Source organism: Chrysemys picta, chromosome 3, assembly GCF_011386835.1.
Source record: "Chrysemys picta bellii isolate R12L10 chromosome 3, ASM1138683v2, whole genome shotgun sequence".
Taxonomy (NCBI): domain Eukaryota; kingdom Metazoa; phylum Chordata; order Testudines; family Emydidae; genus Chrysemys; species Chrysemys picta.
The window spans coordinates 90785994-91037643 of record NC_088793.1 but is presented as its reverse complement, the minus strand read 5'-3'; the positions used below and the strand labels follow the sequence as shown (position 1 = coordinate 91037643).

General features: G+C 43.0%; 4 protein-coding genes across 6 annotated transcripts; 1 reads left to right on the top strand and 3 right to left on the bottom strand.

Moving 5' to 3' along the window:
- Positions 1-16210: 16210 nt before the first annotated feature.
- Positions 16211-91313, bottom strand: DCBLD1 (discoidin, CUB and LCCL domain containing 1). 2 transcript variants are annotated; one of them, XM_008175869.4, is made up of 15 exons: positions 90951-91313; positions 65123-65335; positions 43932-44069; positions 42023-42074; positions 41112-41181; positions 38904-39037; positions 35707-35747; positions 35001-35216; positions 31566-31690; positions 26102-26249; positions 25893-26009; positions 23911-24001; positions 22537-22586; positions 21315-21434; positions 16211-18754 (listed from the first exon to the last, which is right to left on the bottom strand). In XM_008175869.4, the coding sequence occupies exons 1-15, from the start codon at positions 91045-91047 to the stop codon at positions 18234-18236; spliced, it is 2133 nt and encodes a 710-aa protein (XP_008174091.1). In that variant the 5' UTR covers positions 91048-91313; the 3' UTR covers positions 16211-18233. The 2 variants fall into 2 exon arrangements, with proteins under 2 accessions (XP_008174091.1, XP_008174085.1); XM_008175863.4 differs by having other exon boundaries at positions 41112-41184; positions 90951-91289.
- A 25068-nt stretch (positions 91314-116381) lies between these two features.
- ROS1 (ROS proto-oncogene 1, receptor tyrosine kinase) lies at positions 116382-212258 on the top strand. The gene is given in 45 exon segments (XM_042847618.2): positions 116382-116712; positions 119076-119126; positions 121484-121543; positions 122279-122305; positions 126356-126416; positions 128451-128599; positions 129559-129697; positions 134997-135198; positions 135974-136050; positions 140645-140767; positions 142479-142663; positions 143874-143971; positions 144825-145336; positions 150880-151092; positions 151792-151902; positions 152935-153116; positions 154016-154207; positions 158648-158748; positions 162436-162650; positions 162981-163144; positions 163617-163779; positions 165057-165319; positions 166144-166207; positions 167221-167423; positions 168187-168398; positions 168961-169250; positions 170278-170454; positions 171936-172153; positions 173268-173412; positions 176670-176902; positions 179854-180030; positions 181002-181176; positions 181688-181805; positions 186035-186222; positions 187126-187218; positions 187788-187923; positions 188439-188601; positions 189529-189593; positions 199502-199631; positions 200728-200825; positions 200956-201159; positions 202131-202265; positions 205318-205481; positions 209059-209206; positions 209208-212258. Coding segments are annotated over 45 exon segments (7089 nt in total). The 5' UTR covers positions 116382-116589; the 3' UTR covers positions 209350-212258.
- On the bottom strand, positions 147918-150411 carry LOC135982324 (uncharacterized). Its single transcript, XM_065588389.1, has 2 exons — positions 149482-150411; positions 147918-148487 (listed from the first exon to the last, which is right to left on the bottom strand). Exons 1-2 carry the CDS (start codon positions 150056-150058, stop codon positions 148012-148014), a joined length of 1053 nt encoding a protein of 350 aa, XP_065444461.1. The 5' UTR covers positions 150059-150411; the 3' UTR covers positions 147918-148011.
- Positions 212259-218145: 5887 nt separating the features above from the next.
- On the bottom strand, positions 218146-233635 carry VGLL2 (vestigial like family member 2). Of its 2 annotated transcripts, none has more exons than XM_024114182.3 (4): positions 232749-233635; positions 229602-229908; positions 225794-226294; positions 218146-224123 (listed from the first exon to the last, which is right to left on the bottom strand). In XM_024114182.3, the coding sequence occupies exons 1-4, from the start codon at positions 232863-232865 to the stop codon at positions 224080-224082; spliced, it is 969 nt and encodes a 322-aa protein (XP_023969950.1). In that variant the 5' UTR covers positions 232866-233635; the 3' UTR covers positions 218146-224079. The 2 variants fall into 2 exon arrangements, with proteins under 2 accessions (XP_023969950.1, XP_005280206.2); XM_005280149.4 differs by having other exon boundaries at positions 218146-223958; positions 232749-233633.
- Positions 233636-251650: the final 18015 nt, after the last annotated feature.

The window sequence follows — 251650 nt, the reverse complement described above, 5'->3', positions numbered from 1 at the left end:
TCTAAGAACCAATCAAGAACGGGGCCCCATTGTACCAAGCACTGCACAAACAGAAGTAAATAGTCCCTGTCCCAGAGAGCTTACAATCTACATAGAGCGGATAGACACAGGGTGGGCAAAGGGGTAGAACACATCAGCAGAGTGAACAATGTGATGGCACAAAACATATTAGTTCCACGGGAGAAGCAGAGGAGAAGAGACTGAGGGAGGGAGAGGGTTGGATTGGCAAACAGCCAATCAGCACATAGCAAAGAAAGTACAACAGTGTTTCCCAAACTTGGGATGCTGCTTGTGTAGGGAAAGCCCCTGGTGGGCCAGGCTGGTTTGTGTACCTGCCGCATCCGCAGATCCGGCTGATCGCACCTCCTACTGGCTGTGGTTCACTGCTCCAGGCCAATGGGAGCCGCTGGAAGCGGTGCGGGCCGAGGGACGTACTGGCTGCCACTTCCAGCAGCTCCCATTGGCCTGGAGCAGCGAACTGCGGCCAGCGGGAGCCGCGATTGGCCAGACCTGTGGACGCAGCAGGTAAACCGGCTCGGCCCGCCAGGGGCTTTCCCTACACAAGCAGCGTCCCAAGTTTGGGAAACACTGAAGTACAAACTGCAGAAAGTTGTCTGAAGGTCCCTGCTTTGGCTGCTTCTGCAGCTGCCCCATCGGCTGGAGTCTTTGGCTGGTTCCTCCATATACTTGTCTCCCAAGCCCACGTGGCAGGGGCAGAGAGGAAGCATCACTTGGGTCTTAGTTTCCCTAGATTGGTGCAGAGGATCTCCCCAACATATTTCTGGGCCTGGGAGGTGCTGGGAGAAAGGGTGGCTCTAGTTGGATCCCATTTTACTACCTCCCCCCCACCCCACCCCCACCCCCGTGCCGGAGTCCCTGCTTTTGACTTCTGCAGCTGCTGGAGTATTTGGCTTGTTCCTCTGCAACTTTTTCAGGCAACATGGCAGTGGCAGTGAGGCACAATCTAGGTCCTAGTTTCCTGTGGGAGGAGGGGTGCATGGAGGATCAACTCTTGCAGGGAAAGCTGCACTGTAGGCTTGAAAAGATGATGTGATTTTCAAATAGTTCTAACTTTTTTCCTTAGGCCTTTTCTGTTCTGGACCTGTCTTTGCACACACAAAGAAATTGAGGGTTGGTAATGTAGCAGGCCTGTTTGTAGAATGGGGATGGTATTTTTTGCAGACTGAAAATCTGAGTAAGGATGCTGCAGATACAGTATGTGCACTGAGTGGTGAATCTTTAATATTACAGGAATGCAAGTTACCGGTAAACTTATGGCTGCCTTTAACAGACAAGCACAGGTTAACAACCAGCAATGAAGAAGCAGAGCTTTTTTTTTATAAGTGTTTTTATAAGTGACTACAAGGCACTTCAGGTATTTCAATAGACACCTTTTGATCAATCAAAATAAGTGCCAAGGATCAGGAAGGGTCTCTCTTGGCAGGGAGACATCTGGTGACTTGCCTGTTTAAGGAAGGTTAACAAACTTGTTACCAAATATATCTGTAAAACTTGGCAGGTCCTTGCTGGATTAAATCTTAATCTTCCTGGTAACGGCATATTAGTGAGTGCACGTAAACTAGCATATCATGGTGGGGGTATCCTGTGAAGGTTGACATCTAAGGGTACTTCCCTTCTCACTGACTAAGCTTTTCTATGTTTTAGGATAGTTTGCCTAAGGGAAGGGAAACATTAACCTTGAGGACACTGCATGTAAATATATTTGTCCTCAGCCCTCTGTATATAGGAGCATATTTGCCTTAGTAACTCTTCTCCTAACACAAGGCTTACTCCAGCTCACTCCCTCTTGAACCCCCCTTTGGGGGGTGGGGGTGTGTGTGTGTGCGCATGCGCATTGGCCTGTCCTTTTTCCCTCATAGTGGGTGGAGAGTTTTTGATTGGCTTGTTTTTCACATGCCCTACTTTGCTTCCTGCTAGCTACTTCCCATCTTAGCCTGTGGTGACACAGCTGCCTTCTCCCTGATACTTGTGGCATGAGGTGGAGCAGCATGAGAAGGAGCAGGCTGGAGCAGAAAGATGCATCCCCAGGAGTGGAGAGGTGTGGATGTTCTGGACTCAAAGATACCCAGAAACCCGCCCCTCCCTGGCACAACATCTCCTATTGGACACCAGGTGACATCCACCTGGGGATTTGCTAGCTTTGTAAAGGTTGAGACAACATACATACATGGTGTATTTAATTGTTCAGGCTATCAATGGGCTGACAAAGATAAAGATATCCCTTGTTATCCCTTTGTTACCCAAGGAGTGCTTAGTGATCTCTTGAGGGATACATTCTAGTTACCACATTCATATTTTTGAGTTCCTAGATGCTACAATGATGAGTGCCATTGAAATAACTACAAATAAATAATAGCTGTGGGTGCATCTCAGATTATGAACATGGAGGTGAAGCTACAAAGCATCTCCCCACAGGATCTAAGTACCAATGCATTCAGAGTGTGCGCCCTGATCTTGTAATTGGCTTCACATAGGTGTAAGGGACTGCCTAAGTGGAACCAATTATCGAATCAGTGCCTCAGTACTTAGCACTCGTGGTTTTGGACTTGAGAGTACAGATGAGGTGGACTTTCTAGAAGGAAACTATCAACTGAAGTAAAGATTTCTGTGTAGGCAGGTGTGTGAAAACAGTATCTTTCATTCATAAACATTAAGTTTTACCTGAATGCTCAGCTCTTCCTTCCTCATAAAATGAATGAGGGTAGGGGGAAATTCTAAAATTTTGTTTGGTCCTAAAATTGTTTTTTCTTCCAGACAATCTTAAATCCAGGTAAAACATGTCTGAATTGATTTTAGCTTTTTTGAGAGAGAGAAACTGTGTTCTGTTAACAAGATCCATATGCATTGAAGTAATCTAATGTGGTGGTTCTCTCAAGCTGTTAGAGTTGATTAAATAGGAAAAGGGCAACTTTATTTTATGCTACCTCCATGGATGGGAGCAAAAACAAAACCTGTCCATTTCTGTAAGTAAATAATTGGAATTTGTCATCAGAATCATAAATATATGTTAATGGTGGGCAACATAATCTCAATGCTAATATGCTAAGAACTTGGTGTTTTAATTTAGTATCACAAGGGGGCAGCAAGTTCCTTTAATATCCTTTAAGCTGACTTGGTTTCAAAGCAAGGTTTTTAAATGCAAATAAATATACCATCATTGTCAACTTCTTCTTTTTTTTTTTAATTAAAAATTTTTAAACAAAGCTTGTCCTTCAGAAATTGTTCCAATAATGCAGAGTCTTTGACGAGAACACAGGCTTTTTGGCTGATAGCCCATGGAAAGCATTTGGAGTCCAAGATGTAATAACCTTATGATAAGGGCTACATGTGTAAGTCACTGGTTTTACTATAGCTGTAAGATCATATTAATTATTAGAATATTTACACTGATGTTTGAACATGATCCTCCAGAGACACACACACAAATTGATATGGTTTCAGGCAGGGCTTAAATTCAGCCAGCGTTGTCTGGAGTGGAGCACTGCTAAATATTTTAGCCCCGTGAGGATGAAGCCCTGAGCCCCAGCGTCACTCCCCACTGTGGGGCTAAATCCCTGAGCCCTGGCAGCCTCCCACACAGAATGGGGGTCGGGGAGCGTGTTGGGCTCCAGGAAATACTCTGAGAATTTAAGCCCTGGTTTCAGGCATCACTGGATAATGGTGTCAGTGGAGGATCATGTTTAAACATCAAGGTAAATATTCTAAAAATTGTTCATTCGATTTTGCACTTGTAGTGGAAACACTGACTTTTGCTATTATATCTTTGTGAGTGAACTTAGTGTTCCTCAAAGCCAGGGACCAATGGCACTGGTAAACCGCAGTCAGGGGTATGGGGATAATTTGTATAGTGGGGGTGCTGAGAGCCATTGAACCAACCTATAAAACCTGCATATGATGGAAACCACTTCAAGCCAGGGGGTGTGGCAGCACCCCTAGTTCCAGCACACAAGTCATAATTGAGGGCATAGAATATTTCCAGTCCTGGGTGCTCTCTGGAAGCCAGTTGTGCCAAACCATATGGTGGTTTTGGGAGGATGACAAATGAAAACAAGGCAGGGACCGGACCACCATCACAGTAGTTTCACTGCGCCCTGATTCGGGATTTGAAGCTAACTCTGTGGAGGAGATAAGTTAATTCAGTCACCTTTAAGAGCACTGTGCACCAAATCCCCCCAAAGTCATTATTTCATCTATTTCATTCTCCATTTTTGCCTCTGGGGAAGAGTGAATAATGTACCCAGTTGCCAAAGAATTGGAATGGTTATGAATCAGTTTACCATACGCTTGGTTGTAAGTAAAACTCAGGTCCTTGGATGTCCATTGTTGCTTATGGTTTCATGCCAATAAGGAAAGCAGGCTGAGAACCATGAGGGATGGAGTGTGACAAAAATTATCAGTCAGAATTATACCAGTCAAAATGAATTAGAGCTTATAAATGGGCATCTTAATAAATACCATATGCCAGTATGTGTAAACACCTAAGGCAGTAGGATAGTTAGTTCAGCAGCTCTACCAAAATACCCACTTATTGTCTAACTTGGATGGAAAGCTCCCAAAAGGTCATGGTCATGTATGCCTGAGTCTCTCTAGAAGACAAATAGTATGAGCAGTTCATATTCTATTCACAGCTTAGTATGACTTTCACATTTCCATAATGCAGGATCCACATGTTTCCAGGTCACCCTATTCAAATTTTATAAAACTGTCTGTCAGAGCAGATGGTGTTACTTAAGGATAAAAAGCTTAGGCATACATAGGAAGACAAGCTGTCTCTTTAAGTAAGATCAGCTACTTGTTTTAGGCATCTTGGTCTTATCACCTAGGTTTCCATTGCAAGCAGAACACAGGGTTTTTCATGGATTTTTTTTTAAGTCCTTTACATCTTGTGTGGGGAACTGGATTTTTTTTCTTGACTGACACCCCACGCTCTGGTGACCATGGACAAGTGGTTGTGTGCCTCTTTGCCTCAGTTTATCCATCTGTAAAATGAGACAGCTGCCTGGCAGAAGGTTAGTTAATATTTGGACAGTGCTTTGGGCTCTTGGGGGAAAAGGCTCTGGTTTCTAGTATCTGTGCATGAAGTATTAATGAACCTGATCAATGTGTTAGCCTAATGTAGCTATAAATGAACTCATGATCTTTCCTTCCCTTCTCTGATGATGAATGGTTACAACACCACCATCCTTTCTGCCAGCTTTCCCTCCTAGATTAGTCTCTTGGCTCCAGATCCTCAAAGGTATTTAGGTGCCCATCTTCTATTGATTTCAATGGGAGTTGCTGTCCACTAAAGTCCAGATCTTCAATGGGAGCTGGGCACCCAAATACCATTGAAGAGCTGGGCCTTAGTGTTCATCAAGGTCCTGCCAGCACCTACTTCAAGCAACTTCTAGTAATCTACCTATCCCATGAAGCAATCAGCCTAGATGTCCCACTCTCTGTATATTTGTCTTGTTTTGTATTTAATTATTTTTGATGGGTCCTTTAAACTGTAGGCTTTTGGCATAGATCACCTGCCCTACGGCAGTATATACACTTTTAAGCCTAATTACTGCCTGTTGTGATCTGGTATGATTGACTAAAGAAACCCCACGATAGCTGAATAATTTGTGACAGACTGTATCCTTTCTCATTCTATTAACTAGCACAAAGTTGTGGTGATGAACATCAGATGTTCAAACTCATGGTTCCTTTTAAACTGAAGGATCACTGCAGATCAGAAAAAGAGCTTTTCCAGTAAGGCCAGCTGAAGTTTGGAGTGACTAGCTATGACGTTTCAGGGTTCCCAAATTCTGTTCAGAATGTTTTCAGGAAGCGAAAGCATTGTCAGTGATACTGTGCTCTGTAGGTCAGTTCTGATGTCACTGTGCGGACGAATGAAATCATAGCTTAACTATAAAAAGTGTAAAGTGAAGTCTCAAAAAAGCAGTGATAACTTGACTAGGATAAAATCGTTGCATCTTTCATGGACTTCTTGCAATGCTTGTTTATAAATAAACAGGATGAGAAACTGGGAAATACCAAGCCAATGAGAGTTATCTGTGGTGGTGGTGAATAGATATATGTATGTTTTACATTGCTCAAGAGACGCTACTAAAAACATGATACTGAACAGCTTCTGCACATATCATACAGTACATTTGTTTGTAAGTTTGTAAAGACAAACTTGGGTGAAAGACTCCACAGCTACAATAAAATGTAGGTGAAGAAACCCAAATTATTTTGTCCAGACAATACAATGAGATAACACCTAACAAGTCAGACATTTGGCTTCCTTCCTTATCACAAATGGTGTAACTTTCTCAAAATGAAAGATGTCTTCCCCCCCCATCCTTCTCTGGTTTTAAAAGCAGCTTATCTGCCCGCTTTCTGCATAGCCTTCATGGCTTGTTGTGCTGTATTGGGGGATTTTAGTAAAAACCAAACACCAGCAGATTTTTTTTGTTTGTTTTAAGAGCAGAAAAGTGACTTGTGGAAATGGCACCTTCTCCCGAAATATATTTGTGTTGTGGGATTATTCAGAGTCAATTGTTGACGTGAGGAACTAAAATAAATTGCTGTCTTTTAACCCTACTAGTCCTGCATAGTCCAGCACAACTATAAGAAAATAAGCTACATTCTGTTCTAGCACTTGCATCGATAGCAATGGTTACTGTTTCAATTGGAAGGACAAAATTCTGCCCTCATTTGCACTTATATGACCCCATTAAAGATGGGGTAAGAAGGCAGAATTTGAAGACAGTAGGGTTGTATAGTCATTGTGAGAAGAATTCAGCCTGTAGAATCTTTATTATGGGTGCTGATGCACAAGAAGGAAAAATCCAGCGTGCCTCCCAGATTCCAGGCTGAGTTTGCAGGGTGAGCAGTTAGAAGAACTATCATTGAGCAAATTTTACCAGGACTCAGCAAGACACTATAAATAAGGAGCCCCCTGATGCCATTTTTACAGAGGCACTTTTCAGACTAGAACTGCAGTTTGATTATGTGAACATCTATCCCCTACGACCTGTCCTGAACCCACACAGGTCACCAAACTGCTACCCAGAGCTAATTACTTTGGTCACTGCTGCCCTAGACCAAATTTGAACCAATTTCCTGGCGGTGAAAGGCTATGTTTTCTATTACATTGCCAATCCCCTGTGCTTTCCGCTTGTCTCCACAAAGCCGTTATTTAAAGACAAAAGGTTGGACCCAAAGATCAGTGCTCTCTATAACTTTGTCTGTGCACGTCTGAAGGCATGTTACCAGAGCACAACCCTGTTGCTTTAGCCCACTCAAAAGGCAGCGGTATGAGTTTCTGTTGGGTGATGCAAATGCTTGAATTGAGTCATTCTTATTGCTGTCGCACCTCCACAATGTGGCTCTCCAAACTCTTTTGAAAACAATGACTGAAGCCTCACTCCAGACACTGGCAGGGAATTATTACCTCTGGTAATAATTTTTACTGGTTAAAAACTGAGGCACAACAGGTTAATGGCCTGATTTTCAGAGATGCTTAGCACCCTCAATGCTCACTGGGAACTCTTCACTCAGGTCCTTAGTCAGATGTTATCCCCTAACCCCCATCCTGTCCAGACCTAAAATCCTCTTTCCTCAAGTTGGTGGTGCTTTCACCTGGTGTTACCTGGCATGGCAAGGGAGAGTGAGTTAGAGCTTGAGTTTCACTTTCACTTGAGCTGGTAACCCACCCAGTTTACAGTGAAAACACACGAGTGCTGCTAGATTAGTCCTCCAATGCTATCCCATAATTCCCCAGGTGTGTCCAGAAGGACAGACAAATTCTCCTCTAATTCTCTGGTAAAGAATCATACAGAGGCTCAACATACTCCAGCCCAAAGATCCCTGTGGGATTTGTCCCTAGATTGAGGAGCACAGCACCAGTGAGGACACAGTTATGTGTGGTGTGGCTTTGTAGCATCACTGTTCACACCCAGGCTAGGCTAACCCACTGAAGCCAATGCGGGATGAAAGTACTCAGCACCTATACAAATCAGGCCATGAAGTGTCTTTGTGGCTTGCCCAGCATCATGCAGCATCTTATTTCCCGCTGGCTCGGTTAGGCCAGTGTGCCAGCTCATGCTGAAATCTGTTCCCCTCCCCATACAGCCGCCCACCATAGAGATTTCCTTATTGTATGGATGGAAACAGGAGTGGCAACGTTCATTGATCAAAACTACCGCAGTTGTACAAAACAACCCCCAAAAAATAACCCCTTAAGTCAGCCTTTTGCAATTACACTTGACCACAGCAATTCATTATTCTTTTGACAGGCAAGTGGAGTGTGTGGAAAGAGGAGAGTGCAGTTTGAGAAGGCTCATTTCCCATCCATGTCTCAAACAACTGGGGTGGAGAACAAGGGCTTGGGTTTTGTTTTGTTTTTTGCTTAAACGTCTCACATTGGTAAGGGGAAGGGTGCCTTTCAACTCAGGAGGGGCCAGCCAGAGAGCCATTTCGCAGCTGTCATTTTTTAGTTGTCGATAAGGTGGAAGAAGCTTTTCTTTTTGCTCTTCGATCTCAAGAGAGATTCTTTTAATGCATTTAGTTGCAAACTGATATGAGCAGTTTCAGACCCTACACCTTAGTGGAGGCAAAGTTTTGCCACTGGCTTCATCTGGGCCCTGGAGGCTATGGCTCAGTTAATATTGAATGTACTGGTCCCTCCTCATGGAAGTGACTGCTGCATGCGAGAGGCTGGGTTGTTGAAATTCTGTTGCAGCAGCTCAAATTCCAGGGTAGGAGTAACATTATCTTCAGGGCTGGGAAGCCTTGTGGTTAGAGTGGGGGAAAAAAACACTGCAAGCCCAACCCCATAAGGATACAGACATTTCATGTATTAAGGCTATTTTTTTCACTTTTTTCTACCACTCTATTTTCTCTATGTCCTTAGTCTCAGGTTACTGCTACACTAAAATGAGACATTCTAAGACACAGCAGGTTAAATTCAACCCTAGTGAATCCCTGGAAGTCATTGAAGTAAGAACAGGGATAAATTTGGCCCCAAGCAAGTAAGTGGCTCAGATCTGGTATAATAAACTAGTCAAGACTAGAGTAATAGCCAGCGATGCTGCATCTCAGGCGTAATTCTTAAATGTATCCAGTTCAAAGTAATGTTAACCACACTCTGGCCACAAATAGCCCTGTCTGTCAAGTGCAGCTCTATGGTGCATGGATATGTCTTTTGTAAATCAAGTTAACTAGATGCAGATTACGCTGTTATGAGGAGTGACATGTCAGAACTGGTTAGCACAACCAGTCAGGATACGGAGACCACCCACGATATGGTCTGCCTTGATTCCACCACATGAAAGAAGGCACGGACACGTGGTATGGGTTTTAGCCAGGCTGCAACTTTATCAGTCAAATTACATCCAATGTTCCCGGGGGAACAACAGCCCAGTGCAGTCACTCGCACCCCATAGATCCTTTGCCAATTTGGGGGCTCCCACCGCAGAGAGGGCCCTATTGTCACACTAGCAGGGTCTCTGGGTGTCTCCACTCGTCTGCTAGCATCCATCCCCCTTATGGGGGTTGAGGCAAGAGGGGACTTTGATCTTAGCCAGCACTGCCATCAAGCGCATTGGTGGGGCGGTCCTCCCGGGTAGCCCAGGCCCCTGGTTCCCATTTGCTGCCAAGGGGCTAGACACGATACCCCCATCTCATAAGGGGTTGCTCCCAGGATATCCATTATGTTACTTTTTTGATCTGGAGCCTAAATCAGCAAGTTCCTACAGTTTGATCAGTTTTGATCTGTGGACCTTGAGCTGTAGAGAGTCACCTTCCCACTGCACATCCTGTAGTTTGAGAGCCCACCTTGAAGAGTCGCCCTTGGCTGACATGAGCAACTCACGGCCCTGGAAGGCCCTGAAGAAAACCCACAGAAAGGCTGCCCTAAAGAGTTTAGCTTCACCCCTCCTCCTCCTTCCCCCCCAACAGTAGACCCAAGGAAGAACCTCAACTAATGGCCTAAGGACCATGAGGTCACTGGCTTCCTGACATTGTCTGCATCTTGGCAGCCGAGGCTCCTTTCTACTGCATTCTGTGGTTCATGAATCCCTCACCCACAGACCTGCAGTAAAAGGCCACCCTGGCAAACCGCTTAGCTATAGCGAGCCCATGAACCACCAGATTTGGTGTTCTGGTGTAGGTCAGGCCCTGGGTGGACCCTCAGCCTCCCTGAAACTCCTCAAATGCCATCATGTGTCACCTAAAAAGGTGTGTGTACATGTCCTCCCTTGGCTGCAGATCCTGCTTCTAGCAACCAAGAGTCCATAGGGCCACCTGTTCTGCCTGTTCTGGCACTTCCCTGGCCTCCGGGGCTAGTGCTCTGAATCAGTTGACCTGCAAGTGAGAGAGAGCATCGGCTATGCCACTGTTAGGCCCAGGCACATGCATAGGTTTGCCAACCCTCCTGGATTGGCCGGGAGTCTCCCAGAATGGGCCGCGATGTCTCAGGCTACTGAAGTCAATCTGGAAGATTTTAGGCCCCTAAAAGTCCAGTTGGCGGTGCAGCGGAGTTATGGCAGGCTCCCTACCCGCCCTGGCTCTGCGCCATTCCAGGAAGTGGTTGGCACGTCCCTCTATCTCCTAGGCACAGGGTCGGCCAGGGGGGTCTCTGCATGCTGCCCCCACCCCGAGCACCGACTCTGCAGCTCCCATTGGCCAGGAACAGTGGCCAATGGGAGCTGTGGGGGCAGCGCCTGTGGGTGCTGGCAGCGCGCAGAATGGCCTGGCTCCTTCACCTAGGAGCCAGACATGCCAGCTGCTTGCAGGAGCCTGAGGTCAGCCTCGCCTGGCCAGAGCCTGCAGCCCAAACTCCCTCTACACCCCCAACCCCCTGCCCCAGATCTGAGCTCCCTCCGGCAACCAAACTCCCTCCCAGAGCCTGCACCCAACCCCCCTCCTGCACTCCAACCCCCCCCCGGCCCCTTCCACACTCCGAACCCCTCAGCCCCACCCCCGAACCCAGAGTCTGCACCCTCTCCTGCACCACAACCCCATGCCCCAGCCCAGTGAAAGTGAGTGAGGGTGGAGGAGAGCAAGTAACAGAGGAAGGGGAGATGTAGTAGGGGGCAGGGCCTCTGAGAAGGGGTGGGGCAGGAGCGTGGCCTCAGGAGCAGGCAGGGCAGGGGCGAGGCAAGGATGTTTGGGTCTGTGCGATTAGACAGTTGGCAACCCTCCACATGCGTGGCAGTGAAATGAATGTTGCATGCACATTTCTGTTTGGTAATGTAAATGGTAATGGTAATGTTAAACATCTCTAGACAGAAGCAAGTCCTTGGAGAGCGTTAGTCCTAGTCAAGATTCCAGGCAGGTGGAGTCACTCCTTCCCTTCCCTGTGAAGGGCTGCTGTGCTCCATGCTAGCAAGTGAAATCTCTCTTCCACAGGCCAGTGAGTGAGACATGAGCTAGACTAAGTCCTGGTGTCCTGCCCTGAAATCATGCCAGCAGCAGTGTGCAGCCCAGTTCCTGCCAGGGAGGCCAGAGGAGACAAACTTCTGTTTAGAGCATAATGTGCACGTTACACAAGCATGGGCCATTTGGCGCAAGTAGGACTCCATTCCAGGGGTGGCTCTGCACACCTCAGCACCTGAGCTGCATGCCCCAGGCCTACCTGAGGGCACCCTAGGAGCGTGAGATGGAAGAAATTCCAGAATTGAGCCCTTTCCTCCATTCAGGGATCTGATGAGGAGTGTGCAGTTCCTCGTGCACTCACTCTGTAGCCAGTCTGGGGGGGGGGGGGGGCACAAAACCCTGCTCTGACTGGAAAAATTAATAATAATATAATAATAAATGGAGATATACCTATCTCATAGAACTGGAAGGGACCTTGGAAGGTCATCAAGTCCAGTCCCCTGCCTTCACTAGCAGGACCAATTTTTTTGTTCCGGATCCCTAAATGGCCCCCTCAAGGATTGAACTCACAACCCTGGGTTTAGCGGGCCAATGCTCAAAACACTGAGCTATCCCTCCCCCTAGTGAGTGTGGTCTTTGAGCCGGACAGATCTGCAAACGCAGAGATGGACACTCAAAGCCGTGTGAGGCATAGTCTGATAATTCAAACATTGGCTAGGAAAGGGGGTTAAACTCCCACCTACATTAATGCTTTGTCTTGAGGACCCTGTTAGGATTTAGGGCTCACAGGAGCTGCCTTTGGATTCTCACAGTTAACAGACCAGCCTGCAGCCCTGCAAAGGCAAAGGCTGCATCATGCTTTGGGGCCGTGGCTCAATCTCGTGGGGCTACCATGTTTAGCCATAGCCCCAGCGTGGCAGAGATACTAGCAGACAGGTGGCGCCTTACTCAACAAGTAGAGTCATGAGAAGGAAGGGTTCAGTGGAGGGGAAAGTATGGGAAGGTTTCTGCCCAAACATTACACCAGCCCAATTAGGCTAACTGCCAGCTCAGTTCTGTACAACCTCCCTTGCAAGTCCCTTCCTGCAGTTCATACCAGTGTTTGCTCACTGCATGGTTCACAGCAGGGCTTTTCAAACACCTTTCAGCAGCTGCTCTATTCCTACCCCCAGTGTCTTGGTTTCCCTTGGAAGGGGTGGGGCTCAGCAAGGTATGGGACGAGTATTTGCCTTCCAAGAGCAGATGATTGATTGTCCTTGCCCAGCTTGTTAGAATTGAAAAGGCTGCATTCTCCTGGCCAAAGACTCGTCAAGGGACTAAGCAGAGATAAAGTGGAGACAGACCCAGCCACTATTTTGGGGGCGGAGGGGAGAAGAAGCAACTTTATAACCTTTGCCTGTTGTAGGAACTGTGGGATTTATGGGCACTGATAGCCACCAGAACTCGGTGGAAAGTTATGAACGCAGTATGCTTAGGAGCGGAAGTTCCCCATTGTTGGGGTAGGATAGACATGATATAGGATCTGCCAGCGAAGGGCCTAACTACAGTAAGGAAGTTTGCCCTAAGAGTGCCACAGGACTCTTTGCTGCCCTAAGAGTGAAACCCGTGTGTGTCTGCCTGAAGCAGGGCTGTAACCCATTAAATTGCAGTAGGAACAGCCTTGGAGATTATATTTGGCGTGGAAATGGACACTCCTCAATAGGTGTTTTATTCTTTCCGTCTTGCTGACCACATCTCAGAGGGACAAAGTCACCCCAGACACACTAGCTACTGCCAGGGAGCGGAGGGTTCCGTTTTCACTTCCAAAAGTGCTAGTGTCTATGTTGTGCCTAGGTTTAGGCTGCAAGCATGGCCAGTGCCCCACAGGAGGTGAGGGGAGACCACACACATGGGGAATGCTCAGATAGAAAGGGGCTGTGTACTAGGAGCAAGAACCACACAAGGGAGCGCCTGCCCCAGGCCCAGATCAGGACAATCAACTCAGCCCCCACGCTGCCCTGCTGGAGAGTGATGGGCCCTAAGAACCAACTAGACTAGCGTAGCAAGCCAGAGGCACTAAATAAATTTCACCCCACAGGTTTGGGGGGCACACTTGGGTTTGCTCCTTGGGAGCATTTGGCTGGGGTTAGGCCAGCCAAGCTCACAACCAACAGTTGCTGCTGCAACCAATTCAAGTCCCACAGGGCAGCAAACAGTCCCTTATGGGCATGGCCCACAGCCCGAGGCAGTCAGGATTTCCCAGTAGGGCTCTGCCTGGGCCATGGAGCTCAGCCCTGTCCTCCCTAGGAATTCCTAACCCCCACTGCCCTAGCGCCCCGAGCCCCACAGCGTAGGCTGAGGCAGCCTTGACTCAGGACCTGGCCTGAGCAGCTTTGCATGGGGCACCATGAAAGCGAAACACTCTAAGAGAAAGCGATATAGGCATGGTCCCGCTGGCTTGCAGAGCTGCTGGCCCACCTGCAGCAGCAGCAGGCAGAGCCCAGGGAGGCTGCCCCTCTGCGGTCCCATCTGGGCTGGCGGGCGGACAGAAGCCAGCAAACAGGAAGTGGCCCTGAGGATGTATCTTATCATGGCCCCAAATCTTGTGCCAAGTTCCATGAGATCTTATGGCTCCAAGTCCTGTGAGATCTCAAGTCTACCCCAGAAGTCCTGTGGGGGTTGGACATCTTGTTGGACCTGGCCTGTGCCGTCTTTTCTGCCTTCTCCCATAGCGAGCCACCAAATACCCCCCCACCAGGCTCGGGGCCTCTTGGCAGGGCCCTTAACACAGCATTCCATGATGTAGAAAGTGCAATGGTCTTTGTGTACCAAATGCATAGCATACATCTGGCTTTATAGTCTGTCCCCGCTCAGTGCCCAGAACTGCACCTGGGAAGTAGCGACTGACTGAGAAGCTGCAGTGGAGACTGAGCAGCATATGGCCCATTTTAAAAAAAATAAAAGGGTTTGGTGGCAAAAATCTTGGGAGCTTGGCCTTATCCCACCACATGGCACTCACTCCTCCAGGGTCAAGTCACTAAAACGTGGGGGAAGGAGACTAAAAATATTTGGGGAATTTTTTAAAGCACTTTCCTGTGACTATTAAAAAAACCAAAACATTTCATTGGGATTAATCAGGCTGTGTGTTGAGGCATGTTTGGGTGCTAGCAAGAGGATAAATAAGCAGGTGCTAACATGAACTGCACAGTGATATTCATACAGGGCTTTGCAGATGGAGGAATCAATTGGCCAGAAGATTATTATTATAGTACAAGCCATGTCATCGGTCGCTTAATAGCCTGACATTGATACGCTATCTCAGTGCCTCTTCCTGACAGCCTGGGAGTAGCTTTGATGACTTAGGGCCAGTCTATACTAGAAGCTGCAGTGCGTCTATGCCAGTGGGTAGGGCCCTACCAAATTCACGGTTCACGTTGGTCAATTTCATGGCCACAGGTCTTAAAATTGTTCAATTTCACAATGTTGTAACCATGCGGGTCCAAAAGGGGATGAGGGGCGGGTTCCAAAGCTGTTGTAGGGGGGTTGCAGGATTGCCATATGCACTTCTGTGCTGTCTTCAGAGCCCAGCAGCTGAAGAGTTTCCTGACTGAAGTGTTCCCAGAGTTTGCTGCAGTGGGAGGCAGGGGGGGTAGAACAGGAAGACTCCCAGAGGTGGAGGTAGATCCGATCTCCCCAGTGCTGCTGGGAGCACCTGAACCGGGGGCTCCTAGCTGCTAGTCAAGGCCAATGGTGGATTAACACAATTTGAAAAATGGGTGACCCAGCCCTGGCAGAAGATACAGGGTGGAAGCTCTGAGCCCCAGCAGGCGCTGCAAGGGCTGAAGCCCTGAGCTTGGGTGCCCTGAGCCCCGGCAGGAGCCACACGGGGAGGAGGGGGGGGAGCAGAAACCCCAGAGCTCGAGCGCCCAGAGCCCAGGCAGGAGCCATGGGGGGCAGCCTCAAACTGGGCAGGAACTGCTGGGGCTGGAAGCCCCGAGCCCTGGTGGCCCCCAGCCGGAGCCACTGTGTGTGTGGGGTGGGGGAAGGAGCAGCAGCCCAGAGCCGCAGCAGGGGCAGCAGCAGCCCCCAGCCCTGACACCCTGAGCTCCGAGAAGAGGCGCGGGGGGTGGAAGCCCAGAGCCCAGGGCTGGGGCTGCTGCAACACAGAAGCGCCGATGGTACACCCTCACTCCTGTGCTGTCTGTGGAGGTGGGTCTGATCTCCCTCCAACAACAGCTGTGTCGGGGAAGGACAAGTCCCGTCCCTCCCCAGCTCGGCTGATTTTGGGGAGATCTTATTTCATGGTCTGTGAAATTGGTAGGGCCCTACCAATGGGAGAGAGATCTCCCGTCAGGATAACAAAACAACCTCCCTGAGAGGCTCTCCCACCAACATAGCGCTGCCCACACCAGGTGCTTAGGTCGGTGTAACTTACATCACTCAAGGCGCTTATTCACCCCCTTGAGCGACATAAGTGGGAGTGTGTACAAGCCTTTGCTTGTTTGCGGAGTAACAAGTCGAACTAATTGGGTGGGTGGGTGAGTATTGGTATCATGCTCATTAGGAGGGTATCCTCATCCCTTACTCATATAAATCCAGCATGGAGTTTAGTCTTAGTTTCTTCCTTGGCTCTCTTCCCCACCCCAAAAGTTACGGGTCAAAGAGACTAAATGAGGTGGAGTGATGATAATTTATTTAGCAAGGACTGTATAGTCACATTAGCAGCACAACTGTTACTTTTCCACACGGTAAGGAACACCTATTTCTGGGTGTTTGTCAAATTTCTCCTCAGTCAGGATATGCAGCAGCGGGAGTGTGAAGTGATGATAAAACAGAGCTAGACTCCAGTCCTGCCTCCTGATAACGTTGCAAAGGTTGGTGTCCTTTATTTACACATGTATGTAAACAACAGAAAGTAAACAATACCACCCAATGTGGTGTAGCAAATAGGCTGCTGCAGTTTTACTTCAGGACTTGAAGTGTTTCATACATTTCACAGAAATTGCACTGACAGCAACATGGGAAGGCTACATAGTTACATTGGTTTTTCCGCACAGGAGAGAGACACCAACACACACACTCCACAGTTTAGTTCAGCACCAGCAGAAGGTCATTGCACCACTACAGTCCACAGCACATGCACAGTGAAACAAGCACAGGAAAACTAGTAAGAGCTCGTTTTAGAACCAGGTACGGCATGTTCTTAAATAAAATAATAATAATACTTTGTACTTTTATAGCACCTTCCACCTGAGGATCTCAAAGCGCTTTGCAAACAATTAATTTAGCCTCACTACAGCCCTTTGAGGCTGGTCAATATCGTTTCCATTTTATGGATGGGGAAAACTAAAGATCCTGAGAAGGTAAGTGATTTGCTCAAGGCCACACATCTGTTAATACAACTGCGATCTACTTGCTGGTTCTCAGCTCTGTGCCTTCAATACATGATTGTTCTTCCTCCCAACAAGAATAGGACTTCTTGACATTTTACAGTACGCTTTTCAGTACAAAACAAGGCCCCAGTGTTGTAGGGAGAACAGCAACGGAAAGTCCCTGCCTCCACCCGGAGCCCCGTTAATTTCAGGGAGGCTACAGGTGGGTGAAGGGTCCCAGTGCACAATGCATTGCAAGTATAGTGCCCAAACAAGAATCCAGGATGACCTTCCCAGCAAAAAGAAACTATTTGAAAACAACTTTGTTGATGTTTTAAATGCCATAGCAAACCACATACACATTGCACTGCCTGGTCTGCAAATACACCTCTACCCAGATATAACACTGTCCTTGGGAGCCAAAAAATCTTACCGCGTTATAGGTGAATCCGTGTTACATCGAACTTGCTTTGATCTGCCAGAGTGCACAGCCCCGCCCCCCCGGAGCGCTGCTTTACCGCATTATATCCGAATTTGTGTTATATCGGGTCGCGTTATATCGGGGTAGAGGTGTATTTCAGACAGAAGGGGCAAAACTCTGAACTTAAAAAGAAAAATAACCCAAGAGTTCAATGAAAAGTTTAAAACTTACGCTGCTTGCAAATTGTCCTAAATCACATTTTAGCTCTACAGACACTTCTTGAAAAGCCAGATTCACAGATGTAGATTTTGTATATTCCAAAAAAGATGACGCTACAGTGATCACCACAATGAAAAACACTCTGCTTGAACCAAGACTGGTTTCAATCTTTTCCACTTCTCTTTAACATAAACAATAACATGGACAGACTCATCTTGCATCCTAATATCAAATTAAATTCAAGCATGTAAAGAAAAAAGTAGCTAAAAAGTAGCTAAAAAAGTAGCTGCTAAGTTTGGTTTGAGTATCACAATGAATTGCTCATCCACCCTCTTGTGCACATTTATGCTTCAAGTAGTTTTATTTCTTCTGCTCTTCAAGAATAAAACTATTAAAATGCCTTATTTCCAGCTATCCTGGGAAAGGAAATGAACCACCACAGCCATAGGAGAATACAGTTTAAGACTGCTAACACAACAGAAGATAAAATAAAGTTCAGATGACCAAAAGATTTTTTGTACAAGAACTTCTGCAGCAGCTGTTTTCCCTACTATTTAAATACATAGAACAAAACAGACGAAAGGAAACTCAGTTATTTTTCTTAAATAAAAACTATGTACAAATTGCACATATTACAAATCAGTTACAGAAAGCAGAGTCTTCACTGATAATTTTCTCTTGCTATAGTCAGTGATTATCAGTGTACTCTGGTCTTCAAGTGTCAGAACACAACAGAACTGCAATATTATGTACACAGGCGGAGTTTGTCTTCTAGCTGCCGGAGTGGGATCCTTTTAAACTAGAATACATTCATTCCAGTAGCTATATAGGAACATTGTTCACTAGAGCAGCAAATCTCTCAACTCAGCAAGTCACAAGAGTGCTGTCATTGCTGTCTGGTTTATTGGTTTTAGGCAGTCTCTGGGCGTTGAATAACCCTCATTCACCAGTGAATTAGTTTGCGGTTTCTGATAGTCAGTACTGCAGCCCACTGAGGTCAAAACACAGTTAACTTTAGGTTTATCATAGTTGATTAGACTTTGCGGTGTTTGATAGTCCCCATTCCTGACATCGGTCCTACCCGAATTACTGAAACTGCCAGCAGAAAGGGAATGTTTATGAGCAGAAGAAATTACAGGTACATTGTAGTCAATTTCAGAGGGAAAAGTGTTCTCTCTTCCTAGATGCCTCTCTATAATAGGGGTGGCATATTCAGGCTCCTGGTTGGTCAAGGGCAACGCATATTCATGACGGCTAGCTCTGTGCGGGCAGTGATAGTGGTTCTCGATCACTGAACTATCTTTCTTCTCCTCATCCTCTGTGTCCATTGGTCTGAATGTGGATCCTTTTCTTGTTACCATCCCAGTTCCGATCATGAGAGGCTGCTGATAATCTAGAAAGAAGCATTAAAAGCTCAAAAATATATAGCCAGACTATTGGTTTCTTTGATTTCACCATATATAATGTAACAGGAGGCAGAGTTTAAAGACGTTAAGAGACCCAGCTACTCTATCGATAGGAATTCTCATTTGGAATGTAAGAAAACTCAGTTTGTGCCAACCTCCTTCATTCAGTGAAGGAATCGTTATTTGTCAGAGATAGTTATGGTTCTAGAGCGAGGATAAAAGTTCAGTGTCAGCAGGATATGGGCTTCTTGATAAGTCTGGCAAGGGATCTTGCATCAACCTGATAGAAATTTTTTTCACATGTGAAGTTCTCTGCGATGCCTAAAGGATGGTTAACCTCCTCTCCCACCCCCAGTTCCTGCATTACTAACAAGGAATCTTAGGACAGTCAAATGGCAAGTGGAAGGAGAAAGCTGAATGGGACAACAACCAAGAAGGAAGGTGTTGGAGTCCAACGTGTTAAGGGAAGTGTGTAGTGTGTGATATCGGCTTGGAGCTGGAGGTAAGGGAAGAATGGGAACAGCAAGGAAGGTGATTACTGGACAGGTCACCAGGAAGAGGATCAGAACCAGCAAATGACCCATAGAGGAGCCAGAGGTAAGATCAGAGGACTGCAGTGTCAACAGGGGTGTTTGGAACTCCAATCCAAGAAAGCCCCAGCCAAAGGATTAGCTTGGTGAAAATTACTTTAAAAAACAAACAAACAAACAAACAAACAAACAAACAAACAAACAAACAAACAAACAAACAAACAAACAAACAAACAAACAAACAAACAAACAAACAAACAAACAAACAAACAAACAAACAGTAAGAGAAAATTGCAACATTTTCACTAGTCTGAAACTAAAAAAACTAAAATCTGTCCCCTTCTCTTTGCAGATGAACTGACCTGCACAGCTCTGTTACACAGCACTGATCAAGACTGCCACGTTTTGGTGTAGTCCTTAAGAAGTTCAAATCAGTTTTTGTTTTGGCTTTGCACTTCATCTCCGACATGAGCTGAATTCAGCCCTACGTCCTCTGGGGAAATTCTCTGGCACTTCTTGTTTTGCATCTCAAACTACACTGTAAACTCTTTGGGACAGAGAAGGTCTTGTCTTTATCTGTACAGAGCTGAGACTACTGGTGTACTAAATAAATAACAAATCATTCTCTGACGCTACTCCCACCTTTAGTTCCATGGAACTCCTAATAGGATGTGATAAAGTATCCTGATCCATTCTGGGATTTCTTTAGGGACTAGTAAGTACTAGAGAATTTGACAACGAAGAATTATATTAGGGATTTTAAAAAAACATTTCTAAGGCGAATGCCCTCCACGAGCTGGTTACCGAGGTGCCTTCAGCACATATTCCTGGGCTTAACTCACTTTTTTCAGCTTTACCGTTTCCTTTTAAGGCCAGTATTCATAAAATACCAAACCTCAAACATTGCCTGTATAAATCCCCAGAATTTAGAAATTTTCACTCCATGGCATAAGCGCTTGGAACCCTCTATAAAGTAGTGGCCATTAGGCAAAAAGCGTGAATCCATGCAGGGTATCATCTCACATAACCACAAGTAATATTTACTCACCCCTCCCATATAAACTTTTTTTTATAGACCATCATAACATTATTTATTCAGAAGGATCCTGTTACAGCAAGCACCAATACATCCATGTTAGTGTCACACAGAATTCAAATTAAACCCTAGTCACAGTTTATTTTATTTGGTCTTCACTGCATTTCTCTGACAACTGATATCAAAGGCAAACTGGAATTTTGGGATGCTGGGGATAGCAAATTAGTCTTGCAGGGAAGGTCCATGCAGTGCTGACTGATCCCATAAAATGGCTGGGCTCACTAACCTTTCCAGACAGAGAAAACACAGGCAGGGACAAGAGGTGCTTAGAGAAGGAATGAAGTATTCCTGTGGGGTGCAAACAGGGACTGATGGCTGGAATTTGCTCTGTCCAAACAATGAGCTGCAGCTAAGCTAACAGCAGATTAATACATCATTGTTTTACTTAACTAGGTTGACTTCCACAGTGGTTCAGGCACTAAGTGACATGAACAGAGATCTCAATATGCTCAGTTGGGCATTAGGCCACAGCTCAAACTGTTGGACGAACTGACTCTTTATTCGGGTCACTCAACTTTTGTGAAGAAATAAGACACTCAGTACAAACATGACTAAAAAAACAGAAAATCCCAATCAGCAATGGCAATCTAGTCTATTCTAGTCAGGTTTGTATATCGTGTGTATCACTTAAACTATGACTGTTTCACAAGGAGAAAACAAATCTCTCTCCACATCATGGAGGGAAGTTTTAATTTCAAAACTAAAAAGAGTTAAGAAATCTCCTGTACGTTTTCCCAATATATTCTCCCATTTCACTAGTTCAATGCCCAAGGGTAGGCACCTTAATTCCTGGGTCCTGTCTTACATGTTTACTCTTGATGCACCCAGAGTTTTCTCGGATAGAATTTGCCTGCCCCTCTCCCCATTATGTACTATACATCCAGAAGAAAGCAAATGCATCTCAAAAGATGTAACTGTTACCTGCCATGTCACTTGTGACTAGATCCAGCTTTTGCGGAGTCTCCTTTTCATTATTATAGCTGATGGTAAATTCCGTTGACTGATGTCTGACGAAGGGCTGCTTGATCTGTTTCCAACAACCTAGAAGAAATAAATGAACATAGAAAACATTAAGGGCTTGTTCACATGAACACTTAGTTCACGGCAAGCTGGGATGTAAATCTACCCGGCACTAGCCTGCTGTGCACTAAGTGTCCATGTGGATCCTGCTACTGTGCACTAACTAGGACGCTTTGAATTACACTATTTCGAAACTGGAGTAAATTAAAGTGCACTAGGGAAATTTTAGTGCACAGCAGCGGGGTCCACCTGAACATTTAAGGTATATCTATGCTGCAGTAAAACACCCGCAGCTGACCGAGGCCTGGGCATCGGGGTTATGAACTTGCAGTATAGATATTCAGGCTTAGGCTGGAGGCTGGTCTCTCTGACCCTCCCCCCTCATGGGATAAGTATTATCCTTTGGCACCTATCGAGAGAGGAGTATCCTGTGTTGGTCTGTTTCAAGATTGCTTTAGAGACAAGTGGAGGGGAAGTGAATTTCTTCTCCTTTCTTCTGTTTCAGATGGATGTTTCACCATCTAATTGGCAGAAGAGGAGGGTGCTCCACTAGAGAGAAACTAAATAGCAGCTGAACTCAGATTTCCTACCCTAAATGAAACCCACCCTAGACAGGTAATCAACTGAGACACAAAAGATGTTACTTCAGAAGGGTTTTTGCAGACATCTTCCAAAAGCAAAATCCCCCAGCCAATGTTCTCTTCAAATATGATGAATGAAGCACAATTCAGCATTATTGGGCTTTTTTAGGAATTAGGGAGAGGGTCAGCAGAGGAAGCCACATTAAAACCATGTCTTGGCCTCCTTAGGGAGAAGCTAACCCCAGGTGCTGCAGAAGAGAGAAAGGAAAGGGGCAATTTGCTGGAGGGTAGGTGTTTTTTTCCAGTAGGAACACTCTCAACGTTTGTGACCCAAAGTCTCTCTTTCACTTGCTAATTGCATTTCTGTTGTGGAAGCCATGCGATGGCTGCTGTTTTCAGGTGGCACTAGTAGTGGTATCATTTTCCCTAACCCCTTTGTGATATTGTGAATTAAAATGAAAGGAAAATGATGCAATTGATGTTCAATTGTTTGATCCTTCCCACCAACCCATAGAAAGGAGAGAGCATGATTCTCCACTAACCTGGGTTTTCTGCATCAGATGAACCATAAGCACCTCCTTTTGTCTCTCTCCTGTAAGACAGGAATATGTTTGTAAGGTTTTGTCCCTCACAGCACTTTACCTTCATGCCTTAGCTTCAGTGGAGAGAACCATCATGTTCACCAGGTGAGGAAAATCATCCCCCCTTAGTTTCTGGGTAACAGCACTTATTACAGTAGGGGACATGAATGCTGAATCTTGTTACATTTGTTTCCCCCCAGCTGTTTGAGCTGGCAAAAGACACTGGAAAACGGTGATCTCTTAGCAGTTCATGTCCCTGTATGCCAGCTCAGACGTTATCTTCCTGGTTGTGTTAGGATTTCTATCCTGAATTCTTTGCACAGTTGTTAGAAACCCTAGCTTAGGTACTGGATTCTGAGGAGATGCAAGCCCTTTTCATACGGAGGTGATGTCAAAGGGAGCTTTGTCCCCAACCCCAAACTCCATCTGCTGACAGGAACATTTGTATCCACTGGGCAGAGCTCAAATTAATGGAAGACGAGGGGGTGTCTAAGCGAGTGAAATTTACCTTTTTCGAGACTTCTCAACGTGTGAGACAGCTGCCAAGCTTTACTTCCCAACATGTGTTTTATACACCCCTTTACATGGCAGCTCTGAATTTGGCCCACTGAGTTACATATCAAGGAACCAGCAGAGATTAATGTAGCAACACCACCAATAAGAGGGGGGCAAGATAACAATTAAAATAGCTTCTACTCTACTTTCTTTTGGTTCTTAGGTGTGCAAGTTACACCAGCCTAAACTCAGTTATTAGTCAGTAAATGGGGGTAGGTAGGTCTGAGGCAGATTAACCAATTATATAGGAATCTGAGCTAGCGTAAGGGGTGCTATTTTAATTACCTCTGTATTTGGCTAGTCTACACTGGCAACATTAAAGCGCTGCTGTGGCAGCGCTTTAACGTGGCTGGTGTAGTCACGGCAGAGAGCTCTCTCAAGGCTCTAAAAAAACCACCTCCACGAGGGGTGCGGCTCCCAGTGCTGGTGCACTGTCTACACTGGCACATTACAGCGCTGAAACTTGCTGTGCTCAGGGGGGTGTTTTTTTACATCCCTGAGCGAGAAAGTTGCAGCGCTGTGAAGTGCCAGTGTAGACAAACCCTTAGCTTCACGGGGCCACCTATGGCATGGGGCCCCGGGCAACTGCCTGGCTTGCTACCCATTAATGCTGGCCCTAGCTTTTATATGCAGAAAAACTGTTGTTGTGGCACAGCTGAGCTATGGAATTTTTATAGCATATTGGGGTGGGGGGGGGGAGCTCAGAAAGAAAAAGGTTGAGAACCCCTGATCTATGCCACTACAGCTATTTTAATTTAGATGAAAAATAAAATCTCTTACTTTCGTATGGCTGCACAGATACAAATCCCAGAGAGCAGGAACAGACACAGCCCTACTAAGACCGGGACAACTATAGCTGTAAGTTTTAACCCTGCAGGAAAAAAAAAAATTTAAGGTAACAAGGGCACAGTTTTCCTCAATACCTGTATACATCCTTCCAAAGGTAAATTCTTTCCTATTATAGTCTGGGCTGGTAAAACCACCTATTAAGGTTGCCTGACACTTCCCATTATGAAGACCCTATTTTTAATTGCTTGTAACTTTGTGGGGAGAGAGGAACTGATATAGGATGAACTCAGGGAGGGGAGGGAAAGAAATAGACTGGAGGGGGAGACTAGAGCTGACTGGGCAAGGAGACAGGGATGAGAAACCTGTAGAGCAGAGACTGGAGCTGGGTAGGCAAAGAGAATAGGACCATGACAAGGAGCCAGGGGTGGGGAAAAGACAGGACAGGGAAAGATTGAAGAAGAGTCCCGAGTCTCTCCATCTTCTGTTGTCATTAAATATCTTTGCAATCCACTGGCAAAGTGCTTGTCTGAGCCCACTGGTATCAGTTACTTCATTAGAGTCAGTGGCAGAAGCCTGTGCAGTGGAACTAAAGGTTCCATCCCTGCTGATAAACCACGTGGTATCAACAAGACAGCACATGAGAGAATTTGTTTTTTCAGTTTGCTTTTTGAAAAAACTTTGAAATTACACACAGAAATATAATAAGAATATTAAGGTTGCAAAATTAAGCACTCAAATGTTAGGAAATGCCAAAATTAAGGTTTCCTGTGCAATTTTAATTTGTCCCCCTTATGTGTATGCATTATGGTATAGCCTTTAATTACATGATCACATACTATTTTTTCCCACAGGGCCTCTATCTCAGTCAACCTTTGGGTTTATCGGAATAGCATCAAAAGTGTTTTTCAGTTAGAATGTATTAATCTTACTCAATTCCAAGCACCCACTTAGACTTCTATTCATAGTTAGTGAAATGTAAGGTGTATTGCTCTGGTTGGTCTTTTGAATCAGTGACCTACTTTACGATTATGTAGTTTGGATATTTATACCTTTTTGTACAGCACTAACCTGACATTTCAGCAATGGGTGCTTTAGAGCGAGAGCGAGAGTGTGTGTGTGTGTGTGTGTGTGTGTGTGTGTGAGTGAGTGAGTGAGTGAGTGAGTGAGAGATATTAATATATATATTAGAAAAAGAGAGAACCTCTGGAAATCCAAGGATCCTAAGGTCTCTAGCAGGTTATCCTCTGCAAAACCACTATTGTAAGAACAAGTGGGTTTTATTTTATTCCAAAAAACAGTCAGTCCCATGTTTCAAGACAGTGCAGGTCAAAATTAAGAGTGACCTGCAAACTAAAAAGAATATATGCCCACGTCACTTCTCTTGGATGCACAAAGATAAAGACAACCTCAAAATTGTTTTTAAGTGTTTTTTGCACTTTTTAAATTTTTCTTTTAAATTAGAAATTCAGGTCTTGTCTACTCAACTTTTCCTCAAAGACTCTAGGGACAAGTAGAAAACTGGTACATTTAGGACATCACACAAACCAAGGAAGTGAAACCTGATTGAAAGAGGAAATGATTTTTATTCAGACTATTTAAGAGTTTAGGGTTTGTTTTTGTTAACATCTATTAAATTCAAATACTTGAAGAACATTTGGAAGAAAAGTTCTTTGTTAAAAAAAATAAAATCAACATCAGTAATACCTGATATATATATCCTTAATCCTTAATATTTTTTAAAACCTTATATATATATATATATATATATATATATATATATAAGGTTTTAAAAAATATTAAGGATTTCAAGTTCTCTATCCTTCATATCCTCACCCTCACATTTGCAGATAACTATTAAAGAACATTGACGAGATGGGAACATTTGATCTGGCAAAGTGTAGATGTCTGTTAGAACAGGAAATATACATCTAAAAAGATGGCACATTTTAGAGACTGTACTGTTCTAGTGTTACCCAAGCTGGTTTCTTCTGATGGGATGGGTTCTGTGATGGTTCTGTCTTCTTTTCCAACCACTACACCTGTGCTTTGACTTGGTCTTTGCCACATTGGGTGAGTAAATGAGTTGTTAGCTGCAAAAAGAAAAGGAAAAACAACGGAGCTGTAGTGGGTTTTGGGATTCCATTGCTTCACTGGGCTCCTGGAAGTATTGCTTGCCACTTACCTTGCATTATTCGACAACCAATCAGCTCCACCTTAAATGCTATTCTTTGATGCCAGGTCTGTGGAATGATCCGCACGTATCGGGCCACTATAGGAGGGATAAAATTATTACGTACTACGTCCCCATAATTAGAGTTGCCTTGGAATACCTGCAATTTAAAGCACATAAGCTCTTTAATTGCGGTGTTTTCAGAGTGAGTTGTTAAAAATATAGAACATCTTAAATGTAAAGAGGGACACTTGTCAACCTAAAACTCATTCAAAAATATCTTCAACTGTGTTGTAACTTTAGGATTATTAGAAGTAAATTTTAAAAGAAATTTACTTTACAGTTTTTGCTAAAGTTCACATTTTGCGCTTAATTCAGCATGGACAAAGAAATAAAACTAGCCATTTTCATCTTCTGATCAGCACCATGCTAATGCATGCTACTGTGTTTGAATTAACAATACCTCCTACATCAAAAGCAAAACAAAACTTTTTATTGAAATCAGATCATGAAAAATGTTTTGTAAACTACAGTACTACTTTTCTTCAGCAAAATCTAAATGAGTGACCAAAAAGAAGTTACTCACCTTGTGCAGTAATGATGATTCTTCGAGATGTGTGTCCCCTTATGGGTGTTTCACTGTAGGTGAGTCCGCATCCCTGTGATGCTCATCGGAGAACTTTGGTAGCAGTGTCCGTTTGGCCCGATCGTGTGCTGTCTCTTCTCATGCTGTGCCATGAGGCTAGCCAGCACATGTTGGCTAAACATTCTCAGTTCCTTTGCTGCCGCAGAATCAGTGAGAACTCAGAAGTAGAGGGGAGAAGGGTGGGTAGTGGAACACCCATAAGGGGACACATCTCGACGAACCATTGTTACTGCACAAGGTGAGTAACTTCTTCTTCTTCTTCAAGTAGTGTCCCTATCGGTGCTCCACTCTAGGTGACTCCTGAGCAGTGCCCCCCTGGGAGGGCTGGGACGTCGGTGTCAGGTTAGTTACAGATGACAGTACTGTGGAGCCAAAGATGGCATCAGAGGCAGAGTCCCTGGTGATCACATAATGTTCTGCAAAGGTGTGGACTCAGGCCCATGTCGCTGTTCTGCAGATCTCTGAGATGGGGACATTCCTGAGGAAGGTGACAGATGAGGAGATTGAGCTCGTGGAACATGTACGGATCGAGTCCGGAGGAGTCATGTTACGAATTTGATAGCACTGTCTGATGCAATTCGAGACCCACTTGGAGAGTCTTTGGGCTGATATCACTGAGCCTTTACACCTTTCCGCCAGAGAGGAACAGTCTAGGGGATTTTCTGAAGGCCTTTGTTGTATTGAGGTAGAATGCAAGGGCTCTCCTAACATCTAAGGTATGGAGTTTGGCCTCCCTATTGTCTCGGTGAAGCTTGGGGTAGAAGGTGGATAGACTGATCCATGTGAAATGAAGAGGTCACTTTAGGGATGAACCTTAGATGCTGCCTAATTGTAACCTTTGTTAGGGAAAAAGACTGTGTACGGGGGATACGCCATCAGAGCTGCTATTTCCCCTATTCTTCTAGACGAGGTAACTACAATCAGAAAAGCCATTTTCATTGATTGGTATGGTAGTGAAGAAAGTGGCCATAGGTTCCAAGGGGGGGCCTAGTCAGTCCTTTCAGCACTAGGTTTAGGTCCTATGAGGGGATAGGAAGTCGAGGTTGAGGGAAGAGGTATGTTATTCTCTTAAGGAACCTTTTAGTGGTCGGGTGCAATAGTACTGAGTACCTCTCTACAGGCTGGTGAAATACTGTAAAAGCTGCCAGGTGGACCCTGAGAGAGCTCAGGGATGACCCTGATTTTTTAAGCATCAAGGAATATTCCAGAATATGTGGAAGAGTTTCTGACACCGGGGAGATTTGCTGGCACCAAATCTGGAACCTGGACCATTTCTGCAGGTCGGTGCATTGTATGGAGGACTTTCTGCTGTGCAGTAGAACCTCCTGTGTTTCCTTTGAGCAGGAGCTCTCTAGGTGCTGGAACCACATAGGATCCATGGTTTGAGGCAGAGGATTCCCCAGGTTGGGATGTGTGGTACACCCTTTGTCCTGAGAGAGAGGGTGTGAAGTGGCCGGAATGGAGATCAGTGGACACATCATGAGCTGCATCCAGGTAAGGGTACCAGGTCTGTCGCGGCCACCTGGGAGCAATCAAAATTATGTAAGCTCTGTCCCCTCTTTATCTTAGCAGACCCTTCAGCAGAAGAGGAAATGGAGGGAAGGGGTAAAGAAGGCTCTCCCCATGGGGGGAGGAGAGCATTGCCCAGAGAGTGCTGTACAATCCCCACCCTGGGACAATATTGCAGACACTTCTTGTTCTGGTAAGTGGCAAACAGATCTGTGGACGGTGTTCCGCACTGTGTGAACAAGTTGTGAAGTACTGATAGGTGTATCTCCCACTCGTGGTCATATGGAAATTTGTGACTGGGCTTGTCCACTATCGACTTTTGCGTGCCTGGGAGGTAAGCCGCAGACAAGGTGATGTTGTGAGAGATGCGCCAGTTCCATAGTTTCATGGCCTCTGTACATAAGGAGGGTGATCTGGCTCCTCCCTGAAGGTTGATATAAAACATGCGGGCTACTTTTGTATGTGATCCGGTTATCAGTGGGAGGACATGGGTTCAGGTGTTCCTGCCCGCTCTCAACTCAAGGAGATTGATGTGCAGGGATATCTCCACAGGCATACACAACTTGTGCCTCCCAATACTGGGGGGCACAATCTAAAGGGGAAGACATGATGGGGACCTCGCTCATACTGATCTCTCCAGTGCTAGATGGGCCAATGCCACTGGTGGTACCGTCAGCTCACGTACCGGGATGTTTGCCATTCTCTCTCTGTGCCAAAGAGTCAATGCCTGTGCCCAAAGAGTCCGTGGTCCTATCAACGGTACCAGACAACGATGGTTGCCGTGAGGCATGGGTGTCAGATGATCTTGGTGATGGCAGTGCAGAGGATACCAAGCGAGATGGTGATCGCTTTCGGCTATTCCTGGGCTCGCTGAGGGGACTTCCTGCTCTCTTTTTGACTTGTGAGAGGGGTCCCTGGACTGTTTCTTCGACCCACTATCCTTCGAAATCAAAGGTTAATGGGAAGGCTCACGCCCGCCAGAGGGCTGGGGTCGGAGAGCCGCCTCCATAGAGATGATTTTCTGGCAGCGCTCTGTCCTTGTGGGATCTCAGTCGGCCCTCACAAAGGCAGCAAATGCACTGGGAGTACTTGTCCATGACTGGGATCGCCTCACTGCAAGTGCAACATTTGAAGCCAGGAGAGCTGGGGATACCCTTCACCATGGCTGGGGGTCAACACAAGAACAAAGTCTTTTCTTCTTTTAGGCACAGCCAAATAAAGAGTCAGAAGAAAGTTAAAAAGTTTTTAAAAGCTAAAGATTTTCAAATGAAAAGGCCAGTTAACGATTGCTAACCAGCTAACGGACAGCTAAAGGTTCCGTCCCTAGCCAGGGGCAGTTGAGAAGGAACTGAGGATGGTTAGCCCGCACTTGCTGGCTAGCCTCATGGCGCAGCACGAGGAGAGAGCGTGCAGGTGTGGGCCCAACGAACACTGCTATCTAAGTTCTCTGATCAACTGCACAGGGATGAGCACACCTAGAGTGGAGCACCCATAGGGACACTTCTCGAGGAAGAACTGTTTGATTATGTTCTCTTCATTGTATTTATAAAATCTGTCTGATCAGTCAGCCCATTCTACAAGTGGACCTTTTTATTAGTTTGTTTAAATGAAAAATGTATAAACCTGAAGCCCTGGCTCAATTAATTCTGTTTAAGATCATATATAACAGTTTCTTATGAGATTTTTAAAATGATGGCATAATGTAGAACCAGTTAGAAGTTTACCCTAATGAAACTTTGATTCACATGGAATTTAAAAACAATCAAGTCTATTTTTTTAAACTTTTAAGAATTACCATTGTGGAATACTGCAAACCTGCAAACTTTAAATATCTAGTTTGCATAGTTCAGAGCCGTTACTGTACCAATTTTTCACTGCAGGTAAAAAACGGAGGCTGTAGAATATTAAGGGCACGACTACACTTGCAGATGTAGAGTGCCGGGAGTTAAACCAGCCCTTGGAGACAGCAGCAGGGAAAGCGCTACTGTGTGTTCCCACTGTGCTCCTTGTGACCGTGGAGTATGTCCACATTAGCAGCTCTTGCAACGCCACAGAGAGCAGTGCATTGTGGTAGCTACTCCAGTGTGCAAGTGGCTGCAGCGTGCTTCAGAAAGGGTTTGCAAAGCATGGGGGGCTGTGTCAGCATGCTATCTTGTAAGTTCAAACAGCAGCAGGGGAAAGGGGGAAACCAGAGATCAGCTCCCACCCCCCACCTCTCTCTCACACACATACAAACGCCTGCCTCTGCAGCAGGAGCATTCCACAGTAATGATTTGCTTTGTGTCCCGGAGCAGATAAGTATGAGGGTTGTCAGAAATGGAGCTTTGAAAGGGGATATCCGCATGCCTGCGGTCGAGTTCAAAACAATGACGAGAGTGGCCACTTGACTTCAGGGTATTATGGAACGTTTCCGGAGGCCAATCACAGCGCAGTAATGCAACATGTCATCCACACTGACACACCAGGGCGCAGCAAGCTCTATGCTTCTCATGGAGGTGGATTACCAGGAGTGCTCCAGCTGCAGAGTCCAGGCATTCTAAGTGCCTTGCCAGTGTGGATACCTCAGGAGTTAGGGCGCCCGGGGCTGATTTAATGCGTTCGAACTTGCAAGTGTAGCCAAGGCCTAAAAATCCTGAGGAAGTCCACATTGTGCAAACGAAATGTCTCTCCAAATGATTTAAACTACAGGATACATGGAGATAATAAGAACCCACTTTCTCGATTCAGAATTTTAGGGTCTGTAAAGATCCCCCTACAGCAAGATTTTGGGCTTAATGAGAACTGATTATCAGTTAGGCTCTGGTGCTGCAACTTGCTGAGCTCCCACATGTTCCATTGAAAATAATGAGAGTACACTCAGGAGCAGGCTCTTGGGATTTGTTCAGAGTAGACCAACAAGGAAATTCAATGTAATTACACCAGTGCAACCCTCTAATGTAGGCCTTGTTTACATGAAATATCTGCACTGCTTTCATTTTAGTTTTTAAATCGATTTAAGTTAAACTTGTGTATACTCTTGCGTGGACATTTTGGCTTAAGAGCAAGTATTTTGGTTTAGTTTACATCGATTCCTTGAGCTAACGCAAAAAGTGGCCAAACAGCCTTTTTGCACCAGTTTAACGATATTGGTTTGAAATAGCACCTTTGCTTAACCTGGGGTAACTTTTGTGTGTAGCTAAGCCCAGACATACTGCACCAGTAAATTACATTGATGCAGTTACACTGATGAAGACTGCCTAATCTTTCATGACAGTGAAAATCTTTCAATATCAAAGCATCGTAGAGAATTTTTTCTTTTGTGTTCCCATCCCCCCATTTTACCTTTTCTTCATTGCTTAGGATTCCTTTGTAAGTTCTCCATTTTGAGTTGTTATTTTTATAGTTCATAATAAAGGTCTTTACATAAAAGTTAAACTTCAGCATAGTGGATCCTGTAGTCCTAATCCCTTGTAACAAAAGAAAAAACATATTTTGTTAGCTTTTTTTAAAAGGAACATTTTCATACACAACTCAAAAAGGAAGTGTGTTAAAAATATGGGTACAGTTCTGTCTAAAAACTATTCATTCACCTCTCAAACTAAGTTTGGAGTTCAAAAAAATCCAACGGGTTTGGGGCAGAAAATCAGTTTTATACTATGAATTTCATGGCTTCTGTTGTGGACCCCTGACCTGATCTTGGAAAGTCTATAGTTTTGGGTAAAATATAATCCATTTGCTAAGCATGTTTATAGAAGTAATAATGGAAGCTATTGAAACTGTACCAGTAAGGAGAAGGAGAACCAAAACATATGTAGTAAAAATAGGCTTGGCAATAGTTTTAAGCATTAAGGACTTAGAATGAAACCTAATAGAAGTTGGCATAAGTTAGCATGAGTATTGTGTGCTTGACCAAGGTTATGAAATAATACATGCTTGACCTAAGGTTATAAAATCTAGCAATACGTATCCTTTAATAGTTTAGCAGTGCATCATGTAATAAACAGATAAACCCAACTGAACATATGCTAAAATCTTAGGGGCTTTTTGCAATAAAAGCTAACCACATTAACATATCAAAACTACTAGGAAAGGGACTGACATGAATGATTGGGTTAACTGTCGTAAATGTAATTATGGTCAACCAGAATACCACATATGAACAACCAGAACCCTAAAATTGGTCTCCTGGAATACCAAATATAAATAGGGGTCTGAGACTTGATCATATATGCTCCCAGATGTATGTGGATGGAATGAAAAAAAGGCGTAAAAAGGGTTGTCAAACCCATCTCTAGTTGGGACACCGGGATAATGGCATGGGCTGCCAGGCAGGAAGCCTGGCCCAGCAATTTCCTCTTGTAGTGGGCTCCACTGTTTCTTCTATCTTTGGTTCTAATGGTCTCCATAAGATTACAAGTATGCACAATGTAAAATTGTAAGTAATGTGGGAAATCACATTACTGTACTTAATCTTATTTTACTTACGTGTATTGATTTTTCTACGGTTTCAATTATATTTGTATTAACTAAAACGTAACGTTTCCGTGTGTGCTTCACCTTCTTAATTAACTCTAAGTAACCACCTAAATAAAGAACTTGTTTTTTGTGAAAGGTGTACTTTAAACCTTAGATTAATCCCAGGTTACACTGTCAACCAATCACTGTTGTTACATGCAAGGCGTATTTAAACAGAACTCCATCACCAATGCAGGAAGAGATTTCACATGACAGATTTAAATTAAATGGTTAGGAAACTTTCAAGATGCTCTTTATGTAAATACATGCCATGGAATTTTAAAAGATTACTGACCCAAAAATGGCAATGGATCTCTCAGATTATGGTCCATTACGAGGGTCTTTATCCATTTACAAGTGACTAATTTATATATTTTAGACAATGCAAGGAGCTCGCAACAGGAGTGCCTTTCATGTGAACATACCATTGTTTCAGTGACCAGGCTTAGACAGTCATTTATTGATACAGGGAGTTCATCATAAATAGACCCTAAAGAGCCATTTACAGGTTGATCAGGACACAACAGCCAAGCTCTATTGCTGAATGTGTGAGTACATTGTAGAATGTCTACAATGTAATGTTTACAGATAATTGATATGTCAGAAGGCATATAAGATAGCTCAGCCCAAACCTGTGTTCCTGTATTCCCTACTCAGGAATTGCTGTCTACTCTGTTTGTTGACTGCATCCACAACCAAGGAATTCGGTGTGAAATAGGAAAAGAGGAACTCTGTGCCCTTTGATAGCACATAATATTTTTTGTCAGATGCCTTATAAGTTGGTGGAATTGTTGCTGGAGTCTGCCAAATTTGCCTAACCAGTTCCATGATGGCATTATTCATGGGTAGGGCAACTTTAAAGGAGGTAGATGTGTGTCGAATGTCAAAAAGCTTGTGTTGTGTTTCCTGAACGTCTTTTAGAGAGATGTTCAAGGAGCTGGCAACCCTCCTATAGAGGTCTTGAAACTATTAAAGTCGTCCCTAGCATTTGGGGGGGTGGGGAGAGGGCACGATGCTGTCATCAGGAGAAGAAGAAAAGTGAAGGGTGGGTTCAATGTCCTGGTCAGAGGGTTCATCCTGTTCTGCTAGAATGTCCTCAGGGGGCTGAGACAGTCCTGTTACCGACAGTGCAGGTGATGGATGTGTGCTCTCCCTGGGAGGTTTGTGGTGGTAAGTGGGATGCGCCATCCCTTGTGTCCAACACAGCCACTGTGGTGGAGGTGGCATGGGTGCCATCCATGGGTACCCGTACCATTGGGATTCTTTGTGTGCAGTGTGGAGACATGTCCTGCCGTACTGCGGATGGGAGAAGAGTGGTGGGAATAAATCTCTCCATCATCAACATCATCCTTGTCGCTCAAAAGAGGGGAAGCTGGGTGAGCTGGAGTAGAAGGGTGATTTGGTACTGAGCGAGTCAGGGTAATGTCAGTGCTGAGGATAGGTGACTCAGACATTGAGGAGACTGCCAAATCCCTTTGTTTAAGAATTGACTCGGTATTGATGGTGGCATCTATTACTTAGAAGTAGTGCCTCTGAAAGAGGCTGCAGTAGGGGACTTCTGTCCTGGGGGAATCCTGGCTTCTGGCTCAGATGCTGGCCTGAGGGACTTCTCCTTTAGGAGCAGCTTTAGCTGCAAGTCCCTGGCTTTCCTGATCCTGGCTGTTCACTTATGGCAGTGCGGACACTTTTGAAGAACATGTGTCTCGCCAAGGCAGCGGACACACTGAGTGTGCCTGTCTGACACTGGAATCGATAGCCTAAAGGTGAGGCAGCATTTAAAGCCCAGAGAACCGGGCATGCCCCTGAAGGGAGAGTTTCACCCTCCCCTGAGGGGAGAACTGGCAATAACGGTTCAACAAAAACCTACTTCTAATCAGGAAAACAAATTAGGATTGATTTTTTTTTTTTTTTAAATAAATGGGGACAAAAATGAAAAAGGGCTGACAATATATGATAAAACTAGAACTAACTTGGGTATATTATTCTAGCTAAGCTGTGAGGTGCTGCTGAATGCTCTGACTCATAGCCAAAGGTGGTAGAGAAGGAACTGAGGGAGGGTTGGTTGCACAGCGCTAGTGAACTGCCTGAAGCAGCGCGAGATGGGGACCATGCGACCCAACTGGGCACTGCTACCATAAGTCTCCGATTAAGAGCACAGGGATGCACAAACACCTAAAATGGAGCATCCACAGGGACATCACTTGAAGAAGAACGTAAGCCTCAGGCTTGGGAACCAGCCATGTTATTCAGTAGGTAACTTACCTGTTATTCTCTTTTTCTCTCCCAAGTCTATTTCCAACCACTCCCGGTGGCTGCTATGGTTGGATGCCCATGAAATCCCTTGGACTTGAAGCCAGGCCTTGTCAGGAGACCACTGAACACTTTCCCCAATTTCACTGGTCTCTTCCCAAGAGGACGATGCTGTAATATGGCTGTTGGGGATGAATCCATCTCCCAAACTCAAGGATTTATTGCAGCCTAGAAGGAATTCCAATACAGAGAGAGATGGAAGAGACAACTTGCATTTTCCCAGCATATCCCAGCAAGGCCACCCACAACAACCAGCTCATATAATTCTCCACCCTGCTGTTTCTCCCTCCTGTGCTACCATCCATTAGGCATAATGTTTGCAGCAGGCAATCCAATATCAGATTACTATGGTCCCTCTCCTTCAGCCAGCCTCAGTCCCACCTCCCTAAGAATGAAAGTGGAACTCCATTCATGTACCAGCACCACAGATGTAATATTATCACAACATCAGGGCAGCTGCTTCTCAACCACATGCATTTGAATGATTCCTGGCTTCCCCCCCCCCAGCCCAATCACAAGCTATAGTTGTAATACACTGGCATCCTCAAAGCCACCACATTATATGTAGTTTGACATTTTTCAGGTTATTTTAGCTTTTTACCGGGAAAAAAATTGCAAGTCAAGACTTGAATACCTAAAATAAAGGTATTTTTCTTACCATTTGAGGTAAACACAAACCGCTTGTCTGAGAGTGAGCCACTATAAGAAAACAAAGGGGTGAGGGGGCAGGGGGGAAATGACAAAAAAAAGAGTTATTGAATATGTCAGGAGCTGCTCATACAAACTAGCCCAAGATCAGTATATTCATTGTGGGGTGAGAGTATTCTGTATTAACATAATCTCTCAGACCAGATTGACAATCTTCAACATCTTCTTGCTATTCCTCCACCTCTTGTCAGGGCACTCCTGTTTTTGCCATGGTCTCTCAATGACAAAACTCAGACCATCCTTTACAGGTTCTGGCATATACAAATTCTTTGAAATGATTCACCTCTCCCCCAACCCAGACTATCATCCTCAAAACACATTTCCCCTTAAGCATCTCCACTACGCAGAACCTATGCTACTTTGGGGCACTTTTATGCTAACCCAATTTCCCCGTCTGCTACTGAAAAGCCACCAAAACCATCACAAAGTGCCAAAATGCCAAGTTAACAGGAGCTCTGTATGTAGCCACCATGCACTGCTCAAACAATGAGCCCAATTTTCCTCTCACATGAATGTAAACCAAGAGCAACTAAACTGAAATCAATGGAGTTACACTGGTGTAAATTCAATTTAAGTGCAAGGATAATCAGACCCAGTTAGTTAAACTTAGTTTTAACTGAATCACACTTTAGTCTGCTCTTTAAATGTGGCCAAATGATACCACAAACAGATTAAAAAGAAACACTCATTCTCTAACAGGGCTAAAAAATGAGGTTTTAATCTGGTTATAGCATGGCTTTGCCATAATCAAGTTCAACTAAAGTTTTAAAAATGTCTCTTTTGTCTCTGAAGACAGGGCCACATTTGTTGTCTTCTCTCCCCACTTCCCCCACCCATGGAGTTATTTTAATATAGGACATTAAACAAAAAATAATCCTGCCCCACTCCACGAAACCTCACATAATAGTGCAGAACAGTAAAGTAGCAAAGATTTTAAAAAGTGACTACGGATTATGGGTGCCCATCAAAATGCATCTTAAAGGGGCCTGATATTCAGAGGGATGGGTGCTTGGGCTTTCTGAAAATCTGTTCCCTTCAGGATTTTGCCAGTTAGGCACCCAAAAATGAGTAGTCCAGTGGTGCCCAAACTCTTCCTGTCCCCCCTCCCCACCAGTAATGGGACTTTGAGAAGGGAGCCAGGTCTGGGGAATTCCAGCACTTGCAAAATTCGGGTTAAAAAAAAAAAAAAAAAAAAAAAAAAAAAATCAGTAAAACCCAACACACTTGCTTTTTTCAAAATCTGGAAATTGGGGTGGGGGGGGGGGAAGGAATTCAGTAAAAACTGAAGACAAAGGGCCTTACTCATACTCGGGTGACAAAGTAAAAGCTGATACATTTGCACTTAAGATGTCAGAAATGCCTGAAAATCTGACCCATGGCCACTATATCTTCATTATACAATACATGTGTCTAGATCCACACATAGATCATGGAAACTACAAATCACAGATAACAGAGCATAAAAAATGAAGCCATAGAGGCCAAGGTCAGTTCTGGGGAGCTGGTAAGTGAGCAATTCATAACTTAACCATCAAATTATAATACAGACACATTTACGGGCTCAATGCACACAAGCAGAAGTAGCTTTTGATGAGATCAACTTCAGTTAGAGTCGCTAAATGAAATAAATCTTTAATACTGAAATACACTGTAAATGAGATTTTAAAAAAGTATAGAAAGCCTTTATTTAAAGGAGTATTTAAAACTCATAAAATACTATTGTTTAGGTGCCAAAGAGTTATCCTTTCCAGCGCTGACAGTTCTGTGGAGTTTTAGTTATCGCGCGTGTGTTCTGAGAACAGAATAGCTATTCAATGTTTGAAATACATATTACGAAACCCTTTTAAAAACTTGAAATACAGATACAGTGTGTTTTCCTACTAATTTTGTCTTTTATCTTTCTGGCAAACACTCACTTCACTCATATTTTGAAATACGATGAAATTATTTCCCTCTCACCTCCCAATTTAGTTCTACGATCAGTGGTCAATCTAATCCTGTATCTTGATCCCAACAACAGCAAGTACCAGATACTTAAGGGATGGGTGGCATACCTCATAATGGACAGTTACGAAATAACATGCTCATGAGGGAAGTTTTTTCTAATCTTCGGTCCCCATACAGTTAGTGGCTGACTTATGCCTGGAAGCACAGGAGTTTATAACCCTGATACATTTTGGGTGAAATCCTAGTCAACAGGAGTATTGCCATTAACTTCAATAGATTCCAGATTTCACCTCTGTGAATATTCTTAGTACTGCTCAGAAAGAAATGTTTTGACTGGGTTATCACATGATGTCAGGAGGGCTTGGGAAAAAAAAAACTAGGGGGAGTGGGAAACTATGGGTGAAAGAAAAAATATTCTCCCAGGCACTCTGCCTGCTAGAATGCTTGGGAGAGAGGGCTTCCCTCCCCACCAATAAACACCTCACCCATATTCCTGATATTTTAAAATTAAAAATATCAATAATCTTCCTGAGTGACATAGACAATTGCTGGAAGTGCTCACTGCACATTTAGATATTTTAAGAAGTTTTATTTTTGCCTCAGGTGTAGTACACTTAGGGGCAGCAGATAAATGGTAGCTCTAGTAATCTTAAACAGTGCTACAAAAAGCTTGTTAATGTATTTAAAGTTTTCATTAAACTCCCCCACTTCTCAGCACTGCTATTTATTCCTTCAAGCATATTATTTTAATGTTTTTGAGGTTTTTTCCATTAGTTCATCATTGCTTTTTTAACATAGTGACTATTTAAAAAGGTATGATTTTGTCTGCAGAACACCAAAAACCTTGTGTATTTGCGAACCAGGTGATTTGATAAATATGTGAAAAGAGAAAGAGAAGCACAATCTAAAATTTCTAGTCATTAATGCACCAACGACTTGAGACACTATGTCTCTGTATCCCAAAACTAATGCCATTTTAATTAAGTGTCAGCAAACCAAATGACATTGTGCATTACATTAATCTTCCAAAGATCAACTATTAAGTGAGAAACACTTAAACACTTCCAATTTTTTTCTCTTCTGAAAGAGGAAGAGCTGACAGTGTCCCATCTGTTCCCTCTCTGATGTGGTGGGTTAATTATGCCTCCAGGGTTGCTTTCAAACACAGAATAAAAAGACAAACTACTTTGTGACACTTACTCCTGTGAAAGGATGCCATTGGCCAGGATGCCTTTGTATCGACTTACTCCTTTCTGCTGAATCACATTGATCTGGCCACCCAGCTCATCTGCAACAACACCTGCGTGTATGGCTGATTTGCACAATAGGGAGGTCTGGAATGCAGAAACCAGAACTCAAACAAAAGGTTAAATTTGGCAAATTACTAAAACTTTCATGCTCAACCCACCATTACCTCTCTCATAAGAAATCACAGATCTTCAAAATCATAAAATCCTCTGAAGACTTAAGGTGAATATAAAGAAGGAAAGTACAGTATTTTTTTTTCTACAGGTTATGTTTAAAACTCTTCCCAAAAAAACAAATGCTTATTAAACAAACAAACATACACACACCCTGATTTGCTTGTAGGGAAAGTGCTCCAGAATCACCACCTAACACAAACCTCCCACATGCCTCTCCCCAGCAAAAGTCATTTAAAAAGGTACGATCACTGCTATTTGCTGGATAAAATTAATGTAAAACTACTTCATGGATTCACTTATTCTGCTGAAGCCAGACTATCTTTTTGGCAAAAATTTCCCATTGCTGATAACATAGTTCAGTTTCACCATTTTTAGCAACATTAGAAGCTCTACTGTAGACTGGCTGCCACTAGCATTTTAAGGACCACGTCAACTATGTCCACTTTAAGCAGAGTTAGATGGCACTGTACTTAAAATGCCAGCAGCTGGCCTACACTACAGCTTTCAATGTTGCTACCACCATTAAAACTGAGAAACTGTTAGCAGCGATGGGAAAATTCTGCAAATTTTCCTTAGTGTAGACAAGGCCTGAGTGAGGCCCTGCCGTTTGTTGCTTTTCACTTCTAATCATCAGGTGTGGTAAGCAGAGCACCCTTTGATACAAGTTGTGTGTAGAATTTCCTTGTTATTTCAGCCAATTTCCCTACAATTCTCCAAGACAGAGGGGCTGAACAATCAGTAAGCAGTTTGAGGACATGCACTGGCATTTAAAACTCAATTATTACTCCATTTGTGATGAAGAAAAGTGGAACTTTATGTAGATAAATGTAGAGAGGCTAGAAAGAGGTCATAGGAATCTAGGGATCCTATTCTAGAACTGTGGGGCAGCCGGTGGTCAAAGCAGGGTGTGGTATAATACAGGCATAAGCAAACCACTCAGGCCACTTTCTTCTTTAAACAAAGAACTGCTAATATAAGGCCTGATTGCAATCCATTGACGTCAATAAGGTGCCACAAATTTAAGACACTGGTAATTCTCAATGGGACAAGTTTAGGAAACATGAGATATCCCAGGAAATCACTCTGAAATGAAGTAGAATTGGTGTCAAAATCCAATTCTAACTAAACTGATTTTTTTCCCTAGGAGGACGGACTTAAAAAAATGGAAAGATCTGTGATAAGCAGGTAAAGCTCTGTTCAGGGAGTAACTGAGATCTGAAATTGGGGTGCACTGGATTCTCAAAAAAGAGAGAGAGGGAATCCTGAGATTGTAGGAATAGTTTAACATGTCAACCAGTACCACTTAGTGGACAAAGAAGGAGAGAGGGAGAACAAAAACCACAGTAGCTAGAAGCCAAAAGTATCTTTCCAGTGCATGGTTGTCTGAGTGACTTACATGTTTCTTGCTCATAAATGGGTGGTTGGCTTGTTTGGTAATATGTAAGTAGTAAAGGTGCCAGTGAATGGGATTACTAACAGAGCTAAAAATGAATGACATTTTTGCTTGTTGTGCTAAATAACCATGAATTTTCTAGGGTTGACAACTTTGTAATATTTAAAAACTGGACACTCGAGCAGGAGTGACTCTTTCCCCAAAGCCCCGCCCCCTCCCCCAAGGCCCTGTCCATTGTTTGCTCCTCTTCCTGCCTTCCCCTGTCACTCGCTGCTTTTCCCCTCTCCTCCCCATTCCCTATGTCTGGAGGGACTCACCTGCGGAGCTGGGCTAGGAGCTGCAGCTGCTGAATCCAGGTTAGGAGGTGGCCCTGGCCGAGTAGGGTCTGACGTGTGTGATAACCTGGTGCCTTCCTGCCTCCCCCAGCCGCAGTAACGGGGATTTTGGGTGTCTGGTCAGTAGATCTGATCGGACACTGTCAAGTCCCCTTTTTGACCAAACTTTAAGGTCGAAAACCAGAGATCTGGCAACCCTAGCAATTGCCTTTGTATTCCATCTTTCTAAAGCCCACTCTTTACCCTTCATACTTACATCTCTGTATCCTTCCACTATATTCCCAGAAATATCACCCGCTATGTCTCTGCAACCAGCAGGACAATATCTGCTGCAGTAAAAGAATAGAAGTGTATTTAAAACATGGATTGTAATGCCTGCCACATACACACACAAAATGCCAACAAACCAAGAAATATTTTTAGAAATGTGTTCTAGCTGAGCATAAATTAGCATATTTTTAAAAGGCAAATTTGTTCTCAGATTCAAGTTCATTAGCTTACTGCATATAGTAGGGCACACAGAGAGCCAAAATAGTAATCATTTAAGTGCATTTTTTTCTCTTTAGTTCTGCTTGTTCTGGAAATATTACTACACAAGGTAACTAACTTTCCAAGCAACTCAGATAAGAAAAATATGCCCAATATTGTTCGTGAGCACAGTAAAAATTGGTTTGTGTTCCATTACGATTTCAAAACCTATTGCCAGAATCACTGACTCAAGAAACTAACCTAGAAACAATTTTAACATACCTTGGGTATGATCCTGGAAGTTACTTATTGCCCTCAACTCCCAGTGGCATCAATGGAAGTTCAGAGCTTTTAGTACCTCCAAAGGTCAAGCTCTGTATTTTTAGTTTACCCCGGCACTGCCTACTTATGCCACAAATCAAGAAAGTCTGAGCACTGTAGCAGCATCCCCTTGTCTGTTCTGGAAAGTGAAGTCTCGGGGAGATGACTCTTCTGCTACTCACAAATAAGCCACAGATAATTACAGTATTATACTGAAAAGGAACTAACTTCTCAAGAAAACACATTCCTGTGGCAAACGCTAGGCTTTTCAGCACATTACAAGCAGCAAACAAGATACTTTATCCAGATACAACAATGAATAGGTCAAACAAGACACAGCGAGACAACTGCAGAGCATAGCGTTGCACTTATATTTACCTGTATTCGTTCTTCACGTGATGGTTTGCTCTCTCCAAACATGTGATTAGATCTGTTAAAAATATTACAACTAGTCATTCTTGACTGCAGAGTATAAAAGTGTAGAGAAAACTGGCTAAACATGAAATTATATTTTAAAAAGTCTCCAGATATTATTTATACATTTACATCTTGATAGTTGACATTTTTATTAGTGGGAATGAAACAGCTATGATATCCTCCCACCTTCCCTTCCCCTCTTGCCCCTGATCTCACACATAAATCAGATTGTCTGCTACCATTAAAAGTAAACTGCACAGTGAGACTATCACATCATCAGGTGTTGATGTTAAATGTTAGTCTTCAACAACCTGATACATCATCACCATGTGATAAATATCTGAGCCCGAGGCCTCTTTTAATAGGACTTTAATGAGAATACGCTAATTTCTGCTCAGATGAGCCCTATCCCGCAAACAGTCCATGTAGGATTTCAATGGCTGCTCTGTGTGCATGCATTACTACTCTACAACTGTCCCTTGTGTTACTCCTGAGGGCATTCTGTGCCAAAAAATTAAAAATTCTGCAGATTTTATTTGTCAAATAAATGTGGAGGCTCCAACATAGCATTGGGGAGCACAGGCCACTGGCTACATGGAGGTGGGAGATCACTGTGCAGCTCTCCCCCGGGTCATGGACTCAGCGGTGAGGCTGCACCGAACCCTGACACAGCGCAAGGACCGGGCCTGCCCAGAAACACCCCAGGGCCTTGCCCCTCTGTACCAGGTGTGGGTGGGCAGGCTCAGCAAAGCAGGATCCAAGTGTGGAGCCACTTAGCGTGGGGGGATCCAGGTGTGGGTTGAGAGGGTTCTGTGTCAGGCAATCTGGATGCAGGCGACTCAGTGGTGATCTGTGTGTGTATGGGTGGGGGGAGGCTCTGGATGCACAGGAGCCTGTTGGGGGGGGGGGCGGAGAAGCGGGGGTTCTGAGTGCAACAGTAATGGGACTCTGCAGGGGGTCCAGGTGAAGGTGGGTGGGGCTCAGCAGGAAGGGGTCTGGATGTAGGGAGGATAGAGCTCAGCAAGGGGATCTGGGTGTGGAGAGCTTGGGGTGGTGGTGATGTCCAGATGCTTGGGGAGTGGGGCGGGGATCCAGGCGCAGCTGGTTGGGGCTCGGTAGGGTAGGGATCTGGGTGGCTCGTTGGGGGGGTTCAGGTGCAGGGTGAGTGGGGCTCGCCAGGGAGGGTCTGTGTGTGAGCGGGTCTGGATGCACAGGGGTTGGGCGGATTGGGGGGCGCAGCTCTCTGTACCGTGATCCCTCCCCCAGCAGCTGAGGAGCGATGGGTGCAGGAAGGAGGGCGGGGGGGAGTTTGCAGAGCTTCCTATAGTTGGGGGAGAAATCTGGGGGTGGGTCTGACACGGGCCCAGATGCTGTGCAGGGGGAAGAGGAAGTCCCATCCTGCCCTGCCCAGCCCAGCCCAGCCAGGACTAGCAGTTGAATAGGAGCAGAATAGGAGCCACCAGCCGGGTCTTCCCCAGTCCCACTCCCTGCCCCACAGTGATTTCTCTCCCTGCCGGCTGCTGGGTACCCAAAACTGCTAGGGAGGGTCGCATTACCACTCTTGTAGCTTCCTGTTGCTTTCCCATTAGAAAGTCAAAATGGGGAAGCAAAGAAATCTGCGGGGGACATAAATTCTGCACATGCGCAGTGGCACAGAATTCCCCTAGGAGTACCTGTGTAGACTCTATTAAAAAGATATATATATCAAAATTATGGTTAAAGTAGCTAAGTTCCCTGGTAATACTGGGCACCCAGAGATTGGGCACCCAGAGATTGGGCTTTATGAATATTAGCAGTATGTTCATCTGTACCCTCAAGTTTTCTCTCTTTAATTCATACAGATATTTGCTTTTTGGACTCATTACTATACCTGGATGATCACTACTGGCATAGGATAACAGAAAGCCCCGTCCAGATACATGGGACCCACTCTCAAAGCGAATAGTTGCTTCATTAGTATCCAAGATGATTTCTTTAGGACCAGGCATCATATTGCCACAGTATGGTCCTAAATGCAGAAAAAATAATAAGATTTCAAAAGCTTTAGATGACATAAATAAAATAGGGACTAGGTAGTCTTGTGATAACTAAGGAATTTCACAGTAAACTCCTCCTCCTGAAGTATGATTACAAATGTTTACTTCAGATGTTTGGATTGAGACCTTTGTGGGTCTGAAACCTGAAGTTACTGTAACACAAAATGGCAAGAATCCAATCCTGTAAGTACAGTGAAAACTCTGGCATTTAAATTTCTCATAGTTTTTTAGCCTCAAATGGATAATTGATGCTCTTTGGCCTTTGAAGTATAATATTTTTAAATAGCAGTAACCCCATTAAGGAAAGAGTGGAATATTTAAAGGCAATCCAAGGCATCTATGCAGAGTCTACAAGATAACCTATCTAGATACACAGGTCAGGAAACTTTAGCTATGCCTGCAACTTAAAAACAAAAAGCATGCATGTTCTTAAAAGAAAACATGTAGCATAAGTAGAACAGTGAAACATGCCAGCACCACTTACAGTATCAAATATTCAAAAACAATTTATTTTTATACCAATCACTGAATCTTTTTCTCTCTCAGTCTTAAAAACATCCTGAAACAAGAAAATCTTGAAGGGATTTTTAAGTAGACAATGCAAGTTTATTTTACAATCTTTAAATAAAAAGGGTAGCCTTCATGCTCTCATTTGAAGTAGATAGGAGTTTTATTGCTGCTAGCTACAATATCCCAGGATACTGTCTGGCACAGCATTTCCCTGTGACAGAGAGGTCAACCTGGAATTATTGGCACCTATTCTATTTTCTTCAGGACCCTCCTCCTTTCCCAAAGAGAATGTCTTTGACTTGGACACTGCCCCCTGCTCTTTCCTACTGAAAATAAGTAGGAAGAGTACCAAGAAGTAACTTAGTCTCTGGCCTCCCCTCAACCACCGATGGCCCCATAAACTAGGAGATAGTTTATACCAATTAGTCTTCATTTATGAAGATGTGTAATACTTACTCTCCAGTAAGATGTTGTATATAAGTTCACAAAGAGACTTCTATTAAAAAACATTTGCCCGATAGAGACTATATATTTTTCAAGTCAGCATCTCCCTGCTGGGGGAAATTAGGGTCTGTGTGTCCCTGCCGAAGCCCTAAGGAGTCTCTCAACCATGACTATAACCCGTCTGCCTCTCCCTGCCAAGACCATGCCCTTGAAAACAGCATAGTGGTCATTAGCATGTGGTAGAGGAAGACTGGACAGAATTTCCTTTAAAAAACACCAAACCCTACCCATTAATCATCCAGAAGGGAGTCGCTGCTGAATGAAGCAAGGAAATTAAGATTGGTCCCTTTTGGTTATGTAACCGAGAGAACTGCATCAAGTTCAGGGAAAGGGAAGCTGGTAGAAGAAAAGGGTCTAGTATATAAACCAGGACTTTGGAGCCTACACAGCTGATTTGGGACATGTGGAAGATGCAATGCTAATCTCCGCTTTTTGTTTTGTTAGTAAACTAAATTTCTAGTGCTGTTCCTTTGTGACAATGGCCTTAAGAAGATAAAACAATCATGAGGGATGAAAGTTTGTTAAGAGATTTTTTCCTAAAGACCAGGGTTATTCAACCCTATGTGCCTGCAATGGTGGAGGCCATGACCTTTGGGATCCATGAAATCACAGCCACAGAACAAATTCAGTGGGCTACACTTTGCCTGCAGTTCCCCCGAAGATCCCACTCCACAACATTCTCAGGCCAGCCTTGTGCACAGTGGCACGATCAGAAGTCAGTTATATACAGGACAGGGAGGAAAAAAATTGTTTAAGCTCCCTAAGAAAGACTAAGGATGGCTCTAGGCTTATAACATATAAGGCAAAATCAGGTATGCACAGCAGTAAAAGAAAAGGAAGCAGCAGTTAGGATTAGAACTGGGCAGAAAATTTCCAGGGTTTGGTGAAAAATGCCAATTTGTAAATCCCAACGTGTTTCATGGAAACATGGTGGGTTTGACGAACTTTTGTATCCGAAACCTGTCTGGTGGGTTGCTGGGTAGCATGGGCTTCCAGGGCCAACAGCTTCAAGGCAGCCCTGAATCGGACCTAAACCAAATGTTCAAGTATCAGAATTCTCGTCAAACCAGAAATTCCAAGTTTTAGCCAGCTCTAGTTAGAACATTTCTTTTGTGAATGCATGTGCTAAAAATGGCCTATGACTTAGTTAGAGAAGACAAGAATTTCTATAAAATGGTTAAGTTTCCTTTCCCAATTAATTTATCAAAAAAAAAGACAGCATCTGCCATGTCATAATCAAACGAAAATAGAAAATAGACCTGTGTGTTTCAGAAGTGTGATGAGTAGTTTTTCAAAATCTGTCAATTTTACGCTAGGTTTGTCTTTCTAAGGGAGAGACTTGAAAAATGTCTCTGGTGCAGTTATTGGTAATGCAGAACTTTAAAACCTTTTGTATGCTGTTGCATCTCTTCAGAATGATCTGAATGTACAGACTCAATCTCATAGTACCAATATGCTCCCATGTCCACAAGCTTCCCAGAGATTCATTAGGGTTGAATTTTGGTGTTAACAACTATGGGCATTAGAGGTGATGGGAAAGGGCTTAATTTTTCATGTTATCCCATGCCTCTATTGTTGCTCTCAATAAAGTGGGTATATATACATTTTTTGGCCTATAGGTTCTTTTTTTATATAGGCAATTATGAGGAGTTTGACCGTATGACAATGTAACTGTTCTATTTCTATCCAATATTTATTATGGTTGGGAATTATCCAGTACAGCACATTACTGATTTGGCTTCCCTGATTATGTTGTTTATTGCATGATAGCACTAGACCCTTTTGCCAAGGTCTTCATAGGGTGGCCTGCTTGACTCGGTTTCTTGTGTCCCCGAATAAATTGGATTGCCAATCCACAGTCTTCAAAAGTTTCCCAAGGAGGATGGTCAGTAGTGTTGGGAAGAGAAACTGATTCAAGGTAAGATATTAATTTTGACTGATATAATTTTGCCTAGCTATGAGATTTTTCATTTTGACAAGTTTTCCTAATCTGTTCTAAATTTTCTTAAATACATAATATAAAATCCTGCTTTTTTAAAAAAAATGTGGTATTTTAATAAGGTGGTCAGTCACCCATTTATATTTTTGCAAGTCAGGGCCCACATCAACGTCCAGAAGTTCAGACTTTTTGTACTTTATTTTAAAACCTGAAACTCTACCAAATTTCAGTATTTCTTTTTGCAGTTCAGGTAGCGTGCCAGGAAGGTTTTTTCACATGCAATTGCATATAAAATACGAGTTTGTTTTCTACTTTTATATTATTATTTCTGACCATCTGTGAAGGTTCCATTACCATGGCAAAGAGAAGAGGCAATCTTTCTGACAGGTGTCTATCAACTCTTATTGCAGCCTTCTGATCTGAGAATACAACAGATATCCAATTTTAAAATTTGGGCCATAAACCTTTTAAGGACTGCCAATTCTCTCAAAAGCTTTATCAGCATCTAATGATAAAAACGTGAGAGGTTCTTTGGCTGATTCGGTAAAAAAAAAAAATTAGGTCAAAAACTCTTGTGAATGTAGTTTGTTAACTGCCTGTTTAACACAAATGCTGTCTGATCTCAGTTAATGTATACAGACCGTATTTTTTTTTCCAAGTCGATTTGCTAAATTAACAACTTAATTTAACAAAGAGATGGATGTATATGCCATGCAACTAGATAGGTCTTTACCTGGTTTCGGTATTACTACAATATGTGCTCCTCTCCAGGTAGCAGAGATCTTTTTTCTTTCAATATCTCATTAAAGACATCTGACTGGTTATGCCAGTTGTGCTCTGAAAAATTTGCAAAATTCTGGGGGAAACTCATCATGGCCTGGAGATTTACCATAACTACTTCTATAATTTCTTCAGGTTCAGTGACCTCCTCCAGGAGCTCCTGGTCTATTTGATCTATTTTAGGTAGCTTCACATTAATTACATACTCTTCTCTGTTTAGGATGAGCCGGTTCCAGAGCCTAGAGCCTCATGTAAAAATTGGCAAATGCCTCACGTGAGTCTTTGGACCTGTGGCTAGTTCATATGGAGTCACCCACATTGGAGGAATGATTTTATTATCTTGCATATTTTTTATATTAGCAGGTAGCCTGTCACTTTTGTTACCTTTTTCATAATAGAGTTGTGTAAATCTAGTAGCCTTTTCTTCTGTAGTAGTTTACCTCTAGCTTCTTTTAATAGGGGGAAGGATAGCTCAGTCATTTGAGCATTGGCCTGCTAAATCCAGGGTTGTGAGTTCAGTCCTTGAGGGGGCCACTTAGGAATCTGGGGCAAAATCAGTACTTGGTCCTGCTAGTGAAGGCAGGGGGCTGGACTCAATGACCTTTCAGGGTCCCTTCCAGCTCTATGAGATAGATATCTATTGTATACTTTCCAGGATTTGATTTGATCTGTTTTAAAGTCGTTCTACTTCTCTTAAGAAGTTTGGTGCCTCCTTTTTAAAAAGGATTCTCTCTATCTTCTTTACAAGGTCTCTCTTTTTAAGTTATTTAATTTTTTTCCCCTGTAATAGGCTACTTGCTAATAAATTAGTCTTCCTAAATCCACACTCTCCCCTATGCCTTCTTCCAGGTCAGTCATTCTGCTCCCGATTTATTCAGTATCAACTTGATCTCATTCAGTTTGACATGTACGGAGGCCTTTAGATTCACCAGGGACTAGTCTCTCCTCTTTGTCTTTAGCCTTCTCCCCACACTGACCGCTGTGCAGCAGGCTGCTTCTTGCATCTGCCTGCTCAGGCCTCTTGTGTCCTGATGAGTTTGTCTTTGGAAAACAACGTTTTAAATTGCCACTTCTGCATGCCATTGCCATTTATTAAGCAGGGTATTGGGGTGCCCAAGGGGCTTGGATGGAGGTGGCAATGGGCTTGGATTATGTTGGCTCCATCTCAGATCTCAGGGCCCAGGCAGATGCTATGTAGGGCTGGCTGGAAAACACAAATTCCATTTCACAAAAGATTTTGATTTTTGACATTTGTTTCCATTCTGCATCAGAATGGAAACAAGACCTTTTGAAAATTTTCATGAAAAAGAGAGACAACCACAGAACACCCAATAGCCTAGTAGTCAGGACACTCACCTGGAAAGTTGGGGGATCCAGGTTCAAGTCCCTGCTGTGCCTAATGGAAGCTGGCACTTAGGAGTCTGGACTTTCCCAGAAAACTTAGTGAAAATTACTATTTTGTCAACTTTCATTTTTAATGAGCATTAAGCAATATGGGATGCCTATAAGCTTTGGAAGAAGTGCTATCACTTTACAAAAGAAAGAAGTTTAATTCCAGTGAGTGCTTCCAGAAGTTTATTAAAACAATAAAAGGAGAACAATTCTGTATTTAAAAGCTGGAGGGTACTTGGGGAGCCCCAGGGAAACTGTCATAATAAAAAGTAATCATATTTAAAAAAAATTCTTTCCCCTGATTTCATATGTTGAAAATCTGATGTAGTAAAAGCATTGCTTGCATGCCCTACAATTAATATCCCTTGTACTTCTCCTTTGGTCAGAGCTAATCAAAGAAATGGAGGTGTGACAGATTATAATTCTTCACACTGCATTATTAAAGCAAAGAGCAATAAAGCACAATGTAAATCTGTTGGGATCTGAAATAGAGGGTATTTAATAAAATAAAGGCAGAGATCTTTTTGTTCATAACAATCTTGCTAAGATTGAGACTTTGGAAAGATACTGAAGCCAAGCTGTTAATGCTTTTCTTTGAATCAAGACTATTTAGAAACTGCTCAATTTGATGTTCAATGAAAGCTTGTCCAGACAATTTACTAGATTACCTGAAATACCGGAAACAATACTACATTCATGAGTTTCCTGTGATGGGAAAAAGTACCTGTCACACCTATAGTTACACAAGACATTTAATAATGAGGATAATAAAACTAGTGGGATGAGTCCTCTTGAGACGTAATGACAGGTATGAGAATCTTCAAAATAGGTTTAAGGAAACCCAGTTCTAACAAATACAGGGACTAGTCATTACAGGTTCCCATATATATAAAAAAAATACTCACTTATAAAATTTGTCTAATACTACTTAGTAGCAGAATGTGCGGAGGAGAAAGCATTTTCCAATAGGTTTTCTGCAGTCAGTTTTGCAGCCAGTTTGGTGACTGGCTATAAAATATGCAAGAACAAGTTACCTGGATTAACTACCCAAATCACTGCTAGCCACTCAGCAGATTTAACAGCCACCCATGAAGGACCAAATCTGACTCCTATTGACTTCAATGGGAAAAGTATCTATCCTTCAATCACCCTCCTTTCTCAAGAAGGCTTGAAGGTTATTTCACAAAATAAATAAAAATACCCCCAAGCAATCTAGGGGGAAGGGAGGAGAAGCAGGGAGGAATGGAAGATTGAGTTGGGGGGCAAGAGCTGGAAGATGACAGAAAAGAATTGAAATATGGCCACTAAAATTATTTTCTATCAATCTTAAAAAAAAAAAAAAAAAAAAAAAGGATTGTTACAAGAATGCAGGCAATGTCTGTCGAGAGCCCCATTGAATTAAGGGTCTGCTCTCGGAGTGTTCATTGCAAGAGCAGGGCCTTATTCTTAATTTCTTGATGTTTTAGTCCACCTCGCTCTGTGATTAAATGTGCCTTCGGCTTTAAAGCTGTGCCTCTGAGAAAAGGATATGTCTTGCTTCTCTGGTAGGCAGCATGTGCATGACTATGTTAATATTTAAATGACTGGCTGACAAAGGTGAGCGGTTTTAGTGAAACTGAAGTCAGACTAGCTTTGTCATATGATGATTAATAAAATTAATTTTAAACCATTCTAGCGCCCACATGCACAGTTGTCAGAGATTTTTGCTCTAGTGGTATCCATAGGGTCGGCTGTGGCGCCCCCTTGAGTGCTGTGTTCATGCACTGGTATATTAGATGCCGCTGACCCTATGTCCTCTCAGTTCCTTCTTGCCAACAACTCTTGACAGAGGGGCAGGAGGGCGGGTAATGTAATGGACATGAGCAACACATCTCGAAGAACAACACTTATGAAAAGGTAGGTAACCGGTTTTTCTTCTTCGAATGCTTGCACATGTCAATTCCAGTCTAGGTGACTCACAAGCAGTATCCTCGGAGGTGGGCTGAGTTCACAGTCTAGCGGCTTGCAGCACTGCTCTACCGAACCCAGCATCGTCCCGGGCCTGCTGGGTAAGTGCATAATGGGACAAACGTGTGAATGGACGACCAGATGGCCGCCCTACAGATGTCCTGGATAGGCACGTGGGCTAGGAAAGCTGCTGAAGAGGCTTGCACCCTGGTTGAGTGGGCGGTGACAATCGCCGGATGGGGCACCTTTGCCTGATCGTAGCAGCAGCAAATGCAGGCAGTGATCCAAGAACCCTCTGAGCGGACACTGGATGACCTTTCATCCTGTTGGCCACCGCAACGAACAATTGCGTCGACTTGCAGAATGGCTTGGTCCTTTCAGTGTAGAAGGCTAGTGCCCATCTGACGTCTAGGGAATGCAACATACGCTCCTCCTCCTCTGACTTATGTGGCTTTGGGGGGGTGGGAGGGAGAAAGACAGGTAAATAAATATCCTGGCCTGTATGAAACTGTGAGACTACCTTGGGCAGGAAAGCTGGGTGTGGCCACAGCTGGACCGTGTCTCTGTAAAAGACCATATAGGGCGGTTCCAAGGTAGTGCCCTAATCTCAGAGATGCGACAGGAGAATGTTATTGCAACCAGAAACACGACCTTCCAGGAATGAAGGAGAGAACAGGGAGCCAGAGATTCGAAGGGGGGTGCCGTGAGCAGCGACTGCACAAGGTTCTGGTACCATGGAGGAATGGGGTCCCTGACGTGTGGGTAGAGACACTCAAGGCCCTTGAGGAGCCTGGCAGTCATGTCCTAGGCAAAAACTGTCATACCCTCAAGCGGCAGATAAAAGGCTGAGATAGAAGAAAGGGGCCTGCAGGGTGTAGCCAAAAGATATTATGTCCGGCACCCAACGGTCCGAGGTCAGTCGCGACCAGGCCGACTGGGGGTGCAGACGGTTGAGAAAAGAGCAGGGGGGTGGATCCTGGGAAGTGACTGGGGCACCATCCTCAGGCACATCCTCAAAATGCCCACTTCTGGCTTCCTTGGCATCTGGAAGAACCAGGCTGGACACAGGAACGGGAAGATGAAGGGTGAAACCATTTTAAATCCTTTGTCTCTGCCCTTCTTCCTGTAGGAGCTGGACCGAGGGACACCCCATGACCTCGACGGAGGTGGTGGGGGACGGAATGGCTTTCTAGCCTGCTGAGGGATGTGTAGGCCCAGGAGTCTTTAAGGCTGTGGAGCCGTGCATCGGTCAGCTCTGAAAAGAGTCCTGCTCCCACAAACAGGAGGTCCTGGAGGGTAGTCTGCATCTCCTGGGACAGCCTGGAGGACTGTAACCAAGAGCTGCGCCTTCTGACCATCGCAGAGGCGACTACCCTGGCCACCGAGTCCGTAGTGTCCCAGGCTATCTGGAGGGCATCTCTTGCCATCGCTTTGCCCTCTTCCACCAGATGGCGAAAGAGGTCGTTGGATTCCTCTGCTAGCTCTTTGACCTCCAAGTTCAGGTTGGCAACCACCCTTTAGAACAGGACTGGATGGTCCTTGAAGTCATCAGGAGGGGCTGCTCATTTGCGAGAGGCCTGTCACCACTTCATCTGGAGACGACGAAGACGACTGCACCGCAGGGGGAGGGGCTGCTTTCCCATGCTCATCTGGAGACAGCTCCTTGGGCATCAGGGCCCCCTGTGTCTCCCTGCATCAGATTTGGCACCGTGCTCCGACTCTGGTGTCGGCTGTGCCGGGGCAGTTTGTCCGATGGGCCTGAGGTATATATGATACTTTTGAAATGCGTTAGGTTCCTTATACCTGCAGAGCTTACTGGGATTGTAGAGAACTACCAGTAACAACTGAGTGGGAGGGACTTGAGAGAAGTGGCATATTTACAATTAGAATGTTCGTCAGTAGTGATTTAAAAGAATGATTTATTGACCTCTTTAGCATGGGAGAATCAAGAGCCACCAGGTTACAGAAGTGCAGGATTTATTTTACAACTACATTAAGCTTCTTTTAAATGTTCAGCTATTTAAAAAGTGAGATTGTAAATATCAAAGTACAATGGTTTCATACCCAGCTTTATTAAAACTCAAGAAAAGCACTGAGGATGAAGAGTATTAAAATGTCCATTTTTTAATGGCGTTGAAAGGCAGGGTTTAGTAGTTCACCATAAGCAATTTTCAGTTTATATATACTTTTCAAGAATTATTAAAACCAAAATGATCTATGTTAGTCTATAAAATCTGTCGCGTGCTACAAATTTAAATATTACCGTATTTTCCGGCGTATAAGACGACTGGGCATATAAGACGACCCCCAACTTTTCCAGTTAAAATATAGAGTTTGGGATATACTCGCTGTATAAGACTACCCCTCTTCCAACGCACACCAAAAAAAAATTAAAAAAACATCAGATTTGATTTCAATATGGTAATTTTAATTCAAATGCTTATGACATGCAGGTACTTAGCAGGAAAACTGTCACTTATAAACATAAGGCTGTTTGTCATCAAACATGTAAACATAAAACAGTGCAAGTGGATTAAACTTTTCCTAATTCACTCTAAAGCTGAAAGGAAGGATAAGACAATAAACCCATGGGAGCTGCCATGCTGTTTGTTTTCTAAGCTGTCAACCAAACTGGAACTGATGATGATAGGAGGAAGATAACAAACAAGAGAGAGAGAGCAAGTGCCGGGCAAGTCCCTGGCGAGTTAGCAACGCCCATCATAACTGCAAGCTACGGTATTTTTACAGGTTTTGCTGGCATGACAGTTTCCCTTTAAAAGCCTTCAAAATCCTCCTGTTCGTCATCTGATATCATAAGTACATCAATGACATCTTGTGATACATTTGTAAGGCAGTCATCATATGGATAGAATTCCGTATCAGATGGTGTGGTCTCAGCTTCGGCTTCCTCTTCATCTTGCCACAAGTAGTCGTCCTCCATACCATCTAATGAATTTGATATGCCACACTTCTTGAAAGACTTGATTACTGTTTCTGCATCAATCTCATTCCAGGCTTTTATGACAAACTTGCACAAAACATCCAACTGTGGAGCACGCATGTTTCCTCCTTTTGTGAATGACTTTTCGCCGCTAACCATCCATTCATTCCACTGTTCTTGAATGCGATCTTTAAATGGCTTGTTTAGGCACACATCCAGTGGCTGTACCAACGATGTCAATCCTGCAGGAATAACTGCCACATCTGTGTTTAGTCTTGCAAGCATTTGCTTGGTGCTGGGAGTTAAATGAGCCCTGAACATATCCCACACCAGTAGACTACATTTTTGAATAAGTCCACCTGGTCGCCTGCTCCATACATTATCAAGCCATAGCTTTACCCCTTCTTCATCCATCCAGCCTTTTTCATTCACATGTACAAAACAACCAACAGGGAACTTGAATTTCGGCATTGTTTTTCTTTTAAAAATAATCATTGGTCTCAGTTTGGCGCCATCAGCTGTGCATCCTAGTACCACTGTAAAACTGGACTTCTCATGTCCTGTTGTTTTAATTAAAATTGTTTTTTCACCTTTTTGATGGACAGTTTTATTTCCAACCATATCAAAATTCATTGGAGTTTCATCCATATTTCCAATACTACTTAACGCATAGCCATGTTTAGTGCGCTGTTGTATTACGTATCGATGGAAACTATTTACTTTGCTATCAAGATCTGTAGGTAATTTTGGGGCAATTTTCATCTTTTGCCTCAGTACCATATTATGCCTTCCCATGAATCTAGTACACCAGGATACAGTGGCCTTAAATCTGTTGCTGTGATCTGGGTTAGATTTGACCCACTGAAGTGCAAACAAATGTATTTTATTTCGTGTCACTACATAACCGTTTTGGCGATGCTCATTCACCATGTCTGCTACATGTTTTTCGAGTTCTGGCCAATGTGGAGTGCCTCTTCTTAATGCACACTTACCCCTTGGCATACTCTTTAATGCTTTTTCATTTGCTTTCCAGTCCCGAACCATCTTTTCTGTTACTCCATATTGTCTTGCAGCAGCGCAGTTATTATGTTCCATGGCAAAGTTTACAACTTTAAGTTTGAAACTGGCTTCATATTTCTTTCTTCTTGCTGGTGGAGCCATGATGGGGTTTTGACTGTTGGACATTTGTATACTGTACTGTATGTACTGGTGCTATACTGTATGAACAGGTACAGATACTGGTGCTGTACTGTATGTGGTACCCAGTATACAACAACCAGCCAATCACGGCAAGCGATGTACCTTACCGGCGATTGGCTGGTTGTTGTATACAAAGCCTGCTTGGATTGGTCAGCTCTCCCTGCCTGCCCAGCCCTCCCTGTCTTCAAGACTATCAGAGCGGTAGCGCAAACACGCCTCTTTCACCCGTCTGGCCCGCCCTTGTATCCTATTACCTCCTTCTCTGCCTCTCAGATCTCGCACATGCGCGCCTGTGCCGCTTCACTGCAGTCCTCAGGAGCGAGATCTGAGAGGCAGAGAAGGAGGTACGGTAATAGGATACAAGGGCGGGCCAGACGGGTGAAAGAGGCGTGTTTTTCTGGGCACAGCGCCGCTCTCTCTTTTTTCCATACCCCGGGCGTCCCGGACGCCTGCAGCTTGCTCCGCCCTTCACTTACACCTTCCCGGTGAGGCGCCCCCTCACCTCGTCATCGGGTGGGGATGCGGCCGCGGCCGTTTTTAAGCTCCCCCCACCATATGCGGCGACCGCAGATTCTCCAGTCCGGCTCGGAAGTTTCAGCACCCGCCCTATAAGACGACACCCGGTGTATAAGACGACCCCCGACTTTTGAGAAGATTTTCCTGGGTTAAAAAGTAGTCTTATACGCCAGAAAATACAGTACTTATATTTAGGGTTTTTGTTGTTTAACTCCTAGAGTCACAGACTTATTAAAGGAGAAACAGGAAAAAAAAATCAATCACATAATATAAATCCTCAAACCCACTCATTTATATAGAAGAGTAGTTTCCTTTAGGCTATGGAACATCAATAGTTCAAAAATGAACTGGTGCATTCCCTGCTTTAGTACTTTAGTCCCAACAAAAGATGATAATTATGGAGTCTGAATCATGATTTACTTATAAGGTTAACGTATGAGGGACATACATATATGGGGGCAGTTATCGTTTTTGCCATTGGGGAATTGTAGTTGTACTAAGGGGAAATTTACCTGGAAGCCTTAGATGTATTTTGTAAAATATTTTGTTTCTGACGGATTCTCTACACTATATACCCGCTCTTCCAATTTTTGTAGTATCCAGGTGTTCTACTCTGTCGATTAAAAGAAATAATTTAATAAACTTCTCTTTGGGGCTTGTCATCTTATTATTGCATACATCATGAAAACACACTAGCTTTGCTCACCAGAACCGTGGACCATATTTTGTACATTCAGACTTCCTTCATATGTTGGCATTTTTAGTTCATATCAAAGCTTGTTGGATTCTCTGTTTTAAACGTTCAACAATTACAAAAATGACATTTTAAAATACTGGTCTTAAATTACTCCTATTAAATGTGTTTTCACTATTTACAGAATCACTGATTATTATACATGCAAAAAAAGAAATCCCTGAAGCCAACATCTTATATACTTGGAAAGAAGGAAACATCGCCTAGGGGTAGAAGTACATGATGTTGAGGGATGCAGAGAAGAGACCTGGACTCAGGGCTCAGAAACAGCTGATACTTGATTTGAAGCTAAGTACCAGTGTAACAAGACATTGCCCATCCTGGGCTCTTGGAGTGGGATGGGAGGTGCAGCACTTTCAAAAACACATAAGTGACTCAGAACTGGAGAACAAGTAACCTTGAAAGTCAGGGAGACTTACAATCTTTTGGGGCCTACTTAATTATTCTTAATATATGGGATTGGCAATACTGGATTTTTCAAAATTTCTTAAGTGACTTTGGAGCGTAAGTCTCACCAACTTTCGTAGGAACAGGTGAATTACCATACTGAATCAGACCCTAGGTCCATCTAGTCCAGCATCTTTTCTCCAACAGTGGCCAGCCCCAGATATCTCAGAGGACAGTTTTAGAAGCTCACAACATGCAGATGACTTTCAAAAGCATTTATGCTCCTAAATTACTTAGGAGCTTTAGAAAATCCAGTACTGCCAACCCCAATGACTCAAAAACAACAAGACAGACCCTGAAAAATCATGAGACTAAAAACAACCCCCACATACATTATTACATTCTGGTTTAGTTTTATTTTCCCTTTCCACCCCTCCAAGCCTTTAAGCTTGAAAATATGTTGCTTTTCTTCCTAACCATTAGAGTTAGATACTGCCATTAAAAAAAAAAAAATTCTCATATTCACATGACTCTAGGAGCCCAGGCATTAAGGGAAAAAAACCAATTATCATGAGCCTCATGATAAAAACAAAAACAAAAACCAAGAGTTTGGAACACTCTCTCACCCTACTCCATTAAGAAAAATCTCAGCAATAATTACAAAAGCAATACGTTCTTTGGAGGCAGCAACTGCCTTTTTGTTAGATTTGTACACAGATTAGGCCCTTTGGTTTTACCATAAAATAAATAATATTAACATGACCACCTATGTATGATAGTCTCCAATTATTATTTCTCAAATACAATAGAATTCCATACACTTTTTGCTCAAATTTCCATTAAAAAATAAATACTTATTTTAGGGCAGAAACCAAGCATGGAAAATTTCAGCCTGAAATGTGAAAGTTTCAAAATGTTAAATATGAGTTTAGAATGAAAACCCAAAGAAAAGCTTAAGCTACAGACTACAGAAGTGCTGCTATTTCTGCTATAATATTCTATCAACAGAATGCCTTGTTTTTATCCATAAAAATGAAGAGGAAAAAAAAAGTCAAAGAACTGACTTATTTTGGAATCTATTTTAATGGTCAAAAGCAAGACCCTTTATTGGCAAAAAACATCACCTTTTATCTGTATATTATATAGAAAGTTGGTTTTGTACCTGCAATACCTTGCACCATTTGAAAATAAGGATATTTTAAGCCATATTACCTACATTAATGGAAATGTTCTGATTCAAACATAGGAAAAAGGGGGGGGGGGGGCTTTGCACTTACTCTAAGGGTTTGTCTACATACAAGTTGCCCCAGTTTAAGTAAAGGTGTGATTTTGTACCAATTTAACCAGGTGCAAACATTTGTGTAGACACCTGTATATTTGAATTTGTACCCATAAATTTACTGACGCAAGCCTCACAGATATAAACCAGATTTAAATTGATTTAAGAACGTCCACACAGAGAGTTTCACTGTTTTAACCAAATAGATATAAAATCAAACTTTTAGTTAAACTGCTGCAACTCTGTTTAGCACAGGGTTAACCCTCTTTATTCCTTTCTGAATATCTTTTAAAAGTACAAGTAGTAAGATAAGCATTCAAAAAAAACCACAACAACCAAACACACAAACAAAAAAACCACACAAACTTAACACTTAAGGATTCAATGAGCTGTGCACACTGTAAACACCAAAAATGGTGCCTACAAAACTCACAGCATGCTTACTCAGGTACAGGGTGGATAAAAATCAATGATTTAAAAAAAAAAATCAGATTTTTTTTTAAATTGGATTTTTTTGATAAAATGCTTTTTGAGGAAAAAAATTAAAACTATCTTTAGATAGGTTAAGACACATTATAGCTCAAAAGATATCTCATCGTGTAATAGGGATTATAAATTCTAATTCTAAATAGAAGACAATATATTCCTGTAATGTTTAAGAAAAGTTTTGTAAATAAGTTCCAATAGTCCATGGATTAGGGACCCAATCTTATGGGGCTTCAGGGGCTTCTGTATAGATTATTTAGGTTAATCTCTCGGTCTACCCAATGGGACTCAGTGCGCAGTCTAGAAGATACCATCAGAGATGCTTAGTTTTGCCTTCTCAGACTGGATATGTCTCTCCAGAGACAACATGCTTGTTAACAGCAAAAATATAAATATAAATAGAGGTGAGAAATAATAGACCTCAACTCTATTGTCCCTCTGCAAATTTGTGTACATAGAGTCAATCCCTTACCTCTCTCTACAAGTACAAAGTTTCAAAAAGTTCAATGAATAGAAGCTTGGTGGGGGAGGAATAGATCTGGACAAGGAGAAGAAGTCTGGAGATAAATGTGAGAAAGGAGGAACAGGCAGTAGAAACAAAAGTGTTGCCTGAATAAAACAACATCATGAGAAGTGTTCCTTCTCCGGAGGAAGCTGCGCTGAAGAGGATGAAAGGAACATACAGGATCTTCAGGTTGATAAACTTTTTTATTTCATACTTCTTTCTTAAGGACTGCCTATCTTCCTTCTGGACTATTCTTGAATTCTCATGTTTGAGCAAAAAAATATAGTTGTTACTATACAGTACCATCATTTTAGATGCAGTTGTGATCAAAAATAAATAGCTGAAATAGGCAGATCTTCCTGTTACAATTTCACATTTAAAGTAGTACTGAGTGTCAGTGAATGCAATGAGATACTAAATAATAATTAAATAACTGCATTGACTTATTTTGTTTAGGAGAATCCATCCTCAACATACAGGATTCTGAAGACTATCTACCTTCAAGATCACCATCATTTTCTATAGTTTCAGAGTTATCTGCCAATGATTGTGTTTCAGTCACATCATGTATGTCACATAGCCACAGTATATCACCTGTAGCAAAAAGAAAAAAAAAAAAATCTTCATCATCCAGAAACAACCATGCAAAAGTTTGTGATAAGAATCAGCAGATTACAAAAAGAGGTAATTGATGAAAAAATTGCCTATTTTTTTATGCAACAAACTCTCCTTTCCATACAATCGAGAGCCCGCACTTCATTAACATGGTTCGGTCATTAACACCAGGATACAGTCCACCCAACAGAGCAGATGTCCTAGGCAAATTGATAGATAAAGTGTGTCAACGAGAAATTGGGCAGCGTGCAAAAGGTCTAGAGCAGAGGTGGGCAAACTACGGCCTGCGGGCCACATCCAGCCTGCAGGACCCTCCTGCCCGGCCCCTGAGCTTCTGGGTCAGGAGATTAGCCCCTGGCCCCTTCCCTGCTGTTCCCCCTCCCCTGCAGCCTCAGCTCACTGCACCGTTGGCGCAATGCTCTGGGCAGTGCAGCTGCGGAGCCGTGGCCTGACCTGGTGCTCTGTGCTGCATGGTGGTGTGGCTGGCTCCAGCTGGGCGGCATGGCTGCCTGTCCTGGTGCTCTGGACTGCGCAGCTGTAGCACCGCCAGCCACCAGTGCTCTAGGCAGCGTGGTAAGAGGGCAAGGAGCAGGGGGGGTTGGATAGAGGGCAGGAAAGTTCGGGGTGGTGGTCAGGGGGCGGGGGTGTGGATAGGAGTTGGGGCAGTCAGAGGGCAGGGATCAGGGGGATTGAATGGGGGCAGGGGTCCCGGGGGGAGAGGGGGGGTGGATGGGGCGGCGGGGGCAGTCAGAGGTAGGGTTTCCGGGGGTGGTCAGGGAGAATAGGTGGTTGGATATGAGAGAAGGGGTTGGATGGGATGGCAGGGGGCAGTCAGGGGCGGAGGGTCCGGGGCGGTCAGAGGACAGGGAGGGGTTGATGGGGTAGGAGTCCCGGGGGGCCATCAGGGGGTGAGAAGCAGGGGAGTGGGGTCAAATAAGGGGGGGGGGCCAGGCCATGTCTGGCTGTTTGGGGAGGCACAGCCTCCCTAACCGGCCCTCCATACAATTTCAGAAACCCGGTGTGGCCCTCAGGCCAAAAAGTTTGCCCGCCCCTGGTCTAGAGGGTGAAATTGTTAACCTGAGTCTTGATGGGTGGAGCAATGTTCACAATGATCCTGTTGTATGTGCTTGTGTGACAACAGAAGAAGGGAATGTCTTCCTTACAGAAACAATTGATACATCAGGAAATGAACACACAGCAGAATACTTACAAGAAGTAGCAGTAAAAGCTGTAACAAACTGTCAAAAAAAAATTCAAATGTCTAGGACACAGCTTGGTCACAGACAATGCTGCAAATGTATCCAAGATAAGAAGAAATTATTTAGAAGAGAATCCCAAGCTAACAACATACGGTTGCAGTGCTCATTTGATGCACCTCCTATCCAAAGACTTCAGTGTTCCAGAAATAAAGGCTAATGCTGTTGAAATTGCAAATTACTTCCGTGACAACCACTTTGCAGCAGCTGCTCTAAAAAAAAGTGGGAGGAACCAAGCTAACTCTCCCACAAAATGTGCGATGGCTCTCAGTAGTGGATTGTTTTGAGCACTGTATCAAAAGCTAGCCTAATCTGATGACAGTTTGTGAATAAAATCGTGAAGAAAAAAAAAAAATAGATGGCACTGTCACAGCTAAAGTTCTCAACATTGGGCTGAAGAGAAATGTTGAACACATGCTAAGTACCCTGAAGCCTATTTCTGTAGCCTTGAACAAAATGCAGGGAAATAGCTGTTTTATTGCTGACGCTGTTGAAAATTGGAAGGAACTGAGTGAGACCTTAAAAAAGGAAATATGCAATGACAGAGTTAAATTACAAGCATTAACAAAAAACCGAATGGGACAAGCACTATCTCCAACTCATTTTCTTGCAATTATTCTCAATACTCGGTACCAGGGTCAATCCTTAACTGCTGAAGAAGAGGAGTTGGCTATGACATGGACATCCAGCAATCATCCCTCCATAATGCCAACTATAATAAATTTCAGCGCTAAGGATGAACCATTCAAGTAATATATGTTTGCTGATGTTTTAAAGAAAGTTACACCAGTGAACTGGTGGAAGTCACTTAAGCACTTGGATTCAGATACTGTTGAAGTGATAATCTCACTTTTAACAGCAGTAGTTTCTTCTACCAGCGTAGCAAGAATATTTTCTTCCTTTGGACTAATTCATTCCAAATTGAGAAATCGTTTGGGACCTGAAAAAGCAGGAAAGCTTGTTTTTCTTTTCCAGAGTATGAACAAACAGGAAAATGAAGGTGAAGACAACTGAGTTAGCTGCAGAAGCCAATATTTTAAGTGTCTCACGTTGACCTGGCTGACATAGTTGATTTAATTTTTGTTTAAAAAAAAAAAAGTCATTTAACTATTTTAGATAAAACAATTTTAACAAAAACAAACCTGATTTTAAAAAACTTTAATGTTTAACTAAATTCAAAAATTCATAAGTTTTGTTAAAATATTATGTTTGCTGTTGAAGAAAAAAATCCAGAATACATAACGTTGTTGTTTTAGTTAAGTAAAACAATTTAAATGTCTGTCTGGTGATGTTTTCCTTCTAATACAGCATGGCAAGAAAATCCTCCAAATATTAATCACTAACCTGTTGAACTGGAGATATTTATGAAGTCATTGGGCGGTAAACTATCTACTTAAAATTACCTTTGGTAAATGAAATACCCATTCATTTTCTGATATAGCTGTAAAACTAATCTGAAAAGTTTTCAAAATAAATAAACTTTAAAAATGTATAGTGTACACCTTCTAAAAATGAAACCTACATCTGTCTCTGAGTTGTGAAGAATATGTATTAAGTTATAACAACCAACAAGAATTCACTTTTATGTAGAAATCCATGATTAAATTGAGTCTTCCCCACTAGTGATTTAAATCAAATCAAATCCACCCTGCCTAGGTATGAGTGAAAGCTGCTGACTGTGCAGCTGGTTACTGAGAATGTAAATTATATGAGCAATTATGTAATTAGAAAAAGGATGTGGGAATAGTTAAAGTTACTATATGGTAATTTATTGCATAATGCTCAACTCTTCTGTGTCCATGGACTGAAAAAAACTGCAAAACTGAGCCTCCTGGAGTCATGTTTTTGGCTGATGCTTTTTTTCTTTTCTTTTCTTCATTTTTAAGGGGGGGGAGGCACAGAAGGTTAGAACTTTATCCAGTATTTACATCTTATTCTCCACCTCTAAAATAATGTACATATTCCTCCCCCCCTTTTCTCATTAAAATCTTTTGATTATAAGTCAAGGCTATACCAAAGAAAAAATATTCAGAAATACAATAATCAAATAGCTGGATGTATGTTACTGGTAACCAAGTTACAGGTGACTTTGTTTTAAAGTGTATTTTAGATAAAAGGGGGGAAATTAATCAGATTAATATTTTTAAAGAAGGGACAATATTTGAGTAAGGGAGTTTGGTGCTCCTATGTCAGGAACAGCTGGGAGCCAGACTCCATCCCCATTACAGCCTCCTTTCATCTCATGTGAGGGGAGGGCGGTGGGATGGCTGAGACATGGTTAGAGATTATGTGGAAATGACTAAGGAACAATGATGACCTTCCCTGTACAATTTGTTGCTGGATACTCCCAGATACTTTAAGTGAATAAAATTGCAGAAATAACCTGATCAACCCTTCCCACCATCACATCATAAATATTTTCACACAGTCTCATGATCAGCATTTATGCAAGTGTTGGATATGAACATATCACTCTTGACACTTCGGGAAGACTTTCTATTTTAAAAACAATAACTCATCCATGAAGGGCGATAATTATCTTTATCTCCATTTGTGATAAATCTTATTGCACCAGATGAATTATAGCTCTATCACACACATGAATGAAAGGCAATCATCATTCTTTACTCTCAAGATATCTTGTGAATCTATAACTCCAGAGATTCACACACTTCACTGAGACAAGCACTACGCTAGGCTCACCTTGAAAAACAGCAACCATTCCAAGTAGAATTTATCTAACTCTCCCTCTCCCTTCTACTCCAATGGTTGTCAACCTTTTTTCATTTGTGGACCCCTAAAAAAATTTTAAATGGAGGCGCAGACCCCTTTGGAAATCTTAAACATCGTCTGCAGACCCCCCCAAGGGTCCATGGATCACAGGTTGAAAACCACTGCTCTACTCCAAACCATCAGTAATTTCCAATGTTGCACATACTGGTGAGGAAACAGTACAGATAAAATAAGGATTGTTGGTTGAAGAATTATGTAAAATTTTATCTAATAATAAGAGCTTATATGTGTAGTATCTGTTCCTTCTAGTTACACACACCTTCATCGGAATAAAAAGCAGTGACTTTTGTAAGTGGTCACACTGACATGAAAGGTAATTTACCTCCTACAGGATGAACGGGTGCAAAGGTTCAACATCAACTACAGTTTTGAAAAGTTGATATGGGGGAGGCATGGGGTATCCTCAGAGAGGATCCTAGCTCTTCTGAATAAGCAGTTTTAACGTATCTATTCAGGATACATAACTTAACTTCTAGTCCAGTTATTTTACCTCAGTGAAAGCTGGCCGAGCATTTGCCATTTCTGCTTTCATGAAAGTTTGGGTACTAAAGCTTATGAGGTAGCAAAATCTATTGTTAATTAAGGTTTGTTCCAGTCCTAACTCCTTCTCTAGTCCAGTCTTTCCTTCCTAAGTCCCCTGCCAACTGCAGGCTCCCCTGGGCGCCTTCTCCTAGCTTCAGGCTTTCCTTTACCACAATGCAGTAAAAATGTACCCTACCTAGCCACAGGTATGAGAGCCTTTGAGACTTATTGCAGAGCGATCAGTTACAATTGGTATCTCAGTTCTGTTTAGTGAAGTAGCGAAGCATTTCATTTTAATTGTATTGCTGCTATACAACAAGGGTGTAGCAGAGAAATAGCAGAGACTGATCAGTTAGCATTTGCAATGCCTAACCCTTTATGCTTTCAATATAAAGTTCATAATTGTTAAATTTCACATATTTGGGGCAAAAACGGTCAGTGAACATGCTAGTACTTGTTGCACATTCACTTTGGCCAGGCAGTTGTATAGTATGTACAGAATGGTCATATTTCTATGTTTCTTACAATATGTGAGACACCAACCACTTTACATGCTAGAGAACAGAATACTCTAGTATGCAGGAAGATTTTTCTGATAAGGAAACAAGGTAACAATTCCCATACTTTTTCTCTGATCACACTCAATTAAAACCCACAATCTTTTAACAATTTATGATCTTACCCATTTTTCATACATACCATGTATTGTTGAAGAGCTAAGAATGGTAAGGTAGTTAGATTCACATTTTTGGGATTCAATATCTAAGTCTCCAATTTTTAAGATCAGTCGTTTTCCCTGAGGTATTTGAATTTTCTTTTCACAAACTGTATAGTTGGGGTAAGTCCCAGGATAGTTCTTGGATGCCAGAGTGCCACTGTCTTGATACACAACCATGTGTCCACATCCATCCCCTGTTTGCAGTGGAAGAGGTGAGAGAGAAAAGAAGAAAAAACAACATATATAAAGCTTCAATAGTCACTCACCAGTTTCAAAAATAAAGCATTTTATTTTGTATTACTCCTCCTCAGCTTAGTCACCATTATACAGAAGTCCTTGTAATTTTAAAATTGATGGAGTCACAGCATCTTTCTTTTAAAACAAGAAGGGGGCATGGGGGAGAATGTGATTGCTGTGTATCAAGATACCAAGATTTGTAGAAACTACTGTTTCAAGTTTGAAGGAATCACATACAGATGAATTTATTCTGATTTTCTATTTTAGGGCCAAATCCTGCTGAGAATGCGAGCACATAATGTAGCATCTGGCTATCATGATTTCGCCATCAATATTTTTCTCCCAGTTACCACTGCATGTTTCAGAGAAATACAATACACAGTATTGCTGGGGGAGAAGGAAGTTGGACTGTATGTGAAAGCACAGAGAATTTAACCCCACACTACACCATCACTATTATAGTCAAGTTTATTCTCTTCTCTCCTCTTATTCAATGTGCACACAGAAAACACACACCCTGAGTGGGCAATGGAGCAAAGGCACTACAGGATGGTTTAAAGCCACTGATGGTGCACAACTGTCAGTTACAGCATTAGGTATGACAACTGGAAAGTTCAAATGAAAATTCAAGCCACCTCTGTTAGAATGGGCAGGACAGAGATTGAATAGAGAAAGCATTAGTTGAAAGAAAGGAAGCATCGGTATAGAAAAGAGACTCAGATTACTAAGGAAGCAATACACTGTGTGAATAAGAGTAAGTGTACCAATAGTTTGAAGTTCATATTTTTAAAAGCCTTAAGCACCTTCTGGGTTTCACAGTGAAATCAGTGGAACTTCTTGAGTAAGTAAAGTTACTCACATGCCTAAGTGCTTGCAGGGTCAGGTCCTCAGATTTTAAGCTCTTGGGGGCATAGATAGTCTTTATCTTTTATGACAAAGTTCCTCCTCTATCTTGGTGGGTCCTGCGCTTATTGGCGGATTTTCTTGCCTCAGAGATTCACCATGTGGGTTGGGGAACAGCCCAGAGAGACTTTCCCCTCTGGGAGAACCCACAGTCCAGGTCAATTGGGAGGTTTGGGGGGAACCCGGGCCCACCCTCTACTCCGGGTTCCAGCCTAGGGCCCTGTGGACTGCAGCTGTCTATAGTGCCTCCTGTAACAGCTGCATGACAGCTACAACTCCCTGGGCTACTTCCCCATGGCCTCCTCCAAATACCTTCCTTATTCTCACCACAGGACCTTCCTCCTGGTGTCTGATAACACTTGCGCTCCTCAGTCCTCCAGCAGCACACCCTCTCACTCTTAGGTCCTTGCACCTCTTGCTCCCAGCTCCTCACACTCCCCCCACAAACTGAAGTGAGCATCTTTTTAAAACCCAGGTGCCCTGATTAGCCTGCCTTAATTGATTCTAGAAGCATCTTCTTAATTGGCTCCAGGTGTCCTAATTAGCCTGCCTGCCTTAACTGGTTCTAGCAGGTTCCTGATTACTCTAGTGCAGCCCCTGCTCTGGTCACTCAGGGAACAGAAAACTACTCATCCAGTGACCAGTATATTTGCCCTCTATCAGACTCCTGTACCCCACTGGTCTGGGTCTGTCACACTTTGTATCTAGTACAGTATTTTTCATTATCAGTGCTAAAATGACAACTACTACTATCACTGTTAACAAAACAATAATTATTCAGAATGGCTGGGGATTCTCACACTAATTATCCAGAAGTTTAAACTGGATTACTTTGGTCAAACAGTCATGCCCCTTTGTTTTAAACTACTAGAGAAAAATACTTAACTCATTTGGGTGAAATGGCAAATAAAAATGAAGCGCTGGTGAAGGTGTGATACGTTGGCAACAAAAAAGGTGATATAATTTGCAAAGACAAGCTCCAACCTGTCAAACTTTTACACAATACTGTATAATTACAGTGTCATCATTCAATGCATCACACACACACTTTTCACAGAAAGCAGCACTTATTTTAAAGCTTTATTATCATTACTAGCTTGTGTTTGGAAAAAGATGAACAGAAAATGAAAATTCAGACTCCTACCACTATAAAACCAAATTCCATTAAAATGCAATTCTAATCCCTACTGTTCACACTATTGGAAAAAACACACACTAAAAAGTCCCTTTGTTATCGTGGCTTTATTTACTTTTGATGTTACAGGCAAATGGTAAGGATAAACAACTGAGGTTTTTGAGCAGGTTGTTGCCGTTAGTGGTGCTACCCCTGCCTAGCAATAATAAATATAGCTATCACTCGGTAGCAACATCTATTGGTAAGCACAGCCTTGTCTAGAAGCAGAAGTTGCACTGATGTAGAATTTATTAGTACAATCAAAAAAGCTATTTTGGAAGAGAACATTCACACTATATGTCATTTATAACAGTCATATTACAATGCTGTCCACACAGCAGCACAGTGTTACGGATAAAGGTGCGATGCACTGTGGGTAGATATCCCAGTGTCCTCCATTACAGTTACCAAGATATAGTTAAATATTGACTTGAACCTGGTTTCATGCACATAAATCCATTGGCATAATCAGAGGATTGGTATGCAACTAGTGCTCAGTGAGGTGTATTGCCATTATCAGATTTGAAATAATTTGGTTTTAATTAGATTTGATCATTTAAATTCATTTCATATGTGTGCAAAAATAATCACTTAATGTTAAAGCCATGTATTTCTATAGATCATGTGCTTAAGGTTATCTTAGTGTTCAATACACATGCCAGTGCACCTAAAGAATGTCAATATACCCCAGAGCCAGGAATTGTCAAAATTCCATTGGTTTAGTTAGTGGAGATTTTAAGTTCTGACTGCTGAAAAGCTCTGGGATTCTGTTTCCCTTTTCTTTGTTTCTTTAAAAATAAAAAATAAAACAAAACAAAAATTGAGGAAATTAAATGCAAAAAATTGAACAAATACAACTTAATGTTGTGGAGCACAAATCACTAAAACTCAAGAAACATAAAAGGTCCCAATAACATCAAATTGCTGTTGGCTCTACTGGGTTACATTCTGATCTGTGTTATACTGCAGTAAATCAGAGGGCCTCTGTGGTGAAAAATGCACTAGGCAATCTGAGGGGAAGGAAAACATACCACAGCGATGCAAGGTATTGGCAACTCCACTTTACCTTTGGCTCTAGAACCAACAGATCTCAGAAAGCAAGGGCCAGGGGACAATGGGACTTCACCAATTCATTAAATCTCCTAGACAGTTTCTCTTCGCAGGACTTGTCATGGTTACTGGACTAGCTGCACCTTTGACCTCTTTCTTGTGTATCTGAATCCACCCTTTCAGGTCTCTGGCTTCGTGTCTTGACCTATCCTGGGTGAAATTCCACAATTTTCTCTCTCTCTCTCTCTGAGTGGGCTTTGGGCTACAGTTCCTGGTGTATCAACTGTGCTTATCTGCAAGTCTAACTGAGTTCAGCCCCCATGGTCCTTTTCTTTGGGAGTCTGGGACAAATGGTTTAGATCATGCTCAGACAGCTATCTTAAACTATTGTTTATTTTCACAGTAGGAACAAACATTTAGAGAAAAAGGATTTTAAAAACAAGAGTCTACCCATGTCTATCTTACCTATATGGTTATCATACCCTGACGGTAAACTAAGCAGGCCTAATGTCTTCGGAGATGCTCATTGTTGGACAGTGAATGGGATGGCCTGTGCTCTGGGGTGGCACCAAGCAGTCTCTCTGTCAGGTGCTTGGCTGGCGGGCTCTTGTTCATGTTTTCAGCGTCTAACTGATCACCATATGTGCAGTTGGGAAACAATTTTCCCCCAGGTCCGACTGGCAGCAACCTTGTTTTTTCCCCCACCTTCCTCTGTGGCGTGTGGGTGCAGGTCACTTGCCAAAATTAACTGGGTGTCTCTCACTTAATCATTTCTATGCCATTGCAGGAGCCTCTGCCACTGGTGCAGCTTGGTCCTGCCTATTCTCTGCCTGTAGCACATTAGTCTAGTCTCTCGTGGGCTGCAATACTTGGATTCAGTTGTGGTGGTGATGAAAACCTTGAAAATGTGACAAAGAGCACCTGAAATACTCAGAAACCAGAAGACAGAGAACCTAAAACTAGAGCTGGTCAAAAATTGGAGGTTTCTGCACAAAGTTTACACAAAAACAACGAAATATTGTACTTGTATAAGTTGTAAAATTTTGATCTTCAGTGGAAATATTTCAGCAAAACACCAAAATCTGCTTTGGAAATGCTGCTTCTTTGCTCACGGGAGTTGTAGTTGGTGTCTCTTGCTCACAATCTCCTCTGTAAGCCAGGCTCCCTGCTTGGACTGCATCTCCTATAGTGTTCATGGTTTCCCCTCTTGGAGAGGAAAGGCAACTCATCATGGGAGACCCTGGCCCTATGGCGTTATGGGAGATATCCATCTGGGAAGCCCATTGGAGGAGAATAGGGATATGATGCAACCAAACTACAACTCCCATGAAGTTCCACAGCAGCAAAATATTTAAGCTTTCGGGCACTGGGTTTTTTTAAATGAAAATTTGACATTTTCTGTGGAAAGTAGATACAGTCTGAAAAAAAAAAATGTTTTTCAAAGGGAAATTGTTTTTTTCAAGAAGTTTTGATGAAAATTTGAGTAGCCCCACACAAACCATTTTATTTAAATCTCATGATTGTCATTGCTAACCATCATGCAAAATGAGCCATTACTTTGACAGAACCTTGCATTCCCATGCTGCCAACTATTACAACCTGGCCCAGTACTATTCTATGGTCACCAGCCTTTTGTGAGATGACTCAGTCATTGGCTCCCATATACTTCCAAGCTATCTGGGTCTGGGGAGAGTCCAGCACTGGTTCTAGCTCTTCATCTGAGCCCTTCTTTGAGATATGGGGTGCCACAACCATCTGCCCTTGACTCTGAAATCAGCATTCTAGACCACCTGAGCCTCCCAGTCACTTACTTGCTCCTCTGGAGCTCTACCTAGGCTGAGGACACTCTGGCCTTCTAGTTTAACCCCTTTACGGAAAACAAGGCAGGAAAGCAAGGTGCACAGGCTTAGTGAAGCAATTTCTTTACCACAGAAATTTCATTAGTAAAACCATTTGTTACATGTCTTTGAAAATAACAAGAGTCCTGAGTCACAGTCTGAGCTCACTCCTTTCTGCGAGTTCAAGGTTTGTCAGTGTTTCAGGCTGGGAAGAGTCCTTTTCTGTATCTCTGGGGGCAGCGGGGAAGACCCACAAAACCCGGAAAAAATAAGCGGAAGGCGGGGTTCGTGTCAAAAAACACCATTATGGGTCTCAAAAAAAAAAGGGAGGGAGGGTGCCCACGAGAGAATTGGAAAAACCTGTGGGCCACAACTGCCTAAAAACACCAGCCCAACTGCCCCTAAACGAGCCAAAATTGCTTGTTTTGAGCAGACTGGTGATGATGGATTGTCCTGCTCAGAGCAGTGCCACACTCTTAAGGAGAGTCTCTGTCTCTTTGTCATGTGCTCCACTGAGACGTTCCAGCTTCATCCCTCAAGCATGCATGCTCCCACCCCCTGCATGCCCAGGTCAAAAAAACATTATTCCATGTGGATGGGCCCGTAGCTGAAAGCCATTCAAAGTTGATGGCTTCTCAAGGATGGTCCTTCAATGAAGTCGTAAGCACCTCCCTTAACCAGGGCACTGTCTGAAATGCAATGCAATGTTCTGGCCACACATAATACAAAATGTAGTTCATAAATCGATAGAGACATATTCCACTCTGGCACACTAACTTCATACAATAGTGGAAAAAAATAATATAGCCAGAATTTGCTTCCCTTGAAGACCTTGTCTGCACATTAATCCTGCGGGACAAAATTCATGTTCCCCACAGATTTTTTTTCTCCACAGAAAATACATTCTGCCAGAGAGGCACTGCAATTATGCCTTTCGCCCACCAGGGACTGCTGTAGTGCCAGAACAGAGGGCAGCCAGCTCACCAGCCAATAGAGGAGGAGAGGCTGCATTCATCACAGCATCCTGCCCTCAATGTCAGGTGAGGAGGCAGGGGATTGGAGGGAGGAGTAGAGACAGAGCTGGGCATATGGGGCTGTGGGGGGGGGAAGTTGTCACAGACTGGGGGGGTCAGAAGGGCTAGTGGGGGGCACAGACTGGGGAGGGCGCTGAATGGGAGTGGGTGTGCATGGCCACATGGTGATGGGGGGAGGTGGCTGAGAGGGGGTGCAGGGACACATGGGGAGGGGGCGCAGGGACACATGGGGAGGGGGCAGATGTGCCTGACTGAATGGGAGAGGCTAAGGGTCAGCTAGGATCTGCATGGAGGGGGAGGGCTTCCAACTCCCTAACAATCCCTCTCCCCACCCCAAAACCTGTCCTTCTCTTACCCACACACAACCCCATCCAAGTTCACTCCCAGGCTCCTTCTCAGCAATTACTTCCCTCTCCCTCAGCTCCTCCATTACCCTGACTCCCCCAAACCCTTGCACTGCTTCTGAGGCATGCTGGAAATACATTTCCATATTGTAGTTTAAATGAATTATTAGTCAAAGTTCTGTATTAATATGCCTAGTAAGCAAACTATTTGTCAAAAACATTCCCTGAATCTTTTTTTTTTTTTGGTCTGCATTGTTACAGACATACTTGTTGACATTTTGAAATAAATTACCAAAACAATTGAAGCCAGTGTGATTATATTGGGTTATTTTGACAAAATATACAGAATTTTAAAATATTGTGTGCAGAATTTTTATATTTTTTGGTGCAGAATTCCCCAAGGAGTAGCACATGCAAAATAAATATATCTACTTCAGCAACGGCCAGCAACAGTGCAACTGCACCCATGAAAGCATCTGCATAAGCACTAGCACACCCTTGGTTCAGCTGTCTGCAACCACCATGTCAAAGCAGGTTTTCATGACAAAGTGATAGAAATGCTCAAGTTCTGTCTTCACCGGTAGCTTAGTGATTGTGCAACTGTACTGTTGCTGAAATATGACTTTTCTGGTGTCACACAGGTAGAGGAGTGATCTCTGAGGGATCCAGGATCTAAACTGTTTAAAATTTTATAGAATGCACCACAACCTAACCTTCTCATTACCTCCTAATGACCTCATATACATATTGAAAAGGAAGGGTAACAATAGAGCCCAAGATACCACTGAACACTACATTTGCTCACAACCAGACTCCATTACATCATTTGGCACTACAAAACTGGAGTCCTGCTGAGGGCTTGCTGTCCAGGGAGTTGGGATGAGATCACTCATTTACAAAAAGGCAGCGTTTGGAAAACTCAAACAGTTGGTGCTGGACCTTCAGCTGGTGCAAACTCACCTACCTCCACTGACTTTGATGGAATGCCATTTACACCAGGTGAGGATCTGGCCCAGGGAGTCCAATATGTGGAAAAAAAGTGTATAAATTTGTAATGCATGATCTGCCCAATGACAGGAATCCAGCTCTACAGTCTTCATGGTAGCATGGCTCCAACCTCCTTCACAAAATCCGAGAGTTTCACTGATCTTATTTTTTTTATTAAAAATGTTCCTAACTAAAAAATGAAAATAAAGGCAAGTATAATATCATTAGAGAGAGCATCAGGTAAGTGATTAATGACCTCTAAATTAGTATAATTTCATAGATCCTCTTTTAAAAGGGGAAGCCTCTGCTTTGCGACATGCTGTGAAAGGAAAAATAAATTGCTTGTAATGTATTTTCTTTGAATTGTATCCACACATATTTGGCTGTATTCGGTTCTCAGGAAACATGTTAACCCACATGCTCCAACAGCTCCTCACAGCAATCACTTAGCTGCCAAAGCAAAGAACAGGCAGCAGCTTGGTGGAGGAGAAACAAAGGATCATTGTAGTGTATTGTTTTGTCAGACCAAACTGTTTACTTACTGATATATCAAAAGGAAGAAATAGGAACAGGAAGTCAAACAAACTAGTACTTTTCCCCTTTTCTCAGACATTATTTACTATAACCTCCCTCTTTGAGTAGTAAGGAGAAAGCAGCAAGTGATCCTAAATTAGTTCCACAGCAGAAGCACAATAAATCACCAATTTTTACCAAGAGTCTAGCTGAAATAGTTTTTCAAACCAGTCTGAAGCTTATTTAAATAGACCCAATGTAGCACCATGACATTCAAATTTTAGGTATCTGTTACAGGCTTAGCTTTCTTTTCCATTCCATCTCACAAACAGAGCTCAGTAGATGCCCCAATTAGAACAGCTCCTGATGGGCCATATATGAAGTCATCAAGGTAAACTTGGCCATCACTACCAAGTAGCTAAGAAAGACAGTCTACCACTTTTAAGCTCCCCATTTAGTAAAATAAAGACATGCTCTGTATTCCCAAGATTCCCTTGATGCTCTCCATGGATTATTTTAAAATTCAACAGTTTAAAAAATTATCTCTATACCCATACACACAAAAGTCTCAATTTCTCCACAGTGACCTAAACAACATTGTTTTTGTCAGCTTGCCATGGACATCTGCAGAGCCTCCACCATGCCAAAAATCCCCTCTCCTGTGAAAAAGCCCTGGGATAGAGGTAAAAACTACAGTGATAAAGTTTTTATTTACTTAGATTTTCCCTTCTAAAACTTAAAAAAAAAAGCAGTAATTTTTTTAAGGATTAAATTGTCCCACTTATAAGAAATTACATTTCTTTAAAGTGGAAAGGGAGAGGAGAACAGGGGATTAACTTTACACCTGGTGTTCAGTTTTAAAAAGCCTTACGATTCATCTTATTTACACTAACTCATATTCAAATCTGAAGTCCAACATTATAACCCATGGGATTTTGTACCCATAACAGATTTGGAGTGAATGACCCTTCGTCAAAAACTATATGGACAGGAAGTGTCACTTCCACATACACATGCTAAGGACATTCTCTATTTGCAGGCATCCTCCTGCCCACTTAGAAAGGGAAGAATGCCACCAGTGGCACTGTCTCCAGCTGACCAGCTTCATTTATGTATGGAAATCAAGAAGTGAAACAATTCAGGTCACAGCAGAAGCCTGGCAGCTAGGGGAATGTCAGCCAGCAGAGCCAGGAGCTATCCATGCAGACAGCTTTTGCCCCTGTGAATCATTCCCGCGGGAGTGAGAATCCTCACCCCAAGCCTCAGCTTGCTTTAAGGCACAACTTATAAAAGACACCTCAAGGGGCACCTCCAAGTTCCCCTGCTCTTCTTCCAGGGGATGCTCACAGGTCTGCCTTTGCTCTTCAAAGTCACCATCTAGGCCAACGTCCTCTATAAAAGAAAAACGCTAAGGGAAAAGTGTTTTTTTTATTCATTGTCCCCAGGGCTAACAGTTACAACCAAATTTATTATTAGAAAGATGCCACTTTTAACACTGGTATTTGTCCTATACGTACTGCAGTCATGAGCTTGTGAGACAAAACTTGTGTCTGACATCAAGTGAACTCTCTTTTTAAATCACTACAACAGAAGCAATTTCATTTTATTATAAAATTATTAATTTTCCTGCTGAGAAAGCAGCTTTTATTAGCACTTTGATTTTACAAATACAACATAAACCTTGTTGTTATAACATAAATCAGACAGTTACAATGATTAAGACAAGGTCTTATCTGGTACTTCAGTCATATAGGCAACAACCTTATAAGAAAAGGTGAATACGTGCCATTTTAAGTTAGTTGTGACAACAGAGAAAACACATTCCCTTTGTCAAAGCAAGTTACACAATCCCCTATGCAAGATCCCAAAGACATGCCTCACCAACTGACTCAGGATAAAACTAATAGAATCATGACAAGAGCAATAGCTGCCATTAGCCACCCCAGACACAAATTCCTGTTTATCCTTTCCTTGGGTCAGCATATCTTGGAGCAGTCAGTCCTCTTCAGGCTAATTACAGTCATCCTTCGACAGTAATAAATGCTTCCCTGCATACTGCAGTTTAAATGGAAAGCTGAATGGTTCAAATGCAAAGATGGTCAAAGCTGTAAGGCGTGTTTCTGAATTGGAGGATTGTGGACAAACTGGAAACACCCTTCTTCAGTATTTGTACGATAGCTTTCGTGGCACCCATTGTTGTGGGATCTTAAAAGAATATGAGACATTCCCTCTTATGGTTATCATGGCTATGTCTGGGAGCTATTGGATGTTGCAGACATTTTTAATTTAAGAAAATTGAAGTAGAGCATCAATGACTACTCCTAGAGCATCAAAATCAACATTGTAGTGCTTCATATGAAATGCACATTTCTTAAAGCTTTCACTTGCCCACTCTTTTCTGCTCTGATAGGAGATAGTATGAGAAACTTGAAGCCAAAAGGAATTTGCAAATGCTGTGAAAGGGGTAACAAATAGAATGGAATGTTTCATGCAACTTTCTCTGTGGTATTGCTACTGTGATTCCATAGATTTCCTTTTATTTTTTCTGAATTTATTGGCCATCGATGTTACCAACTGACCTCTTGTTTTCGTGTTACGGAACACGGCATATAGGAAAGTCTGAGCAGTTCTCGCTTTACTCTTCTTGAGTTTGGATACACCTCAGTTAAGTCATAATCCTTTATTTTATTTTTACAAGAAAACATAGGGACTTAATTTTCAGAAGTCACCAGGGGTATGATTTTCACAGTGTGGGTGCTCAGCACTTTCTGAAAATCAGGGTCCTTTAAAGTGTCTTAAATTTTGTAACCAAAAACCTGTCCCACCCAAAATTACTGGTCACCTTTGAAAAATTAAGTAATAGATTTTTAAAGACAGAAGGGGCCATTATCATCATCTAGCCTCACCTCCTGCAAAACAGGCCATGAAACCTCACTCAGTGATTTCTGCATCAAGCTTCTAACATCTGGTTGGAGCTATAGCAGTGGTCTCCAACCTTTTTAAGCACAAGATCACTTTTTGAATTTAAGTGCAACACAGGATCTACCCCGCCCCTTCCCCAAGGTCCTGTCCCCCTCACTCCATCCCCCCACCCTCCATCGCTCGCTCTCCCCTATCCTCACTCACTTTCACCATGCTAGGGGCAGGGTGTTGGGGTGCGGGCTCTGGACTGGGGCCGAGGGGTTCAGAGTGTGGGAGGAGGCTCCGGGCTGAGCCTGGGGCAGGGGTGCAGGAGGGGATGAAGCGTGCAAGCTTTGGGAGGAAGTTTGGGTGCAGGAGGGAGTTCGGGGTGCAAGGGGTTTGGTGCTGACTCCGGGGGGGGGGGGAGCTCAGAGATGGGGCAGGAGTTTGGGGTGCAGGAGACAGTTTGGGGTGCTGGCTCCAGGAGGGGGCTAAGGCCTGGGGCAGAGGGTTGGGGTGTGGGAGAGGTGCGGGCTCCCACTGGGCAGCGCTTACCTTATGCGGCTCCCAGTGGGCGGTGCAGCAGGGCTAAGGCAGACTCCTTGCCTGCCCCGTGACACTCCTGAAAGCTGCTGGCATATCCCTGCAGGCCCTAGGGGAAGGGAAAGTTGCTCCGCACACTGTAGGCACCGCCCCTGCAGCTCCCATTGACCGCAGTTCCCCGTTCTTGGCCAATGGGAGCTGTGGGGGCAGTGCCTACAGGCAGGAGCAGTGCATGGAGACCCCGCCACTCCCCTATGCAGGGATGTGCTGGCCACTTCCAGGAGCTGCGTGCAGCCAGGGCACACAGGAAGCCTGCCTTAGCTCTGCTGTGCCGCTGGACTTTTAGCGGCCGGAGACTACGATCGACTGGCAGAGATTGGTGACCACTGAACTACAGGGTACCTTTTAGAAAAATATCCAGCCTGGTTTTAAAGAATTCAAGTGACAGAAAATCCACCTTGTGCCTAGGTAAACTGTTCCAATGGTTAATTATCCACACCGCTAAAACACTTGTACTTTAATTTCCAGGCAGGATTGTGGGAGACAAATTCAGACTAGAAATAAAGTAAAATACCCTGGTGGAAAAAAAATTCCAAAATCAGCACTCCCACCCATACACTCACAATGGCCTTTTTAAGATGACATATGAAAGTTGATCAGAAGTCTGAGCAGCAAGAAAGTCTTTGTAAGACAGACACCCATAATGGAAAAGGGGGAAAAAGAAAATGGCCAGTGGAAGTAAAGAGGGCAAATCAGAACCCGGAAGCATAACAAACTTTAATAAACACAGAACTGGTAGGTAAGGTCCTATGGAAAGAAAACCTAAGGGATAAAGGAGTTCAGGAGAGCTGACAGTTTCCCAAAGGGACAATACTAAAGGCACAATGGCAAAGCATTCTGATGCAAAGGAAAGATAGCAAAAGGCCAACATAGCTCCACCTGCAGCTCTTTAATGACCTGAAAATCAAAAAGGAATCCAACAAAAAGTTGAAACATGGACAGTTTGCTAAGGATGAATACAACAGAACAGTGCAAGCATGCAGAGACAAAATCAGAAAGGTTAAGGCACAAAATGAGTTACACTTGACAAGGGACATAAAGGGCAATAGGAAGAGGTTCTGTAAATACATTAGGAGCAAGAGAAAGGTGAAGGAAAATGCAGCAGGGAAGGAGAGCTAATAATTGATGACAGGTATTTAATGCCTATTTTGTTTCAGTCTTCACTAAAAAGGGTAATTGCGACCAGATGCTTAAACAAAATTAACAACAAGGGGGAAGGAACACAATCCAGAATAGAGAAAAAACAGGTTAAAGAATATTCAGCTAAGTTAGATGTATTCAAGTCAGCAGGACCTGATGAAATTCACCCGAGGGTACTCAAGGAAATAGGTGAAGCAAATCTTAAAACAGTTTGCAATTATCTTCGAGAATTCATGAAGGACAGGTGAAGTCCCAGAGGACTAGAGAAGGGCAAACATAGTACCTATCTTTAAAAAAGGAGAATAAATAGTTCCTGGGGAATTATAGACAAGTCAGCCTATCTTCGATACCTTGAAAGATACTGTAACAATTTTTATACAATCAATAAGCACCTAGAAGATAAATAGAATAATTAATAGACAACATGGATTTGTCAAGAACAAATCATGCCAGATCAACAAATCTTGCCTAGTTTTCTTCTTTGATAGGGTTACTGGCATAGTGGATGGGAGGAGGCAGTAGACGTAACATATCTTGATTTTAATAATGCTTTAGACACCAACCCACATGACATTCTCATAAGCAAACTAGGGAAACACTGTCTCGATCAGATCACTATAAGATGGGTGCACAACTGGTTGAAAGACCATACTCAATTATCAATGGTTTGCTATCAAACTGGGATGACACATGCAACGGGGTCCTGCGGGGACCTGTCCTGGTTCTGGTACTATTCAACACATTTTCATTAATAACCTGGATAATGGAGTGGACAGTATGCTTATAAAAATCTGAAAATTACACAATGCTGGGAAAGAGTTGCAAGCCCTTTTGAGGACCGGATTAGAATTCAGAAGGACCTTGACAAATTGGAGAACTGGTCTGAATTCAACAAAGATAAGTGAAGTACTTTGCATTTAGGAAGGAAAAAAAAAATCACACAAAACTACAAAATGGAGCATAACTGGCTAGGTGGTAGTACAACAATGGGATGCAGTTGCCAAAAAGGCTAATAAAATTCTGGGGTGTATTAACAGGAGTGTTGTAAGTAAAGCCTAGTTTACACTAGACACGCTACAGTGGCTCAGCTGCACCGATGCACTTGTGCCGCTGTAATGCGTCTGGTGAAGACGCTCTATGCCAACATGAGACAGCTCTCCCACTGGCATTAATAAATCCACCTCCATGATAGACGGTACCCTATGTCAGCGGGAGAAGCTCTCCCACTGATGTAGCACTGTCCACACTAGCGCTTAGCTCAGGGTAACTTACACCGCTGGGGGGGTGTTACCTAGCAGCTCTGTGTTCTTGGGGAACCAGGGCACAGTACCCAGCCTGACTCACGAAAAACCTTTCCCTCCCCCCCCCCCCCCCCCAGCTTCTGCTTGAATCAAAACCGATCAGAAGAAAGACTTACAAAAAGCAATGAAAAGGCGGTGGGAGACACACCTAAACCCCTGGAATAAGGATGACAGGATTAGGGAAACTCCCCTAGCCTCATTTACATCGAAGATGGAACAAGGAGGCATCTCCATTAGCATACAGAATGGAGAACAGAGATTCCAAGGCAAGAACCCGCATGGAACTTCCAACACAAAGGCCTATTTTAACACCTTGTAACTTTAGCTTGGAAAACTGATTTGGTCTGAACATTCCCAGATTTACTGTGAAGGCAAAAAGAACACTTCTGCATAGTCTGAAATACATTCATTTAAAGGACATTAAAAATTACCCTGACATGAAACTGTCTTCTCTGATGTTTGTCTCTCTAGTTAAGTCTTCCTGAAAAGTTGTGTGCTGGCTATATTTGAAGAAATTATGCAAAGTTATTTTTGTTGTTGTTGTTGTAATAGATAGTTTGGGGCCCAATTCTGTTCCTACTGAATTCAATGGAAAGTGTTTTTGTTTGCTTGTTTGAAGTTTGTGCAAAGTTTTCTGATTTGACAAGTTGTGTCATGGGAGAGCATTCAATAAGAGCATAACTGTAACAAAGCTAGTCTTGAACCTAAGCCTTTACAGACTCAAGCTAGTGCTTACAACACCCACTAACTCTCAAATACCTACAAATGATGGTGTTATTTCCTTTTAGTATCTTTTCAATAGTTTATCACTGATCAAAACTAATTGTACATGTTTATCTTCCATACAGAGGCAGTCTTATTCTCCTTCAATTACACAATATGTGAAAAAGTATGATTTTATTAAATTGCGTATATTGCCTTAAAGGTGGCCATCTGTAAAACAAAATCCCTATCCTAAGAACATTACGAGTTAAACTGGGTGGGGAAAAAGTTAGTGTTGTGACCTAAAAGGGGAAGGGACAATCATAGAGTCACAGATTTTAAGGTCAGAAGGTACCATCATGATCATCTAGTCTGATCTCCTGCATATTGCAGACCACAGAACCTCACCCACCCACTCCTGTAATAGACCCCTAACCTCTGGCTGAGTTACTAAAGTCCTCAAATCATGGTTTAAAGACTTCAAGTTACAGAGGATCCACCATTTACACTAGTTTAAACCTGCAAATGATCCATGCCCCATGCTGCAGAGGAAGGCAAAAAAATCCCCCTGGGTCTCTGCTAATCTGACCTGGGGGGAAATTCCTTCCCGACCCCAAATATCATGACCAGTTAGACGCTAAGCATGTGAGCAAGACCCACCAGCCAGACACCTGGGAAAAAATTCTCTGTAGTAACTCAGAGCCCTCCCCATCTAGTGTCCCATCACCGGCTATTGGAGATGTTTGCTGCTATCAGTTGCAGATCAGCTGCATGCCATTGTAGGCAGTCTCATCACACCATCCCCTCCATAAACCTATCAAGCTCAGTCTTGAAGCCAGTTAGGTTTTTTGCCCCCACTACTTCCCTTGGAAGGCTGCTCCAGAATTCCACTCCTCTGATGGTTAGAAACCTTCATCTAATTTCAAACCTAAACTTGTTGATGGCCAGTTTATATCCATTTGTTCTTGTGTCAACATTGGTACTTAACTTAAATAATTCCTCTCCCTCCCTGGTATTTATCCTGCTGATGTATTTATAGAGAGCAATCATATCTCCCCTCAGGCTTCATTTGGTTAGGCTAAACAAGCCAAGCTCTTTGAGTCTCCTCTCGTAAGGTAGGTTTTCCATTCCTCCAATCATCTTAGTAGCCCTTCTCTGCACCTGTTCCAGTTTGAATTCATCTTTCTTAAACCTGGGAGACCACAATTGCACACAGTAGTCCAGATAAGGTCTCACCAGTGCCTTGTATAATGGTACTAACACTTCCCTGTCTCTATTGGAAATACCTTGCCTGATACATGCTAGGACTGCATTAACCTTTTTCACAGCCTCATCACATTGGCAGCTCATAGTCATCCCGTGAGCAACCAATACACCCAGGTCTTTCTCCTCCTTTGTCATTTCCAATTGATACATCCCCACTTTATAGCAAAAATTCTTGTTGTTAGTCCTTAAGTGCATGACCATACACACTGCACTATTAAATTTCTTCCGATTTCTATTACTCCAGTTTACACGGTCATCCAGATAATCTTGTACGATATTCCGGTCCTCCTCCATATTGACACTACCGCCCAACTGTGTGTCATCCAGAAATTTTATTAGCACACTCCCACTTTTTGTGACAAGGTCAGTAATAAAAATGTTAAATAAGATTGGTCCCAAGACCGATCCCTCAAGAACTCCACTGATAACCTCCTTCCAGCCTGCCAGTTCACCTTTCATTATGACCCGTTGTAGTCTCCCCTTTAACCAGTTCCTTATCCACCTTTCAATTCTCATATTAATCCCTACCTTGTCCAATTTAACTAATTTCCCAGGTGGAACTGTATCAAATGCCTTACTAAAATGCAAGTATATTAGATCTACAATATTTCCTTTGTCTAAAAAAATCAGGTATCTTCTCAAAGAAGATCAGGTTGGTCTGGCATGATCTATCTTTTGTAAAACCATGCTGTATTTTATCCCAATTACTGTTCAAATTTATGTCCTTAACTACTTCCTCTTTCAAAATTTTTTCCAAGACCTTGCATACAATTGTCAAATAAACAGGCCTGTAGTTTCCCAGATCACTTTTCTTCTCCTTTAAATATAGGAACTATTAGCATTTTCTCTAGTCATATGGTACAACCCCCATGTTTACAGATTCATTAAAAATCCTTGCTATTGGGCTTGCAATATCATGTGCCAGTTCCTTTAATATTCTTGGATGGAGATTATCCAGGACGCCCCCTGATTTAGTCCCATTAAGCTGTTTGAGTTTGACTTCCACCTCGCATGTGGAGATTTCTACCTCATATTCTTGTTCCCATTAGCCACCCTGCCACTACCTCTAAGCTCCTCATTAGCCTCATTAAAAACTGAGGCAAAGAATTTGTTTAGGTGATGGGCCATGCCTTGATTATCTTTAATCTCCACCCCATCTTTAGTGGTTAGCAGTGCCACTTCTTCTTTCCTTGCTTTCTTCTTATTTATATGGCTATAGAACCCTTTACTATTGGCTTTAATTCCCTTTGCAAGGTCCAACTCTGCTTGGCTATTGGCATTTCTCACTTTATCCCTACACTTTCTCAGGTTTTGAGAAAGTATCCGGGGAGATGGGACAATTCTCTTGGTTACAATAATCTGAATAACCATGTTGAGTAGCTTCTTTGGTTCTTCTATGTTTTTGCTTTACAACACTATCTTGTCAGGCATAGGGATGACAATGGGGAATGCTGAAGTGGAGATTAATTGCATATTACTAGCTGCAAAAAGTGAATTTTAAAGAAAAATCTGAAGAAGGAGGAAGTGAAGCCACTAGGTGCACAAGTTCAGGGAGACCGTTTGAGGGATACAAAATGGCATGAAAAAAAATGTGGAACTGCAGGAGGAAGAAGCAGCCAAAAGATGCATGAAGGTGAGTAGAATTGAAGGGTGTAAGGCTGAATAGTAGGAGACCAAAGCAGACTTGTAGGCAGTGCTGAAGCAAGAAGAAGCTGAAGATGAAGAACCTGAATGAGACATGGAAGAAGACAGAAAGCCTCTAGAGAAGGGAATCACAGGATCATATCAGCTGGTGAGGAAGATTATTTTTACTGAGACCAGGTGGGTGAGGTAATATTTTTTATTAGACCAACTTCTGTTGGTGAGAGACAAGCTTTTGCGCTACAGAGAGATCTTCTTCAGGCCTGAGAAAGGTCCTGAGGCCAGGTCTACGCTACACACTTACTTCAGTATAACTACATCACTCAGGGGTGTGAAAAAGCCACTTGTTGTATATCGGAAGGACAGAACAGGTCGTGCTGGTAGGGGACTGGCACTATATGTGAAAGAAAGCGTAGAATCAAATGAAGTAAAAATCATAAATGAACCAAACTGTACCATAGAATCTCTATGGATAGTAATTCCATGCTCTAATACTAAGAATATAGCAGTAGGGATATATTACCCACCGTCTGACCAGTATGGTGATAGTGACTGTGAAATGCTCCAGGAGATTAGAGAGGTTATAAAAATAAAAAACTAAATAATAATGGGGGATTTCAACTATCCCCATATTGGTTGGGTACATATCACCTCTGGACGGGATGCAAACAAAGTTTCTTGATACCTTAAATGTCTGCTTCTTTGAACAGCTAGTCCTGGAACCCACAAGAGGAGAGACAATTCTTGATTTAGTCCTAAGTGGAGCACAGGATCTGGTCCAACAGGCGAATATAGCTAAACCGCTTGGTAATAGTGACCACAATATAATTAAATTTAACATCCTTGTAGCGGTGAAAACACCACAGTGGCCAAACACTGTAGCATTTAATTTCAGAAAGGGGAACTACACAAAAATGAGGAAGTTAGTTAAACAGAAATTAGAAGGTACAGTGCCAAAAATGAAATCCCTGCAAACTGCATGGAAACTTTTTAAAGACACCATAAAAGAGGCTCAACTTAAATGTATATCCCAAATTAAAAAACATAGTAAGAGAACCAAAAAACTGACACCATGGTTAAACAACAAAGTAAAAGAAGCAGTGAGAGACAAAAAAGCATCCTTTAAAAAGTGGAAGTTAAATCCTAGTGACGAAAATAGAAAGGAGCATAAACTCTAGCAAATAAAGTGTAAACATATAATTAGGAAGGCCAAAAAAGAATTTGAAGAAAAGCTAGCCAAAGACTCAAAAAGTAATAGCAAACTTCTTTTTAAGTACATCAGAAGCAAGAAGTCTCCTAAACAACCAGTGGGCCCACTGGGCGATCGAAATGCTAAAGGAGCACTCATGGACGATAAGACCATTGCAGAGAAACTAAATGAATTCTTTGCATCGGTCTTCAAGGCTGAGGATGTGAGGGAGATTCCCAAACCTAAGCCATTCTTTTTAGGTGACAAATCTGAGGAACTGTTCCAGATTGAGGTGTCATTAGAGGAGGTTTTGGAACAAATTGATAAACTAAACAGTAATATGTCACCAGGACCAGATGGTATTCACCCAAGAGTTATGAAGGAACTCAAATGTGAAATTGCAGAACTACTGACTGTGGTTTGTAACCTATCATTTAAATCAGCTTCTGTACCAATTGATTGGAGGATAACTAATGACATGCCAATTTTTTTAAATGGGCTCCAGAGATGATCCCCACAATTACAGGCTGATAAGCCTGACTTCAGTACTGGGCAAACTGGTTGAAACTATACAAAATTTTCAGACACATATATGAACATAATTTGTTGGGAAAGAGTCAACATATTTTTGGAAAGGGAAATCATACCTTAGCAATCCACTAGAATTCTTTGAGGGGGGTCAACAAGCATGTGGACGGGGGGTGGGGGGGGGAATCCAGTAGATATAGTGTACTTAGATTTTCAGAAAGCCTTTGACAAGGTCCCTCACCAAAGGCTCTTAAGCAAAGTAAGCTGTTGCAGGATAAGAGGGAAGGTCCTCTCATAGGTTGGTAACTGGTTAAAAGAAAGGGAATAAATGGTCAGTTATCAGAATGGAGGGAGGTAAATAATAGTGTCCCCCAGGGGTCTGTACTGGGACCAGTCCTGTTCAACATATTCATAAATGATCTGGAAAAGGGGGTAAATAGTGAGGTGGCAAAATTTGCAGGTGATACAAAACTACTCAAGATAGTTAAGTCCCAAGCAGATTACGAAGAGCTACAAAAGGATCTCACAAAACTGGGCAACTGGGCAATAAAATGGCAGATGAAATTCAATGTTGATGAATACAAAGTAATGCACATTAGAAAACATAATCCCAACTATACATATAAAATGATGGAGTCTAAATTAGCTGTTACTACTCAAGAAAGAGATCTTGGAGTCATTGTGGATAGTTCTCTGAAAACATCCACTCAATGTGTAGCGGCAGTCAAAAAGCGAACAGAACGTTAGGAATCATTAAGAAAAGGATAGATAATAAGACAGAAAATATCATATTGCCTCTATATAAATCCATAGTACGTCCACATCTTGAATACTGCGTGCAGATGTGGTCGCCCCATCTCAAAAAAAGATATATTGGAATTGGAAAAGGTTAAGAAAAAGGCAACAGAAATTATTGGGAGAATGGAACAGCTGTCATATGAGGAGAGATTAATAAGACTGGGACTTTTCAGCTTGGAAAAGAGATGACTAAGGGGGAATATGATAGAGGTCTATAAAATCATGACTGGTGTGTAGAAAGTAAATAAGAAAATGTTATTTACTCCTCATAACACAAGAACTAGGGGCCACCAAATGAAATTAATAGGTATCAGGTTTAAAACAAACAAAAGGAAGTATTTTTTCACACCATACACAGTCAACCTGTGGAACTCCTTGCCAGAGGATGTTGCGAAGGCCAAGACTATGACAGGATTCAAAAAGAACTAAACAAGTTCATGGAGGATAGGTCTGCGATATTGCACTCCATATGCTTTATGGAAATATGCTTATGAATATGACATAACTGAAATATGCTTTACGCTAAATACCCCTTGTATGGTGTCATTTGAAAGCTTGTAATCTATTAAGTGTGTTCATCCTATTTGTTTGCATGTATTATTTCTATATCTGAAGTTAGGAAAATAAGATATAAATAATGTAAACATATTAAGTGGAGGCCATTAAGGGTGCTCCATAAACAATCAGTTGTAAATGGCCTTAGTTTCTTGAAAGTAGTTACCTGTGTACCTGTGGGTCAGCCTAGGGGGAATGGAGACTAGGGGTCTTACAGTGACATGTGACCATGTCACCCGATAATGAAATCCATCTTATTTCTGCTACTCTTCCATTTAGAAGGAGGGTGGGGACCCAGAGAGACAAAAGATTCTCGCCCTGTGCTAAAGCTATAAAAGGGGTTAGAGCAGGACAAAAGGGACTGCCAGTCATGAGAAAACCCCTTCTTACCACCTGAGATGTCTTCTGGATCTAACAAAGACTGTACTGGGGAAAGGACTGGGCCCAAACTAGGAAGGAGTCTAGTCTGTGAAAGAAGCTTATTAGACCATCTCTGAGGGCGAGATATTACCTGTAATCAATTTCTTAATGTATTAGGCTTAGACTTGAGTGTTTTTGCTTTATTTTGCTTGGTGACTTACTTTGTCTGTTATTACTTGAAACCACTTAAATCCTACTTTTTACACTTAATAAAATCACTTTTGTTTATTAATAAACCCAGAGTAAGTGATTAATACCTGGGGGAGCAAACAGCTCTGCATCTCTCTCTATCAGTGTTCTAGAGGGTGGACAATTTATGAATTTACCCTGTAGAAGCTTTATACAGAGTAAAACAGATTTATTTGTGGTTTGGATCCCATTGGGGGTTGGGTGTCTGGGTGCTAGAGACAGGTATCCTGCTGAGCAGTTTTTAGTTAAAGTGTGAAGCTCTGGGGGTGTGGCCCAGACCTGGGTCTGTGTTTCAGCAGGCTAGAGTGTCTGTCTCAACAAGGCAGGGTTCTGGAGTCCCAAGCTGGCAGGGAAAACGGGCTCAGAGGTAATTTCAGCATGTCAGGTGACAGTCCCAAGAGGATCTCTGTGACGGAATCCATCACAAGGTCCATCAATGGCTATTAGCCAGAATGGGCAGGGATGGTCTCCCTAGCCTGTTTCCCAGAAGCTTGGAATGGTCGATAGGGGATGGATCACTTTATGATTACCTGTTCTGTTCATTCCCTCTGGGGCACCTGGCATTGGCCACTTTCAGAAGGCAGGATACTGGGCTAGATGGACCTTTGGTCTGACCCAGCATGGTCATTCTTATGTTCTGTAGTGACCTTAACATCCCATGTAGTCAGTGCTATGTCGGTGGGAGAGCTTCTCCACCTCTCCATCTCACGGAGGTGGAGTAACTAAGCCGACAGGAGAGCTCTCTCCCATTGGCTTAGAGCATCTTCATCAAAGCGCAACAGTGGCGCAGCTGCATCAGATGCAGCGTTTGCAGTGTCCTGAGTGTGACTCATCTAAATACAAGATTGAACAGATAGTTTAGCTTTAGTAGTTAGCATGTATTCTAAGGGATCATTCAAAGTGAAGTGGCCCATTAACACCACTGTAGTCACAGGACAAAAAGGGGAGTTAGTGTTAGTTTGCTGAGGCATTTTGTATAGAATTAAGGGAAGTCAGGTGAGAAGCAGGGTGGGATAAAGGAGGTCGAAGTGGTAGTCAAGGTGGGAGATGGCTCTGATATGGGCCATGGGTTTTGCAGGGAGAATGGAGAGGAAGGATGGATGGATTTTGGAGCTACTGAACAGGAAGGAACTGATGGGGGGAGGAGGGGGAAAGAAAAGCCAGATACAGTATTTATCATCCAGAGACTAATACAAAAAAAACAAGTAAAGCCCTACCAATAAGACCCAGCTCTCTCTCTACTCTCAACTCTCAGCTGCTGGAAAGGAGGACGGTGCCTGGATTAGTGCCAGAGTGCCATTTCTAGACCTTGCTCCTGGGCTCCATTGTTTATATAAGCCTCTGATTTATAGCTCTCCAAACCTCTCTCTCTCTCTCCTCTGTATTTACCAGGTCTGGGGCTCCCTGAGCAACAGTAGCTAGGTCGATTGAAACATTCTTCCACTGGCCTAGCTGCGTCTACACCAGCTATTATGTTAGCATAGCTATGGAGCTCAGGGATTTTTCACACACTCCAGGGCCACAGCTATGCCAACCTCAATTTTAAGTGATCAGACCATAGCTGCCTACAAACTCATGAAGACAGAACAACACAGATTGATATTCAGAAGTTGATCTTTGCATTCTTTAGAGCTAGGAATTTTATTTTAAATGTAAGATTGAATTTCTACAAGATGGCTTAAATCCCACCAGTAATGAGGTAAAGTCCTGTTTCCTCTTCTTCCCCTTGTTCTCCTCCCCCCCAACCTTTTCCAAAAGTTAAGGTCCTTTTCCCCCCCTTCTTCTTTTGTAAGTTCTAACAGGCAGGACTTGGCAAGAGCCCAGATGTGCATGGTGGAAAGAAAGAGAGTCAAATACAACACTAAGGGCTTGTCTACACTAACACTTCAGAGCGCTGCAACTTTCTCGCTCAGGGATGTGAAAAAACACCTCCCTGAGCGCAGCAAGTTTCAGCGCTGTAAAGCGCCAGTATAGACAGTGCACCAGCTACGCCCCTCATGGAGGTGGGTTTTTTAGAGCGCTGGGAGAGTTCTCTCCCAGAGCTCTGCTGCGACTACACAAGCCACGTTAAAGCGCTGCCATGGGACCACGTCAGCATCGCTAGTGTAGACTAGCCCTAAGTTAGTAATTTTGGGCAACAGGCAAGATAGTTAAATCCTTAGCTGTGAAAAGAGGGACCAGAGAAGAATTAAGGAGAAAGGTGAGAAGTTCAGGTTTGCCTCCTCTTGATCATGAATTTGAGCTGGTGGAAGCAAGTCCAGGAAGAGATACCAGAGAGTTGAAGATGTGAGGCTGAACAGATAGGAAGAGAAATGGATTTTGGAGTCAACAGTAGAGAAAAAGGCAACCACAACCATGAGATCACTGAGGGACAGAATATGTGGCAGAGCCTGTTGTTAAATCTCTAAATTCTTTATTATTCATACAGAGTCAGAGCTGCACTGTTTTTAGTGGGGCCAAACCCAGTTAAGCTTAAAAAGATGTTTTCCTTAATTAAAACCAGTTTCCAAACCACCTCACCTCTCCCACAGTTATTCAATGAGTACCAAAGATCCAAGTTTCAGAGACTTCCTCAGACAATATGAGGTTCTGTAATACACTCCAAATCAGAAAAAGAGTCACCCCCTGCACATGGAGAGCTGGACCCAGATTTTAATGCCAATTGTTATTGCTAAATGACTCTCCCTTGGATTGTGTTTTACAAAAACCTTTTTTAAATGTTTCTGACACCATAACACATTTTTGAGTCTCAAAACTGAGTAATAAGCCAAAGGGATATGGGAGCTCCAAGAGGGAAATATATAGAATAAATATATGATGGGGTTAAGCATACTAAATAGAAAATAAAAGATATACAAAGCTTGAGAATCAAAGGCCACTAGACTGATACAAAACTTCAGCTTCAAAAGGCTAACGAACACGTATCAGAAATGCAGTTTCAGAAAACATATGCATTTTCCATACATGGTCTTTCCACAAATAGGCTAAAGGCAAAGAAGTTTTTAGTATTACTGTTGGGATGCTAACCATGACAATGTAAACCCACACACCATGTGTTTTTGAATCTGTAGCTAGACTGAAATAATAGCACTGGGTGAAGCATATACTTCCCCTATCTTAATGAGGTGCTATGGTTGCACTTTAATAATGATCACTAATTCCAACATTCATTATTTAACTGCTGGCTGTTAGTGAGTTTTCCTAAGAAAGATGGATGGTTACTCCTGTCATGTACTGATGTTCCATGGCAATAAGGTTGCAAGTTTTGAATATAACTATAGCTACTCTTTTGATTGTACAGGAAATTAAAATGTTAGCCACTTAAAAATTAGGACAAACAGGTGAGTATACCATCTGTAATAAAGTTGCTTGCACAGCCCTGTGGGGTTTCTACAGAACTTGTTCCAGGAAGAGTGAAGGCAGTTCTGTTTAATAAGCAAATACACAATTAGATCCATCTGTATATAAAGCTGTATAAACTGCACCAATGCTATCAGCATTCATAGTGAATGAAAGTTAATAGCAATGAGACTGTGTTCTTCACAGAGATGGTCATTGCACAAGTACCTTTAAAATGTTCCTCCTTGCGCTTTATAATGTATATCCTCTATCATTATGTAAGATCGGAACCAGGAAAACAGTAACCTTTGTAGAAATTAATCCTGCATATTACCTACAACTTGTTGTGATCTTTCTTCCTTGTTTATTTAGCTTTAGAACAGGGCTAATTAACCAAAGATTAACAAATCATCGGTACAGTTGCTGTAAGATTGGTTACCACTTTAATCCTGTGGATACTCAGACACACGGATAAACCAGGCATGGATTAACCAGGTCAAACTATATACAGCCCTGAGACCAACTAAGAAACCATAATTCATGGTTAGATTGGCAGAGTTAAGTTTCCCAGCTGCCAGAGATAAAGCAAATTGATAGAGTAAGGAGGATCAGACAAAAAAGGAGGAAATCCCCTCCCGCAAAATGGCCAAGGGGCAGCATTAGCTAGTAGCCCCATTTTCTTAGCCTTGTCCTCGTGGAATTCAATGTTGCCTTTTGCTCTGGCAAAGCAGAGAAGGGATCACGTTAGGTCCCGATTCCGGGTTTCAGGTATGAATGGTTTGGGAGTTTTCGCAGCTAAGGCGCTGATGGGGCCCCATTCTCTAGCCTTAGATCAACTGCACTAGGTCCTGCTCCAGCTGAGAGGAGCTTGCAGCGTCTGCTGCCTTGCAACCCCCCACGCACACGTGGGTTAACAAGCCAGGGAGCAAAGGGGAAGCTACTAGGGAAGGGAGAGGGCACAGAAGGAAAAACCTCAGACTAACACCACACCACACACACACACAACAAAATACACAAAACACCTGGGCACAGAAGTCCCGGGGATCAGACTGGGACAAGAGCCCCCTCCGAGCTGGCTCTGCTGCCCCCCCGCAGGGTGCCCAAGTCTGATAGCAGTGCCCCCTGCTAGTTCCCCGGGGAGGAAGGGGGGAACTCACCCAGCTTTTCCGCCTGCAGCCACGGCGGGGCAGAGAGTCCGAGCAACAGCGCCAGGAGCGCGGAGCGGGCAGCCTGCAGTCCCCCGATGCAGCCCATGGCTCTGCCTCCTGAGGGGGAGGGGGGGACAACTTTCCCCACTCTTTGCTGCTGCTCCTTCTCCGCCGGGGGCTGCTCTGTTGCCGAGAGGCTCCTTCAAACCTAGGCAGCCAGTGTCTGCGTGTGGGGTGGCGGGGCACCCGCCTGGCCCCTGTCCCCGAGGGGCGCTGTGCGAGCGAGGGGCTGCGGTGCGGCAGGCGGCTGCTCCCTCCTGTCCCGCCGCCCGCGTCTCTCTCGAGGGCGGCAGCTCTGCATCTCTCCTCCCCCTGCCCAGGAGGTGGGGAAAGGAAACCAGAGGACGGGAAGCACCTCCGTTCCCATTGGACGGGGCTGTGGGGCGGCCCCCAGCCTCGCCTCGCCTCTTCCCCCAGCAGAGGTGCAGGCCAGGGTCCAGCGGGGAAGGCGGGCGGGGTACAAGTGTCTCTCTCTCGGGTGCCGGAGTTGCAGCTGCGAGTCCTTCGTATCGCTTGTGGCTGTGCCCAGCTTGTATCTCCGCTCATTGCACGGGACAGTGCAGCTCCATGGCCATGCTGCACCTAGTGACCTCCGAGACACTCAAGCGCTGCTGGGGGTACAGCTGGGCCAGCCCCAGGAGCCTGGCGCGTTTGGATCCCCGGCGGAGCTGGGGGTGGGTCATGGCTTCAGAGTGTAGCTCCGGGTTGGGAGGGGTAAGTTAGGAGTTTTGTTTGGGCCCCGCAAATCAGAATGAAAGTCCTGAAACTGTTCCAAGGCATTGCAGGAGCTATGCTTCTTGCAGCCGGAGTTACTGTGACCTTTCTGCTACCGCAAGTGTAGAATTCAAGGGGCTTAGTTTGCAGGGGTTCAGACAAACTTTTTTCCTCAATTTGGATCAGCCTGGGTTCGCGCTTTCACTCTGGCTCTGTGAGTCTCAATCAACCTGAAAATTCAGATGAAACCATGTTTTGCCTGGTTTTGTGTAGTAATCGTGCAAAGCCACTGAAGACTGGTTTGAAATCTCATCACCTCCAAATGTCCAAAACATCAGAAGTCCTGCTCTCCTAAAATCATGAGATCAGTCTAAATATTATAAACATACATACACACACATTTTGGTTTTTCTTATTTGCCTTCTGTTTTTTGAGCCTTTCTGGTGTACATGAGTCACATGTTCAAGCTTTCCTCTGCAACTGTGGGGGCTAAAATTAAAGCTGTTCAGAAATTAAATGTGACATTGTCACATCTCCACTTGTCTCATGGAGCTGCAAGAGTTGCAATAAAATCATGAGTGGACAAAACTGAGATTGTGTAACCCTTATTCTTACGAACAGTAATTGTATTTACTTCAATGGGACTGATTGTGTAAATAAGTGAGTAATATAGTCCTGAGTTAGCCTGGATTTTCTACTCGAAAACATAAATTGACTCAAGTTCACCAACAGGTTCACAAACCTGGCCTTGAATTTCTAGTTTCTAAAACCTGAAACCAAGCCCTTGTCTTCACTAAGCAAAATGGTGTCTTTTTAACTCATATTAGCTAACACGTTGAAATCCTAGACTGAGGTTTTCACATACACACCCCTCCCCTCGCTCCAGCTTCTTTGTCATATAAAAAAGCCAGAGCAGCATAAGGGTATGTCTACACTGCAGCTGGGAGCAGGCCACCCAGCCCAGGTAGGCAGACTCCCTCTAACTTGGCTTGAGCTAGTACTCTAAAAATTAAAGTATGGACAAAGCAGCTCCAGCAGAGACAGGCTAGCTAGCCAAGCTCAGACCAGGAATCAAAGAAGAAGAACAGCTAGTAAGGTTATATTAGACATTATTATTAGTGTCCTGGAACAGCTGCGTGGACCATGAAAACCAATCCAATATGCAAATATGTATTATAAATTATATTGATTTGTATTATATCAGTTCAGTTCTAGAAAACTGCTTTTAAAAATAAGGTGAGATTGGTCTTAACATTTAATTATCTTTGTTTAGAATCCTAGTGGTTAGAGATGAAAAAGACCTGCTAAATCATTGAGTTCAGACCAGGATACAGTCCACCAAAGGAGGTATTAAAATGTCACTCCTTGTCCTTAGTTAGAACACCCTGATGTCCAATGGAAGTCTTTTGTTTCCATGCCATATCTAGACAGTGCCAAAATAAACTGGGTCCTGAGATCCCTGTGCTTTCTAGTAGGCACCTGTAAACCAAAAATGTGATATGGTATTTACATTACAACACAGACTTTGTCACTAATGTTGTCAGCAGAGCCTGTACTTTTTGATTAGTTGTGACAAAGTGAAACAGGAGGCTAGAAAGGGTTCCAGGATTCCTGTGTATCACATGGCTGTGTGGACTATATAAGGAAGAGGAAGCTGGGGAAGAGGATACAGGGAAAGAGTGTGTTCTCTTTTCTACTGGGTGGTGGAGGCAGCAAGGTGGTAGGGTCTGGGGGTTGTAGCCAACAGTAGAGTTTACTTTGTGTTCTTTATGTCTTTTGTATTCCAACAGTAAGTCCTGCTTTGCTGAAAAAAAGGCCTTAAAAGGACTTGGGTGTGGTATCTGCTTCCCTTCCTGGGCTGGTGAAACAGCCCACTAGCTTACAGCAGTGTTAGGCTGGAAAGAAAGGACACTCTGCAAGGGCAGGTGAACAGCCTTTTCCTTCTCATGCTGCATGGGCCTCAACTGGAGCTGCTTATATCCAGGGCCCTGTATTCTCTGTGTGAAACTGGACCTAAACTCTGCAGCAGGTTCCCCAGATTCTATAATGCTTCAGAGGAAATTTTGGAAATTCTGCAGCTAGTTCAGATAAATGTTAAATATAAGGGTTTTTTTTATTTACTTATATAGGAAAATGAATAATACAATTGTTGCAGTAGCTTCTGTGTTGTTTATTTTGATATTAAATGCAGTTTACTTTAGCTTGCCTCCATGTTGTCAGTTTTCAATATGCGTAGGGTGTCGTTATTAGCTCCCAGTGTTAACTCATTAAGATGAACAGAGCAGTCTATGCCACGCAGAGCTATTGTTTCAGGGTATCTACAAACTCATGGATGCATCACTGCGTTGGTTCACACATGGTTCACGTTTTCAAGTGTTTCTTCTTAAACAGGAGGCTAAAACATAACTTTTTAACAACAAAAGATGAGATTTTGGAACACAATTCTGGAGCAAGAGTTGAATTCTGCAACTTCAGAATTGTGGACTATAGGGGGCATACTGCAGGGGTTGTGAGAGCACAGGGATTTTCTATGGTAGTTTGCACCATGTGTTTAAATCTGCTGAATTTGATCCTGTGGCATATTCATAGATTCTAGGACTGGAAGGGACCTCGAGAGGTCATCAAGTCCAGTCCCCTGCCCTCATGGCAGGACCAAATACTGTCTAGACCACCCCTGATAGACATTTATCTAACCTACTCTTAAATATTTCCAGAGATGGAGATTCCACAACTTCCCTAGGCAGTTTATTCCAGTGTTTAACCACCCTGACAGTTAGGAACTTTTTCCTAATGTCCAACCTAAACCTCCCTTGCTGCAGTTTAAGCCCATTGCTTCTTGTTCTATCCTTAGAGGCTAAGATGAACAAGTTTTCTCCCTCTTCCTTATGACACCCTTTTAGATACCTGAAAAACTGCTATCATGTCCCCTCTCAGTCTTCTCTTTTCCAAACTAAACAAATCCAATTCTTTCAGCCTTCCTTCATAGGTCATGTTCTCTAGACCTTTAATCATTCTTGTTGCTCTTCTCTGGACCCTCTCCAATTTCTCCACATCTTTCTTGAAATGCGGTGCCCAGAACTGGACACAATACTCCAGTTGAGGCCTAACCAACGCAGAGTAGAGCGGAAGAATGACTTCTTGTCTTGCTCACAACACACCTGTTAATGCATCCCAGAATCATGTTTGCTTTTTTTGCAACAGCATCACACAGTTGACTCATATTTAGCTTGTGGTCCACTATAACCCCTAGATCCCTTTCTGCCATACTTCTTTCTACACAGTCTCTTCCCATTCTGTATGTGTGAAACTGATTGTTCCTTCCTAAGTAGAGCACTTTGCATTTGTCTTTATTAAACTTCATCCTGTTTACCTCAGACCAGTTTTCCAATTTGTCCAGATCATTTTGAATTATGACCCTATCTTCCAAAGCAGTTGCAATCCCTCCCAATTTGGTATCATCTGCAAACTTAATAAGCGTACTTTGTGTGCCAATATCTAAGTCGTTGATGAAGATATTGAACAGAGCCGGTCCTAAAACAGACCCCTGCGGAACCCCACTTGTTATACCTTTCCAGCAGGATTGGGAACCATTAATAACTACTCTCTGAGTATGGTTATCCAGCCAGTGCACCCACCTTATAGTAGCCCCATCTAAGTTGTATTTGCCTAGTTTATTGATAAGAATATCATGCGAGACCGTATCAAATGCCTTACTAAAGTCTAGGTATACCGCATTCACCGCTTCTCCCTTATCCACAAGACTCGTTATCCTAGTAAAGAAAGCTATCAGATTGTTTGACATGATTTGTTCTTTACAAATTTTGACTTCATTAAAGATTTAAGTTTTTTTTTCCAGGTGTGTGGATATAATTCAAACTTGTCTCTTATTGATGACTCACTCAGCTCCACTTGTAGCTTACTTTTAGTATGTACATGAGGCCTTCCATTGCAGTTGCTTCTACCAAATAGCACTCAGGATTATTTTTGTGGCCCTGTTAACAGGTATTAATCATTTTCCAGGTCTTACAATGCAACTCCAAATTATTCAGACCTGTAAACTTATATGTAAATGCTATTATTGTATCAGAATCCTCTACAGTTAGATTCACCTCAGTGGCTGATTTAGCGTAAAATGATTTACATAATTAAGAATCATGTATATTAAGTAGAAAGTAAAGCCAGCTTCCTGTTAACAATAAAGATGTTGCTCCATTAACACTTGGCTACAGGATAATGTCAACTCAAAGCATTTAGGGAAATTTGTTTGTTCTCTTGGCACAGTGGTGACAGAGAATCAATTTAGGTGGAGGGTAGTGTTATGTTACACTTTTACATGACATTGCTTTCCATATGAATAGTTATATATGCAGTTGCCCTTCTGACGCTTCAAATTGAAAGGCCTTCTAAAGTTTAATACAGGTACCATACAACTAATTAATCTCTAGTATGCCCAGGTATAGTGATCAGTTTTAAAATATATATGTATTTTGGTGTTCTAATGGGAAATGGGAGGGAAAGGAGAAGAAAATAAACAAATCAAGTAGAGTTTACCTAAGCTTGTCTCACCATCCTGTCAGTGTATACACTCTTCCTTCTGAAAGTGTCTCATTTCATGCCTTGGTTTTTAGAAAGAGAACCCCCTGCCTCATTTACACAGATCGGTTTGAATTTCACCTCGTTTGGGAGTGTACTTGCTTTTCCATTGCTAACAGGAGAGTTCTTGTTCTTTAGAGGTTTTTAATGCTTTTTTGTGACTTGGGGGAAATCATAATATACAATGAAGTGGAAAAGACCCCAGTCACAAATAGAGAGTTTAAAGAACAAATCTAGCCATTGAGAGGTATGTTAATCCCTTCACTTAGCACAAGGACAGCATGTAAATTGAGACTGCTTTTACAATCTGTGGGGCAAATTTTGCCCTCAGTTTACACTTGCAAATTGCCGTCAATAGGGTAATCTTGGATTTACAGGGTATAGCTGAGAATGATGTTGGCTTTCTGTGCATTTTAATACTGCATTGAAACAGAGGCGTGGGCTGGTGGCAGTATAAAAAATTAGAAAAGAAGTCCTGTAAAATAAATACCTTAGTTATGGCCAGGTATTTAGGAATGGTGAATTCAATCCTGCTGTATTGCAGCGGGGTGGCCTAGAAGGCCATGAGAGCTCCTTTCACATGTCCGTGATTCTATAAAACTAGAGTTTCCTGGAATCAGTAACTGAATGAAGAATGACTTGTTGAAGTTGAATCATGGGAAGACTAAGATCGTGCTGGTGGGAGAGTGGAGATTTTGAAGAACTCTTCCATCTCTTTAACATCACTCTCTATTAAGGCAGATAGCTGAAGCCGGGTGGCCACGTGGACTCATCACTGCTTCTGGATATACACATAACCATAGTTGAGAAATGTTGAGTTTTAAACATTTTTGACAAAGGGATTCATTTGGGGTGGGGGAACCCTGCTATAGACAAATTTTCCCATTTTTTGACCGATTCTAAAAAGTTTCAACTTGTTCAGCATGCAACAGCCCATCTGCTCAACAACACAAACAGCTGAGAGTATGTCATCCTAGTGCTCTGGTTATTGCCTCCCTGGGAAATTCCAGGTCAAAATCAGCTTTAGGGATCTTGCTGGGACTGGGCTAATTCAGCTGCAGCTGAGGGGCAGTCTGTTTGAAACCAGTTTGAACTGTACTGGTACAAGTCATTGTTTATACCAGTGTATTGTGTCTATGGTATGGATTTGAATTGGTACAGCTACACTGATGGCTAAAATCCCCAGTGTAGACATGGTCTAAACTGAAAGAGAGTAGGAGCTCTAAATATTCCATGTAAACAGAATTTATGGCACATGACTAATTCTATATGGTAACCAAATCTGGGTGTAACTTTTAACTTCAGTGTGAGCCATATTGCAGATGGATGTATGCCCTTTATCACTTGAATTACTGTTGCATATCGGGTAATGTCAGTTTTTATGATCTAATTATGAATCATGATTATAACTGCTCATTTGTCACTTTTCACAGATTCTGCAGTTTTTCACAGCTGCTCAATAGTTGGCCCTGGTGCTCTTTTAGCTTTCAGTTTAAAAACAAATTTCTAGTCTTCGTTTTGACGATAATCTGCTAAACATGAACAAAAGTAACCAATGCAGTGCTGTCATCTTCAATCCTGTCAACAATTAGTGCTTGTGCAGAATGTTCCTTTTCTTGGTTTAAAGATGTGCTTTAAGGTCACCTGTAAAACCGCATAATTTAAAACTGTATCACAGTCTTTGTTTTAAAAAAACCTTAGTATTATTGTATAGGTTATCAATATTCCATGGGTGAAATGCTGGCTGCACTGAAGTCAGGGCAACGCTCCTAGTATCTTCAGTGGGGCCAGCATTACATGTCATGTGCTTTATGGATTTTTCATATTTGAATTAATGTATTATGTTTTAGTACATTTTTAAAATGCTATGACTTTGGGGGTTTAAAACAACTAAATTTTGTGGGGTTTGCTTTTTATTCTTTCTTTTTTTTTTTTGCCATGACAAGCAGCCATAATCATGATTTTTGTTTATTGCCTTTACAGATGTTTGTTCATGCTTTATAGGGATGTCAAGTGAGAATTTAGAAGCTACCCATTGCAAAATAACAGCCATATGGTGGCGACTTAAGCAGTGTTTAAAGGAATAATCAAACTAAGTAAAATTCACTTTTGTTTTTGTTTTTGTTTTGATAAATATAACAATTTAGTTATATCTTGCTAAATATGAACAGAGGACTAGACATTTCAAGCCAGAGTCAACCCTGATCTATGTGTGCACAATTCCACTGAAGTCAATGGGTTTATACCAAGACTGAATTTGGCCCTTCACCAGTTCCGACTTTCATATCGCAATAAAAAAAAAATCTAGCAACATCTGCCATGAACTCAGTCTGACATTCTCTGAGGGTGAGAAACAAGTCCAGAGATGTTCTTTCTATTCTTTCTGTTTGTTTCTTTGAAGGAAGAAGTATGGGAATCAGGCTCGTTAATTTAGGAATTTGTGTTGTGTGAGACTAATTTCTTTTCTGCTCCCTTTGGCTGCTTTTTAAAATCCACATTCCTCATAAGTGTTGCAGAGAGTAAGCCAGTTATGCATAGTGGAAGCATGGGTCATAAATCTCTAATAATAATTGCATATGTGGAAAAAGCATGTTATGCACCTTTTCCACAGAGTATAGGGACATTACACCCATGAAGTACAAGGTCAAATTCTTGTAATTCATGAGTGTCACAGCTGCCAATTACAAATTTAAATATAGTTTAAAGGGTCACTGTCAATTAGTTTTGGTGCAAATGTTTATTAGATTTTTTTTTTTTTGCTTTGAGAAAAACGTTTGTTATTTGAGTAGAACTATCACAAAGATGGCAAAACATTTTTCAGGAAAAACAAGGATGTGGAGGTAGTATTGAATATTTTCCATGCACTCCAGTGATGGCAACCAAAAGAGCATTGTGTCTGCGCAAGAAATAAAAATGAAGGAGTCTATACTAGATTCTTTGTCAAAGGAGAGTGGAATGCAGCAAGTAAACAAACAACATGAAAGATAAGTCCAAATATTTGGACATAAGTTTTATGTTTACAGTGTCCCTTTTGTAAAAGTTCTCTCTCAGAGGAAAGCTTCCACTTGCTGCAGGTCTCTGCTTTTCACTTAATACTTGTATTTGTCTGAGGTTGGTCCTAGGCACTGTCTCTGCCCCAAGGGTGCAGGGGACTCCCTCAAAGACCTTGTATAGAATAAGACTTAAGATGTGATGTTAGGTAGTTAGGTCTCCCTCTTTGGCTTTAATTCAACCAATTTAATACAGTAACTCATCACTTAACGTTGTAGTTATGTTCCTGAAAAATGCGACTTTAAGTGAAACGATGTTAAGCGAATCCAATTTCCCCATAAGAATTAATGTAAATGAGGGGGTTAGGTTCCAGGGAAATTTTTTTCACCAGACAAAAGACTATATATATATACACAAACACAATATAAGTTTTAAACCATTTAATACTGGTAAACAGTGATGATGATTGTGAAGCTTGGTTGAGGTGGAGGAGTCAGAGAGTGGGATATTTCCCTTACTGCTAAATCGGGTAGGCAACCTATGGCACGCGTGTCAAAAGTGGCACGTGAGCTGATTTTCAGTGGCAGTCACACTGCCCAGGTCCTGGCCACCGGTCCGGGGGGGCTCTGCATTTTAATTTAATTTTAAATTAAGCTTCTTAAACATTTTAAAAACCTTATTTACTTCACATACAAAAATAGTTTAGTTATATTATAGACTTATAGAAAGAGACCTTCTAAAAACGTTAAAATGTATTACTGGCACGCGAAACCTTAAATTAAAGTGAATAAATGAAGACTCGGCACACCACTTCTGAAAGGTTGCCGACCCCTGTGCTAAATGATGAACTAGCAATTGGCTGAGCCCTCAAGGGTTAACTCTCTCACTCTGCAAGGCAGCAGGAATGGAGGGAGATATGCACATTTCCCTTAAGTACACTGCCTTGTTAATTACATCAGCTTGCTGAGACCGCAGCTGCTGCAAGCTCCTTCTGTCCTGAGCCCTGCTCTATGGAAGATGGGGTAAGCGGGGTGCAGGGGGGAGGGGGACACCCTGACATTAGCCTTCCTCTTCCTTCCCTCCCCCCCACCCCAGCACAGCAAGCAGGAGTCTTGGGGAGCAGCTTCAAGGCAGAGGGCAGGAGCAGCACATGGCAGTGGGGGGAGAGACACAGTTGAACTGCAGACAGCTGCTGCACAGGGTACTTAGAGGAGCGGGGATCTGATAGGGGGCTGCCAGTCCACCCTGGTTCCAAGCCCCCACCAGCTAGCTGCAATGGGCTGCTCTTCCTGCAAGCAGTGGACAAAGGAGGCAGCTGCCAAACGACTTAGAAGGGAGCATTGCACGACTTTAAACGAGCATGTTCCCTAATTGATCAGCAACTTAACAACAAAACAACGTTAACCAGGGCAACTTTAAGTGCAGAGTTACTGTATGAGTTAAAGGCAGTGTGCCTTGTCTATACTAGACGTTTAAAATGTGTTAGCTTCCATATGCTAATATCATGCCTTAAATCCTAGTCTAGACTAGGCCAAAGGCCCAGCCCCAAGCAATGTCCCAGCTGGTGGGGGTGGATGGTCCAGAGCTAGTTAGTGGTGACTCCCGGCTATGACTCTTGCCGTCTCAACAGACCTCCTTCCTGAAGCTGTCCCAGCTGGTATAGGGGAACGGGCAGCTGGATAGAAGCTTCCCCTAAAAATTAGACCTCTCTATTTCAGTAGCCCCCAACTTTGGCCCTGTTACAGCTCAAGTGCTAGTTGCAAGTCCTGAGATCTGTTGGACATTCTCAACTGCCTTTGACTTTCTCAGCTTCCTGATTTCAATGGAAGTTGAGAACATTCAGCACTTCTCGGAACAACTCAGGCCATGTCTATAGTATAGCGACAGAGCTTTCTACGTCAATGGAAGGGGTTTTTCTGCTGATGTAGGTAGCCGCCCTTTCCAAGAGGCTGAGGAAGAATTATTTTGTTGACATAGCTGCATTTACAGTAGCGGTAAGCTTGCCCTAACTGTGTTGCATAGGGTGGAAATTTTTTCACAGCCCTGAGTCAGGTAAGTTAGATCAATCTAATTTTTAGATGTAGACCAGGCCTCAGTCTCACGAGCCTCTTGGGATCTCACGAGACAGATCTAGACAAAACAGTGGTAAAAATGTGCAGGTTTTTTCCATGCTAGAGCCTCTCCACTGCTGCTGCCACCATTGGTGGGACTGCACAGGTGGTGAGTTACAACTTCTGAATTAGTCAGTGTAGACACAGCTAATGTGACTGCTGCTGAATATACCAAGAACAGGGAGCTAGATGATTTTTTTTTTTTTAATCTTCCTCTCAACTAGAAATCAGACTTTGAGCTAATATGGGCAATCCTACATTGTCTTTCTCCCATTGCAGAAGGTCAGCATTCGTGGACCATGTCCCTTAACATACTTTACTGTAGATTGTTAACCTAGAGTTGCTGAGGCTTTGTCTACACTAGAAGGCTTTGCTGGTATATCTATACTGTCAAAGTACTCCTCATGGTGACACAGCTGAACTAGCAAAACTGCAGTTTTGTCAGCATAGTTTACTCCAGCTAGAAAGAGCAACATAAGCCATATTGGCAGGAGCACGGTTTTTCTGGTATCTCTTTTGCTTTTGCCAGCACAGCTATGTCAGCAAAATATCATACCCCCTCATGCCCCTGATTGACATAGCCATGCCAACAAGGCCTTCTAAGTATAGACAACCTTAATCTTTTTGTGTCCTCCTTTATTTCAGCGTCATGGCCATTTTCTGTGTTTAGAAATATGTTGCTGTGTTGATATAATGGAACAGCAAGGCTAAAGCAGAAGAAACAAAAAACAACATTGTAAAGATATTGTAGACACAAAATACTGATAAAATTTGGATACAGTCTGCTGCCTTCCCTTGAGCAAACATCTAATTTAAGAAAACTTTAGTGCTTTAGTTGAATATTTCCAAATTTTCTAATAAGCAGGGGCTTTATCTAAATGTTAGTACAACATTCTAATTTAAGATATTTGTATTTTAATATGAATTTTGATTCTTTTTATTTTCATTTTTTAAATAGTTACAATATTGTATGTAACTACAACCTTAATTTTATCTTAATGACAGGCCATCTCATATGTATACCACCTTCTGTCTAAAATCTGTGTGTAAAACTCAGTAAACTATCATTGACCTACATATAAAACAATTACGTTTCACCACTTAAATTGTACATTCTTATTTAGATTGTAGGTTCTGTGGGGCAAGGACTGTCTTTTTGTTTGGTGTTTGTACAGCACCTAGTGCAATGGGATGCTGGTCCATGACTTGGCTCCGATGTGCTACAGTAATATAAATAATAATGAGAACAGTTTGCATCTTAGAAGTTATGCTAGTCAGAAACTCTGCCTTCAGCTCCGCTCTTGAGGCCTCATCCAAAGCCATGAATCCACTGGGAGTCTTTTCATTGACTTCAGTGGGCTTTGGATCAGGCTCTTAAAGACCTTAGAAACGCTGCAGGAGTCCCAGCCCCAGCATCTCTCTTTGATCTTGCAGTGTATAATCTTTGAAGGCGCCTAGCACTTCTGTCCATATGGAGCACAAGGGACCCCCAAAAGTTGCCAGGACTGGGACAAAGGAGACCCAAAAAGACAAGGCAGCCAATAGAGTTTATAAATTGTGGCGTAATAGATATACTTTTGCTCCTGGCCGCTCTCAGTTTGGAATTTAAAAGACCCACAGGTGGTGGGTCTTTCTGTAGCATTTATACACCCTGCATATGTCCCTGCCAGCAACCCCATATTTACAAAATCTGTTGGACACCCTGCAGAGTTATCACAGGCTAATATTAACGCATAGCAGATAACTAATCCACCAAACATTCTACAAATAATCAAAGGCACCAGTTCTCATCAATGACAACAGAACAGACCAAATCTGGGTTTTCCAGACTGTCATTTTTGAGATAAGACATTCTAAAAATGTTGGCAAAAGTAAAAAACCCCACATTTTAAAATGGTTGCTGTGACGGGTTGGATCACAGAAACCCCCTTGGGAGCTGCCAACCGATGTGCCAGGACTACTTCTATTCCTGTTTTCCCTGCCAGCTCAGGACTTCAGCACCCTGTCTTGCTGGCACACACATATACAGGAAGACTCACAGGTAAACACAGCCATCGGCAGACAATGGTCCTGGTTAATGGGAGTCATCAAGATTCCAAACCACCATTAATGGCCCACACTTTGCATAATTACAATAGGCCCTCAGAGTTATATTTCATATTTCTAGTTTTAGATACAAGAGTGGTACATTTATACAAATAGGATGATCACACTCAGTAGATTATAAGCTTTGTAATGATACCTTACAAGAGACCTTTTGCATGAAGCATATTCCAGTTACATTCTATTCACTTATCATCATGTTTTTATAAAACCATATAGACTGCACAACGTCACACTTGCATTTAACAGATCCCTTGTTGGTTACCCACAACATTTCTCAAAAACCCCAACTCCTTCCTCTGTCAGAAGATCATACGTGAGAGACTTCAGGTGGATTGATTTAGATTTGGCAGCTACTAGAGCTAGGTGATATGTGGCTTATCCTTTGCTATAGAAAAACTAGATCTCTGGGTTTGTCTACATGGGGAAATTATTCTGGAATAAGGTAAGGAGTGTAAACTGCTATTTGTGCAACCTTGAGTCCAAGGAGTCCCAATCAGTACCCTATTCCCTAGGCCAGACTATCTTTCAAATGAAAAATGATATAACACTTCTCTCAGCATTTGAAATGAACCTGAATTTTATTAACTGTTTTGTTTGTTTAAATTTTCATGCACCTCTGCATTTATTGGTTTGTTTAATATTGGGGCTTGGTTCCCTTCTGGTGGAGCAGAGGAATATTGCCCTCCTGCACCAGAAAGGGCTTTTTGCCCAAGCTGACAATTCATGCCCAGAAGGGGGCAGATGGTGGTTTTGCTGGGATAGGTCTGTTTTAAATTGTGGTTGAAACCCCATGGAGACTACCCTAAGGGTAGCAAATTGATGCACCTCACCAGCACCCTTCTCTGACATGTACCAGCCATTCTGGGGACTTCAATGACCAAATCCAGGCCAGGTATCTCATGCCACCACAATCACCATCTGAGTGGATTTTTTGCTGCTGGGAGCATGGTATGGTGTCTACAGGCTGAATCTAGCTCTGCATGCAGAACTGCTGTGAGAATAGGGGTTTATATCATATTCCGACTTGGCGGGTACAGGAAGTACTGGAAACTGTATAAGAAGGCTTTTCGGGCAAGAATTCCATAGGAGATAGGTTTGATGTTCATCAAAACTGAACATTTGAACCTTTTGAACATGGGTGATGCGTGAACACTCCCTTTGGGGAGACTAGCCCCCTGGCTTGGCCCCTTCCTGAGGTCCTGCCCCTACCCTTCCACCCCCCCTCCCCCGTGCCCAAAGGAGCCCCAGCCAAACTGCGCCGCCCTGACCTGGGTTAGGGGAGGCTTATTCCTGGCCTATTATACCTGTTGCCCATGCTTTTGAAGTTCATTGTTCACTAGTAAAGGTACAGTGAGTTTTTGCCCTCTTCTGTTTGTCTCATTCTCCCTCTCTTAGCTGTACACCTTCTTACACACTTATCTGTATTCTTGGAGCAACTATCCATGTCCTTTGCAGCAACCAACCTTCTCTTCCTTCCGTTCCCTCCTAAAAGTCTTTGTGTATCCTTTCTGTGCAGTTCTACTCAGACAACTTGTCAAGGCCTTCTTGTGCTTGAGCTATTGTCCCATATCATATTTGTGTAAAGTCAAAATCCGGTTTCCTCATGGCAGGGACCTGGTCTTTCTAAGTGCATTTTAGTCACTCTATACATTAACAGACATATCATTAAACAAGTGGTTAAAAATATTACAGTTATTTTGAAAACCTCTCCTCTTTATAGAAACACACATAAAAAAATTGGATGGTGAATTGGTAGGATTTTTTAAATTTGTTTTTTCCCTTAAAAAGAAAACCTGATTTCACTGATCACAGTTTACCAACCTTTCCTCTGTCTCCAGTGGTATCTTGTAGGATAGCAACCCTAGATTTTTCAGATTTGAATTTTCCAACTAGCTAATCTATACTTAATACTCTGTCCTGCTCCTGCAACTAGTGATGATATACTGCTATATATTTATGTACCTACATTAGTTCTTAACTGTTCCTTCAGTTTTCCATTCCAGATTAGCCTTCAGTTTTCATACCATTGTTAATCTTCCCAGCCTGAATTTCCCCAGTCTGTACATTGTTGTACATCATTTAATGAGAGATTTCTCCAGTCATCATTATTCCAGATCAGTGGAAGCAAATCCCTGTCTCCTGACTGCTTTAATTAAGTATCTCACACATGACTGTCTTTCCAATCTGATACAGTTTAACAGTCTGGTTTTCTCTTACTACCTCCCTAATCTGGGGAGATGGATATAAATCTTGAGCCAAAGACCATGGGGTTTCTCTTGCATGCTCTTTTCCCTATTTGTGCAAAGTGTTCTTGAACCAGTCAGTTGTCATTGCCAAGCAAACAGTTTAGAGGTAGCACTGAAAAATAAAAGGCAGGCCCAGGGAAGCAAGTTTCACAGCCCTCATGGTTCTTGTTCACTTTCTTCACTTGAGAAATTCACAAAGCTAATGAGAGATCATTGCTGGAGGGTAAATGTGAATAACCTCTGATCTTTAGGAAACAGTGACAAGCTTTCAAGTCCAGTGATTCTTTGCATCACTTTACATTTTCAAGGCTATCTGCACAAGAAAAAGGCCTAGGAACTTCTCGGTAAAAATAGAGATTCTCTTTTTCATTTCTAGGCCCTACAAATTGGGCTGGCTGGGCTGCGGCTGTTGGATTGGTAGCCCCCTGAAAGACAGGCTCTGAAGATTTTGTCCTTGCTTCAAGGAGTTGACAATCTAAATCAGAAACAGACAATGCAGTTCAGGCACAGGGTTCAGGTTCAGTTTTACTGTGGTACAGCTTTTCAAGGAGATTTCCCCCCTCCTACCCCCTTAAATTGGGATTTGAACGAAGTGAGGTTGTTTGGCCTCTGAGACGGGAGAGTGCTCCAGAGACAGGATGGATGGCTTGTAGTGAAAACATTTGACCAGAACTTCTTCTACTGACTCTGCCACAGAGTTCATGTGAGACTTGGGTCAAATCATTTAGGTCCTGTTCCAGCTAAGCATATGCTTAACTCTAAGCATGTGAGAATTCCCACTGATTTAAGTGAGTTTATGCATGTGCTTAAAGTTAAGCATATGCTTAAATACTTTGCTGGATCAGGTCTCAATCTCTCTGTGTCTCAAACCCTTCATCTGTAAGATGGGGACCGTGCGTCCCTACCTCATAGGGGTGTCATGAGGATAAATTAAGTGACATTTGTGAGTAAATACATGAAACAGGTAAAGTGTGAAAGTTGTGTGCAAACTGAGAATTTTAATAGACTCTGCTGTTCTCAGCCAGTTGAAGTGTTCTGTCCCCTCTGCATATAAAGGTCAAGTTTTATTAATAGACTTCAACAGGGTTGGGATTCACAGTTCTGGGCTAATAGGTAGCCGTATCAAACAGATCAAAAACTGAATTATCTGTATATAGAATTTCACCATTTGTGAACTCTAGTCAAGAGACAGTTTCCTCTCTTGAAATCTAGCCTCTAAAACCCATAAATAATTTCCTATCTGCAGGCATTTCTTGGTATTTAGATGAAAAATCCAAAGGCACCTGTGCTAAGGTGAATACTATTATTTGTTTGGCACACGTATTACACTACATTAGCTCAAACAACAAGAAAGAAAGTAATCTACATTTGTGTTTTCTCTGCAGCCTGATTTGTGGTGTGTCACAGTGCCACCTGGTGGAAAACAAAATATGACCTTTAGTAAGGATTTCTCTTTCCAGAAAAAAGTTGGCAGTGTAACAAAAGCCTTTATTATTATTATTATTATATTTGTATTGCAATAGTGTATAGAAGCCCCAGTCAGGAGTCAGGGCCTATTGTGCTAAGCATTGTGCATGCGTGTGTGAGCGTACACACACACAATGTTTCTTTATTGATATTTACATAGATAATTACAGTACATTTAAAAAGAAACCTTCAAATATATGTCACTGCTTGAAATCATGTACAGAGTTTTATTTCTTCAAAATGCAACGGGCCAAATTGATCCCTTGAGTTACACCAGAGGTAAAATTTGCTCTATATATACAACTCAGTATATACACCATGCATTGTTTTGTGTTTGTACAGCTCCTAACATAATGGGGCACATGTCTGTGACTGGGACTCCTAGATACTACCACAATACAAATAATAAATAATAATTCATTAGTATATAAGAATCACCCCAGATAAACAATAAATAACTATATTATGTTCTTAATTTTTTTCTCCTGAACTTAGGCACTGGTGGGTACCTATACACCAACTCCTGAGGGCAGGGGTATGTGCAGGAATTTAAATTTGGCTGCTTTTGGAGGGGCATGTTCTGTGCCCCTGCCATGGCCCTGGAGGAGCTTGCTCTCCCGGCTGCAGCCCTGGGCCTGGAGAAGTTCTGTGCTCCTGACAATGATTGGGGGTTGGGGGCGTGCCCCTGCTTGCCCGTCTTTGTGCACGGCCCTGACTGAGGGGCATACAAGCTCCTTACGCTGATGAAAGGGAGCTCAGCACTAGGGTCAGCTCTAGGTTTTTTGCCACCCCAAGCTCCGAGAGCGCAACTGCTCAAGCAAAAAAAACCCGGGGGGAAAAAAGGGTGACCGGAATGCTGCCCAAGCAAAAAAAAAGAAAAAGAAAAGAAAAAAGGCCAGAATGTTGCCCCTGGAATTGTGCCGCCCTAAGCACGTGCTTGCTTTGCTGGTGCCTAGAGCCAGTCCTGCTCAGCACTGTGGTATATTGAAAACTGTATTAAAATTATAATCTATCACTTTAGATGTTCCATTTCCGCCCCCGGTCCTGCTTGCAGGCTAGGGAGCTCTGCAGGGAAGTGTGTGATGTGGGCCTAACAGCAGCAGTCAGTCTGCAAAGAGCAGCTTAGAGTAAGGTGGGTGGGGGAGCTTTCTTTTTTTTAGGAAGCAGCCAGCTTTGTGTGTGTCTATTTTTGTGTTCTTGTGTATTTGGCTTCTAAAGTCTAAGCAGTAAAGCAGGGTTGTGTTGCCAGCTTCCAGAAAGAGTATTTTATGCTTTGTATCTAATTTCTTGGTGTGTGTATACTGTGAAGATAACAGGCACCAACTTGATCAATGCTGAGGACTTTGAAGCTGGCATATTCCAGAACAGCTCCAGGGTCAGGCTCTGAGGAGCTGCTGAAGGGAATGAGTGAGCTTTATTCCACAAAGGGCTTCACTTGGCATATTCATAATCTCTTTTGAAATTAAATAACATGGCCCTGATTTATGTCTGGGCTTCATCAGTCTTCTCTGATATTGTGGACACAAAGTTACAAGCGCAATTGTACCAATTTAGGTGCTCGACTAACAGATTGTGCCTCATTATCTACGAGTTAATTAGATGTCTACACAGATGACATTGCAGGGATAATTAATTGCATCTGCAGTTTTACACCACATGGTTACTGGAGGCCATTTTAGAAAATTGAGCTTCCTACAATTTAATATCTATTGATCTTCCTTAAAATTTTTTAAAATAAGCTTTTTAGGAAAGGTACTGCGTCTTTGGGCTTGTCCACTTGCAGGCTTACATCAGGAACAAGGTCAGCTCCCAGACTACTGCACCAGGCAGCACAGTATGGGGAGGAGGTGACCAGCCCTCTGTGGAGAAAGAAGTGGTTCAGGACTATTTAGAAAAGCTAGATGAGCACAAGTCCATGGGGCCGGATGCTCTGCATCCAAAAGTACTAAAGGAGTTGGAGGATGTGATTGCAGAGCCATTGGCTATTATCTTTGAAAACTCATGGCGATTGGGGGAAGTCCCGGATGACTGGAAAAAGGCTAATGTAGTGCCCATCTTTAAAAAAGGGAAGGAGGAGGATCCGGGGAACTACAGGCCAGTCAGCCTCACCTCAGTCCCTGGAAAAATCATGGAGCAGGTCCTCAAGGAATCAATTCTGAAGCACTTAGAGGAGAGGAAAGTGATCAGGAACAGTCAGCATGGACTCACCAAGGGCAAGTCATGCCTGTCTAACCTAATTGCCTTCTATGATGAGATAACTGGCTCTGTGGATGAGGGGAAAGCAGTGGATGTGTTATTCCTTGACTTTAGCAAAGCTTCAGATACGGTCTCCCACAGTATTCTTGCCAGCAAGTTAAAGAAGTATGGGCTAGATGAATGGACTATAAGGTGGATAGAAAGCTGGCTAGATCATCGGGCTCAATGGGTAGTGATCAATGGCTCCATGTCTAGTTGGCAGCCAGTATCAAGCGGAGTGCCCCAAGGGTCGGTCTTGGGGACGGTTTTGTTCAATATCTTCATTAATGATTTGGAGGATAGCTTAGATTGCACCCTCAGCAAGTCTGGAGATGACACTAAACTGGGAGGAGTGGTAGATACGCTGGAGGGTAGGGATAGGATACAGAGGGACCTAGACAAATTAGAGGATTGGGGCCAAAAGAAATCTGATGAGGTTCAACAAGGACAAGTGCAGAGTCCTGCACTTAGGACGGAAGAATCCCATGCACTGCTACAGACTAGGGACCGAGTGGCTAGGCAGCAGTTCTGCAGAAAAGGACCCAGGGGTTACAGTGGATGAGAAGCTGGATATGAGTCAACGGTGTGCCCTTATTGCCAAGAAGGCTAACGGCATTTTGGGCTGTATAAGTAGGGGCATTGTCAGCAAATTGAGGGACGTGTTCATTCCCCTCTATTTGGCATTGGTGAGGCCTCATCTGGAGTACTGTGTCCAGTTTTGGGCCGCACACTACAAGAAGGATGTGGAAAAATTGGAAAGAGTCCAGCACAGGGCAACAAAAATGATTAGGGGTCTGGAGCACATGACTTATGAGGAGAAGCTGAGGGAACTGGGATTCTTTAATCTGCAGAAGAGAGGAATGAGGGGGGATTTGATAGCTGCTTTCAACTCCTGAAAGTGGGTTCCAAAGAGGATGGATCTAGACTGCTCTCAGTGGTACCAGATGACAGAACAAGGAGTAATGGTCTCATGTTGCAGGGGGGAGGTTTAGGTTGGATATTAGGAAAAACTTTTTCATTAGGAGGGTGGTGAAGCACTGGAATGGGTTACCTAGGGAGGTGGTGGAATCTCCTTCCTTAGAGGTTTTTAAGGTCAGGCTTGACAAAGCCCTGGCTGGGATGATTTAATTGGGGATTGGTCCTCCTTTGAGCAGGATATTGGACTAGATGACCTCCTGAGGTCCCTTTCAACCCTGATATTCTATGATTTTATGAGTTTAATGAAACTGGTTTAGCTAAATCAGTGTAAACCCCTGTGTGGATTCTCCTATATTTGTCTGATTGGCTTATTTCAGTTTAGTTTAAATATTTTCTTAATAAATTTAAGATAGACCAAAATAAGGCACTCTTAAATGGAGATAAGTGTCCATTCAACATTTGACAGCAGTACAAAATCACAGCTTAAGTTAAACTGGTGCAACTCCACATGTAGGCAAGCCCTTTGTATGTGTTTGTAAAGTTCCTAGCAAAATGTAGGTTAGGGCTTCCTGGTGCTACCAAATATAGATATTTTAAAAATAGTGGTAATTATAACATCAATAATTTTAAAAGTTAATGGGATCAATAGACAACCTATTGTCATTTCACACTCACTCCTGCCCCGTCCCTTTCCCAAGGCCACGCCCCTGCCCAGCCCCTTCTCTGAGGCCCCGCCCCCACTCACTTCATCCACCCTCCCTCCGTCGCTCACTCTATCCACCCTCACTCACTTTCACCGGGCTGGGGCAGGAGGTTGCGCTGCAGGAGGGGGGTGAGAGCTTCGACTGGGGGTGCGGGCTGGGGGTGAGCGGTTTGGGGTGAGGGAGAGGGCTCCAGGCTGGGGCAGGGAGTCGGCGTGTGGAGGGGTATGGGCTCTGGGCTGGGCATGTGGTCCCCGGGTGGGGCCAGAAATGAGTGGTTCAGGGCACAGGAGGGGGCTCGGGGCAGGGGATTGGGGTGCAGGGGTAGGGGTTGCGGACTCCGTCTGGCGGTGCAGGCTCTGGGGTGGGGGCAGGGTTGAGGTGTTTGGGGTAAAGGAGGAGGGGGCTCCGGGCTGGGGTATGGGGTTGGAGTGCGGAGGGGTGGGTGAGGGCTGTGGCTGGGGGTATGGACTCTGGGGTGGGTCCGGGGATGAGGGGTTTGGAGTGCTGGGTCCCAGCGGTGCATACTGTAGCTCCCAGTAAGTGGCCGCCAGGTCCCTGCAGCCTCTAAATACGTGGGTGTCCAGGGAGACTCTGTGCGCTATCCTTGCTGTTCCCATTGATCACGGTTCCCGGCCAGTGGGAGCTGCGGCGCCGGCCCCCAGGGTGGGGGCAGCACGTGGCACCTCCCTGGTCACCCATGCGTCTAGGGGCTACAGGGATCTGGCAACCCTTCCAGGAGCTGTGCAGAGCCAGAGCAGGAAGGGAGCCTGCCTTAGCCCCAGGCCTCTGCTGCACCACCGACTGGACTTTCAACGGCCCGGTCAGCAGCCGCCGTGGTCCTTTTCGACCGGGCATTCAAGTTGAAAACCAGACGCCTGGCAACCCTTATGTGTAGGGCCCTACCAAATTCACAGTCCATTTTGGTCAATTTCACGGTCGTAGGATTTTAAAAATTGTACATTTCATGATTTCAGAAATTTAAATCTGAAATTTCATGGTATTGTAATTGTAGGAGGTCCCAAAAGGGAGTTGCGGAGGGTCGCAAGGTTATTGTGGGGGGTTGCAGTACTGCTACCCTTACTTCTCTGCTGCTGCTGGTGGTGGTGCTGCCTTCAGAGCTGGGCAGATGGAGACTTGATACCAGTCAGCTCTGTGTTTTTGGGGAACCAGGGCACAGTGTCTGGCCTGTCTGACTCATGAGGGACACCCCGCCCCCCGGTCTCTGCTTGAACCAAGACTAATCAGAGAAAAGGCTTGCAGAGAGCAGTGAAGGGCATTGGGAGACACACCTAGACTCCTCCTGACAAGGGTGACAAGATTAAGATATCTCCATTTGCATACAGAATGGAGAGCAGAGACAACTTCCCTAGCCTCATCTGCATGAGAGATGGGACAGGGATTAGCATACAGAATGAAGAACAGAGAACCACACTGAACTCTGGGACCAGAAAAAGCAGGGAAGCACTGCATCATGGGAATCTCTGCTCCAGATATTAATGAACATATGGCTGCCCACACCCAGCTCAGCAGTTATCAGACCAATTCTAGTAATGAATCCTTGATTGATATCCAAAATACTGAAGCAGCCTAGTTGCATTGTGAGCTCCCTGGAAGAAAACACCACCCATAGCCAAGAGTGATCAGCTCCTATTGTCTAGCCTAAAAAAACCCCCTTGTCATCAGTTTACCCATAAACAAATCTAGTGTTCTCCCTTGAACCGTTGTTGTTTCTCTACAAAAACCCCTACCTATGTTCAAGTAAGCGTTCTGATGCATAGACCCAAGCTCTGCATCAGTTCCACTGGGACTCCATCTTCTCCTAACTGATCGTGCTGGGGGCTCTGCCTGTATCTTACCCTCAGGACCTTGAGCTACCACCATCACCTGGGAACCCCGACCAGTTCAAGCCTCATGGGAGTGGGTGAGATCCCCCTCTTTCTCTCTCTCTGTTTTCTTTTCTACCTTAGGTATTAACCTTTAATAATGTATGTTATGTTGGTTTAGCCCTCCTTGTGTAGTTATCACTATTACTCAATAAATAACTTGTATGGTTGCTTCTCTCTCTCTTGCTGAACTTTATTCTTTTGTGTTTTTAGCTTCCCCCATTTACTCTACAGCAACACTTCTTTTACCTAAGCTAAAGATCCCTGCAGCGCCCAAAATACTGTGGGGTTTGCTGGTGGGGTGCTGCCTTCAGAGCTGCCTGGCCCTGCTCTCCGGTCACCCAGCTCTGAAGGCAGTGCAGAAATAAGGGTGTCAATACTGTGACCCCCCTAAAATAACCTTCTGACCCTCCCACTACCCTCTTTTGGGTCAGGACCCCCAGTTTGAGAAACACTTGTCTTCCCCCATGAAATCTGTATAGTGTAGGGTAAAAGCTAGGGTGACCAGGTCACTCAAGTCAAATATCGGGACGCGGGGGGGCGTGGCGGGGGGGGAGGCGTGGCAGGCGGGGGGCAGGGCAAAAAAACAAAACAAAACACCCTTCCTCCACAAGCTCTGGAGGGAGGCCCCGGAGACGCAGGGGAAGCGTGGGGCCATGGTGAGTGAGAGTCCGGCCTGGCCCCAGTACAGGCAGGACTCAGTTGGGTGGTAGGGAGAGTAGGAGGGCGGCCCGCGGGGCCAGGCGGCGGCTGTTCTCCACCCCTGGGCAGCGGGACTCAGGAGCAGCCGCTGCTGCAGCTCCCATTGCCGCGGGGGGAGGAAGCGGCCGATGGCCAAGCTCGGCGGCTGCGGCTCTGACGCCCGGGCCCAAACCCCCGAGCCCGGGCCTGCTGCGGGGACCCAGCAGCACGCACGCTGCGCCCAACCCCTAGGGTTACCATTCGTCCGGATTTACCCGGACATGTCCTCCTTTTGTGTGCTAAAAATAGCGTCCGGGGGGGATTTGTAAAGCACTCACAATGTCCGGGATTTCCCCCTCCCCCGGCAGAGCAGAGCGAGCGGCTGGGAGGGCTGCAGGAAAGTCCCGGGCTGGACTCCGGAGCAGCTTCCTCCTCCCACCCCCCCCTCCCTGCATTCTGAACCGGCCGGCAGCTCCTCCTCCTGCAGCCCGCTCCGGCAGCCCTGTGCAGGGCCAGGGACCGGGTTTTGTGTTGTGCAGGGGAGCTCAGCCATGTGTCCGGCTGGCACAGAGCCCAACACCCTGTTCTGAGCAGCAGGGTAAGGGGGGGCAGGAGAAGGGACAGGGAGGTTCTGGAGGGGGCAGTCAAGAAACGGGGGGGGCTTTTGGAGGGGAGTGGAGAAAGTTTTGGGCAGTCAGGGTACAGGTAGGGGGTAGGGTCCTGGGGGGCAGTTGGGGGGGGGTCTAAGGAGGGGGCAGTTAGGGGACAAGGAACAGGGAGTCTTAGGTAGGGGGTGGGGTTCTGGAGGGCAGTTAGGAGCAGGGGTCCCAGGAGGGGGCAGTCAGGGGACAAGGAGCGGGGGAGTAGGGGGCTGGGAGTTCTGGGGGGGGGGCTGTCAGGGGGCAGGAGTGCGGAGAGGGATCGGAGCAGTCAGGGGACAGGGAGCAGAGGGGTTTAGATGGGTTGGGAGTTCTGGGGGGAGCTGTCAGGGGGCAGGAGTGCGGAGAGGGATCGGAGCAGTCAGGGGACAGGGAGCAGAGGGGTTTAGATGGGTTGGGAGTTCTGGGGGGAGCTGTCAGGGGGCAGGAGTGCGGGGAGGGATCGGAGCAGTCAGGGGACAGGGAGCAGAGGGGTTTAAATGGGTTGCGAGTTCTGGGGGGGAGCTGTCAGGGGGCAGGAGTGGGGAGAGGGATCGGAGCAGTCAGGGGACAGGGAGCAGAGGGGTTTAGATGGGTTGGGAGTTCTGGGGGGGGCTGTCAGGGGGTGGGGAGTGGTTGGATGGGGCGTGGGAGTCCCAGGGGTCTGTCTCGGGGTGGGGGTGTGGATAAGGGTTGGGGCAGTCAGGGGACAAGAGGCAAGGAGGCTTAGATAGGGAGTGGAGTCCCGGGGGGCAGTTAGGGGCAGGGGTCCCAGGAGGGGGCAGTCAGGGGACAAGGAACGGGGGGAGGGTTGGGGGTTCTGGGGGGGCGGGAAGTGGGAGGGGCGGGGCTAGGGCGGGGCTCCTCCCGTCCTCTTTTTTGCTTGTTGAAATATGGTAACCCTACCAACCCCTGGCCAGTCGCGTCTGGGCTGCTGCCCAGCTGGTGCTATCCCGTGGCGGCCCCGGAGTGGGGGCAGCAGGCCCCAGCCCCCCCATCCCGCTCGGGTCCCGCAGGGGAACGAACGGGCCTGGGCTGCCAATGCCTCCGCCCGGGGCCGCCGGGGGATAGCACCAGCTGGGCAGCAGCCCAGACACGACTGGCCAGGGGCTGGGCGCAGCGTGCACGCTGCCGGGTCCCTGCAGCAGGTCCGGGCTCGGGGGGTTCGGGCCCGGGCGCCAGAGCCACAACCGCCGAGCGCTATGGCCGCTTCCTCCCCCCGCGGCAGTGGGAGCTGCAGCAGCGGCTGCTCCTGAGTCCCGCTGCCCAGGAGGGGAGAACAGCCACCGCCTGGCCCCGCGGGCCGCTCCCCTACTCTCCCTACCACCCGACTGAGTCCTGCCTGCTCGGGGCCAGGCCGGACTCTCACTCACCCCGGCCCTGCGCTTCCCCTGCGTCTCCTGGGCCTCCCTCCAGCGCTTGCGGAGGGAGGAGGAATGGTGAGCCCGGGGAAGAGGCGGGGATTCGGGGAGGGAGCCAATGTGGGGAGGAGGAGACCGGGGCGGGGGGGGAGGGGGGGCACGAGCACATCCGGGCTCCGGAGCATTTCCTTGTTTGTCCAGTGTCCTGACCGCACGTCGGTCGGGACGCGGGACAAACAAGGAAATATCGGGACAGTCCCGATAAAATCGGGACGTCTAGTCACCCTAGTAAAACCACACAAAAGACCAGATTTCAGGGGGAGAGACCAGATTTCACGGTTTCTGATGCATTTTTCATGGCCGTGAATTTGGTAGGGCCCTACTTATGTGGCCTTATGTACCATATTTGGAAACAGTTATTAAAAACAGTCTCAGCTAAAATGGTTGTGCAGGCCAGTGTGGACTATTTGTTAAAGATATTTTGAGAAAGTTATTCTCCACCACACCAATCAGCACAGCTGTGTTACCTGAAGCCATTTTTAAAAACAGTGATTAAAAATTGTTTCATCATAAGAGAAAATACAAACAGGGGTCCTCTCTCTCTCTTACTCTCTTCCTCATTCACCATAATACTGGGATAAGATCACTCCACTTAGTTTTCTTTTCACTTCAATGATAGGGAGCCATGTGACCTTTCATCGGTCGGCACCTTTGTCTGAGCGGTTTAATAAGAAACTATTAAATAGACGTTGCACAATTTCAAGACAAGTGATCCAGGAAGTCCCAAAGTCATAGAATGGATGGATTATAAACAAGGATTTTACTAACACTTAGAAAACTTCCGCATTTCAATGTTCTATCTGGCATCTAGAATCCACAGACTCTATGAGGCTTAAACAAGAAAAGTAGCAGACTGCCAGATGAAATTGTTGTTCAAGCTATGAGGAACATTAACGTGTGGAAGCCTAAGCTAGTCAGTCTTCTTTCTGTTTACTGCATATGGATTTCTACAGTATATTGTACTTTCTTGATTAATTGTCAGAATTTATGTACAGGCGGCCTGGTAAGTTTTGGAAAAAATTATACTTACCTCTTAGATATATGATTGTTGCTACCACAATTATCATTTTCTAATGCAAACCACTTTATTTGAAATTGTATGTAAAGAACCTATGTGGGCAAAACTGGGGGCTGAAATTATGTTTTTAAAATTGAGTTTGAAGTGGAAAAATGGATATCATACTTTTTAAAGGGGAAACCCAGTTAATCATACTCCATCTGAATTTTATTTCCCCTCTGTTACAATGATTCATCAGATTACTGTAACTGAAAGAGACTACAGGAAAAACAAACAAACAACAAAAACTATTTTTTTCAGTTTCTTTTTTTTACAGACTGTCTAATCTACAGCGTTTGCTGTAAAATAAGCTAGTCAATATACCCTTCTATTTGTATGGGTCTTTCACACAGCAACATGGAAAAATAAAACATTTTAAAAATAGGAAAGTGTAACTATAAAATTACAACAATTGGCAGGGGACTTAAGTGCAGATGTGGTATATAAAACTGTCTAGCTTTCCATTGCTGGTATCCCTTTAAGTAGAAGAGTGGGTTGTTATATCTTTAATCTTATGTTTTCGTAGTGTTCCTTTGGGTAGTGAAGTGGAATTTATTTGTTTTCCTTTTGCTGATGCATAAAGATGATAAGCCCAAACTCTAACTGAAACCTGATCAATAATTATGCTTCAAATTTCATTTTTATTCGGCTGAGTATGTCGACTGATCTTATCTAGAAGACCATGTACATGTGCACTGTAGAAATGACTTTGTGCGTCTTCTGGCTAATTAGCTCTGTCAGCTCTGAAAAATATACTGATTATGGACATGAAATGTACAGGATGGATGTACCAGGTACACAATCTTATTAAAATGGCCAGTCTTTAAAACCTGTTTCTGATGCAGAAAAGAGCCCTGGCAGCAGTGAAAGGGTTACTCATCTTTCCTGCTATGAGCTTAGGTGGTAATAATATTCCTAACACGGATTCTTTGATTAATTTTTAAATAAATTCTGAATGAGAAATGCTCTGTCCCTCTTCATAGAACTCTTCTTTAAAAGCCAAACATGTGGCATCCATATTCCATATGCCACTTAAAAATATTGTGACGGGGACTGAAATGAGGAAAAGCTGGTCTCAAGGTCAGTACAGTTCAAAGCTTCCATTTCCCCATCCAAAGGGTACCTGTGTGATCACACCTGCTGTGGGACTGTTTTGCATCAGACAGGGGTTCTTAACCATTGCCACACTATATGCCTCTTATCCTGCAAATGCTTGTGCATGTTCAACTTCTCTCTATGAGAATAGTCCCATGCTTAGAGTTCAGCACATGCTGTAAGCGTTTGTAGGATCAAGTCCTATGACCCCACATTCAGCTACTCAAAGCTGGTTAAATGCATCCCAGAATATTTGCACTTCTGAAGAGGTGCCTGGTTTTGCACAATTCAAACTAGGCGCTCTGGGAATAGGAACCATAGTTCTGAGGCACTTTTGGTACCAGAAGAGAATCAGTTGTCATGTGGTTAGTTATAGCCATTTCGGAAGGAGGCCAGAGGAAAATTTAAAGAAACAAAATCTGTAACATGCATTTTGGAGGTCAGACTCAGTTGGAGTTGTGTCATTTGGGTTCCAGGTTTGTTTCTGAAGCATTTATTATTGTCTCAGTAAATCAGAATAAATTGGAGACGGCTCAGAAAAGAGTCACAAGAACGATTTAAAGGATTGGAAAACATGCCTTATAGGAGCTCAATCAATGTAGCTTAGCAAAGAGAAGGTTAATCACAGTCTATAAATACCTACATAGGGAATAGGAATTTGATAATGGGATCTTCAATTTAGCAGACAATGGTATAGCAAGACCCAATAGCTGGAAGTTGAAGCTAGACAAATTCAGACTGGAAATAAGGCATAAAATGTTAACAGTGAAGGTAGTTAACCAGTGGAACAATTTACAGAGTGTCATGGTGGATTCTCCATCACTAGCAATTTTTAAGTCAAGATTGGATATTCTTTTAAAAGATATGCAGTAGTTCAAAAGGAATTATTTTGGGGGAAGCTCAATGGCCTACAGGAAGTCAGACTGGGTGATCACAGTATTCCCTTCTGGCCTTAGAAGCTATGAATCAGGAGACAAAGGGCCAAATTCCTCCTTGAGATAACTTAATTGACTCCAGCTGACTCCACCAACTTCCATATCCTAATGATACTCTTCGATTACTCTCAAGCAAGTAAGAAGCAATTGTCATTTCAGCAATAATTTTAAAAGTTTCATGTGAGGTGGAAAAAAATTGAAGGAAGGAAGGAAAATGCTAGTAGAGGAAGTACTGGATATCTAATCTCACTTATAAATATATATTTTTTTTGTTTACAGGAAGGAGAGCTTGGCATTAATGCTTGCAATGTTAGTGACATCAATGTAGCTGTGAGTAATGGTTTGCATTGTTACTTATGTTATTGCTGTATAGGGTGCAATAGTCATATTATCTGGTTATAGCTTTGCCAGCATGGTGGATCATATTAAGACTTGATATAAGTAGGTGCAACTCCATTGATTGCAGAGGACTTACATCTAATTACTGCGGGCCTGAATTTGACCCATATTCTTAAAAAGACAGTTTTTTTTTTTTAAAGTGAATTTGCCATAGTGGAGCATAGGTCTCTATTCAGGCTCCTATTTCAATTCAGAGTCTACACAATTCAGAATGAAGAAATATTTGAGATAATTTGGGTCCCCATCAGAATCAGTGTTCCCATGAGTAGGGTGACCATATTTCCTAAAGTACAAAGGGGATGGCCCGGGGCTTGCCCGAGCTGCCCTCCCCCCCCCCCGCGCCAGCATGGCTAGACAGAGCTGCTGCCACTTGGGGCTCCAGCTGACCCCCCGCCCCCCCCCCCCCCAAGCTCCATGCCGCCCAGGGCTGAGGCTGAGTGCCTGAGCCCTATGGCTGGGGCTGACACCCCGCCCCCCTGAGCTCCGTGCTGTCCGTGGCTGGGATTGGGGTTGAGTGTTCAAGCTCCATGCTTCCGGACACTGGGCCTGGGCCTGGGGCTGACCCTCTGAGCCCTGCTGCCTGGCACCTCGCGTTGCCACCCCCCCCCCCCAATGTTCCTCTGTGCCCCACTTCGGGTCACACCCGACTTTTTTTGTAAACTGAGCATTTGTTCGTTTGTGCTTGCGAATTGATCAGTTCGCAGGAGCAAACAGGACAAATGCCCATTTTTGTCAAAGAAATCAAGACAGCTGGCACAGAACTTAAAAAGGAAACTGTCCCGGACAAAATGGGACATATGGTCACCCTACCCATGAGAGGCACATAATTTTTACTGTTGCATTCTGGGTAGTCTAGTAAATTTAAAATAACACACCCATTTTATTTTCTCATAAATTTGACAGGGAGGAAACTGAAAATACTATTTTTTAAGATGTTGTGTTAGACTTCTATAGAGCTATAAATGTTTGGGTTTATACTAGAGATTTCTATAGGTTAACACAAACTTTTGATGGGGTGATTTTTGGAAGGAGCAGCAGCCTTCAGGAGAGGTTCCCTTAGAAATCTTGGATCTCTAACACAGTTCATCCTGATAGCCACAGGGCCCTTGAGGGCTCGTTCCCACTTATTTGCTGGATGCATGGAGGATTCAATCATCAATGTTATCCACAATCTTTAGTGAATTACAGTCTCTCTGCAAATGGCCTTGGGTGTGTGTGGAGGGTGGTGGGGGTCATGTGAGCGTGAAAAGCTAGATTGTCACAATGTTTACTTGGCCATGCAGCTCTGCCCCCTTACTCACCTGTGTCTTTGCTCAGATCGAGAGTTGCCAATTATCATGATTTTCTTATGCTTTGTGATATTTGGTGTTTTTCATAAAGCCCCAGGTCTTGGAGTCAGGTGATTGTGAGAGAATTTCAACATTTTTTTTTTAAAGGAAGTTTGTAGATCTCCTGGAAGCAGAGAAAAGATTGAAATGTAATTAACACAATTTCAAAACCAGAAGATAAATAAAAAATCCAACATTTATTATTAGTTTTAAAAATATCATGATGTTAAGCCAATTTCATGATTTTTGGAAGGTCCATTTTTGAATGTTTCAGCCTGTTTATGGCAAATTTGTTCCTTCTCTCTATCAGTGAGCCAGGAGTAGACTTGAAAGGACTGCTTGCTCCACCCTGTCCAGATCAAGGAAAGAGCTTTATGATGGGGGTGAATTAATTAATTTACTTCCTTCCTGGAGCAAGAGAGGAACTGGAGCTCCCTGGGCCAAAATTCATTCTTTGTTTTGTTCCTGGAGCTTTGCAGCAGGCACCATCCCTCTCTCAGGGCACAGTGTAAAGCTGCAGTCTAGACCAAAATAATGGAGTTGCACACCAGCCATTACAGTACCCTCAATCACGATGGCTGTGTCAAGGTCCTGTCTAGAAGTGGTTGTGTGGATCACTCACACAAACTTCTATGTGTATTCATTATATTAATTTTCAGGGGAAACTTTCAGGAGTTTTATCTGTCTATCTAGCCCCATTACCATAGTGTATAAGTATCTCAAAATATTTAATGTATTTATCTTCATGAGGAAGAGAAGTGCTGTTACCCCATTTTACACATGGGAACTGAGGCATAGAAAGTTTACGTTTGCCCAAGATAATCTCAGAAGTCTGTGGTAGAGCAAGAAATTGACCCTAGGTTTCCCAGATTAGCATCCTAACCACTGGACCATCCTTCCTCCTTGTTTGTCTGACTGCAACTATTTTAAAGTACTAACTATTCACTGTCTTTCTTGCAGTGCACACAGGGATGTCGATTTTGGAATGCAACAGTACAAAAAAGTTGCCCATTGCAATGTGTAAGTACTGTATTAGTCAAAGTTCCACTTCCTATGCTTTGATTTTGTCTGATAAATTATCCAAAAGTATTCTACCAAACCAGTCTTTTTATAATAAAAAATATAATAGCCATAATTTGTTTTCCAGTAAGTTGATATGTTTCTTATTGGCATATGTAACATCATATTATTAGTTCAGAAGTCTTCGAAATAGAGTACATTACCCTGGGAATCACTAGTTCTTGGCATGGGGGTACCTTCACAATACAAACCTGCATTATGTCTGCCACAGTGTGGTGGGAACAGAGAACACTAACATTCAATGAAAATTAAACTCCCCTTCTGGGTTTTCAGTCAGTTAAATTGTCAGTGTTCAACACCTTTCTGCACCAGGCCCTTTAGACCCCTATCTTTAGAATACATGTTATCACCATGTTTCCTGTTGTTAACCGATAGTATCTGGACAAGAACTAGCACAGGTTCTGGGACAGTTGCCAGGGAAAAGTTTGAGAGGAACTGGGTTCCTTTTCTTGAGAAATCTGGAGCTCAGTCAGACTTGACGTAATTCAAATGCTGGCCTTCCAGTTTTGAATTTGGATTTCTTCTTTTCAGCCGTTTGTCACTGAAAAGCATTTGCTATGTACTCTGTGTGTGTAAGAAATGTCTGATGAGTTAATACTACCTTATTTGCAATATTGGACTATTGAAAGACTATATTCCTGCTCAGCATGTCTCTTTTTGTTTGCTTCTCTACAGAATCAGACCTACATCAGAGCATGTGAGGTAAGTTAAATGCCAATAAGACCAGTATAAACACCCTAAAATGATAACTTCAGTTCACACAGCAGAATGAAACACAACTTAGATACCCAAAATTTTAAATCCAGGTGTCTGGTTGTGTTGTGCAAACCCTGTGGCATTACATTACTGTATTCTTGTTAAAAACATAAGATACACAGTGTACATTGGCCTAGAAATGAAGCTTGAATGTAGATGTGTATAGATGAGGTTTTCAAACCAGGGCATAGATTTTATTTATTTTTAAGCCTGTGAAGGAGAAAAGATGGTCTGGTGGCTAAAGACTGGACTGGGGCTGAGTTCTGTTCTTGGCTATGCCACAGACTTGCTGTGTGATTTTGGGTAACATGTTAATCTCTGTGGGCCTCAGTGTCCCTTCTGTAAAATGGTTAATAGCTCTTTTCCTCACAGGGCCATTATGAGGCCACTTCATTGATGTATGTGAGTTGCTCAGATACTGTCGTGATGAGTGCCATAGAAAATGCCTATAAACAAACAATGCAATTTTCTTACAGATGTTCAATAGTACCTTTTCCCAAGAGTAGTCCCATTAAAGTTAGTTGGAACACCGATGGAATAAGGTGCTACTCAACATGAATAAGGGTGTCAGAATCTGGCACTTAAAGGGGGAATTTCCACCAACAAGGATTTCTTGGTTTCATGGGGAATAGATGGCAAATTTGCCTTTAAAAATCTCCAGGGAAAAGTTTATTATTATTTTCCTCAGCAAGAACCAAAACAAAATCAGGTTTAGGGCTGTAGCAATTAATTGTCAGTAGGAAAAGGAAGAAGGAAAACATGAAATAAAGAAAAAAGACAGGAAATATGTCTGTTGAATGGAGCACTTTATAGTTTCTTCAAAGCAGTACAAACCAGTTGATGCGCATATGTTTAAGAGAAGGTGAGCCCATAACCTAAACATTCTTGACTGTCAATGATTAAGACATTAAATAGACCTGCAGCTGACAGTTTGTAAAGCTGTTGTAACATATTGTGACCATATTTCTTATGCTGAATACGGGACACCTGGTACAATTACTCGTATTCAAGCAAGTTCAACAGCAATCAATCAGAATTATGTAGTACAAACATTCAAATTAACATCAGGTTGACTGAGCCCCTGTTAAAAAGAAATACTGCGTAGTTGGATTCTTTTTATTTACCTTCTTATCTTTAAGGCTTTAGGGTTCACACAGGAAGGGGTGACACCCTCCCCACTCCCATACACCTCTCTCAAACGGGTGGTGGTGGTGGTGACGACCTATCTGACTCTTCCTGCCCCGGCGCTCTCCGCCCTCCATGCCTGGCTGGGCCCCTGGGATGGACCCACCTCTCCTGGTACCAGCTGCCATGTCTTCCCAAGGCAACATGTGCAGGGGGGACGCAGGGTCACATGCTCCCCTCCCCAGATTTCTGCCAGGTTCACACCAGAATGTGGCCAGCAGCAGCCTTTTGGCAGTGTGTGGGAGGGAAGGGACGGGAGCTGCTTCCAGCTACAAGGGGGGAAGGGATGATCTAGCCCATGTCTTTGCAGAGCTCATCTCTTCTTGCCCCTGCCCCCACCTCGCATGTGGCTGGAAGCAGCTTGTCCCTTCCTGCCTGCACAGTGTCGAAAGGCTGCTACTGGCCACCTACATAACTGAGCTGCCTCTGGCTACAGCACAGGCTGGAAGGGGTTGAGCCCTAAGGATGCATAGTGCACTAGGGCCCAGGGAACCTGACTGCAGGGGCTTCATGGAAACCGGCCAGAGAGGTGACTCAGTAGGGGAGGGTACCTACGGGGCGGAGCAGCCATGTGCTCCCTGAGGGCAGGACCCAGGGTGGGGGTGGTGAAGAGGGTGCTAAGCCCCTTCCCCAGGGGCTGCTGTGGAGCCTGCAGGTTCAGGGTGGGAATAGGCTGGAAATTGCTTCCCCACCCCCACCACTCCAGAGCTTAGCTGAGAGAGGCTTCCCTGTACCAGTGCTGTGCAGGGCTTTGGCACATGCAGGGCTTGGCTCCTCCTGGCCAGAGCCCCGGGCCAGAGGATCTTGGGCTTTCCCAGGATGCCAGCCCAGCCAGAGGCAGTGGGGGAAGGAAGGAGCCTGCCAGCCAGGCTGTTGGTGAGCTGAGCGTTCTGACCAGGGGCTGGTTCTCTGCACAGCGCTGGGAGTGGGATGCGCCCTGCTGGGGGGAATATGGAGGAGCAGCAGGGCTAGGGTGGTGGTGAAGGGGCAAAGAAGGGAGAGGACAGCAAGAGGGGGAGCACGTAAAGGGCCGATGGGTAGGCAGCAGAAGTGACTCGTAACTGGCTGCTGCCTGCCCACACTCACCAGCCACCGCAGCTCGCAGCGCACAGCCAGCACTGGCCGCAAATGGGATGGGTGGCCGAGAGCTGGCACGCAGCGGGGGCAGACTAGCAGGCGTAGTGGCCAGTACTGATGGTGGGCGGGTGGCTGGCAAGCCGGGATCCGGCCAGCAGCAGGACCCACCGCTACTGATGGGGGGAGACAGAAAATATGGGACAATTTGCCCATTTTAAAGAAAAAGTCTGGACACCTACAGGAGGGCTTAAATACGGGACTGTCCCTTTAAAAATGGGACATCTGGTCACCCAATTCAATGCTGTCCTAGTGCCACACAGAAGCATGACTGCTGGTATTTGTACTGTTTGCCTTTCCTTGACCAAGATATTTCTCTTGGAAACATTGCATCTTGCTAATAATATTAAAACACAAAGAGCCACTTCTTTAATGCAGGAACTTGGGAAATAAACCTTTACTTTGTGCTAGGGCAATTTTCTCTTATCAGTTTCAGTGAGCTGCAGGAAATGTGTACAGTAGAATCATTGACAGTTACCAAGACAAAAAATGCCACCTAATATAACATGTCACCTTAATGACCCAAAAGTTAATTATTACTTGATAGTTGTTTGCTGTATGAACAGAGATTATAAAGCTGGGGTATTTTATCTTCTTCAGCTTTTGTAAGCCAGACAATCTTGCAATGTAAATGAGTCTAAATAAAATACAGCAGAGCAAATGCATTCTCAGGGTGGGGGAGTTTTGTCAGGACTGGCATAAAAAAAAGGATAGTAGCTCCTTTAAGGGTTCTCCTCCTTTGGGAATCGGGAGGGGGAGGGGAGAAGGCATCACCTGAATTGATGGGCAGGCTGGTGGGGCTCAGGTAAGCCATTGGCCCCTGCACACCTGGGGGAGTGTATATAAATCCTGCCCCTCCAGCCTGAGCCCCCTTTCATTCCTGACTAGAAGCCAGAAAAGCAAGCTGGAGTCATTGCTTATTTAGTTATTGACTTTCAGTGAGACTCAGGCTCCTATGCGCTTAAGTCACTTTTAAAAGTAGGCTTAGGATTGTCAGTCATTTGGAAAATATTCCCTCTGCGTCTCAGTTCAGTGGAGCTGTAAAATAGAGCTAGTGAGGCTTCCTTTGTCTATCTTCTCTATTTGGATGGTAAGCTCTTTGGGGCAGGGACTCTCTTCTTACTATGTATATGTTCAGTGTGGGCTGCACTGGGGCTCTGGGGGTGGTTAAGACCTATAGACACAACGATAACACAGATAAAAAATAATAACAAGAAGTTAGATGGTAGATGTGTTTTTTAAAAAAACGTCCAATACAGCTTATTGGCCAAGAGCAGGGAGCATTTGTGGGAAATAGGTGAAGCAAGAAGGGCTGGGCTCAATGCTGAAGGCTTCTCATTAATAGTAAGTTAAATGGGCCATATTCTGCTTCCCTTCCTCAGATATCCTTATTGAAGTCTTAAATGTGTCAAGTGAGCAGGAATTGTCCCCAGATTTGTGAGTTGCAGTAAATGGGCTATATAGGGAATATAGAGCCTGACCCAATGCCCATTGAAGTCAATGGAAAGACTGCCATTGATGCCAGTAGATTTTTGGAATGAGCCTAAGGTGCCAATGTTTTTAGAATGAATATAACTATTTTTGTGGTATTCATGTGTACTAGAAATGTGTCTGGATGCTTCTAAGAAGACATCCCATTGAAACAAAACTAACTGGCAAGTTCTATGTCTTATACAGAGAGTTTCCTGTAAGTTTGGCTGCAGCTGTGCAGAGGAGGCTTATGGTGCTGAAGTACAAGGTAAGGACGGACATAGTGCTGTGCCATAACCCAGGGTTTGCTGAACTCATTTCTAGGAGTATCCTTTTGCATTTGTTATCTGCTTTTCTTTGAACAGGGCCAGGAATGTCTTGTTCCTTTTCTGATTCTTATTGTAACTTAAAAGTAAAGAGATGGCTGCTGTATTACAAAAAGTAGGCTTTTTCTTCCAGGAACTTGGGAATTTTGGGATATAAATGCAGAAGTTTATGGTGGGATTTTCAAATGCACTCAGCTATGGCCCAACTCTGCTTCTGTTGAAGTCAATGGTAAAAACTCCTTTTGATTTCCATGGGAGCAGTTAGGCCAATGCTTAGTGCATTTGAACCCCACCCTGAGCGATCTACCAGGGGTGCTGGAACAATTTGTATAGTGGGGATGCTGAGAGCCACTGAACCAAACTGAAAACCCTGTATATGTTGGAAACCACTTCAAGCTGGGGGTGCGGCAGCAGCCTCAACACCCTTAGTTCCAGCACCTATGGATCTACCCTATCTGACTGAAAAAATGTAGGGATTTCCATTCAGCAAAGCTTTATAATAAATGCTTTGCTGAGCTCCGTATCATAATAAAAAAATATATATTGAGGAATTAGCATGCTGCCCGTTGCTTTGGGAACTTGGTGCCTCACATTCAGTTTCAAAACAAGCATATACTAAATATTGGTGATACCAAGGGAAGAAGATTTGTATAAAGTTGCACAGCAAACCCATGCTTTGCCTGAATGGAAATATATTAAAAGGCATGACTGAATAGGCACATGTTACTTTGTGCCCTAATATGATCAAACCCTGTATCTGACAAGACAGCAGAGAGCAAGTTCCACAACTGGTTGCATTCTTCTGAAAAGTTTTGCTGTTAGCCCTAGAAAGGTAAATCTGAGGGACTAAAAGCATGAATGTCCCACCTCAGATCCTCCCAGCTGTGATAGGACATAGGGAGGGAGCCATATTGCGATGGTTCTAAGTTACAGTATAACTCTGGCATACCACAAATGTGCATTGACAAAAGCAGCCTTGATTTTGTTATGGACTAGGGACTTCACTTAAACCAAACCAAACCAAACCAATTAAGAAAGTATTTCCAATTTTGTCACAGATAGTAATTTCATCATGGTTGTGAAATTCTAAGTAGAATGGAACCAACATTTTAAATGGAAGATGTCCTATTCTTTATTCCATGTCTAATTTCTGTAGTGTCTGTTATCTGCAAGTTCATCATTTGACAGGTCATCCAATTATGACCTTCCACATGATCGTTTAAATATTGGTCGCCAATCCAGCAAAGCACTAAACATATGTTTAACTTGTGTAGTTCAGTAGAACACTTCACTGGGACTATCCAAGTGCTTAAAATTAAACACATGCTTTAGTGCTTTGCTGGTTTGGGGACCAATATTTTAAAGCATGTGTTTAACTTTGAGCACCCGAATAATCCCATTGAAGCATGTACGTGACTGCACATGTGCTTAACCTTAAGCACATGCTTTAGTGTTTTGATGGAAGGAGTTTCCCTTCAAAGTTTTACCAATCACTGAGTGGAGAAGGACGTGAGGACAGTAAAGAAATGGACAGATCTCCCAAAGCTTCCATTTAAGGGATATAGCTTAACATAATAGGCCAGATTCACCACTAACACAGATGGGTATGTCTCCATTGACTTCAGTATAGCTGCACCCACTTACACCAGTGATGAGTTTGGCCAATTAATATTAATGTATCAATTGTCTTATAACATTACTATGGTTCGTTCTGTAACTCTTTTCCTGATATGCATGTTTTCCATGTTTTTATCAGCTTCACAACTGCTGAATGTGCCAGGCCCCTGGGGCAAGATGCACTTTACTTTTACCCAATGTACTAGGTGTGTCACCACCAAAGTGTATTCCAGCGTAACATCAATCCTTTAGAGAATGCTGCTGCATTCTCCTACTGCCCAGAAGCTGCCACAGAATACCCCAGGGAGAGGATTAATGATTTAAGCCTTATTTGTGTTTTTATTGTTTTCCACACTCAGATTATTTGAACACACCTACAGCACCATTTGCATCTACCATTGGAAGCCACAATGTGACATTGAGATGGAAGTTGGCTAATATCTCTGGGGTGACATATATTATTCAGTGGAAGTACAATCAGCTCCCTGGAGACTGGAAGTATGCTGAGGTAAGGGAGGACAAAATAGTTCCCACTTACTTTTTAAATTAATCTTTTAATAAAACAACCTAGTCTAATTTACAATCCAGTCTTGATTCAGTTGGAAAGGTGTTCTTCACTTCCTCTCCTCACCTATCCTCTATTATTCTTGTACTCTATAAAACAGTTGCCACATTTCACATTAGAGGTGGCTATTTGAGTGGTGAATGACATGATTCTTGTGTATAATTTGTTAAGATTGTAAAGCATTTGGGGATTCTTTGTGTATTTTTGTTATGTTGGTGGTGGATTGTTGGGAATGTTTTTTGTTTATTTTTGTTCTTGGATTTATTTGGGTAAAATGACTAGTTAAGTTTAAGTATATTTTGTTAGGTACCCAGAAGCCTGTGGGTGAGTGGCAACAATTTAAAATTTACTGATGTTAATATATTTAATATTTTACTGTTTTAGCTATTTATTTGCTTAAAATTAGAATATTCTTTAAATTAATTAATTAATTAAGGCTGGAAATTAGAAGATTTCTAACTATCAGAGAAGTGAGGTTCTGGAGCAATAGGCGTAGTGGGGGCAAACAACCTAACTAGTTTTAAGATGGAGCTTGATAAATTTAGGAGCAGGATTATATGTTGGGTTGCTTGCGGTAGCAGGGGATTTGATCTGACCCAGGAGATCTCTTCCAGGCCTATGTTGTATCTTCCTAATATTCTGTTCCATCCATCCAATATTTGATTGGATTTGGCAGTGGGTTTTGAAGAAAGTGTTAAAGGAGGAATTAGTACATAATGTTTAAGGAAAATGAATTATCTAGAACTTGTTCTGCTTTATAAGGGATTCTTGGAATTAGGTCTGTGACATCCTAATACATATATATTGTTTTATGTTGTCATATCAGGCTAGACTGAGATCCTACATGGTAACTCCAGATAGAGGAACAGTGATAATGATTATATGTATGTGTTTTGATCTAGGTAGTATCTGAGCATTCATACACAGTGAGTAACCTTCAAGCCTTCACAGAATATGTGTTTCGAGTAGTTTGGATCATCACATCTCAGATGCAGCTCTATTCTCCGTCTAGTCCCAGTTACCGGACTCATGCATTTGGAGGTAATTACACTGTTGGTCACAGCTTCAAGGGCAGTGCTAAAAAGTTGACTTTCATAAGAACAGCCATACTGTATCCAGTTTCTGACAATGGCCCGTGCCAGATGCTTCAGAGGGAATGAACAGAACAAGGTAATTTTGAGTGATCCATCTCCTGTCATCCAATCCCAGCTTCTGGCAGTGGGAGGTTTAGGGACACTCAAAGTATGGGGCTGTGTCCCTGACCATCTTGGCTATTGGCTGTTGATGGACCTATCCTTCATGAACTTATCTAATTCCTATCCAAGTCATACTTTTGGCCCCACAACATCCCATGTGGATGAGTTGTGTGAAGAAGTACTTCCTTTTGTTTGTTTTAAATCTGCTGCCTATTAATTTTCAATAGCAGAAGAAAACGTAGAAATGGCTGACATGTTAAATGCCTTTTTTGTTTCAGTTTTCACTAGAAAGGTTAGCAGTGATTGGACGATAAACATCAATGTAAATAGTGTGGGATCTGAGGCTAAAATAGGGGAAGAACAAGTTAAGACTTACTTAGATAAATTAGATGTCTTTAAGTTGGCAAAATACACCCTAAAACACTTAAGGAACTGGGTGAGAACCCATGGAGGATGGAAGAGATCCCAGAGGCCTGGAAAAGGGCAAATATACTACCTATCTATAAAAAGAGGAATAAGGACAATCCAGGGATTTATAGATCAGTCATCTTAACTTGGGTACCCAGAAAGAAAATGGAGCAGATAACCAATCAATTTGTAAGTACCTAGAAGATAATAAGGTGATAAATAACAGTCAACATGTATTTGTCAAGAACAAATCATACCAAACCAACCTGATATCCTTCTTTGATAGTGTAACAAGTCTTGTGGATGGGGGAAACAGTAGATGTGATAAATTTTGATTTTTAGAAAGGCTTTTGATACGGTCTCACATGACCTTCTCATAAGCAAACTAGGGAAATACAGCCTAGACGAACCTACTGTGAGGTGGTAAACAACTGGTTGGAAAACTATACTCAGAGAATAGTTATCAAAGGTTCGCGGTCAAGCTGGAAGGGCATATCAAGTGGGGTCCCACAGAGATCTGTCCCATAGGTTCTTGAAATAAGGGTGCTGCTGCACCCTCTGGCTTGAAGTGATTTCCATTATATGGAGGGTTTACAGTTGGGTTCAATGGCTCTCAGTACCCCCACTATACAAAATGTTCCAGTACCCCTGATCTGTCCCAGGTCCAGTTCTATTCAATATCTTCATAAATGATTTGGATAATGTCAGAGAGTACACTTATAAAATACCATTGATACCATGCGGTGAGGGGTTGCAGGCACTTTGGAGGACAGTATTAGAATTAAAAATGATCTGGACAAACTGCAGAAATGGTCTGAAATAAAGAGGATGAAATTAAATAAGGACAAATGCAAAGTATTCCACTTAGGAAGGGATAATCAATTGCACAAATACAAAATGGGAAAAGACTTCCTAGGAAGGAGTACTGCAGAAAAGGATCTGGGGGTCATAGTGGATAACAAACAAAATATGAGTCACCAATATAATACTCTTGCAAAAAAAAAAAAAAAAAAGCAAACATAAATCTGGGATGTTGTAAGCAAGTCATGTAAATTAATTCTTCCGGTTGACTCAGAACTGTTAAACCTCAACTGGAGTACTGTGTCCAGTTCTGGGCACCACATTTCAGGAAAGATGTGGACACATTGGAGAAAGCTCAAAGGAGAGCAACAAAAATGATTAATGGTCTAGAAAACATGATCTATGAGGAAAAATTGAAAGGATTGGGTTTCTTTAGTTTGGAGAAGAGAAGACTGAGGGGGAACATGGTAACAGTCTTCAAGTATGTACAATATTTGTTATAAAGAAGAGAGCAATACATTGTTCTCCTTATCCACTGAGGACAGGACAAGAAGCAATGGGCTTTAAATTGCAGCAAGAGAGATTTAGGGTAGACATTAGGAAAAACTTCCTAACTATAGGGTGTTCAAGCACTGGAACAAATTACTTAGGGAGGTCGTGGAATCTCCATCATAGGAGTTTTTAAGAAGAAGTTAGACAAATACTTGTCTGGGATTGTCTGGATTATATTTAGTTCTACTTCAGTGCAGGGGACTGGACTACGTGACCTATCGAGGTCCTTTCCAGTTCTATATTTCTATGATTCATGGATGACCCCCAGTTCTTGTATTATGTGAAGGGATAAATTACATTTCCCTATTCACTTTCTCCACACCATTCATAATTTTGCAGACCCCTTAATCATCTCTGGTTTAAGATAAAAAGTCTCAGTCTTTTTAATCTTTCCTCATATGGATACTGTTCCATATCCCTAATCAGTTTCTTTGCCCTTCTCTGAACCTCTGCACCAATATTAACATATCTTTTTTGAGACAGAGTGACCAGACCTGCATGCAATATTCAAGGGGTGGGTGTACCATGGATTGATATAGTGGCATTATGATGTTTTCTGTCTTATCTATCCCTTTCAGAAGGATATGTTCATTATATGTTGTAAAATTGCAGACTGCTAGGTAATATTACTACAGACTCTTTAGCTTAATCTGAAAGAGTTTGAGCTGAATTTTCAGTTATGATTCCTACTTAGTCTCCACAAAAGGGCATATGGAAGTGTTTGCTTTTTCAAAATTATGAGGGCAGATTGGATCGTTGGATGCTCAGTTACCTGATCTATGTTCACGCAGCTTTTTGAGTGCAAATGCTTTGATGATTATTTTTGTAGACACAACTGATGGCTGAAACTTTTGGCCTTGATGGGCTAGTTTGCATTTCTAAAGTTTGTTCAAGTTAAAATGTGTTTAACTGCAGCAATAGAATGGAAAAAGCTCGATAATCTTACATTTCTCTGCAATAGTGAGACAAAGATGACTTATAATCCATTTGTTTGACTCAAAGCATCACTAATGACCCTCTGAATGGGTTTCCATTTTAAACATTTATTTTCAGGTGTTTACAAAGTTTTAAAATTACAACAATAAGGTTGAAAGAAAAAGAGGAAAAGCTACATGAGTAGGAATGGGCTAAACCTATCTGAAAAAATGCAAATCTCTCCATCACACATGTAACTTTAATCACGTATGCTTACAACATTCCTTTTTAAATGAAAGGGCTGTGGGCAGAAGAGGGAGTAGATATTGTATGTATATTTTCTAACCTTTAAGAAGTGCTCTTGATGCATTTGTATGCCAGTGTAGAGAGTCACATGCTGCTAGTGTGTCTCATCGTTTTTGCTGTGCTGTCTCTAGTTTATTTTCCCCTTTATGGTCTGTGAGGTAGTTAACAACTGCCTCATGGGGTGAATGCATTGTGCATTCAGAACTATCATATCTCTTACATAATTATATTTCCACTTTTTTGCATGGTGAGCTTCTGTGGCTTGTGACCATTGCAGTGTGAAAGTCATGTGTCTTTGTTCTCAAATGTAATTTTTCAGCCCATCTCTAAATGACTTTTTTGGGCTTTTGCATTGACAGTGATAGCATTTTTAACACATCTTCTTGCCCTTGTAGGGATACATAGGGAAAATGCCAAGTCTCTTTTACCTCTGAATATTATCATGTATATCCAAGGTATATATAGCAAGAAAAAAATCGGTACAAAATATATTGTACCCACCACCAAACAAAATCCACAGTGACTTTTATGTGAAGTTCAGCGCACCAGGGCAGGAAGAAACTATCAACTTAGTAACATTCTTGCTATGCAAAGAAGCAATATTAGTTTAAGCAAATTTCACAATATTTGCCTGCAATTTGGCTTTAAGTAACCATTTGACTCAATGGCTACTTTATCAGTTTGTTATAAAACGAAGATAAGAAATGACGCACTAACTGGAGCATTCAGATAGAACCAGCTTCAGGATATGAGCTCTCCTTCAATTGGTGATGTAGAACTTGCTTCACATTGATAGGAAATATGCTTATATATATGAATAAGACATAGTGAAGGTACACTTTGTTACTTTTTCAACTCACATCTAATTGCATGTTAAATCTCATCCTGTGGTAACACTGGAAGTCAGCGGAGATTTAAAGTTCCCTGTATTTGCAGAAGTCTTCTTCCTAGCATATGCACAACGTGTTTCACGTGGCACATGACCAGTATTCATCACAAAAATTTGGTCCACTGGTTGGATTATTAGCTTCCCTGGCTTGGGCTGGGTACCAACGGGGAGTGTGACATGAATGCTGATCTATGCTCCCCTTTGCAGAAACTGATATTGGTGTTCAATAGGGGAAAGGAGAAATAGTACTTGTTTTAGGCTTTAGGCTTCAAAGCTCATTGAAATCAATATGAGTCTTTCCATTCTATTCTCTGGGTTTTGGATAAGGGTAGACCCTTAAGCAACTATAACTAAAGTGTTAGTGCAAACTCTTTGTTTGAGGCATAAAAAGAATCTTTGTTCAAGTTCCTTTTTGTTGCATTCACTTGTATTGCGCTGGTTGTGAACCTGTTATGTAAATCACTAGGTTATATTTAAATTAGACCTGGCTAACCCTCAAAAGATTTAGATGTTTAAGTGGATAAGTTTCTAAAAGTTTAGACATTAATAGTCATAATGAATTTAGATTTATATAGCGCCTCTCATGCTGAAGGGAATGGGTAAATGCTTTCAGAACTAAAGGCAGCACTATAGAAAATTAGCCTAAGGTGTAGGCTACATTCTGGAGGTAGGACGACAACCAAATGGGTGCACAGCACTTTGTACAATGGAGTGGGAGGGGAATTTTGGCTAAGGACATACATGGGTATGGGTAGACCCTTAAGCAACTATAACTAAAGTGTTAGTGCAAACTCTTTGTTTGAGGCATAAAAAGAATCTTTGTTCAAGTTCCTTTTTGTTGCATTCACTTGTATTGCGCTGGTTGTGAACCTGTATCACAGGATCCATAGTAACTAGTCACAGCAGATAGCCCCTTAGTTTTTAAGGTCCCCTCTGAAGCCCCCACACATAAAATTATGTGGTTCTAATTTGTCTACCTCATAATGATGGAAGGATGGACTGACTTGGGATTTTGACCCATGGCTTCAGGTGATGTGGTGACAAAACAATAAAGTCTCATGCAAAATTTTCCTTCTTTGGCTTATGATAAATACTGTGACCCAGGAGTGTATGGTATGACCAAGAGGAATGTGGGATTGATAAACCTATTCATATGTTTTTCCAATTAAACAGAGATGATTTTTCATCCCCCCCCCTCATCTTCTCCCAGCCATCCCCCAAAAATCACATCTGAAAAACCAAGTCTACAGCCAGTGATTTCTGTCTTTTGCAGTTCCTGTTACAGCTCCTATCATTAAAGATATTCAAAGTTCGGGGCCCGACACCGTGGAAATTAGTTGGTCTCCACCACTTTTCCCCAGTGGATTGATTGTTGGATATAATTTACTGTTAACCAGTGAAAAGCAGGAATTGCGCACAGCATCCAGAGGTCAAAGTTTCCAGTTCTACTCCACCTTTCCAAACACCACTTACAGGTACAAAAGAAAAGGTGATCAGCTGGACAGAGTGTGCCCTTAGTGTCATAAAGCAGGCAGTAGAATTCCTACAATCCAGAAATCTGTGTGTGTATGTGGGGTGAAGGTGGTTCTGACTAGCAGAACACAGTGCACATTAACATTTGCTTTTGCAGAATCAGTGGGCAAAATTCTCTTCTCAGTTGTGAAAATTGGCGTATCTCAATTTAAATCGATGGAGTTGTTTTAGATTTCCTCATGTATAATTGAGATCAGAATTTAGGCAAAAGCAAATCACTTTGGGGAGTGGGGTGACAATCTGATGCAGTGCCAGAATGTGGAATTTTGAATTCAGTAACCTTTATATTTTTATTTTTTCCCCTCCTGGTGCACATTTCTGTTGTGTTCAGAGAATTATAGGGGAGCCCTCTTCTAACTGATTTAGTTAAACTGAAGGGAAATTTACAAATGCTAAACTCCAAATGGCCACGTTCTGCTCTCAAAGGTGACTATAGATCTTCCCTTGAGATGAAACTGAGTTGCTCACATAACTCTGAGGGCAGCATGTAGCTATGTAATTTATTAGATTGTGTTACCTTATCTTGCAAAGCTAGTGAGTTCAACTCCTCATCTGATTATATTTTTATTAGAATTTGTCCCTGAATGACTTTTTTAAACAGTTTTTTCCACTGAAGGAGAAACATGATAAGCATTTGAGACTCAATTGTTCTACTTCAGAAGGCATTTTTTCAAGCATTTATAATGTTCCGTAAAATCTCTCTTTGATTTACTATAGGTTTACCATCGTAGCAGTAAATGAGGTTGGTAGCGGGCCACCTGCAGAAGCTAATATCACTACTCCAGAACCCACAGGTACACACGCAACATATTCCTTATAGTTTCCTGGTAACTGGTAACTAATTCTGATTCACCTTGATTATGGGATGTACAGCAGACTAGAATGATAGTTAGACTGTACGCTTTTTTGGGAAGCGACTGTCTTCTACTCTGAGTTTTTACAGCACCTATACAATGGAGCTCTGTTTTTGGTTGGTCTCTAGGCACTACCGTAATAAACGTAGTAACAACAACAGTTTGGTTGTTGGGCACAAAAACTCAGGCTGGTACAAGTGACAAAAAGGTGGACCAATATCAAATGGGTGTGAATGAGACACCCAAGTCAAATATGACGACGATTACTGAAAATCTTATTAGTCATATAAAAAAGTTCTACCAATCCCAAAGGATCGGACATATTACCTCCCAGGTTAATGAATATTCCAGATCTTACCAAAATACATGTTTACAGCTAATTCTTATTAACTAAACTAACATTTATTAAAAAAGAGAGAGAGAGTACAATTCTTGAGGTTCAGACTCATAGCAGAGATGGTGAGCTTTGTAGTCACAAAGAGTTCTTTCAGAATTAGTTTATAGGTTATAGTGCAATATTTATATTCAGAGTGGTCCAGTCAGAACTGGGATCTCAGCCCTATGGCTTGAGCTTCCCCTGCATGAAGCCTCAAGCAGATTGAGATGACAAAATCAGGCCCCAAGCGTCCTATATACAGTTTCAGGCCTCTTGTGACAGTGCTTAGGTGAACAATAGGCACTCATCGGGACTTTGAAGTGGACCCATTTCCTAAGCATCACCAGTAATTATCTACAAGGATTAACATATGGCAATTGCCAGTTTTCCATCATTCTCAGGTGATTTGCTATACACAGCGATATCCTATGTTTACAGTTCATTTAAATGTTAAGGTCTCCTTTTGATCTCTGAATTAACAGAATACAGCATAAACAGGGATTGTTTGATTACATTGTTAACCTCTATCATTATATATGTTAACCTCTATCATTATATATGTAAACACACAAAACCACAAACGTTATCTACCAATATGTCTTTAAGGGTTGAATTTATCCTGCAAGATGCTTAACTGTTTCTGGCCAAGTGTCACAAACAAATTTCATATTAGACTTTCAAGTCAAAAATTCCAGAATGATCTCATGCAAAACAACATCAGATCATATCCTTTTTTTGCTTTTTCTCTTTCTTTGTTCTTTTTTTCCACTAATGCCATTTCATTATACAAAAAAAAAAAAAAAAAAAATACATTATAGCCACCTATCTATCTGAGCCTCTTAAGATATTTTACAAATATTAATTTATTCCCAGGGAGAAATATATTAAGGTAGAGTTATGGATGGGAATAAAAGCAATGTTACCAAACTGAAAAAACTAAATGCTAGAAACTCAGGAAATTCTCCATGAAGGTTACAGTAGTAGCCTTAATTCTGTTCCTAAATCCTCACCCACCTTCCACCTTCTGTGGGTTGGAGACACTGAAGCTATGTCTACATTAGTGCTTTTTAAACTGATGTTAGTTGATTGCCAATTGACTCAAGTTGTCTAACACACTGGTACATGCTGGACTGGATACTCCACTAACATTTGTTCCAGGGTTAACTGAGCCCTGATCACAAACATATGTGTGTCCTGAAACCAGCATTTGTGGAGTCTCCAGATTTGGATGCACCAATGGTTTGGTTAACTTGAGTAAGTGACAACCAATTCATTTTAATTAAAAAAATCTCTAGTGTAAACAAACCCTCAGTAGCTGCCACATCGGACTTTAGTTTGCCCATTTGCATATCTGAATTCTAACAATATGTATATGATTTGCATGATGATATAACTTGGACCTCCTCAAGCCTATGTCAAATACAGAATGGTTTTTGTTACATTAAGGAAGATCTGAGTACTTAGGAATTGAGCCCCATACATTAAAAAGATTGTGTCTGGCCATTGTGCAGGTATATGGGTATGGGGCAGAAGTATAGGGGTTTAGCTACCACAAAGATTGCCTTACTCTTCAACACTGCCTGAGAGAACTGTGTTCCTTGGGGATGATGTAGCTGACTAGAACAGGAGTACTTGGGGCACCTTAGAGACTAACAAATTTATTAGAGCATAAGCTTTCGTGGACTACAGCCCACTTCTTCAGATGCATATTGAGTGAAATATGCATCCGAAGAAGTGGGCTGTAGTCCATGAAAGCTTATGCTCTAATAAATTTTAGTCTCTAAGGTGCCACAAGTACTCCTGTTCTTTTTGTGGATACAGACTAACACGGCTGCTACTCTGAAACCTGGTAGCTGACTAGGTCCAGGTTCCAAATGTCAGGCCGTGGGAAGAGAGCATTCTTAGAGTTGGGATGCTGGTTATGGAGCTCTTTGCCAGAAGGAATCAGACTGAGTCCAAGCCTGATTGCGTTCAGATCAAAATTCAAAACATGCCGTTTGCTACAACCCACAGAACTGATACTCTTTAAAAATATTATAACAATAATTCTGAAACATGCAAGCAAACCAAACTACAAACCCTGCAATCACAAAACCATTCTCCTCTGCTCTGGAAGACTGGAGAGAGAAAAACTCTCCATTTTAGACTTTGGGCAATTTTGTGTATGCTTACATATAACAGTGATAGTTGCTATATAAACCTCACAGAGAAGGAAATTGCTTCCTCCCTGCTCCCTACACAGAAGCCAGGTGAAATTGCTGTCCCTACGCTTCCCCTTCTCTAATCACTAGGCAATATTTCCTGTACTGGAAGACAGAATTTGCCTGTATATGAAGGCATTGGGCCTGATTTCCCACTGTATTACCCTAGTTTTGAAATGAATGAAATTATACCAGTGTAAAACTAGGGTAACACAGTGGCAAATCAGACCCAAGATCTTTGTTCCTTATTTCACCAACTGCTTCTGATCTAGCTGAAGATCATAGTTCTCATCACAATATTGTCCCCAGCAAGAACCTCATTTCCCTTTCTCTCACAACTTCCTGTCTCACTCTCGGGGGTTGCTAGGTAAGGTGAGCTCATTTAAACAACACGTGTTATATCACAGATAAATCCAAAGTTGTACATCTAGTAATAAAGAATGTAGGTCATTTTTATAAGATATGGGACTGTATCCTGGAAATCTGTTACTCTGAAAAGGACTTGGGGGCCATGGTAGATAACCAGTTGAACATAAGCTTCCACTGCAGGGCCCAGTCCCCCCTGCTCCAATGACTCTTTAATTATTTATCCACAGTTAACAGCTTCAACAGGAGAGACTGATGGAACCCCACATCAAAATATATCATAGCCCAATGGTTAGGGTTGGTTACAGATCCCTGTTCAAAGCCCTGTTCCTCCTCAGGCAGAGGGGGGACTTGAACAGGGGTCTCCCACATTCCAGGGGAGTACCTAATCACTGGGCTAAAAGTTATGAGGTGGGTTCTCCCCCTCCTGGCTGTTTTGTGTGAACTCTCCTGAAGGGCCCAATCCAGTAGGTGTGCGCAGAAGGCGTCTTCTGGATTGGGCCTTGCATACGACTTATGTGGCCGAACGCTTTTTGTCCCCTGGTTTGTGAATCACTCTGGAGCTTAGGTGGGAGATAAGTGCCCAGGCTCCTAGAGGAAGGCACTCAAGGGCCAAGATGTAGGCACTGAGGGAACTTTTTACTGCAAAAACTTAGGTGCCAAGTGAGCTGAGACACCTACAGGGTTCAGCAGGACCTTTGTGCATCGCAGTGGTCCTGAGACTGGGACTTGGGTTCCTAAAACAGGGACTGACACCTAACATCTTTTGTGCATCTAGGCTTACGTCCCTCAGGTGTCATTGGAAATCAGTAGACCCTCAGTGGTTTTTGCTAATGGCTAAGGAATCCATTGCAGATTACTGAATTTTGCAAGTTAGTGAGTATGCGAACAGACCAAACCTATATGGATAATATATCACCACAAAATGTACTTTTTCCATTTATTTAACAGGTTTAGTTTTAAGAGAGGCAAGTTGGGGAAGGTAATATCTGTTATTGGACCAGCTTCTGTTGGTGGAAAGGACAAGCTTTTGAACTTTCCAAAGTTCTTTCTCAGGTCTGGAGAAGGTGACCAGAATGTACCTACTGAATACAAGCTGAGATAGATAATTAAGTATAAGGGGTTCACACATGCTGTACGAGACCACTTAAAATGAAGTGGGCAGTTAAGGGTTAGCAGGCAATTTTTCCAGACTCGAGGAAAAGCTTTGTGAAGCTCGAAAGCTTGTTCCTTCCACCAACAGAGGTTGATCCAATAAAAGATATTACCTCACTACCTAGTCTCTTTCATATCCTGGGATCCACACAGCTACAACAGCACAGGGTTAGTTTTAGTCAGTGATGATAAGCTGCGTAGCAAGAAAGTATATATTTTGCAAAAGTTGTCTAGCCTTAGTAGTTTTGCATATCATTACAGCACTCAGGAATTATGTTTTTGCTGGATGTGGTGGTGGACAGCCTTGTGTCTGTGGATGTGTGTGGGCATGCAAATAGTAGATTGTGGATTAATGATATGCAAGTTAGGAAAATTGCCCTCTGATTTTCATTTCTGTTTTCTAGCTTAATTTTAAAATTGTTTTTTTAATTGTCAGTTAAGGAAAAAGTGAAATGGCTCTTTCTAGCCAGAAACCAATCTCTAAGAAAGAGATCCATGGAATCTTTCTTGGAAGTCGCACAGTGCCTTCAGAATGATGTCATACACCACAGTATTACAGGTTAGTTCTTTCTCTTTCTCTCTCCGCCATAGATACTGATACAGCTCCCACTACTGCATTATTCAAGTGCCTACCAAACACCAGTGTGAGGTAGGAAGGTTGTCTGAGACACAGTGCAGAGTTATCAAAAGAGCCTCTCAAAAGTGACTTGGGACTTAGGAGCATAAGTCTCATTGCAAGGCAGTAGAACTAAATCCAAACTCACTTGAGTGCTTTTGAAAATGTTATCTTTGGGAGATTAAGTGGTTTTCCCAAGGTCACCCAAGAGATCTTTGGTGGAACCTTGAACTGAAGTAAGATCTCTTGAATCCCAATCTCATGCCTTATAACTACAAGACCTTCACTCCTCCAAGCAGCTGCAGTCTCCTTTTTGTAGCTATGTGGGTGATCTCAAACTCTTTTACCCAGCTATTTGAAATCATTTTAGATACCAATCATATGGTATTGAAGGAGTTCAAGGAGTACCAAGAATCTGTCGAATGAAATTGTGGAAAGAGAGGCAAAAAAAGAAATCTGGTGGGTGAGATTTAGGGCAATGTGGAGGGAGGTTTGCTATGGGTGGCAAGCTTGTTAGGCAGTTGAGGGGCTCAGTGAAGAGGAAGGAACCAGGAGATAGAGAAATCTCACAATGGTCAGGTGTAGGTACGGCTCAACAGCTGAAGATGTTGTGCCTTTGCAAATGAAATCTCTGAAGTTTCTGATGTTCACTGGGCCATAACCAGAAAGGAAGACAGTAGATGGGAGTGTGCTCTCAGGGATGTTGACATACTGGGCCAGTTTCACTCCTTGTTTATTCTGGTTTCTGGCAGAATAATATCCTTTAGGAGTGTGTATAGATAGAGGGAGAGAAAAATGGCCGCAATTAACCTTGACCTGGTGGAATACATGAGGGGGCCAGCACCCCCAATAAATGGTCAGCGCTGCAGGGAAAAGGATGTAGCCGGAAGACCTGGAGAATGTGCCGATTCAGCCCCTCCTGCCTCAGCAGCATATGGCTAAGTCATCACTGCAGGTTAACCAAGAGTTAAGCAATCATGGGTTAATCCATGCATGGTAGCATAACTGTTTAGAGCACAGCCACATTGTCTATAGCTGCACGCAGCTGAAACACCCTGTGTGTGGACTGGTGCTTTATCTGGGCATGAGACATTAGACAGGTATCTGGGCTCATATCCTAACAAGGGTGCCTACAGGGCTCCTTAGGATGCTATACCCAGCAGAAATGAGAGCTGCCTCAGGCTACAGCAATCTCCCATCACATGGTGGTGGTGCAGAGACTGGTAGTTCTCTGACAGGGGATGAGCCCCCACCTTGGGCAGAGTGAATTGTGCTTTGTGTGGTGAGATGCAAATTGCATCTCTGGGCAGCAGGTAGGGTGAATTGGTGTCAATTGATCTGTCTACCTACTAATTTGTCTTTCTAGCTAATCTATTCATTGGTTTTCTGCAGTGCCCACTGTAGTATCAGTTCTAAGGGCTGTTGTGTACAATCGTGCCACTTTCAAGGATTGTGGGAAATATTGTATAGTATGGGAATAAATACTAGAATTGGGGGAGAGAAATGTTAATATTTTTTCGGGTCATGTAAGGTTTCAGATTGAGAGCTGCCCACCGCATTCTATGACATTATTTTTTAAAAGTAATGAAAAATCAAAATGTGTTTCTCATATTAACCTTGTGTGTGTGTGTGTGTGTTGTCTTGCTGTTTCTAGGGATTTCTGTGAATATTTACCAGCAGGTTGTCTATTTCTCAGAGGGAAATTCTATCTGGGTGAAAGGAGCTGCCAGCATGTCTGATGTGTCTGACTTAAAGCTCTTTTATGCTGGCCCAGGGAAAATTACATCAATCTCAGCAGACTGGCTTTACCAGCGGATGTACTTTGTCATGAATGAGAAGGTTGGGCTCCGGAGCTTAATTATTTTCTTAATACTTATGAACTACTAATGTGTGCCCTATTTTACATATGGCAATAAAGAGCTCAGGGATTATGGTAGGGATGTATGGCGTACTGTTGACTATTATAATGTTTTTATTTTTAATGTAATTTTTTTTGTCAAAAAAATAGGACAAAATAGTAATACTTGCCTCACTGTGGTCTACAGGCCTCTCAGGTCACATTAAAAGTAAACTGACATCCTAGAATTCCAGCTTCTTAGATAATTTTTATCGTGAAAGAAAGTCATGTCATTTCTGACACTGACTCCACCTGTGGCTTAAGCCTTTGGTGGCAAGTCATTTAATCTTTAGATCTCAGTTCCTCATCTGTACAGTGCTTTCTTACTGTACCTTGCAGGGGTGTTGTGAGAATTAGTAAGTTAATAATTAGAATGCAGTTTGAAAGTGATAAGAGATATTTAAGTACTCAATATCTTCTTGTGATAATGAAGGTGATGCAGGGTCACAGCTGTTTTGTCCTGAGAGAAAAAAATAGATGGTAACCCTGTGTTTAATTCTTCACTCTTGAAACTTTAATGACTTCAGAAGTGAGGTCCTGGTCTGGCTCCTTTGCTTCTCTCATGCATATGAGACAAAGGGGGAGAAAGCTGCCATAAACAGGGATTCCTTGTGCCAGTGCCTTGCCACTCCACTCATTGCCCAGGGTGCTTATCGGTAGAGGATGAGATGTGGCCACAGATGTCTGCACTCGTGTAGCCTTAGGTTAAAACAACGGCTGTAGGAGTCCATTGCAGCTAATGTAAGTTAAAAAAGGGATGAGGCCAAACTGGTCCCAGGCTGCTCTCAGGATCAGCACAAAGGTAGTTGTAAACCACCACCTCCCCTCCCCTCCCCTGTCAGATTCTGCTCAAAGCATAGCTTGGCTGGACCCCAAAATCTGGTCCTTCGTTTTCCTCCAGCTTGAAGACCGTGAGGTAAGTGGATAGTGAATGGACAATTCCTTCATGGTAAGCATTAACAGAAGGCTTGGCACAGTGAGCAAGCCTTGTAATTGAATGATTGGAAATGTAGGTGCTTAGAAGTGCTTGGAAGTGCCTTAGGTTATTGTCTGTCTCTGTTCTCCCCTGTAGGATGCTCAGGTCATGTTGCTGCTCATCAGTAAACATGCTACTGATACATAAGAGCCTGTCTCTTTATTCCGATTCTCTAGGTATGTGTCTGTAATTTAGAGAACTGCACAGTAGCTGAAGATATCACTTCTCCTTCCATTACCTCCCCTAAGAAAATTGTAGCTGATCCATATAATGGGTAAGATTTTTCTCCTTTGATGACTTGGTGTCAGATGGGCTGTTGATCTTTTCGGCAATCGTCTTCACTTGGTTGGCTATCTAGTCGCTAACCTCTTCAGAAACTGCCCCCTACCCCCTGGTTGGACAGACTGCCAATCTTGCTCCTCTGTTATTCTTCAGTTTGCTCACTCCTCAACACGTTTGATTTGTTTCAGTCAGGGTATGAAGTCTTTCCAATGTGTGAAGTGTTTAGAGGCATTGTATTTTTTTTTAAAGACATTGAATTTGTTCATCAAAACCATTGTTTGAATTTTAAATGCTTGTGTCTAACATTTGATCTATTATTTGAGTGCTTTTTTCATTATTTTTATCATTATTATTTGATAACTGTTATCACCTAGGAGCTCTAGTTGTGGATCAGGACCTCATTGTGCTAGGCACTGTACAAACACAACAAAAGACAGTCCTGCTCCAATGGGCTTATAATCTAAGTATAAGACAAGAGACAACAGATGGTTACCAACAGAGGAGGGTGAGAGCACAAGGAAACAAGAAGGCAATATTGATCAACATGATAGGCTCAGCACACCAACTTGACTGTTGTCAAGTTTTGTTAAGTTTTTCTTATATAAATCATGGGCCAAACCCTCAGCCGGTGTAAATCAATGTAGTTTTATTTTACATTGGCTGAGAATTGGGCTCCCTGTATTTAATTTTCATAGGATATAAATAAATATGAACCAAAATAATTTCCCTATATTTTTTAGAAGGACAGGTGTGTCTCTGAGCCAATAGACCACTAAAATATCAGTGACTCATCTATACTGTGTTGTATGGTGTAACTACTGTGGGCTGATTTGTTCCATTGTTAGGTATGTCTTTTATCTGCTGGAGGATGGAATTTATAGGGCAAGCCTCCCAGTCAATCCTGGTCAGGTCCCTGAAGCTTTGCCAATTGTGAGAATCGACGCTCTGCAAGACTTTGTAATAAACTTCCTGTCCAAAAGACTAATTTACTTCAACAAAACTGATCAGTCCTTTGTGTCTGGTTTTCTGGATGGCTCCGAATTTAACATCCTGCGACCTCAAGTTTCATTTAGAGACATAGAGAGCTTTGTTTATGAGAACAATACTTTCGTTGTCACAGACGGCAGGGCAGTTTTCCGTGAGGAGTTGTCTCCAACTGGGATCAAAGCCTTTAATGAATTTTTGGTGGATTGCGATTTTACCCAGGCCGATTATTTTGGATACAACAACTTGCTTTCTTATGGTGCGGCAACACAGCCTTATCCTTTGCCAACTCATCCTCAGCTTGTCACAGTGCTGTTTGGATCAGACCAAGCTGTGATCTGCTGGAGACCACCTCAACCTACTATTGGAACCAGTAAGTTCTATTGTTCCATCCTAAAGGTCCAGTCCATGTTCCAGTGTACTTAATGGAAAGATCTTCCTGATTTTCCTTTCCCTGACGCTGGTGTAAATCAGAAGTGACTCTACTGTAATCTGTGGAGTTACATTAATATGAAACAGGTGTGAGAGAAAAACCGGGCCCAATAATTTACGATAAAGCTGCCAAAATTTTGAGCAAAGATTTACTGATAAAATAAAGAATAGACCTGGACAAATGAATGGAAGCTTAATTGTGTAAGGCCTTGTCTACACTACGAGAGTAGTTCGATTTTACTTGCATCGAATTTTTGTAATCGATATTGCAAAGTCGAACGTGTGTGTCCACACTAAGGACAGTAATTCGACTTTGTGCGTCCACACTAACGGTGATAGCGTCGACATTCGAAGCGGTGCACTGTGGTCAGCTATCCCACAGTTCCCGCAGTCCCCTCTGCCCATTGGAATTCTGGGTGTAGCCGGCAATGCCTTCTGGGTAACAAAATGAGTCGAGGGTGCTTTTGGGAAACTGTCGTCATCCGTCCATCACTCCCGCCCTCCCTCCCTGAAAGCGCCGGCGGGAAAACAGTTCGCGCGCTTTTCCAGTCATTGACAGCGCGGACGCCACTGTACTCCGAGCATGGAGCCCGCTGCGACCATCGCTGCAGTTGTGGCCGCTCTCAACGTCTCGCAGCTTATCATAAAGGTTTCCCTGAGGCAGATGCAGAAAAGTCAGGCAAGGAGGCTACGGCACCGCGGTGATGTCCTGAAGTCTGAGAGTAGCACAGACCTGTCAGAAAGCAGGCGACCCAGCGCCGAGGACATCACAGTGGCAATGGGTCATGTTGATGCCGTGGAACGGCGATTCTGGGCACGGGAGACAAGCACTGAGTGGTGGGACCGCATAGTGCTGCAGGTCTGGGATGAATCCCAGTGGCTGCGAAACTTTCGCATGCGGAAGGGAACTTTCCTGGAACTTTGTGAGTTGCTGTCCCCTGCCCTGAAGCGCAGTGACACCCGGTTGCGAGCTGCACTGAGTGTACAGAAGCGAGTGGCCATAGCCCTGTGGAAGCTTGCAACGCCAGACAGCTACCGGTCAGTCGCGAACCAGTTTGGGGTGGGCAAATCTACCGTGGGGGTTGTTGTGATGCAAGTAGCGAAGGCAATCGTTGATGTACTGCTGCCAAAGGTAGTGACCCTGGGAAACGTGGAGGCGATCATAGATGGCTTCGCAGCGATGGGATTCCCAAACTGCGGTGGGGCCATAGATGGAACTCACATCCCTATCCTGGCACCGGACCACCAGGCCACCCAGTACATTAACCGAAAGGGATACTTTTCCATGGTGCTGCAAGCACTGGTGGACCACAGGGGACGTTTTACCAACATCTACGTGGGATGGCCGGGCAAGGTTCATGACGCTCGTGTTTTCAGGAACTCTGGTCTGTTTAGACGGCTGCAACAAGGTATTTACTTCCCGGACCACAAAATAACTGTTGGGGATGTGGAGATGCCTATAGTCATCCTCGGGGACCCAGCCTACCCGCTAATGCCCTGGCTCATGAAGCCCTATACTGGCGCCCTGGACACTGAAAAAGAACTCTTCAACTACCGGCTGAGCAAGTGCAGAATGGTGGTGGAGTGTGCTTTTGGCCGTCTCAAGGGGAGATGGAGAAGCTTACTGACTCGCTGTGATCTCAGCGAAACCAATATCCCCATTGTTATAGCAGCTTGCTGTGTGCTCCACAATCTCTGTGAGAGCAAGGGGGAGACCTTTATGGCGGGGTGGGAGGTTGACGAAAATAGCCTGGCTGGTGATTACTCACAGCCAGACAGCCGGGCGATTAGAAGAGACCAGCGGGAAGCGCTGTGCATCCGGGAGGCTTTGAAAGCAAAGTTCCTGAGTGAGCAGGGTAACCTGTGATTTTATAGTTTGTGTACTGAGAAGCTAAACCTGCCCCCGTTTCTTTACCCAGGTAATGTTGACTATCCTATCCAGTTACATACCCCCTTCACCCCCCCTCCAACACACGTGTCGAAATAAAAATAGTTCTACTTTGTTAAAGCACACCGTTTTCTTTAATACTGTTTTAGCGGGAATTTTTTAAAACTGGGACGCAGACTGTGGTGCGGGGCGGGTCTAGTGTTGTGATGCGAATGCAGCTTCTAAACTCAAGGATTGACAGGCTCCGCTGCGGTGGGATGCTTGTTTCAACGGAGCCTGTCAACCCTCCTGATCGGGACTGTGTGTATGGGAGGTCTATTTGACTTTGTGGCAGGGGGAGGACGGTTACAGATCCCATGCTGTGTGGCTCTGTGATCCTGTCTAAGGACCGGCGCTTAAGATCTGTAACTGCCCTCCCCCGCCACAAAGTCACAGAGCAACCCACCCCCCCCAACATTACATCAAAACAACCTCCCAGACTAACCGGGGCAACTAGTCACTGCATCACTGCACTGTGTATGTGCCCTGCTGCTGTGCCTGCCCCCGACTATGTACCCTGCCAAAGGAGACTGTCCTGTCCAATTTCCAACCCCCTTTCCCCTCCTCCTCCAAAAGAACATGATTGAAACAGTAGTTAACAGAAACGAATTTTTTATTATCAACTACACATGGCATTGGGAGGTGAAACTTGGACGTGGGCTTGTGTCAGGCGGGAAGGAAAGAACTTTTCAAATTTTGGGAAATGAGAGCCTTCTGCTACTAGAGCTCTCTGCAGGGGTGGAGTGAGAGTTAGCAGGGACTCTGCCGCCTCTCCTTCTTTGCACTTTGGGTGAGGTGGGTATGGGACTTGGTGGCGGGGGAGGGCGGTTAGAGATGGACTGCAGCGGGGCTCTGTCCTCCTGCCTCCGTTCCTGCAGAACATCCACAAGGCGCCGGAGCGTGTCCGTTTGCTCCCTCAGTAGTCCAAGCAGCGTTTGAGTCGCCTGCTGGTCTTCCTGCCGCCACCTCTCCTCCCGATCCATGTTGGCTTGGTGCATTCGGGTCAAGTTCTCCCGCCACTGGGTCTGCTGTGCTGCCTGGGCTTGGGAAGAGGCCATAAGCTCAGAGAACATGTCCTCCCGTGTCCTCTTCTTCCTACGCCTAATCCGCGCTAGCCTCTGGGAGTGTGATTCCAGGCTAGGTTGTGAGACAGTCGCAGACGGGGCTGTGGAAATGGGAAAAAGGGAGTGAATTCCTCAGAAAGATAAATGTAGTTGTGAACAAAGAACATAGTCTTTCTCTGTGAACAAGACCATGCACAGCACCTTTCACATGCGCACTCAGCACAAGGTCGAATTCTCGGCCTTCGCATTCTGTGCCTGGGGTCTTGAACAGCACATTTGAGAAGCGAGGCAGCACAACGGAATTTCTGTTGCAGGCAGACATGGTAAGCCGTACACTTGTGGCAGTTTAAAACTTTTATATTACCACTGGCCTCATTTCACATTTAAATCAATGTCAGTCCCTGCTGCCAGCAATCCGGCAAGCGGGAACTCTGCCCCTGTCCCACCCCCTCGCGGCTGTCCCCGGGAATGATCCCTTTCGGCTGCCCCTCTCCCGCCTCCACCGCGTGGCTGCAAACCAGCGGTGACAGTTCTGTAAAGGAACGGGAAAGCAGTCCCAACACTAACATTCCCCTACCTAATTAAAAGCAGGTCACCATGGCCGACATCACCCTGATGAGGATCTCCGAGAGCGACAAAGAGAGAATGCTCCGGGAAAGCCTCCAAAGACCAGGGCCGTATGCCGCCCTGCTGTGCAGAGCAATGATCCCCGAGTACCTGATAATCTCGTGGCGCGGCAACGTGTCGTACTTCGGAGGACCCAATAAGGCCGCTCTCCCCAAGAACCTCATGCAACGGCTTTCAAGTTACCTCCAGGAGAGCTTCATCGAGATGTCCCAGGAGGATTACTGCTCTATCCCCGCACATATAGACCGCATTTTACTGTAGCTGCAGTAGCAGGGAATACACAGTAGAGCGGCTTGTGCAGGACAATCACTGAAAACCGGACATTGCTAGATTTCTTTTCAAAACTTGCACTGCCCCTTACTAAACCGTTAAGCGCCTAGGGCACACTAATCATGAACAACCCATTCTTTTAATTGTTAATATTCCTGTTTTGTTAAAAATAAATGTTTAGATGTTTACAACACTTACTGGCTGATCCTTCACCAGATTCTGTGTCCGGGGTAATGGCTGGGGACGCTTCGTAGGGGATCTCTGTAAGGGTGATGAAGAGATCCTGGCTGTCGGGGAAATCAGCGTTGTGAGAGCTGCCAACTGCCTCGCCCTCCTCATCTCCTTCCTCATCTTCCCCGTCCCCTAACATGTCTGAGGAACCGGCCGTGGACAGTATCCCATCCTCAGAGTCCACGGTCACTGGTGGGGTAGTGGTGGCGGCAGCACCGAGGATGGAATGCAGTGCCTCGTAGAAACGGGATGTCTGGGGATGGGATCCGGAGCGTCCGTTTGCCTCTTTGGTCTTCTGGTAGCCTTGTCTCAGCTCCTTGATTTTCACGCGGCACTGCGTTGCATCCCGGCTGTATCCTCTCTCTGCCATGTCTTTAGAGATCTTCTCGTAGATCTTTGCATTCCTTCTTTTGGATCGCAGCTCGGAAAGCACGGACTCATCGCCCCACACAGCGATGAGATCCAAGACTTCACGATCAGTCCATGCTGGGGCTCTCTTTCTATTCCCAGACTGCACGGCCATCACTGCTGGAGAGCTCTGCATCGTTGCCAGTGCTGCTGTGCTCGCCACGATGTCCAGACAGGAAATGAGATTCAAACTGGCCAGACAGGAAAAGGAATTCAAATTCAAATTTTCCCGGGGCTTTTCCTGTGTGGCTGGTCAGAGCATCCGAGCTCGCACTGCTGTCCAGAGCGTCAACAGAGTGGTGCACTGTGGGATAGCTCCCGGAGCTATTAGCGTCGATTTCCATCCACACCTAGCCTAATTCGACATGGCCATGTCGAATTTAGCGCTACTCCCCTCGTCGGGGAGGAGTACAGAAGTCGAATTAAAGAGACCTCTATGTCGAACTAAATAGCATCGCAGTGTGGACGGGTGCAGGGTTAATTCAATTTAACGGCGCTAACTTCGACATAAACGCCTAGTGTAGACCAGGCCTAAGTCACTCAGTCTTTCTGTCTTGCAGGGTTTAAAAAAGGCTGCATCTTAAATCATGGGGTGTAATGACTGCAGTGTTGACTACTGCTATCACAGTACAGTCACACATCTACCGTAAGTCACACATGGTGGCTGCTGGCTGGCAAAGTCTACTATCAGCTCTACAACACACGCAAGTGTGTTTGAACCATGGTGCTAGAAGCACAGCTGGTGCTGTGAAGACTACCTGCCACTCCTGGTTAGGTTGTTGGGAAGGGCATGAGGTACTACCATGGCACCAGGGACTAAAGCAGTACTAGTTTTTAATTTTCTCCCTGGCTGATATCTCTGATATTGGTAGCTTTGAAATGGATCTCTAAAACTGCAGTTTTCCTGGCCTCTATTGAAGTTTCTTGTCCAATAATGTGATTGTCTGCACCGTTCAGGTCCTTCCGCCTGGCAGAACTGGACTTACATTGTGAAGGTATCAGCACAACATGGTGCTGATGAAGATCGGATTGTCTCCAATATCAGTGACACTAGGTTTACAATGAAAGGGCTGGCTTATTCCACAGCATATCAGGTGTCAGTGAGAGCTCTATCTCCTGCTGGGGAAGGACCCTGGACAGAGTCTTTTAGGGGCACCACTTTAAAAGAAGGTAAGAACTACTTCACTGAGTAGTAAGGAGAAACTTGTCCTGTGCATACTCTCCACCTGTCGAGACCTAGACCTGAAGAACACCAGGGGTTCAATCTTCTGCTGTGCCTACTCTTCACATAGTGACACGAGCAGCTGGGACCTCTTTTAAAGTGCTTGGGGAACAGTGAAAAGGGTGGCATTTGAAGACCACCAGTGGCAGGTGGCTGAGCATGGGTGCACCATCGGAAACAGTTGAGTATGCCCGTCACCATGTAATGAATGGGAGTGGGTGGCTTACTGGGGAAATGCAAAAGGCCCTCTGCAAGCATGTGTACAATGGCTCTAACCTGTACACTGTTGAAATATTTATTTGAACGTAGATTACATAGAATAATACATGTGGAGAGGAAAGGAGGGGCTCATGGTTAAGTCACTGGAGTGAAGCTCGGGAGGTCTGGGATCAGTTCCTTGCTCTACCACAGATTTTGGGCTTTGGGCAAGGCACTTAATCTCTCTGTGCCTCCATTCCCCATCTAAAAATGGGTGTCACATACTTCTTTTTTTCTGAGCCTTTGTCTCTCATCTCAATCTGCGTATTGAGATTTACTGTTCCTAGGGGCAGAGCCTAGTTCTTACTATGTTTTTGTACGGTGTGCCTCTGATACTGGTTGCTGGAACAGGAAAATTGCATAGTTACAACTTGATCGTTGTTTCTCAGTTGAAGAAGAACCTTATATCTTGGCTGTGGGGGACGACGGACTTTGGAAGCAGCCGTTGGATAGTTTTGGGCCAGGAGTATTCTTCTCTCCTAATATAAGAAATGTCTCAGGTAAATACTGTCCAGGCTGAGTGTTCCTGTAGTGGACCTGTCTGCATTGATCAGAGCTCCCCACAGTGGATGAAAGGAACTGAAAGATGAGAACTTTCATCACATCTGACTAGACTTTGAATGTGCAGTGAAACAGTTTGAACTGAACTGAGTTTGAGGCAGAAGCTCCTTGCACTCCCTGGGCTAGATTCATCCCTGGTGAAACGCCGTGAACGTGAGTTACACTAGGGATGAATTAAGTTCCCTGGGTGTCTCTCTACAGCTGTGTAACCCCCAGGGTTACAAAGTAATGCAGTGCTATTGTAATCAGTAGGGCTACACTCATGAAAATGAGGTCAGTGTAGTAAGGTGATTGCTGTACATAAGATAGATCATGATGACGATCTCCCTGTCAATTGAGTTTTAGAGCTGAGCTGTATCAATCCTTGTACATTGTTCCTGCATTTGTAGCAAGTTTGACTTGTTTCAGTCTTAAGGTATACACAACACCGTAAGTGTAGACAGAGTACAGACACTGCACGACCCCTAGCATGGGTATAAATAGCAGTGAAGACAGTGAGGCACTGCTTGAGTGAGTAAAGACACACCTGAACCCCATGGTATATACCTTACACAGCTCTCTACATGCCCAAGCACTGCCTTCCCCATCTACACTGCTATTTTCAACAGTGTACTGTCCTGCTGCCTACCCGCTGCCAAAGCCTTTCCACACCATAATGGAAGGCTCTGGCAGCAGAGAAAGGCTCTGGCAGGGGGAGACAGTGGGGAAAAGGCTCTGGTAGCTCTCTGCCACCAGACTTTTCCTCACTACCTCCCCCTGCCAGAGCCTTTCACTGCCACATCTAGCTACACACCACACTGTGGATGCATCCTGCCTTTTATGGTGGCATATAGCTACATGTATCTTGCATGCTGCCACTAATGTAGACAAGGTCTTGGTTGGTTGGATATTTTTAATTGTTCTTGAAAAAATTGTAGTTTTATTGACATATTTGACAAATAGCTGCTAGTATCCTTCTTTCTTGCTTCAAGACATGGACTGGTATAATGACACTCTCTACTGGAGCAACTCAACAGGGGAAGTTCATATGTGGTCACTGACTAGAAGAGCTGGTGCCATTGAGAAGTTTCATATATCTGACATCAGAAAAGCGAGGATAGTGGCCTTTGATTGGTTGGGTCAGTATTTGTACTGGGCTGGCAAAGCAAATACGGTATGTAAGAGTGTTACACTGAGGATGAACTAAAGTAATGAATAAGAAAGATCATTAAATAATATTTGGGAAGGTGTTTATTACCTCCTATAACTTGAGCTGCTGTTGACCCTTTACTTTTATAGTAGATCGACTTGTAGCAATTACACCTTTCTTTCCATTGAGATATTTCCTTTTCCAGTTATGAAAGAGCTTGAGGTGAAATGTAATTATTAATTAAAGCCAGGATACTGACCTGCAGGTGCAAAATATACAAATAAAATATACCAACAATAGTTTCATAGCCGTAGTGCTCAGCTAAAGATTGCCAACTGAATCTCAGTTCATGAAGAGATGTACATTTGTATTTATCCTTGTATTATAACCTTGTGTAGCAAATTGTAAGTGTTTTGTTAAATATAGGGGTGGATTTTCAGAAGTCATCTCTGATGTAGTACTTTGATATTGTGTGCCCAAATAGCTGCAAATGCACTCTATGCACCCACAAATCAGTTGCTTAGCCATTTCAGTTGTATAAAATGGGTCTGCATTAAAAATGTAGTGCTAAGTTATGCAGTGCTATAAAATTGTACCTGTAATTACTTGAGTGCAAAGTTAGAGGCCCTTCTGAAAATGAGAACCACAGCTGTGCATAGTTAGTGCAAACTGGATGTGAACTCTTATCCACTCAGAAGGCTGGTGAAACAAGGACGATAAGCGGGATTAGAAGTTTTAGTTTTTGCTTTTGTCACTTAATAGCAGATCCTAAATACTAATTTTGCATAATTCTTTATGTGATACTTTAAACACATGAGACTGAAATCAATAGCTGTGAAATAGTCATATACATGTATTCAGATGCCTGTGGCTGATAACTAATGTGTGAGGAGTTACACTGTTTTCTCCTCGCCCACCCCCAGATCTACAGAAAATCTCTGCTGGTAGGACACACAGATGTTGTGGTGCATGTTGCATTCCTGGTGAAGGATCTTGTGGTCGATGCAATCAATGGCTATCTGTACTGGGCCACAACTTATTCAGTGGAAAGCACCAGACTGAATGGAGAGCACTACCTTATGTTACAAGAGCAGCCACGGTTTTCTGGTAAACAGGTGACTGATATTTTAAAAGGAGTGTTTTAGTGTCTAGCTGCATAGGATACAGTCAGTATTAGTGCTTGTCGCATCAAATATAACAACACGGCTTTCATTTGTTATTGGGTGTAACTTGTACTTACACCGTAATGGTTAATTCATACAATTGTTACTTTATTCCTGGAGGTACAAGTTTGAATAACTGTATTTAACAATATTTGTGTTCATTGAGTTTTACATTTCAGTGACTGCCATTAGAAAGTGACCATTTCCCTACTGCTATCACATAGAGTGTGTGCTAGTTTGACAGAGCGGTGGTATCTCAAAATAGCCTTGTACAGCAGCAACTGTTGGCAACTATTGACATTTCAATAATGACCAGTGTAGACCCTGAAGATCCTCAGCTAGTGTAAATCACCTGGGCTCCATTGAAATCCTGGCCTTGAGTGTTGAAAATGAGATTTAGAGCAAAATATTGTATTACCAGTTTCCTGCTAGTCATTTTGCCATCTCAACCCACACTGTATCCACTGTTTGGCTTTTGTGTCACAGCCAGTAACTAGACTATCACTCACATGAATTTTACCTGTCTGTAAGCAAGAAGATGGACAATGTGTTCTTCAGAGTTTCCCTTCCGTTCCCAAAATAGAATTACTCTAGTGGTCGGTTTTGACTCTTGCAAACAAATTAGTCTGACCATAGCAAGTTGTTACCTAAAAAGTAGATGAAGATCCTGATTCTCCATTGCTTCAAGGCAGCGTTTTACCATTTCCCCAGCTGATGTATCTGGCCATTTGAGGATTCCTTTTGCTTGAAGGGATTGTCAGTTGATACACAGCCACAGTAGCCATTTCTGTGCCATCTGAGCGCTGAGGTAGCTGGAGGAAAGGCATTGTGACCTTATGCCCTCGGAAAACCCTGTCTGCAGAAATGGATCCTGGGGGACACTGGCAGTCAGTGCAGCCAGAGGACTGGCCCATGCTCATTAGCCCCAAGATTAGGGGAGTGCAAATTTGGCTCAAAGCTACCTTTCCAACCCCCGTTCTCAGCTGCATTGGGCACTTTTCAGGAGCAGCCCAGGATGTGGGGCAAATCTTTAAATGCACTGTTTTTCCCTATGAAAAGGCTTTGTGAACTAGCAGTCACATTTAGGTCCAGCACCATGAATATTTATCAGCACTTGGCTGAAAGCTGCCTTCTTTCATGACATGTGCTGAGTCTCTCTCTTGGGAAAAAGTCCCTGTTCTCAGAGCTTGGATTAGTCATAGCCAAATTATCATTGAAGAACTCAAGAATACCAAAAAAGGCAACCTGCTGTGGCATACATCTTAAATGTTTTCTTTAAAATGTATCCCTTCCCGATACAGCTTTTTCCTTAGGATTATACAAGATATGCTCCCATTTTACACAGATGCTGCTCATTATCAAAGATCCTTTTTGAACTCCAGATGTTTCCAAATCCACTGACTTCTTCCTGCTGCCTTCATCACAGTTCCTGGAATCCTTAAACTTTTAAAAGTATTTTTCCTCTCCCTAGAGGGTAACCACTAACCAGCTGGGTTTCTAGGATGTAAAACTTAAATACTGGGCAGAACGGGTTTGTCCTTTTAAAGGTGACTAGCAATTCAAAAGTTCAGTTAATGTTATTGGGTCTTTTTTGTTACATCCACTCTGTGTGATCCACTCAGCTAGAACATCGAATGGCAAATTCTAATAGTACAATAACCATATTATAATCCTAAATACTGAAGAATTAAGAAGTTTTTGCCACACAGAAAAAAATTTCCATGGTGCAACGGATCAATGGTCCATCCAGTCACCTGCCTTACACCCTACCTTGGATGCTGGCCAGTGCTGACTTCTTTGCTGGAAGATGTCAACTTCCCATGCCCTGTAGTGCGCCTAACTGTATCAGATTTCTCCCTGGTGATCAGCTTCTGCTCTAATGCATAAGGATTGATAATTTCTACCTTAAAAATAATCGTTTCCGTTTGTTCTGCCCTTATCATCCTTTTCTTTGAATTGTTGCAATAGCTCCCCACATCCACTTCAAGCTTCTCATCCTCGATGTCAAGGCCCTTGCCACAACTCTGCAGCTGCCTGCTTAGTTGTTGTTGACATGTCACTCTGGTGGCCATTTCTGTGCCTTGGGTGTTACCACAATGCAAACAATATAACAGCTAATAATAATTATTATTGTCCCCTAGCTATTGTAACTGCAGATGATAAATTTAGTTCTATGAATAACTAATTATTTGCTGAAATTTACTAAGCTGTTTTAAAAACAAAATTAATAGACTATTAAATAGGTCATTGCAAGATCTTCAACAATCCATAACTATTCACCTTTTGGGCTTTAAACTTGAGTCCTGGAGAACATCTCTGATTTGGTATTTCACTGTGCAGGGCTGAGATGGCTAACTATTTTATCCAAAACTTAGACTTAGGTAGCACTTTATAACCCAGACCCACAGGTGGTGTATATTGGCATAGCTCCGTTGACTTCTGACTTACACCGGCTGTGAGGATCTGGCCCAGTATGTTCAAAACGCCATATAAACATTGATTAGTTAATCTTTACAATATGCTTGTGAGGTCAGTAAATTATAAAGGAGCAGCAAAGCATGCTGCATGCAGTATGTGCCAGAACCCTGGTGAGTACTGCCTCATGACATATAGTAAATCAAGGGTTATTTCAAGAGGCTAAATTTATGTTGCATCTTATGATATAGGGTTACATTGCAGGATAACAACTATACATCATGTTCAGAGATTAATGTCTGTCACACCATGGAAAAAATCTGTCTATTTTTGTAGCACATGAAAGGGGAGGTGTTAAATTACTGCATGACCCCTGAATATGAATAGTATACATTTTTCTTTGCTTTAATGTAAGTATTAATGGAGGGAGATGGACAAGCCTGAATTGGTGGAAGAAGGTAGTTGTGGTAAAGAGAAGGGGAGGGGAAAAAAGGAGCCCAAAATGGCTAAGGAACATAGATGTGGGACTGGGGCGCTCATGAGAGACAGGAAGACAAAATTTGATGTAGAACATGTCAGTGAGAGCAGGTAAGAGGAATAATGTATATACTCCAAATCTGACTACACACTCTCTCATACCAAAAGTAGTTTTTACAAAGGAAATCTACAAGAGCAATAATTCAAACGTTGATTTTCTGACATGCAATATCAACAGGAATGTGATGGGAATTGCATAAGAGTATGCAATATGACATTTCTTTTTCTTTTCCTAATGCCAACATCTTTTGTATCTGATTAGTGAAGAGTAAAAGAATGGATGCTATATTCACATCCATAATTAAATCTTAACTTTAAAAAATGACATAGACCTATTGCTTGACAAGAGAGTAGAGGTTGGGAAATGTCGAGGCAAAATTTCAGAGTGGTGTCAACCTTATCTCTAATTTTGCACTTGCAATTTTGTGTGTGCAACAACTTGCAGGCACAATTAGCTGAGGGTTCACATGATAGAATTCAGCTACCTAATTTGTGGATGCAAATCTTATTTTCACTCACAAACCAGGTTAATTCTTATTTCTATCGTTTGTGCACACAGTATTGCACATGCTGTTGACTGCAGGTATGAAATTATATGATTTGTTTGGAACATTTGGTCTAACTTAAAAAAACCAACAACTTATTTTTGTGCAGTGTAGGTGAGAGTAGGGATAAGGGGCAAGAAGAGTCCTCTAATGTTTTTTTTCAGATTACTACTAAATACAAATGATGGCACGCTGCTCTAACTGAAATTTAGCTATTTTGAATGTAAAACTTTTTTTTTTCAACTAATTAGCATATTATTTTCCATAAATAGTGAGCTCAGACTCTGTACAAGATGCCCTTCTTTTGATTGCCCAAAAGTGATATAGCTTATGTAAAATCAAACTGTAAAAACACAATTGGAGACTGTGAAATATTACTCTAAAGAGTGACACTGCTTTTCAGATTGGAAACCAACAAAGTGTTTTGGACAGAGGACATTAAAATGCCAGAGGTGTTTATGCAATTTTAGGTATGGAAGGTTCGTTAACTAACTGATATACTGCTACAGTAATATCTGAGCTACTCAGGTGCTACAGGGATGAGCAACATAGCAGATGCTTAGAAATATAATTAAACACTTTATATAAAATCCTCAGCTGCTGTGAATTGGTGTCACTCTGCTGACATCAATAGAATTATACTGATTTACACCAGCTGAGGATCTGATCATCTGTTTATTGTTCTCCCTTTTTATATTCTGTCTAATTTAGACTGAAAAATCATTGTGATAGAGACTTGTCTTTTTTTTTTTCTTTTCTGGTAAAGAGCCATTCTCTCCATGGTTCTGTATAATATAAACAACAATGATGCAACATATCTTTCAGAATTGAAGGGCTTTTTTCCATGATGTATTCGTTTTGTTCACTTTACTGATTGGATTTTTCTGTCTTGTAGGTAGTTGCTCTAACCTTGGATCTCAGTGATGGCTTCCTGTACTGGCTTGTGCAAGACAGCCTGTGCCTAAATCTGTACAGAGTATCACTTTGTGGAGAGAGGTAAGGGTATCTGTGTGTCTCTCTCCTCCTCTCCCCCTCTAAAATACATTGAACAATCAGAATTCCAGTGCATCCTTTCTTCTGTGTTTCTGCTTTCTAGACTGTAAGGGCCTCAAGGCAGAAACTCTGTATTTTTTGTATATTGTACTAGGCTGAACACGTTGTTGGTGCTAAACAAATAATAAACAGGAAGAATTGATGGTCACTGTAGCTAATGGATAACTCTGTGTTGTGTTACCAGGAAGTTATTCAGATTTTTCATAGTGATAAAAACAGCATGGATATGGACACTTGATTCAGTTGAGGTCATACTCCTCTTCATGTTGGACTTGTAACATTAGAAAATAAGTGGTTACAGTTTTCCATATTATCTTGAATCTGGATCATTTTTAAAACCTGACATTTCTCAAATATCAAGGGCAGCAACTAATACTCCTTGCCCTGGAATCTGCAACCCTTACTCACATGAGCAATCAGTAGTCATATGGTAGTCCCTTTGACCCCCATGAATATGAGATGGGTGCATTATTCACAAATGGCAAAGCCACAAGTGAGTTCCATAGGTCACGTCAGATGAGTGTTGGTCAGTCTTTATATCACTTTACCATGCATTCTGCATATGCCATGTATGCACAGGAAAACTACGTACAAAGGTTTTAAATGACGTTTTTGCATCCCTTTGTATGTAAAGCTTCTCTTGGGTACTGCAAGTCCAACTGTACAGGATTCAGAGTGAGCCGCTAAAAATTACTTAAGTCCATTTCATGTGGAGTCTTCTGCTATCTCTAATCTACAAGCTAGGGGTGCGATCCCCTGGCTCGTCTACACCTACTCGTGCTAGCTTTCATTGAGGCATGGCTGAGCCGTGCCCAGTACAAACCCACCTGAAACCAGTGGACAAGTCCTTGGCACGGCTCAGCTGTGCTTCTGCTGCCCCTACCAGTGCTACTGCTGCCACACTGCTATTTAGACTTGTGCTAGCTCAATGACAGCTAGCACAAGTATGGGCACACGAGCAGGAGAATCACAACCCTAGCTTGTACTGTGGACATAGCCCTATATGGGATCAACTGAATTTTAAGATCGATCCCAGACTCACTGGTGGCCCGTGCACTGTGAACATCTCACAATCAAAATACATTGATTAGATTTAGTGTGAGGGGCTATACTTGCAATTCAGTTGTGAACCAGCTGCAAGGCATAAATCATCTACTTTGGTATTCCAGAGCAAAGAGAGTAGGAGTAATCAATCTTAATGGACCAAACAGCATGTATGAGCCTTTCAAATCTCTTTTGGATAGCATGTGTCAAAGCTGAAAGAGATTTCTAAGGTGGTAAAATGATGTGTTGGTAATGTATCTAATCTGTTGCCCAGAAGATAATTTGGGAGCAGAGAATACCTATAAGATTTGACATAGAAGTAGCATGATAGATCAAATCACCATACAGCTGGAAAGAAAGGTTAATAGATTTTAATAAAGAAGGGCAGATTACCCTGAAAACAATTCGCCAAATTCTACCTTGGGGTCTGATCCTGTTGCCATTGAAGCCAATGGCGTGTTTTCCATTCATTTCAGTGGGAGCAGAATTGGGCTCCTAATGGGAGCTGGAAATCCATTGTTTCACTGGAACTGTGAGGGAAGGGAGACCAATTTTCAAAATGTTCAGTTCTGCATTTAGGTTCTAAAATGAGCATAGATAGGTACTGACTGGTGCACCATCTGATGGAACGGAGCTTCTGAGTTGGGCTTCCAAGTTTGGAGACTGGGCATAGAATTGTATTTGTCATATGGAAATAATGTGGCAGTGCATTGAAGATTTGCCAAGAAAATTATTTGTGTGGCTGCTGATTGGCTGGTTGCGGATTGCCTGTGAGTTATTTAGACATTTTAGGACTAGGTTAACTGTATTACATCAGCAAGAAAATGAAGTAGAAATTAGTGTCTAGGCTAATAAGAGCCTTTCCCAGAGGGCTAAACAAGGTCGACGAGGGACATTTACATCAAGTCTCCATTACCATTGGCCCTAACCCATGCAATGGATATGAAACTGTCTCTGTGACAGAGGAGGTTCGTACTGAGCCACTCTGCCAGGTGCACAGACAGATCTTGGCAGAAAGTTGTGACTTGTTTGTCCTGAATGGATCACTGTATTTTTAATATTTGTTTTCTCTGGTAAGAGCGGGAGAGAGGAAGGGTTGGGAAACTGACCACTCTGCTGTGGCACCAAAAGCCATGCCTAATTCAGCAACTTTAGTTAAGCTTTCATTGCTCTTACCCTCTCTCATATATGTTTGTGGATGATGATGATCATCCTGGAGTCATCATGGCCTTCAGCTGGGAGGGGAGCCTGCAGTTGGGTTTGGGGAGAATGCAGCATCTTTTGTGCCATGCCTAATATTAGAGTGGACTTCTTTCAGCTAGTGGAGACATCATCCCTTGGCTGGGCTCACTGAGTGGGCATCCGGACTGGTGCTTCTGTGTGCTCTGTTGGCAGCAGTTGTACCAAGTGAGCTACTGGAAGAACCCCTTCAGCCAGCCTATAGGACAGGGGTGGGCAAACTTTTTGGCCTGTGGGCCACATCTGGGTATGGAAATTGTATGGCGGGACATGAATGCTCATGAAATTGAGGTTTGGGGTGTGGGAGGGGGTGAGGACTCTGGGGTGGGGCCAGAAATTAGGAGTTCAGGGTGTGCGAAGGGGCTCCGGACTGGGGCAGGGGGTTGGTGTGTGTGTGGGGTGGGCTCCAGCTGGGGGTGCGGGCTCTGGGGTGGCGCTGGGGATGAGGGGGTGGGGATGCTCTGGCTGGGACCGAGGGGCTCAGAGGGCAGGAGGGGGATCAGGCAGGAGGTGGCCAGGCGGCTCTGCGCGCTGCCCCATCCGCAGGCGCCACCCCTACGGTTCCTGGCCAATGGGAGCTGTGGGGGCAGCACTTGGGGCAGGGGCAGTGTGCGGAGCCCCCTGGCTGCCCCTACGCATAGGAGCCGGAGCAGGGACATGCTGCTGCTTCCAGGAGCTGTGCGGAGCCACAGAGCAGGGCAAGCCCCAGACCCTGCTCCCCAGCTGGAGCTAAAGGGTTGGATTAAAATGTCTGAAGGGCCGGATGTGGCCCCCGGGCTGTAGTTTTCCCAGCCCTGCTATAGGAGCTGATCTAACCCTCTTTAAATTGGAAGTCACTGTCTGTATATCTTACAAGGCCATTGGGGAATTCCAGTGGAGTGCAGAGGCTGTGGTGCAGAAAATTAAAGGGAGAGAGCAGGACAAAAACGGTCACCTGTGGACAATGGCACACTAATCTAGGAGCCACTGCCAATCAAAGTGGGAGAATCATTTTCAGTTATACAAAAAAACAGGGATATCTTTAATAAATTATAACATACTGTCTCCTTTTGAATAAATTATAATATTTTAGCATAAATATTTACTTCATTTTAAAGGTGTCATCTTATAAGAGCTGAAGAAACAAAGTATTGTGTTTGGTGCTCCAGTGATGCATCAGACTAAGGAATGTTCAGTGGAGGGGTGGGGCAGGAATTGAAAGAAAACCTTTTTATTTGTTCTTATTACTTGTGTAGGGGGAAGGAGAACTTGAAGGATAAAGTTTAAGGTATCAAAATTTATTGCATAGATCCTTTTTTCCTTACAAAGCAAGTTGTAGCTTAGGTAATTCCATATTTATTTTCACAGTTGTGGTGATGCTGTAGTCACTGAATTTGCAAAATGGAGTTCTTCAGAAGTATCCCATAGTGCACTGCTGTACTACAGTGGACGGCTGTTCTGGATTAATGGCTACCAGTTCATTACGACACAAGAAGTCAATCAGAGCGTTAGCATCCCCTTTTCGCAACCAGCAGAGTTTGCAGCTTTTACCCTTGCTCAGAGGTCACTTAAACCTCTGCCAGGTATTTGATTTTCTGATCGACAGAACTTTAAAAATGTATCCACTGTCAGATTGTAATTCTTGGTTATTAACATCTGAGTGGGAAAAGATGTGAATACAAATATATTGTTAATACATTTATCAGAATAGAGACGAATAACTTGTAACTATATAAACCAGTAGAAGCAGAATCAAATGATACTGATGTGGCCTAAACAAATAAAATCATTTTATTATTAATAATATACTAATGGAACTTAATGGAACTTGTGCTCATAAATCACGTAGGCAGATTTGTAAATTCCACCCATTGCTCATAATTCTTATTTTTTTCTCATTTTCTGGACCACAGGAAACTTTTCCTTTTCACCCAAAGTGATTCCAGATTCAATTCTGGAGTCTTCCTTTAGGATTGAAGGGAATTCTTCACATTTTCACATCCTTTGGAATACTTCCACAACTGTGGAATGGGGCACTGTCTTCTACTGTGTGGAGTCCAAGGTTCTACAGACCAGGGTATTCATGAGATTCCTTCCCATTATCTGGAATTATTGCTTCTAGACAATGACAGTTATAAAAATTAGACATATAGTCTGTGTTCTTTTATGCCATATTGTGCCTTTGTGTATTTCTTTTATAGATATATGGACAGATCTTCTAACTCTTCAGAAGTTTGCTTGAATGACTTTGGTTTAACAACTAATCAGTGTAGACCAGAATACATCTGTGACCACCTGAACCATAGTTATAAACTTCATTCGCACTTGATTTTAGCACGTTTGATAAACTATTGTTACACTTGAATCAAAGGGGCAGATCCTCAGGGGGTGTAAATGGTCACAGCTCCATAAAAGTCAGTGGAGCTATGACAATTCAAAACAAGTTTATTCTCATTTTGGTATGGGTGTTTTGGAAAATCAAAGTTAAAGATCAGGAATGTTTACAACGTTTTTTCTGAGAGGAGAAAAATGTTTTGTGCTTATTTTAGTTTGTGGATAGTGAACGGTGCCTGCCTCCTCAGAATCTGACTGTCCCATCCTACAAAGTCGAAGGGTTGGAGCCCTATATGCAGTTTGATTTTACTGTGACTCCTTATACGTACTGGGGGGAGGGACCTACGACATCCATATCCCTTCGAGCCCCTGAAGAAGGTACCGGACTTTCAAATCTCACTCCTAATGTTTAATGGGTATAGTAAGGCCTAGTTTATTTCAGGATGTTGGGCCTTTCTTAAGAGGTGTTATGTTACTTCCAGGGTTGAGTTGAGACGAATCACAGAGACTGCAGATACACATTCTTGAATGTCTTTGACAATCCACTGTTACATGTGCATGCACGCAGACATTTGAGCAGACAATACACGGTGATATCCACTCCCTTGCCTGTGATTTTAAAGATTGATTAACTGAAGTTTATTATGAAATGACCAGTAAAATCCTGCATATAATACTTTAGACAGTTGTTTGAGTTTTTAGAAATGGTACTCATTTTTTACTTCGTAGGTGTCTTATTTTACTCAGGTCAGGTCAAAGATGAATCAGTTAAAGGGACACTTGGCAATATAATTACTGTAGAATTAACGCATCTGAACAAAGCACAGGGAAAAACTGTTTGGTGCAATATTTCAATTTCACAGAGTTTGAAAGACTGTGGGTCAAATGCTCTGCTCTGTGTAAGGGTACGTCCAGACTACCCGCCGTATCAGCTGATAGCGATCGATTTAGCGGGGATCGATATATCGCGTCTCATTAAGACGCGATATATCGATCCCCGAACGCGCTCCCCGTTGACTCCGGAATTCCACCGGAGTGAGCGGCGGTAGCGGAGTCGAAGGGGGAGCTGCGGCCATTGATCCCCACCATGTGGACCCCAGGTAAATCGATCTAAGATACTTCGACTTCAGCTACGCTATTCACGTAGCTGAAGTTGCGTATCTGAGCTCGATCCCCACCCAGTGTAGATCAGCCCTAAGTGATGTAAATAAGGACAGCTCCACTGACATTAGCGGAGTTCTGTTGTATAGAATAGTGCCAATTGTGTGGGTTTTTATTGATCAAGCTAAAATCAAATACACATGTGACAATGAAAAACACATAGCAGTCACAGTCATAGCTAGGGAGTTTTGGAAGTAGCTAGTGGAACTGTCTTACCATTAGAACACACACTCATGCCTTCAATACCTATTTATTTAATGAAATATTCACATTTCTACCTTAAAATCAAATAGTTTTTAAAGGACAATTTTAGGCTGAAGAATGAATTGCACAAGTTGCTGTATTCAAGTCTGAATGTTTTTTTCCCTCTTTTTAGCAGCCTAGATGCCTTAAACTAATCTGTAGAGCCCAGGCTCAGGGATAAAAGCAGGGGTTATCAAACATCATATTTTAACACAAGTTCTCTGCTTTGTTTCTGTGTATTTTTAATACAGTTCCTTCAGCCCCTGAAAATCCCAGAATATATGTGTCACATGATGGTACATATGGCGGCAAAGAGAGAGCTGTAGTGGAATTTAGGTGGAATAAACCTAGGAGAGACAATGGAGCATTAACAAAGTTCAGAATTTACTATCAAATAGTAAATCAAAGTGGCACCAATGAGACTTTTACAGAATGGAATATAAGCAACATTGCACCCTCTCTGATGTCCTTTTCGCTCAAGTATGTGCTTCCCAGGCTGACAGTGAGGTTTCAGGTATGGAAAATTAATCAGGTGAGGATCTGGTTATTTGGTGTTATAACCATGATGAGATGTAGTGCTTTGTTGTGCCTGTCAGTGTAATGTGGAGAGCAATACTGCTTTACTTCTCATAACTATTACGCAGGCTTGGAGTGGCCAAAGGAAAATTTTCCATTTTCCAAACCCCTGGTAGCAGCAGCAGGTTAAGTACAGATCCTACTGAGTTGTAGCTCCGAATCCTGGGCTGGCTGAGGGTCAAAGACCCAACAAAACTTAGTTCCACAGATCAAGGACAGCCCCCACCACTGAAGAAGCGTGAGGATTCAGATGATGTCTGGTACCAGCTGGCCTCTGATGACTCATGTTTAAATGTAGCATGGCATTGTGTTTTTCATTATGAGGTGAGAACTGAGATGCCCATAATGCGTGATTTGGTAATGCATTAAATTCAAAACACAAAGGGCCAGGCGAGCTGTGCTGCATCCTAGTCCAAGGATGAAGCAGCTGGGCCTGCTGGAGAATTACAACATGAAGCAGCAGGAGAGGTGCTTCCAGACCTCTTATCTGAAATGAGAAAAGCCTGTCTCCTTTGCTTGGGGACCTAGAAGTGGTTGGTAGACACAAGATGAACTATCATTGCCCAGACCACCTTTGGAAGCCCCCCTTCACTCCAGTCCCGGATCCAGCAAAGCACTTAAACGCATGTTTAAATTTAAACATGTGAGCAGTCAGTGGAACTACTCATGTTCTTATTGTTAAGCACGTGCTTTAGTGCTTTCTGAACTGGGGCCTTAGTGGACATTGCTACTGAATATTTCTCCTGTTCCATTTATCTCCAGGTGCAAGCTTTCACATCGGCAGGTCCAGGACCGCTATCTAATATAGCAGAAGCTAACTCATCAGGTATCAATATTCAGCTACCACCTCTTGCAATCCAAATATTAATGCATGGTGGACTCAATAGTACAGGTGTTTGGTAATGAGATATGGAGCCTTTTACTACTAGGATGATGGTTCAAATATAGCTCAGATTGGCAGTAGCCATGGATGATTTGTGCAAACAGCCACAAATTATATTCTCTGTATGAAGACAAATGTCACATACTGAGCCCTAGCCACTTCCCATGGTTACAAACTAGGACAATTATTTGAACTTTTCATTGGGCTGTTGTAAAAAATTCATAGCTGCAAACGAGACACTTAGCTAGTTTAATAACACATGTGTAGTGTGGGGCATTAGAACCCATGACCTGCATCAAAAATCCTAAATCTCTACCCTTTGAGCGAACAGAGATTATCCATTAGCTGTTGCTAGTATCTAGGCTTGCACTTTGTACGCAGTCCACTAAAGGATGACATAATCACAAACAACGAGCAGCTATGACGCTCCATCCGGTAAAAGGCAGTATAATACACCCATCAGCCAGCACATTATACTGTGTTGAAACTAATACAAATGTTACCTTGAATGGCACCTTTGTGTACTTGCAGCTCTCAGCTGTAAAATTTCCTGTGTAGATATAGTTATTCATTTAGTCCCAGTTCCCCTTCTGGTTGAAATTATGCAAGCAACAATTGTGTTAAACTCCAGAGTGGTTAGGACAGTTCTCACAGTTTCGCTGGGCACTGTGAATTGGGATGCTTTTCTGAGAACTGTACTAGCTGAATCACATTCTAGGCTATCTCCTGAAGTTGTCTAGGAAATTATTGTAGAACATGGTTCTTAGGGTGGGGGGAAGGCCGTGATGCGAAACCATCCTAAAAATATGCTTACATATTTGTGGCTAGTGCAGTTTCAAACATAGTTTGTGCAGGGCCCTTGTTAATTTTTGTTTAGTACCTGACTTTATCATGATGAATGAACATTATTGTCAGAGAGTTTGGTATCAGTTGTTCTGTTTCATTTCCCCCTCCAGATTTTTTTCCAGTTCCAGCTCTCATAACTATTTCTGCCAACAAGATGGTCTTTACTGACATAGACAGAAATCAGACCATCCAGAGTCTTTCAGCAAAAGGAGATATAAAGGGTATCTGTTACACTGCTAATGACGAGACAATGTATTATAGCCAGGAAGATTCCCTTTTTCTTCTGAATATACAGAATAATTCCAGGCTTCAGGTATTCTATTGTGTATTTCCTTGTTTGAAAGGAACATGTAAAATATGCATATTGTTGCAGTTATTTTGGAACCCGCTATGTAATGAATTAGAGCCCAATTATAGTATAAAAACTGAAAAGAGAAGCCTGACAAACAAATCACTTTTAATGGGGAAAACAGCATTAGAAACATGGCCCATTCTGCTTTAATTATTGCTAGCTTGTATGAGATGCTTAGTATAATTTGTAGACAACTGGGTTATTTGATTTCTAGTAATATGATAAAAATCGACATCCGGTCTGGAAAAATCCATTTTATCTGTAGTTGTTAGAGCTGGTTGAAAAGTTTTTCTGTGGAAAGTTTTCCTATAGAAAATATGGCTTTGTTGAAACTGAAATTTTTTGCTGGAAAATGTCAAAACTAATTGAAAAAAAATTTTTTTTCCAACAAGAGATGTCCTGATGATAATTTTCATTTTGTATCAACATTTTGAAATAAAACAATTTTTCATTTCAACATAAAATGGCTATTTTATTTTATTTTATTTTATTTTATTTTTTGATTTAAGAAAACCAAAACATGTTATGTTGAAATGTTGATTTGAAATGACAACTTTTGCTTCTGTCAAAAAAGTCAAAATTTCTCATTTGATGATTTTTTGGTATTTTGACTTTTTGTTATGAAAGGAAACAGAAACTATTTTCTAAATGTCCACATTTCCTGGGGGATTAAAAATTCTACTTTCTGAACTGATGTACTAACTGTTTTCTTATTTCCCTTAAGCTTTTCAAACATGAATTTCTCCGCAATGTCACAGCTATTGCAATTGACTGGATTGCAAGACACCTCTTTGTTGCCTTGAAAACATCACAGAAAGGAACTCAAATATTTATTATGGATCTTGAACTCAAGGCAAAATCCCTTAAAATGTTGAATGTACAGTCAAGTAACAAATACTTGACTATATCATCTCTCTCAACATATCCTTTCTTGAGGTATGGTATGAAATGACTGATAACTTTTGTTTTCAATTTAATTGAGATACAGCAATTTAAATAAATTAATAGTTTTTTAAAGCCAGAAGGGAACATTGTGATCATCTAGTGTGACCTCCTGCATAACAGAGGCCATAGGAATTACTGGGTGAAACTCTGTCTCCACAACTTCTGGTTGAGCTAAAGTATATCGTTTAGAAAGACATCCATTCTTGATTTAAAAACTTCAAGTGTTGGCTCTACTGACATGAAACTCCATTTATAGTGAAGCAAAATGGAAGTCGGTAGCTAAATTAAAATTTTCTGCAATCTGCACATTGTAATTCTGGCCATAGAGGACCTCTGTTTAAAGATGTTCTGTTTAAAAGCAAACAAAACAAACCCAAAAACAAATAGACAAAAAACAACAACAAAAACCTGACACCACTCTGAGGGAATTCCATTGTATTTACCCTACAATAACTTTAATGATTCTATGGCTGTATTAATTCATTAGACTGTATTTAAGGTAGGTTGCCTGGAGCAAGATTTTCTATTGTAAATGATACATTTTGTTTGATAGTCGTCTGTACTGGATGGAAGCCTTTGATTCGGGCTGCTGGATATTTTATTATGATATCGTGAATAATACCATGCACCGCATTTTGGGACACTCACCTTTAGAACATCAGACAAGAAGAAGCTACTGCAGTTGCAATGTGACGGAAACAGACCTCGGAAGAGCAATGACTGTAGCTATGTCTGACTCCAAGACATCCCATATTTTCTTTATCAAAGGAAGGGATGAAATCTGGGCCTCAGATTTAGATGGATGCCACTGCTGGAGAGTTATCAATGTTCCTAGTCTTCAAGGTGAGATCTCTCTGATGCGTTTTTTAATTCTCAGTCTGTTCCCTACTGTTCTGTCAAAGAATTTACTTTTCAGCAAAAATAATGCAATACTCATCATGTATTTTCTCCACAACATTAACCACTTTGAAGTGAAGACAGAAAAAAGAAGTCTACATCTGAATATTTAGTTATGCTTGCCATTGTAACAGAGCAGGGGAAAGAACAGTGTGGGATATTTGCAGGAATTATTGTTTCCCATTAAATCATCAGTCAGATAGACAAAGTATTGCATCAACTCCTGCTGCTTGTCAGTGGACGCCACTGTATCTACCACATTGTCACATTACGTAGAGAGGGTTTAATATTGTTGACAGAATTTGTGTGCCTCCTTCCCGCAACCAAAAAGATATGCCAGAGGATAATACCGGCCTCAGTGTCTCCTTTCTCAGCATCAGGGGAATGGCTTGAATGTGGTGACGGTGTTTCATGCACAAAAAGTCTTATAGGATGACTCATACCCTGATAACTCCTATAATGGTAATCCAGGCTCAGTTTTCAGCCTGGTCCTAGACACTGTAGCTAAAGAGACTTGGCTAAAAATCTCCTATTACAAAAGGGTCTATGGGATGTGTAGTGTTCCTGCTGCACAGAACGGTTGCTGGTTTTTAACATCTCATCTTGGAAGTGAGGGATCATCTCCTCCTTAAGAGAGGGATTCCATTCAAGGTGAATGATAAGCCACAATTTTGTGTTCTATAATTACTGGTGTTTATCATCATTGAATTACACTTCCTGTAATTAATCTTAACCATAATAATTGGATAAGAAGAGAAGGCATCAAATCTACAGTTTGTTAAAGAGGGAAATGTTTCACTTTTAGGAGACATGTCAGAAAATGTCAGAAGTCTCCTCCTAAAAAAAACTTTCCAAAGACTCAGATGCAAGTTAAATGCTCAACTCATTTTGACTTTCAGTGGGACTGGGTATCTAACTGCACTTTTGCCTTTATTTTTATTCTGAAACATAACTCTGTAATATTTTTCTACAGACATGACCATTGGTAGTTTGACTGTCGACAGACAGTTTATATACTGGAGTGTTGTAACAAAAGACTATACGGCAATTTATCAAGCAAATAAAGAAAGCAAACCCCTCTTCTTTCAGGAAAGAGCACATGAACAGGTGCAAATCTTAGCCTACAGCACAGCCATGCAGCCCTACCCAGGTAGCAGGTTTTTAAAATTTTAACATGTCTTTTTAAAATAATTTATTTGGATTGTAAATTATTCTAAAAGTGTTTATCTAAAATTTACCACCTGACTGCAGATGGATTTCAGAGGAAAATGATTTAGATACATAGGACAGTGCAATAGATTGTAATACAATGCCAGTTTTAGAAGGTAGAATGAAAGCTAAGAACTGGACGGATGTTGCATCGTGTCAGAGTGCATCATAATAATAGATGCTGCATACGTTCCATGAGCATGGGATGTGAGTAGTGGAGAATACCTCTTCAAAAGAATTTGGAATCTGCAGGTCGTGCGAAAAGAGGTGATTTACAATAGAACCACAGGAAACCTGTAAGTGTGGCATCCTGAAGACAGTGTGATGACTCAAAGTAGAATTGTGAGAGTTAATTAGAGAGCATGAACACTACTAGTGAGCAGAGGGATGAAAAAAGTTAGTGTGAGAAAACATCACCGCAAATGAAAATTAGACTTTGCCCTGCAGCTCTTCTTCTGCTATGACAGGCAAATTCAGTCTAATCTAGCTATAGTGCGCTCATCACCATAGTAACTAAGGGCCAGATGTTCAAAGGTATTTAGGTGTCTGTTGGAATTATTATTTATGCAGGGTATTGCCATGACACTAATTTAACCATAAATTCCTTAATTAAATCCAAAGGCTACAATTGCTCTAAACGTGCCTAAAAAGCTAAATAATAAGTAATTTACTACATCCAAGCAGTAACAAAACATTTATAAGCATTGGATCAAGATACTTACAAAAGGGCTGACCCAGGGTGCTTAGACCCATATTGGTTGGCTCCAGCTTGGTCAGGCAGGTATTAGCAATGAACCCTTGAAAGGGTTTACTTTTTTTATACCTCTTAACAAACAAGTGAAGTCATTGACAGTTATTGGACTTTAGTTAAGGCCAGATGAAGGAGTTTCTTATGTAGCCAATTATTTACTGTACCTGGTACCCAGTTAATTGTGTTATTTCTATTACTTCAGCTCAAACCTTAAATAAGATAACACAGGTATTTTGAAGGCTCACTACAACTTTAACACAACAATTCTTCTTTCTCAGGATCATATTCTCTTTGGTCAAATGCTGTGGGCCTGTTGCTCATGCTAATATCCCAACTCAATTTCATACCATAGTTCACCCAAATCTAATGTGGGCCTATATTCCTACAGCGCCTAACGATGCACCTAAATACTTTTAAAAATCTGTCCTTGAGTAACTTACAAAAAAAGAAACAAATCCTTCTCTTTGAAAAAAATTATTTTTACTGGCTGCAAAAAATGAACCCAAACTATTAAATTCAGACTTCTTTCTTTATCTGTTTATGAAACCAGTGAAAAGATAGTATTTACTAGTTATACTTTCTGTTGCTAAAGGCAGTAGGATCACATCTATAATCTGGAGTGTCCCTACAGCTGTTATACTTCAGAATGTTTTCTCTCCCATCCCTTCTAGATAAAGGATGCCTGACTCTAGCTTCAAATGCTGAGAAACCTACTATTCTTAATATTACAAACACCAGTTTTACAGTAAACTTACCGCCTGTCAAAACACAACTTCTGTGCACTGGCATAACCCTCCCTACTTCAACATACCTGGTGTATTATGGAAAAGTTACTAATGATGGCAGGAGCTCAGCCCGCTGTTTGTCTGGCCTACATTGTACAGTAATGGTAAGACTATTTTGGAGCAAAAACTTGCATGGCATCATTTATGAAAAGGTGATTCCATGACACTTCTAAGTATTTGATATTCCATTATGAAACCTTGTTTCCACAGACAGACACTAGTATGTATTAATTTCCCACTCCATAAAACCATGCCACCTTTTCTGTATAACTCTTCTTGCCAAAAATGGTAGCTTCCCTGGCTTTCTGTAACATAATTTCACACAAGAGGACTCTCTGACATTCTACTTTCTTAACATTTCCTTGCTAAAGCTCATTTGAAGGGACCCTTCAGTTTCTACTGCTCAAAAGCAGGTTGTGGATGTAATTAATCTATTTAAATAACCATTGAGACCAGTTTGATTTGGTATCTTAGTGTGCTTGCCATAGGAAGTGAGTGTCCTTTTGCGCTCTCTCTCTCTCTCTTTTTTTATTTTTATTTTTTTTGCAGTTGCTATTTCTAATCCCCCTGACAGTCGCTGAACAATATGGTTTTGTAGCTGTAATTATTGCACTTAGCTCTTGGGCCAGTGCCTGCTGAAATCATGAGAAGATTTCCATTTATTTCAGTGGAGGCTGGATAAGATCCCTAGCTCACATCTTTATAATACCATGAAAATGACAAAACATTTTCTGGGATGGAAGAAGTTCATTATCTGTGCATAAAACGATACAGTTTGATGATTCCTTGGTACTTTACATGAAAGGAGTTGCGGGTCTCAGTCACAAAAACATCATTACACTTGGCACTAATTAACTGAAATCCTTGTTGGCAATCTCAGTAGAGAGGCCAAGGATTAAAATGGCTCAAAAAGAGACATACCCTAGTGCATTCCTAGAAGTGACCCACCAAAATCAGGATTAAAGACATTGCTCAGTTGCAGGACCATGACATGTGTTGTGCCTGATCTGTTAGAGATGTTAACATTCTAATGCCGTCAATCTGGCATCTTTCATGATCCTTAAATTTATTTTTAGGAAAAAGTCCTGCGATGTTTTGATTTTTGTCCTATGTAATTAAATCATATGTTCCCATTTCATTGCCAGATGCTTGTTCGGACATACAGTGCTTTATTTTCTAAAAGAATTTATTGTCTGTGATTCTGCCTCTTAATTACAGGAACTTCAGGAAAATATAGCACTTATTGAAGGCCTACAGCCATTTTCAAGTTATGTGATACAAGCTGCTGTGAAAAACTATTATTCAGATTCTTCTGAGCAGCCACTTTTGGGGAAAGAGACCATTGGCACAACTCTTTATGGAGGTGAGTTTTAGGCTCTACTCTGACTTTTGGGCCTAATTCTAGTCTCACTTAGGCAAATGTAACTCTGTTGACTTCAGATAGAGTTATTTCTGAATTACATCAATGTAAGCAAGAGCAGAATAAGGTCTTTTAGTTGCTAGAGAGTTTGGAAGTGTCTGCTCAACATTTAATCTACTCAGACCTGCGCAAAAGGCTGGAGGTCTAACAATATAAATAGGGTTTCTGAGTTTTAACCAATAAACAGCGATAAAACACACCGATATAACAGCAAAAAACCAAAATCGGTGTTTATCCAATAGACACCAGAAAAACACCGGAAATGGTTACGTGGATCTAAGGGCTTGTCTACATAAAGCAGTACTGTGAGCTAAGGGGATGCAATTTCCAAAGTGCATGAACGTGGTGCACATTAATTGGTCTGTGTAGACTCTGCTGGTAAGCACTAAAGATTCTTTTGAGTGCTTTAACGTAGTGCTGTTTTAAACTGTATACTATGTGAAAGCACACTACAGAACATTACAAAGGGATTACTTATTTTGCTATATACTACTGTAATGAGTAATGCATATAATTACTCATTGTGGTATATACAAAGAGAAAGTCCTCAAAACCCCGATTTGTGGACATCTACATAAAACTAAAAAATTGCTAAAACAAAAAAACCTTGAAAAATAGGGTGACCTGATAGCAAGTGTGAAAAATCGGGACGGGGGTGGGGGGTAATAGGTCCCTATATAAGAAAAAGCCCTGAATATCGGGACTGTTCCTATAAAATTGGGACATCTGGTCACCCTATTGAAAAATGAAATTAATAACTCCTGAAAAACTGAAGCCCTAAATATAAACCTGTGAAATATCTGAGTCCATAGGGAGTGATTCATTAATGCTCTGGCTTGTTGACTTCCTGAGAAGGCATAAAGTAATAGCTAAACAACTGCAGTGATTCTGTTTGACTGAGGCAGCATTTCAAAATAATTTCATGTGTGTGCAATATGAAGTCTTTTTTCCCCCCAGGAATCTAACTTCCACACTGCTGTCAGAATGTGTGTGTTTCCTGACTTTTTGTTCCTAGTTTTCTGCATGTGATTAACAGTTTTATTAAAGCTTGGAATTAAATCAGCTGCTGTCAAAGCTTCTTCGTGTTCCTAGCATATTTAACAACACGTTAGAACTCTGTGGATCCTCTCTGTCTTCCCATTGTTTCTATGTCAAAATGAGTGAAGCTTGAATCAACCTTTACATCCCTGCAAATACAGAAGAGGGGGAAAATCAAAGGAAACAGAGCTAGGAAAAATAAATGCTTTGGTCTTGCCACTGAGTGTCACTCTTACTCCACACATTTCTTAGCAGGAAATCTGTTTTCCTTATCAACACAACCCATGCAAATTTCACTTGAATAATCTATGATCTTGTAGCCAAAACATTAGTGTACTTTAGGGAAAAATACATATAAAAATTAAGTAAACCGCAGAAGTAAATGATGATGATTTACAAAGTACATCATCCTCATTCTGATATGTATGGGACTCTACCTTGTTATAAATCTAATATTGACATTTACCTGTCTAGTTCTCCGTTTATAAAATTATTTTCCTGCTGAACCAGTATGGGCATGCCATATATCAGTTCAAAGCTTATCTGTAAATGTCAAAAGAGGATTTGGTTTTTCAAAATGGTCATCTAGTAACCAACTGACATGGATACGAAAGGAAGTGGAGGAGAACTCTATAAGCATGGCTGTAATAAACTTATTTAAAAATGTTATTGAATATTCACAGAAAAATATGTACAAGGATCACACAGCTCTAGTTACAATTCTGTGTGCATCCTTATTAATATTAAAACACCCCTATTCTATTATTTGAAATGGCTTGGAACGGATTCCATAGTGTGAAGGTATTGTTGGGAGAAATGGAATGTAATCAAAATAAGCAATATAGAAAACTCAGTATGGAAAACTTCCTAACAATTTGATCTATTGGATTATGAAACCATTTCTCAAGAGAAATGGTGAAAGCTTCATTGTTTGATAAACTTAAAACTGGGCAGAACAAAGCACTGAAAAATGTATTGTAGGAAACAATACTAGATGGACAAGAACTTGGTTAGCCTAACAATATTTTCCATTTCTAACTGTTGTGATTCCATGACTTATGAGCTGATATTTTATTTGTGTTTCTTTTACAAATTAGCTAATAGTTCATTTGAACAAAATGCAAGAATATGATGGTTTTCACTACAGAAAATATCAGTGCAGTGCATCTGCTCGATTTAAAATCTCATTGTAGGATGACTGATACATTATTAAATATTTCTCCTTATAAATGGATGGCTGTGCTTCTCTTGGCAGATCATGAACAGAGTATCATTTCATATGTTCTTAGGATATGTGCCAAAGGCCAACTCAAGATCATAAGAGGCAATGCTCTTGTACTGCTAAGAAAAATCTGTAGTGTTTCAAAGCATCTGACTTTTTTTTTTTTTTTTTTTTTTAAAGAGAGAGAGAGAGATTAACACGAGATGTACAGAAACTGTAACTTCTTTGATGTGGAACCTCTCAAACACAGACATCCCTAAAACCAGGCTTTCTAGATCTTGCTATCCTTTGCATGAAGCCTCATTCTAACTTTCTAGCTTTTAGATCAAGCAAAGCAAAATTAAATCAGCATTTGTCTTCTGGGGTAAATATGCACACTTTATAAAATTAAAAGCTATTGAACTGTCTTTCTTCAAACTTGACTTACTCCTTATATTTCAAGAAGATCAACATAACAAGCCTACCTTTCACGTTTCTACCTTCAGACATTGTTGAATTATCAGTGTGCAAAGTTTCTGATTTCAGTATATTGGCATTTTTTTTCTAATGCATGCCTAGAGTAAATGCATATCTGAGATCCCAGGTAGGAGTCTAGCAAAGAGCATGAGTTCTAGGGCACCACTGCCAGGCTGGCAAAGAAGAACAGCTGTAAGTGTACCTGCTAGGACTGTGGGATAGCCAAAGACATATTAAGCACCTCAAAATATTTTTGAATCAGTGCACAGTTTTTGATGTACAAGAATGTGGATTTTGTGTGTTGATTTGTAGGGGTACAGTTATGATTTGTAGGGGTACAGTGTAACTATTAAAATGGATCATATGTCACGTGCTTTTGTGTATATTTAAAGCCCTTTATACTGATACTGATACTTCTTGATTTCTCTGAAAATAACCTTTGTCCCCCAAATCTACAAGATTTTTGTTTTGTTCTTTGTTTCAGTACCAGAGGCAGTTAACCTCATTGAGATACTGGTTCTGTCTGATGACACCATCAATATATCTTGGAGTGAGCCTTCACAGCCAAATGGACCCATAGACTCTCTCCGCTATCAAATTACTGTCAACTTTTTACCCCCAATTCCTGCAGCTCCTTTGAGAAAAAATGAATTTCCAAATGGATCACTTGCCTGGTCCATTAACAGCCTCAATGGTGGAACAAATAACGTATTCAAGGTATAATTATACGTGACTTTATCATATTTCCAGGCTTCTTGAGTAGACATACTTATTACCCAACAAGTGACCAAGCCTCTGTTTTGTAAAGTCAGAGAATACTTGCATTTTGTAAACATGGGTTCAGACCCCTGGCAGAGTTGTCTCAGTCCCTCAGCTTTCTGAGGAAGATAAATCAAACTTCATTCATTTCTCCTTGTGTGGGTCTTTCAGATGAGATCTTAAAAACTGAGTTCTGAGGCCTTTCTGTTTTGTGTGGACACTTAAGACCCCATGCATATGTGTAATGCTTGCCTGTGATATCTTTAGCTGGTAGTTCTCTTCTTGGCACTGTCATGCAGCATGCTATGAGTTGATTAGATGGCTGCCAACCTTCCCCCCGTAAGGTAGAGTTTTTCAGTCCTATTGTATATGCAACAGTTTGGGTTCCAATGGGATAAATGGAGCTATATAAATGTATAAAGTTAGTGGGTCAAATCTTGAAGTCCCACTGCAAAACTTCCATCCTGATCCATTGAGGTCAATGGGAGACTTTCTATTAACTCCGCTGGTAGTAGGATCAGGTCTTGACCTATTATTAGTATTATTGTTAGTATTATTAAAATATTTTTATTTAATGAAAAATGGAAAATTCCTAGTTCTCCCAAAAAGCTGTTTGGTCTAGATCTACCAAGATATTTACCAAGAACTCCAGGCTTAGGTGCCTATGTCTGGCATTTAGGCTCCTCTGAGATTCAGAAAACTTCTGCCTAATGCTGTAGGTGCTAAACTCACTTGATGCCTAAATTGTCAGGGTAAAATTACGGTTGGTGCCTGAGTTCCTGCCCCTGGCATGCACTCTGCTGCCTCACACTATTACTGAAAAATTACTTCCTTTCTCATTTTTACCTGTGAAGGGGTCAGGCCAGATGGCTACAGAAGAGTGATCCTATTGGGATCCAGGAAGTGGGTGGGCGGAAGCCCGCCCACTACTAAAGGACCTCCCCCCAGCCTAAGGGGAGTATCCACTCTAGGCATTTGGAAGCCTGTTTCCCGTCTAAGCCCCAGGACGATCCAGGATTGGGAGAAAGATAAGTGAAGGATAAGTGTGTGGGGCCTGATTTGGTAGGCATACTCAGAGGCTGCCTGCAGGGCTGGGTCCCTTTCAAAATCTGGTCGGTGGTGGTACTCACACTTGCAGCTTTTAGCTCCTGAACAAAGCACTCACCTGGGAGATGGGAGACCTGAGTTCAATTCCCACCTCTGCCTGAGGGGGGAAAAAGGATTTGAACAGGGGTCTCCCACACATCTCAGGCAAGTGCTCTAACAGCTGAGCTACGAGATATCCTGATATAGCACTCCCTCAGTCTCGCCTGTTGACGCTCTTCCACTGTGTGTAAGTAAAGTCATTGGAGCAGTGGGACTGGATCCTACGTCTCCCATATGGGTGCCCTAACCACCAGGCTACAGAATCATTCTCTCGCTTGCTCTCTGGCCCAATCGCTCTTTCATTATTTGATCCATTGTGGTACAGCTTCAACAGAGAGACTGAGGGAGCCCCACATCAGAATATCCCATAGCTCAATGGTTAGTGCACTGTCCTGAGAGGTGTGGGAGGCTTCTTTTCCCCTATCAGGCAGAAGAATGATTTAAACCTGGGTCTCACCAACCCAGGTGAGTGCTCCAATGACTGGAGTAAAATGTATAAGGTGGTCACTAGACCTCCCCATGCATTTTGTGTGGAGTGAAGCAGGTGTCTAACTCACTCTCACAAAAAATGACTTAGGTGCCTACACCGCCTGACTCCAGGAGAGGGCTCTTGGCTCTGGATCACTAAGCTGAGATAGGTGCCTCCCTGCAGCATGGATTCAGGAGCCAGTCTCCGAGAAAAGGGCAGAGCTTTAGGACATGCCCCTCTCCACAGCATCTCCCACAGGCTCCCGCATGCTGGCTTTTGAGGCTCTCATTCTAAGGTGCTTGTCTCTTCATACATATTAGCCTGCGCACCTAATTCAGGCTTTGTGGATCACGGTGGTGTTGCTATGATTTTTTTTTTTTAGTCACCTAAAAGTTAAGCGCTGGGAAGCTGAGCATCGCAATGCCTCAGTCCCTTTGTGGCATTCCAGGTTTTTCTGTTTTATCCATAGAACTATACTTGATTATTTCACTGAAAGTTGACAGACACATATGAGTGGATTCCACCTTTCAGCAGTTTATAAATTTTTTTTTAAAAAGCATACTGCAAATAAATAGCTGGAGGAACAATACACCAATTCTGGTATTTCTTTAGTATTAGCAAGGGCAGGTTAACAAGAGTCTTAAAAATGCATGCAATGCATTGGCTGTTTGGTGGACTTTAGGAGAAAAAATTCTATCAAATTAGGATGTGCCCCGGAGAGAGGAGTTCAGGGAATGGTCCTTAACATCTAGTTGGTAAAAATGCCGCAATTCCTTGTGGGTCATTGAATTCCACTGAAGTGGTGACGCTATCCATGACACTGTCCAGGCAGGCTGCAGACAAAGGAAGGAGACCTACATGGACAGAATAGGTGATATTTTAATTGGTGATTTTAAACCTAGAGAGAAGGACTCGGTGGGTGTCAAAATGCTACCCAAAGGTTTGCGGAAATGCTTGAGTCACACAAGGAACGAATATGAGGGGAGCAATTCTGTGGGAAAGATGAAACTGGGGAGCTGAGAAGAGTCTGTTGGATGGGGCTGGTGGCCAAGAGGAGTTCTGTCTCAGGGTCCCCATAGCTTTAGTGGGAAGGCCCAGAATGTTTGGATTCAGGCCGTACATAGTCTTAATCTTCCCCTGAGTATCAACTTTGTTTAAAGCAGTTAAGTAATGTTCCAAGGTACTTGAATGACTAAAGGAAGCATTCACATTGCCATAACAACAACCACCAAAACCACATCCAATGCAGTTTTCAGAGTGGCTTGAGACTATGTTTCATTGTTTCTCCTGTTAGGTTCTTGCTTTTCATCCAGAGAAGAACTGGTTTTCTGAGAGTGCCCCTGTGTTTGCAGCAACGTTTGAGACTCCGCCTGTCCCAGTTCATATAATTGCCAGAAACACCAGTTGTCAGTTAGAATGGAGGTCTCCTTTGCATGGCAACATAACCAGCTTCTGGTTTGAATTGCAGAAGGTAAAAAATACCCTTTTCTTTTCAGGTTAAAGGCCAGATGTTGTCCAGCCTTGTAGAGGGTGGGGAGCTAGGGAAGGATGCAAGGAGTCCTACTGGGTAATTCGGGCACTATAATGTCCCTGCCAGTAGTAGTACTCCACCAAGGGGCAAGGTGAAGGCAGCACTGGCCAGTAACAAGGGAGAACTGCCCCTGCAGCAGGCGTTCTCCGGGAGTTCCAAACGATTTTTGGCTGAGTCATCCAGAACCTCTTGGGGAAGGAATAGCCCCGTTACACACTCTCCAGTGTGTGCCCTGGTTAGAAAGAAATAGGTGGGCTCCAATTTTTTTAAATGTTGAAATAATTTTTTAAAAAACAGTCTATGAATTTTATTTTCATCTCCTACATGGGGCAGGCCTAGAAAGAAACTGCTGGGGAAACAAATCAGTCCTGCAGCATGCACTATGAAGTAAATGCTACAATGGTAGCAATATACATGGCAAGTTCGGGTTTAACGACTGAACCACGGTAGAAAATGCCAGAGGCGCTACTAGTCTGCATGATTGTCTTAATAGCGCTGATCATAATCGCGATGGCTTCACTTAGGATCAGCCTGGCAAGCAAAACTCACAGCGAGCCAAAGATACAGGCCAAACGCAGGTGTGGAAGGGGAAGGCTGCTTATGGTCTCTCCTGCTCTTGCACACCTATGCAGGTGCCACCCACTCTGTTGTCCCGTGTGATTTCCAGGCCTTGTAAATCTCCGAAGAATAACATCAAATTTCTAGGTGGCCTTGGTCTGTCGGAAGAGGGTTTGTAGTTCATGCTCCCCCAGTCTCAATAGCCTCTCAATACTCATGTTTGTATACACACTTCTTTAAGGGCCCATACCAAGGCCACTGAAGTCAATAGAAAGACTGTTGATTGCAATTGACTTTGGATCAGGCCCTCAGAGAGTGAGACTATTGACTCAGATGATATTTTATTTTTCTAGTGGCAAACAAAAAACGGCTGGTTTTGTCCTGCAAACATCACCTGTACGGCAGGTCCCATGTATAAATGTCATCTCACGGGAGTTCGTCCTGACACCAACTACTTTGTGCGAGCAGCAGTTATTTACGTAACCGGAGCAAAAAGCACCTCACCTCCAGGAAGCTTTAAAACTAGGGGTAAGCCCTTAAAATCATGTGATCCTAGATTACTTGCACCCTCAAAATAGTGTTAAACATTTTCAGGGTGCTTTGCCACATAATATTCATCTTATAAGAATCACTGATTTCTCTCTGTATGAACTCCAAAAAAAAAAAAAAAGTTCAAAATAAATATCTGCCAAAAATAAAATTGGAGCACTCTTTCAAAGGTGGGAGATGGGGAAGGAGAGAGTGGAATTGAAATGAAATACTTTTAATGTTATAAGAACTTGTGAATCCAGGCAGAAGTCTGAATTTGTGTGAATGAACCTTGTGAAGTTTCCCATCATGAATAAAAGTCCAAAGTTTCCTTTTCCATGAGTAGCCTTTTAGACGAGAGTCTCCAGTTCCTTCACATGACTCAACACCCAGGTGCATGTCGAAGTTTTGCTCTAGCCCTGGCTCTTGTCACTTTTTTCTCAGAATATGAAATATGTGTATTAATATACCATGTTTTCAGAATTCTACATTTTCTCACTTTGCACAATAGCTGGAGTTCCAAGTAAACCAGGAATCCCCCAAATAGCAGAGGAGAATAAAAATTCTGTCCAGTGGGAAAAAGCTGAAGACAATGGAAGCAATCTTACCTACCACATTTTAGAAAGCAGGTAAGTGAATTGCAGAGCACGCTCCTGCTAGCAAATGATAGATGGTTCATTTGTGTATGGGTATTCAGCAGAATGTTTTACAGTAACTAAGTAGGAAATAGGTTCAGATTAAATACTAATGAGCTTACATTTTGGCCCATATCCCAAATTGGACTCAAGCCATTTTAGAAATTTCTAAATTTTTGATATCCTTTGTTTTGAAATTGTATTTACATGCTCCTGCATGTCTTGTTTTCAGGCAAGACAGGAAGGAAGATCATCAATATGATTTATGGCTGAAGGGGGGAATTCGGGCTTTCAGCTTATTCCTTATCTGTGCTTACTAATAGAAGAGGTAGGCTGAGGAGTTGATGAGGAGATTCAGGGACCTCACAAGCACACTGGCCTAAATTTTCCAAAGTGACTAGAAATGTTAGGTACCTTGATTTTTTGGGTACTCAACTTGACACAGTTTAAAGGGATCTGATTTTCAGAGGGCTGGTGCTCAGTTCATTATGGAAATCATCCCCCTCTGAGGTGTCTCAGGCTTCCAAAAATTGAAATGTCCCAAAACACTCAAAATCAATTTTGAAAATTTAGGCCAGAGACCCAAGGAGCTTTTAGTCTTCCTTGTGGCTAAGTCTTCCTTATATATCTGAAGGCAATTTTGAAATAATAGAATCATAGAAGTGTAGAACTGGAAGGGACCTCGAGAGGTCATCTAGTCCAGTCTCCTGCATTCAAGGCAGGACTAAGTGATAACTAGACATTTCCTGACAGGTGTTTGTCTAACCTGCTCTTAAAAACCTCCAATGACAGAGATTCCACAGCCTACCTAGGTAATTTGTTTCAGTGCTTAACTACCCTGACGTGAAGTTTTTCCTAATGTCCAACCTAAGCCTCCCTTGCTGCAATTTAAGCCCATTGCTTATGTACTTGAAAACTGTAATCATGTCCTCTCTCTGTTTTCTCTTCTTCAGACTAAACAAATCCAGTTTTTTCAATCTTCCCTCACAGGTCATGTTTTCTAGATCTTTAATAATTTTTGTTGCTCTCCTCTGGACTTTCTTCAGTTTGTCCACATCTTTCCTGAAATGTGGCACCCAGAACTGGACACAATACTCCAGCTGAGGTCTTATCAGTGCTGAGTGAAAGGATTACTTCTCATGTCTTGCTTGCAACACTTCTGCTAATATCCCAGAATGATGTTTGCTTTTTTTGCAACAGTCTTACACTGTTAACTTATATTTAGCTTGTGATCCACTATGCCCCCAGCTTCCTTTCCATAGTACTCCTTCCTAGGCAGTCATTTCCCATTTTGTATGTGTGCAATTGATTGTTCCTTCCTAAGTGGAGTACTTTGTATTTGTCTTTATTAAATTTCATCCTGTTTACTTCATACAGTTTCTCCAGATCATTTTGAATTTTAATCCTATCCTCCAAAGCACTTGCAACCCCTCCCAGCTTAATATCATCTGCAAACTTTATAAGTATACTCTCTATGCCATTATCTAAATCATTGATGAAGATATTAAACAGAACCAGATCCAGGACCCCACTTGGTATGCCCTTCAAGTTTGACTGTGAACCACTAACAACTACTCTCTGGGAATGGTTTTCCAACCAATTATGCACCCGCCTTATAGTAGCTCCATCTAGATTGTATTTCTGTAGTTTGTTTATGAGAAGGTCACATAAGACAGTGTCAAAAGCCTTATTAAAGTCAAGATATACCTCATCTAATGCTCAGACTCCATCCACAAGGTTTACCCTGTAAAAGAAGGCTATTAAGTTGCTTTGACATGATTTGTTCTTGACAAATCCATGTTGACTGTTACTTATCACCATATTATCTTTTAGGTGTTTGCAAATTGATTGCTTGATTATTTGCTCCATTATCTTTCCAGGTAATGAAGTTAAGCTGACTGGTCTGTAATTCCCCAGGTTGTCCGTATTCCCCATTTTATAGATGGGCACTAAATTTGTCCTTTTCCAGTTCTCTGGAATCTGTCCCATCTTCTATTAGTTTTCGAAGATAATCGCTAATGGCTCAGATATCTCCTCAGTCAGCTCCTTGAGGATTAAGAAATATCTTAGGAAAGGCTATCCTTTAAGTATTTCTTACTCTGATAAACTCAGACAAGACCAGAAAGTTCTGGAAATCTCATAAGAAAACTAGTTCTAATAAGATTTCCAGGCCATTTCCCAGATGCATAGATCTGTTTGGGTAAACTGGTTAATCAGATGAAGTTTTGGATGCTTTTCCAAATCAAACCTCTGAATCAATTAATGCATATTCATCACTAATTGAAGTATAGATACCTCATTATCCAGAGGAATTGTGGGGGAAATGTTAAGTAGTTGTCAGACAAGGGCATTAAATGTTCCAGGTTACTGGGAACTCCTTCAATTAATCCTCTTGCAAATGGTTAGCTTTAGTGAACATGTCTATACTCATAGGCATCTACACAACAGTAGCTAAAACTTTAAAAAGTCCTGTTCTGGGATCATATGGGGTAACTGTACAGGCCAGGATATTTTTTGTAGGAAGAGTTGTCTTCGATTCTTCCAATTCCTGATAAGGAATCTGAAGGGGAATCTTGTCAGGGCATTCCAGAGTCAATGTAAGTATTAAATCTCCCGAAGATGAATACATTGCATAATATCAAAGGGGGTTCTTCTGCTGGGATATTTCTATGACATTTTGTAGATTGGGGGGTTAGGGAAAGAACCAAAAAATAAAACTCAGTGCATTATTTTTCCTAAGTTAATTTAGTGCTCATGATAGTGAAAGACTGACAGCACTGCCAGAGCTTGGCATACTTCAGCTGCATAAGCTTTCACCCAGGCATACTTTCCTGGTGTTGTAAGCTTCTACCATGAGTACACGACAATACTGAACTGGATACGATAACTGAGATACGATGAGACCTGATGATTTTGATCTGCTAAAGGCCAAATTGCACCTGACCCATGTGTGGGAGTCCAAGGTGAGGAAAGGCGTGAGGAGCTTTATCTCATGTAAGGGTTATACGCAGTCACAAGCTTTGTATTCTCCATGATTCATCTTTGATTTTTCATCAGTTTTGTGAAATTTACTTTTCTCATGTGGTTTTGATGTAAACCCCGGAGAAAGTCAATGGTTTCAACTGAGTTTTGCAATGTGTCCAACTAAGGTTCATTTGAACCCAGTTAGGTAAGTGTGAACCCAGCTAATCAATACCAAAGAAAATATTTGCATAATCTCCTTGAGGATAACCATTGATTTTCACAGAGCTCTGTCAGTAACATGAATAACCCAACAACGCATACATTTAACTTCCACATGGCTTTTTGGGCTAGATGTTTTTGTTCTGTTGTTCTGCTTTCAGGGCTGCCCAGAGGATTCAGGGGGCCTGGGGCAAAGCAATTTTGGGGGCCCCTTCCATAAAAAAAAGTTGCAATACTATAGAATACTATATTCTCATGGGGGCCCCTGCAGGGCCCGGGGCCTGGGGCAAATTGCCCCACTTGCCCCCCCCTCTGGGCGGTCCTGTCTGCTTTAGAGTGAGTTGTGGGGTTTGTTGGCATACAGTACAAGGCCATTTCACATGAAGTATACCTGTATCGTGTAACATGAAATGACGATTCAGATATGCCCTACAGATTTAATGTATGCTCTTTCTTCAGATGGTGTATAATCTGCTCTGAATTTTTGGTAAGCGATCCAATCAAAGCCAACTTAAAAAGGAAGCAATATACCTGGCAGCCAGCAGATACTGTGGGAAACTGGCTAGCTAAAGGATTGTGTCTTCCCTGCCAATGAAAATGCTTTCTGTATTAGCTTGTGAAACCTGATACACAAGGGGCACTGAACTGCTCTAGGCCCGAGAGAGCTAAAACCTCTAACAGTACAAAAAATAAATGAAGAGTTTTGCCTAAAATCAAATAACAATGTTTTGAGATCCTGGCTATGAGTGGCATATTAAAACAGCAGAAAGGATGCCCTCACCGTGTATGTCCAAAACATGCTGGCATTTCATTTTCTATGCCAGGCTAAAGAGGTGTCATCTCCTGTGTTACTGGAACGGCATGTTAATATCACTATGTTTCTGTAGCCAAACCCACATGAATGGAATGGTACTGAGTGTAGAGCATGTGCAAGAAGTGAGTCTTCATGTAGGCCATGCTGTTGAAATGATGTATGGCAGAAGCTGTAAATAACAAAAACTAGCTAATATATCTTTGTTGTTTTGCTGTGCACTTTGTAGGAAGGGCTCCTGGAACACAAGTGAAATGAAGCCTTCTTGGGAGATGGTTTACAATGGCTCTTGTACCAATATATGCACATGGAAGGCCAAGAACCTAGAAGGAACTTACCAGTTTCGAGCAGCAGCTGCAAATATGCTGGGACTGGGTGAATACAGTGGCATCAGTGACAATATAGTGTTGGTTAAAGGTATGTGCTGTACTTTTTATTCTGCAAATTAGCTAACGTGGAAATGGTAGATCACCAACACAAATCATTTTTATTCAGAGTAATCCCAATGGTTTATGAACAGAGACAACTATTTGTTTGAAGATGTTATAGCATCTATAGTGTAAAATGTGTAAGTGGCAATTAATAGCAGTGTTTCTGTGAAGATTCCCAGTTGCAGTGCTAGGGCTAACTTTCTTTTCAAAGAAACACTGGGACCAAACTCTCTATGCACTCGTTATCACTGGGTTGGATATGTTTTTCTACACTGTCTGGAGATGCTGTCGTATATCGAATGAAGTAAGGGTGGGGTTCAAAGGAGCTCAGCGTTTGCTCAATTCTGCTCCCATTGACATCAGTGAGAGTTTTCCCATTGACTTCAGAGGGAACAGACGTAGGCATGCACTGAGGCTTTTGAAAATCTCATCCTAACTATCTAACAGTTGAACAGCTCTGCACTCTTCTTTCATTTACAACCGTCAGAGGTTAGAGGAGTGGCACAGAGTGGGAGTTCTAACAGGCTCTATCTACACTCCATCCCTTACAACGGCGTGGCTGTGCCACTGCAGTTGCACCGTTGTAAGGGGCACAGTGTTGTCGCTCTCTGTAGCTGGGAGAGAGCTCTCCCGGCAACAAAATAAAACCACTCCGAACAAGGGGCAGTAGCTTCATCGACAGGAGAGCAGCTCCCGCTGACAAAGCGCCGTCCAAACAAGCATTTTTCGTCATTAAAACTTTTGTTGTTCAGGGGTGTATTTTTTCACACCCGAGTGACAAAAGTTTTAACGCCGAAAGTGCAGTGTAGACAAAGCCCCAGTTTTGCTTAGCTCAGTAGTGCTCACCCATGTTGCATTGTCAGTGAACTACTCTTCTCTTTCTTAACAGATGCTACGCCCCGCCCAGAGGCAACCATTACCATAGCTGTTGTGGCTGGAGTGATTGCCTTCATCTTAATTGTGATTGCACTGTTTGCTTTTGGTATGTGATTACAAAGTTTAATACATTTTGTGGGTCTGCCAGACCTCAACAAAATGGAACAAATCAGAAATGTAAGAGAAGGACCAGCTGGTGTTTTAGAGCTAGATCTTGTGAGGTGCCAAGCAACCACTGGAGCATGTTTCCTGGCCTTAGCCCTTGCTGATTCCATCACTCAGCACAGTAGAAACTTGGATCTCTACTAGGTGGTGCTGTATAGCCCCCATGCAGAAGACCTGGGGCTAGAAGGGACCTGGGAATGCTCATGTTTTGGGTCACCAGAGATTACCAGTTATGCTCATAGTGGCAAGTTTCATTGTAATGATTTTAGTTCTCTGCAAGGAGAGCAGAGGGACACTGAGGGTGCAGTTGCGTTCTTGCATTGTAAACTCACACTGGTATGGTTAGTAATCGTCAGGTATGTCACAGATGTTCATATGTATAAACCCAAATGCGGGAAAGGGACTAGAAAAGGGTCTCTGATATAGAGGAGAAGCAAACGTAATTATTCAGCTTACTTGTGTAAAAGGATGTCAAAGTGCAATCTCCTATGTTCTGCTTTTCCCTTCCAGTCTGGCACAGAATATTGAAGTTCAGAAAGTCTGCGCAGCCTGGGCAGATAGTGCTCGTCAGGGAAGATAAAGAATTAGATCAACTTAGGGGGCTGGCTGATGCTGTGGGATTGTCTAATGCTTGCTATGCTGTGAGGTATGTAACTGTGACATGTGTAAAAGCTACTTCCAGAGCAGAAAATGTAGCCGACCTTCGTGGGCCTGATTTTCACAGATGCCGAGCACCTAAAACTATGAGTGAAGTCAGTGGGAGCTGTGGGTGCTCAGCACTCAGAGAATCAGGCCCAGAGAAAGTGACTCAGTGCCCACAATTGGGGCAGATTTGTAAAAGAGTTCAGCTTCCATCTAGGCACCTAAATAAGGTCCAGCTTTTTAAAAGAGCGTAGGACCCAGCTGCTCCCATTGTGGCACTGTGGAATATCAGTCCATGATTGCTCAGCATTCTCTGTGCTGTGACCGGTATAAATCTGGCTCTAAGTACACAAGAGGTGTAATACCCTCCTGTGCATCACTTCAGTCTCTTGGGAACTGTGTTCAAGACAAATTGTACCAAATTTGTTTCAGGCAAAATTTCGAGAGCATTCCTCAACCACGTTTTTATTTGAATGATTATTTATTTTTAAAGCTATAACAAGCCATACTGTTTTGTAGCACTCTTCCTACTCGGGCGGAGATTGAATCTTTGCCAGTCTTTCCTCGGGACAAACTGAATTTGCATAATCTGCTGGGAAGTGGAGCCTTTGGAGAGGTGTACGAAGGGACTGCAGTAGATATCACAGGAGCTGGAAATGGGGAATCCAAAGTGGCAGTGAAGGTAATTTCAGCTGTGTAGCCCCTTTAGCAACAGCATGGTCTGAGGTGGGCAAACATGGCTTTGTGGTTAGGCCATAGGAATGGGAGTCAAGAAACATGGGCTCTATTTCTGTCCCTGCCACTGATTCACTCATGGAATCCTTGTGGAAATCACTAAGGGCTGAGCTTCCATCACAGCACTTGTTAATGTCAAGTCTTGGGCCTTTCCTTATCTGAGACAGTCAATCATGTTAAACATTTTAACTTAAATCACATATATACATATTTAAATTCTGGATCACCCTTTTCTAGTGACTTAGTGTGCTAGCTCAAGCAAACCTAGTGTAAATCTGACTACCCAGGCTGGGAGGCAGGTTTCCAACTGCAGTGTAGATATATCCCAGTGCCACAGGAATGTGACTTGATATAATGATCCAATCTCCCTCCTGTTTAACCGTCAGTCGAAACAAGAACTGGAGAGCAGGGAGGTGTAACAGCATGTACTTGAACACTGAACATGTAGCTTTACCTTTATCAAGAGCATGTTGCATTGCCGCAGAAAGGGAGAGCTGAAAACAAATGGGATTCATCTGAAAACATGGTTAATACCGTATTGCACAACTACAGGCAACTCCTTTGAGCTGGAACACAGTTTTCCTAAGTGTCTTTAGCCTCAGGTGTTACTCCCCTTCCCCATACCCTGCTGTCTGTTTACTAGTCTGTCCTTACACTGTGAGCTCCTCAGAGTAGGAAGAGGGCATAGATGCCTACTTCAGTTTAGAAAGTGCCTATTACATTGTAGCCACTACTGGAAATTTAGAATAGAAAAAGTGTGTGTGTTAGAAGAAGAAAGCAGCCCATTGAATTTTTTCTTATATAGATGCTAAATGGGTTATACTGGCAGTGATCAAATTGTGCTAACTACTTGTTGTGGCCTTGTGTTGCATAGACTTTGAAGAAGGGTGCAACAGACTATGAAAAGAGTGAGTTCCTGAAGGAGGCACACTTGATGAGGTAATGTTGGATCTGCCACAAAATATCTTTCAAGAATGATCTAAATGAAGGCTCTGGCCTTCAGGAGGGATTAGAGAATCACTTTCATCTGAATGGGGTTTGTGAGTATCTTTTGTGTCCCTTATTTTTGCTGAAGAATTAAAGCATCCCTGATGAATCATATCAAAATGAAGCTGCATAATTTGTTTGCAGAGTAGATGGAGATTGAAAGTTTTTTGCACTAATTTCATGGATTGACTGGACCTTTGGACTGGGATGTTGCAGCCTCGCTGCTCCTCCCTCTGAGCCAATTAATATAATAATATAGTAATAATTAATAATAATGGGATGGTGTTTGACAGCCCCAGTTTATCAGGATAAGAATAGGCCCCAAAGTTTTAATTCCTTGTTGAAAGTTGGTTTTAATATATGCACATTCACCGGTAGAGGTTGCCACATATCCTTACCTATTCAGGGCGCAAATATATGATATATGTACATGCCCTCGAGAATGAATTTACACGAAGAGGTCAGTGTTTGAGTTAGAAATCCGGGTTCTCTGGAGTCCCCAGTGAATGTGCCATGATTTAAGGTAAAGACTTCACTTAGGAGCATAAGAATATGAATAAGGCTTAATTTTCACTTGCAATTCTCTGACTTCAAATTTGGGCACTCACAATAAGAAGCTGGTATTGAACATTTGGAATTTAATTTCCCATACTCAAAATATAACATTATTGAATTATAATAGACAGATCGCAATTGTATTGTGGGCATACTCCCTCTTTGCTTCTGTTTCCGTAAGTTTAAAAAAAAAATCAATGTCACATTCCTTTGCTCATTCCTTACGCACTGTCTGAACCAAGCGTGGAATGAGACGGGCTCCTATAAAAATACTTGTATGTGATTATGTAATTAAAGACAATCAAAACACAGTTTCATAAAGGAGAGGAGTTAAGGTTTTATGTGCATTTCCTGACTTTTGAATGCATCCTTTCCCTTCTTCTTTGAGTGCTGGTTCCTCTGAGTATTCAGTGTAGGTGCGCCTCTTTAGTTTGTCTTCTACTGCCTGTGGTCTGGGACAGAATCCACCTGTATTCTTTTCTTTCACTCGATGTTTTACCTGTAAATAATTGTAAATAGGTATTTCATTCTTATGTTTACATAGTTGGTTAGCTTAAATCTAGTTTAGTTAGTTAGAGTTGGGGAGGTTCCTTCCCCCACCCTGTCTCCCCTATGCCCAGGGTTCCTGGCTTCAAATCTGCCTTGCCTGCCCCTAGATCTCCTTCTGAGTGACCCTTACAATACCAGCTACCACTGCTTGAGGGAGTTACGCATTCTATCTAGGTGTGGGATTAGCCACTCGTCTCCCCCTGTATGAGGCAGGCTCTGGGAGTTACATGTCTGCCAACCCTTTATAGAGCTAACCATGAGACCTAGATCGGATCCAGGGCCATTCCGTTCTCCAATTCTTCACTTGAACCACTGAGCACTGCTCTGGTGGCACTGGCAGAACGTCCCACCAAGCTGAAAGACCAAGTGGAAGCATGACAAGGATAAGAAACACAAAAGAGCAGAGAAGTCTGTTCATAGGTCCTCAGACAGGAGAGCAGCTTCACTTCTTCTCTCAGTTTGAGCAAGACTCTGCACCCCATACAGTGTTCACCTAGAACTCCTGGTGAGATTGGGCACGCATCGATGATACCAGAAGCTTCTGCTGTTCCAAAACCGTCCTCTGAGTCATGCAAAGATAGTAAGCAGTGCACTCCCTCTACACTGGCAGTGTCATATTGCACGCCTAAGCCTGCACCATTGGTCCTGAAACTAAAGACTCCAGCCAGTTCTCTTCCAGCTCAACTGAGATGCACCCTTCAAGATGTTCTGGCAATCTACCCGGATCCAGAGTCCCTGATCCTCATGTAACCAATGTTAGTACAGGACATTTGTAACCCATGCACCTCCTGAGTGTGGTGTTCTGTCCCCTCTAGTGGCACCAAGACCACTTAGAAATTAATGAGTCTGCTCTACAGCCTTAGCTAAGGGCCAGTTGGCTTTTAGCTTATGCGGTAGAGGCTCATGCACTAATCTCCAGACGCCCTAGGTTCGATCCTGCCTGCCGACAACCGGGGTCTGTGTTGGTGTTACACATTGAAACACCATCCATTCCCCAACCCCACCTCCAACAGAGCTATGATATCAAGATGCTGTCTCTGTCCCACCTCCATCCATACCACCCTCACCCGGGTGACACCAATGGCCCCACCTCTTGAATCGGAGAATTCTACTCAGAGGAGGAACAAGAGATGGTAAACCAGTTACAATAAGGCTTCCCTATAAGAGTCTAACCCTGACAGGGTTCATGGAGACCCTCTCCTGCCCAGGACCCATATTCACCCCCAAAGGAGTACTGGTACCAACATACGGTCCACCTCCCTACCCATACGACCCTATGTGGTCGCATTTGGGTGCATGGGATCCTTACAACCGGGCCCAGAATCATAATGCTTCAGATACCAACCTCAATCTCCAGTGTTTAGAGAGAAAGCTCTAGCAGAATATCAAGAGACGCAGCTGGAGCAGATGGTACAGCAAGAACACTCTATGGTTTCATCCTCATCCCCAGATGAGGTGGTATTGCCAGTCTTCCCCACTCTGCCTGACAATTACAGGCAATACCAAGAGCTGCTTAGGAGGATAGCTGACACCCTTCAAATTCCATTGGAGGAAGTGCAGGACCTACATGCAAAGCTTTTAGCCATCCTTCACTCTGCATCTCCTGCCAAGATGGCCTTATACATGAATGAAGCCATCTTGGACTTGGATAAGGCCATTTGGAAGACGTTGGCCACCTGAGATATCAAGACTTCCAGTCAGCTCACTGAAAGTGCATCTCATAGCTATAATTTCACCCACCAATAGAGAGTTACTCAGTTTTCACTTATCCCATGACAGTCCAATTCATTAAAGGCTTTGTTAGCATTTTCCTTGTGCTATCTTGCCCTCCCAGGGATCTGAATTTAGTACTAGCAATATTTATGAGACTGTCCTTTGACCCCTTGGCTTCATGCTTCTTCCTGTATTTAATGAAGATGGCCTAGATCCTATGTTTGTTCTTATAGTCCTGTCGGATTTCCATCTAAATCAAATGATTCTATCAAAGCCCCATCTGAGAGATGAAAGAAGATGACACTCGTTAGATGAAAGCCTTTTCCTGGCTTTCTACTTGGATTGGACAAAGCCATTTTGAGGAGCTGGAATGAAGGGCAAAGCCATATCATCCCACAGATTCTTTAGGTGAATCTCTGGCTGCATCCTCCACTGTTACCAGCTTGCAGAAATTACTTCTCCTCCATGTTGTATCAAAGGTTACTCACATAGGGCACAAGCTACCTCAGTAGTATCACTGCAAGGTGTCCTTCTTTCCAAAATCTGCAGGGCAACTACTTAGAGCTCTGTCCATACATTGACTCAGCACTATGCTCTGATTTATGCCTTGGCAGATGATGCATCCTTTGGTTCAGCAGTCCCACAGTCTGTGGTGCCAGGTACCTTCTTGCACCCTTCTCCAAAATAAACATGGTTTGGGAATCGCCCACAGTTAATACCAAACCAATGTTCCCTCTAATTTTTTTCTGTCCATGTGCGGCATAAATTTTGTTATGTGCACCGAGGTATGTGCCTATGTGCGCCACCAGTAGAAACCAAAAACTTAGATAGAATATATAGTTTTAAAAAGTTACCATAGGGATAATTACTTCAGCCAGGACAGGTTAGGTATTTTAGAACTCACTACTCAAAGAATTAAATTTAAGTGTAAGAGAGAAATAAAAAGGATGAAATGCATAGACCAGTCAAAAAACTAAAATAACACACTTAGAAAGAATAAAATTACAGAGAATATCTGTGCATTGCAGGAAGTACCAAGAAGTAACAACAACAATAATACAAGTATGTTTTGGGAGGTGAGGATGAAAGACTGTCTGTGTCTGTGTCTGTGTCTGTGTCTGTGTCTGTGTCTGTGTGTGTACATTGTCTGCTGGGGAAGTCTCTGAGCGACGCCATGCACTGTCTCTTTAAGGCACCCTCGCTGACCATGGGAAGGCTCATTCAGACCTCAGACCACAGCAGCTCTTCTGCTCCTGTGCGCTGCCCCATCTCTGCAGAGATGGGGTACATGGGCAGGGGGGAGGGGAGAGACAGAATGTGTGTGTGTGTGAGAAAGAGATGGAGACAGGGAGATCCTGAGCTGTCTTTTTAAGGCACTCACTCACCGCTCGTTCAGACCTCAGATCACAGCAGCTCTCCTGCTCCTGATCTCTGTCGTGCCGACCCTGCTCTGTGGAGATGGGGTGCAGGGGGACACCCTGATATTAGTGCCTCCCCCTTCCCCCGCTCTGCACAGCCGGCAGGAAGGTCCCGGGAGCAGCTGGCCAGGGGCTCCAAGGCAGAGGGCAGGAGCAACGTGGCTGCAAAGCAGCGGGGGGAGGGGCACATGAACACATGCTACCGCCTGCCAGATGTGCGCAGCTCTGCTAATCAAGTGTGTGGCACTTGAATCTCTCCTGGGTGGCCGCCCGACCGCGCAGCTTAGAAGGAACACAGATAGGGACCAACACTAGAAGAAGCAAGGAAGGTTACATACCTAACAACAATTGGATTTCTTTGAGATGTGTGGTACTTGTGGTATTCCTGACCTGCTCTCCTTCCCCTCTGATTTGGATCCTCATGTGATTCACGGTGGAGTAGGAACTGAAGGGGCAGACTGTTGGCACCACCATTTATGTCCTTGGTTTGTGGCATGAGGAGGCGTAGCATGCAGATGTGGACCAATGGAAAAAGGGGTAAACAGTGAGGTGGCAACATTTGCAGATGATACAAAACTACTCAAGATAGTTAAGTCCAAAGCAGACTGTGAAGAGTTACCAGGGATCTCACAAAACTGGGTGACTGGGCAACAAAATGGCAGATGAAATTCAATGTTGATCAATGCAAAGTAATGCACATTGGAAAACATAATCCCAACTATACATATAAAAGATGGGCCTAAATTAGCTGTTACCACTCAAGAAAGAGATCTCAGAGTCATGGTGGATAGTTCTCTGAGAATATCCTATCAAAAAAGCTAACAGAATGTTGGGAATCATTAGGAAAGGGATTAGACAGAAAATATCATATTGCCTCTCTATAAATCCATGGTACGCCCACATCTTGAATACTGTGTGCAGATGTGGTCGCCCCATCTCTAAAAAGATATATTGAAATTGGAAAAGGTACAGAAAAGGGCAACAAAAATGATTAGGGGTAAGGAACAGCTTCCATATGAGGAGAGATTAATAAGACTGGGACTTTTCAGCTTGGAAAAGAGATGACTAAGGGGGATATGATAGAGGTCTATAAAATCATGACTGGTGGGGAGAAAGTAAATAAGGAAGTGTTAGTTACTCCTTCTCATAACACAGGAACTAGGGGTCAGCAAATGAAATTAATAGGCATCAGGTTTAAAACAAATAAAAGGAAGTGTTTCTTCATACAACACACAGTCAACCTGTGGAACTCTTTGCCAGAGGAGGTTGTGTTTTTGAAGGGGTTCAAAAAAGAACTAGATAAATTCATGGAGGATAGGTCCATCAATGGCTATTAGCCAAGATGGGCAGAGATGGTGTCCCTAGCCTCTGTTTGCCAGAAGCTGGGAATGGGCGACAGGGGATGGATCACTTGATGATTGCCTGTTCTGTACATTCCCTCTGAAGAACCTGGCATTGGCCAATGTCAGAAGACAGGATACTAGGATAGATGGACCTTTGGTCTGACCCAGTATGGCTGTTCTTATGTTCTTATATAACTGACACTGCAATTGACAAATTTCTGGTCCTGGGCTCACATAGTGGATGTGCACCCCACAGCAAATACCCACAGGAAGAACACATCTCGAAGAACTCCACTTACTATAAGATAAGAAACTTTCCCTTTGCAACCTTAAGATCCAGTTACATTGTGCTATGGAACAGTGTTCTCAAAGCCAGTCCGCCGCTTGTTCAGGGAAAGCCCCTGGCGGGCTGGGCCAGTTTGTTTATCTGCCGCGTCCGCAGGTTCGGCCGATCGCGGCTCCCACTGGCCGCGGTTCACCGCTCCAGGCCAATGAGGCCAGCAGGAAGCGGCACGGGCTGAGGGATGTGCTGGCCGCCCTTCCCGCAGCCCCCATTGGTCTGGAGCAGCAAACCGCAGACAGTGGGAACCGCAATCGGCCGAACCTGTGGATGCGGCAGGTAAACAAACCGGCCTTTCCCTGAACAAGCGGTGGACCGGCTTTGAGAACCACTGCATAGAATAAATTCTCCAAGAAGTTTGACAACTCTTCACTGTCTGGAGGACTTTAGTAAGGTTTGTTACCTTAGTTTTGTACATCATTACTGTTCCTAATAAGAGTTTATCTTAAAACCAGTCTGCTTGTCAGTAAGATACTACAAACATATATTTTTGTAGGTAAGATGTATATGGTATATATATCTGTAGACAAAATATCTTATGCATCCCTACTTGCTGCATTATTTCTTACAGATAAATAATTTAAACACAAAATTCCTGGAAATAGAGACCCCTGAAAATTAGTACAATTAAATGTACACATATGAACACACACAATGGGACTTAGAGATAGGTAGAATATGAAACAAAATTTAAAAATTCATTGCTCCCATTAACCTTCACTCAACCAGGAACTTTTTTGTGTGTTTCATTTGCTACTGAATTTTCATGTGAGGCACTTACCAAAAGGGAGATATTTTCATTAGCTGTCGAGAAGGTCTAATGGTAGATGCTTGATATTTATCTGTTAGATCTCATAAATTATGGAAGCTGAGGACTGACTGGGCAACATAATTGCAGCTGTTTAAAAAATCCTGATGTGCTTTTTATCTAAATATAACCTTTCTGTTGCTTGTCTGTCTAAATGAATATTGCAGTGCAGACTGTAATGCTATGCACACTGTTGTGTTTAAAGGAGGAGTATACATGGCTTCTGTTACTATTATTATGCACCAGTGGTAAAATACTTGGGTTACATTCTGTTTTCAAACAACCATTTGATATTGGATATTGGTAACTGAGTCTCTTGTGTTCAAAAATATATTGCAAAATCTCGGGAGATAAAGAATGACAGGTCTGTGGATAAACTGTTGGAGACTTGTAAGGGAAGTACCAGGTGCTCCTACTCTTACTATTGTTCTTGAGAGCCAGAGTTTATGTATGATTGAGAGGTATGTGCCAGGCGGGGGAAGGGAACTGTCAACTTAAAAATCACACTTCTCACTGAAAAGTTTTTACCTACTATTGTTACAAGCAACACCTAAGATTCCTGGAACTGAAAGAGGTTAGAGGAGAAAAGTTTCTCAGTTTTATTTGTTTGTTTACATTTGACAGCACTTTGACTAAAGTCAGTTTCAGTCTATCCCCTGTATGGTTTCCCAGATTGTTTGGAATCTTTCACGCAGCATTGGGAAACCATTTTAAATCACAAGAAATTGTGACTGTAAAAACATAGAAACGGACAGAATCTGGAACTGCTTTTAATTCCTTCTTTGAAATGTACTAGATTTTAGAGTGATAATGTCTCTATAATATCCCTATTTGTTTGGACACATAAAAGTCTGTTTATGGGGTTTATGCATGCAAACAGATGTGATTGCAAGTATTCTTCATACAGTTTTAGATTTCCCTTGAAAATGTACTATAGGAAGCAATACTGCATAAGCAAGTGGTTGGGCTGGGTAACTTAATAGGTCTTTTACATCTCTAACTCTCCCGAATCTATGGTCATTTGCCCCTAAAGACTATACAATGGCAACCATCTGTCTCAAAAAACGATGGTGTAAGTGCCAAAGAAGTCCAGTTACTGTGTGTCATTCGGCAGCATCACAAGTGGCTAAAAAGTCCAATTCTTGAGTGACGGTCCTTGCCACAGATAACGCAGGTGTAAGGTACAGGGCCAGAGGATGAAGCCAACTCATTACTAGCGCTTGAGAACTGCTGCACTTTGCTATTCACTCTCTTCACTTTCCTCTCTCACAACCACCCCTCATCAGCTCTTTGACTCTGTGGTAAAGTGCAGGCCTCTAGAGTAGCCTGTTGCTAGCTGCATCTTTCCCAGCTTATGGTGTCAATGTTGAAAGTTTTCAGGTCCCTCTTGAAAATGTCTTTGTAACTGACCTAGGTCAGCCCAGTGGCCTCAGGGTATCTGCAAGTTCTCCATGTAGGAAATCCTTTGGACTATGTTCATCTTCCATCGGGTGCAGATGACCAAGCCAACGGAGACATCTGTGTTTGAGAAGAGTGATTAGACTTGGCAATGTTGCTTTCTCAAGTGTCAGGAATTTTGGTTTCCCACTTGATATTTAGAATACGGCAAAGACAGCAGGTGTGTGGAAGATGTTTAGCCTTCTTTCATGTCTGTGGTAGGTGATCCAGGCCTCGCCACCCAACAGCAATGTGCTCAAAATGCATGTCTGCTAGATGTGTATCTTGGTGTTCAGTGTTAGTTTCCTCTCATGTGCCCTTAGTTAGTTGACTGAATATGCAAGAATTAAGCTTGTCATCTAGCAATAAGTTCTCCAGTACAGATGATCCTAGATAGCAGAACTTGTGCACAATATTTAGCATGGTGTTAGCTATTGAAACATCTGGTGCAGCCAACACACCTTGTGCCATAATCAGATTCTTCTTTAGACTGTTGGTTAGTCCAAATTCATGACAAGCTAGTGTAACCCACACATCTCCTCGGTGTGGTGTTCTGTCCCATCTAGTGGCACCGAGACCACTTTAAGAGAGAGTTAAATGATTCTGCTTTACAACCTTAGCTAAGAGCCAGTTGGCTTTTAGCTCATGTGGATGAGGCTCATGCACTAAGCTCCAGAGGCCACAGGTTTGATCCCTCCTGCCAATGACTGGGGTATGTTGGTGGTACAAGTGTGGGCTCATCCAGGATTTCAACTGGGAAGTCTCTGAAGCTCGGGACATGCTTCCTCAGCTAGGGGAAGTATGTAACCCACACACCTCCGGGTTGTGGTGTTCTGTCCCATGTAGTGGCACCGAGACCATTTAAAGAGAGAGAGATAAAAATGATTCTGCTCTACAGCCTTAGCTAACAGCCAGTTGGCTTTTAGCTCATGCAATAGAGGCTCATGCACTAAGCTCCAAAGGCCCCAGGTTCGATCCTGCCCACTGACAACCAGGGTCTGTTGGCATTACACTAGCACAAAGCTATGGCAAAGCTGCTGATGCTCCTCTTCACTAAGATGATATGTTGCCCACAGACTGTCTCATGGAATGGATTTCTCTGGGTGAGTCATTCTACTCTAATAATAGTAATTGTAAAATGTCCTCTTTTTTCTCATTTAATTTTATGTTGCGAAAAACACTATAAATATAAGAAATCTCCAGAATATCAAGGGCAGATTGCAGTTCATATTAACTTCAACCAAGAGGAGACAATCACATGGGTATTCTTCTTCTGCACACCTCCTTTTATCTTGGAACACTAGGGTGACTGGATAGCAAGTGTGAAAAATCGGGACAGGACATTGGGGGATAATAGGTGCCTCTATAAGACAAAGCCCTGAATATCGGGACTGTCCCTATAAAATCAGGACATCTGGTCACCCTAAAACACTCTGAAGAGTCCATGCCTAACCACCCTACCCCCATAGAATAACATAAAGCTACATTTTTGGTATATATACTTGAGCTCTCTTTAAGGTGGAGGAGATACAGAACTTTGCAAGTGTCAAAAGCCTGCAATTGATACAGACAGGATTTTAGAGATGAAACAGCTTAGTACAGTATTGGTAGCAGGAAATGGGTGCAAGTCCAGTTAACTAGTAAAGTCCATGATTTTTCTTGGATTTTTCCTCCAACATATGTTTTCTTTTCTTCAGCAAATTTGATCACCCCCACATTCTGAAGTTACTTGGAGTTTGCCTGTTGAATGAACCCCAGTACATTATCCTGGAACTGATGGAAGGAGGAGATCTACTCAGCTATTTACGAGGAGCAAGAGGGCAAAAGGTAGGCAGCGGACTCCAAAAGGTATATTTTATTTTTAGCTGCTGGTGGCATTCCTGAAGGATCCCACCATTTTCCTCTTTTCCCCTCTGTGAAAGGCCCTGTGTCTGTCCAACCCTTTTTTCCATCTGAGGGTCTCTGGACTGGCTTCTTCATAGCAACCCAGGAACTCAACACTGAGCTCATAACCAACTTCAGATCTCTTGTGTGGCAGTAGCTTGATCTGCCAATAGGCCTAGGACTATATTTTCAAAAAATATTTTTAGTCCTAAAATGCCCATCGAGTTTACCTAGTAAAATCATGTACCCCAAATAGGCATAAATAAGGCTGATAATATAATATTTTCTCTTTTTATGATTTGTATTGCAGAAGCATCTATAATGGGACAGGCAGTTCTCAAACATATAGGAAGACACTGTCCCTGTCTCAAAGAGTTTATATGCTAGGAGATCAACCAACTAATGAAGGGTTGGGGAGGAGGGATAAATCTTGGGTGATTCATATTTAGCATGTGGAATAATAACGTGGATTATAAAGTCACTAGCAAGGATGACTTAAAGCCAGGATTTTATGGCATTGTAGCAACAACCTAATTCACCGCCGTTCCTATGCCTAGTGTAGATCCAGTATACTGATCTTAGCGATTGATCCATACTACAGAAAGTTTGCTTGTCTCCGGCCTGATGAGAGTGTTTAGTGATTAGCTGTTGGACAATTAGCCTATCCTCAATAATGCCTTAAAGGTGGGGGATAATTTCCAGGGGGCCAATTCTCCGACCACAGGATACATATATTTCTCATTGACGTCAGTAAGTATTATGTTTACTCTGAAGTCGGCATATAGGGTTTGCTTTGCTATCTCTCACTGATATTACTTAGATAAAAGAGAAGCCCCTTGTTCTTGAATCATGAATACCCAGAGTTGTTTGTCCTGGTAATATACAGAGATTTTGCACCTACCTGCTTTTTGCACTTTTGAAAATCTCTGGTAATCTCAAAAGGAGAAAAGCAATACATTTTGTCATAACAAGAGGTCCTTTTTATTCTGCCTTTGTAACGATGGAAGACATTACTAATCACTGCCTCTCTTTCTTTTAGTTCCGAGGTCCTTTGCTAAAAGTGGCCGACCTTCTGGCTATCTGTCTGGATATTTGCAAAGGTTGTGTCTATTTAGAAAAAATGCACTTCATTCATAGGTACAGGATTAATTTCCTTGTAGTTCTTACATGTTGTTACCTACAGTTTTAAGAACAAATAAACTAAACTGAAAATGATTGCCTGGCAAAAACTATTACGATTCCATCATTGTTTATGTTTGTACATTAGGGACCTGGCAGCTCGTAATTGCCTTGTGTCAGTGAAGGAATACACCAGCCTCTCCCGAATAGTGAAGATTGGGGATTTTGGACTTGCCAGAGATATCTATAAAAACGATTATTACAGGAAAAGAGGAGAAGGGCTGCTCCCTGTGAGATGGATGGCACCTGAAAGTCTTATTGATGGTGTGTTTACTAACCGATCTGATGTCTGGTAAGTTCTTGGGGGTACAAAGAGGTGGGAAAAATAATAAATACTAAAGCAGGGAAAAATCAGTTTGCAGTAGCAATGGCATGTTATTAGAGTGCCATCTCTGGTCATTTTTATACTGAGGGAAATAATGTCTGCTTGACTGATGTTTTCCTAAGTTGATAAAAGGTCTCGCCTTCTGACAAATATCTGCATGTATATATTTCTTTATTTAAAGCCATGGAGTCTCACTTCAGTCCAGCTGGAAGTAACTAGGATCACATGACCAAAACAAATTTATATGGATGTCCACAAAGTGTCTAGTTTGCTTTTTTGGTCAGTGAACTGACTGCTGACATCACATTCTTCCCACTCCACTTTCCATTAGACCAAATGGCGCATCCTCCACAGAGGCAAACATTTTCTCCTTAGCACTATTTCCCTGAGCTCCCCAATGACCTGAAGTTTTTAGTGTACTTCATTAGACCTTTGTCCTAGTCTGGATCCTAGCATCAGCACAGTTAGAATTTTCAACAGTACTTCACTGCAGCCATTTCATTTTCACTCTTTTTATGTACATAAGGGAAATATAGAGTGCTTCAAGTCCAGGCCCCAGCTTGCAGGTGCTGACTGCCTCCAAAGTGATATTAAGCAAGTGTAACTCCCATTGAATCACTAGAGGCTGCTTAAATAAATATGATACAATTGTATGTTACATCGTGTCAATGGAGGTTGAGGGTGCTCAGTTTCTTACAGGATTGATCCCAATGTGTGTGAAGGATAGGTGGCATAATAGGTTAGTTCCCCTAGTTTTTTCCAGGAGCTCTAGAGACCCGATTAAGAATGTATGAACTGGTTCATATGAACGTAAAACCCCTTAGCTCTGTTTTTTCTTATTTGGAGGTTAGAGAAAATTAGGTTAAATAACAGTAGGTATAATTGTCTATTTTTGACATCCATTAAGCTCATTAAAATTCTCCCTTTGCCTTCCTCAGGGCTTTTGGAGTCTTGGTTTGGGAAACTTTAACTCTGGGTCATCAGCCGTATCCAGGTTACTCCAATCTTGATGTATTACATCATGTACAATCTGGAGGGAGGCTGGAGTTGCCAAACAATTGTCCTGATGATCTGTAAGTTAATTTTGTTTGAATAGTATCATGAACATGAATGAGACACTGAGGGCCACATGTCCACCTGCCCATCATTTTACATGGGGCCTTTTGCACATGCAGTAGCTTTCCCCTGCAGCGTTCAGTTTGTCTCTTTTTGGCAGACAAAATAATCTGTGTTTGCATGCCCCAGCTGGCTAGCTACTCATCCAATGGCCCAGTTTGTGAGTGTAGAACTTTGGTTGTGGCTGAAAATTCAGCCCTAAAATTAAATGGTGTGTATTTGTTATTGTACGTGCAGGAACCAAGATATAATTTGGACATTCAGCATTGGGAACAAATCTTGTAGCAAGAGATATATCTAATCAAATTCAGTGGTGATTTCAGAGAGTTCATCTTCTGTCCCTTAAATTTAACCACTTGAGTGCAGAAGTTGGGTTTTCTCAGTCTGTGCATTCTATTGCCACTAACAGAATGTGTCACATCTTAAACATAAGATGTATGGATTGGTAATGGCCTATGCAGTCTTTCACTTACATGGGTCACAGGTTTGACTGCAGCCAGTTCAGTAGTCACTAGAAGTCATGATGGCTTTAAGAAATTTAGTCTCAGTCTTGTTCCTAGTGTACAAGTGCCTATGTAATCATCATGGTTAGCATCCTTGTTGGCAATTTCAGAAAACTGGCCATAGATAGAATGTGTATGAAGACCAGGCACCCTCTCACCCTAGAAGTGCTCTCTACAGAGAAAGGTTGAGGCAAAGTGGGAAGAGAGAAGTTTATTCTTCTTCTTATTGTTCTGTACTTAGCTGTGGATAAAAATAGCACCTTTCTGGGCTATCTTAAGCACTAAATTCAAATGCAATTTTTAAAAGACTGATGTGCAGAGTGGCTCAATACACCTGTCGCTTGGGGGAGATGGAGCAAATCCATTTCACCCTTTAAACTCTCTGAGGAAGACTTATATTTGAAGTTGCTATATCATCTAAGTAGTCATAGCAGGGCATTTGGCATTCATTTGGCAAAAAATGGAAGGAGAGACCAGTTGACATACAAGATCCCTGCTGGTGTAAAAGTCCCACAAACATCTGCTTTATAAAAGTGGCTTGGGAAAAATTGGTGAGCCCTGCCCTCTATGGCGGGGTTGAGGGTGAGTGGGTTAGTGAGTAGCAACATGAGTTTCATGGTTCATTGCTGGAGAGTATTTAACAAACACATGGCATGACATTTATTTTTAGTAGGAAGCTATTCAAGGCTCTATGTTGCCTTGATAAAGATTAAGTAGGCCTTCAAAAGGAACAAGGAAAATCGATTTTAGCTGAAGTAACCCTCTAAGGCGTCAGTCCTGCAATTTACAATGTGCAGGTGGACCCCCTGCAGAGACCCATACTTCAGGGGGACTGCACGGAGGTGGTAGGGGTCGTTCACGTGTTGTAACTTGTAGGATCAGGGCCTAAGATCAATAACCTGGTCTTTAAAAGCTAGGAGTCTGAATTAGCTCTTTGAGTCTTGTACCTTCATTTATCTCAGTGGCCAACCACTCAGCACCTGCATGCTGATTCTGTCAGTAAAGTAAATCGCTTGTTGCTGCTTTGCTCAGTTATTAATGGAATGCCTAGATTCTTGGCATTCCTGCTTCCTTCTACATGGTTTTGAACCTGCATTGGACATCAGCAGTCATTAATCGTCTCCTCTGCACTTCAGCTCGCTCACTGTCATTGTACAAAACAAACCGTCACCGATAGGAAGAGGGTTCAAAGGCCAAACAACTTCAATTAAGAAGTGTTTAGGAATTTGTGGTAGGCTTTCACTGCAGGGACAAGTAGAACTCACATGAAGCCTTACCACATAAAAGGCCTTAAACGGGCAGGGACTGTGTGGGTAGGGAGGAGGATGTGAATGTCCTCCCCCCCCCCACCCATTTGTTTATCAAAATGTTAATCCAGGAAGATAATAATCCACTTTCCCTGTAGGAGTGGAGTGGGTAAATTCTAGTAGTGAGTTGAGACAGGGACTCTGTGTTCTACAAGCATTTACACTTAAGTAAATATTGACTTTATCGAAACAAAGCCCTGATATAGCAATTGGTGGCCATCAGTTGGCATAGTTACACTGGTGTGAACCCCTAAGTGTAGACAAAGGCAAACCAAGGTTTGAACAATTGAGCTAAATCAATGCAAACCCTAAAAGGCCCTTGTCTACATGTAGGAATCTGTACCAGCACAGCTACGCCAATAGCTGAATTGTGGCTGTCCCTGAATGTACATGAGGCCATAGTTTCCGCACATAACCCCTCACTACCCATGGAAGTCCTGCTGCTGAGTTTGGTGAAGAAACATTTTTGATTATGTGTATAATTAAGCAGTTGTACTTGTAACACTGGCCAATATTGAGAGTTCCTTCCCAGTAAAAGGCTTGATTAAATATAAAAACAGAGATATTAACTATCTTAAGTAATTTTGTATCGTCTGCAAATTTTGCCACCTCACTGTTTACCCCCGTTTCCAGAACATTTCTGAATATGTTGAACAGCACTGGTCCCAGTACAGATCTTTGGTGGGGACCCCACTATGTACCTCTCTTCATTTTGAAAACTGGTAATTTATTCCTACACTTTGTTTCCTATCTTTTAACCAGTTACTGATCCATGAGATTCCCTCTTATCCCATGACTTCTTACTTTTGCTTATAAGCCTTTGGTGAGGGACTTTGTCAAAGGCTTTCTGAAAGTCCAAATACACTATATCCATTGGACCACCCTTGTTCACATGCTTGTTGACACCCTTAGAAAATTCTAATAGATTAGTGAGGCATGATTTCCCTTTACAAAAGCCGTGTTGACTCTTCCCCAGCCTATTGTGTTCATCTATGTGTTCATTAATGAAACATTCTAGTGTAAGTCACCATAGACTCATTAAAGTCAATGGAGATATGCCAGATTTCCTCAGCTGAAGTTCTGGTCCTCAAAGTTGTTGATGGTGAGGATTTAATGATCCACTAACATAGCTTTGTTATAATGGTGGTTATAATGACATTAGAATTAATTATTTTATTATATCATTTATTTTTTTCTAGATGGGATTTAATGACAAAATGCTGGGCCCAAGAACCTCACAATAGGCCTACGTTCTGTTATATTCAGGACCAACTGCAAGAACTGAGAAACTCTCCTATGTGCTGCACTCCCCAGCTTGAGGACAGAATGCTTTCTGCTGGAGTCCTCAACCACGCCTTTGAAGGTGAGTTTGAGACAATGCCTTCAGTCCCACTTGTTTCCCCTGTTGACAAAGTACAGGATAATTTAAAATAGACAACATTGTAGTTCAGTTTTTCCTTCTGCTGTTCTTTCATTATCATGCCTTGGTTCCATATTATTTACAACTTAGCTTTTAGTTAGTAGCTTATCACTGTCTCTATAACTGGCATTCTGTATAGGATTGTACAAAGCAGAATATGTAAATGCTCATGTAGCTGTAAAATGTTGCAGGTGTTTTAGATGTGAAAAATATTTAGTTTAAATGGGTCAAATTGCAATCTCACATTGGTACAAATTTGGGGTAACTCCATTGGCATTAAGGGAGTTACTCCAGATTTCATCTAGTGTAAATTAGATCAGGTTCTGGCCCAAGAAGTTTGTCAGCCAGAAAATGCTATCTCCAGTGTCCAAGGTTATGAGCAGTGGGAGAGCAGTGTGTTCTAGCGGTCTGAGAAAAAGACAAGGATTCAGGAATTCATTGTAATACAAGCTCAGACAGACAGACACTGATACCCTTAGTGACTTCTTTACCTCAAATTCCGCAGTTACACTTATCTCCCTCACAGTGGGCTTGTGGACATTCATTGGATGACGTTTGTAAATTGCAGAGGAGATCACCAAAAGAAAGGGTGCGGTATTCGTATCATTGAGATCGTTACCATAGTCATAATGCATATGCACAAGGGGGACGAATTAAGGTTGCAGAGAGGAAATGGCTCATCCATTTTGGCTGAAATTTTCCACAACAATTCAGCCTGAGGCAGACACCCAGCATGGAAAATTTCAGCCTAAACAGTTGAAGTTTGGCAAAATTATGTGCAGCTGAAAAACGGTCTTATTGGGAGACGTGCCGGGCAATCTTAATAATAGGTGGTGCTACCAGTCTTGGCTATAATATATGTTGAAATCAGTGGGAACTGTGACTTCTCAGCACCTTTGTGAAGGAGGCCGCTAACATTTTAAGCCAGTTTACACTATCTTTTGGGGGGAAATCTTCCACTACTGTGCTACCAGCATTGCAGCTCCATTGGTGGGTAGCAATGGTGGAAGTACAAGTGTAAGCAGGGCACTGGTGACAGCAAGCAGCTTTACTGGGTCATCTTTGCCTGTTCTGAGTAGGGTTAGATGCCCTGATTGTAAAAATGCCAGTGCCCTGTGTACACAAGTGCATCCTCTCTTGCTACCTGTTGGTGGAGCTGCACCAGTGTTAGTACACTGGGGGAGATCCTAGAAAATCTAGTGTGCCTTAGTTAGACCATCTATAAAATGGCGATACTAACTCTTATCTACCTCCTGCGGTATTGGGAGAATCAGTTAGGTAAGAATTCTAGAGCATTTGGAAGATGTAAACTTCAAGTAAGGCCAGGTGTTATTATTATTATTAGGCCTATCACTTCACTTTCCTCGGCATGCGACTCTTTCTCTTGGAACCAAATCTCTTGGTGACTGAGCATTTCTTGGGTGGAGGTTTGTAACAGGAGTTTCATTACACACAAAGGCCAATGGTCACACAAGGCTTATCCAAACTCAGCTCAGATGCTGGTCTATGGCTTTTCTGGCCCTTAGTGCTGCTTCGGGTGCTCACAGCCTTTTCTCTAATTTCCTGACGCTTTCCTAACCAGCCGTGATTTTTCCGTATTGATCATCTGTGTATCCTCTACTGGCCTGCTGTAATGATCCAGGTTAGCTTTTATTGCCTTGCTAAGCTGACCTATGCAAAAGGTGACTGCTGTGCTTAATAACTTGACATCTTAGCATATATTTCTCAGCTTGTACATTAGTGTATAAGGTTTAAAGTTTTCATTGGTGTCTTCACTTGGAATGTTATGCCAACAGAAGAATAAATAGAGGCAAATGGAAAGAGCATACACATTTAACCATGTGTAAAACTTCACTATGTAAACATGGCAAAGTATCAGTTCTGTAGTGGTTTTGTAACTAGTTGCTGTCATGTCATAAAGGTAAGGTATATTTAACAGGGTTGTATTGTTTCCCTGGCTTTGTACACTATATTGAATGCTTCTGCAAAATAGCGTTGCTTCTTATTTTGTCTCCAAAGCTCAAAGATTAAAAACAAGGCGAGAAGTTAGTTGCAAGATGTCTTTTTTTTTTTAATGGAAGTCACAGTGGCATGTCAGCTAAGGAGAAAATAATATTTTGCATATTCTGTGATCCTTCAGGACTGATGGGGAAAGAATTAGTAATGTATCTATATATCTGGTAAAAATATCACAGTGACTTCATGCTCACATTTCTGTAACCATCACCTCATCAGCTCCAGATACTTATACAGGAAACAAATCCGAATGCCCCTCTAGTGTTCTATACTTAGGCTGGTGACCCGGCATATGTCTGGTCTGTAAATACCTGGTTTTACTTGGAAGTCCTTATTTTAAAGTTTCCCTCTTAAGAGTTTGTTGAGAATATGCCCTCTGTGTGTACCCAACATGCCTATTCCAGGACAGCTTGCCCCTGAGGGTTTCCATTAGGTGCTCTATTAAGCAAAAAACCCAAAAACAAATACAAAGAAGAGCTACACTGGTGGGTGAAATCTCAATGAGGATTGGCTTACTAAATATTCCCATAATGACCCTGAACTGACAAAGAGTGTATCAAATGATTGTTCTTAGCTGTCAGTCATCACAGTACATCAGCATAGTTTGATCTGTCTCCAAACTTCCCTCCTCTCAATAGGGTTCTTAAATTAAACTTCTTTTTTTCTGATAATCTTTCCGAATTGACTGTATCATGTGGACCCGACTCACTTATGAGTTCTTCATAGTACAGAGAAGTATAAAAAAAAGCTGGTGAATTAATATAAATAATTAAATGTCCTCTGGATAGAACTGCGCAGTGCTTGTGGTTCCGAAGTGTAGATAAACCTGGATGTCACATGCTTCATTTTCATATAGATGAACCTGGGTGTCATATGCTTCATTTTCCAGTAATGAAATAAAGTAAGTAGGTATCAAATAAAAAAAGTATGTGTTTCTAAGAATAAATACACAGAATAACAGCAATGATAACTCGAGCCTTTTAGTTATTCAGTTATTTTTCAGGTTTTAAAAGGTATGCCCATCACTGGGCACATATGCAAACGTAAGCAATACAAAGTTAGAATAAAAACTGTAAATTAAAATCAGAAATGGACAAAACCTATTAGGTTATATGTCTCTGCCCCTAGAAGCATGGTAGAGAATGCATCAATCCATACTTTACTTGACCTTTAGCCAATAGGCAAGAACCTGTCTAAATGGTGGGACAGTTTTGGTTAGAAGTTGGGTCCAAGAGATTACAAACATTCTTGCCATATGCACACAGTCTTTCCTACCAGGACAGGCAAATCACTTATTTATAACTGTATTACTGTCCTTTTCAGCATGAGTGCTGATGAATTTTTTTGATTCAGGATATAATCCAGGCATGCTGCAGCAGAGAATAAATGCAAGCTGTCACTCCTGCTGTGGTCGCTAGATCCACTTTCTCTACCTGCTGCTTGGCTCTCTTTGCCTTCTAATATTGCATTTGAATTGGTAGTAAAACAGCAGCCTTTCTTTCAGATGCAGATGGTGATGCTCCATGTACAGATTCAGAAAGTACTCTTTCAGCTGCTTTAATGGAAACCAGGAACATCGAAGGCTTAAACTATTTGGTACTAGCCATAGAAAGCAACCAAGATCAAGAAAACAGAGATTCAAATGAGCTGGGTGAAATCTGATTCCTTCAGTCAGAGGAAAGAAGAGAAGGCACCACGTGCAGATGAAGAAATAAGCAAAGGAAAATATCCTGTACTCTGCCGTACTTTCAGCAGTCCTGAAGGTGTGAACTATGCCTCTGATAATGACGAGTGATCTGATAGGTTTATTTTCAGGTTAATTACCTAGCAAGCATGTGTCTCTTGTCAAAATTAGAGATGTCATCTGAGGTTTTATTTAAAAAACTGTAACGACTAAAAATACTGGAAAATATTGCAAAGGAATTAATTATATATAACAGAATAGTAACCCAGTGGCATGGGAGTTCTTTGATCAAGAATTCCTGAATTTTAAGGCCCCTTGGGTATTTCATATGAACTAGGTTAATTGGACATGTAATCAGATGAGAAGTTATTTTAAAATGAAATTTTGGCACACATGCAATCATGCTCGAAAGAGAGCAATGATGTGCTATTTCATATATTACAGGAGTGGCCATCTGCGGCTTACGAGCAGCCACATGTGGCTCTTTTACAGTTAAAGTGTGGCTTGTGGAGCCCCCATGGCCCCCATTCTCTGCCTACCAGTCTGGGGAAGGGGAGCTTGGAGCTTCTCCCCTGTGGAAGGGTGGTGGGACTAGGGGCTTCGGCCCAGTGGAGAGGGGGTCCTAAGGGCTTCAGCACTGCGGGAGGTGCCTTCCAGGGCTCGGGACTTCAGCAAGAGCAGGGTTGAAGCCCATAGCCCCACCACTCTGCTGCAGGGCAGAAGCCCCAAGCCCTGGCAGGTGCGCCTGGCTCTCGAACGTCTAAAGTTTATTGTATGAGGCTCAGAGGGTCAGTAAGTTTGGCCACCCTGATATATTATAAAGCTGGTTCTCACTGGCTTATGGCAACAATATTGCCTGAAATTTGGCCCACATTTAGATTTGTGTAAAAACAAGCTTTTGCAAAATGTAAGAAAAATGTCATTGTTTTTATGACTTTATTTTTTTGAAATTCCAGTTGAAACAGCTGCAAGCAGAGATCAGCCCACAGGCTGCGCATCTTTGGGTATAGCTTATTTTATTTCTTAATTTAAAAGAAAAGGCTTTGGAACCATTAAGTTGTGCAATAGTTTTTCTGTGGATCTATATGATTTTTGTTATCTTTGTCCTCCCTCCTCCTTTTGTTTGTCACAATTAGTGTGTCTTGTTTCATGTCGGGTTGTAAGCTCTGCAGGACAGAGGCTGTCTCTTACAATGTATTTGTACTATGGATAGGACCAATGGGGCTATGCAGGGAATGGGACAATGCAGGGGTACAACAGATCAGGTTAACAGACCCTGATGCAAGACCTTAGATTAGAAGATGTCAGTATCCTTTTCTGTATTTGGAAATCAAACCAAACTGTTTGACAAGTTTTCCAAATGGAATATACTGACTAAAAAGCATGGGTAATCAATTGGGACCATAATTATAATTGAATGAGTTAGACAGAGTTATTAAATGGCATCTCTTGCATTATTTATCAATTAGCTGTTACAATATCCTGTTTTCATGCAAATATATTGAGTAATAAAGGACACAGGAGAGAACTAAAGAAAGCCTAGTATATGGGCAGAGTTGTTTTGAAACAAAGAGCCAAATCATCAGCTAGTCTGTAACTCCATTGAAGTCTGGCCCAAAATGTTTGTTAAATGAGTAGAACAAGGTGTTAAAATTCTGGCCTTCTAAGAGATTATTACAAAATAAATACAGAAAATCTATTTTTAAAGTACCTGTCAAAGGCCCTATAAATGATCGTTAAGAGTAGATGATTACAGCTAAACTTGAAAGCCTGACCTGGTGATGCTGACAAAAAACTGTAAAGCTTCTAGTCCTTTTTTTTCCAGATTATGTTCACTGGATAAGAAAAGTGTATATGTTTGCTTCCTCTTAATATGTTGGCTGATGAGCATTTTATATACATTGCTCCCATTTGGATAACCTTGAAATAATAAGTAATAGAATCTTTACATTAGGATTCTAAAGTGAAGACAGCAAGTCCGCCACCCCCAGTCCTGCCAACACACGTGGGTAACTTAACACCCAGGAATAACTCCCTTTCATTCAATAGCATTACTCAAATGCAGCAAGGGCCTGCCTGAGCCAAAGCTCATTGAAATCGATGGAAAAGATCTCCCATTGACTTTAGTGGGTTTTGCTTCAGGCCCAAAGTTATTCACAAATATGGCATTCATAGGATTTGGGGGCTTGGTTTGGAGGAGCAGGCCTTGACCCTGCCAGTGGTGCAGGACCCTGCCAATGGTACCACTGCACAGATGGGATCCTCAGGACTACTGAGCATGGTGTGGTGTCCCTATCACTGAGGATCCCTAGTTGCCCCTGATGTGGAGAGCTATGCTCACCCGACCACCCCACAACCTGCTCTGCAGGAGTGCTCAGAGGACAGACGGGGTGTGGCAAGAGGTAGAATCAGGACTTGGAACCACACCCACTGCAGGCACTGTGATCCAGGAGGTAGCAGCTACTCCCCACACACCGTCCAAAATCAAGCTCCCCTGTGCTTACTGGCTGCAAGTGTAGGGGCCAACCATGCAGACAGGGAACTGCAGGAACCCAGCAGTTGCACCACGAGCACCAGGGCCCCGAGCCCAGGCAGCTCTGCTGGAGAAGAAGTGTGTCTGAAGGTTGGCCATCCCATGGTGTGTCTATCTCAGCCAGATGGAGAGGTGACCCCAGACACAATCCCCCTTGCTGCACTGTTTTGAAGCCATGTGCCTCTGTGGCATGGGCATCAGTGCACAATGGGGCCCTGTCCACTGCTGTATGGGCAGATCCTTCTGTGCGGGCTGTCTTTGGCTTCCATGCTGCTCCGCTGCCTGCTCATCCCACTCCCATGGGGGTCCACTTGCTTGGTGATACCCTAGGACCTATCTATGCAGCAGCAGGATTAATCCCCTAACAAGCCCAGGATTGGGTGACAAGAAGTTATGCTGCACGGCCTTGAGCAAGTCACTTCACTTCTCTTTCCCTCACTTCCCCCATCTGTAAAATGTAAATAATAAAACTGAACTGTTTCACAGCGATGTTATGAGGTTTTATTCCTTGATTTTTATACAGGGCTTTGAACACATGAAGTGTTACAGAAATGCAAATCAATAGGAGGCTTAGGGAGTTTGTATAGTGCACATTTTCAGTAGAGGAAAGCAAAAATTCTGAGAAGAGGTGCAGAAGAATGGATTTTCTTTGAATGAAGCTGGAAAGAAAGATCTATAATCAATAATCCATGGTTCTGCATGTCCTAGCAGATGAATATGTCTTCTCAGTGCCGTTTTCCCTAACCGTACAGTGTGCTGCTTCAAATCTAGCTAATGTCTGTCGGGACTGAAAATCACTGCTGCTGGATGACTGGTCTGTGGCCTATGCAAATTAAATTGGTGGTTCAATCCCGTTCATACAGCATAGCTATCCACATTACAAAGACACTATAGACCATTTTGGTGACAATCATCAAAGGGGCAAAGAGAATAATTTATCTTCTTAGCTTTAGAGCCACACTCCTGGCTTGTTATCTGGATGCGGAGGAAACTGCCACTGCCTGTGCGGTACTTGTCCCTGAACTGTACCACCTCCAGCTGTGAGAGAGTAAGATAAAAATGGAGTAAAAACCTTCACCCTAAATTTATTGGGTTTTGAGGCTAGAAGTCAAAACTTCAAAGTAAGTTTAAGTGTGTTAATGAGCTTTTAAGCAAATGATGATATTTTTGAAGGAGGAAAAAAAATCCTTCAGGGCACATATGAGATGCTTGTTATATAAGTTAGAGAGGAACTGGAATAGCCATTATGTGCATGCTGTAGTGGTACAAGAGGTTCAGTCTACAAACACACATCACTGTTTATCTTGACCTCCTCTATTTAAGACACTCCAGTGTGCTTGGCATAAAATGCAATATACACAGTAGAAATTACATTATGGGGAAATACTTGCTGAACATTTGTAGGTCCCACTTTCTTTGACTTTTCATAGCTGAGTTGTTTTAGATACTAGACCACTTTATGGATGAAGGGCCAGATTTCTAACGGTCTGAGGCACCTAACTCCCATTCATTTCACTGGGAATTACACATTTAAATAGCTTTAAAAATCTGGCCTTAAATACCTGCATTTTTTATCCAAATCAAAATTGTCTTGAAATTAAAGGGTTGCAAAAGACTATATGCAAGTACAACTATCCTAGGGCTTGATGCTGCAAGGTGCTGAAAACTGATCCAGCAATCAGTAGGACTCCTTATGTAATTAAGGTTAAGCACAGAATCATAGAAATGTAGTGCTGGAAGGGACCTCGAGAAGTCATCAAGTCCAGTCCCTGGTGCTGTAGCAGGACCAAATAAATCTAGACCATCCCTGACAGATGTTTGTCCAACCTGTTCTTTAAAATCTCCAATGATGGGGATTCCACAACCTCCGGTGGATGTCATTCCTGACAGCATCTCCTTTCTCCATCTCCTTCTCTGGAGGCAGCTATACTGCTTTGTCATTGTTTCCAGGTGCATTTACAGGCATCCAGGAGCTTTTTCCTTTGCAATGAAGAACCTGGACATCTATGGAAACAACTCCAAAAAAAGGAGGAGAATGAATTAAGTTTTTATAGCTCAGGAATTATTAGATGCCCATGTACCCCCCCCCACACACACTTGCTTTCATTACCTGCAGCTTCCAGTCCAATGTAGCTGTTCCAGACAGAAGTCAGTCTTTGAGTTAGGGTTCTGGGCCCAGATCCTTAGAGATATTTAGGCACCTACTCCCATTGATTTCAATAGGAGTTAGGCAAATAAATGTATTTGAGGATCTGGGCCTGATTATTAATACTCTCCATTGCCTCCTTTCTTTACATTTAACAAAACATGTAAACATCGAGAGGCAGTGTTGTTCAGGAGATTAAGCGCTGGGCTACAAATCAGTTCTAGGCCAAACTCTTACAAGGACTCACTATATGGGTTTGGGCAAGCCCCCAATCTCTCTGCTGCAGTCCTGCTATCTAGAAAGTGTGGCCGATAACATTTATGATTGCCAACCTTAAAAGTACGTTGTGGTGGCTAACCAATGTCTGTAAATTGCTTTTTAAATGAAAAGTGCTATAGCAGGGATCAGCAACCTTTGGCACACGGCCAGCCAGGGTAAGCACATCCCTCAGCCCGGGCCGCTTCCTACAGCCCCCATTGGCCTGGAGAGGCGAACCGCGGCTAGTGGGAGCTGCGATCGGCCGAACCTGCGGACACGGCAGGTAAACAAACCGGCCTGCCAGGGTGCTTACCCTGGTGGGCTGAGTGCCAAAGGTTGCCAATCCCTGTGCTATAGTATCTGTAGATATTGTTACGAAATTATTAAACAATAAAATTTAACTGGCATAATTCCTAACTCTAAAGATGGATACACTAATTTCAATCAGTCCAAGATAATGGATTATTCTGCACTAGCTGGCAACATAGATCTATGTTTTCCTCTATTTCCTGTGGATATTTAGGGTCAGGTGTGGGTGTGTTCTGGGACAGCACCACGTGACCAGCCAGCTCTCAGCAGACCACCAGCAAATGCTCTGTGGACTGCCACAGGCTGAAAGATCAGTTCGGGAACCAGTGATTCTCTGTGTCTTTCCATCTGTAACCACTATCAAGATTCTATAGAACATGAAATAAATGCTTTAAATGACCAGAAATACAAGGATCTTATTGGGTGACAAAGAGGTAAGACTCTATTCTGCAACTCATAACGCTGTGAGTAATCCTTACATCAGTAATCCCCTGGATTTCAATAGGCTCACTCATATGATTAAGGTTTATCTGTGTGAGTAAGGATTGCAGGGTTGGGTCCCCAGCGATTTAAAATTAGAGCTAAGGCAAGTTAGTTATCACAAACTCTGAAGAGTGAACTTAAACAGATATAGAAAAAGACTTTTAAAGGTGATCTGCAAGTGGAAAATATAGGTGTTTGCCTTTTATTGCTTCTTTACAACGTATAAAGAAGAACTTTACATAAAAGAGTTTTGCTGTTTATTTTTTACATTAGAAATGTACATCTTGTGTACTCAGGAAAACACTATGATGACTGGTAAAATTATGACATCAAAAGAGACAAGAAACAAAGTGAGCAATTGAAAGGGGCAGAGGTTTTTAGCTGGACTGGTTACAACTTTTTGGTGTTGTTAGAAGTTATTTAACTACACTGACTAGTAAGCATTACAGATAAAGGATGCAGCAGTTGTACTTCCTCTTGCCTCACATATCCCAACCATCCTGCCAGGCACCAGGGTGAGAGATTGGAGAGCTGATGCTCCTTGGTGAATCCTCTCAGCCCCATGGTCTCTTAACTAACAAATAAAATGTTTGCTTCTGAGGACCACAAGATGCTTCAAAACATGGGTATTAGCACTATTTCTCCTGACTGGGAAAATGAAGCACAAAGGTTAAGAGACTTATTAAAGGTCACAGGCAAAGCCCCCTTGGTCCCTCAGGTGAAATTCTAGACCCATTGTACTCAATAGGACTTTTGCCATTGACTTCAGTGACGGCAGGATTCCACCCTCTCTCCCATTCCCTTGCTTCAACCATTTGCCACACTGATTCCTCTCTTATATTGCCACATATCGCCAGGCAGCATAGCTCTACTGAAGTCAACCGAGCAATGCCAAGTTCCACTAACTGAAATCTAGCCCATTAATTTTTAAACTACACTGTGCAGGACAGGCAAACTTCCCTCCATTCCACACATAACTGCTCTCACCTCTGTTCTATCACACTATAAAAGACAGTAGTTATATAAGATAACATGCGGATGTGTTTATAATGGAACCTGTTAGCTGCTGTATATCACTTTGGAGTGTGTGTGCCGGGCGGATTTTTCAAACTATCACAGTTCTATTTACAATGACAGCTGGCACGGCTACCTGACATTGTATTTAAACGCTAATAAATAACCAGAACCCTGAGCTTCAAAGCCAAGTGATGATGCCACAATAGTGTCATTATTCCCAGTGACATGACTGATTTTACAGTGAAAAATAAGGCATTTTACAATGTGTTAACAATGGTTTTCTATTAAACTGGGGATGAGTGTGGGGGGGGGGGGAAAGCAGATTGTTGACACACTTGTTGTTTTCTCTTACCCTTCTTATCAACAGTTGGTTTGGGCCAAATTTTCAAAACAAGGTGGTACATATTGTGCACATGCATACCTCACTCACATATGCAGATATTCAATGTGTGTACACTGAGTTTGATCAGGTACCCATTTAAATCAATTGGAGTTTTGCCATTGGCTGAATGGAAAGACGGTCAAGCCCACAATGCTTAATTGGCCACAAGCCTCAGCAAAATATCTAATTTGTGCATGTGCTCATTGGCTATTTTCAAGCCTAGGTTAGGAGCCAACAATCACATGTGCAGAATGGCATATGCTTAATTCTGATAGTCTGACCCTCCACTTTTACATGCTGTTGGAGCCTAAAAATGTCCAAGGAATTTTTGACCCAGACCCTCAAGGGTATTTAGGCACCTAACTCCTGGGCACCTATCTTTAGATGCTGGGGCTTTGTTTGTATTTCATCAGGTTTAATGCTAACAGAAAGGTGAGATAAGATTGTTTTCTAGCTTGTTCATACTGCCATGCTTAAGGGGGGTTAGTTTAAAAAAATATAAGGATGAACAGATCTATAAGTGCTGATCCTGCATCAGCCTGTGCAGAATTGCGACTTGAGGGCCAGTAAGTGTGCAAACAATTCCCTTGTCTATGCACACTTGGAGGCAGCTGCTGGTAATACACAAACAAAAGAGTAAAGCTACCACCTGCTCAGCAAGAGGCGCTTGTCTTTCTGGCGCTGCTGCCCCACTCTTGGCCAGTGCAGAATTTGGCCTATAACTGTGAAAGATTAGTACCAATGTCAAAGATGGAGAGGAAAAGATACATTTCAAAGTAAATATACATCATTTTTTCAGGTTATCATCAGCCAAAGTCTGCTCTCAGTGACACAGCTATGAATTTGAAATTACTTCACCGATGTCCAGTTATTTCAGATTTATGTTGGCGTCAACGATAGCAGAATTTGGCCCTAAAATATTTAAATGATTCAATGTCTGCATATTACTAGCCATCCCCTGGTTCAAAGAAAGGCTTTCCACTTCCCTTTTTGGGTTGCTCCTAATTTTTTCAAGTTTTTCAGCCTTTGGGCTGAAATGTCTCATTCTTGCGCCATCCCAGAGGTGAATTTTTGGGGTAAGGGGAGTGTAACCAAAATTCATTCATCCCTCTTGGAGTAAATGTTAGGTTATACAATTAAAACACATCCGTTTGAGGAACTATATGGACACAACTTGAGAGGGCAACAGCAAAGTGATTGGGACAGGGATGGTGTTTTTGTTCTATGTTTGTACTGTGCCTAGCACAGAGGAGCCAGTCTATGACTAGGTCTCCTAGGCCAGTGATAGTCAGATCTCAGTGGTTAAGGAGCCAAATTAGTGATAAACATTAGCCAAAAGAGCACAGTAGTGTGAATTCATTGTTTCATTTACTATGGCGCTATTCATATTTAAACAGTATGATGGGGAAATATTAATTTATATATAATTCTCACACCAAATAAGTTAATAATTTAGTGCAAGTTGATAACTTCATTGGTTAATAACATAGTAAACGCATCCTGATTGGTTAATAACTTTGATTGGGTAATAATTAAATCACACAGTGTTTTACTATCATATGCTGCAAAGAGCTGCAGGAGATACATTAAAGAGCCACTTGCAGCTTGCCAGCCGCAGTCTGAGCATCACTGTCCTCGGTGACACGTTTTATTATAAATAATAAAAAGTAGCAGCACTGGGACAGAGTGCATACTTTTGGTGACATTGCTGAAGAAGGAAGTGTGTATGCTGCTGTGTTTTTGAGGCACAAGAAACAAAAAAAATTGCAATCGATAAAATGGCTTTGCTAAAACTGGATTTTATTTCATCAGGCTCTGACTGAAGTCAGAAATTGGTGAGCATCACACTGAGGGCTATGGAAACATGTGAGTTACAAGTACTTACGTATGTTTTAAAAACTTTAAAACTGAAGGTCTGGAAACATCAACTTCAAAGCAAAAATAATTAAACAGCCTAGGTAATAAATCCTGAAGGATGGCGAAGGAAGACACACGCGCATGCTCCCAGTACACTGTTAGCATTTTCTTATCAGAATTAGTATTCAGACACCCTCTGCCTTGACTCTCTATGCTCTCACTGAAATGGAGGTCATGGCCAGTGACAACTGGAAGCTGTTCTTGGCGTCTCTCTTGCCTTTTTAGGTTATGAGGGTCTCTGTGTATTTAAGATAATATGATTGACGGCTCCACTCCGGCCCCAATTAGCACCCTATAATTTATTAGCTTCTGCTTTCAGATTATGCGTTAACTTCACAAATATTTCAACCACGGAAACAGCAGCTATCGAGTGTCTCTTGCCTGATCCAGCTCACTGGGGTTGCAGTTAAATACAGGGAGAGAGCTGTGTAGGTCTGTCAAGTGAGAGTAATCATTTGTGTCTGTGTGTGACTGGGATGGGCACAGCTCTTTAGGGCTTCACGGGTGGAAAAAGAGAGATGTTCCACTGGATTAGGAGTCAGCTCATGTTGTGGGGGGTGGGCTGTAGGGGTGGGATTCAACCGGTTGGTTCTTCTGAAGGTTTGTGTTTGTCTAACTCTCCAGTGCTTCAGTTACATGCAAACAGCAACTATGAAAACGATGTCACCACTACTTTAATTCCTTTGCCCTAATTGCTGAACTGTATGGCAAACGTGGAAAATACCACAAAGGAAACAGGGGTAAATGATTCAGAAAACAGGGCCCAGTCAGGGGATGTGGTACAAAGACCCGCAAAAGGGCATCTAGCTATCTGGATATTTATCCTGCTCTTCTCACTATAGAATCTGAGCAACTGACAAATTCTAAAAGAAACACCCAGGTTCTCAGTTGTTCAGTATGTTGAGACCATAAATGCGCTAAAGAAAAGGAAGGCACAGACATCTATGAGAGAGAGCAACAGCTCCTGTTAAGCCAGCCACTGCTGGGTATGGCAGTAGAGGACTAGACAACACAGGATTTAGGCCATTTCGATCAACACTGTGCTCAACTCAATTGGGCCACGTGAGTGTTTCTGGCGGATACACCAATATCCCCTTCACTTTCTCCTGTAGGGTCCTGATGTGGATATGAGATATGCAGCATGCTGCCACCGGAGAAGGTGGGGGCACTCCCAATGGCATGCTAGGCCTTTATGGATTTGCCCTGTACCTTCTAGAGTTATAACTCAGGAGCTGTATGCTTTGTGTGTGTTATTCACAGATAGGCTGTGGGTCACACTGAGAGCAAGAGATGGCTACTTTTCCAGATATCTGAATTAACCCCAAATATAATATTAGAGATGGGTGCAAACAGTTAAATCCTCCCAATTTTGGATGTGTTCTGACCTAAGAGGTTTAAGTAAAGCTTATTATTGTGCAGAAACCAAGGATACAACTTGGGTCCTGAGACTCATCGCACCGGATTCATGGCCATTGCTAGGACATACATTTCTGTCCACTCTTCTGCCCCTTCACCTTGCCCTGAAAAACAATAAACTATCTAAGAGACTGCTTCTCCAGCCAACCAGCTACACCCACAAACAGTCAGTCCTTCTCCCTCTCTAGCAGCAACTGCTCCTCTGGGTGGCAGGCCACAGCCACTGGCCAGGACACCACAGCCCTCCAGAGGAGCTGGTTTGCTTCCCTACAGTGCAAAAGGATATGTTAATTAGAGACTTGCCAGAAAGATGCATGAGAGAAGCCAGTAAAGGGTCCCTGGTGTGTCCAAAAACACCCACTGCATTTCACTCCCTTCCAGACAGGGACCAATCTAGAACTTCAAAGGGAAAGTGAGAGGGGACAGCAGCGCCTCCCAACCTAAGGTGGAGATGGGGCAGATAAGATTCCCCAGAGACAGGCAACACAGGCTTCCTGTGAGGGGCAGAGGGATTATCCAGAATCTACTTCACTTGCCTCCCCTCCCCTGGGGCTTATATGAATAACCCACTAGGAAACAAGGATCTTTATGCTAATACACACCCAATGTTAGGATAAATCCTTTCAACTCCAAATGCAAGGGTAGCTGTGTGTGAACATCGTTGTCTGCTTTGTTCTCAGACTCACCACTGTGGTATACACTGGGGGGCGGGGATCGATCTAAGATACACAACTTCAGCTACGAGAATAGCGTAGCTGAAGTCGCCGTATCTTAGATCGAATTAAAATTACTTACTTCGTGTCCTCGCAGTGCTGGATTGAAGGCTGCCACTCCCCCGTCGACTTTGCTTCCGCCTCTTGCACTGCTGGAGTTCAGCAGTCGACGGGAGAGCGATTGGGGATTGATTTATCGCGTCTACACTACACATGATAAATCAATCCCCGATAGATCAATCACTACCCGTCGATCCGGCAGGTAGCGTAGACGTTGGAGACAGCTTCCAGGAGCCCCTTTTAAAATTCCACCGCCAAAACCAAAGCAGAGATTGGTGCAATTTTCCAGTCTTAAATGCAGTTCTCCCCCTCTCTGGATTCTGCTCAAGTATCCCTGCTGGGGACTAGTGTTAAGGATGGAGCTCGTAAAAATATTCCTGAAGAGCAATTTTTTTGCCTTTGGCATGAACCAGGTTGTGCCAAATGTCCACAATTTTCATAAGAAAAAAAAATGGAAAAGTCCTTATTGAAGATACTCAGCGTATTAACCCTCAAACCCTTAAAAATTACATACATTGAATCCTGTTTTTTCTCACATTATACTCAGTATAAACTATTTGCAGGAAACAGTTTAAGTGAATTTAACTTGTGTTTCCTTTCTGGAAATCTCTGTGAACAGGTTGTGGTTTTAATTAGTTTCTTGGTTATGCTCAGTTGTTCTGCAACCAGACACTGCAAACACCCTATGGGTCATTCACAAAATGATCGCTGTGATTATTCTCTTCATGCCACTGCACTGGACACTTGTGGGTCTGTTCACTTATTGGGTGACCTATGCTTTATTAAGCAGGAAGTGATGGTGACCATATTTACAGTTTACCTGCAAACATTCTTACTTGTTCAATGAATTTGGTGTGCACATAGCAGTAAAACAGCTTAAAAATGGCCATGAGAGAAATTATTTCTGTAGCACCAAGGGAACCACTGTGTTAGGCACTGTATAAACACATCATAAAAAGATAGTTTCTTCTCAGATCTTACAGTCTAAGACCCCAATCCTGCATGTGTTTAAGTTTATGCACTGCAAGTAGTCCCCATGAGGTCAACGAACACCACACAGTGTATAAAGTTAAGCATGTCTTTTTTGCAGGATCAGGGTTTATATCAATTTAGATAATAATCTCTTTGGGGAAGTAGTTGTGGTGGGTTTTTTTTACTTTATGTTTGCATAGTACCTAGCACAAAGAGGCCCCTGTTCTGATATGGGGCCCCTGGGTGCCACCACTGTACCAACAATAAATAAGAACAGGAGCATTTTGAGTACAAATACTCATACCAATATTTACAGATTCTGTATTTGTGCAAACCTTATTGCAAATAAACTTTCGGTCCCCTGAATTAAAGTTCACGAATCATTTTTGTAAAGGCCACTGAAGTGAATGGCTGGGTTTTACTTGCAAGAATATTCACAAATACATTTTGGCTGAATTCACCCAGCCCTGTTCAGTATAAGCCTGGGGAGGTGTTTGGTGGGGGAGGATAGGGAACGGGGGAGAGAATAAACATTCCCAATGAAGTGCAATTCATACTAGAGCTGGTTGAAATTTTTTGAATTTTCAAAATTTCAAAAAAGCAGCATTTTTGGACAAAATCCTACCCCCTGTACCTCCCAAACTATCACTTTTTGACTAACACTTCTTATGTGTTTTTTCCAAGAGCTGCTGCCTCTTTCCTATGTAGGATCCTGCGAATATTTTGGTTTAATAAATATAAATAAATAAATTCTGCAGTCTGCCTTTCTGCAGCCTGTCTGGGTCCTGGTTTACTGTAGACTAAGAGGAAAATTCTTGTGGGTGCCCTGGGTTAAAATAATCACAGTGCACCATCTTCTGCAAAGCATTAAGTAAAGATGGTCCTTAAATAAAGTGTTTCTCAAATCAATTTTCAGCCAGTGGTTATATACAGTGCTTTCCTTAATTCTCATTACTAAGATTCCCATGTGCCTCCATAAATCCAGCTACCTTAGAGCCAGTGTGGAAGGGAAATCCAGAAGAAGCATGATCCAATTCTCAGTGTCCCTGATCCAGCATGAGGAAGTTTTAGTTGACACTGATGTGACTATATAAGCGTTTTGAATGACAACACTAATAGGAACTGCTGGGTTTTACAATCCCCTCTTTTCTGAGATTTTTGAAGGGGGACATTTTGTTGCAGAATGACACCTTGCTTATTTTATATTAGTTCATCATACAAGGAGACTGTAACCTATAACATATAGTGGCTAAGCACTACTGTATCCCCTTATCTTCTGTATTTGTTACACTTCCTTTTAAAACTCACGTAAGAAAATATTTTGCACCATCAAGATTTGTGTTTAGCTTTAATACAAAGTAACTAAAATGGGTCACTTTGTCCACATTACAGGTGTTTTTTCCCCATTTTACCCTAAAGTTTCCAGTTTGTGACATCACCCTATTTGTTTAGCTTTAATCCTTCACAAACACACATGCTGAGTGAAAGGAGACATCTTTAATATAGCTTTTCTACATTTAAAAACATCCCTTATTCCCACCCTCAAAAAATTACTATTAAAGTGACAGAATGACAGCAACACACAGACAAAGAGAAATATTAGAGGCAATGGATATCAATTGTCCACAATGTGCCTTTCCTTCTGGTGTGCTCCAGTTGTTCCCCATGAAGGCTGTCAGGTTTTATTTTTTTAAGGGTTTCTTCTTTCATCATAAAACATTCCTTGTAAAAAAAATTATATATATATATATATATATATATATATATATATATATATATATATATATATATATATATATATATATATATATATATCCAATGCAATTGTTGTGCCAAACTCTGAGAAGTGCCACCTTGGTTGTCAAGTTTCTGGAGTTTGAACAGTTGTCCCTGGAACAGCTGCATTTCTGTAAGCCCAGGGCAGGTGGCCCAAGCTAGCCACTTGCCACTCATAACCCCAGGCCGAAAGATCTGTCCAATTTTGTTAACAGTCCAAAAGTGTTCATGAGTTAAAATTTCCTTTCCTTTCAGTTTTCTATAATGTAAAGTACAAACCCAGTTCAAAATCACTGAGTATCTCCCCAACCTGCTTTCAAGAAATAATTCTCATTGCATAAAAAATATTCACAACACCACCAAAAAAAACCCCAACAACTTTCCCTCCCCCTTCCTTAAGAAGGCCAGTGATTTCACATCACTGTCCACATAATTTAACTCTTTTTAAGCAGTCTGACCACAGTTCTGGGTGTGGAGTTAGTTTAAATAAAAGTGTCTTTGGCTCTCCTCTTTCAACAGAAGGAATTTTATCCTCCACAATATGTCTTAAGTATTGTATTTGAAATGCCAAGTAGTATGAAGTCCCATTGCCTTCCCCGTGTTCTTGTCCTTGAAATGCCTGGCATAGATGCTGAGCCATGGTGGGCTTGTCTGAAGGAAGAGAGGAAGGGGACTCGGGGGTCTTTGAGTCAGCAGATCAGCTCAGGAGAGATCCACCACAGAAGGAATAACGGCGAGCTGAAAACCAAGATCAGAAGCTGTTACAAACCCACTTGATTTCAGCTCTGAATGTCACCAATTCTACTAGGCAGAGATCTACTGGGGGAGAGCCCAGGGGAAGAAGAGGTGAAGGACAGGTCTAAAACCAGTACAGATCCTTGCTTTTATCCTGAGGCTGCAAACCTGAGAATGGAGAGAAGGGGAAAAAAGGGGGAAAGAAGAAAAACAGGTACAAGATGTTTAAGGACAGAGAAAGCCAAACACCACTATTTCCTTGTGAGAGCGGAGAAGGGATCTAAAGTGAGGCTCCCCAGAATGAAAGGCAGTGGTGAAGCAAAGAAAAAAAAACCAAACTAGGCCAGGGAAAAGTGTGGATTCCTGTTTTGTCGAAAGCTTAGAGGGATCATTCATTGTGGTCAGAATAACCATGTGCCAAATACTGAGAAATGCTTCCCAGAGAGCGTTCCCTATTTTTGTGTGCTCACCCTGCTAGAAACCAAGGCTATATCTGTCTCACCTTTCCAGTGAAAACATAGCTGCAAAAAGCTTCCCCTATGCACCTGATCACACATAAAAGACCAACGTATCAGCTTTCCTGGGGGAGGGGAAACCGTTGCACTTTTCCTTGGGAAAAGCAATTGTGCTTCCCCTCACCCAGTGGAGGATGGCAGATGTGGGGGAAGGTGAAGTCTGGAAACACCTCACTGGGGCCTGCAGGCAGCCTTAGCAGGAGTTCAGCTTGTCTTGGGGCAAGGGAGGGCCCTTAGGCAGCAGCCTTCCCGTTATGCCCAGGCGGTGCAGTCTGGAGCCTGCTCCCAACTCAAACCTCTCCTCAGCCCTGGGGCAATGCCGGGTTTACAATGGCACCAGTGGCACCATGGAGCTGGGCCCATGCTCAGAAGGAGCCCTGGACTGCTCTGCTTGCACTGTGCCCTGAGACCCTGCCAGCCCACTGGCTCCCGCCCCCTTGCTCCTCTCGGCCTGCCCGCCCGCCAGCCAAGGACTCCTCTCCACCCTCAGCCCCACCCACCGGCTTCTCTCTGCCCCCGGCCAGACCCCAGTGCACCTCCAGCTCTGGGCAGTCTCTGCTTCCCACCACCTGTAGGGTCTCGCCTGTCTCCCCAGAGCTGAGCTGCCTGGGACTGGTGCAGAAGCCTGGCCAGTCTCAGCCAGCTGGGGAGGAACAGTGTGTGTGTGTGTGTGTGTGTGTGGGGGGGGGGTTGGCTGGGACCCTCCAGGTAAGTGGGTCCTGAGAGAGCTCGGCCAGAGCAGGCCGTGGCCTGGCTGATCTCGCCACTCCCGAGGGGCCAGAGCGATTCCCCATCCTGGGACCAGCCCTGGTTGCACTGTCAGCTCAGCCTGGCAGACACAGTTGTCTCCCAGCAGGGCCACTGAGTGCGGCCGGGAGGCAGGGTGTGGGGGAGTGGGTCTCTTGGGAGTCTGGGGCGGTGTTGGGCTGTGAAGAGGTGGGGAAGATCTCTGTGTGTTGGGGCACTAAGGAGTGGGGGTTGTGTGTGGGGTGCTGGGCAGTTGTGGTGGGGCGCTGGGCGAGGTGGTGTTGTGCAGGGTGCTGTGCATTTATGGCATAGTGGGGGGGGGGCTGCTGGCCATAGGGAATGGGGGGGAGCAATGCGTGGTGGCGCATGGACCTTTGTGGCAACTGCCCTCGCACTGGGCTGGGCGGACCATGTCATGTCCCTGGCCGGCCCCTCGCTCTGGGGACCCACACCTCCCCACCGCGCCGTGCTCCATTGCCCCCAGGGGGGCCCAGGAAAGGTTAATTGGGGAGCGTGGGATCAGGCCCGGCACCAGTGCATCGCGGGAGGGCGGATGGGGGAGGCCCTGCCCCTTACCTGCGTCCACATTGAGGCCCAGGCCCTGGGCCATGTCCCCCGCCGGGCTGGGGAAAGGGCCCGGCGCCGCCCAGGCCGCGCTGGCGGGCTCGCTCTTTCCCAGCTCGCACTGGGGGCTGCCGGGCGCGGGCGCCGAGGCGGGCGGCAGGCGGTGCGGGCGGACCGAGGCGGCGGGCACCAGCAGCGAACTGTAGCGGGGGTCGAAGTGGGCGCCGTAGACCTCGTGCATGGCGGCGGGGCGGGGGTAGGCGGAGCCCTGGGCGCCCAGGTAGGGGTGCGGGTGCGGGTGGTGCCAGGGCTCCGGCCCGCCCTGGTGCAGGTGGCCGTGCAGCGCGGCCGGTGAGTAGGGGTCGGCCGCGGCGAAGGGCAGCTCGCTGTGGGCGGCGGCGGCCAGGGGGCTGCCCAGGCTGCTGCTCAGGGAGGCCGGGACGGAGGAGGGCTGGTACGCGCTGTTCCAGAACGAAGCGGGGAAGCTGCGCTGGCTCATCGGGAAGGAGCCGTCTGGGGAGAGAGAGAGAGAGAGAGAGAGGAGCAGCGTGAGCCAGAGAAACCGCCCCTTCTCTGTGCCCCCGGCACCCCAATAGATCTGCAAACTGGGCACCCCTGAATCGACCCCACGGAGATCCCCAACACCCCCCCAACTATCTAACAGACCCCAACAGCTCACACACCCAATAAATCAGAGATCAGATCCCCAAATAGACCCCCTCCAGCTAACCAGCCAATAGATTCCGAAACAGACCCCCTTCAGCCAACCATTCCAGTAGATCCCCAAGCAGATCCCCTCCAGCTAACATTCCAACAGATCCCCAGACAGCTCTCACACACAATAAATCAGAGATCAATCTCCCTGTAGACCCTCAAACAGATCCTTCTCCAGCTAACCATCTACAGTACTAACCGCCTGTCAGATCTCTGCCTCCAACAGATCCAGAACTTTGTTTCCTTGTGAGTTAAAACAATTGTGGCGTCCACGTTTTTTGTGGTTCTTGGAAAAAGCCCTAGATCTACGGGATTTCTTTCCCCCTGGTAGATGAAACAAGTCATTTCTGTTCTGCACAGAGTAATTTTCAGGGGAGGAAAATAAAGACCTTATAGATTTTTAGCAACATGTTTATGTTTTTACTTCGCATTTACATACTCAGCATATAAAGACATCTCTCCTCCCCATGCTCTCTAAAGGCAGGCAGGTCTAGAATGAGGAGGCATTAGGAGTCAGGTCACTTGTTCTCTGAATGACCGTGGGTAATTCCCCCACCTGTAAAGTTGGGCTAATAATGCTTGTCTGCCTCACAGATGCGCTGCTAACATTTGTAATGTGTTTTGCAGGTCGCTTAGGTCTGTAAGATCTTCCCGGCAGGGACTCTGTATTTTATTTGCCAATCAAGCAATATGCAGGATGAAATAATATTTACCAATAGTGAAGATAACAATGTTAAGTATTATTAATATGGTATGTTGTGCATTCCTAAAGGGAATAAAATGTGCATTAAAGAAGTGTGAGCCAGAGGTAAATTATCTCTGAATCCCTGGCAAGGATCCTTCAGCTGTATTCAGAGAGTGGGATGTAGCACACCACAGGCACCTCCAGCACAGAATATCTTTCATCCCTGCCAAATTTCAACTAGTATTTCATTTTTATAAACCACTGACAGAAATACACGGCGAGATTGGGAAACCTTGAAGCAGAATCTTGGCTAGATTTATAATACAGAGGACTCAAGTCCTTCACCCCAGGCAAATCTCCCACTGAAGTGAACAACTCACTGGCAATTTTACCAGTATACGGTATGGGCCAGGGCGTCTAAGAATTTGTAATTGTCATCAGGGTTTCAACCTTGTTATAAACCCAACCCGATCCAGTTTATCTTTTTGGACGCTAAAATACAGAATACCTGCTCTGAAGTAAAATATATTGTTACACAAGAAAACATTCAGAGGGACTGGGATGGAATGCATTCCTGGGAAATGCTATAAGCTTTATTCTTCGGGGGGGAGTAAGTGGCCGCTAAAGCCTTAAATTTAAAGTTAGCTATTGGCTTAGTCATGATCGCCTTCTCTCCCACATGTTGCTGAGTATGCTGTAGAAAACAGTATCCTTCATAGTGTGATTTCTCATGAATACCCTCTCTGCATGTCTATAGTTCTTGTTTTCTTATAAACCCAAACGCACTTTAGTTAACTTTTTCATAAGCTGCACTGCGGGTTTTCCTCTTCCCCACATAGGACGGACGGGGAACAGAGTCACAAACTTGAAAGGTTGAACGAATATTTTGAAGTCTTGCTATCCTGGATTTAAATAAGGTATTGTTTTTATTTATTTTCCCGCAGCCCCAAAAGATATGACAATCTATTATATACCTTGAGCTAGATCTATAGATAATATATAATCTGTCTGGGGCGCTGGGACGGGAGCAGTGAAAATGTTTCTACATTTAAAAAAAACCTCCCTATCAATGTACTAAACTAAAAACCAAGGGCCAGATAGTACTACCCGTTCTGAAGCGCAATGGCATCTACTGGGACTTCTGCTTAAAGACATGATAAAAAATAAAATAAGAACGCATGGTAAAAATCAGATAAGAATAGTTCCATGTGGGGAACCTCTGTGTTTTTCCAAGTATCAGGGGGTAGCCGTGTTAGTCTGTATCTACAAAAACAACAAGGAGTCTGGTGGCACCTTAAAGATTTATTTGGGCATAAGCTTTCGTGGGTAACAACCTCACTTCTTCAGGTTTTTACCCACGAAAGCTTATGCCCAAATAAATGTTAGTCTTTAAAGTGCCACCAGACACCTTGTTGTTTTTGTGTTTTTCCCGTTCCTACAGGTTGAATCACATAGTAATTTCGGGGCCATTGTTTAAATTCCCTACACCAATTTCAGCAACATTGTATAGTCAGTTGCATTTCAGTGCCATGGCGGGGCGGGAGGTGGGAGGGGGGAAGTCTCGAGAGACAACATACAAGAAGCTGTTTCTTGGTAAAACAAGAAAATACATCGCTATAATTGTAACTAGACTTAAGTTTTTTCGGAGAAGCTAACATAACGCATTTAAGAGCTGGAATTGCTAACCAGTGGAGAAAATTTTCGCGACAGAATTTGTACAACTCCCACGTGTAAGAGCACACATACAGATCAACGTGATTTTAACTGAACAGTCATTTCTCAGTCAGCGATAGATATTTATGAGCACCTACAATTCTGATGGAGTTTAGTAGAATTTATGGGCTCTGCCCTCTACAAAAAATTACTCCTACTAAACCTAAAATTAACCACATTCAATTCCCAAAGCTGGGAATATTCGTTGTATAGTTTACATTAAAATGGTTTGCAAAACAAAACCATGGAGCCCGATCCTGTTCCCATTTAATACAGGTAATTTGGGTATTTTTCCCAACTGTTCAGGGAATTTTGCTTGGCAACTTCATTGCATTTTACCAGCCTCCCTCGCGCCCCGCTCCCCCTCTTCCTGGGACAGGGTTTCAACTGCAAGAGCAGAAAACTTCCCATAGGTGGGCTAGCGCTGGCTGGTCGTTGGAGGAGATCGGCTCTAATGAGCCCTTGGAGGGTCGTTTTCCTTTGGCTTTTTTACAGCATCATTTCTGCGTTAGGAAAGTGCTGGGGGGAGGAGGGGAGGTTTCTCTGGAAGCCGGCGGGTGGAGGGCTCCTTTAGGGCGACCCAAATGCTGCAGGAAGCCCTGAGCCTTTTTGGAAAATGTTCTCGGTTTTGTTGGTGGTTGTTTTGTTCACGTCCCTTTTTAGCAAGGCATTATGGGAACCCCAATAGAAAGAGCCCCCAGTGCTCACCCCTCCAAGAGCTGGTGCTCCGTGACGTCTTGGCGCTGGCACTGCTGGGCGAGTAGCTGCTGGGCTGGCTCAGGGCCCGGCTGAAGTGCTCATCTACCACGGAGCTGATGTCCCCTTGGAAGTAAGTAAACAAGACGCACCGGGAGTTGATATACTCGGCCTCGGGGGGGCGCTCCTTCTCGGGGCTGCAGTCTTCCTCCTTGATGCTGGCAGGGGCGTGGCTGGAGAAGGAGCTGCTGCCGCTGCTGGTGCTAGCGCTGCTGGCGCTTTCGGGGGCTTCCTGCATTTTCGAGTAAAAGGCTAGTTTCTGTCAGGAAGCGGGGAAGAAAATAAACCCAGTCACGCAAGGCGGTGTAACGCGGTGCAGTGCCGTTAGATTCAGCTGGCGACGAATATGGGTCCGTCACTGGCCGCTAAATCCATGCCCGCCGTGGGCCATGCGGTATGGATACAGCGTATTACCCCCGCCAGCCACGACATATGTTCCCCATGAGTTCAGAACAAATCCCCTATTCGCCCCAAGAGCTTCCAGTAGCGATACGCAAGAGGAGGGATGCCTGAAGTCCGCTAGTTACCCCCTATCCCTGGATTTAGCCCCCTTGTTCCCAATCCTAGCGCTAGTGAAATGTCTGGAGAAGTAGCTGATACGTGAGGCGTGTATATACATTGCACCGAAATGCATGGTATGTATGGAGACCTATGGAGGGGGAGAGACAGGCGATGCGGGAATGAAGCCTCCTTTGCAATATAGACAGACACTGCACCAAGAAACTGCCAGGAGAAATTAACAAATGCAAAGAATCCGGGAGTGTATCTGACCCGGGGACCAGAGGGAATAACCTTAAAACAAAGCACCACACGAACCGCGGGCAAATGAAAGTTGGAGACTTTTTGGGGGTCTTGCGTTGGAAGGCAGAAGAATGAAGCGAGGTGGGAACGTGCATCGTTTCAATAAATGTAATTGTGCCAACCCAAGCCCGCCCGGTTACCCATAGAAAATCGTTTCTTATCTATTATATCTAGTCAGGAAATATTCGAAATAAAAGGGCCGGGCCTGCCCTCAGTCAGATCCCTGCTGAAGTCAATGGTCTCGCAGGAGTGTAACTGATGACAAAAATGTTCCCAAAGAGGGTCTTATAAATTATAACTGGAGAAAAAGATTGGCAGCTTCAAATACAGTTCAGGGGGAAACCACGTACTTGGCAAGCAGGAGCAGAAAGAAACCCACGGTATTTCCTATAAGACTGGATTGTTTTCACTGGGTTCTTTTAAAAACTGGAATTCACTCGAAAGTGTGCTAAACGTTTTCCATTTTTTTTCTAGCGTGTCTGCAGCTGCTAAGGGCAGTTTCTTTAGACATGAATGATTGGATTCGGATATTGCAGACAGAGGGGCTTTCAGCTGGGACTCGGGTACCATGGAGAACTCATGGAAGACAAGCGCTGAGGGGAGAAATTAAGGGAGGCTCCTCGCTTCGGGCCACCTACTCCGGGCAGGACAGGGGCCTGTTTCAGCGTCCCTGGCCAAGACACGCGACACATTTCAGCATGTCACATCTTCATGGACACCACCTTTCAACTTGGCTTCCAACGCAGCCATTGACTCTAATGAGTCCCCCTAATGTTAGTGCTAAGGAAATGCTAAGAAAGACAAGGGGGAAACATCAGCTGTTATTTCTATCCGTTTTTCTAAATCTCCTGCAATAAACTGCAGGTAAATCGGGACGACGTGTGTAATATTCTACCTGAACAAAGAGGGATCAACTAAACCTTCCCTAGCCATGTGCAAGCAAAGCAGACTGAATGCATCGCCCGAACGAGGGGCCCGATTCTGTCCTCAGGACTGCACGCACAGCTCCCGAGGACTCCATGGTGTCTGTCCGTGAGGGCAGAAAGGAGCCCTGGTGTTTTTTGGCTATTTTTTCGTTGGTGGAGATTTCCCACTCTCCATTTTTGGAGGGAGGAAAGGAGAGAGGGAGGGAGAGAGGGGAAGAAAGAAAGAAAGAAAGAAAGAAAGAAAGAAAGAAAGAAAGAAAGAAAGAAAGAAAGAAAGAAAGAAAGAAAGAAAGAAAGAAAGATGGTTGTTGAACAGGTGCAGTCCCCTTGTAAAGTGAGCTCGGAATCTCGGATCCTATCCGACACAATGAAATAGTCTATGGCTCTGGGTGAAAAGTTCCCCTTATAAGACGGACTTCGTTTGGAATCAAATCTCTCAGTGTTTGGCAGTGTCATTGTATTGAAATACTGGGATTACTTGACACGAATGATAATCTGGCCCGTGCAGAACTAGCCAGCAACATTTTATTCACAAGCACTACAACGCCCACGTTTGTTTTTTTAAAGAAATTAACCCCGCAGTTTACAATTTGGATGGAATTGATTTAATGTTGCGCTAAAAGCTGAGGCCAGTTGGTGTGGTAACGAAAATTGCTTGCCTTCCCCCGACAAACTTTTTTGATATAGTTGAAACAGGAGCAAAGACACAGACTATACAACCCGACGTGAAATAGTTTAGCATCACCTACGACCTAACGTCGTTTGCCTCCAACAAACTAAACGAAAACCTTCCCCACTCCAAGTGTTCTCAGCTTCCTCCACAACCAGCTGTAGGAATCTGACAGTTTAATAATCAATACAGCCCCTCCCTCCTAGCTTCAGTGTGCGGAACACTCCCGCCAAACATAAAAAAACACACCCGCCCCATTAGAAGCAAAACCTGTACGATAGGATGATAATATAGCTGTCGAAAGTGACATGTGGTAAAGTCTTTTTTTAATGACAGTTGCAGTGACTACGCTGAGCCGGAATGTTTACAGTTACCCCCCCTGCAACTTCCAATGAGCATTTACATTTCAACACACCACACCAACACAGCTAACAATGTAAAGACAACGACTAAGAAGGGCCGCTGATTCATTCTTTACACGAAGTTTGGTGAGTTACTTTTACTCTCATCCTGCAACATTGGCCCATGAATCTAGAACTCGGCACGGACTACAAACGGTGTTGAGACAAGCAGAGCTACACGGCGTGGGATGCTGCTCTGAGTCAGAACCATTGAGCTCCCAGGAAGGTAGTCCTGGTTTGGCATCTCCCAGAGGACACCCCTCCCTCTCTGGCTCTCTCCGCCAAGGTGCCCCACACATACCTGGTGATAAGGACTATAGGCTGCTGCAAAGTAAGGCTGGGGAGGACCATAGACTTGGTACATAACATCCAAACAGCTCATGGCTAAAGGCAGCTGCGAACTGATTTTTTGGATCATCAACTGTTGTTCTGCAAAGTGAAGTGATGCTTCATGGGTGGGTCCTGGGGGTTAGAGTCACTGGTCATTGGCGGGGCGACTGAGGGGATGAGGTGACCCCCCTTCCCCTCCCAGAGCTGTCGCTCTTTTCCAGCAATAAAACTCCAGCAAATGAGCTCGGGGCAAACAGGCTCCGCGGGCTCCAGCCAGGAGGCATTTAAACCCCACGCCCCGCGTCAGGCGAGGGGAGGGGAGCCAGGGACCAATGGGAGGGCGAGCTCCCGCGTGGTGACTGCGGGACTCTGGCTGGTCATCTTGGTCTCCCTCTGGTCCTCGCTCGCTGCTGGGCTGTCCCGGGCTCTCCCCAGCCTGGGGCTGGGCTTTACGGGGGCAGCTCAGCCCCTCAGCTCCCAGCCGCCCGAGGAATACGGGGCAGCGCTGGGACAGCTGGCATTGGAGTAGCCCCGAAGCCAGGAGGGCAGCAGCCAGCACGACCGCAGCTAGAGGGGCTCAGCCTGCGGCTCCCCCAGCCCAGCTGTTCGCAGGCAGCTCCTTCTCCCAGGGGGATGGGGTGGCGGGAGCGATCCCTGCAGCAGGGATCCGCCCCGGGCCTTGGGGGCAGGTCTCGCTCCCCTGGGCGCTGCTGACACTGCGGAGTGGCAGAGCCGGGGAGGAAATAAAGCTGCAAATCGAGGCGGGGCTCAGGCTTTCGGAGCCAGTGGGGAGTTGGAAGAAAGTGTGAACGCGGGGAAGCTGGAGTCCCGCAGCTCCGGGGCGCCAAGTGAGCTGCAGAGCGGAGGAGCTTTAAGGCAGGATGCTGCGCGCCTGCCGGTGTGTGTGTGTGTGTGTGTGTGTGTCGGGGGGGGGGGGGGGGGGACGGGGGCGGGGAATGCACTCCCCGCGGCTTCAGAGAGCAGGGGGAGGCAGGCCGGGGAAGAAAAGACACCTCCCAGTCAAGTTCCAGCCCAAGCCGACGGGGCAGGGAACTGATTTTTTAGCCGTTTCCTGCTGCAATGAAAATTGTGTAAAATATGACAAAACAGTGCGTAGCCCAGATAATGGGGGGGGGATACCCTCCTCAAACTGCCCAATTGTGACACACAAACCCCCCAAACTACCCCCCAATTGTGACACACAGCACCCCTCAAACTGCTCCTGACAGTGACACACATCCCCAGACTGTGACACAGGACACCTTCCAAACTGCCCCTGATGGTGACACAGAAACAAAATACTCCCCAAACGGCCCCAAATTATGACCCTCCCCTCCAACTGCTCCTGATTGCAACAGATGCATCTTTCTCAAAGTGTCCTGATCTCTCTCTCTCGCACACACACACTCTCTCTCTCCCCTCAAACTAGTCCTGCTTGTGACAACCCCTCCACTTTCACCTGCTTCTGAGGAATTTTGAACCTTCTCATTGAAAAAAAATGACATTTTCTTATTCCTAATGGGTGCCTCTCCAGAGGTGGTAGCACTGATGGAAGCTGTGGTGTAGGCAGGCCTCAGATGTTGTGACCACTGGGTGACCAGTGGTAAAAATGCCTGAATCCTGTCTAGACTATAGTGTGCACTCATGCACTGGTGCAGCTGTATCTTTTGGGAATTATGTTACTAGCATCAGTGGAGCTATACGTGTGCTACAGCAATTGTGGGAGATCTTTCAGAAAAAAACTCAGAGTAGACAAGGCCTAGTTTCAGTTGTGGTTTGTATCTTTTTTTGCCCTAATGCAGATAACCAAGCTAGATGATCTATGTCCCGTATCAATTTCCATTCTTCCTGCGTTGCACCCCCCTTCTCACTTTGCAGACCTGCAATCAGAAAATAAACTCTCTTGTTAACTCCATCCTTGATTTTTCCATTCCATCGTCATTCAGCAGGAACACTGAATCCTTTCCTCTCATCTGCACTTCTAGTTAGTCTTGCTGTGTGCTCTATTCTGTGATGACTATCCTGACCACCCCTTGGATCTTATCATATGTGTGTCTCTATCTTCCCAAATATCTGTTTGTTCTTCCAGTTGTCTCTCCTCTTTTTTTTTTTTAAGTCCCTGATTGCTTTCCCTTTACTTATATTTTGGTTTGGTCATGTAGTTTAAACCATCACTGAATCATCTGCCACATAATTTGTCCCTCCCTTTGTGGAACTGTTCCTGTGGTTTTTTCCTGGAAGTCATCCTCGGATCTTGATCCTTCTAGTTTTAAGTTTGTTTCTAACCATTTTCTTTGCAAATAATTTGGACTGAAATGTTTAATTCCACATGTTTTAACTAAAGAAATAAATATCCAATTCAAGGAAGAACAGAGTCAGACTCACACTCTTAGGATACTTAGGAATTTGGTTAGTTTTAACCACAAAATCAGACATTTGTTAATTTAAAGATGACTGAAACAACAACTAAAGGACTGGATCAGCAAAGAGGGGACCTTCCAATAATAATAAACAATTCCAAATTCCAGCGAAGATGATACCTATAAATTTAATATTATTTAGAGGGGAGAACAAAAAGAATAGTCCATATCCTCCGCTGGTGTAAACAAGTGTAGCTCCATTGGCTTCAAGTTGAAGACTATGTATGTTTACATTTCATAACTGTTAAACTGAAGAATGGAAGATAACAACTCTTGGTTACTACTCATCTGATGAGGAAACGAATCTGTGATGCAATCCCCTGAAACATCCAGTCTTCTAGAATAGTTCATATTGTGGTTTGTGAAAAGAGATGAACTTTTAGCAGCTTCTCAAGCATATGAAATCAATCAAAAAGTAGAATTCCATATCTGGGAAAATAAGAAAAGATATTATGTAGACCTTACCAAACATACCGAACATTTACAAAATTATGACAACTTTGCATATATTAACTAAAAAGGATGGAAACTTTATATTTAAAAATGTTTGGCATTTTCAAAGTGAATTTCATCACCGAACATTGATAGCTGAAAAATGTATATTTGTCAATTTCACTTCAAACAGTTTTATCCAGCTCCAAGTGACAGGAACTGTTCTGACAGCCAACCCCCAGCTAAAATCACATTAAAGACATTTATATCTACATTTTTTTTACTATGATCCTTTACAATGCATATTCAATTATGCTAATTTTACTTTTTCCCTTTGTTCTGTTAAGTACCAATATATTCCATACTTGGGAATACAATTAATACTAAAGGGCAGCATGGCTCAGTAGCCAGAACACAGGACTGGGAGTCAGAAGACTGGGAAGGATTTATTCCAGAGTAAACCATTGAATTGTTGTGTGACCTTGGGCAAGTTACTTTATCTCTCTGCTCCCTAGTTTCCCCATCAATAAAATAGCTGTAGATGTGTATGATAGGTAGCCATGGGAGCAGGAAAGAAGGACTCCGCTCTCTGCATTAAGATGTTGCGAGCATGACTATAATAGTGTTATATCTTTGACACAGATGTCCCATTCTGACACCAGCATTGCCTCTGTACTGAGCAGCAGCAAATGTGCAGGGCCTTGCATGTTGGCTTTCCAAAGAAGGAGAAATCAGTGATGCCGAGTCTGGGTATATTCTAAGTGTGACTTGGTTTATTTACATAAGTACACCAGGTCTGGAACAGTGATGGATAAACAGCATGCAAGGCAAGTCTTTCTTTCAGGAATCCCAGCCCAACACCAATGTCCATTTCCCAGAGAGCAACTCTGCCTCAAGAATTGACTGTAATAAGACAACAAACTCTCCTGCTGCTCATACAGCTTCCTCTGCATGGACTACTGCCTCTAGTCTACACAGAGATTATTGATGAAAATGTTAAATAGCGTTGTGCCTACTACTGATCTCTGCAGAACCCCACTAGAAACACTTCTATTCAGTGAGGATGCCCCACTGATGATCACTTTTGGAGAGCTGTCAGTTAACTAGTTCTTTGTCCATTTCACATGTGCTTTATTGAAATAGTATAGTGTTAATTTTTTTCACTGGGCTTTCCATTTTTGCATGGTCTTTATTTTCTAAAGTCCTAATCCATTTAAGCATGTGCTTAATTTGAAGTGTGTGAGTAGTGATATTGAAGTTAAATGGACTGCTCGTGTTTAAATTCGCTTTGCTGGATTGGGGTCTAATGCATTAAACCCAATCCTAATGACATGAATAAAGATCAATATTACTATCATTCTACTCTCCCATCTCAATAAGCTTTCCATTCAGTTCTCCTGGCAGCTGTTTCTACGACTTTTTTTTTTTAAGGCTTTGGCAAATGTTAGTATGGTGTTCCTGGGGCACTTTAGATTCACTCTCTGAATATATCTGGATTCAGAAAGGACTTCAGTCTCAAGGGCTGTTAGTGTGGCACCATTCATGATCACTAAATTAATTGAAATGAAAGCTAAAATGCAGCGTGGTCGAGTAGAATGCTGGGGAGGTCGCTTATTAGCTCCCTTATCTCCTCCAGTGTTCTAAGAGTCTGGACGTGTTTTTGTTTATTTGGTTTTATTTTAGTTTCAGAAACAATGTGTGGTTAATTCAGATCTTTCTGTTAAGTGCATGTGTTCTTGTTATAGGAACAATGAATCTAGTCATTAACAGTTAGCTTCATACTAATTACCCACCATATTGTTTGGTGCACATGTTTGTGTATGTGACATGTCTACTCTAGTGCTACACTATTAAGCAGCTGGAATGTACGTGCTGAATTTTACTCAATGATGTATTTAAACTGAGAGATACAATCTGGAACTAAATGCAGCACCTGGTGCATGTCAATCACTTTCCCTATCCAATCCTAACAGAGCATGTCTGTTAGTGGGCCGGATGGGTCACCTGTCTCTCCTCTACTGATTGTGGCAGATGAAGAAATCATTCTGCAGTCTTGGAAGAAAAATCTAGGGTTGTCATGAGGGAATATATTAACATGTGTGAGAACACATTGAATATAGAGCTTGAACCTGCACCAATAAAACCTTATGGCATTTTTTCCATTGACTTTAATAGGAGCAGTTTTAAACCCTTAGCTCCTATACATACAGCTGGCTGCTCTTTCCAGATTACTAAGCCACATTCAGATCTGATTTAAACTGATGTGTATCTGTATTGACTTCAGTGAAATCACACAGGCATGAATTTGGCACATTATCTAATACATACACAGAATGTTTATGGACTCTCAGATATTTTCACATAGAGGGGACTTTAAGGTCAAATGTTTTAATAACTTTGACACCTGTATGAGTAAGTGCAAAAATATTGTCTGTTTTCTTTCCTTTTTTTATTGCTCTAATGCAAAAAGTACAACACAAAACTGCAGTGGGTCACATGCAGTAACCATGTAATGAATGCACCAGATCCCATGCAGTGCCAACATAGTGCATGCACCAAATCCCATTAAGTTATAATATAACAGGCCCATGGAGCTGGGTGAATATTATGAACAAAATATGCACAAGCATTTAATCAAATTATGAATTACTTTCCAATTTGATCATGTTCACAACACTTCTGAAATACTTTAGTGTGAGAGAAGAGGCTTTTTTGTATGGATATTTGGGAAGGAACTTTTATCTGTGGGAAATGAGTGTTTTCTTGCTAAATGTGCTTCTCTCAGACTCCTATTTACATTGCTTTCAGAGAGGAGGGCCTAGGTCTTGAACCCCAGACTGAGAGTCCCCAAACAGCTACCATAGCCTGGCTTCCACCCAATGGCTACTGAAACCTGATGGGCTGAGAAGCTGCTAATGCTGTAGCCCCAGCCAAGGCACCACCCATAGGTGCTCTGGAGGATTGCCTAGCTATGACATTAGCCAGGGTACAGTCTGGGCTGATGGACAGCTGTGTCCCCTCAATTCTCCAACCTGGGGTGCCTTTTACACTGCTTTGCTATGAGAGCAACCAATCCTGGTTTGGCCACAAACAGCCTCCAGCAGGTAAAATCACTCCCAGCTGTACTGTATAAGTGCTCTAGCCAGTCACTCCTGAATTATATTACAGAGAGACATCAGCAAATTACCAGTCCCAGACTTGTCCCCAGAAATATGTATCTTGTACTGCGCAGTAACCTCCTGAACAATACAAGCTCATAGAAAGTCCATCATTTTATTAATAGAAAATAATATGCACAAATTTTGTTATGTGACATGGAAGCTCCCGAACACTTAATTCCAGACACACCGGCTTAGATAAAACAGTAAAACAAGTTTATTAACTACAGAAAGATAGATTTTAAGTGATTACAGATAATGAGGCATAAAAGTCCAAATTTAGTTACAAAAAATAAAAGGTAAGATGCAACTAATAGCTATCTTAGCAGGCTAAAGTGAAATCAAATAAAAGGATCTCTCTCACACATGTTCTAGCAGTCTTACTGGCTGAATCTTTCAGCCATGATCACTTCCTAGTCCAATGATGCTTCCTTTGTCTTTCAAGTGTCATTGATGCTGTGAGTAGAGATGAAGGAAGAGATCATTTGTGTCCTCTGTTCTCACTTATAGTTATTTTCCTTTTTGAAAATCATCTCCAGCTGAGGTTCAGAAGTCAGAGAGTCTGTTAGCATGGGAACTTCCACTTGTTCCATTGCCAAGATGTAAATTTCTCACTATACAAGAGTTTGCCAGGGCTCGATACTCTCCCGGGGCGGCGGGGAGCCACACCAGCTCACTACACACCGGTGAGCTTGGGAAATCCGTTTGGCTGTGGGGTCTCCCTCGGCAGCTCTTGCTGTAACTGGAAGAACACGGTAAGCCCGGCCCTGCTCAGGGCGGGCAATAATGCTACACCAGGAGCTCAGGCCCTCAGTCAGGACTGAGCAACAATAGTACAAAGTATTAAGCCCAGACCCTAGGCCAGGGCGGGACAACAAACACTGAGTCAGGAGCTCAGGCCCTCAGTCAGGGCTGGGCAACAATAGTACAAGGTATTAAGCCCAAAAGGCCTGGGAGAGGGGGAGACTGCCACCCATGGATCGGGTGGCAGGGGGAAAGCAGGCCCTCCCACTCCACTGCGTCCCAGCCCAGGGCCGTAGCAGTGGCAGAAGACCTGCTGCTTAGTCACACTTAGCACACACTTAGCAACACACTGACATAGGCTCTGGCAATGCTGCAGCCAGACTGGGGTCGGCTGCCCCCGGGCTACTTCCATACTCCCCCTCGGGGCCTACCTGGGTCCTGGTGTTGGTCTCTGGGGGATCCAGGACCATGGGTTCGTCAGGGCAGGGATTGATCGGCAGGTCCGGCAGCTCCTCCGGATAGCGGGCGCAGGGCAGGCCCGGCGGCTCCTGGCAGTCGTCCTGGGCCGCGGAGTTTTCCCAGCCACGAGCTAGGCTGGAGACGTCTGGTCTCTCCGGCAGCTGGGGCCTTACTGAGCTCTGAGGGCGAGCCTTTATACTTCTGGGTCGCCGCCTGACACTCTGGGGGGCGGGCTTTGAGCTCCCTAGCTCCGCCCACTCTGGCCTCCGGGTGTTCTCCCTCCGGGGTGGCGGGGAGCCACACCGGCTCGCTACACTCACTCACATCCTTCTTCCTGCCAAAGAATGGCCTCTTAACCAGGTGATCTTCTATTTGATTACGCTGACACCGGGCTGAGACATCGGTTTGCTTTTTGTCTTTGAGGAACTGGTTTGTTTGGGCTTTTCTAAACTTGGAATATGTCTCAGTGAAGTCATACTGTAGAATCTTATAACTTTACATACAATGTAGCCACACATATTTTACCAGGACAGTAATGATCAGCACACTATGAGTTTTCAAATGATACCTCACAAGGCACACTTTGTACAAAATTGATCATAGTCTTGTAAAACGGGTGAACATAAGGGTATAGACTGCCACACCAACTCCACTGATTGGTCCAAATATGCTATTTAAGCCAGGAGAAGGAACAGGAAGTTTGTATGAGCAACAAGGTGGTTTTGTGTTGTGGCTGTATTGAACCCTGCTTGTGCTTGCCTCCTGCACTGCTCCTAGTTCCTTCCTTACCTCTGCCTTCGCTCCTGTGCCCAACACGCTTGATCCTTACCTCTCCTCCTGCCCTTATGTCTCACATCCAATCCTCAATTACCAGTCCTGACTCTGACCCTGGCCTCTGACTTCTGACCCTTGGCTCTGGCATTTGACCTCTGACCTTGGCTCTGACCCTCAGCTTCAATTTCTGGTTCTGACTCAGGTTTGTTGCCTGGCTCTGGTAACTGGCAATTAACTCTGGTACTGACCCTTGGTTTTGTTCTCCAACCTGGAAGACTGCTTTGTCCCTTATATCTGACTCCTGCTCTGACTACTAAGTAAGATTGCCTACATCCTGATCCATAACAGTAGGGATAAACTGGAGAGTGAGAGACTTAATGTAAGGAAACAATAAGATAATGATAAGAAAACACAAATAGGTAAGTTGTATGGACTTCCTCTCCCCCCTGGCCCCCGCCTACCGAACTTCAGGGTAATATTGACCATATGAAGTTAGGCTGGGAAAAGGAAATGAGCCAGCAAATCTCTTTAGAGCATTGGAAGGATATAATACTATCCTTATGAACAGTACATGTTTCCCTTCATCGAGGACTTGATCCAAAGTTCAGTGAAGTCAGTCTTTCCATTGACTGACTTCAATGGGCTTTGGTCTAGGCCTGGAGAGAATGCCAGTCGAAAATGATGGGTAAATATTTTTACACCCTAGAGTTGCAAAATAAAATAGATAGAAATTTCATAAGAAAATACTGGAGAGGGTGCCATGGTATAGTGAATCATATATTTATCTTCTGGATTTGTCCCAAATTGTATAGCTTCTGGTCACTGAGGTAATTTCAGAGACATGTCCCTCTAAATTCCTACTACTATGGAGTTAGGAAAATATCTTGATTTACTGAAATTACACAAAGGTCAACAAATTCTGTTTAAAATGTTTGTGACTTCAGACAGTAAAACCACCTAGTCGCTATGCTTGCAGACCTAAATGCCATCTATGGAAATGTGGTTGATAAGAAAAAACAAAAAGGAATAAAGAGGAATGGAAGGAGTTACCACCTGCAGATGAATAGCTGAGCTATTTGAGGAAAAATGGGTCAAATAGGACAAAATGATAAAGAAAATGCCATTGATATACTGTAATTTTTATATTAGCATTTGTACTTACTGTAACTCAACATATACCGCCTCAGCTCTGCTCTACTTATTTTTATATTTGTCACCTTCATTTACTACATATGTATGAAAACAATGTGCACCATCAGCCACTGTGATTATTTTGTAACAAAATGTTAGAAACTAAAAACGCTCTGATTTTCTTCTCGCTTGTATTGGCCTGTCAGAGTTGCTGCCTCCAGGGTGTCCCCTTCTGGCCACAGGATAGCCCAGCAGGCAGCCTCCTGCCTCAGCTTCCTTCTTCCAGAGGATCCAGTAACTCCATGCAAGCTTTCTGAATGTAAATAAACCTTTGTAGGGTTAATTTATTACAGAAGTCCCCCAACCATAACCCAGAATTCCTCAGCACAGTCCAAACAGTACTTCAAGTCCCAACAGTCGGATGCAGCAAGTACAGCAAGTACAGCTCCAGCATTTCTCACCCACTTGTCTCAGGTACAGCTCTGACGTCTCTCACCATGGCTCACCTCTCAGGTATGGCTCAGGTACCGCACCTCACCCCAGCCTCTTAGCTGGGGTGCTTCTCTTCTCTGTTTCCTTCTCAGATGTGGTTGTAGTTCTCACTCAATATCACACCCTCCATCATTTCCCAGTCTTCAGCCCTCCCTGGCCTTCTGGCTTCAGTTCTCTGGCTTAGATACAGCAGGCATCTCCCTCTGCTATTCTCAGCCTTCAGCCCTTTGGCCATGGTTTACTGGCCCAGGGAAGTTTGTAGGTGACTCCCCATTGACTTCCTGTGTTCTGTTTTCACCAGGCTGATCTGGCTCCACCGCCCAGCTAGAGAACTCTCACCACTCCCTCCTTTAGTGGCATCCAACCCATGAAGCTCTCAGTCCAGCACTGCTCTCCTTTTCTAGACGTCCTCAGCCCTTTTCTCTCCCTCTAATAACTCTGGCTCCTGAACTCTCCCGAGCCTTGGGGCTCTCTCTCATTTATAACTCCCATGAGCAGCTCTGCCTTCCTCATTACTGAAAACCAGAAGAGGAACAGGAAAGCTGGGCCCAATTTTATTTCCAGTGGTGTTACTTCATTGACTTCAGTAGAGTTACTCCTGTTTTACAGTGGTGTAAGTGAATGGAGAATCAGGCCCATAGCACATAAAATTGATCAGCTTGAGCCGCAGCTGTGCGTCTGCACCGGCAGTTTCAGCTTATGCTGTTTAAGTTCTGTACCCTGTGCTGTTGCTTGCCCATAAAAAGTAATAAAGACAGCATTGTGGGTATCTCCTGCATCCCTTCAGCCTCCCATTCCAAATATACTCTTCTCCCTCCTCCCTTGGCCATCCATTAAGGGAACAGAAACAATATCATATAAATTAGGTGGCCAATCCCATATGTGGAATACTGAACTGTGACTATCAAATATGTGATACAGTTTGTACACTATTCATCAGTTGATAAGTACTCTGAATTATTTGTCAAAGAATTGCCAGTAACAAACACATTTGTAAAAAATTGTGATTGTGTGCTGGATAATTCATGAACAGAGAAAGGGGTAAATGTCCTGGATAATTGTTCACAATTAATTGTGTCCCATATCTTTCAGAATGGAAGCGTAACGTGCACCAAATCCTGTACAGTGGAAATGTAATCTATATATCAAACTAGACGCAGTGCAATGTCAAATGCCATACAGCAGCAGTGTAATACATGTGTCAACCCCCAGACTGTATAATCTACACTCTGTACCAGGACTGTGATTTTCAGCTTTAAGAGAGAATCCTCTACCCGCACATGCTACGGAACATCAAGTTGTGAATTAACACTTTGGAGGAGGCGTGACCCCAAAGTGAAGCTTCAGCTAAGCACATACAATTTGCACATCAAGATGTTCTAGATGATTTTCTTATAAATAACATAAAAATTTAGGCTTAATTCAAGAAAATATCCCTATTTAGGACATCATTTAAGCATATTCTTAATTTTAAGCATGTGCTGAAATCCCATTGAAAAGTCAATGAAATTCAAGCACATGGTTAAAGTTAACCATATACTGAAGTGCTGTCCTGAATAGGGCTGGGTTTAAGTATGTAATTTATTGAATCAGGGCTCTAGGCAGGAACTAAAGACATTACCTGTCTGAATTAGTCCTGTACAATTAAAATAGCGTTTACAATCAGTCTCTTGGATATCTGGAATGTATCTTTCATTCTGGTATCTAGGTGGAGCAATTTCCCTACTATTAAAGAATAATTATGAAAAGTGTTCAGTTGGGGGAACATTAAAATTAGTGCTGGTTGATTATTAAAAATGTTTTGTGATTTCTTTGTTGTTGTTGTTGTAAATACAGATGGCAAGTGCAGTTCATCAGGGCTCATGAGACTGTATTTGCTGTGAGTGTTCAGATGACCTCTGGGTAGCAGAGAATTTTTGCAATTGTTGATGTTCACAAATTTTAGCAGGAAAGTTTATTCATCTCAAATTTCATTTCCAGAGGTTTGCTGTTCACCATTCACTTTTTACCTCTTTTTAAAACCTAGTCACAGTTATGTAGTATTCAGAGTAGCAGCCGTGTTAGTCTGTATCCGCAAAAAGAAGAACAGGAGGACTTGTGGCACCTTAGAGACTAACAAGGTGCCACAAGTCCTCCTGTTCTTCTTGTTATGTAGTAGAGATTGAACTGAGTTTACCCACTCCTCATTTGTGGAATATGGAATTTAGTTTACCAACTCCTTTTGTTTTAAACTACTACACCAATGCCTCGTCATCTAGGCAGGAAAAGGGGGAAAATGCTATTTGACATAAGCGACCAATTGCATAATACAATTAATGAATAGTTCGAACTGATAGTTCATAAGAGCCAATAGGTTGAAAACTATTAATCAAAACTAGTTGTCATAGAGTAGAAATTGGGATTGGTTAATAAACAACTCACTAATCAAAAAGGAGGGGACATTTTTCAGGAGGAAGAAGAAAGTTGAAAATAGAGAGTCAAATCCAGAGGGGATGGGAAGGTAGCTCAAAGTTAACTTTGAGGTCCCCCCAACCTGGAGCTGCTGGGGCTAAAACAGCCCCCAGCTCAAGTTAGAGCAATACTAAGTTTAAGGGCTGCTCTATGTTATGCTGGCTGCCGTGGATCATAGGGTCAGTTTCACCAGGCAGTCTAGCCCCACTCCCTCTTGCCCCTACATTGCGGGCAAGAGGAAGAGTGGCATAGAACTGGCCATGCTGGCTTTCCACTAGCCAAGGATTCCCCTGTAACTGGCTTGCCACATTAGAGCAATTTTGTGGCCTCTGCAAAGTAGTTGGCGCCGGGACTAAGGATCTGTTCCAGTGAAACCAGAAATGGGTAAGAAGATGGGGGTAAGAATCTGCCATCAACTCCTATTTCAAAAGGAGAAAAGAACCTCTTAGGAATCCCTTTGTGGTTTTTTTCCCCTCTCCCACATGCCCTGTTATGTCCCAGCCTCCTGAACCCATGAGGCCACATACATGTCTTTCAGTACGTTCATATCCTTTCCACCGTGTGCCTGCCAAGCCATACTTCAGTCTCTCGCCTTCCAATGCCACGCAGGCCACACATTCCTGCAGCTCTCAGGCCTCTTTCAGCAAGAAGCATAGATTGCTGTTGCACAGAGAGGAAACAAGATAGTAGTTACAGCTTAATTAATGGCTCTGGGATCCTAGTGGGCATCTTCTCATGTGGGGGAGAAGGGCTTCCTTTATTACACAAGTACAACACTATTCCACAACAGCAGTCCAGAGCACAGCTTATTGCTATTGCAGTGATTGGAGCCGTCGCTGTAGATTATATTTTGACAAGGGAGCTCCCCATCTTCTTGAAGTTCTCCCTCAGTCTTGTGAGGCATAGGAATGGGCACAAATGCTTCCTCTGCTTACAGCCATTGGTGGTATGTGTTCTCCGCTCCACTGGAATTACAGGGCTTGATGACTTTCTCTGCTCTGTGTTGTTTTGGCTGTTTGCTTTAACTCTCCCAGTCTCTACCTCAGCCTCACTCCACACCTGCCCCATCTTTTCCCTTGCCCTGTTCCCTCACCCCTTTTCCTTCCCATTTAGCGGATCCCCTCCTAAGTAAGCCCCCGCCCAAAATGTAGAAATAACATGATTGTCACTATCACATTGTTCACCCTGCTGGTGTGTTCTATTCCTTTGGCCACCCTGTGTCTGTCTTGTCCAGTTAGACAGTATTGTCACCTTGTTTCCCATTTCTGTCTGTCTTGTCTTATATTTAGATTGTAAGCTCTTTGGGGCAGGGACTGTCTATTTATTTTGGGTGTGTGTACAGCACCTGACACAATGGGGGCCCTGGTCCTGGACTAGTGCTCCTGGGTGCTATGGTAATACAAATAATCACCATTATGAACTAAACACTCAGGTGAGAGCCTATGTTTGTGTCAATTTTTGGGTGCCCAAATAGACATAACTTAAACGGAGCTGATTTTTAGAAAGTGTGCCAAAAATCAGGCCTCTTTAAGGTGTCTTAAGCTGGAGTAGAGCTCATTATCATTTTGCATTTTCTACTGTTCACAGGGAAGTTCCTCAATGTGATCAACCTTCTTAACTGAATGCTTCCCACTCCATGACACAGGGGCACTAACGTCCCACTCCCTCCTCCTCCATTGTCAGCCTTTTCCCGCTCTCCTTCCCTCTAGTTCTCTTCACTTTACTGAGGGCTCTTTCTCAGTAGGCTTCTTCTAAGCCTGCTGCTGCACTGTTCTGCACCATCTGAAGCGTGCTTCTCATCTTTGTGACCCTGTCTACACTTGGGACATTTTCTAAAAATTCCCTGTCACAGTTCAGGGCAACTGCACTTGTGTTTCCCCTTAATGGCCCAGCAAGGGCATCCATGCTCAGACTTCCAGCTCCCCAGCTGTTGTCTCTCTTGGGTGAAGACACACGTCTCTCTCCTGTCTGACTGGGATATTCCCAGGCTGCACAGTTCCATGCCTTCACTGTCTATTTTTCAGCATAGGAGGTTGCCCAAGGGGCTAATAATCTTCACTAGAACTGTTCAATTTTTTTGTTGAATTTTGAAATTTAATTAAAAACCTCATATTTTGGACATATTTTTGCACACCCCCACCCCAGTTTTAGACCAAGTATTAGCTGGTTGAAATGTTTCAAATTCCAAATATTTTTCTAATTTAGGGAAAAATATAGGAAAATATTTTGAAAAAAATTCACCATTCCCTCGGTCCCCCCGCTCCCCAGCAAACTGTAATATTGATTTTCAGAAGGCTTTTGCCACAATTTCCTGAGACTGGCATACTACAGAATACCAGCAAAAATCATTAGAATCAAAGATCTATATGGCAATGCTGAATGTGCAGTCAGAGATGGTGACAACATCAGCCAATGATTTGCAGTGACAAGGCACTCCAAGGGTGCAAGTCTAAGGCAAGGGTGTATTGTGTCCCCAGTATAGTTTGCCCTGGTCATTAATTGTGTCATGAGGAAAATAACCACAGAAGAAACTGAGGAATTTTATGGATAAATGATAAGGCACAATTGGATGACCTTGTTTTTGTTGATTATATGGTTCTGCTTAGTTCAACACATCACTTACTGGAAGAAAAGACCCAGCTTTTGATAGACACAGCAAAATAAATTGATTTGTTCATCGACAAGGGGAAGATAAAATATATGGCTATCCATGTCCCCAAAGTAACCAGTAGAGTGGATGAAAAAACACTAGAAGTAGTAAGTTATTTTACCCTTTTAGGGAGTGAAATGTGCAGTGATGGTGACATGATGCTAGATGTCAAGTAATTAATATCAAAAGAAACAAACAACTTTCATAAACTTGAAAAAGTTTGGAAAAGTAGCAAGAGTGGTAGTGACACAAAAATATGAGTTTTAACACCAGTGTCACGTCTATCCTTCTTTATGGAACAGAATCATGGAAATCTACAACAGAAGTTGATAAAAAGATAAACTCATTCCAAAGTAAATACCTGTGGAAGATCTTCAGAGTCCATTTGAAATAGTTTCTTGCAACATCAGAAATTGTAAGTAGAGCAAATGGATCTAAAGCATCAGATATGATAAAAAGAAGATGGACATATTTAGGACACATTTTAAGGATGCCACCAACATGGCTTCCCTGGCATATGGACACCACTGTGAAAGAGAAAAAGAGGACAACCGTGGAAAACATTACACAGAACAATAGAGAAAGGAGCCAAATCCATCAACATGACAGTAGTCTGAACAGTCCAGCACAAAACCAGAATAAATGGTAGAAACTGGTGCACACCATGTGCATTTGAAGGTATGCGAGGATAAAGAAGAAACTCTAATTGCCAACCACACAGGGGAGTTGGGAGGCTACATTTGTTAATGTTTAGATCCCTGGATAGAAATACAAGATGAATCCTGCACCTCTCATGAGCTTTACATTTACTTTAAAAAAAATAAAAAAGAGAAGAAAATCTTTTTCACTTCTGCTAGAAATGTCTTGAAAGTGTAAATACTGAAGACAGAAAGGAATTATTTAGTACAATTAACTGGGGAGAGTGGAGGATATTGCTAGGAGTAATGAAATTAAGTTATGAAAGGGACAATTTAGAATCAATGGGCTGGATGCTCAGCACAGTGGTTAAAGGCAGAAAAGATGGCTCTAAGCCACCTTTCCCTCTCGCCAATCCTGAGGCTGGCTGGAGGTGAACTGACTCGTGGTAAAAATTAGAGCAGCTCTGGGGTTCTGCTATGCAATGAGGTTGGATTTGGTGTGAGGGGTCACTACTGTCAGTGACCAGCATGTGAGCAGTCAGGCCCAGTGGTTAGAGCAGGAGTTGATAGTCAGGAATCAGAGCCCAGGGTCAGAGTTGGAGTCAGAGGCCAGGTGCCAGAGTGGAAGTCAGACGTTGGGAATCAAAACTGAGGGTTAGAGCCCGGTTACCTGGAGTGAGGCAAGGCAGGGGCAAGGCAGGAACGGGACTGAGAACAAGGCAGACACTACCACAGCCATGGGCAAATGCTTTTAGCAGCCACTGCTGCTTAGGAGCCGGTCTGCTGACTCTTCCAACCAACAGGGGATGTAGGCTATCAGGCAGCCTACTACAAGCCAGCTGCGCTTATTAGGTTGCCCGGAGACTGGCTCTGCTGCAGGTCCTGATTCCTGACAACTACTGCACATGTGGGGGCTCTGAAGTTGGGGAACGATCTGGACCAGAATCAAGTCCTTCATTTCACACTTTAAAGAAGAGCGCTGTGATGTAGGGGTAGTGTTCTTTTCCATAGCTTCATCAAATCACAATGATTTTGTCCAGCTTTTGGTAGCATCTGGGTGCTGAACACTTCTGAACATCTGGCCTGTCTCTTCTGTCATGTGGGCCGTTAGTTTAATTCTGGATTCTTTACAGATGTAAACCAGGAATAACTCTAGATTCTGAACTCAGTTATACTAGTGCAAATCCCAAGTAACTCCACTGAAGGCAATGTGGTTACTCTGGACTTACAGTGATGTAATAGAGCAGAATTTGGTCTACTGTGTGCCTAGAGAATGATTTGAAAAAGATATGCTATAAGCAAAAAGTAAAGACCGGAATCTCCATAAAAGGTTCATTTAAAGATGTGGATTTTTATACACCAGTTTTATATTATATAACGGCACGTTAGGCATTCTGTACCCCCTTCTGATTGCTGAGCTTTTCAACTCAATGCAGAGCCATAAAATCCTCACATGGAAACAAGTCAGTGCTTTGCCAAGTCTCCATATTAGGAGCCCATAGAGAGACTTGAAACAAAGTGGGTAAAAAGGAAATATAAGAAATCATGCACAGGTCTATGCTTTGCATGAACAAAATATTATGGGAGAGAAATTCTCCAAAATAGACCGGAGCCAGGGGTGGGGTGGGAGAAGGAGGGAGGGAACCACAGCTGATTTACATAGACAAAGTGCTAGCCTCAGCTAAGAATGGCTAAGCAGCAGTTACTACCTCGTAAAAATGGACATGGCAAATGTGCTACATTTGTTAAAGATTCCATGAAACTCCAGGGAAAATAGAGAGTTCACAGAGTGCTTCCACTGTCAGTAGAAAAAGTTTCATTATTATTAGTCATATGCTGAGGATGTCAAGGAATGTTAAGGCTGCACTCTCTGCATTTTTAGAGGTTATTAATGAACTAGCATAGCAAGGTGAAATACATTAAAATATTTTTCTAACCATTCCAGAAATCTTGGTCCAAGTTGGCATAGGGCTGGTAAGTCATGAACTTTTGACCGAAGCTCAGATTGCTGGGAGACATCCTCCTTGTTAGTTTCGGGTGACAGTTCACTGTACTGGAGAGATCCACTTGTGTGTAAAGAGGGGAGAGGGGGAGGAAGATTTAGCGCTGCATTTTCACAGGGGCAAGAAATTCCATCCGGCTCAAATGTGTTTTGGCCTGCTGCCCGGCTCCTTGTCAAACACATGACCATCCCTCTGTCTCCTATTTCTGGCCTGGATCTGGATCCTGGGGGATAAGCAAACCCCGTTAGTCATTAAAATTAGGCAGCCAAATTGTGACAACACATGCTTATTTCCAACAAAGGGTAGACATATTTAAAAACCAAAAGGAGTGAGATGCACCAAGGTTCAGTGTCAGAGCTGTGTGTAATTTATCATTTTAGGCTCCTATGATTCAGATGTCAGCTGAGGTGCATTATAACTCAGGGAAACAGACCTAGATGGCCTTCCTGTGACTTCGGGTGTTATTAGAACAGCAGCTAAAGTTAAGATGATGATACAATTTCCATTGTAGGACCTGATTTCCGAGTTGGCCATGCTAATTTTAAGCCAGTGTGGCACCACATCTTGCTATAATGAAGTGGAGAGGAGACTCGTGACATTTGTTTTTCACGAGTTTGTAACTTGACTGCAAAAACAACGAGAAGTCCTTGTGGCACCTTAGAGACTAACACATTTACTTGGGCATAAGTTTTCATGGGCTAGAACCCACTTCATCAGATGCATGGAGTGGAAAATACAGTAGCAGGTATAAATACACAGCACATGAAAAGATAGGAGTTGCCTTACCAAGTGAGAGGTCAGTCTAACGAGACAATTCAATTAACAGTAGGATGCCAAGGGAGGAAAAATCACTTTTGTAGTTGTAATGAGAACAGCCCATTTCAAACAGTTGACAAGAAGGCTTGAGTAACAGTAGGGGGAAATTAGTATGGGGGAAATTAGGTTATGCCCAAATAAAATAAATGTGTTATTCTCTAAGGTGCCACAAGGACTCCTCGTTGTTTTTGCTGATACAGACTAACATGGCTACCACTCTGTAACTTGACTGCGAAAGCTTGTTCCAGAGTGAAACCTCAGATGGCAGATTAGTACTTTAGAAATAAACCATTTGTCCTTGTTCACCAATCGTGAATTTCAATTTTTAAAAATTAATAACTGAAATTTGAGTAATTTGAGATGCTTTTTCTGTTTCTGGGAAACTAAAACGTGGCTTCACCAGAGGAATTATTCTAACAGTTATTCTGCTTATCTCCTATCACCTCCTCATTTGCATCTCTTCCTTCAGTGATACCATCCTTGTCTGCCTGTGTGTCGGGATCTCACAAAACAACTATGTGTTTTTTTCACTCTGCCCCTTATGCCTGCAATGTCCTCCCAGAACTGACTCCTAAGGCTGCTACCCTCTCCTTCTTCAAATCCTTCCTCAAGACCCACTTATTCTGCAATGCCTGAAAGAAGGCCGCTAGTGAATGATGGCCTGGGTGAGGTACCAATGGGGATAGCTGGCATTTTGTTTATTTA

Excerpts from the sequence above, each read along its gene's own strand:
- VGLL2 (XM_024114182.3), bottom strand. The coding sequence starts at position 232,865 with ATGATCCAAAAAATCAGTTCGCAGCTGCCTTTAGCCATGAGCTGTTTG. Across the intron at positions 226,295-229,601 it reads GAGCACCAGCTCTTGGAGGG|ACGGCTCCTTCCCGATGAGC; the intron begins GTGAGCACTGGG and ends CTCTCTCCCCAG. Across the intron at positions 224,124-225,793 it reads GGGCCTCAATGTGGACGCAG|GTTTGCAGCCTCAGGATAAA; the intron begins GTAAGGGGCAGG and ends CTCCATTCTCAG.
- DCBLD1 (XM_008175863.4), bottom strand. The coding sequence starts at position 91,047 with ATGGGCTGCATCGGGGGACTGCAGGCTGCCCGCTCCGCGCTCCTGGCG. Across the intron at positions 21,435-22,536 it reads ATCTGATGCAGAAAACCCAG|GTTGTTGGAAACAGATCAAG; the intron begins GTTAGTGGAGAA and ends TATTTCTTCTAG. Across the intron at positions 18,755-21,314 it reads AGTCACAAGTGACATGGCAG|ATTATCAGCAGCCTCTCATG; the intron begins GTAACAGTTACA and ends GCTTCTTTCTAG.
- LOC135982324 (XM_065588389.1), bottom strand. The coding sequence starts at position 150,058 with ATGCAGAGCTCTCCAGCAGTGATGGCCGTGCAGTCTGGGAATAGAAAG. Across the intron at positions 148,488-149,481 it reads ATCTGGTGAAGGATCAGCCA|CCCCGTCTGCGACTGTCTCA; the intron begins GTAAGTGTTGTA and ends CCATTTCCACAG.